This window comes from Gorilla gorilla, chromosome 4, assembly GCF_029281585.2.
Source record: "Gorilla gorilla gorilla isolate KB3781 chromosome 4, NHGRI_mGorGor1-v2.1_pri, whole genome shotgun sequence".
NCBI lineage: Eukaryota > Metazoa > Chordata > Mammalia > Primates > Hominidae > Gorilla > Gorilla gorilla.
In genome coordinates this window covers 153568475-153856832 of record NC_073228.2, presented here as the reverse complement: position 1 = coordinate 153856832, position 288358 = coordinate 153568475, and the positions used below count along the sequence as shown (strand labels likewise).

General features: G+C 46.1%; 5 protein-coding genes, 1 non-coding gene and 1 pseudogene across 13 annotated transcripts in view; 3 read left to right on the top strand and 4 right to left on the bottom strand.

The window, feature by feature from the left end:
* Nucleotides 1-2934, bottom strand: part of HMGXB3 (HMG-box containing 3) — a 52604-nt gene extending 49670 nt beyond the window's left edge. For 3 of the 5 annotated variants that reach the window (XM_055386193.2, XM_055386194.2, XM_019027185.4), the window contains exon 1: nucleotides 2411-2554. The gene's annotated coding sequence lies outside the window, so the exon portion shown is untranslated. Of the gene's footprint in view, nucleotides 1-2410 lie in introns of all 5 variants that reach the window. The other 2 variants (XM_019027183.4, XM_019027184.4) reach the window with 2 other exon arrangements.
* Nucleotides 2935-2991: 57 nt separating this feature from the next.
* On the top strand, nucleotides 2992-9984 carry TIGD6 (tigger transposable element derived 6). 2 transcript variants are annotated; one of them, XM_004042806.5, is made up of 2 exons: nucleotides 2992-3116; nucleotides 7167-9984. In XM_004042806.5, the coding sequence occupies exon 2, from the start codon at nucleotides 7248-7250 to the stop codon at nucleotides 8811-8813; it is 1566 nt and encodes a 521-aa protein (XP_004042854.4). In that variant the 5' UTR covers nucleotides 2992-3116; nucleotides 7167-7247; the 3' UTR covers nucleotides 8814-9984. The 2 variants fall into 2 exon arrangements, with proteins under 2 accessions (XP_004042854.4, XP_004042853.4); XM_004042805.5 differs by lacking the exon at nucleotides 2992-3116 and adding an exon at nucleotides 3520-3662.
* Nucleotides 9985-18273: 8289 nt separating this feature from the next.
* Nucleotides 18274-44961, bottom strand: SLC26A2 (solute carrier family 26 member 2). The gene is made up of 3 exons (XM_004042802.5): nucleotides 44681-44961; nucleotides 27293-28016; nucleotides 18274-25372 (listed from the first exon to the last, which is right to left on the bottom strand). The coding sequence occupies exons 2-3, from the start codon at nucleotides 27989-27991 to the stop codon at nucleotides 23852-23854; spliced, it is 2220 nt and encodes a 739-aa protein (XP_004042850.2). The 5' UTR covers nucleotides 27992-28016; nucleotides 44681-44961; the 3' UTR covers nucleotides 18274-23851.
* Nucleotides 44962-60989: 16028 nt separating this feature from the next.
* PDE6A (phosphodiesterase 6A) lies at nucleotides 60990-148570 on the top strand. The gene is made up of 22 exons (XM_019026134.4): nucleotides 60990-61463; nucleotides 70993-71145; nucleotides 71692-71781; nucleotides 74548-74688; nucleotides 85734-85808; nucleotides 92433-92497; nucleotides 100035-100101; nucleotides 103742-103789; nucleotides 107878-108027; nucleotides 108889-109032; nucleotides 110618-110683; nucleotides 110892-111038; nucleotides 112099-112206; nucleotides 121040-121149; nucleotides 122547-122634; nucleotides 122824-122924; nucleotides 123656-123763; nucleotides 138674-138737; nucleotides 139033-139107; nucleotides 140572-140655; nucleotides 143560-143707; nucleotides 145861-148570. Exons 1-22 carry the CDS (start codon nucleotides 60990-60992, stop codon nucleotides 145935-145937), a joined length of 2583 nt encoding a protein of 860 aa, XP_018881679.4. The 3' UTR covers nucleotides 145938-148570.
* Nucleotides 73050-73769, top strand: LOC109026703 (mitochondrial fission factor-like; annotated as a pseudogene).
* Nucleotides 148571-151814: 3244 nt separating the features above from the next.
* Nucleotides 151815-276802, bottom strand: PPARGC1B (PPARG coactivator 1 beta). 3 transcript variants are annotated; one of them, XM_055386190.2, is made up of 12 exons: nucleotides 276297-276801; nucleotides 186176-186349; nucleotides 179902-180114; nucleotides 175946-176062; nucleotides 173050-174172; nucleotides 172118-172154; nucleotides 171463-171527; nucleotides 169767-170577; nucleotides 166734-166809; nucleotides 164474-164595; nucleotides 160923-161077; nucleotides 151815-158473 (listed from the first exon to the last, which is right to left on the bottom strand). In XM_055386190.2, the coding sequence occupies exons 1-12, from the start codon at nucleotides 276372-276374 to the stop codon at nucleotides 158400-158402; spliced, it is 3045 nt and encodes a 1014-aa protein (XP_055242165.2). In that variant the 5' UTR covers nucleotides 276375-276801; the 3' UTR covers nucleotides 151815-158399. The 3 variants fall into 3 exon arrangements, with proteins under 3 accessions (XP_055242165.2, XP_030867314.2, XP_030867315.2); XM_031011454.3 differs by having other exon boundaries at nucleotides 151815-159379; nucleotides 276297-276800; XM_031011455.3 differs by lacking the exon at nucleotides 175946-176062 and having other exon boundaries at nucleotides 151815-159379; nucleotides 276297-276802.
* On the bottom strand, nucleotides 273803-273914 carry MIR378A (microRNA mir-378a). Its single transcript, NR_106316.1, has one exon. It is a non-coding gene; the product is annotated as a microRNA mir-378a (primary transcript).
* Nucleotides 276803-288358: the final 11556 nt, after the last annotated feature.

Here is a 288358-nt window from a genome sequence, read left to right as displayed (position 1 = left end):
ATAATAATAGAGACGAGATCTTGCTATGTTGTCCAGGCTGGTCTTGAACTCCTGGGCTCAAGTGATTCTCTTACCTCAGCCTCCCAAAGTGCTGTAATTACAAGCGTGAGCCACCACATCTAGCCTCTGTTAAAGACTATTATCTGTGTCTGAGATGCTTAACAACCTTCCCAAGGCCACCAAGCCCAAGCAGGGACTTGAGAGATAGATTTTTAACTCAAAAATCCAACTCCCTGGGCCTTCTTTCATTATGCTACACTGCTATCCATCTCTACTGGCAACCCTCCAAACCAGCACTGTTCAATAAACTCTGATGATGGAAATGTTCTACATCTGTGCTGTCAAATATAGTAGCCACCAGCCACATATGGCTATCGAGCACTTGAAATATGGCTAGTGTGACTGAAGAATTCAATTAGTTTTATTTTTAAATTTATTTATTTTTAAGACAAGGTCTCACTCTGTCCCCTGGGCTGGAGTGCAGTGATGAGATCCTGTCTCACTGCAGTCTCCACCTCCCAGGCTCAAGTGATCTTCCCACCTTGGCCTCCCAAGTAGCTGGGACTACACATGTGCACCACCACGTCTGGCAAATTTTTAAGTTGTTTGTAGAGATGAGATCTCATTATATTATCCAAGCTGGCCTCAAACTCCTAGGCTCAAGCAATCCTCCTGCCTTGGCCTCCCAAAGTTCTGGGATTACAGGCATGAGCCACCACCACACCTGGCCAATTGTAATTAATTGAAATAGCAACATATGCTAGGAGCTAGAGACAGCACAGATCTAAACAGTCATCTGACCAATCAACATCAGCTGGTGCTGGGCTAAAAAACAGAGAATCTACTAACAGCTTTTATGTCTAGGAAAAGAGGCATAAAAAACTTAATAACCAGTTCAAGAAGAGTTAGTTTTTTTTGTAGCCAAGTTCTAAATTGGACTTTTACCACAAGTCTCAATCCTTGGAGGGAGAAAGGCTCACAGAAACCACTTGAATTTTACAAGAAGGAAATAACATAGTTGTCCCTGAAAATCTGTCAGGAGGAAATTTAGAATTCTGGGAAGAGGCAGTTGTGGTGGTAAATATGGGACTGATACGTGCAGTACAAAGCCCACACACCTCTCATTTAGACCTCACTCCACAAATAAGGTATAATGAGCACTGCATGTGGAGTCAAGAGACCTAAACTCTAACCTTATGATCTCAGAGAAGTCTATTCCACGTCCTAAATTTCAACTGTTTCTACTGTGAGAAAAGGATGAACCCAGTGGCTCCTAGTCTTTTGGAGGCAAGAATTCTTTTGACAATGTTGCGAAAGCTTAAAACAACAAACAAACAACTACAACAACAAAAAAACCTCTCCTAGAAATTGCAGACACACTGTATTTCACCTATAATTTTCAGGATATACCCCAGGTAAAGCACACATTATTCCTTAGGTTCTTCCTAGTTCTCTGTCATCTCTAAATGATTCCTCTTCCTATTAAAAACAAAAACTAAACTAACAAAGAAAAACAAAACAAAAACCTACATTCTAACTGCCATAGTGCAACCCAGGAAGAGAACACAGTCTACAACTTGGCTGGGTAAGCAATAGGCCAGCAAAGGATAAGGGAAGCAGTAGTTCAAATCAAGGCTACGTGGGGACTGCGCTTTTTTGCCCTGAATTGACTTCTGGGCGGCTGAAAGCCTTGTGGAGAAGGGCAGTAACTGCAGGAGAGCATCTGTAATGAATGGCATATAGGGTACTAAGCACCCTGCGCAAAACGGGTTAGGAAACAGTCATTACAGCCACCTTGGGCTGAGGGCAGGAAGACAACACCCTACGGTTTTGTTTGTTTTATTACCCTGTTCTAAGCCTGAGTACAAGTTTGTTATCAGACTCGAGGCAGCAGTATAGCAATGCAAAAAAAGGCAGGACAATTTAAGGTTAAAAACGAAGGGCTCTAGAAGACAGAAAATCCGGGTTCTAGTACAGGCTACACCAGTCGCACCAGCACGGGGCCCTCTGACCTTAAGCAATCTACTTACCCTAAGTCTCCGTTATTTCATCTGTAAAACAGAGTTAAGGTCAATACCTGAAATATGCAAGACACTTTCTCTGTCCCATCAGATCCTCCTTGGAATCTCACGAGATGGCCTTTGAGGGCTCAGCCATGGGTCACAGTTTGACTCTGGGCTAGCTCCTTTCCCTCATTCTGGGTCATGAATGAAGCAAGAGCCAAACCAGACAAAGTCTTGGTCAAGCTAAGACGTCTGGGACATCCGAATGTCCCATACGGATTGCGGAAGGAGGACACTAAGGCTCAGTGGCCCTACTTTGTGGAAGACTCAGTGGAGGCTCAGAGAGCCGCAGCATCCAACTCGAGGTCGCCCAGCGGCTCGGCGCGGCCCTCGAAGGCGGGACTTACCCGGAGGAGCGTGCAAGCTGCGCCGCTCACATTCCCGGAGGCGCTTGGCCCGGCGGCTCGACGAGGGGGATGGCTGGCGCACTCGCGCTCCCCGCTGTCGGCGAGAGGCGGCTCCAGTCGTGACAGCAGCAACAAGGAAGTGGAGGCGAGGGCTCGCGCGCGCATCCCGGGGGCTGAAGGAGCCCCGGCCCCGCGGCCCCGCCCGGCGACACACGGCGCGGAGTCGCGACAGCCCCTCTCGCTTCCCCTCCTCGGAGTCGCGATATGGGGTCCTGAAGGGCAAGAATAGGAGCACAGGTTCGCTCCGCAGGCTCCTCACCGATGCCTGCCGAGGGCCCCGGGGATCAAGCCCCGGGGAGCTCGAGGAAGACAGCAGGGACACGGTCGTCACCGAGGCACCGGTTTGGCGGCTGCACCGGCAGCAGCGGCACACCACGGATCGCCAGGGAGACCCGTCCCGGCGGCCCTCGCGGCGCACCGGAAGCGGTCGGCGGCGCGTGACTGCATGCGACCCCTGGCGCAAGCGCAACAGCCCAGCCCTAGCTTGGGGGCGGACCCACACGAACTGCTCAAAGGCTTGGAGGGGGTCTAGTAAGGCGAACGGACTGCTTCCGGCCAGAGGTCCCGGGCGGAGGAGGAAGCTGTGGCTGCCGGCGGTGGGACGCCCCGGCCGCTCAGCCCTGGGGCACTGCTGTGGCGCGTTCAGGTAACAGGGGCGGGGCTGTGCTGAGCGTGAGGGATCTAGGCCCCGCCTCACCTTTCAGAGCCACGTCGGGCGCTGGGAAGCCTACGATACCACCCTCTCCTCAGCACGACGTTCAAGGCCTGACCTCAGCCTGTCTCAGTCTTTCCCTCTCATTCAGGATCGGGTTCATACGTAGTGCCGCATCAAGTAGCGCCTTCATCACTCCAGTGATCTGCCCTCAATCCGTCTCTCCCACTGGCCCACGAATAGTGATGGTAGTGAGTTCCTGGAGTGACTCAAGCTGAGCTGAATGACCGTATGGAGAGCCTCCGTAAATCAAATAGGGATTGGATTGGATTGTCCTTTCTCTCCAGTGTCACAAGTTGTCCACGTTTGTACAAGTTCCCGCACAACCCTCACTGTATTCCAGTCTGCCTACTTCTCTGCATCTACCGCCATCACCAACCTTCTAGCCACCATCATCTCCTGCCTGGACTGATGTAGTTCTCCCCACATCCCCTCTACAATCTATTCTCCACGAAGCAGTCAGATTGATCATTTTGCACTGTAAGTCTGATCAAGTCACTCCCTGCTTAAAACCCTCCAGTGTCTCATTCACTTAAAATAAAATTCAGACGTCTTAGCTTGACCAAGACTTGTCTGATTTGGCTCTTGCTTCATTCTCTCTCTATGTCTCCTCTCAATATTAGTAGTTCCCAGAACCAGCTATATAGCACTCTGTAGTGTTTGGAGTGCTAGCTTTGTTGTGAGCCTCCTGGGTTTGAATCCCAGCCCTGCCACAAGTAAGCAATATTAAGCATGTAAAGTGCTTAACAAATGAGGTTTACGCAGTAGATGCTCCCACCTCAGTAAATGGCACCATCATCCGCTGGATTCCTCAGTGCTCAAACCAGAAACCTGGGCGTTATCCTTGACTCCTCCTTCACCTCACATCTGGTCCAGCACAGGGCTTGCAAAAACATAGCCCCAAACTGACTACTACTCACCATCTCTCTATTACTACTCTAATCCAAGCCACCATTATCTCATGTGGACTCCTGCTTTTTTCTCTGATACCCTTCCATTCTTTACACAGCAGTCATCTCTCCTTCCTTAAAATCCTTCAGTAGCTTCCTATTGCACTCAAATTAACATCCAAACTGTATATGGCCTACTGGTTTAGCCTGCTTTTATCTTCAGATTTAAGGCCATCTCTTAGGAAAATCAACTTTACCCATTAGGTTCTCTACCCTGCAACCAAAAGACTATATTGTAAATCTGATCATGTCATTCCAGAAAAACAAAACCAAAAAACCGTCAAAAGCCTCTTAATGCCCCCAAAGCAAGCTAGAAACCTAACTAGGACTTCCTGTGATTTGGTCCTTGCTTTCTTCTCCAAAGAATTTTTTGTTCCTGACCAGGACATTCTATTTCCTATATAGTATTTCATTGCCTTTCATGTTAAATATTTCCTTTCATCTCATGAGTTCCTATTTGTTTATTCTTTAAGGCCCACCATATTATTCCCTCTTTGAAGTGCACTGCCCATCCATGCTCCATTCCAGTTGATTATCTGCACTTTTATGTTCCAGTAGTACTCCGTAACCTCTGATTTAGTTTTCACATGCTCTAGTGTTTGTCTTCCCTGGTAGGCTCCTCAAAGATGGGCACTATGCTCCATTCATCTCTGTATGGCTGGCATCAAGCATACTGCTTAATACATAGTACAGTCATGAATGGATGGATACATGTATGGAGGTGATAGTAAAAATCTACCCTTGAGAAGGGACAGTCATAGCATAAAGTCACAGCAGTTTCTCTTGTCCTTTGAGGATTCTCATGATAAAATGCCTACGAAGGCAATTACCCAAAACTGCTACTGCTGGATCATGTTTTGTTGGACCAGCGTGGGGCGGGGGGACTGTTTGTTTTAAATTCTGAATACTTCTAGACAGGATACACCACAACATTCTCCAAATACTTCAATCCCTGTTTCACTCACTTACGCCACCATCCTGGCCCCTAAACTCATTTGAGTTTGAAGCACCTATCTAGGGTCCAAGACTTAAATCTGGAAGGACCTTAGGCATCATCTGGGCTTGTGGTTTGCAACCATGGGACTTTTCAAAAATATATATTAAAAAAAAAAAGGAAAAAAAGAAAATAGGCCCAGAGAAGGACTGTACTACAACCTGCCCATCACTTCTGCCATAATCTGTCACCTACTTGGTCTCTTTGCCTCTTTGATCCATTTTCCACAAAACAGCCAAAGTGATCCTTTTAAAATGCCTGAAAACATCCGTGGATTTCTGTTGCACTCAAAATACCAATTCTTTACCATGGCATCTTTTTTTGTTTGTTTGTTTGAGATGGAGGCTCGCTCTGTCACCAGGCTGGAGTGCAGTGGTGTGATCTTGGCCCACTGCAACCTCCGCCTCCTGGGTTCAAGCGATTCTTGTGCCTCTGCCTCCCGAGTAGCTGGGATTACAGGCATGCGCCACCACACCCAGTTAATTTTTTTTTTTTTTTTTTTTTGAGACGGAGTCTTGCTCTGTCACTCAGACTGGAGTGCAGTGGCGCGATCTCAGCTCACTGCAAGCTCCGCCTCCCGGGTTCACACCATTCTCCTGCCTCAGCCTCCCAAGTAGCTGGGACTACAGGCACCCGCCACCACGCCCGGCTAATTTTTTTTGTATTTTTAGTAGAGACAGGGTTTCACCATGTTGGCCAGGATGGTCTCGATATCCTGACCTCGTGATCCGCCCGCATCGGCCTCCCAAAGTGCTGGGATTACAGGCATAAGCCACCCCATCCAGCCTACCATGGCATCTTTGAATGGTCTGGCCACCCACCTTTGTCATATACTTGGATTCATGCAAATATTTCAGTTCCCTGAATACCTCAAGCTATTTTCGGTGTGTGTGTTTTTTTTGTTTTTTGTTGTTGTTGTTGTTGTTTTTGACACAGAGTCTTGCTCTTGTTGCCCAGGCTAGAATGCAAATGCACGATCTCAGCTCACTGCAACCTCCGCCTCCTGGGTTCAAGTGATTCTCCTGCCTTAGCATCCCAAGTAGCTGGGATTACAGGCACCTGCCACCACGCCCGGCTAATTTTTGTATTTTTAGTAGAATCGGAGTTTCGCCATGTTGGCCAGGCTGGTCTGGCCGCCTTGGCCTCCCAAAGTGCTGGGATTACAGTCATGAGCCACAGCGCCTGGCCTATTTTTGCTTTTGAGGTTTTGCTGATGCTATGTCTTTTGCTGGACAGCCCTTTCCCCATATTCTTGGAGATCTCAGCTTCAGTGCCATCTTAGTGAGGACATCCCTGACCATCCTTTGTATAATAAGTAGATCTTCCTCTTTTATTCCTTGTCATAGTCTTTATTTCCTTTATAGCACATATCACCCTCTGTAATTATCTGTTTACTTTTTATCTTTCCCACCACGTTTTATATTTCATAAGAACAGGGACCTTGACTCTTTTGTTCATTACTCTACCCTTAAATCTTGGCACCTGTAAATATAAAATGAATGTATGGCTACCAGAAACATCTTCCCACAGTAAAAATCTTTCCAGGCCAGATGGTGGTAGAGCTTTGAAGATCTCATTTTGGTGGAATTTCAAGCAGGACCATGGCCTGGCAGAAACAGTAATCTGAGTTAAGAAATCTAAGCTGCATGAACCCGGGTAGGCCCCTTCCCAGGGCCCCAGTTTCTGTGTCCATCAAAGAAGCTGGATAATAACTCGGAATGTATACAGTGCAATGCTATTTGCAAAGCTCTTTCACTGCCTGTTATTTCAATCTGTTCTCATGGTAGGCAGAGCAAACATTGTTATTCCCATTTTTATGGAGGTTCAGAATGTTTAAGTAAACTAGATAAGATCACTTCTGTTTCAAACATTCTATGAGTCTTTACAAGTAGCCTCTACAAAAAGTCAGTAGCATGAATCCTATCTTCTCTTCACTTTGACCATAAATTGTCCTTTCCTAATACAATTTGTAAAAATCCTGAACCATCTTTTAGGGGAAATCCATTGTTTCCTGATAGGTACTCCATTTTGTCTTCTCAGTTTTCCACACTTGGGGCAAAGCAAGCCGCGAGGAGGAACCAGACAGTCCTGTTAGTTGTGGCCAGCCCTCATTCCCTGGAAATGGCAAACAAGGGGAACAAGAAGCGTCGGCAGTTCTCTCTGGAGGAGAAAATGAAAGTTGTGGGAGCTGTAGACTCAGGCAAGAGGAAAGGTGATGTGGCAAAAGAATTTGGTATCACTCCCTCTACTTTATCTACATTCTTAAAGGATCGCACCAAATTTGAAGAAAAGGTGCGGGAGGCATCCGTGGGACCCCAGCGGAAAAGGATGAGGAGCGCTCTTTATGATGACATTGATAAGGCTGTTTTTGCTTGGTTTCAAGAAATCCATGCCAAAAACATTCTTGTGACTGGTTCTGTCATTCGGAAAAAAGCACTAAACTTGGCCAACATGCTTGGCTATGACAATTTTCAAGCAAGTGTGGGCTGGCTGAACAGATTTAGAGATCGCCACGGAATTGCTTTGAAAGCAGTCTGTAGAGAAGATAGTGACAGGTTAATGAATGGTCTAGGAATAGATAAGATTAACGAGTGGCATGCAGGGGAAATTATAAAACTGATTGCTGACTACAGCCCAGATGATATCTTTAATGCTGATGAGACAGGAGTGTTTTTCCAGTTGCTTCCCCAGCACACACTTGCTGCTAAAGGAGACCACTGTAGAGGGGGCAAGAAAGCAAAGCAGCGGTTGACAGCACTCTTTTGTTGCAATGCCTCGGGGACTGAAAAAATGAGACCATTGATTGTTGGTAGGTCAGCCAGCCCACACTGCCTCAAGAACATTCATTCCCTCCCTTGTGATTACCGAGCCAACCAGTGGGCTTGGATGACAAGGGATCTGTTTAATGAGTGGCTGATGCAAGTGGATGCCAGGATGAAGAGGGCGGAACGCCGGATCCTCTTGCTCATAGACAACTGCTCTGCTCATAACATGCTTCCACACTTGGAAAGGATTCAGGTTGGGTATCTGCCCTCCAACTGTACTGCTGTCCTGCAGCCACTGAATCTTGGCATAATTCACACCATGAAAGTACTGTACCGGAGCCACCTTCTAAAACAGATCCTCCTCAAGCTCAACAGCAGTGAGGATCAAGAAGAGGTGGACATCAAGCAGGCCATCGACATGATTGCTGCAGCGTGGTGGTCAGTCAAGCCATCCACAGTGGTGAAATGTTGGCAGAAGGCAGGCATCATCCCTATGGAATTTGCAGAATGTGACACAGAATCAGCAGCCAGTGAACCAGACATTGCCATTGAAAAGTTGTGGCACACAGTGGCTATTGCCACCTGTGTCCCAAATGAAGTAAATTTCCAGGACTTTGTTACTGCAGATGATGATCTCATTATCTCTCAGGACACAGACATCATCCAGGACATGGTGGCTAGCGAAAATACCAGTGAAGCAGGAAGTGAAGATGAAGGGGAGGTATCTTTACCAGAGCAACCAAAAGTCACCATCACAGAAGCCATATCAAGTGTACAGAAACTTAGACAGTTCCTTTCCACTTGTGTAGACATTCCTGACGCCATTTTTGGACAATTAAATGGCATAGATGAATATTTAATGAAAAGAGTGACACAAACCCTTATTGATTCCAAAATTGCAGATTTCCTCCAAACAAAATAATGCAGGAATTTATTTCAGAAAATGTAGTTTACAAGAATAAAGATTTCTTTAGATAGGTTGTTGAGCCAATTTAAGTAAAGCAATGTTATTATGACAACATTCCAGTACTCTGAAATAGCCAGGAAACTTCTTTGAATGGAATTTGACTAATATGTGTGTTTTCTTTTCTTTTGTTTTTGGCTGTCTCTGGTCCTTGATTCAAGATGTATTTTGATTCATCCAAGGGTTTCCAAACTTGTCTGCAAATTAGGATCACTTGAGAATCCTTTAAAAATTCCAAAGCTCAGGCCATATCCCAGGCCTATTAAATCACAATCTTTGGTGATGGGTCGCAGGCATTGGTAGTTTTGAAGCTCTCCAGGTGATTCCAATGTGCAGACAAATTTGGAAACTGAACCAACCACAGGAACATCAAGGACACTGTGGGCCTGGGTCCAGCTTCTTTCCAGTAAGTGTATCTCAGGGGCTTCCAAATTTAGCTCACATCAGAATCACTTGGAAGGCTTGTTAAAACCCAAGGCTGCTAGGCCCACCCCCGGAGTTTGATACAGTAGACCTCAGGTGGGACCCAAAAATTTGCATTTCTAACACATTCTCAGCTGATGCAGTCCAGGCTCCATGCTTTGAAAACCACTGGTCTAGCTTTAGATAGGATATTGAGCCAATTTAAATAAAGCAATATACTGGTCTAGCTGAGTTCTAAAACTTCTCTCTTTAGCTGGCCATCTGAATACTCCCCCATCACTAACTGTTAAAAAAAAAGAATCAACTGTTCTTACTCTAGAGCTCTTTTTTCCTTTCTGCTGATTTGCTGGAAGCACTACAGGACTTCTGTTTGTTTGTTTGTTTTTAAAGATGGAGTCTTGTTATATTGCCTAGGCTGGAATGCAGTGGTTATTCACAGGCATGATTATAACACACTACTCTCTCTAACTCCCAGCCTCAAGCCATCCTCCCAAATAGATGGGACTACTGATGCACACTGCCATGCTGGCCTTACGAAATGTTTTTTTTTTTTTATGTTCTATACTCAAATTTTATTTTGATTGCACGTTGAAATGAGAATACATTGATTACGCTGGGCCAAAATACATTATTAAAAATTAGTTTCACCTGTCTTGTCACTTTTTCTTGTGGCTTTAAAAATATTAAAATTCCACTTTTGCCTGCATTACATTTCTTTTTTTTTTATTTAATAAGATTTATTTCTGTCTGAATTCATTTGTTTGTATTACCTTGAGTTTTAAAGAATTTTTTTTTTCTTCTCGCAAATGTAATCCCCATGAAAAATTTATTGTATTTTTTGCATTTCTTTTTTCTCTGCATTCGCATATATATATAACTTTTTTTTTGCCTTTTTAAAATTTAATTTAATTTTATTTTTTATTGATCATTCTTGGGTGTTTCTCGCAGAGGGGGATTTGGCAGGGTCATAGGACAATAGTGGAGGGAAGGTCAGCAGATAAACAAGTGAACAAAGGTCTCTGGTTTTCCTAGGCAGAGTGTTTGTGTCCCTGGGTACTTGAGATTAGGGAGTGGTGATGACTGTTAATGAGCATGCTGCCTTCAAGCATCTGTTTGACAAAGCACATCTTGCACTGCCCTTAATCCATTTAACCCTGAGTGGACACAGCACGTGTTTCAGAGAGCACAGGGTTGGGGGTAAGATCATAGATCAACAGGATCCCAAGGCAGAAGAATTTTTCTTAGTACAGAACAAAATGAAAAGTCTCCCATGTCTACCTCCCTCTACACAGACAGAGCAACCATCCGATTTCTCAGTCTTTTCCCCACCTTTCCCCCCTTTCTATTTCCACAAAACCGCCATTGTCATCATGGCCCATTCTCAATGAACTGTTGGGTACACCTCCCAGACGGGGTGGTGGCCGGGCAGAGGGGGCTCCTCACTTCCCAGCAGGGGCGGCCGGGCAGAGGCGCCCCTCACCTCCCAGACGGGGTGGCTGGCCGGGCGGGGGGCTGACCCCCCCACCTCCCTCCCGGATGGGGCGGCTGGCCAGGCGGGGGGCTGACCCCCCCACCTCCCTCCCGGACGGGGCGGCTGGCCGGGCAGAGGGGCTCCTCACTTCCCAGTAGGGGCCGCCGGGCAGAGGCGCCCCTCACCTCCCAGACGGGGTGGCTGGCCGGGCAGAGGGGCTCCTCACTTCCCAGTAGGGGCGGCCGGGCAGAGGCGCCCCTCACCTCCCAGACGGGGTGGCTGGCCGGGCGGGGGGCTGACCCCCCACCTCCCTCCCAGACGGGGCAGCTGGCCTGGCAGGGGCTGACCCCCACCTCCCTCCCAGACGGGGTGGCTGCTGGGCAGAGACGCTCCTCACTTCCCAGACGGGGTGGCAGCCGGGCGGAGGGACTCCTCACTTCTCAGACGGGGTGGCTGCCGGGCGGAGGGGCTCCTCACTTCTCAGACGGGGTGGCCGGGCAGAGACGCTCCTCACCTCCCAGACAGGGTTGCGGCTGGGCCGAGGCCCTCCTCACATCCCAGACGGGGCGGCGGGGCAGAGGCGCTCCCCACATCTCAGACGATGGACGGCCGGGCAGAGACGCTCCTCACTTCCTAGATGGGATGGCGGCCGGGAAGAGGTGCTCCTCACTTCCTAGGTGGGATGGCGTCCAGGCAGAGGCTGCAATCTCGGCACTTTGGGGGGCCAAGGCAGGCGGCTGGGAGGTGGAGGTTGTAGCGAGCCGAGATCACGCCACTGCACTCCAGCCTGGGCGCCATTGAGCACTGAGTTAACGAGACTCCGTCTGCAATCCTGGCACCTCGGGAGGCCGAGGCTGGCGGATCACTCGCGGTTAGGAGCTGGAGACCAGCCCGGCCAACACAGCGAAACCCCGTCTCCACCAAAAAAATACGAAAACCAGTCAGGCGTGGCGGCGCGCACCTGCAATCGCAGGCACTCGACAGGCTGAGTCAGGAGAATCAGGCAGGGAGGTTGCAGTGAGCCGAGATGGCAGCAGCACAGTCCAGCTTCGGTTCGGCATGAGAGGGAGACCGTGGAAAGAGAGGGAGAGGGAGAGGGAGCGGGAGCAGGAGCGGGAGCGGGAGAGGGAGAGGGAGAGGGACGAAATGTTTTAATAGGCATTTCACTAATAGGGATCTGGAGTACAAGGAAATACAGTGCATTTAAGACATAGGCTGGGCATGGTGGCTCATGCCTGTAATCCCAGCACATTGGGAAGATCACTTGAGGCAAGGAGTTTGAGACCAGACTGGCCAACACAGCGAGACCCCCATCTCTAAAAAAAAAAAATTTAATAAGACATGGATACAACCAGGGAGGGAGGTTATAATAATAGAGCATCCTGTTAATCAGAATCATGGGGGAGAACATACAGCCCAGCGTGCCACTCACTTTTCAGAAAGGGTGAGAGGATCATTAGAGAGTTCATTAGGGAGTATTTATTCCTAATAAGTCAGATAAATGTCAGTTTCATTTTTAGAAGTTTCACACAATACCTGCTAATGGTGTGATGTCATTTTTTCCCCCTGCTTCAGGTTAATTTTTTGGATATTTCAGAAACCCACAGCAATTCAGTGATTTTTCTCTCTGTAGTAGCTCAGTCAAAACAGATACAGCAGATTAATCATAGAAAATGTTGCTTCCACATTAACAAAACAATCACTGAAAAACAGCAGATGTTTAAATAGATTATTTTATAGCTTATTTTGGATATTTTTTCTTTTAATAAACTAATATGATCATTTGAATTAAAAGTACTGTACATATTTTAAATTCTTAACATGTGGGAGAGGCAAACTCTTCTGGCTAAGTCCTGTGGTTGTATTTCTTTGTCAGCTCCTTAATTGCTGTCATCATCCTCTTGTGTCAGGATTACTGCCACAGTATCTAATTCCTTCCCTCACCTTTCTCCTGCAGTCCATTCTGCACATATTGTTTGATCTATTGGCATCACACCATTTCCCCTGCCCAAGTGTCTGTAGTGGCTTTCAAATGCCTACAAAAAAAACTATTCAGCTGAGTTTTAGTATCCTCTATAGTTGACTACAACCTGCATTTCCAACTTGTTAGCTCGATACAATTCTGTGTACATAATGCTCCCTGAAGAGGCCATTGTTTTCTTTTACTGCATACCGACTTCTGCCTGTGTGCCTTGCCCAAATGCCTCATCCTGTTTTCTACTAAGCTAGGCCCTACACATTCAGGAACTAACTGGAATCCTCTTTCTTCCAGGCTTTGTTGGAGACTCCAGCAACTACTCCACCTGTTTTCCCCTCATCTCCTCCAAACTTCTTGTCTGTACCACTCAAATACTTAGATGTTTTCTAGATGTTCTCTGGCTCTTTAGACTGTAAGTTCCATGACAGCAGGGATCAGTCAACCTTAATAATCTTAATGGTGCCTAGGACTGTGCTGGACACATCATAGGCACTTCAAAAAACATTTGTGTATAAATTGATAGACACATACAATGTGTTGCAGCCACCTTATTTTTAAAGCTGTATTAAGCATTGATTCTACTAGAAATGGCTTGGAGATAAGGTAGGGTTTTATTCCATTTAAAAGGGTTTGCAAAATTTTTCCATGAATATAGTTGCCTCAAATATAATTCCAACCCAGGTTATAATCTCTGTTCTTTGATACTGAATTATATATAATGTAATTTGATAAGTATATAGAATATATACTATTTATAGTTGAACCCATGTCCCTCCACCAAAAAGTCATTGCAGGATTTCTGTTGGCTTCCATTTATACACACAGGACTTTAGTATGAAAGGGCTTGTCTAAGTGCTTTGCGTATAGTAGATGTTCAGTAAATATGTGCTTAAACTTGCTTTTTTAAAAAAACAAATTTAACATCCCTGGCCGGGCGTGGTGGCTCACACATCCCAGCACTTTGGGAAGCCGAGGCGGGCGGTTCGCCTGAGGTCAGGAGTTAGAGACCAGCCTGGCCAACATGGTGAAACCCTGTCTCTACTAAAAATACAAAAATTAGCTGGGCATGATGGTGGGCACCTGTAATACCAGCTACTTGGGAGAGTGAGGCAAGAGAACCGCTTGAACCCTAGAGGTGGAGGTTGCCACTGCACTCCAGCCTGGGTGACAGAGTGAAACACCATCTAAAATAATAATAATAATAATAATAAAAACAAATTTAACATTCTTGATTTACTTAATATATCATGATTTAGATCCTGGACTTCCATCGGAAGATGGAAATCATCCGAAAAAGAAAATTTTTTAGTTCAGTTTACACTGGCTAACACTTCGATTCTATTGGATATCAGGGGTTTTTGGTACTTTGTTAAGCTAAAAGAGGTTGATATTATCCCTCGTCAGGCTTTCTGTGGCTTCTCCGTGCCTCTTTGGTCACTCCAACCTCACTTGAGTGGCAACCCCACTTCTGCTCCAGTTGACTAATCCTCTCTGTAGGCCAACATACTATACCTAGGCACCCACCTCAATTGTGTTGTCATGAGGATAAAAAGGTGTACCTGAGACTAAGTGTTCTATAAATGCACTCTATTGTCATTCCATCCCTATTTGGAACATAATGAGTATCATCTAGAGTCAAGGACCTGCCTTATCAGCCTTTTTTTCCACTGACAGGTCTTGGGGTTCAGTGTTTGAGAGCCACCAGCCTAATCAATAGATGATAACTCAAGGAGTTTTCTGTGCCATTACACATAAGGGCCCTGATTCAAAAGCAAGTAAGCTAAGATTTATTGTCTATTATATTTCAAGCATTGTTTACTTATTAATATTTTTAGTAAATCATAATACAAAACCATAGTAGACTCAGATAATTTAATTCCAAGGTTGTGGACCTATTAAACTGCTGTTCATGCTACCTGAAGCCAGACTTATCTTTAAAGTGGAATGTGGCAGCATACTGTGGCCACCAGAGGGCACAGGTGGACTATATAGGGAGACAGCGTCAACTGAAGAAACCTTTGGAGCTGCCACTTGTAATTTCTCTGATGTGGTACAGATTGAGAGGGAAGGCAACAAGGAAAGAAGGAAGAGACATAGGATGTTGGACTTGTTCAAACAATTTACCTAGAAGTAACTGCTTGGGACCACCTAATCCCCTCCATTACATACCATCTCTTCTCTAGAGACTTTTCCCAACCTATTAATAACCATAGGCCAGGCTGAGCATGGTGGCTCATGTCTGTAATCCCAGCACTTTGGGTGGCTGAGGCAGGAGGAATGCTTGAGCCCAGGAGTTTGAGAGCAGCCTGGGCAACATAGCAAGACCCCGTTCCTACAAAAATGAAATTAGTCAGATATGGTGGCTCATGCCTGTAATCCCAGCTACTCAGAAGGCTGAGGCGGAAGAATTACTTGAGCCTAGGAGTTTGAGACTGCAGTGAGCCATGATTGCGCCGCTGCACTCCAGCCTGGGTGAAAGAGCAAGACCCTGTCTCAAAAAAAGGCAAAAACCCAAAACCAAAAAACCATAGGCTATGTAACTGATCGTGGATAGACACTCAAGCTCTGGAAATGAGGCAGTATTAGGGAAATAATTACCCAACAAACATATCCATGTTTGCAGTAATAACTTATTTAACCTTATAAACCCACTGCAGGTCATAGGAGCTCTAAGGATGGAGCACATGGCCCTACTCTCAAGAAGCTTAGTAGAAGAGATAGATGGGACGTGGGGGAGTGAGTGGTAAATGTCATTTTAGAGAATATGCAAATAATATATTTTACTCTTTATGAGTGGTCATTTTAGTCATTTTAGAGGATATGCAAAGATATACAGGAGTATAGAGGTGGACCCTAAAGGAGCCCCTGAATGAGAGAAGAGGAATTCAGTAGGAAATGTTGCTAACGAAAAGGGACATTTGATAAGTATCTGGAAGGAAAAGCAGGGAGTTAGGGAGATGGGGCTGGGAGGCAACTCCTGGCAGAACAGCATATATAAAGGCCTGGGGTATTTTTTTTTTAATGGCCCATTTGGGAGCACCTAAGGTTGGTGGGTGGTATGCCAAGCAAAGGATGTGTGGTAGAACGAAAGGCTGGAGATGTAAGGGTAGAGGTTTTTAAGTCTTGTGGGTTAGACCATTTATTTTGAACTTATCCTAAAGACACTAGAGACCCCTTCTACTTGCCCTGACAAGTAGCAATGGTCAACTTCTTTTTAAGTGAAATAATTGATAACTAGTATGGAGGTTAGATTGTAGAAAAGCAGATAAACTAGTTAGGCTGTGGTATAGTACTGAAGAGAAATAATTAACACTGAGGAGTAGGAAAAACATGTTGGATTTGAGAGGCATTTACAAGGTAAGATGGATTTAGTGTGGGAGTTGTAAAGGGAGATTTCATGAAATTTGAGGTTTCTGCTTAAGTGGCTGGGTCGTGCCATGATCAAAGTATGTTACCGGGGGAAAGGAAGACAAGTTTGAGGGTCATGTTACATGTGAGATGTCTCTGGGCATCCAGGCAGTTGTCTGTTAACAACCAGCCCTGGAGATTTATATACAGACAGATAGACTGTTTGGCGTTCTAGAATGGTTAGGCTAGAAATATTTTTTGGCTGCCACAGATAGCAAGGTGATTGAGGACATACATGTGGATGAAGTTATATAGAGTGGGCTTATAATGCAAGGTGTTCAACATATGAGAGTCCATGAGCCAACCTTTTTAGAACTGTACGTGTATACCTGCACATGTGGCTATTTCCCTGAGTCATACTTTCATCAGCCTCAACTGGATCTGAAAACAAAATACTTAAGCAGTGGTATTAAGTGAAGAGAGAAGAGGCCAAGGACACAAGCCCTGAAAGGACAGATGGGGAAGTGAGGCCCTCCAAGATGGCTGACAGAGATGCTGGAGAATGACTGAGTGTACCTCACAGGGCTCTGGATCCTAGGTGCCGCTCACAGGCAGGAGTGCACACTACAGTAAGACTGGAAGGACCCTTAGACTATTCAACTCCTTCACTCTGTGAGGTGGGAATGAGGTTGGGAGAATGCTCAGGGTTACTGCAAAAGGAGGACTAAAAACTGTCCTTAACCCTGTACCCTCATGAACTGAGCGAGGCATAAAGAGGAAGACATTCTGGGAGAGGCTTCATGGCATGTATAGGGTGAGAGTAGTGCTCTATTTCCTTACAAAATGGTGTGCTCCAATCAGGAATCTACTCCTAGTTCTCTCACTTAGTCATCAGAAGGTGTTAGCCTCTATTTACTGATGGAAAAAAAATGTGGCTCAAAGGTCATTTGCCCAAATTCAGAGTTAAGATAGTAGTAAAACGTGATCCAAAATTGGGCTTTCTGATCCCAGCACTGTATGGAATAGGAGTCACGCACGCCTATAATCCCAGCATTTTGGAAGGCCAAGGCGGGAGGAATGCTTGAGCCCAGGAGTTCAAGATCAACCTGGGCAACACGGTAAAACCCCGTCTCTACAAAAAATAGAAAAGACTAGCCGGAGTGTAGTGGCACACACCTATAGCCCCAGCTGCTCAGAAGGCTGAAGCAGGAGGATTGCTTAAGCCCAGGTCAAGACTGCAGTGAGCCATGATTGCGCCACTGCACTTCTAGCCTGAGCGACAGGGCAAGACCCTGTCTCAAAACAAACAAACAAAAAACAAAAAGGGTCCTCAAGCAATCTAGTCCTCCTCCCCTCTTCACCAAAGGGTTAAGTGACTCATTCAAGACCATAAAGGAAAAAGAATTGGATTTCTTTATGTCCTTCTCCGAGGACAGATCCTTTTCTTATGACTGGGAAACACTAATGACTGAATTACGCTCCAAATGTAACAGATTATTTTTTTTTTCTTTAGATGGAGTTTCACTCTGTCATCCAGGCTGGAGTGCAATGGCCTGATCTTGGCTTACTGCAACCCCTGCCTCCTGGGTTCAAGCAATTCTCTGCCGCAAGCCTCCCGAGTAGCTGGGATTACAGGTGCCTGCCACCACGCTCGGCTAATTTTTGTATTTTTAGTAGAGACGGGGTTTCACCATCTTGGCCAGGCTGGTCTTGAACTCCTGACCTCGTGATCCACCTGCCTCAGCCTCCCAAAGTGCTGGGATTATAGGCGTGAGCCACCGCACCCAGCCTAACACATGATATTTTATTTTATTTATGTATTTTTTTGAGACAGAGTCTCACTCTGTCACCCAGCCTGGAGTGCAGTGGTGTGATCTCGGCTCACTGCAACCTCTGCCTCCCAGGTTCAAGCAATTCTCATGCCCCAGCCTCCTGAGTAGCTGGGACTACAGGTGTGCACCACCAAACCCAGCTAATTTTTCCATTTTTAGTAGAGATGGGGTTTCACCACGTTGGCCAGGCTGGTCTTGAACTCTTGACTTCAGGTGATCCACCCGCCTCAGCCTCCCAAAATGCTGGGATTATAGGTGTGGGCCACTGAGCCTGGCCAACAGATGGTATTTTAAAACTCACTGGGGCCTAAATGTGTTTTAGTCAGAACCCTCCTTGCACTTAAATAATTTAAATACAGAGTAATGTATTATTAGAGTAACAATTTATTAGCAGACAAAATAAATGAAACCTCTAAATCTCAACACACATACAAGATCTTACATAATAAACAGCATAAAACATAAGCTTCTAGAAGAAAAGTATCTGCTATTAACCAACTCCCCCTCCTTTCCAGTAGGCTGCAATACATTAATAACTCATCCTCATCCCATAAGAGGGTTAAGCAATGATTTACATGGAATTACATCGAGGCACTTGCTTTAATTAAAAAATACAGTATAAAACATGTTCCTAAAAGTCATCAACCTTGAATAATTAAAGAAAAAACAGGCAGTATACTTTTTTGGTGAATAGACAAGACTGAGAATTTAAGTTCATTCACCTGTCACCCTGATATTGTCTTGGTTTGTGTACAAAGTTCCAAAGAAGACAAAAAAAGGTAGCCTATTACATAGATTGGTATGTTCATACACACTCATTTCTGAGAAACAGAAGCCATGGCAGCAACAGGACTCAAACCATAATTTTCCAACTGATTTGTGTTGAAAAGGCAAGGGCTGTTTGATCCCATATATCTTATTATTTTAGGGATGGCGCATGAGATAAGGGAAGAGAACATCTCCAAAATAAGTTGATTAAAGCTTCAGTTGAAAGACCTTTTTGGCTTAAGTTGCTTAGCTATAGACTTACAAACATAGTATCTACAATAAAGGCATTTAGTGTCCTTCATTATTCCAGTTTTTAGACTTCAGTCCATTCTTTTCCAATTTTCAACATTGAGATAAAAAATACACACCAGAGAATCCACTATTTACTATAATGCTTATTTTACTTTTTAACTGTACTTAACATGTTTACTTTAAAATTTCAGTTGCAAAACTTTTTTTTTAAGTCCTTATCAGGATAAAAATTACCTTATAAAAATAAATCTCCCCACCTCTGACATCTAAATTCTCCATCCCTGTAAGTTACTAAATTTTTTTAAACCTTAAAAATTTACCTTTAACGTATTTCAATAGTATTTTAATACATGGACTATAACAACAAACCAGCTGGTATATTATTTTGTTCTTTTCCATTATAATTTTCATTCTTGTAATTAGCAACCAAGTTAATGATTCCATTCAGGATTATCTAAACTGTTTTTACAAAAAAAACCCCACAAATTAGAAGCCTGACAGCTTTCTATTTTTTTAATTAAAAAAACTGTTTCTTTTTAATTTTCTCTTTTTATTTTAGGCTCAAGGAAACTTCACTGCTAGTGAAACTTCACTCTCAACACCACTCAATGATCTAACAGCTTCCTAAATCCAACTTCATTCTTTTTGCAGTTTAAGCCCAGTTTCAAATAAGGCATCACTAGAATGGATAAAGAAAACACTGAGATGGGGGATAGAAACATTAAAAAGCAGAAAAACTAAGCAAAATCTAAATCCTGTCAATTGGATGTTTACCATTTCACACTGAAATCTTTCCCTGAATAGACCAGGGACATCACTGCCTCCTGCTCAGATCTCAAAGCTTCAACATGCTCCACAAAGCACCTCCCTAAGTACCCTAGTGTGTTCCCTGGGAGAGTTGCTGCACAGCCCATCTACTGGATTTAGTACCATAGTCCCAGCACTTGGCCCAGGGTCCTAGACTGCTGGGTAGGTCCTCAGAGGTATCTGAAGTCATGTCTACATTGATAAAAAGAAACGTATGGCTCATCTGTGACAATACATAGAGAAACACAATTAAGAACAATAAGGATCACAGAACTCGAATGGATCATTATAACTTCAAGACTCAATTTAAGTTACTAAGAAATGCACTGTAGCCCTTTTCTCACTTTTATATTCAGATCAGGGCTAACCCTAACATGTTCTTAAATGACCACTTACTATGGGAATATTGCAGCAGAGAACTGCTCTTTTGTTAAAACGTACTAGCCATTAGCATTAAAAGAGTCTAATGAACTCATCTAACACCTGGACACATTTTTAAAGTTCATCATTTACCATATGTAAATTTGACAACAATTTTGACTTGCAATGTCTGTTGTTCAAAAGTAAAGTCAGACTATCTAAATCTTGTTTTCCTTTAGTCCTACTTAAAAAAAAATTAGACATCTGTCAGTTTTATTACCATCAGAGGCACAGATAGTACTACAGTCACTCAGTTTAGAAGGAAGACACCGTGCTCCAGAGTAGGTCAACCCAGGCTACCATGAGCTCCTCAGCCCTTTCAGCTTTGGTGAATCTGTGACCCTGTGACCCTCCCCTTCTAGAAAGAGAAATTTGCTCTAGAAAGAGACCTTGCTCTCAGAGGTATGGCTCCTAATCCTTGTCTCCCTATTATTGTGTAGGGGCTAACCAGGGATTGGATCCTGTTCAACTGGGTTCCTCTCTTTTCTGCCTCCACTGGTCAGATAATAGTCTTTTCAATGGTCTGTTCTCTTCACTCCTCTATAATGTTTTCCTTAGTCTACCTGTGCACTGGCACACTCCAACCCTTTGGCTGTAACAAATTTAAAAATAAATAAGGCTGTAAGGGTTCTAACCATCAAGAGTATACCACACTACGTTTCAATTAAATAACCATTTTATGATATTCAGAATTTTGTACTGAGAAAATACTTCATTTAGACTCTAAAGTTTAGAGTAAGCAAGATATTTTTGTATCAATATAGTGTTTAAAATAATGCTTAATGAACTAAAGTCCTATCCTTTGGTCAAGAGAGCAAATGAAAACAGTTTTTTTGTTTGTTTGTTTGAGACGGAGTCTAGCTCTGTCACCCAGGCTGGAGTCCAGTGGCACAATCTCTGCTTACTGCAACCTCCACCTCCCGGGTTCAAGTAATTCTCCTGCCTCAGCCTCCTGAGTAGCTGGGACTGCAGGCGCGTGCCACTATGCCCGGCTAATTTTTTGTATTTTTAGTAGAGATGGGGTTTCACAGTGTTAGCCAGGATGGTCTCGAACTCCTGACTTCAGGTGATCCACCCGCCTCGGCCTCCCAACGTGCTGAGATTACAGGCATGAGCCACTGCACCTGGCCGAAAACAGTTTTTTTTATTGGCAAATTAGGCTTTGGTTCCAGGTTTGATTCCTCTGAATATCAGCAACCAAAACATTTTAACAATATGCAAGTATAGGCAACCTCAACCCAAGTAGAGAGGATGAAATGTAAATTCTAGTGACATCTTAAATGTTTCTACAGATGGCTACCAAAAGCAGAATCTCTTGTTTGTTTGGATGGATGGGACAAGTACAAACCAGAACATAATTCAAGGATTCGCTAACTGCATGCGTAACGTTCCAGAACTGTTTACATCCACATAGGGACAGAAATCGCTCGTAAAGGTCAAATCCTGTTATCCCTCCTTCTGAGGGATTTTCCAAAACCTTTGGCTGGAATTATATTTTTTGCTGTGTTGGTGTTGGCTAATTATAACATCTTAAGCATGTACTCATTACTGTGTTACAGGTTATTAGACACCTATAATAGTCTCAACTTAAGCCTGCCTTGGAAGAAGGGCAAGAGAGATTACAAACAAATAACTTGGCCAAGTGCAGTGGCTCACGCCTGTAATCCCAACACTCTGGGAGGCTGAGGCTGAAGGATTGCTTGAGCCTGGAGTTTGAGACCAGCCTGGGCAACACAGTGAGACCCCCTCTCTAGAAAAAATTTAAAAAATTAGCAGGGTGTGGTGATGCATACCTACGGTCTAGCTACTCAGGAGGCCAAAATGGAAGGATAACTTGAGCCCAGGAGTTGGAAGCTTCAGTAAGCTATGATCAAACTGCACTCTGGCCTGGATGACTGTCTTTTAAAAAAGAAAAAAGGAAAAAAATAAAGACTGACCAAGATACTGTGATTTTACTGCTATTATTCATAAGGCTGGATAGAAAGGGCAAATACTGGCTAAAAACAAACAAGCACAAATACAAGAAGCAATTAACATTTCTGGAATTCCAGACCCAAGTTCTAAAAGGATGTCAAAATTCAGGAAGCCTACACTTGATTATAATCACCTATAAGACAGAAATCACCTATAAGACAGAAATCCAGACTTTCTACTGAGCAACTGCTTTGTTGTGATAATGGAAAGGTATTTTCCATGTCACCAAATGGGAGAGCTCTACCAACAGAAAAGCAACACTGGCAGCTTATGGAGCTAACAATAAAGCTAAGTTACATATATCTATATAGGATAATATAGATATAATAAAATATATATGCATTTTAAATATACATATTAAACATGTACATACTTAATATACGTCTAAAAGCATCCCACTCCAACAGATGCCCTACACATAGGGTTTGCTTCTCATATTTAAAATTGTTTAGAAACTGGGAACAGATTGAAAAATGATTTTGTACTTTTGCAGTTTGCTTTTTTTTTTTTTTTTTAAAGATGGCTGTTTCATAAATTAGTTCCCTATTCCTAACTTTGGAGAACCTGGTTTTTTCTTACCTTTCAAGGTCCAAATATAAAACTATAAACTTTCAGTGTTGGACAGTCTTGCTTTTTGAAAGCAAATTCCTCCTCAATTCATGACCTGTGGGCCAGCTATCATGAATAATACACCCATAGCACTTGGGTTTTATGAATGTGACTTCTAAATCCTCCTGCATAATAGCTTTAGGTGACTTGAAGAGTTAAAAGCTGTCATTGTCATCAATATTTACTGTACATCAAACTCATTTAAAATGCTGTTAGAAATTGCTGACTGGCAAGACTGTCACTGACAAAAACACCAGTTTAGGACAGATTCCATGGGAAACAAACTAGAATAACTGAAAGCTAAAATAGAGCTTAATGGTAGAGAAAGTCTCAGAAACAAAGACAGAGATCACAGAAAAGACAAGGAAGGACTCCTATTGTTTTTTCTGATTTTGAAGAGCTCTTTGTGCTCACCTATTTATCCTAAACAAAAAGGCATGAGTAAAAATTTCCAATGTATTACAAAGGGTATTCTGTCTAATGTCAGGCTGGCTCTCAGGATGTTATAAACCTGCCCAGGTATTAGACTTCTGATGAGACTGTGCCTTAAGGACAGGAATGGCACTTTCCTACTAAAAACTACTGCCATCTGGGGAGCAAAGACTGGGGATAGAAAACTACAAGAACAAACCTGTCTAGTTATGACTTTGTGATCCAGAAGCTCTTGACCTATGGTACTAGAGCAGGTGCAACATTCTTTCCCTCTCTCCACGGAGCCACATAAAGAAGTCTACAGCACTTCCAATGTAAATCCCAGCTTCACCGCTTCATCTCTTGGAGAATGCACAGTCCAAATGTATAACCCCTAAAACAGGAGAGTAATTAAGTTTTGGAGCTACTTTACAGTACAGTTCAATACATACTTATTGCATTCCAAGAATACTTCATATCTGCAAGAAAGCCTGAAACTGTATTTTCTTCTTTTTGACTCTGTCCAGCTACAAGCTCTGCTGCAGTGTGTATATACAAATGCCACTAGCTTCAAAGGAGGAATAATATCTAGCCACTTGGTTAAAATTTCAAGTGTGCAAAATTTTCCACTGTGGAACTGGGAAATGTTGGACACTTGAAATTTTAACCTATTGGCTAGACATTCTTCTATCTACCTTCTCAATTAATCACTACTAAGACTCAGACCATTGGGAACACATACTCCTTTCGGATTTTTAGATACTTCTGCAAAAGCCATCGCTTCATACACACTATAGAAGAGAAGGTTTTCTTCTTCCTTTTTGCAATATTCTCCATTGGTTAGGGAATCTCTCACAGAGGGATTGCATTGAGCCAGCAGAACCTGGATTCCAATGGCTTCATAATCTCTGCGAACTTCTTTCAGTGTGTGGATCCCTGCTGTATCTAAAAATTGAATTGCACTGCAGTCAATCACTATAGTATGCAGCTCCAAGGGATCATGGGAAAGTTGCACTGACATTTCATCCTGGATTCCACCAAGAGTCACTACTTTTTCTTTGATCTTTCTCTTTGCTGCCTTCTTCCAAGCCACCTTTATTAAGATTGGGTTGACAGTTTGTTTGTATAAAGCAGATTTAAAGCACTCTTTGTTTATGTAGTAGAGAGGGGCTACAAAGCGGAAAATCTTGATGCCTGGCTTAGTCTGAAGGTTCTTGTAAGCAGACACAGATTCAAAGACCTCAGACTCTTCCACCAAGCCAAGCAATGAACTGTTTGGCTTCTGAGTGCGGAGGATGACACAAAACATAGAAAAACAAACCCCAACAAGTAGGCCTATTTCAGTACTTAGCAGTGCAGAGGACAGCATAGTAACAAACCAGATAACTGTATCCATTCTACTAATACTCCACATTTTGGGAAGATCCCTAAATTTACGAAGGGCTCCCCGTAGATTTACAATTGTGATCACACCAAGGACACTTTTTTGAAGGGAATAGAACAAAGGAGCTATTACTAGGAGGACCAACAAAAGAACCAGGGCTGTTACCACACCAGAAAGCTGAGTATGGCAGCCTGTTGATTCTTTAACCAATGTCTTTGCAAGAGCTGCACTAGTAGTAAAACAGTGGAAGAAGGAAGGGATGATATTACAAAAGCCAATGGCATACATTTCCTGGTTTGCTTTGACTGTGTAACCATGTTTCTTGGCAAACATCTCAGAAAGTGATACAGTGATAGCAAAACCAATGATGGAAATAGCTATTGCATCTACAGCCACACTAGGAATTAGGTTCCATTCTGGTACTTTGGGTGGCATAAACCCAGTGGGAATATGTCCAGCAATACTAGAATTATAATTTTCATGTAGTTTTCCAAAATGAGAGGCTAATGTGGCTGCTACAACAACAACAAGTTCAACAGGAATCGGTGCCTTAAGCTTGGACTTGAAGTGTTCATTGAGTTCTTTGGTTGGCAAAAGAACCAAAAGGCACAAAAGGCTGGTGATAAGATCACAGAGATTGGTCTTATGGATGTTTCTGAAGACATGTATCCAGGTAGTGATGAGTGAGCCCACACCATTAGTCCGAGGAAGGTTGAGCCCAAGGAGATACTTGGCCTGAGATGTAAGAATAGTGAAGGAGGCACCAGTGACAAATCCACTCAGCAAGGCATCTGAGAGGTAGACAGAAACAAAACCCACTTGAAAGAAGCCCATCGCTACCTGGAAGGAAGGATATAGAAGTGTTAAATATAAATGGAAAAGAACTTCTAAATTTTATATTATCCTGACATTTCTTGCATGGAGACATATCATCAGAGCATCACAGAATGTCAGAGCTAGAATAAACACAATCATATATCAATCTTCTCATTTTACAAAGAGGAAAATTATGTTTAAAGGGCTAAGCAACTTGCCCAAGGTCACACTGTTACTTATTAACCCAGGTGAGACAGGAACTTTGGATTTCTTTCTTTTCATACAATGTTTCTTAAACTTGAATCAGGTTCAGACCTCTTTTTTTTTTTTCATTCTTCCCATCACAAAGAACAGACCTCTTTTAAAAGAAAAACATTCTCAAGGATCCACAAGAAAACTTCAAATTGGAAAAAATTCTTCTAGTTAAGAAACCATGTATTTTCCTTAAATTACAAATCACTACTGTAAAAGTGAAGTCTTACTGCTTCTCAGCCTCTTGGCTAAGAGCAAGTGTACAAGTGAAGTTTTAATTGGTAAAACAAAAAATTAGATTTACATCAAAGTAGAATCACACTTTAAAAATTATTGTAGACTTATCTTTAACCTCATACTAAGAAACCATTCTCATGCAGTATGTATGTACTTATGCCACAGTCTCCCATATTAATAAAAGTTCTGCATTTTTACTTCTTTATATTTTCCTCTGTCTAATAAGTTTTCAGAATTGTTATGCCTTCTTCCTTCTTGGTGGGACATACTAACAAAAGTTGGTTGGGCGTGATGGCTCATGCCTGTAATCCCAGCATTTGGGGAGGCAATATTGGGAGGATCACTTGAGCCCAGGAGTTTGGTCATAGAGAGACCCTCTTTATAAATAAATGAATAAATAATAAATAAGTAAGTACTTATTATTTACCATTATATATAAGTAGACAGCTCATCTTCACACCATCTTCACTCTCCCTCCCCACTCATCTGAGCACCAACTAAAGTGAGCTACTCTTCCCCTTCCCTTGTTGGTTTGAAATGCCTGCATTAGAGAAGGTTTAATCCTGGCACTGACTCCTGGATGCCAAAAGCCAGGGGCATGATGATAATGACAGATTAGTGGATTCTATGGGAGACTCAAGAATTTGATTTCTTATCCTTTCTCCTGGCTGATAATATGAAACTGTGGTCCCCAACTTTTTCCCTCCCTCCCCAACAATCCAAGACAACCACTACCTTTAGTAAGAGTTGCTCAATAGATCAGCAATTTTAATGGAAGGTAAGAGACATTTAGAATTTGAGGCTGGGTGTGGTGGCTCATGCCTATAATTCCAGCACTTTGGGAGGCCAAGACGGGAGGATTGCTTGAGCTCAGGAGTTTGAAACCAGCCTGGGCAACGTGGCAAAACCCTGTCTCTACAAAAAAAATAAAATAAAATAAAATAAAATAAAATTAGCCAGGTGTGGTAGCATGTGCTTGTAGTCCTAGCTACTCAGGAGGTTGAGGTAGGAGGACTGCTTGAGCCAGGGAGGCGGACGTTGCAGTGAACTAAGATAGTGCCACTGCACTCCAGCATGACAGAGTGAGACCCTGTCTCCAGAAAAAAAAAAAAAGTGAGAAACTCCTGCACTCTCAACCCCATTCTGTTACCCACTTGCTTAACTGCTAATGCTGACTCTGCCAATAACCAGCCACAAATAATCTCAAGCAAAGCCAAGATTTTCTGACATGTAAAATTAAGGAGTTGTACTGGGTGGTGGAGGTCCAGTGAACCAGCCTTGTATTACCCGTGGAGTCAGGTTAGGGTTTGAATTTTGCCTCTACCCTTCATATATCCTGAACTCTCAATAAATGATACCTTTAATTATTGTGATTCCTCAGATCCCTTACAGATATGAGATTTCATGTACTAGATTACTTTTCTAGAAATAACCAATTGTTCCATTGCTGCTTACCTGATAAACTCCAGCTATAAAGGTTACAGTGCTGCCAACCATAATTGCATAGCAACTTTTGTCACATATCCTGTCTGATGTATGATTTAATAATGTGCTCCCATTTGAAACCATTCCTAAGGAAGGAGCACTATGGGCATTGTCATAGCCAGCTTTCTGTAGTTCTCGGTCAACTGTCTCACCAATCATAAGGCACAGTACTCCAAAAATGCCCACAGAGATGTGACGGGAGGTACCCAAGAGAAAATAAATGATGCTGGCAAAAAAAGATGTGTACAGACCATAGACAGGTTCTTGGCCAGCCAGCAGGGAATAAGCAATGGACTGGGGCACCAATAATATGCCCACAATCAAGCCTGACATCACATCCCCTAAAATGTTTTTCTTTAGGTCGTATTTTGGGAGCCACTGCAAAACAGGAAGGAAACCTAAAATCATATTTTTGGCTTTGGCTGGACTGCACTGGCAATTCTTCTGCAGCTTTTTAATAACAAACTCCTTGAAGTTTGTATCTGATTTCTCTTGACGCTCAATAAGGATCCTATGATAAGGTCTGCATTGATCATTGGTCTCAAATTGCTTGAAGTCAGTACTTGATTCCCTTTGAAGTTCCAGATGGATCCCAGATGGATAACTGTCATTTCCTTCAGCTGAGTCTCTGGGTGAAACGTCACGTTGCTCTTTACTTTCTGAAGACATTTCTGGAGATAGATGGTTCAGCTTCCTACACCAGAGAAAATACCAGTGTTCATCAATAAAGTAATTCTCAGTGCTCACATATACTAACAATTCTATTTGTCATTTCATGAGAGTTAAAAGGAATTCAGTTGTGGAATAGGTATCTTATGTCCCTTTTCCTTAATTGAGCCTCATTTGTCTTGGTTAGGGGAAAAAAAAAGACCAGAACCAGACCTTAAACAGCCAAGTCAAAGCAAATAACTGGCTGGGTACAGGACTTCCCAAGAGTATAAACCATTAAGGATTCTTCTCCATATATGCCTGGCTCCCCCTGGCAGTTTTTCCTCCAGAAAAGATGTAAGGGCAGCCTGTCTCCTTTCCATACATATGCTACCAGCGGTCTTCTTCCCAGGTTTTTCACATCCCAGGCAGACTGCAAAATAGGATCTGGTCTTAACCCCTACCTTAACCTTAACCCCTGCCTACCAGTCCCTGAAACAAGGAAGATGGTCCTTTTTTATTTTTTGGTCCCTTTTTAAACAACCTGCTAAATGTTGAAAATAAATAGAAGAAAAAGTAGGTTGCAGGGTAAAGATAAATGTTTTTAGCAATAAAAAGAAACTAGGGCAGAATGCATTTGCGTCTTTGAACAGTACTCCCTTGCTTGGTAGGAAAGAGGAGAGAGAAGTCAATATGAGGGTGCTGAACGTAAAGGGCGTGAAGAGGGTCGATGGGCCAAGTGTCTCATACATGCTGTAGAAGGTTTTTGTCTATGCCACTATGTTCTAGTATGGAGTCATCTGCCCTGTGGGCAGGGCCTACATTCATGCAAGATTCACTTTACTATTCTAAGTACACACTCTGAAACACAGGTTAAATAGAGAAATAATGTTGCCCTGCACTTCCACTTGGAGGCAATACAGGTGATCCTTCATCTCTGTGTCCTAGACTATAAAACTAATGCCATAAGATCTACCACTAGGAACTATAGGAAAACAAAGGAGGTAAAAATAGCCAGAAAAAGAGAAAGGACAACAACAAATAATAAGTCTAATAACCGGAGTAAGAGAAGAAAATGAACCAGGCTCTCAAAGGAATAGAGCATAAATTGTTTACCAAATACTTCATGAATTAGTGCCTTTACATAAGCTGTTTACTTAGCTTAGAATGGCCATCCACCTCTTTGCCTGTCAAGATCCTAGTAATTTTTTAAAACCCAGTTACAATGCTACCTTTTCCAGAAAGCACTAACCAATCTCCCCTAGCCCAAATGAAATACTACATCCTCTGTGTCCCATAGCATGTTGCACCTCCATTAGAGTACTAACCACACTCTTGTATTAGTGAAGTAGGAATCTCTCTAGCTCCTGGAGGAAAGATATCTTGTTCATCAGTGTAATCTGAATGTAATGTAGGAACGCTGAGATAGCAGGCTTACAAAACATTTGAATGAATGAATGAACAAATGAACAAACATTTGTGACTGTGGCCAGATAGAGACAATTTTTTTTTTTTTGAGACAGAGTTTCACTCTGTCGCCCAGGCTGGAGTGCAGTGGTGCAATCTCAGCTCACTACAACCTCCACCTCCTGGGTTCAAGCAATTCTCTTATCTCAGCCTCCTGAGTAGCTGGGATTACAGGTGCATGCCACCACGCCCGGCTAATTTTTGCATTTTTAGTAGAGACAGGGTTTCACCATATTGGTCAGGCTGGTCTCGAACTCCTAACCTCAGGTGATCCATCCGCCTCAGTCTCCCAAAGTGCTGGGATAACAGGCACGAGCCACTGCACCCAGCCGAGACAATATATTTTAGATGAAGGACTCAGGAAGTTTCTTGTTTAGGAACTGACAGAAAAATGGGCCCTTGTGAAGTTCTATAAAACTAATGTTACCAAACTGCCAAAATCCAGGACCTATGACTTATTCAAGAACACAAGATATGTAAAAGTAACCCATATTCATTTTGTTTAGGTTTAACACGAGTAAATATTTTGATGGTCTTCTGAAGTAGATAAGGAAAGAAAGAATAGACTTAGGTGACCACTGACCCTGAGAAAATCAGTCAGGTTGATGGATACACCCAGCAGCTCTTTGCTCTACAATGCAAGCAGTCTGTGACTCTCCTGTCATTTCCTGCTTTCTAGAGCTAGCTTGAGTGCACCAACGTCCTATTTTGGAGAGCTCTTGGTGATTTCTGGGTGAAGAGGTTTTTCCAAACCTAAGATATGCAAAAGAGACATAAGAAAAAACTAAGGGAATCCAAATCTTGCCCAGTATGGCTGCTATCTGGGAAGAATATAGATAAAAATTCATATAGAAAGTAAAACAAAGAAATGGAAACTGTAAGAAAAAATCAAATAAGGAATGCTAAAAGTGAAAAACACAGTAACAGAGATGATGAATGCCTTCGATAGGATCATTAGTAGACCTGAAAGCCAAAGAAAGAATCAATGAACTCAAAAAGACAGATAAACAGAAATTAGCTAAACTAAAACGCAGAAACAGTTTAAATAACGAAACAAAACAAAAAAACCCCAATATCAACAATGTAACATAACATCCAAGAGCTGTGGGACACATCAAAGTATCAAACATATGCATAATTAGAATACCAAAAGAAGAGAGAGAATGGGAAGAAGAAATATTTCAAGATATAATGGCCAAGAAATTTCCAAAATTAATAAGAGACATCAAAATATAGATCCAAGTAACCTGAGGCCAGGAGTTCGAGACCAGCATGACCAACATGGTGAAACCCGGTCTCTACTAAAAATACAAAATTAGTTGGGCGTGGTGGCACACGCCTGTAATCCCAGCTACTCGGGAGGCCGAGGCAGGAGAATCGCTGGAACCCAGGAACTGGAGGTTGCAGTGAGTCGAGATCACGCCATTGCACTCCTGTCTGGACACCAAGAGGAACACTCCTTCTCAAAAAAAAAAAAAAAAAAGGCCGGGCGCAGTGGCTCACACCTGTAATTCCAACACTTCCGGAGGCCAAGGCAGGCAGATCACAAGGTCAAGAGATCAAGACCATCCTGGCCAACATGGTGAAACCCCGTCTCTTCTAAAAAAATACAAAAATTAGCTGGGCATGGTGGCGCGCTCCTGTAGTCCCAGCTACTCAGGAGGCTGAGGCAGGAGAATTGCTTGAACCTGGGAGCGGGAGGTTGCAGTGAGCCAAGATCGCGCCACTGCACTCCAGCATGGTGACAAAGCAAAACTCTGTCTCAAAAAAAAAAATACATATATATGTAATATATAATCTATCTCCAAGAATCTTAGAGAATTCCAAGAAGAGTAAATATAAAAACAAAAAGAAAACAAAAACCCTCACCTACACATATGATATTCAAGCTGCTGAAAACAAAATATAAAGAGAAAATCCTGAAGACAAAGAAAAAACATATATTACTCATACAGAAACAAAAATAAGAATTATAGAAGACTTCTTATTGGAAATCATGGAGGCCAGAACATGATGGAGTGGTATCTTTATATCAAAGAAATATATATCTTTTATAGAAATAGGGTCTTGCCCTGTTGCCCAGGCTGAAGTGCAGTGACATGCAATTATGGCTCACCATGGCCTCGAACTCCTGGGCTCAAGTGATTCTCCCACCTCAGCCTCCTGAGTAGCGAGGATTACAGGTGTGCACGACCAAGCCTGGCTAATTTTTTAATTTTTTGTAGAGACAAGGTCTTGCTACTAAGCTCCCCAGGCTGGTTCCCAAACTCTTGGCCTCAAGTGATCCTCCCACCCTGGCCTCCCAAAGTGCTAGGATTACAGGTGTGAGCCACCACATCTGACCCCAGAAATATAACTTTTAACATAGAATTCTTTACCTAGAAAAAATATTTTAAAAGATAAGAGGCCAGGCATGGTGGTGTGTGCCTATGGTCCCAGCTACTTGGGAGGCTGAGGTAGGAAGACTGCTTGAGCCTAAGAGATTGAGGCTGCAATGAGCTGTGATCACACCACTGCACTTTAGCCTGGGTGACAGGGAGAGACTCTGTCTTAAATAAAATAAAATATGAAAAAGAAATAAAAACTTTCTCAGATAAACACTGAGAGGATTTAAGGCCAGCAGACCAGCACCATATACATGTGGGGGGAAGGGGAGAGAGAGAGGAGGGGAGACAGGGAGAGAGACAGAGAGGGAGTGGGAAGGAGAAGAAGAGATGGGGAAAGAGAGAGAAACACAGAGAGAGACACACACAGAGAGAGAGACAGTTTCAGGAAGGTTCTTTAGCCAAAAAGAATACACCAATCAGAAATTCAGTTCTACATAACAAAGAAAGTCCAGGAAATGGAACAAATGAAGATAAAGTAAAATTCATGTTTTCAATTAAAAAATGTTTAATTGCTCTAAAAGATAACTGTTTAAACCAAAAATGGGAATGTACTTTATAGCACATGCAAAATAAATGTGTGACAACAACCACACAGAATGGGAGGGGGAATTGGGAATTTTAAAGTCTTTTTAAAATTTTCTGATTATTATTATTTTTTTAAATAGAGATGAGGTCTCACTATATTGCCCAGGCTGGTCTCAAACTCCTGGGCTCAAGTGATCCTCCTACTTCGGTCTCCCAAAGTGCTGGGACTACAGGCATGAGCCACCATGCCCAGCAAACTGTAAGGTCTTACACTAGACGTGAAATGGTATCTTATTTGAACACAGGCTCTGATTAAACATGTACATTTAAGCCTAAGAGTAACCACTACATTTTTAAAAAGGTATAAATAATAATAGTAGAGATAAAATAGAATCATAAAAAACTCTCAACTCAAGAGAAAGTAGAAAAGGAAGATAAAACATAAAAAACAGATGGAACAAACGGAAGACAGCCAGTAAGATGGTAGAGTTTAATCCAAACATATCATATTAAATATGAATGGTCTAAACATGCTAATTAAAAATGGAGACCGTCAGATAGGATTAAAAAATAAGACCCAAGTATATGCTGCTACTTGAAACCCACTTTAAATATAAAGACATACATAGGTTAAAAGTGAAAGGACTGGCCCAATTTAATAATTTATTCAGCTTATAAATGACAAAGCAAGGTAATAAAATGCATATTTTGGGATCCCAAGAATAGATCCTTTTTTAATATGGTACTACTCCTACCACCTATCTATAATTAGCTTCTCTAATTTCAGATATTTCTGAACACCTTAAAATTCAGCTACTCTACACGTTCCAGTTTCACCTAGCTGCTACACAAAGTGATCCAGTAATAATATCAACAATGTTGTTCCCAACTCTCCCTTTCTCTACATTCATGGCCATGGTCCTTTCCCATCTCTAGCTCTTAGAAACTTACGTATTCGCTCAGAAACAGTCCTACAAGTAGAACTAATTCAGCCACCAGTCTGAACCCACAAAGTTCCATAATCATGCTTTGGTTTACCTCTGTATGTATGCTACAAACTCACTGCTAAATAAAACTAGAAGCTGCTGACTACTATGATTATGGCATCTAAGCAGGGGAGAAATATGAAAGAGTTTAAGAATAGTTTGTTTAGAAAGTTTTCAAGGGAGGAACATATCTAACCTGGGCTCTGAAGTCTAGGTCAGGTTTGAAAGGATGAAAGAAGACTTGGAATATGGGTAAGGGAGAAGAAAACACAAACAGCAATAGTTCTAATGTTGGAGGAAAAGAATCAGAAATGAGAATGTTATGTTTAAAACAGAGAACGGTTATGGGGGATTAGTGGGAGGAGCCTACAAAGGTACCTGAGGGGGATTCTGGAGGGCCCTTTATGCCGGGTTAAGAAAGCTAGACTTGAATCTGCAGGCAATGCATAGGCCCTGAAAGATTTTGAGAAAGTCACTTACTATATCACTCATTTGGCAAATAATTATATATCTTCTGGTCTGATGTTATATTATTTCATTCTTTTTCCACTAAAGCAACTAATATTTTACCTTTTGTCTTTTACAGATAAAAAATAGTTGAACGTGGTTTTAGAAAAACAAAACTAGGCCAGGCACAGTGGCTCACACTTGTAATCCCAGCACTTTGGGAGGCTGAGGCGGGTGGCTTACTTGAGGCCAGGAGTTCGGGATCAGCCTGGGCAACATGATGAAAACCCATTTCTACTAAAAATAGAAAAGTCAGCCAGGCGTGGTGGCGCACGCCTGTAATCCCAGCTACTCAGGAGGCTGAGGCAGGAGAATCGCTTGAACCTGGGAGGTGGAGGCTGAAGTGAGCTGAGATCACACCACTGCACTCCAGCCTGGGTGACAGAATGAGACCCTCAGAAAAAGAAAAGAAAAAAGAAAAAGAAAACTAAACTATAAACAGGTACAACCAAGACAGATTCTCCATGTATATAGTACCATCGGATCCTCTAACTCACTGTTGTCAGACAAGTGCAGGGAAGATCACAGCACTATAAAGGCCCAGGGATGCCAAGGATGGGCAAAGCCTTCTGTATTCCTCTCCATTTCATTCACTGATGCCTACAACCAGGATGGCACCGGCTACTTTCCAGGCCCTTGCCCTAGACTGAGAAGTTAATACTGTGAGAGGAAAAGGATCCTTTGGAGGAAAAGACAACAACTCATCAGAGGAAAACTCAGATCCATCTGTGTTAAATGGGCCTGCAACCCATGCTTACTCCATGAATGTCCTCAAGTGTCAACAAGCCTTCTCCAGCTGGATTGGCTAACTTTTCTATGTGAGCTCCTAGAGGTTGGGTACTGGTCTTCATTAAATTACACACATATTTTAAGCTCCTACTATAAGCTAACCACTGTGCTAGACACAATGCATCAGAACCTAGAGCCCAAACTTAGGTGTCAATCTTTCTTTCCCCTATGCCATACTCCCATATATAATCCATCAGTAAATCCTGTCTGTTGTGCCTTGAATAATATATTTATCCTCTCCCCACTGCCCAAACTATTTGTAATCCAATCACTTCTCACTATTGTCCTACCATCCTCTCTCACGTGGAATACTCTAATAGCCTGCAAGATCTGAACACTGCCTCCCTTTTTGCCCTTATTTCCTACTGGCTTTTTTGCAGTTGCTGGAACATGCCAAGTTGATTCCATTCTTAGGGTCACTGTACTTGCTCAAGTTGTCTTTGCCTAGAATAATAATCTCCCAGATCTATACAGGTATGTTCTCATCCTTTGGGTCTCAGCTTTTATTTTCTTTTTTAGTGACAGGATCTCACTCTGTCACTCAGGTTAGAGTGCAGTGGCATGGTCATAGCTCACTACAGCCTTGAACTCCTAGGCCCAAGCAATCCTCCCACCTCAGCCTCCCAAGTAGCTAGGACTACAGGTACACACCACGATACCTGGCTAATTTGTTTTTATTTCTTTGTAGAGACAGGGTCTTGCTATGTTTCCCAGGCTGGTCTCGAACTCCTGGGCTCAATCAATTCTTCCACTTCTGCCTCCCAAAGTGCTGGGATTACAGGTGTGAGCCACCATGCCTGGCCTCAGTTTATATGTCACCTCCTCACAGAAACCTTCCTTGACCATCCCAACCAAATAAAATAACACCTCCTTCCCAGCATTCCCTATATCCTTATCTGGCTTTATTTTCTTCATAGCACTTCAGACTTCTGAAATTATATTACTTATAAGCAAAACTATTATTTACAGTCTTTCTTGTACTTATTATATTTCCATTATCAAGAACGATGCTTAGCACATAGAGGTTCAGTAAATTCTTGCTAAAATGAATAAGAATCCAATTTCTACCCAAAATCAGTGGATTAAGACAGAGTTTTAAACAGCATTCTAGGTACCATAACAGAAAGGTTTAGAGTATTCTGAGAGTAGCGAATACACTGCAGGCCAACGTGAAGTAGGAAGCTGCAACGTTAATAAAAAGGGAAAAGATAACTCAGGCAAGTGAAAGATCACAGTATAGTCCAAGACCCAGGAAAATGTCACACTAGGTTCCAAGGGTGAAGTTGTAGGAGATAAGGCTGGAGTGAAAGATTAGTTTTTATGTAATTCCAAGAAGTCACGAGTTCATCCTCTAAGCTACAGTTACCAAAGGCCTAACTTCCAAGGCAGGAAAGGGCAGGAGGTTTGCCATTTCAGTGGTACAACTAGGAAAGAGGTGGTGCTTAAAGGACATACACAGACAAATCTAAGATGAAATCTGAGAAGGACCACACAAAAGGAAGGATGATATACAGGAAGATGGAGAAGAAAATGGAAAGATAGGAAGCAGCAAAAAATCTGACTTTGGGTTTTTTAGATTTGAGATTTTTATAATATGTCCAGATGGTGTGTCCAGCAGGCAATTAGAAATGTGGTTCTCAAGTACAGGAGAGAAGCCAAAATTGGAAAAATAAATGGGGCAGAGTGAAAGGTCTACAGTATCTCATTCTCCGCTGAATTCCATTTATATGTTCAATAAACGTTTGTTGAATATGTGCTTTATCTTCCTAACTAGATTAAAATTATTCAAGATGTTCTACACTTTTTGTGTACTATCACAATACCTAGCATAGAATTAGGCACATACAGGAAGTATCTAATAAAGTTTTTGATGGACAGAATGGTTTTTATTTTAAAAAGTTATTTTAACAAAAACTTCTCCAAGAAGAATTAGCTTTGACTTTTGTTGGACAAAAATTTTTGTTTCTTTAAAAGACATTTGAGGCCGGGCACAGTGGCTCACACGTGTAATCCCAGCACTTTGGGAGACCAAGGCGGGTGAATCACTTGAGGTCGGGAGTTCGAGACCAGCCTGGGCAACATGGCAAAACCCTGTCTCTACCAAAAATACAAAAATTAGCTGGGTGTGGTGGTGTACACCTGCACACCTGTAATCCCAGCTACTCAGCAAGCTGAGGCACAAAGAATCACTTGAACCCAGGAGGTGGAGGTTGCAGCGAGCCAAGATCATGCCACTGCACTCCAGCTGGGGCAACAGAGCGAGAGTCCGTCTCAAAAAAAAGACAGTTGAGGCCGGGCACGGTAGCTCACGCCTGTAATCCCAGCACTTTGGGAGGCCGAGGCAGGCGGATCACAAGGTCAGGAGATCAAGACCATCCTGGCTAACATGGTGAAACCCCATCTCTACTAAAAATACAAAAAAAAAAAAAAAAAAAAAAATTAGCCGGGCATGGTGGCGGGCGCCTGTAGTCCTAGCTACTCAGGCAGCTGAGGCAGGAGAATGGCACGAACCCAGGAGGCGGAGCTTGCAGTGAGCCAAGATTGCGCCACTGCACTCCAGCCTGAGTGACAGAGCGAGACTCTGTCTAAAAAATAAAATAGATAAAAAAAAAAAAAAACAGTTGATACAGTTGATACATTTGATACATTGCTGGTAGAAATGTAAAATGGTGCCAACACTGTGAAAAACAGTTTGGTGGTTCCTCAAAAAGTTAAACACAGCACTGCTCTATGACCTAGTAATTCCACTTATACTCAAAGGGCTAAAAACTAACTCAAACAGATATTTGTATACTAATGTTCATAACAGCACTATTTACAATAGCCAAAAGGTGAAAACAATCCAAGTGTCCATCAACAGATGAACAGATAAAGCATGGTATAACCATAAAATGGAATATTATTTGACTATTAAAAAGGAATTAAGTTCTGATACTCTTCATCTACAACATAGAGGAAACTTAACACCATTATGTTAAGCAAAAGACAGACACGATGCAAACAAATAAAAAATAAAAAAAAAAAAGAGCTGGATCTAAAAAAAAAAAAAAAAAGGACACAAAAGGACAAGTATTGTATGATTTCACCTATACAAAATATCTAGAAAAGGCAAAATGGGCCAGGCAGGGTGGCTCATGCTTATAATCCCAGCACTTTGGGAGGCTGAGGAGGGAGGATTGCTTGAGCCAAGGAGGTCAAGGTTGAAGTGAGCTATGATCATGCCACTGCACTCTAGCCCAGGTGACAGAATAACAATGACAACAACAAATATATATATATATACACAGAGAGAGAGAGAATAGGCATATACATAGAGAAAGAAAATAGAGTTTACTGGGTACTGGGGGAAGTGGTGTTACTGGTTACAGAGTTTCCATTTCAAGTTTTGGAAATAAATAGTAGTAATGGTTACACACCATTGTGCACGTACTTCATGCCACTGCATTGTACACTACATTCATATTAGATGAAGGAGATTTCAGGGACAAAAACTTTACAAAATGCAAACGAATCAGTCCTCAAGTTCATTTCCTGACACCTCCACCAAAAGAAAGAAAGAAAAAAGTTTATACTAATTTATAGTGACAGAAAGTAAATCAGTGGCTATTTCGGGATAGGAAGTAAGGTGGGGTAGGAGGGAGAGATTACAAAGGGGCATGAGGAGATTTTGGGGATTGATGGATATGTTCACTATCTTGATTGTGGTGACAGTTTTATGTATACATAGAGAGAGAGTACCTTTGAAATATGTACAGCTTATTGTATGTCAATTATACTACAACAAAGTTATAAAGTCTAATTCTTATCTGAAGGGGAAAAGAGTAGCTTGAATATAACCTGTTACATAGTTTTCTTTTTCTTTTCTTTAAGAGACACAGTCTCACTCTGTTGCTCAGACTGGAGTGCAGTGGCATGATCATAGTTCACTGCAGCCTTGAACTCCTGGCCTCAAACAATCCCCCACTTCAGCTTCCAGATTAGCTGGTATTATGGACACACGCCGCTGTGCCCAGCTAAGTCATTTTGTTTTCAATTGCAGTTTATATTTCAATTCCTAAGAAATCATCACTGAATGTTCCAATACTCTGGATACGCAGCCTTGGGAAATGTATTTCTTAAGTCCCCAGACACACACAACTTTGGGAGGAAGTATCTAAGCAAGGTTTTATTTCTTTTTGTAATATTTTTCTAAAAACAGTTATATTTAGTTTTAAAATATGACAGCTTCATTGGATAGATTTGATGACATATTAATCAGATACAGGTTGAGTATCCCTAATTCAAAAATCCAAAATCAAAAATGCACCAAAATCTGAAACTTTTGAGCACCAACATGATGCTCAAAAGAAATGCTCACTGGAGCAATTTGGATTTCCAGATTAGAGATGCTCAACTAGTAAGTATAAAACAAATATTAAAAAAAAAATTCAGAAATTGGAAACACTGCCAGTCCCAAGCATTTCAGATAAGGGGTACTCAACCTGTACTGGGATTTTCCTAAGAAATCTAGGCCATTTAAAACTGAGCTTCACAACCTGTTGTAAATATGGTGTGATATGCATGTTTGTGTATGTGTGTTTAAGTAACTGCTTTTAACACATAACACAATCTAAAACCACAGGCAGTGAGGGTCAGTAGAAAAAGTAACCTGTTGTCAGGAGCTCTGGACTCCAGGCAGTCATAACCCTCTGTCCCAACCATGAGACAGTTCAAACTAAATGATCAAATCATTAAGTGGTAGTTTTCCTGAATTACAGGACTTTAGAGCTAGACAGAGATCAAGAAATCCAACCGCCATGATTTTTTGGTAAGAAATAAGAGTTCAGCTGGGTACCAGTGGTTTACAACTATAATCTCAGCACTTAGGAAGGCCGAGGCATGCGGATCACTTGAGCTCAGGAGTCCAAGACCAGCCTGGCCCACATGGTGAAACTCCATCTCTACTAAAAATCCAAAAATTAGCCAGGCATGGTAGCACATGCCTATAATCCCTGCTACTTGGGAGGCTGAGGCACGAGAATCACTTGAACCCAGAAGACGGAGGTTGCAGTGAGTTGAGATTGCGCCACTGCACTCTAGCCTAGGTGACAGACAAGACTCTGTCTCAAAAAATAAAATAAAATAAATAAATAAAGGTTCAGATTAGTGAAATCATTTGCTACTTAAAGGCAGAGATGGATCCAGAACCCAAGTATCCTGACTCCTAACCTTTTTCCTCTAATAGATTGCCTATGCCAGTCTCTGTAAGTGTATATACATCAGATAATTACAGGAAAACTAGAGTCGACCTAAAAACAACCTAAAGATCTCAAGTTTGTGGAAAACCTGAAGTCTTAACATTAACCCAGCATTAATGTGAACAAGTCAACAACCAAAGTAAGTCTCCTCTCTTATATGGAAAAATCTCAGACTAGACTGGTAAGAGCTACAGTGTAAGAAAAAAAAATAATTAAAAATACATTTTTAATAAAAATAAACTAGACTAGAATATGTAGTTTAGAAATAATTTTCCAATACTTCACACAGCTTTTTTTTTTTTTTTTTGAGACAGAGTCTCGCTCTGTTGCCCAGGCTGAAGTGCAGTGGTGTGATCTCGGCTCACTGCAACCTCCATCTCCCAGGTTCAAGCGATTCTCCTGCCTCAGCCACCTGAGTAGCTGGGACTATAGGCGCCTGCCACCATGCCCGGCTAATTTTTGTATTTTTAGTAGAGATGGGGTTTTACCATGTTGGCCAGGATGGTCTCATCTCCAGACCTTGTGATCCGCCTGCCTCGGCCTCCCAAAGTGCTGGGATTACAGGCGTGAGCCACCACACCCAGCCACACACAGCTTGTAAGTAAGGGAATCATGACTTGAATAAGCCTGCCTGATTCAAACGTATACTGTCACTTGATTGCTTATTTTGAAGCTGTTTTTAAATCTTCAGAAAAGTTGAAAGAATGATACATGGAACACTTCCATACTAACAATTCACCTATTAAGCAATTTTACAGTTCATAAGATGTTAACACACTCTCTCTCCATACTTATATGGGTTTTGTCGTTATTGTTTTTCAACTATTTGAAAGTTGCAGGCATAGTTCAGCCTTAAACACTTTATTGAACCTACATTTAAAAAAATTTTTATTTTGAAATAACTGTGGACTTGCAGAAAAGTTGCAAAAATAGTACACAGTTCCTGTATAATGGTCACTCAGTTTCCTCTAATATTGAACCTACATTTATTTTTTAAATTTTTTATTTTTGAGACAGAGTCTCACTCTGTCGCTCAGGCTGGAGTGCAGTGGCGCAATCTTGGCTCACTTTGCAGTGAGCTCCTCCTCCCGGGTTCACGCCATTCGCCTGCCTAAGCCTCCCAAGTAGCTGGGACAACAGGTGCCCGCCACCACACCTGGCTAATTTTTTGTATTTTTAGTAGAGACAGAGTTTCACCGTGTTAGCCAGGATGGTCTCGAGCTCCTGACCTCGTGATCCGCCCGCCTTGGCCTCCTAAAGTGCTGGGATTACAGGCGTGAGCCACTGCGCCTGGCTATTTTTTATTTTTATTTTTGAGATGGGGTCTCACTCTGTTACCCAGGCTGGAGTGCAGTGGCATGATCTCAGCTCACTGCAACCTCCACCTCCTGGGCTCAAGCGATCCTCCCACCTCAGCCTCCTGAGTAGCTGGGATCACAAGTGCACGCCACCATGCCCAGCTATTTTTTTGTATTTTTTGTAGAGACAGGTTTTCACCATGTTGTCCAGGCTGGTCTTGAACTCCTGAGCTCAAGTGATCTGCCTGCCACGGCCTCCCAAATTGCTGGGATTATAAGCACGAGCCAAGGAAGAGCCCAGCCTGAACCTACATTTTTAAAGCACTATGCCTCTTCTTCAAAAGAAGCATTCATTAGCAAGATGAGGTCAACCATTTGGATATGCTCCCCAAAAATCTGCACTGGCTTCCTACCTCCTACCAAATATGGTCTAAAAACGTTGGTATAAGCTTCTATGCATGAGCCTGAAACTGCCACTGTCTTGCTTCCTCCTATGCACTAGTGTTCCAATCATCAGTCCATGAAAATATTAAGCAGCCTTTGCCCTTGGGGCCTTTGCTCATGTTGCCCAACCTCAAATGACACCTTATATAAATCAGTCCCTTCCTAGATACAATATATAAAACAGAGGCCAGGCACAGTGGTTCACGTCTGTAATCCCAGCGCTTTGAGAGGCCAAGGCAGGAAGATCACTTTGAGGCCAGGAGTTTGAGACCAGCCTGGGCAACATAGTAAGATCTTGTCCCTACAAAAAAAAAAAAAAAAAAAAAAAGTTAAACAAATATGCAAAATAGCAGGCCGGGTGCAGAGGCTCATGCCTGTAATCCTAGCACTTTGGGGGGCCAAGGCAGGTGGATCACCTGAGGCCAGGAGTTCGAGACCAGCCTGGCCAACATGGTGAAACCCCCTCTCTTCTAAAAAATACAAAAAATTAGGCCAGGCGCGGTGGCTCACACTTGTAATCCCAGTACTTTGGGAGGCGGAGGCAGGCGGATCATGAGGTCATGAAATTGAGACCATCCTGGCCAACATGGTGAAACCCCGTCTCTACTAAAAATAAAAAGATTAGCCGGACGTGGTGGCACATGCCTGTGGTCCCAGCTACTCGGGAGTCTGAGGCAGGAGAATCACCTGAACCTGAGAGGCAGAGGTTGCAGTGAGCCAAGATCGCGCCACTGCACTCCAGCCTGGAGACAAAGTGAGACTCTGTCTCAAAAAAAAAAAAAAAAAATTGCCAGGCGTGGTGACATGTCCCTGTAATCCCAGCTACTTGGGAGGCTGACAAAGGAGAATCACTTGAACCCAGGAGGCAGAGATTGCAGTGAGCCAAGATGGCGCCACCGCACTCCAGCCTGGGCAACAAGAGTGAAACTCCATCTCAAAAAATAAATAAATAAATAAATAAATATATATATATATATAGCACCACTGCCATTGCTGCCATTTCCATGTCTTCCTCCTGGGCCCAGCCCTGCCTTGCACTCCTATGCCCTTTGCTTTATTTTTCCCCATAGCTCTTCTCACCATTCCATACCACACATTGTTAATTGTCTTTCACATGAGGGCACTGACTTGCTCTGTTTTGTTCAAAGTTGTATTCTCAGTGTCTTGAACATGTCTTGCACCTAATAAATGCTTTGCAAGTACCTGTTGAGTGAATTAGAATTTAACAGCTATATGATAAGGAAAAAGGAGTTACTTTCCCCATTCTCACTTAACTCTCCAACCCCACTCTTCTGCCCCCACATGCCAAAACCAAGCTTATGTCAAGAAATTAAGCTTGGCAAGCATCTGCCTGGGGGTTTACATTCACTAAAAGTGTGATTATCCTTCTGTCAATCATGGGGGAAAAATAAACAATAAAAGTGTGGGCAGTGCACAGTGGCTCATGCCTGTAATCCCGGCACTTTGGAAGGCCAAGGCAGGAGGACTGCTTGAGCTCAGGAGTTTGAAACCTGACTGAGCAACATGGTGAAACACCATCTCTACAAAAACTACAAAAACTAGCCAGGTATGGTAGCGTGCACCTGTGGTTCCAGCTCCTCAGGAAGCTGAGGTGGAAGGTTTGCTTGAACCCACGAGGTCAATGCTGCAGTGAGCCTAGATCGCGCCCCTGCACTCCTAGCCTGGATGACAGAGTGAGACCTGGTCTCAAAAAAAAAAAAGTCAAATCAGAAATAAAAAAAAAGTGATTTTTTTTTTTCCTCAAAAATTACCCCTAGCCCAGAGTATGTTCATCTCTAGATCTTCCCCTAGGAGGCAGCACATTACAGTACAATAATTGTCAAATACAGAGAGCCGTTAGCTTCTTAGGACCACCCTTGCAAATCCAAGGATGAGATCCAGGACTCCACACGCTAGATGATGCTGAACCAGTGAGCTTAGGACCACACTTGGAGAATCACTGGATGTGTTCTGGAAGTCAAACAGATCTCTGTTCAGATCCCAGCTATACTGCTCAGCAGTCATACGGCAATGGTTTTGTAAAACTTCACTGTACTCAGCATCAATTTCTGACCTGTAAAATGGGGTAACATTACCTAACTTGCTGGTTTGTAAGGGTAACACAACTACCTACCACAGTGCCTGGCACATAGCATTTACTCAATAAACGACAGGTATTAGTCTCTGTCCCTTGCTATATCCTGCCTTGAGATTCCTGTTTTTAAAGGGTCCATTCCTTTCCCACAGCTTTGGCCCTCCATTTCTTATTGATTCAATTTTCAAAAACAAAAAGTTCTGCTTAATCTAGTATTGCATATCACATTAGTTGTAGATTTCACATAAAGAACTGTTGGGGACAAGGAGAAAAAACAGGTTAACTAGAATGGGCGCCGGAAGGCAACTTAAGTTCTGAACGTTTCTAACTCACTGTGATCCCCAATCTGTGCAAGGAAGGAGCCCAGCCTGATAGTCTATGAGTTTGGAGAGCTGGGTACAAGTCCTAGCTCTGCAAAAGACTTGCTGGCAAGGCTCTGGGCCCTCTCTGTCTTCTCAGTGTTTCCATCCATCCAGTGAAATAATTCCAACTTAGTGTGTGAGTCCGAAAGAACAGGTCCTGATTTTGTACTTAATCGGGTGTGTGATTTTTAATAACCAAGATAACCAAGCCGTCTCGCCTGTGCCGGCCTCAGTTTCCCCATCTGTCCGAGGTGGTGGTGGCTCCTATCTCCTCGATCCCTATTCCAGATATCTAGCTAGGCTCGAGACGGATCAACGAGGACTGGAAAAGCAGCGGAGTGCGTGGCACCTGGCGAGATACGCGGGATGGAGGGCGGGTGGGCAGCCGCCAGCCAGACGGGCAGGCCCGGATCACCAAGGTGCAGTGCCACTCGCCCGGCCCCGGACCACCCGGGAAATAACCTGACGCACGCCCCGCTCCACGGCGGCGACCCCTGATCTGGGATTCTACCGCGCGGGGACCCAGGCAGAATGACTCTGGGAGGGGCCCGCTGACCGCGTGGCGGCCGGCACCGCTCCCTCCCTCTTCCCTGGTCCGCTTCCCTCTTCTCACCTCTCGGGTCCGGGCCGCTGCAGGCAACCAGGCGCCGCGGCACGCGTCTTCCACCGTGGCCGGACTGAGGTGGACACCGCGGCGCCGACAGAGCTATACCTGCCCGTCCCTTTCCCCGCCCATCGCTCGGACTCCGAAGGAGGCGGGGCCCGGCTGCCGGGACCTACGGGCGCGGCGAGGACGCACCGGCGAAGAGATGCCGGAGGCAGAGCCAGTGTGAACGCCCGCGGCCGAGGCCGTCACGTGGTACTGCCGGGCGAGCGACGCTACCACCAGCCAATAACTCGGCCCAGACCGGGGAGGGTGCCGCCCTCTGACTACTCTCCTCCTCGCGATTGGCTGCCCTGGACAGAAGAGCACAAGCTGGACGGATTCTTAGAGAGGTTCCGCCGCTGCTTCCGTGGCGTTGACTCCTCCGCGGAGAGAGCGGATGACCGGCCTCGGGGGCTAGCCTGTGGCCAGGGTGAAATAGCAGGAGAGGCGCGGAAGCGCTCTGCCCAGAGTTTTTAAGTGCTCAGCGTTTGCGAGCGGCCACCTCTTTATCCAGTACTTCTTGGGACCCCGTTCCCTCCCACCCGCCTTTGTAGAACGGGAAATTGAGGCCCCGAACGGGAAAAGAGCTCCTAGAATGTTAGAGGCTCTTGCCTCACTATAACTCATTCCCCATCGAAGACTCCAGTAACCAGAAGGCTAAAATGTAAATTAAAAGGCCGTGCGCAGTGGCTCACGCTTGTAATCCCAGCACTTTGGGGGACCGAGTAGGGAGGATCGCTTGAACCCAGGGGTTCGAGATCAACCTGGGCAGTATAGCGGAACCTTGTCTCTATAAAAAATAAAATGTAAATTAAAATGTAATTGTAGTTTTTGTTAAAATCCTTAGTGGGTTTAATGGCATTTGTAGGTAAAATCAAACCCTCCCTATGCCAAGGTACTGTGTGCTTCGGGCACTCATCTCTGCCCCCCTCCCTCGCTGATCTCCACCCATACTGGCCCCTTTTGCTCGCCACGCTTGTTCTCTTTAGGGACCTAAACATTGGTTCTGGCTATCAGATTTCTTCTGGTCTCTCAGGTCTCAGCCAAAACACCAGCCCTCTCCATGGCGAGGCCGTCCCTGACCACCCTGTGTAAACTAGCCACAGGGTGTAAACTAGCCACAGCCAGTCACATCCTTTCAGGTCATCTTGATTTAATTATCTGCCTCGAACTGGCCACTATTGAGTATGTATTAATTTGTTCATTCCTCACCTTGTTTGTAGCTTGCATGTGCCCACTAGATGGGGGTGAAGGAGGGCCTGTGAAGGAAGCATGATTAACTTCCTTTCCTTCCCTTTCCGGTGAACGTCTTCACAGTCATTCAAGGAACTCCCTTTCTTATCTAGAGATGATCCCCAAGTTTCTGTCACCCATCAGATTCAGAGTTTCCAAAACGTCATAAGCTGTCTTGGGAATCAGAACACGAACACTTGGGTTCTACTCCTGATGCTGCCCCTTGTGGCTGAAGACAAATCATTTCACCTCAATGGGCATCAATGTTTTCACCTTTCAAAGGGTAGTTAATGCCCTCGCACCCAGAGTCCTGGAGAGGGTCAGGTAAGGCAATCAGTGTAAAGTACTTTGTTTAAGCCCTAAAGACTGCACAACAAGCAGAATAACAGTTTCTGGATGTTTATCACGTGCCTGCGCAGAACTCTTCACATTCATTACATGAGTTAATCCTCACAACAGCTTTAGAGGAGGTGCCATATTATGATTCTTCTTTTTTTGGTGAGGAAATGAGGCTCAGAGATGTTAGGTGACCTGCCCAACGTCCCACAGTTAATAAGTGACAGTAGCATGATTTTAACACAGTCACGTCTGACTGCAAATCCCACTCTTAACCACTACGGTCACTGTGCTATGCAAATGCAAGAATCCACTCCAATCCTTGCAGCTAACATTTATTCATTTATTTGTTTGTTTTCTTGTCTGTTTGGGGAAGCCAGGACCTTGCATATAACAGACACCAATAAAGATTGGCCAAATTTGGCCGGGCATGTGGTTCATGCCTATAAGCCACTTGAGCTCAGGAGTTAGAGACCAGCCTGGACAACATGGTGAAACTCCAACTCTACCAAAAATAGAAAAAAGTAGCCAGGCATGGTAGCATGTGCCTGTAGTCCCAGCTACTCAGGAGGCTGGGGTGGGAGGACAGCTTGAGCCCAGTAGACAGAGGTTGCAGTGAGTGGAGATCGTGCCACTGCACTCCGGCCTGGGTGACAGAGTGAGACCCCATCTCAAAAATAAAAACAAAAACAAAAATAAAAAACCAGACCAGTCAAATTTAATACTGCCTATCATTCTTTGATTTTATTTCATACATATTCATCTGCATCACAGACGAAGAAATTGGGGCTCAGAATGTTATTACTTAGCAAGTTTATTCAGCTAACAAGCAGTAGATTTTGAGATGGGATGCAGGTGGATTTTGACCTGGGAGCTGTGACATGCCAGCACCCAAGAACATGCAGCTATGGCCCGGGGCCAGGAGAAGGTGCTAGTAAAGAAGCTTTAGGTTGGCCATTGGTGCCTCTCTGCCTCCTAGTTCAGCATCCCTGGCTGCTGTTTACTGTTGTGGTCCCTCCCTGATCTCCACACACACATCCCAAGGAGCTCCATGGAGCCAGACTTTGGTCTGCCATGCTACTTTCCCTTCACCGATGTTCCAGTGCTCCACAACAGGAATCAAAGGCAGGGGGTAGAGGGGTGGGTGCGGGGGAAATAACTAAATCCCTGCTACTGGAAAGCTGGCCAATAATTAGCTTTTCCTCGATGACATCACATCAGCAGCACTTGGATCTCTTTACCCCTCCTAGCCTGGGCATTTTTTCCCTCCTGTTGGTCTCAGGGTTCACAGAGGTGACTGGCAGCCGGAGGGCCACATTTTATAGCCATTACCCTTCCCAAACAGCTTTTCCAAAGTGTAACTAATGATGTATGCACTGGAGGCATGGTGGGCCAGCAAATAAGTCATTTCAGGTTGGGGCCACTTCAGGATTTACCTCCTCAGCATTCCTGACCACCCACTCTTCCCAGGTGGGACTAGTCACTTCCTCTGAGGCCCCACTGGACCTTGAACTCCCACTGGATTCCCACTATTGAATGAGCTATTCCTAGTGTGCTATTCAGGCTTCATTTTCACTGCTATAAGTGTCTTTTTTTTTTTTTTTTTTTAAGAGACAGAGTCTTGCTCTGTCACCCAGGCTGGAGTGCAGTGGCGCAATTATAGATCCCTCTAACCTCGAACTGCTGGGCTCAGGTGATCCTCCCACCTTAGCCTCCTGAGTATCTAGAACCACAGCCGAACGCCACCACACCCAGCTAATGTTTTATTTTTTTGTAGAAATGGGGGTCTCCCTATGTTGCCCAGCCTGATCTCAAACTCCTGGCCTCAAACTCCTGGCCTCAAGTGATCCTCCTGCCTTGGCCTCCCAAAGTATTGGGATTACAGGCATGAGACACCATGCCTGGGCCATTTTACTTTTTTACAAAACATTTTGTAAAATATTAGCTTGATTGTTCTTGGAAATAGGTAACACAAATTAAACAAATTAAAAAGGTCAAGGGTTTACAGTAAAAAGTAAATCTTCCTCATAGCCTATTCTTACCCTGGTGTACCTTTCTAGAGGCAAACACAGCACCCATTTTCCTGTGTTGCTTTCCAGGTTTATTCTATACCAGCAGTTCTCAGTTCTGCACAAGGTTAGGAGTTCGTGACCAGCCTGGCCAACATGGTGAAACCCTGTCTTTACTAAAAATACAAAAAATTAGCCGGGTGTGGCGGTGGGTGCCTGTAATCTCAGCTACTCGGGAAGCTGAGGCAAGAGAATCACTTGAACCCAGGAGGTGGAGGTTGCAGTGAGCCGAGACTGCAACATTGCACTTCAGCCTGGGCAACAAGAGCGAAACTCCATCTCAAAAAAAAAAAAAAAGAGTCTCTTGGGGAACTTTTAAAAAAATGGTAATGTTTAGGTCCTACTACCAGATATACTTTTATTGGTGTTGACTCAGACATTGATAGTTTTTAAAAGCCTGCCATGCAGCCATAAAAAAGAACAAAATCACGTCCTTTGCAGCAATATGGGTGGAGCCGAAGGCCATTATCCTAAGCAAAACAACTCAGAAACAGAAAACCAAAGACACATGTTCTCACTTATAAGTGGGAACTAAACGATGGGTACATAAGGTCATAAAGATGGAAATTACAGATACTGGCGACTCCAAAAGAGGAGCACGAGGGTTGAAAAATTACCTGTCGGGGCTGGGCATGGTGGCTCACACCTGTAATCCCGGCACTTTGGAAGGCCAAGACAGGTGGATCACCTGATGTCAAGAGTTTGAGACCAGCCTGGCCAACATGGCAAAACCTCGTCTCTACTAAAAATACAAAAATTAGCCAGGCGTGGTGGCGGCCACCTGTAATCCCAGCTACTTGGGAGGCTGAGGCAGGAAAATCACTTGAACCCAAGGGGCGGAGGTTACAGTGAGCCCAGATCGTGCCACTTTACTTCAGCCTGGGCTAAAGAGCGAAACTCTGTCTCAAAAAAAAAAAAAGAAAGAAAAATTACCTGTTGGGTACAATGTTCACCATTTGAGTATTTGGGTATTGGGTACACTAGAAACCCAATTCCCTCCAGTATGTACATACCCATGTAACAAACAAGCACATGTACACCCTGAATCTAAAATCAAAATAAATTTTAAAAATAAAAGATAAAAAAAGCTCTCCAGGATATTCTTTTTTTCTTTTTCCTTTTTTTTTTTTTTTTTTTTTTGAAACAGGGTCTCACTCTGTTGCCCACGCTGGAGTACAGTGGTGCAATCATGGCTCACTGCAGCCTCAACTGCCCCAGGCTCAGATGATCTTTTTACCTCAGCTTCCCAAGTAACTGGGACTACAAGCATGTGCCACCACACCTGGCTAATTTTTGTATTTTTTGTAGAGGTGGAGTCTTGCTATGTTGCCCAGGTTGGCCTTGTACTCCTGACTCAAGCAGTCCTCTCACCTTGTCCTCCCAAAGTATTGGGATTACAGGTGTGAGCCACTGCTCCCAGACCCACTAGAGATTCTAAGCACACCTAGGGTTGGCAAACCACTATTGTATGCATATATAAGACTCTCTCTATATATTTTTTAAACAAGAGGGGCATAGAATACATACCATTCTGTTCATTTTTAAAAATTATGTGTTGAAGATTATTTTATATCAGTGCATACAGAGCTGCTTTCTGTCTATTGCTGAATAAATCACTCCAAAAGGTAGAAGCTTAAAGTAACAATAATCTTTTTATTTTTTTCTCAGTTTCTGTGGGTCAGGAATTTGGCAAAGGCTTGCAGGGTGGTTCTGGCTTGGGATCTCTCAGAGAGATGCAATGTGACTCTAGATAGTGGCTAGAGTTGGGACAGAATCGGGGCTAGAGCAGCTGACTGCCATCTGGACAGCTCTTTCCTCCTTCATACAGACACAGGGCTTCTCCTTATGTCTCTCTGCAGGGGTTAGTTTAGGCTTTCTTACACAGTTTTGGGCAGTTTGTGATTAAATGGTAGGTGAAGGCTTCAAGAGCCAATGTCCCAGCAGTAACAGGGACGCTGTATAACCTTTAAGGATCTAGCCTTAAAAGTCACAGAGAGAAGGTGCAGTGGCTCACGCTTGTAATCCTAGCGCTTTGGGAGGCCGAAGCAGGAGGATTGCTTGAGGCCAGGAATTCAAGACCAGTGTGGACAACATAGCAAGACCTGGTCTCTACAACAAATAAAAAAAAAAAATTAGCCAGGCGTGTTGGTGTGCACCTGTGGTCCCGGCTACTCCGGAGGCTGAAGTGGGAGAATCCCTTGAGCCCAAGCATCCGGGGCTGCAGTGAGCTATAAAGATGCGATTGTATTCCAAGTTGGGCAACAGAAGGAGACCTTGCCAAACAACAACAAAAACAAAAGCCACAAAGCTTCACCTCCATTGCAGTCTGTTGGTTAAAAGTCATAAAAGCCTGCCTGATTTCAAGGGGAGGGGAATAGGCCTCAAGTCTCAATGGGCAAAGTGTCCAAGTTGCATGGTAAGAAAGGGATGTGGGACAGGAAACATTGGCCACAGCAGCTGAATAGTATTCCATTGTTTGCATGTATCATCAATTATCTAAGCATTGACAGACATTTAAGTTGTTTTTACTCTTTTAATATTACAAACAGTGCTCTGAATGTGAACAGTTTTCCTCTGCCCCCTCTCACCCAATCCCTAGAGGGGGCTCGGCCCTTCATGACCACTTGTCTGTCAGAGCCACTGTGGCAGGGCAGAAGGCTACCATGCCCAGGCTCAAGAAAGCAACTAATTTTTTTTTTTTTTTTTTGAGATGGAGTCTGTCTCTGTCGCCCAGGCTGGAGTGCAGTGGCGCGATCTCGGCTCACTGCAAGCTCCGCCTCCCGGGTTCACGCCATTCTCCTGCCTCAGCCTCCCGAGTAGCTGGGACTACAGGCGCCCCAACCACGCCCGGCTAATTTTTTTTGTATTTTTAGTAGAGACGGGGTTTCACTGTGTTAGCCAGGATGGTCTCGATCTCCTGACCTCGTGATCCGCCCACTTCGGCCTCCCAAAGTGCTGGGATTACAGGCGTGAGCCACCGCGCCCGGCCTTGAAAGCAACTATCTATTCCTGCTGTTGGCCTTGGAGGGAAATTAGGCGGAATTGCTTCAGAGGGAGAGAGAATGGAGGGCCAGGTAATCGAGAAGAAAGATTTTTGAGAGCCTTCCCCAAAATGGAGACAGGGTCTGGGCTTTGCAGGATCCTTGAGTGAAAAGAACCCGGGCCACTCTCTGCCCTGGAGAGCGGGGAGAGCCTCCTATGAGGGTAGCTGTTAGTACCCCGGGAGGCCGGAGCCTGGGAGTGGGAGGTCCCAGCCATAGCAAGGATCCCCGATGCCTGGCTAAGAGCAGAACTGCTGGCCTTTCCGGGGCCATACCAGCTTAGATGAGGGGTGTGTTTGTGGTGGCAGAGCAGACCAAAGGCAAGATGGCTTTTATGAGGCTGGAGTAAGGCCAGTAGACCTTCACATGACCCTGGAGTGGGACATCGGTCACAATAATTATTGAGATTGAATATCCTGCCAGCACTGCGGGGTAGGGGCTTACAGCATATAAAATTTGATTTAGTCTGGTTGAACCCTGACTTAAAAAAAATAAAATTAGAATTAAAAACTGAAATAAAATTTGATTTGGAGAAAGAAAAGTAATGTGACTCTTACACTCAGGGTGAAGGAGTACAAATCTCTCTTGTTATAAATATTTAGGTACAGAAAGCGATCTGTTATTTGACATTTCGCAGCAATCACAAGCCCCACCATTCAGATCTGTTCTTTCAGATACATGGGCTAAGAGCTGTGGGAGATGGTCATTCAAAACGAGACATGATCTTTGCATCAAAATATTGACTTTCCTATTATTTCCTTATTCCTTATTTAAATTCAGATTTCTGGATAGCCAGGACAAGATCTTAAAGGATCACCTTGTTCTGTCTTTCTGGTCAAGTTTTTGATTAAGAAGATAAAAAAAAAAATCAAGCAAGTGGGCAAAGATTTAACTACACAAATATTCATTTAAAAAATGAACAGTCAAAATAACCAACAGTTGAAAATACGTTAAATAAGTTACAGTACATCCTCCCTATGGAAGTCTGTGAGGCCATAAAAAAACACTTGATAAAAGAATATTTAATAGCACAGATGTTTACATATATTTTATTTTTTTTCTTTTCTTTGTTTTGAGACAAAGTTTTGCTCTTGTCGCTCAGGCTGAAGTGCAGTGGCACAATCTCGACTCACTGCAACTCAGCTTCCTGGGTTTAAGCGATCCTCCTGCCTCAGCCTCCTGAGTAGCTGGGATTACAGGTGCCCACCACCATGCCTGGCTAATTTTTGTATTTTTAGTAAAGACGGGTTTCACCATATTGGCCAGGCTGGTCTCAAACTCCTGATCTCGTGATCTGCCTGCCTTGGCCTCCCAAAGTGCTGGGATTACATAGGTGAGCCACCGCACCTGGCCTATTTACATATTTTTTAAACAAACAAAATATGTATTGCAAAACCATAGTTGTATTTTTTAAATTACATGATTGGAAAAAAAGGATATATATTAAAATGTTTCTCTTGGTGGTAACTGTTATATTCCTGTTTTGCTTACTTGTATTTTCTCAATTATCTGCAACACAAATATATATTACCTTATTTTTAAAAAATTTTTGGCTTGCCGGGTGCGGTGGCTCACGCCTGTAATCCCAGCACTTTGGCAGGCCGAGGTGGGCGGATCACGAGGTCAGGAGATCGAGACCATCCTGGCCAACATGGTGAAACCCTGTCTCTTATAAAAATACAAAAATTAGCTTGGCGTGGTGGCATGCACCTGTAGTCCCCACTACTCAGGAGGCTGAGGCAGGAGAATCGCTTGAACCCCGGAGGCAGAGGTTGCAGTGAGCCAAGATCGTGCCACGGCACTCCAACTTGGCGACAGAGTGAGACTCCATCTCAAAAAAAAAAAAAAATTTTTTTTGGCTTAAAAATAATAGGAAAATAAATATACCTATATTACTTCTTCTTTTTACCAAATATCGCTGCCTCATATTTAGCTTACATTATCATTATTAATAGCATAATTGATCTAGAGCTGGCCATCAACCAGGTTCAATACATACACTGCTTCTTCCCACAACAGCTCTCTAAAATAAGTATCATTGTTTCCCACAATTTGCAAATGAGAACATGAAGACCAGAGAGTACATAATGTGCCTAGTGTCAAAATTATAAATTGTGGGAAAAGGATTTAAACTCAGCTCTCTCTGATTCCAATGCCTAAGCATACCTTCCTGCCTGTTGCCTTTCTTTTTTTTTTTTTAGACAAGGTCTTGCTGTGTTGCCAAGGCTGGCCTCAACCTCAACTCCTGGGCCCCAGAAATCCTCCCATCTCAGCCTCCTAAGTAGCTGGGATTACAGACATGCCATATCATGCCCAGCCTAGCTGTTGCCTTTCTGTGACTATTGCCAAACAGCATGTTTTTGGGACCTAATTTTACCTGACTTTTCAGGATTGCCCAAAGTTCCCAACTCTTTTTGAGTATAGATTCCTTTCATAATCTGGCTTTAAAAAAAGGACATAAGGTTATAATGCACATAAGGACGAACTTTTTCATGGCTCATCTGCAGATCCAGATTAGATCCTTAAGGTAAAACAAAGAGAACTTCAAAGATTAGCCAAGCTTCAGGGATACAGACCCAATGGGTCCCATGTAGCCAAATAAAATCACTAAATCAACAGGCGGCCAGACAATGTGGAATTGACATCAACTCTAGATCAAGGGTAAGCACAAATGAGATGTGGGAGTGTGCTAAGGTAAGTATAGAATGGGAGTGGAGACTGAAAAGGCTGTTCTGGCAGTTCTAAGGGCTGGTTCACAAGGGAGACTGTCTTCCCTTCTGTGGCTTCCCGGAGGAGGTAGGGTTTGGCAAGCCAGGAGCAGAAAGGCTTCCATTAGGAAATGAAGGCTAAATTGACATTTAACTCCAGTGAAATGTCCAGAACGGGGACACTTAGTGCCTCCGGGATGTCCTACAGAGGCTCAAGGACACACAAATCACACAAGCTTGCACCATTCTTTCTCATGCCCCCTCTCCTGGTCAGCCAGCGTAGCTTCCACATTCTACTTCTGGCTTCTAACCCACTCATTTCTCTCCATTCTTTTGCCTCCTATCTTGGGCCAGGTCCTCATTACTCCAGGAATATTGCAACAGCCTCCTTATTGACTTGCTAACCCCAGATTCATCTTCTTATATAAATATTGATATTTGATTCCTCTTTGCCATGTTCTCTGCTCTCATACCTTCAGTGACAGGGAGGTCACTACCTATGAGGTAATTCAGTTAGTCTTTGGTAGTGGCAGTAACTAGTAATGATTGAATACCTATGATTAAATTGAACAGTATGAAATTGTCATTTGTGCAGAATAAAAATAATCATTGGCAGTTTTATATGGTTTAACTTAATACTCACCGGGTGCATAGCTTTGCATTATATTTACTATATTATCTCATTTAATCTCCAAACAACCATGTCAAACAATTCTAATTTTACAGACAAGCAAAGTGAGGCCCAGGAGAAATTAAATAATTTACACAGTTAGCAAACAACAGGCCCCAGGTCTAACTCTCAAGCTCTACCTCTTAAGCACTCTGGGTACTGTCTTCTTAAAACAACCTGTACGTCTCATCTGCTGGCTTGTCCTGCTCTCTGGAGCCTTCCTGAACAAACTGGCACCCTCCCTCACCCCCAACAGCCTTTCAGAGCTTCCTCCCAATTGAATACCCCCAGTTCCTTCACCATGGCTATTTGCAGGAGTGATGAATGGCCTGTGGAGACCTTTATACCCCACACTAGAATTTGTGGTGGCCGATCATATGCTGACCAGCCTGTTCACATTCTAGTAGGTCCTGAATTTCAGAGTGCTATTTTTTCCAAAAAGGGACCTTGCGAAACATCTCTCCTTGATCCATTTGATTCCTTACTTGGTCCTGTGTCTTTTCTTTATTCCCTCTTCTTTACCTCCAAATTTGCAGTCTTTTTTTTTTTTTTTTGAGATGGCATCTCGCTCTGTCGCCCAGGCTGGAGTGCAGCGGCTCGATCTCGGCTCACTGCAGCCTCTGCCTCCAGGGTTCGAGCAATTCTCCCATCTCAGCCTCCCGAGTAGCTGGGATTATAGGCGCGCGCCATCTTGCCTGGCTAATTTTTGCAATTTTAATACAGACCGGGTTTCTCCATGTTGGCCAGGCTGGGCTCCAACTCCTGACCTCAAGTGATCCACCTGCTCCACCCTCCCAAAATGCTGGGATTACAGGTATGAGCCACTGTGCCTGGCCCAACTTGCAATCTTAAAATCACCTGTGGACCCAGCAGTTCTGCTTCTGGATATATATACCCAAGAGACATGAAAACATATGTCCACACAAAGACTTGTACAAGAATGTTCATAATAGCCAAAAAGTGGAAACAACCCAAATGTCCATCAACTGATGAATGGCTAAACAAAACAGGGTATATCTATGCAATGCAACATTATTCAGCCATAAAAAGGAATGATACTTTTCATTCAAAAAGGAATGATACATTCCAGCACAGCATGGTGAAAAAAAGGAATAAAATACTGATACATGCTGCAACACGTATGAACCTTGAAAACATTATGCTAAGTGAAATAAATCACACAAAAAGCTACATATTGTATAAATCCATTTATATGAATGTCCAGAATAGGCAAACCCATAGAGAGAGAAACTGGATTAGAGCTTACCAGGGGATAGTGGGAGAAGTAAGGTTGGACTGATTGCTAATAGGTATGACGTTTCTTGTGGGGTTGACGGGAATTTTCTGGAATTAGTGGTGATGGCTGTACAACACAGCAAATATGATGGCCTCCCTCACTCAAAGCCCACCTGGAGTCACAGAACTGGGAGTATTAAAGATAAATTATTCAACTCCTTTGTTTTGTTGACAGGGAAATCAAAGCCTTGAGAGAGGATGGGACTTTCTCAAAGTTACAGAATGAGTCGTTGGCATTGCTGGACCTAAAATCTCGTATTCCTCTTTCTAGTAGTACATGCACTTTTCTAAACTAGATTACACAAGACATCTCCCCAAACTCTACTGGTAGCCCCTATTGCCAATAAAAGAAGCTTCAGATTACCAGTTTCTTCCCTGACGTCTGAAATCAGGTCCATTTCATAAGTTAGTGTTAGGCATTAGGTGACTCACTCCAAATACCAACTTATTTGTACCTACCTAGCAATTAGACTGAAGTTTTTCAACAGCCTTGCCTTCCTCATTCTGGCATGTTGAAAAATGAGATAAAAGTAGATTTTTTGGCAAACTGTTGCTTCTATTTCTAACCAGAACTTGGTGGTTCTGGTGGACATGCTACGGAAAAGGACCTGTGCTGAGCTCTTTGGGAAATCTCTTTTTAAAGACAGGGTCTCATTCGCTCAAGCTGGAATGCAGTGGCATGATCATAACTCACTGCAGCCTAAAACTCCTGGCTTCAAGTGATCCTCCAGCCTTAGCTTCCTGAGTAGTTGGAATTACAGGCATGAGCCATCATGCCCAGCTCTAGGAGACATTTTAAAATGGGCCAAGTTTTACTTCTATAGTTCAAGGAGTTTGTCCTTGATGAAAGTACAGGTGTGCAGAAATAACACAACCTGAAATGTAGAAACTCCCCTTAGAATGGAAGGAAACCAATAGTTTGGGAGTTGTAAGTAGAAAAAGAGTCTAGTTGGTACATCAAAGAAGAATCAACAGAAGTAATGACATTCGGACAGGGTGGTAAGGGACAGGTGGAGGGCACAGCAAGAATGAAGAGGCAAAACCAAAAAGAATGAAAACATTAGGGTGAAGCTTGGAATATGTGTAGAGGAATTGTGGAAAACAAAATAAGAAGTGTTGGGGACAAATTCTAGAGAGCTATTAATGCCAGGATTAAGAAAAAGTGTTTAATTTACTAGGCAACAGGATGTTGTTGAGGGGTGAGTTAAGGGTTAGGGACAGGCACTGTCATTCACACTGGTAAAGCCTTGGAGACAAAATTTGGCATTATTTATCAAACTCCTTAGACAGCTGCACACTCTTCGGACCTGGAATTTCACTTCTAGGTATTTTCTACTAAGAAATATAAGAATGTTCATTACAACATTGTTTCTAATATTAGGAAATTAGAAACAACCTAAATATCTAACCATGGAATAATGGTTCTCAACTGGGGCGATTTGGAAATTTCTGGAGATATTTTTGGTTGTTACAACTTGAGGTGGGTGTTACTGGTATCTAGCGGTAGAAATTAGAGTAAACATCCTGCAACATACAGGACAGCCTCCCACAACAAAGAATTACTGGACCCAAAATGCTGACAGTGTCAAGGTTGAGAAACCTGGCTGTGGAGGGTAGTACTATGGTGTTCTGGTACCTCCATACAGTGAAATGCTTTGCAATCATTAAATGAATGGGACAGGCTGGGCATAGTGGCTCATGCGTGTAATTCCAGCACTTTGGGAGGCTGAGGCGTGTGGACCACTTCAGTCCAGGAGTTCAAGACCAGCTTGGGCAACATAGTGAGACCCCTATCTCTATGAAAAATACAAAAATTAGCTGAGCATGGTAGTGCACACCTTCAGTCCCAGCTACTCAGGAGGCTGAGGTGGGAGGATCGCTTACGTCCCCGAGGTGGAGGTTGCAGTGAACCGAGATCACGCCACTGCATTCTAGCCTGGCCGACAGAGTGAGATCCTGTCAAAAAAAAAAAAAAAAAAAAGAAAGGAAATACCTTTGAAAGGTTTTCATGATATAGAGTTCATAGCCCTGCCACCCTGAATGTGTCTGATGTCTCCTGATCTTGGTAGCTAAGCAGGATTGGCCTGTTATTATTCGAGAGGAGACCACTAGCTGGCCTCCAATTTCTGGGCTCAAGTAATCCTCCTGCCTCAGCCTCTCGAATACTATAGGTATAGCCCAACTCACTTGGATCTTCTAATTCAATTAAATCCTGACATTTTCTACCTGGAGATAGCCTCAGATCCCATAGGTTGAGAGCTCAGTCCCACAAGACTGTTCCCCTGTGCCTCGCCTTTGGGCCTGCAGAACTTCTGACCAGCCAGTTTCAAGTTGGGGTTCCCATGACACCCTCTTTGGGTTCAATTAATTACTAGAGTGGCTCGCAGAACTCAAGGAAATTTACTAACCTTTACTGGCTTATTATAAAGGATATCACAAAGGATACAGATGAAGAGAGGCATAGGGTGAGGTGTTAGGGAAGGGACTCTGGGCTTGCACGGTCCCTGGGCTTTCCACCTTCTAGGAACCTCCTTGTGTTCAGCTGTCCAGAAGCTCATCTGAGCCCTGTCCTTTTGGATTTTTATGGAGGCTTCATTACACAGGCAAGATTGATTAAACCATTGGCCACTGATGATCAACTAAAGCTTCAGGCCCCTTTCCCCTTCTTGGAGGTTGGAGGATGGGCTGAAAGTCCCATCCTCTAATTGTGGTTTAGTCTTTCAGGTGACCAGCCCCTCAGCCTGAAGCTACCTAGGGATTACCAGGCACTGGTCAATCATTGGTATACAAAAATACATCACTCTGGAGATTCTAAGGATTTTAGAAGTTGTGTTATCTGGAAATGGTGTTGAAGACCAAATACATATATCACAATATCACAATACTGAATACCAAGGATGTGTCAGGCACCATTGCAAGGCCTAGGGAATCAACGCTGACAGGTCCCTGCCCTCATGAAGCTCACAGTATAGTGGGAGGCCAGACAATAGGACAAGGAAACAAAAACAAACATGATAATTGCTTATAGTAATAAATGTAATAGAAAAAATAAATAGGCTGATATGACAGGCAGAAACCGGGGAGAGGGTATTTGGGGGCTACTTGGGATAAGATAACTAGAGATGACCTGTATGACCTGAAATCTGGAAGTTAAGAAGGAGATGGCATGCAGAGAGCTGAGAAAGCGCATTAGGTTAGAGAGTTCCAGTTCCTTATGATGGGAGTGTCTGGAAGGTTTGTGTTGCTACACAGCCTGCCAGATTGGGGGGGGTGAGCACTTGTGCACAGTGCTGGATGAGTGCAGTGCCCGAAGAATTTATTACACTCTACAATAAAGGAGGCAATCTGCTTCCCAGTAAAGGTCATTTTTGAAGTTGAAAGTGCTAGCAACTGTCTATAATTATGCATTCCACATGGTTTACAACATAGAGGTGCCAGGCTCTAGCGGATATAGTCATGGAAGCTAAAGTAAGTTTCATCCAGAAAGAAAAGTGCTCTGTCTCCTTCCTAGTGGGCAGGAGGGGCATTTTAATGAAGATTCTGGTATTTCAAGATTCACTGGAGTTGCTAGAATGTGGACCATTGTGTGTATTTCTTTCTTTCCTTTTCTTTTTTTCTTTTTGAGACAAAGTCTAGCTCTTGTCGCCCAGGCTGGAGTACAATGGCGCAATTTTGGCTCACTGCAACTTTGCCTCCTGGGTTCAAGCGATTCTCCTGCCTCAGGCTCCCGCGTAGCTAGGATTACAGGCAGTGCCACTATGCCCTGCTAATTTTTGTGTTTGTAGTAGAGATGGGGTTTCACCCTGTTGCCCAGGCTGGTCTCAAACTCCTGACCTGAGGTGATCCACCCACCTTGGCCTCCCAAAGTGCTGGGATTACAGGCATGAGCCACTGCACCCAGCCCCTTGTGTGTATTTCTGACAGACAACCCAAGAAATTACAGGCTGAAACCAGAAAAAAACACATTAAACCAACAAGAGAAAGTTGGAGTGGGTTGAAGGGAAACAGATTTTTAAAGTTAAGGCTCTGTGAAATGGGTAGAATTAACTAGAGGTTAAAAATAAAATGTTAACTAAAGGTTGCCTCTGAGTAACAGGATTATGGGTGATTTTAATTGTCTTTGTGTATGTTCAACAGTGACTATAATATGTATTACTTTTGGAATAAAGGAAAAACTGAAAGGTGTGTTGTTTTATAAGGGCCCTTAGGTTGCTAAAATTAGAGTCATTGAAATCTAAAGCTGATAAAAACTTTAGTGCAAAGATTGTGACATGGGAGACTACACATACCAGATCCATAATGTACATGAGGACAGTAGGCTGAGGGGCCCTGCACATTGAAAGCCCACATGGGAGAAGCCCTTGGGAAGGGGAGTGGAAGGATGAGGCAAGGGGCCGGGGGGAGGCAGAGGCTGGCAGGCAGTCATCTCTCAGCTTCAGCCATTCCCGCCATGGGAGAATGTGGACAGAGAAGCCAAACAAATCTCCTAAACAGTAAATGTCAGTCTTCTGTGTCAGATATTTAAGAAAACTAACAGAGGTCAGAGAAGACACACCTACAGCAAGTAGACTGTCCCTGTGCTGCCTTTTTGCAACCCCTGCTTTGGCAGTGCTCAAGCCCACCTCCTGCTCTGTGCAGACATCTCTTCTTTGCTCTTACTAGACCAAGGTGAAAGAAAACTCTCACCTTCTCCCATCTGGCCCCATAGCATCTGGAACACACTGATCCTCATAATCCTTGTTCTTGAGAAATATTAATGACTTAATCTTCCAAGCTTGCTCCCGCTCCTGTGCAGGCCATCTCAGTATGTTTTGCAGACAAGACCCAGAGAAGTCCAGACTGGACTTGTTGCAGACTGCAAAACTGCCATTGGAAGGCCTCCGTCCCAGTCCTTCTACAGAGTAGCCAGTGGGATTCCCAGCCATGGGCGAGGTGACAGCAGAGGAGGTGGAGAAGTTCCTGGACTCGAATATCGGCTTTGCCAAACAGTACTACAACCTCCACTACCGAGCCAAGCTCATCTCCGACCTCCTTGGGGCCAAGGAGGCTGCCGTGGACTTCAGCAACTACCACTCCCCGAGCAGCATGGAGGAGAGCGAAATCATCTTTGATCTCCTGCGGGACTTTCAGGAGAATTTACAGACAGAGAAATGCATCTTCAATGTCATGAAGAAGCTGTGCTTCCTCCTGCAGGCAGACCGCATGAGCCTGTTCATGTACCGGACCCGCAATGGCATCGCAGAGCTGGCCACCCGGCTTTTCAATGTCCACAAGGATGCTGTCCTCGAGGACTGCCTGGTGATGCCCGACCAGGAGATCGTCTTCCCTTTGGACATGGGCATCGTGGGCCATGTCGCACACTCTAAGAAGATTGCTAACGTCCCCAACACAGAGGAGGTACTCTCTTCCCCATGAGAGAGAGGGCATGGGGCATTATTCCATGGAGTTCTGGGGTACAAGTGGGGTGAGGGGCATTGGCCACCAAGACAAGGCTGGTGACAACATGGTGCTTCTTCTTTATTTATTTACATATTTACTCATAATTCTTTATTTTGAAAAAAAAAATTCAAACTTAACAGAAAAGTTTGAAATAATACAGAGAACTGTATGTCTTTCATCCAAATGTATCATTCATTAACATCTTGCCACATTTGCTTTCTCTCTCCATTTTCTCTGACCCATTTGGGAGAAAGTTGCAGACATCATGCCCTTTGTCTGTAAGTACTGGCGATGCTCCCATCATTGTACTGTGGATAGGTAAGAAATGTCCCTGTTCTGGAAATACACAGTACTTCCACAGTACTTCTACACAGTACTTCCACAGTACCTCCACAGTACCTCCACAGTACTTCCACAGTACTTCCACACAGTACCTCCACAATACCTCCACAGTACTTCCAGAACAAGGACATTTCTTACCTATCTACAGTACAATGATGGAATCATAGAAATGTAATGTGGATACGACACCATTATCTGCTGGGAGTAGTGGCACATGCCTGTAGTCCCATCTACTCGGAGGGCTGAGGCAAGAGAATCACTTGAGCCCAAGAGTTTGAGACCAGCTTGTGCGACATAGGGAGACTCCTGTCTCTACAAAAAATTTTAAAATTAGCTGGATGTGGTAGTGCACTGTGGGGGAAAGAAAGAGAGATCAGACTGTTACTGTGTCTATGTAGAAAGAAGAAGACATAAGAAACTCCATTTTGTTCTGTACTAAGAAAAATTATTCTGCCTTGAGATGCTATTAATCTGTAACCCTAGCCCCAACCCTGTGCTCGCAGAAACATGTGCTGTGTTGACTCAAGGTTTAATGGATTTAGGGTTGTGCAGGATGTGCTTTGTTAAAAATGTGTTTGCAGGCAGTATGCTTGGTAAAAGTCATCACCATTCTCCAGTCTCGAGTACCCAGGGACACAATGCACTGCGGAAGGCCACAGGGACCTCTGCCCAAGAAAACCTGGGTATGGTCCAAGGTTTCTCCCCACTGAGACAGCCTGAGATATGGCCTCGTGGGAGGGGAAAGACCCGACCATCTCCCAGCCCAACACCCATAAAGGGTCTGTGCTGAGGATTAGTGAAAGAGGAAGGCCTCTTTGCAGTTGAGATAAGAGGAAGGCATCTGTCTCCTGCTCGTCCCTGGGAATGGAATGTCTCGGTGTAAAACCTGATCATATGTTCTATTTACTGAGATAGGAGAAAACTGCCTTATGGCTGGAGGTGGGACATGCTGGTGGCAATACTGCTCTTTACTGCACTGAGATGCTTGTGTAAAGTCAAACATAAACCTGGCCTCCGTGCACATCAAGGCATAGCACCTTTTCTTAAACTTATGACAGAGACCTTTGCTCACATGTTTTCCCGCTGAACCTCTCCCCACCATTACCCTATAGTCCTGCCACATCCCCCTCACCAAGATAGTAGAGATAGTGATCAATAAATACTGAGGGAACTCAGAGACCAGTGCTGGCGCGGGTCCTCCATATGCTGAGTGCCAGTCCCCTGGGCCCACTGCTCTTTCTCTAGACTTTGTCTCTGTGTCTTATTTCTTTCCTCAGTCTCTCATCCCACCTGATGAGAAATACCCAGGTATTTCTCATGGAGGGGCTGGCCCCCTTCAGTGCACACCTGTGGTCAGCATCAATATGGTGACTTCCCAGGAGTAAGGGACCACCAGGCTGCCTAAGGTGGGGTGAACCAGCCCAGGTCAGAAAGGGAGCAGGTCAAACTCTCATGCTGGTTAGTAGTGGGATTGCACCTGTGAATAGACACTGCACTCCAGCCTGAGCAATATAGCAAGAACCGTAATAAAGAGGAAAAAATGAAAAAAGGCTGGGTGTGGTGGCTCACACCTGTAATCCCAGCACTTTGGGAGGCTGAGGTGGGAAGACCACTTGAGCCCAGAAATTTGAGACCAGGCTGGGCAACACAGGGAGGTCCCTGTCTTTACAAAAAATAAAAAAAACTCGCTGGGTGTGGTGGTGCACACCTGTGGTCCCATCTACTCTGGAGGCTGAGATGGGAACATCACTTGAGCCCAGGAGGTTGAGGCTGCAGTGAGCCATGATTGCACCATTGCACTCCAGCTTGAGTGACAGAGTGTGACCCTGTCAAGAAAAGGAAAGGAAAGGAAAAGAAAGGCAAGGCAAGGCAAGGAAAGGAAAGGAAAGCTACCATCCAATCGGCTGGGTGAAAAGGAAAATAGAAAAAAATTGCTAAAAAATAAAGAAAAAAAAGATGCAACACCATGATCTAATAAACAGTTCATATTCAGTTTCTGTCAGCTGTCTCAGACACCGATGTAGCGTTGTCTTTTGAGTCTCCTTGAATCTGGGACTGTTCCTCAGTCTGTCTTTGTTTTCCACGGCGCTGACATTTTTGAAGGGTACAAACCAAATCTTTTGCAGAAATGTCCTTTCATTTGGGCTTGTCTGATATTTCTTCATAATTAGATGCAGGTCACACATTTCTGGCAGGAGCACCACAGAGGTGATGTGTTTTTCTTTGTGCTTTACATGCGGAGGCACACTGGCAGTCTGTCCCATTACTGGAAATGTAAACACTGATTACTTGGTTAAACACTTGGCTCTTTCTTCCAGGATCCACCTGTTCCCTGAGATTCTACTGGTGGTTCTGACAAACACTTCTTTGATCACCTTGGGCAAATCACTCCCCCTCTCTGGATGTTGGTTTTTAAAGGCAGTAATGCAGTTCTCCACATAGCCCTCTGCCCAGGCCAACTCCTACTCATCCTTCAGAAAAAGTCACCCTTCCTCAGGGAGGCCCTTTCTAATCTCCCTGTTATAGCCCCCTCCCTAAGCCATTTCTCATAATAAGCCCTGGAGGTCAGGGACCAGGTCTGCCTTGTCCACCAGGCTTTCACTCCAGGACCCAGCACAGTGTCTGGCACAAAGCATGTGCTCGGTAAGCACTTGGTGTAAAAGACTCACAATCAAGTAATTATGCAATAATTTCTTTAACACTGTCTCACCCAAAAGAATGTTTGTCCCATTACGGCAGGGCCCATGTGGGTCTTATTCACTCCTACACTGGCCAAACCAGGAGCTGTGTTCCGGCATTTCCAAAATCCAGCCTTTGGACATGGTGTGATTTGGTGCTCATTTTACCTCTGGCGTTACTTCAGATTAAGCATCTTAAGGTTAAAAATAGGACAGGAAGGGGGCTTCAGAGACTGTCTTATCCAACTGCCTTATTTAATAGACAAGGAAACTAAACCTAGGAGAGTGTGGGCAGAGGCTTGCCAATGCTCCACATGCATGAATGCAAGAATTCAAACAGGTCGGCCGGGCGCAGTGGCTCACACCTGTAATCCCAGTGCTTTGGGAGGCCGAGGCAGGCGGATCACTTGAGGTCAGGAATTCGAGACCAGCCTGGCCAACATGGTGAAACCCCATCTCTACTAAAAATCCAAAAATTAGCTGGGCCTGGTGGTGCATGCCTGTAATCCCAGCTACTCGGGAGGCTGAGGCAGGAGAATCACTTGAACCTGGGAGGTGGAGGTTGCAGTGAGCCGAGACCACACTATTGCACTCCAGACTGGGCAACAAGAGCAAAACTGTCTCCAAAAAAAAAAAAAAAAAAAAAGGATTCAGACAGGTATCTTTTGGTTTTGGGCTCCTTAGTGAGATAAGCCAGACTTGTGCCTCTGTGGAAAGCATATCCGGTGGGCTCCCACATGGGCGCATGGCTCCCGTCATCTCCTCTTGGGCATCCAGGGGCCGGGCAATGGTTCTCCACTCAGGAGACTTTCTGGAGGACTCATCCAACTGGACTGGAGTCTATTCTCCCTTCAACTCTTCTAACTGTAATTGTAGCCAACAAGGATTGCCTCACTCATTTCCCCTCATAACGATCTATGTCATAACTGTCATTATCTCTGTTTCACAGATGATGAAACAGAAACCCAGAAAGTTTTGGTAACTTGCTCAGGATTATGCAGATAGAAAGTGGCAGATCCTGGCTGGTTCAAGTACACAGGTGTTTATAACTAATTGATCACAGCCAGTTATAGATTTCTTTGTTCCCCCTCCACTCCTACTGCTTCACTCGACTAGCCTAAAAAAAGAAAAAAGGAAAGAAAAAAAAAAGTGGCAGACTGGGAATGATTTGAACTCAGGCATTCTGACCTCGAGCTCACAATCTTTTTTTTTTTTTTTTTAACTAGTTGGTTCAGCCAGGAAGTCGTTACAGAGCCTTAATTCCTCTTAATTGCTCTGCTATTCTGTACTCCCTCCTCCTCTATAAAATGAGGGCATCGCACTGGGTATTTGAGCAAGGTCATTGGATCATGTAGCAGAGAGTTAAGATCTTATGCTTTAAGGTGAGATCTGGATGTGAACCAGGACTCTGTCACTTTCAAAGACTGTGGCCTTGGCAAATCGTTTAGCTTGACTGGGTTTATTTCCTATTTTATAAAATGGGGAAATAAGAGCTACCCCACAGCATCGTTGTAGAAATTAAATGAATGAATTATCTCATCAGCAGTGTTCTTGGCACACCGTAATGGCTCCTATTGGCAGCTCCCGTTCCTTATTACTATTACGACCATTTTGCTACTGTTGTTGTTGTCGTTGTTAAGGATCTATTCTAAGTGATGGATGCTGTACCAGGTTTGAGTGGAATTTGGAGAAGAATCCAGCCTTGCCCTTCTGGAGCTTTCAGTTTAGATTCTGTTTGTGGGAAAACAGAGAACATAAATGCTGAGAGCTTCTCTATACCCTGGTGTTAAGGGATTGAGGATTCAGGGTGTTTTTCTGAGTCTAGAAGATCCTGAGTTAACAGTTTGTGCAGCCTCTGTGCTAAGGGACGGCCTGTTGCTTTCTGTTCATCCGTCAGAGTTTACCCAGGAAACCACACCTCACCTTCCCTGGAAACTTTTGGGGCCTGAGTCAGTCTCCCTGGCCAGTGACTTGGGCCTGTGGGTGAAGTCTGTCTAGGCCAGTCATCCCTGCGTACTTGGTATTTGCATGTGTTTACTTCAGGAAATCTTACTCAATTCATGGCCCTGGGCAGAATGCAACCTTGGGCCCCAGTGGCAGAATGCAACCTTGACCACCAAACAGTGACTGGGGCTGGGTGAAGAAGGAGAAGGAAGGTGGTGTAGACAGGGGTCTAGATTCTTTCTGGACCACCAAAAAGTGATACTCTCAACCTTTAGCACCCTCCAAAAACCTGAGAAATGGTTGCAATTGCTGCATTGTTGAAATGCGAAATCACAAAGGTAGTTCTTTTGGGCTGTGATGAACTTCCCCACCCCCTCCAAATTCCTACTTATCTTGGGAATTGCCTCGGGAAGACTTGCCACAGGAATGCCAGAAAAAAATATAAGATGCCCAGTAAAGTTTGAATTTTAGGTAAACAAAGAATGATATTTTAGTTAAAGAAGATCCTGTGCAATATTTTGGACACAGTTACACTAAAAAATTATTTATAGTTTATCTGAAATTCAAATTTCATTGGGAAGGCCCACTTGTCATTCAATATTTACTTGTATATCAATCCTTTCCCCTTTCTCCTGGCAGGAAAACCCATGAGGTCTGTCTGTCTGTCCCTGTCGATCTTATTCACCACTGGCCCCTGGCACCTAGCCCAGTGTCTTGGACAGAGTGCATACTTAATAGTTTATTGAGTGAGTGAATGACTAAATGTCAGCCCTTCACCAGCACTTCCTCTGGCTAATAAATTCCATTTCTGAAGGCTGTACCTGAGATGACCGTCATTTGTAGACCCTCTCACATTTGTTATCTGCCCCTGCTTTCCTTCATTTCTCATGAGACCTGGGACCTAGCAGGCTAGAACAGGAAAACAAAGAAAAAAAAAAACCTTCACAGAGGACCTTATTCAATACTCTGACTTCAGCAAAGGGGAAATTGAGGTTCAGAGTGTTTTCAACTACTGACAATGTACTGAGTGGCCCTTGAAGCCACTCATAGGACAAGTTTCTCCTTATCTGGGTCCCCAGGGTGGTCTGCTTCACATGCTTTGAGTCGTGGGCTCATGCTTTGCATGACATTCCACTATACCATGAGAACCCACTGAGAACAACCTCATCTTACAGGTCTTTGCATATACAATGCCTGGCATAGTGAGTGCTCAATGAATATGAATGAATCAATCTGTCAATCAGTGAATCAATGAATAAGTCAATGAATGAATAAGTGGAGCAACTGTGCCAGTTACCAGCAAGGGAGTTGTCTATAAAATGGGAAAGGTGGCAGTTCTATTTGGCACGGCTGATGTGAGAGTTAATGAGATAATATATGTCAGTTGTCTGGCTCTGAGCCTAGTCATTATTACTCAGTAAATAGTAGATCTCATCATGAGATGCAACAGAGCTTGGCACTGTGAATGTCTGCAAAGGGGAAATGAGGAATCTGGGAATGAGAAGTAGTGTTGCATTGCACTTTAAAATCCAAACTCAGCCAGGTACATGTTCACACCTGTAACCCCAGCACTTTGGGAGGCCGAGGTGGGAGGATCACTTGAGCCCAGGTGTTCAGGACTACCCTGGGCAACACAGCAAAATCCTAGCTTTACAAAAAATACAAAAATTAGTCGGGCATGGTGGTACGCCCCTGTTGTTTCAGCTTCTCTGGAGGCTGAGGTGGGAGGATGGCTTGAGCCCAGGAGGTCGAGGCTGCAGTGAGCCATGATGGCTCCACTGCACTCCAGCCTGGATGGCAGAGCAAGACTCTGTCTCAAAAATAAATAAGTGAATACACAAAAATGAAATCTAAACTCTTTCCCATGGCCTCCAAAGCCCTGCTGGATCTGGCCCCTGCCTGCCTCTTTAACTTCCTTGCCCTCTGCTTTCCCTCTCCCTCTCTATGCTTTAGCTACACTGATTTTCTTTCTGTTCCTCACGAGGGCCAGCCTCATTCCTACCTGCTGGCCTTTGCATGCTCTGTGCTTAGAATGCGCTTCATATACCTGGCTCCCTTAATCCTTCAGCTCTTAGCTCAGCATTACATCTTCAGAGAAGGCTCCCTACCCACCAGCCTGCCATCCCTTTCATCACTCTTTACAGCACCATCCAGTCCATTTCCTTCAAAGCAGTTTCCTCAATTTGGAGGAAGAATGCCTAGTTGTTTACTTGCTTTTTTGTCTGTCTCGCCGTTTCAATGTAAGGTTCACCTTACGTTACAACAGTAATGTTCATTGCTGTAGTTTCAGGGTCTGGAAGAGTGTCTAGCATATGGAAGACACTCTGATAATGCTAACTGAATGGATGAATCACTTTGGTCTTTCCCTAGCTCAGCCTCTGATTCTAGGATTTAAAATAAATATAAGTCGGTGCAAAAGTAATCGTGGTTCTTGCCATTACTTTTAATAGTTTGAGCTAAATGGCTTCTAAGTCTCCTTCTGCCTTCGATAATCTGAGATTCTGTGACATGGTTGTTTAGAACACTTTATATGCTGAATATATAGGGATGATAATGATCATGTAAATGCCAGTCAATTGGCAGTTGAAGTACTCATGAGGGGAGTTCCAGGACTGAGTACCCAGTGGGAATGAGCTTTCTGGTGGATTTGGTAGCATCTGCCTTGGATGCAGGTGAGGCCCAAGTATTTGCTCTTCCTGAAAGAAGTGAACATTGGGAAACTAAAATGACTTCATGAAATGAATCTGAGCATACTCCACCTAGACATGTGCTCAGGAACTCATCAGTAGCTTAGAAAATGACACAGATACCACTTCTTGACTAATGTCTTTTTAGAGATTTTGCTTAATCCTCAAATGTTAATTCAAGTACAGCACTACAAGCTTCTCTTAATTCCTTTACCCTTCACCTGGTTTTAAACAGCTTCACTGATAATAATGCTGTTGACTATTTATTTAATCCCATTCCAACTAGAAGAAATCTACAGATGCAGAGCATTATGCTCTGAATTCCTTCCTTCCATCCTTCCTTCCTTCCTTCCTTCCTTCCTTCCTTCCTTCCTTCCTTCCTTCCTTCCTTTTTTAGAGACAGGGTCTTGCTCTGTCACCCAGGGTAAATGCAATGGTACAATCATAGATCACTGCAGCCTCCAACTCCTGGGCTCAAGCAATCCTCCTGCCTCAGCTTCCTGAGTAGCTCGAACTACAGGCGCATGTCACCACACCTGGCTAATTTTTTTTGAGTTTTAGCAGATACAAGATATTGCTGTGTTGCCCAGGCTGGTCTTGGACTACTGAACGCAAGCAATACTCCCACCTTGGCCTTCCAAAGTGCTGGGATTATAGGCGTAAACCACCACGCCTGGCCCAGACTTAGTTTTAGAAAAGTTCTGTGAATTGGCTCTATGAAGTACATTTCCACTCAGAACGGCGTGAGCTGTGCATGTTTGGGCTGGCCTGCCTCCCAAGCAATGCTGACAGTCCAAAAACCTCACAGTGCTACCAATAAACAGAAAGGTGGATTCTTGTAAATTTAAGAGAACAATTCAAGCTCTGTCTTTTCATCCTGACCACATGGTCCACCACAGCCTATACTGGCTTCTCTGGGCTGCATTAGGGGAGGGTTATGGAGGTGTGTGCTCCTCTATACACTCAGAGCTTCAAGCCAATCCCTTGTGACCTATATTACTATTATTGATTTTTCTGTGAGCTGGCCTGAACCTTGGTCACCCATATCCCCCGTGCTTAACATAAGGCCTGACACACAGTGGGGCTTCTGCTAAGATTTGTAGAATGGGGATATCCACTGAACTGGCTGTGTGGTGCTAGAACTGGATTGTTTAAACAGCTGAAAATAACGAATTCTTTTGTTCAATGACCTAGACCCAAGTTTAACCTTATCCAGGCTTCTCTAAGAGGCAGCAGAGCTGAAGGCAGGCTCTGGAGTTACACATACACACACACACACACACACACTCACACACACAGTCTACACAATCTACACACATGACATTAACCTTCTTGAGTTACAGATCCCCCTTCTGTAAGATGGGCTACTAATGGTACTTATCTCATAGCTTATTGCGAAGATAAAAGTAAGATAATGCAGGTAAAATGCCATGCATGCTGCCTGCTAGCAACTGTCATTGTTGTACTTCCTAAAGTCTTTACCCGGCTTCCTCTTAGCTGTACCCTGGGTTTTTATTCTGGGCTTAATTGTCATCACCTCAAGAAAGCCTTCTCTAACCCTCCTCCTCCAGGCAAAGTCAGCCCCCACTCCCGTCCCTGGAACCCACACTGCCTTACACACCTCTCCTCCACAGCCCTCAGTGGATTGCATCTCAGACTTTCTTCTTCTACTGGATTTTTGAAGCTTCCATGACAGATATCATCTCTGATTGCCCTGCCCCTGTTGAAGAGGAATAGATGGAAGCACCTTCATTCCCCTGTCAACAGGGGCTTTGGGCCATTCCACTGTTCTTGCTCTTCATTTGCCTGTCCGTGCTTATCTCTGCCTTCCTTTAGGATGAGCATTTCTGTGACTTTGTGGACATCCTCACAGAGTACAAGACCAAGAACATCTTGGCTTCCCCCATAATGAATGGGAAGGATGTGGTGGCCATAATCATGGCTGTGAATAAAGTGGATGGATCCCACTTCACCAAGAGAGATGAAGAGGTAAGAATGCTTTAGAGACTAAGGATAGCCATGCTAGCACATTCTCCCAGCCTATGAAGTCCCCTGAACTTTGCCGTTTGACCTGGCCTCAGTTTTCCCATCTGTAAGACAGGGAATTCACCTGATGTTCTCTGAGGGAGCCAGGATAAAATAATAGTTAAGACATTGGGCTTTGGAGTCAGGAATAGAGGGATAATTGTTCTGGCTCCGCCAATAGCTGTTTGCCTTTTGCAAGTTATTTAACTTCTTTGAACTTTGGTTTTCTTATTTGTAAAATGTTGATAATTTTTCAGTATCAACCTCATAGGGAACTTATCAATAAATAGTAGCTATTTTTCATGAATACACTCCCATCAACATCAACATTCTACATTCGGTGAGTTTTACGCTCATGCAACATCTTATGAGTCTGCATTCTAGGATCCATCTGCCCAAATTGTCTCTGATGAAGCTTTGAAAATATTCAGATATTTGCTGATGGTAAAAGTAGCCAGAGGGTGGATTTCTTCTTCTCACCTGCCTCCCCTCGTGCTGTTTGATTTTTAGATTCTTCTCAAGTACCTCAATTTTGCAAATCTAATCATGAAGGTGTACCACCTGAGTTACCTGCACAACTGTGAAACTCGACGTGGCCAGGTAAGGGGTTTGGGCCAAGGGAATGGACTTGACTCGTCCCTTCCCTGAAGCATTGATGTGGTCAGGACTGGCAGGCAGATGGGAATGAAGGTGCCTAGGAAGCATCATCCAGTCTCTGGCCAGCATCACGAGTGTTATGAGGTAGTGGCTGTCTGTAAAGCTGTATACCACAGTGGTTATATGCACAAGCTTCAAGTCAGATGGCTTTGATCTGAATCCCTGCTCAACCACTGCCTAGCTCTAAGACCCTAAGTGAGTCACTTAATCTCTCTATGCTTCAGTCTCCCCATTTGAAAAATAGGGATGATTATGGTGCCACCCTCAAAAGGTTGCCATCAATAGTAAACGAGATAATGCATATAGGGCAATAGTGCTCAATTGAAGTTTCTTATTATTTTTATTAAAAACCTATGAGATAAATGAAAGGGAAAGAGCTGGACCCAATGTAAAGCAGCCAGTTACTTCATCTCTCTGAGCCCCAGTTTGTTTGTCTACAAATGGAAGATAATTGGACTGGGCATGGTGGCTCACGCCTGTAGTTCCAACACTTTGGGAGGCCAAGGCAGGAAGATTGCTTGAGCCCAGAAGTTCGAGACCAGCCTGGGAAACATAGTAAGACCCCATCTCTATTTTTAAAATAAAAATTTTAAAATAAATGGATGATAATGGGCTGGGTAAGGTGGCTAATGCCCATAATCCCAGCACTTTGGGAGGCTGAGGTAGGAGGATTGCTTGAGGCCAGAAGTGGAAACTCATCTCTACAAAAAATTTAAAGATTATCTGTGTGCAGTGGCGTCCACCTGTAGTCCCAGCTGCTGGGGAGGCTGAGATGGGAGAATTGCCTGAGCCCGGGAGTTGGAGACTATAGTGAGCTATGACTGTGCTACTGTACTCCAGCCTGGATGACAGAGTAAGACTCTGTCCCTAAAAAATAAATACATAAAAACAAACAGTTTAGCTTTTGCGCTTCTGCCCTGGCCCTCTGCTGGCCACTCCGCCGGTGCTGTGCCTGGGCGCCTCCGTGCTCTCTGCCAACCGCCTCTGAGAGCGTCCACTCGAGCGCCCTGGGAGCCGGAGGGCGGCGGTCCTCACCGGGACCCTCCTGTGGGCCGAGGGGGACAAAAGTGTCTCTCAATCCAGCACATGCACATTGAAGCAAGTTAAAGGATTTAATATGAAGCACAGAAGCCGATAGTGCCAAACAGCAAGCAGTAGTTGGTACACATTTGGTGAGTGGGGCAGCATTTCCTTCTCCCACTGCTGCTGAGATGGCAGAAATTAGTCGAATTCGTACGAAATGGAATATACTGAAGGCATTAGTCAGCGAATGAGGGTCCCAGAAAAGTTAAAAGCACCGCCAAACGCCAGCCTGGAACAAGGATTCCAAGAAGGAGTTCCAAATGCTAGCGTGATAATAATGCAAGTTCCAGAGAGGATTGTTGTAGCAGGAAATAATGAGGATGTTTCATTTTCAAGACCAGCAGATCTTGACCTTATTCAGTCAACTCCCTTTAAACTCCTGGCACTAAAAACAGCACCTCGTGTACTTAGGCTAAGTGAAAGACCACTAGATTTTCTGGATTTAGAAAGACCTCCTACAACCCCTCAAAATGAAGAAATCCGTGCAGTTGGCGGACTAAAAAGAGAGCGGTCTACGAGTGAAACTGCTGTTCGCCAAAATGGACAGCTGGTCAGAAATGATTCTCTGTATGGCATTTCAAATATAGATACAACAATTGAAGGAACATCAGATGACCTGACTGTTGTAGATGCAGCTTCACTAAAACGACAGATAATCAAACTAAATAGACGTCTACAACTTCCGGACGAGGACAACGAAGAACGTGCTAAAAGAGAAATGCTCATGTGTTCAATTACTGTAGCTTTCTGGCTGCTTAATAGCTGGCTCTGGTTTTGCCGCTAGAGGTAACATCAGCTCTCAAAAATATTATCTCAACAGCCGGAAATATAAAAGATTTGCAAACTTCTTTGTTTCTGTCTCTTCATCGTACGCCATTTTATAGTCCACAACCTGAAAATATATTTCTTCCAGAAACTCTGGAGGTAACACCTGCTTAAAATTCTCCTTTTGCATGTTTTGTAAATAGGTTCCAGTTTTGTTTTTTAAAAGGAATTTATCTTTTGCCTCATCGGTCCACACAACTGATCCTGAATGGGAGAGAGCCTGTAGAGAATTGATTTAGAAAAATGTCTGTGAAAGAAAAACAATTATTTTGTCGTGTTTCTCAAACACTGGTAAGCAGTTTTGTTAATAGACGTTTTTGCATCAACACTTCAACATTAACACTTTCAAAGTCATGGTCTGTTGCCAGATTTAAGAAACTCGAACCACCTAATATTTCATAACCTTCTTCATTAGGTACTTGTACAGATTAATTTCTAACATTGCAGCAGTTTAATATGTGTGCAATATGTGCATTCTTTCATTTTAGTTTTGTACTTGGTTTTCTATAAAGTACGTTTTTACTCAGTTCATGTGTGAACAATTTTTAAAAACTACAGAATAAGGTACAAATGTAGTGTATTTAATAAACTGTCAACCAAAGCAAAAAAAAAAAATTAAAAACTTTAAAAAAATCTAAAAGTAAAAATAGGGGATAGTTAACCTGTCTATTCCTCTGGATTATTGTGAAGGGTAAATGAAATAAACTCCAGAGAACTTTACAGAATTGTTGTTATTCTCCAGCTAAGGGAGCTACTACTTTGCACCTCAAAACCTATGAATATATTTTTGTGTTTTTTCAGATACTGCTGTGGTCTGGGAGCAAAGTCTTTGAAGAACTTACGGACATCGAACGACAGTTCCACAAAGCCCTGTACACAGTCCGTGCTTTCCTCAACTGTGACAGATACTCTGTAGGTCTCTTAGACATGACCAAGCAGAAGGTGAGAAAACTTCAGCAACAGACATTTCCAAGAAAAGATTAAACAGACACTGACTGATGGCTAGAGTCTTGGCACACATTCAATTGCACAGGGAGGAGGCTGGGTGAATTGGGATGGTTGTAGAAAGTCTTACATAGGTCTCTACTGAGGAGTATCAGCCTTTAAAGGGAAAAGTCCATCTAGGGCACAGGTGAGCGAAAACAATGACTAAGGAAAGTACCTTAGTCATTTGGAAAGAAAAAAAGGTGTACATGAAAAGAAACTGATGAGGTGATGAAGGTCAGTGATAAAGAAATTTCTATGTGGGTTGAGAGTCCAGGAGAAAGTTGCCAACTTCAGGGATTCTCAAAAAATGTACTGAAAGTTGTGTGTAAAGCTTTGCTGCAATTTATCTATTCCAGAGCTCACCCAGGCAATTAAGTGGAGGCAGATGCCGACATCGGGTCCCTCACATGCTCAGGGGCCAGATTTGTGGCAGATACAGCAGCTAAGGAGGCAGAGTTCAATGTCGCTCCCAGCGATGTTTTCTAGATATGTTTTCCCAAACAACTTCCTCATTTCTCTTTGTTTATTTGCTTCTGCCTTATGAGGCTAATCATTTTCTGCCTTGAAACAGAGTTTCAGAGTTATCTAGGTTTAATATCTACTATCCTGAAAACCCAAGGATTCCAGCCAGTTTCATTTTGTACGCCTTGTCATGCTGAGGGTGGTGCCCAGACCAGTGCAGACTCTCCAAATATATTGGATCGAGTGAATACATGGATCACAGAATCTGGGGTTGGAAAAGCCCTTGGATATAGTCCAGAGGCTCCCAAACTTGGCAGTTCATCAGAATATTCTGAAGAGCTGATTAAAAAATTACTGGATGACATTTTCTGATAGTCTGCCATTTTTTACTTAATGTTTTACAAACATCTTTCCATGTCAGCACATATGAATTCTGTTTAATGAGCCTTTATATTGAAACATAGGCCTGGCACAGTGGCTCACACCTGTAATCCCAGGACTTTAGGAGGTTGAGGTGGGAGGATGGCCTGTGGCCAGGAGTTCGAGTCCAACTTGGGCAGCATAGTGAGACCTGTCTCTACAAAAAATAAAATAAAAATAAAAAAAGAAGGATAACATAGACACAGAAAAGGAACATTAATTATAGCTGCTGATATAACAGTTCAATGAGTGAACATTCCCATGAAACCACCACCAAAATTAAGGAACAGAACATGACAAACAGCACCTCAGCAGCCTCCTTCATACCTGTTTCAGTACCTCCCACAGCCTCCTCCTGAAAGGTTACCACCATCTGACCTTTAACACCATATTAGTTTTGCCTTTTTGAGGTTCATATATATGAAATCCTACAATACACATGCTTTTGTGTTTGGCTTCTTTTATTTATTTATTTTTTGTGACGGAGTCTCGCTCTGTCACCCAGGCTGGAGTGCAGTGGCGCAATCTCGGCTCACTGCAAGTTCCGCCTCCCGGGTTCAAGCCATTCTCCTGCCTCAGTCTCCCGAGTAGCTGGGACTACAGGCGCCCACCACCATGCCTGGCTAATTTTTTTGTATTTTTAGTAGAGACGGGGTTTCACTGTTTTAGCCAGGATGGTCTCAATCTCCTGACCTTGTGATCTGCCTGCCTTGGCCTCCCAAAGTGCTGGGATTACAGGCGTGGTGTTTGGCTTCTTTTGATTCATCCTTATTACTTCATTTAGCATGAGTTCATTCATTTTTATTCCTGTGTAATTTTCCATCATATGTACAGTCTACAGTGTATTTATTCATTTCCACTGTTGGTGGACATTTGAGTTTTCAGATCTGATCTATTATGAATATTGTTATTATGAAACTTCTAGTATATTACTAGTACACAGTTGCGCCCTTTCTGTTAGGTATTTACCTAGAAGTAGAATTTCAGAGTATTAGCTTTAGTAGATATTACCCATCTGATTTTCAAAATGATTGTACCATTTTATACCCTCGCCAGCAATGTATCAAGGGTTTCTTCATCAATACTTGGTATTATTATTCTTAGTAACTTTAGCCATTCTGGTGAGCATGTGGCTTTATCTCTTTTGTTATCAACATAAATTCCCCTAATGACTGATGAGGTTGAATATTTTAAAATACGTTTATTGGCCATTTGGATGTATTATTTTTTGAAGTGACTGTTCAAGTTTCTCCTCCATTTAAAAAAATCACATTGTCTTTTTTATCTCACTGATATGTAGGAGTTCTTTGCAAATTCTGGGCACAAGTCCACTTTCAAATACATGCATTGCAAATACAGTCACACACCATATAACAACATTTTGATCAATGATGGCCCGCCTATACCATGGTCCCATAGAATTATAATGGAGCTGAAAAATTCTATCGTCTAGTGATGTCATAGTGCAACGCATTCTTCACATTTGTGGTGATGCTGGTATAAGAAAAACCTACCGCACTGCCAGTTGCATAAAAGTATAGCACATACAGCCCGGGCGCGGTGGCTCACGCCTATAATCCCAACACTTTGGGAGGCCGAGGCGGGCGGATCACGAGGTCAGGAGTTCGAGACCAGCCTAACCAACATGGTGAAACCCCGTCTCTACTAAAAATACAAAAATTAGCTGGGTGTGGTGGTGGGTGCCTGTAATCCCAGCTACTCAGGAGGCTGAGGCAGGAGAATTGCCTGAACCTGGGAGGTGGAGGTTGCAGTGAGCCGAGATTGTGCCACTGCACTCCAGTTTGGGTGACAGAGTGAGACTCCGTCTCAAAAAAAAAAAATATATATATATATATAGCACATACAATTATGAGCTGTAGTACATAATGCTTGATAATAGAAAACTAGAAAACTATGTTACTGGTTTATGTATTTACTATACTACACCTTTTCTTCCATTATTTTAGAGTTGACTCCTTCTACTTATTAAAAAAGAAAAAAGTTAACTGTAAAACAGCCTCAGGCAGGTCCTTCAGGAGATATTCCGGAAGAAAGCATTGTTATCATAGGAGATGGGAGCTCCATGAGTGTTTTTGTCTCTGAAGACCTTCCAGGGGGACAAAGTGTGGAGGTGGAAGATGGGGATATTGATGATCCTGACCCTGTGTAGGTCTAGGCTAATGTGTGTGTTTGTGTCTTAGTTTTTAACAAAAAAGTTTAGAAAGTAAAAGAAAAAAAAATTTAAGAGAAAAAAAGGTCGTAGAATAAAGATATAAAGCAAATATTTTTGTTCTGATTCAAGCACCAAAGACATAAAAAAAGAAAAAAGAATAACAGAATTTGAGATAATTTTTAAAAAAAATTTTTGTACAGCTGTATAATGTGTTTGTGTATTAAGCTAAGTGTTATTACAAGAGAGTCAAAAAGCTTTTAAAAATAAAAAATTTTATAAAGAAAAATTTAAAAATTTATAAAGTAAAAAAGTTACAAGCCAGGCTTGGTGGCTCATACCTGCAATCCCAGCTACTCAAGAGGCTGCGGTAGAAGAATCGCTTGAGGCCAGGAGTCTGAATCTGCCGTGAGCTATGATGAGCAAGATCTCATCTCTAACATAATTAATTAATTAAAAATTACAGTAAGCTAAGGTTAATTTACTACTGAAGAAAGAAATTTTAAAAATACATTTGGTGTAGCCTAAGTGTCCAGTGTTTATAAAGTCTATAGTAGTGTACAGTAATGTCCTAGGCCTTCACATTCACTCACCACTCACTCACTGACTCACCCAGAGCAACTTCCAGTCCCGCAGGCTCCATTCATGCTAAGTGCCCTGTATAGGTGTATGATTCTTAAACTTTTATACCTTATTTTTACTGTTTTTTTTTTTTTTTTTTTTTTTTTTATTGATCATTCTTGGGTGTTTCTCGCAGAGGGGGATTTGGCAGGGTCATAGGACAATAGTGGAGGGAAGGTCAGCAGATAAACAAGTGAACAAAGGTCTTTGGTTTTCCTAGGCAGAGGACCCTGCGGCCTTCCGCAGTGTTTGTGTCCCTGGATGCTTGAGATTAGGGAGTGGTGATGACTCTTAACGAGCATGCTGCCTTCAAGCATCTGTTTAACAAAGCACATCTTGCACCGCCCTTAATTCATTTAACCCTGAGTGGACACAGCACATGTTTCAGAGAGCACAGGGTTGGGGGTAAGGTCACAGATCAACAGGATCCCAAGGCAGAAGAACTTTTCTTAGTACAGAACAAAATGAAAAGTCTCCCATGTCTACCTCTTTCTACATAGACACCACAACCATCCGATTTCTCAATCCTTTCCCCACCTTTCCCCCCTTTCTATTCCACAAAACCGCCATTGTCATCATGGCCCGTTCTCAATGAGCTGTTGGGTACACCTCCCAGACGGGGTGGTGGCCGGGCAGAGGGGCTCCTCACTTCCCAGTAGGGGCGGCCGGGCAGAGGCGCCCCTCACCTCCTGGACGGGGCGGCTGGCCAGGCGGGGGGCTGATCCCCCCACCTCCCTCCCGGACGGGGCGGCTGGCCGGGTGGGGGGCTGACCCCCCACCTCCCTCCCGGACGGGGCGGCTGGCCGGGCGGGGGGCTGACCCCCCGACCTCGCTCCCGGACGGGGCGGCTGGCCGGGCGGGGGGCTGACCCCCCCACCTCCCTCCCTGACGGGGCGGCTGGCCGGGCAGAGGGGCTCCTCACTTCCCAGTAGGGGCGGCGGGGCAGAGGCGCCCCTCACCTCCCGGACGGGGTGGCTGGCCGGGCGGGGGGCTGACACCCCCACCTCCCTCCCGGATGGGGCGGCTGGCTGGGCAGAGGGGCTCCTCACTTCCCAGTAGGGGCAGCCGGGCAGAGGCGCCCCTCACCTCCCGGACGGGGCGGCTGGCTGGGAGGGGGGCTGACCCCACCCACCTCCCTCCGGGACGGGGCGGCTGCCGGGCGGAGGGGCTCCTCACTTCTCAGACTGGGCGGTTGCCAGGCGGAGTGTCTCCTCACTTCTCAGACGGGGCGGCCGGGCAGAGACGCTCCTCACATCTCAGACCATGGGCGGCCGAGCAGAGACGCTCCTCACTTCCTAGATGGGATGGCGGCAGGGAAGAGGCGTTCCTCACTTCCTAGATGGGTTGGCGGCCGGGCAGAGACGCCCCTCACTTTCCAGACTGGGCAGCCAGGCAGAGGGGCTCCTCACGTCCCAGACGATGGGCGGCCAGGCAGAGACGCTCCTCACTTCCCAGACGGGGTGGCAGCCGGGCAGAGGCTGCACTCTCGGCACTTTGGGAGGCCAAGGCAGGCGGCTGGGAGGTGGAGGTTGTAGCCAGCCGAGATCACGCCACTGCACTCCAGCCTGGGCACCATTGAGCACTGAGTGAACCAGACTCCGTCTGCAATCCTGGCACCTCGGGAGGCCGAGGCTGGCGGATCACTCGCGGTTAGGAGCTGGAGACCAGCCCGGCCAACACAGCGAAACCCCGTCTCCACCAAAAAAATACGAAAACCAGTCAGGCGTAGCGGCGCGCGCCTGCAATCGCAGGCACTCGGCAGGCTGAGGCAGGAGAATCAGGCAGGGAGGTTGCAGTGAGCCGAGATGGCAGCAGTACAGTCCAGCTTCGGCTCGGCATCAGAGGGAGACCATGGAAAGAGAGGGAGAGGGAGTCCGTGGAGAGGGGAGAGGGAGAGGGAGAGGGAGAGGGAGAGGGAGAGGGCTTTACTGTGTTTTTTATGTTTAGCTATGTTTAGGTGTGTAGTAGGCTATACAATCTGGGGTGATGCAAGTGCACTCTGCAGTGTTCACACAATGACAAAATTGCCCAAAGAAACACACATTTCCCGGAGCATATCCCCGCCATTAAGTGACGCATGACTGTATTCTCCCACTCGGTGTTTTCATTCTCTCTCTCTCTTTTTTTTTTTTTGGAGACGGAGTTTCGCTCTTGTTGCCCAGGCTGGAGTGCAATGGCACGATCTCAGCTCATTGCAATCTCTGCCTCCCAGGTTCAAGCAATTCTCTAGCCTCAGCCTCCCAAGTAGCTGGGATTACAGGCGCCCACCACCACACCCAGCTAATTTTTGTATTTTTAGTAGAGACAGGGTTTTACTATGTTGGCCAGGCTGGCCTTGAACTCCTGACCTCGTGATCCACCCACCTCAGTCTCCCAAAGTGCTGGGATTATAGGCGTGGGCCACTGCACCTGGCCCGTGCTTTCATTCTCTTAATGGTGTGTTTTTATGAATATAAGTTCTGAATGATAATGTAGTTCAATTTATCAATCTTTTCCTTTATAGTCATTGATTCTTGTGCTGTAATGAGGAAATCTTTCCTGGATCTAAGATTGTAGAGACATTTACATATGTCAAATTCTAAAAGCTTTATTGTTTTAACTTTCACATATAGCTCTACAATCTACCTGGAGCTTTTTTATGTTTAGTGTGAAGTAAGGTGAGTATTAATTTTTCCATACAAGCATCCAATTGGCCCAGCACTGTTTATTGAAAAGACCATTCTTTCGCTACTCTTCTAGTGAAAAGATCATCCTTCCCTATCATACCTTTATTATCAACAAAGTGTCCATATATGTATGGGTCTGTTTCTGGATTCTCTATTTTGTTCCATTGGTATATATATATGTATTTTTTAATTAATTTTTTTTTCAAGACAGATATCTCACTCTTTTGCCCAGCGTGGAGCGCAGTGGTGCGATTTTGGCTCACTGCAACCTCCAACTCCCAGGTTCAAGCAATTTTCCTGCCTCGGTCTCCCGAATAGATGGGATTACAGACACGTGCCACCATGCCCAGCTAATTTGTGTATTTTTAGTACAGATAGGGTTTCACCATATTGGCCAGGTTGGCCTCGAACTCCTGATCTCAAGTAATCTGCCCACCTTGGCCTCCCAAAGTGCTAGGATTACAGGTGTGAGCCACCATGCCTAGCCTCCATTGGTATATTTACCTATTCTTCTGCAATACTATCCTGTCTTAATTTCAGTATGTTTATAAAATATCATGATATCTGGTAATGAAAAGACCTCTAAGTTTATTATTATTATATGTTAGACTTTTTCACCATGGTTTGTGTCTCTTATACTTCTTTATGTGTTTTTCATCGTTTCGTTTTTTGTGCTTTAGTTTGAATATTTCTTCTGATCCATCTTCTATTAATTACTAACTCTTTTTTTTTTTTTTTTTTTTTTTTGAGACAGAGTCTCATTCTGTCACCCATGCTGGATTGCAGTGGCATGATCTTGGCTCACTGCAACCTCCGCCTCCCGAGTTCAAGCGATTCTCATGCCTCAGCCCCCTGAGAAGCTGGGACTATGAGTGCAGGCCACCATGCTCAGCTAATTTTTGTGTTTTTAGCACAGATGGGGTTTCGTCATATTGGCCAGGCTGGTCTCGAACTCCTGACCTCAAGTGATCTGCCTGTCTTGGCCTCCCAAAGTGCTGGTATTACAGACGTGAGCCACTGCCTGGCTAACTCTCTCTTCAACAGTGTCTAATTGACTGTTAAACTATTGAGTTTTTAACTTTAGGTATTTTTCAATTTTAGAATTTCCAACTCATTCTGTTTTTGTAGTTTCCAGTTCTCTGCTAAAGTTCTCTGTTTTGTACTTTATTCTTGGACATAATCACAGTTATTTTTGAGTCTCTGTCTGAAAGCTATAATATTTATAGGCATCTTCTATGGACCTATTTCTGTGATCTGTTTCCCCTCTAGATTTTTCCGTGAATTGTCTGTTACATGCTTTATTATTTTTGTTTGAAGACTAGAGACATGTATGGAAACATGTTATCTTCCTCCAAAGGGGATGGTTTTACTTCTGGCAAGCAGTTGGGGTAAAGGCAGAGAACCTCAATCCATTCAGGAATTGAACTGATGTGAAGCTGGTCTTCAGTCTTCATGAGGCCTGGTTTGCTTCTGGTTCACTTTTACTTCTTGCGGCGTGAGGATCCCAGCCTAGGGTGTTTTCAAGGGTCTCTCCTCCTTGGCAGGCTCTGAATTCCAATTTTGTCCTCCTCGCCCAGTGAGTCTTCCGTAAGCTTGGCTCAGCTTCTTAGCTGCTCACAGCATCTTTGGTATCAACAAGTGGGTCAAAAGGAAAGGTCGAATCAAGGGTCAGGTTTACATCTCTGGGTTTCCCCTCTCTCTGGGATTTTGGCCCACTAACTCCCTGCTGCCTTGCCGGCTATATAAGTCCTTCACATAAATAAATGTTCATACACATACACACAGTCCAGATGGTGTAATTGTTCCAGTTGGAGGATTGGTCTGAAACAAACTAGTCATCATGAACAGAAGTAGGAATGCTCTCTCTTTGTTTTGTAGTCCATATGGATTTATTTCATTCATTTGAGTAGTATAAATATACCGTAATTAATTTATCCTTTCCCCTATTGCTAGACATTAAAAATTATTTCTAAATATTCTTATAACTAAATATATATATATATCTATTTCTAAATATTCTTATAACTAAAGACAACGCTGGCCGTACAACCCCTTGTTTGACAACTTCTCTTCTCCTTGGGACAATCTTTGGAGCCACTCAGTGTTTGGCCCACATGAGGTGTCAGGCCAATATATTTGTTCTTCTTCTGGGCTCCTCTAGCATTTATCCTCTTTCCAGCACTGTTTTGGTTCTTGCCTCATTTACCTCACTATTAGTTATCTTCTTCATGAGACAATAAGTTCTTCCAGGATACAAACTGTGCCTTATTCGCCTGTGTATAACTAGCAGTCAGCAGGTTGTGGGGCTCAGGTAGGGCCTGGTTATATTTTGCCTAGAATTAAAATTGTTTTCTAAATGTTCACCTAGAATTAAATTTCTTCCTGTTGTTTGTAGTCTAGAAAAAGAGCTCAACTGGGGAGAAGGGCAAAAACATGGACTCTGCATTTCATGTGGCTTCCCTTCTGCTTCTCTGGATGATATTAGAATAAGCAGACCATGACAAACATGTTCAAATGAGAGGAACGAGGAGGGCTTGGCATCCTACCCACAGTAACCCAGTGCTAATAGATCACGGTTTGTCCCTGTATAGTAACAGATGAATGAACAGAAAGGGCACTGGAGGATGGAAGCCCCTCTGTCAGGCCCAGACTTGACCCCACACAAGCTTTGCTGCTCTACGGGCAAAGGAAACCATGAAGAAGTAGTGGGGAAGAGCCTGTGTGGTTCTCAGTTGGCCTCTCCTGAGGCTTCATGACTGTGCAGCTCCTTTGCTGGCTCTTTTTCCTCTTCCCTCTGCCTGTGTCTTGGCCACTTTTATTTAGTGTTGTTATGTTATGTTTTATGTTATGTTATGTTATTTATTTGAGACAGAGTCTCACTCTGTCACCCAGGCTGGAGGGCAGTGGTGCAATCTCAGCTCACTGCAACCTCCCCCTCCCGGGTTCAAATGATTCTCCTGCCTCAGCCTCCTGAGAAGCTGGGATTACAGGCACACACCACCACGCCCAGCTAATTTTTGTATTTTTGGTAGAGACGGGGTTTTGCCATGTTGCTCAGGCTGGTGTCAAACTCCTGGGCTCCAGTGATCCACCCGCCTCGGCCTCCCAAAGGGCTGGGATTATAGGTGTGAGCCACTGCGCCCGACCTTGGCCACTTTTAGACAAAACAAATTCAACAGAGTTTATTTGAGCAACGAACAACTCATGAATTGGGCAACCTTCAAAACCAGAAGAGGTTCAAAGAGCTCTGCTGCACAGCAAGGCCAGTGAGCTTTCATAGCTGAACATGGAAGTAAAGTATAGAAATAACATGATTAGTTACAATAGGGCATTTGTCTGATTTGGACATGGTCTAATCAATTGGTCTGCCTGTGATTGGTTGAAACTCGACCATTTGTTACAGTAATATACTCCTAAATTGGGTTTTGGTTTGTTTGCCTACTGAGGTTGCAGTTTGTTTTGTAGGAGCTCAAATTATTACACGGAAACTGGAAGAACAGAGATAACCTCAGGCTAAGGCACCTGTGTATTTTGCTTTAGCAGCCACTTCTCTTACAGGTGTCAGCCTTTCTTATTGGATCCAAGATATAGGTCTATTGTCCATATTTGATATCATTTTTTTCTTTCTTATTTGTGAAAAATATTTTTTCCTGATTACAAAAGCAATAAAGTTTATTATGAAAAATTTCCAAATAAATTGCAGTCTGATTCCAATCACTCAGAGAAAATCACTTGTTAATACTTTGTTGTGGGCCAGGCATGGTGGCTAATGCCTGTAATCCCAGCACTTTGGGAGGCTGAGGCAGATGGATCACCTGAGGTCTGGAGTTCGAGACTAGCCTGGCCAATATGGTGAAACCCCATCTCTACTAAAAATATAAAAATTAGCCGGATGTGGTGGCACACACCTGTAATCCCAGCTACTTGGGAGGCTGAGCCAGGAGAATTGCTAGAACCCAGGAGGTGGAGGTTGCAGTGAGCTGAGATGGAGCCACTGCACTCCAGCCTGGGCAACAGAGCGAGACCCTGTCTCCAAAATAATAGTAATAATAATAATAATAATAATAATAATAATTTGTTGTAAATGTATTCATGACATTTTCTATATATAATTGAACATTAGGGTCACATGATATATTCTTTTTGGCCTCTCACATTTTTCACTTATCAGTGTATCATCTTTTCAATCAGCACACGCACATCTGTAACATCATTGTTAATAGATGTACCATAATTGATTTAATAAGTCCTTTCTTCTTGGGCACTTAGATTGTCTCTAATTTTTCACTACTATAAATGATACTGCTTGGGACATTGTTTTCGCTAAATCTTTGAGCACATATTAGCATGGTCTTAAGGTAAATTTCTTAGCCGTAAAGACCCTACTTTCCCTCTCATGTCCAGTAACACTGAGGGTGCCCCAGTTCAGCTCCCATGTTTTTGGCTAATGACTAGACAGGCCAGTTCATCAATATTTTGAAGGGCAAATGTGACTATTTTCTAACTGTAGTGAGTCTTACTGCCTTTCCAAGTTTAGGTTTCACTGAGTTCTTCTCACTTTCTAAATTTCAGTGTTAGCTGACTCGTGTAGGTGGGACGTCTTAATCTCCTTTCCTTGATCTCTTTTCAAAACATGTAATTATTGTTTTTTTCATTCCTAGGAATTTTTTGATGTGTGGCCGGTTCTGATGGGTGAAGTTCCACCTTACTCTGGTCCCAGGACTCCGGATGGAAGAGTACGTTCTCTCTGACCTTTTCATTATGATTTAATATATTCAAATGCAAGGCACAGTAAACCCTGTTAAAGGATTTTTTTTTTTAGCATAGAGGTATTTGTCTTTACGTTGGGTTGTCTCCTTTGAAGTTAGAATAATCCCTCATATTCAATAGCAGACAGGTGCTAAAAGTAAAATAAAACAACAGAGAGAAAAAAAATAAAAAAAAAAAAACAACAATAATTCCTCATAATTGTCATGCCCTAACATCCCTAACATTTGCAAAGTGGTCTTCCTTCCTTCCTTCCTTCCTGCCTTCCTGCTTTCCTTCCTTCCTTTTTCTTTCTTTCTTTCTAAGCACTATACTAACAAGAAGCTAAGTGTTTAATATCTTATTGGGGTTTCACAGTAACCTTGCGGGGTAGACCAAACAGGGACCAACATACTCATTTCACAGCTGTGGAAAGAGACCCAGAAAGGTCAAGCAACCTACTCAAGGCTTCACCTTGCAGGAATTTAGAGTTATAGACAATATGAGCTTAGAAAACCTTCATATCTAGTCTATAATGTACAAATTGGTAGCCAGAAAGCCAATTCCAGCTGATAGATACACTTGCTTGGCTACGTAGGTTTTCTATTTTCTTTCTTTTTCTCTTTCTTTCTTTCTTTCTTTCTTTCTTTCTTTCTTTCTTTCTTTCTTTCTTCTTTCTCTCTCTTTCTTCTTTCTTTCTTTTCTTCTCTCTCTCTGTCTCTCTCTTTCTCTCTCAGATAGGGTCTTTGTATGTTGCCTAGGCTGGTCTTGACCTCCTAGTGCTCAGGTGATCCTCCTACCTTGGCCTCCCAAAGTGCTGGGAAATTGGCGGCTAACCCTTAAAAATCAAAGTCTTTCCATAAATACCTGAATTCTCAGTTTCTTTTGAAAAGGTGGATGATTAATCCATACTGGACCCACAATCCAGCAGGGCAAATTTGATTGGAGCTGAATAGCAGCTACCTCCTTGGGATGTGGCCTGAGTTCTCTAGTTTGCCACAGTCCCCGTCACTTTCTCTTTTTGAGATGGAGTTTTGCTCTTGTCACCCAGGCTGGAGTGCAATGGCGTGATCTTGGCTCACTGCAACCTCTGCCTCCCGATTCAAGTGATTCTCCTGCCTCAGCCTCCCGAGTAGCTAGGATTACAGGCACCTGCCACCATACCTGGCTAATTTTCGTATTTTTAGTAGAGACGGGGTTTTGCCATGTTGGCCAGGCTGGTCTCGAACTCCTGACCTCAGGTGATCTGCCCACCTCGGCCTCCCACAGTGCTGAGATTACAGGTGTGAGCCACTGTGCCCGGCCCCCACCACTCTCTTTTATGTACATCTGTGCCCTGCTTTCATTTTTGTTTTTATCAGACCTCTCTAGGCATTTAAGTTTCTGATCTCTGGTCTCATCCAATTGCAGCATTTTATTTTATTTGTTTTTGTTTTTTATATAGAGATGAGGTCTTGCTATATTGCCCAGGCTGGTCTTGACCTCCTGGCCTCAAGTGATCCTCCTGCCTCGGGCTCCCAAAGTGCTGAGATTACAAGCATGAGCCACCGCACCTGGCCTAAATTAGGCCCTTCAACATTCCCTCTGCCTTCTAACATCCCTCTCACGCTTTATCTGCCACATTCACTTGGAAATACAGCTTTTGTCTGAATTCCAACCAATTAATGTTCCCGAATCTTAGGTCGAAAGCCTCACAGTGTCAGCTACATCTTGCTTCACCTACTTTTAAAAATAAAATAGTGTGTGTATGTTTTAAGTATTTAAAAGTTATACAGGCTAAAAAGGCTTCATGGAAAAAAAAAATAGCAGTCTTTTAAAAAGTGGTGTATTTCCATGGGTATCTGTGGCTCTTTCAAAGTCCCTTGTGTCAGCTGCTCAGGTAGAAGGTAACAAAGTTACTCTTGATGACTCAGTTTTGACTTTCCAGAGGCTGGTGAATTTGTACATGAATATGGCTTTAAAGACTTTCACTGAGCTACAGTGTGTGGAAAAAGCCTAGTTACCCAAAGCACACTGATCTTTTTGTTAATTCTGGGAAAGAAAAACTTCGCAGTTTTTCTCCTGTGGGATTCCAAAAAAATGTCCATTTCTTTTTTTGAGATGGACTGTCACTCTGTTGCCCAGGCTGGAGTGCAGTGGCATGATCTCAGCTCACTGCAACCTCCGTCTCCTGGGCTCAAGCAATTCTCCTGCCTCAGATTCCCGAGTAGCTGGGATTACAGGTGCCCCACCATTATGTCTGGCTAATTTTTATATTTTTAGTAGAGATGAGGTTTCACTATGTTGGCCAGGCTGGTCTCAGACTCCTGACCTCAAGTGCTCTGCCCACCTCCGCCTCCCAAAGTGCTAGGATTACAGGCGCGAGCCACCGCACCCGGCCTAGAAATGTCCATTTCTAACCTTTCTAAAGACCCTCGTGGGAATCCCTGGGTAGGACAGCAGCCAGGCCCAGGAAGCCCTGAGCCTGCCGGGAGTACAGTGAGCAGCACAGGCCCAAGGACAGGTGGCCCTAAGGCAAGACAAAGATGTCAAGAAGGTCCTGGAACTCTGCCTCCTCCCCCTCGCAGGCAGAAACTTATCTCCTAGGAAATAAGTGTTCTAGAAAGCAGCCACCTTTGCTTTCTAGAACTGCTTATAAGGTACAACTTGACTATTTAAAAATATTTTTAAGAAAGTTTGTTTTGCTAGGTGCAGTGGTTCATGCCTATAATCCAAGAACTTTGGGAGGCTGAGGCAGAAGGATCACTTAAGGCCAGGAGTTCAAGACCAGCCTAAGCAACAAAGTGAGACCTTGTCTCTAACTAAAAAAAAGAAAAGAAAAAAAAAAATTAGCCGGGCATGGTGACGCGTGCCTGTATTACCAGTTACTTGGGAGGCTAAGATAGGAGGATTGCTTGAGCCTGGGAAACTGAGGCTCCAGTGAGCCAAGATTGTGCCACTGCACTCCAGCCTGGGTGACAGAATGAGATCCTGGCTCAAAAAAAGTAAATTAATAAAATAAAGCAAAATAAAAAATATAAAAAAAGAAAATTGGTTTGTATGTTGGAAAAGTAATATATGAGCACAGTGAAAAGTTCACTCCATACGAAATTAAGTGCCACCTTCCTCCTAGTCAGCCCCTGTGAAGCAGCTGCTGTTAGCAAACTCTCTTCGCAGGAACATTTATGTATATCCAGACATCCACAGAGAAGTATACGTATTCCACCACCACCACTCTGCACTAATGCTATGATTCTATTTTGTGCCTTGCTTTTTCCACTTAACTGAACATTTTGTCATCTTTCCCTTTCAGCACAGGCACAGCAATCTTGCTCTGGAAACGTGTGGTGTCCACTGTACAACTACTTTCCTAATAAGAGACCTTACATCATCTCCAGACTTTTTAAAGCACTCTAGCTAAGACCCCTGGATGGGGCAAAAAATGCTTTTACCCACATTTGGGAGTATATCTCTAGGATCCATCACCACATGTGGGTCAAATAATATGTCTGTTTTGATCTTTGAGAGATATTGCTACCTATCTTATCATAACCTTAGAATCATAGCTTGGAGGGTCTTTATGGATTTTCTAAAACAATTTCCTTTCTCCCCCATTGTCCTTAGAACCTTAGAGTTCCACAGTAGCTGCCTTGACCAGGAGTTAATAGAAAAGGAAGAGGACAAGAAAGGGAGTAAGAGAGAACAAAGGGGCAGGGACTCTATATACCCGGCCCTGATTCCATTAGGACAGTTTCATATAATTAGCTTCCATGCTTTGCCTGGGGAAAGAGAGCTGCTACTTAACAGCTGCAGCAAACACACACCACCATTCTAATTTTACAGCCAGAGAAACTGAGGCCCAGAGAACACACATAGTAGGACTGAAACTAGAACAGGAATCCTCACTCTAGGTCTAGTCTCAGCTCCATTTTATTTATTGTATTTCAGGGTTCATCTAGTCTCCCCTTGGATGCTTCCTATTTTAGGGAGCTCACTACCCCCTGGGGGGTAGCCTATGCCATTGGAGTGGTTTCAGCTTCTGCCTTTTGTTTAACCAGAGCTCGCCTCCTAGAAGTACTCAGTCAGTGCAGCTGCCGCCAATGCTAGGCTTTGAGCAGCAGAGCCTCTCCCTTATGAGTTGGAAGGTGACCATTGCTGATTGCCTGTCAACCAAACAGACCTTCAGACATCTTTAACTGGTTCAGGAATTCCTCTTTGTGGAGGTTCTGAGTCGGGAGGCTTGGGGTGGAGCCCAGGTATCTGCACTGAAATCTCTAGGGAGGTACTTCTTAAAATACCTGTAGTAAAGGAACAGTTTGGTTTTTCTTTTTAAAAAAATTTCCAATTTTTTTTTGAGTGTGTGAAAAACACACTCAAGGAAGGGGAGTGCAGGCACACTCAAGAGAGTGAGTCACGCCTCCAGTATGTTTTGATTGCTACTTTTAAAAATATGATAAAATATATTCCTAGAAAAACAAAATTGTATAAAGACAGACAAAATATAAACTTGGATCATGCCACTGCACTTGTACTCCGGCCTGGGCGACAGAGCAAGACTCCGTCACACACACACAAAAATATATATATATAAGCTCCTTCCCCTTTTATTCAGTTAAACAGACCTGATCTAACTCAGTCAAATTGTTACAAAACTTCCTAAGTGACTCTCAGTTTCTGTTTTTATCTTCTCCTGGAATAATAAAGAGTTCACAAGACAGGCACCGGCCCAGGGATTACACTCTGAGCAACCCTGTTCAAGGTGACAGTAATGCAAACAGTAAAACACTAAGCTGTTAACGTTAGGTGACATAGAGGAAAAGCACTGAGCTGGGAATTAAGGACCCAGGTTCTGATTTTGGTTCACTGTCTTGCTACAAGTGAGTCCTTTCCTTTCTCTGTGTCTCAGCTTTCTCATTTGTGAAATAGTTGCTCATCACACTTGGGCATACAGAGGACCTAAGAAAAAGGTAATAGAATTTCCCCTGGAGAGCTAGGGGAATGGAGTCACATGCCAACATCCAATTGCATGCTAGAGAGTAATGTAATTGAAGAGCTCTGCTTTAAGAGAATGGGAATTTTAACAATGCAAGGAGGCGGGAGAGATGGAAGAGGCAGAGAGTTAGTTCAGAGGCATGAAACATGATTGAGAAGGTAGGTCTGAAGTGACGACACAGCAAAGAGAACAGCTGAGTGGTAGGCATGAAGGAGAAATGGGGCCATGACATAGAGATGCACCCTGCAGGGAGGATGGCTGGTTGGCTGTGATTTTAAATGGGATGGGAACCTCCTGACCACTTCCCCATCTCCTTAGATTCTGACAGCCATCTTTATCTCTTTCTTCTTGCACTTATCAAAGTCAAAATTAAAACGCAGAGACGAATCTCTATATTTAATGTTTTGGGGCAAAGGAAGACTTGCAATTTGGGGCATACATGCAGATTAAGTAGTCTTCAGTATGTCCAAAGAAAAAAGAGAAGGTAGACGGTTTTATAAAAAAGAGAAATGAGGCCGGGCATGGTGGCTCATGCCTGTCATCCCAGTGCTTTGGGAAGCCAAGGCAGGAAGATCACGTGAGCCCAGGAATTCGAGGCTACAGTGAGCCATGACTGTGCCACTGCACTCCAGCCTGGGTGACACAGCAAGACCCTGTGTTTAAAAGAAAAAAGAGAAATATTACATGTTGCTCTCTGAGAAAGTTCATTGACACCAGTAAGGGTCTGGGGAGCTGGCAAGTTTTGACTGATGAGTAATGGCAGTGGGTAAAATTAGTCCTACAGTTGCAGCAGGTTGTTTCAGCAACTATCAGATAAAACTGGTTTCAAGTCACAGCAGGTAGCGTAAGCAGCCAGGCATGCAGAGAATTACATTCTGGGAGCAATGCTAGTGTCCTGAGTACTTTTTTGCCCCCTGGCTTCTCAACTCTCTTTTATTTGGGTATGACAAAAATGTCCCAACTTGCGTGATTAACTTGCACACAATCAACCTTCAGATCCTCTTAGAGGATTTCCTATCCCTCTTCCCAGCCTCAGATCCCAGCCCTCTTCCTGGTCACTGTAAGCTGTCTCCAAGGTGAAGCACGCTGAATCCTGAGAGTCAGCAGAGGACAGGGAGCACCAGAAGGCAGCCCAGGCACATCCTTGGAGGGAGTTTATGGCCAGGCTTGGCACTTCCTGAAAACCATGGGGCAAAATATGTACAACTACTGTATATCAATAAAAACATTAATTTATTAAAACAACAAAAACTACGGGGCATACGATGGTAAAAGGACAAAGTTGGTTTCAGGGACATACTCCTGTTGAACTTTTATTTGACTCTTGAAGGTATAATTTTTTGGCTGGGCGCAGTGGCTCACGCCTGTAATCCCAGCACTTCGGGAGGCTGAGGTGGGCAGATCATGGGGTCAGGAGTTGGAACCCTGTCTCTGCTAAAAATACAATAATTAGCCGGGCATGGTGGTGCGTGCCTGTAGTCCCATTTACTCGGGAGGCTGAGGCAGAAGAATAGCTTGAACGCAGGAGTTGGAGGTTGCAGTGAGCTGAGATCAAGCCATTGCATTCCAGCCTGGGCGACAAAGTGAAACTGTCTCAAAAAAAAAAAAAAAAAAAAAGTATAATTTTTCTCTCTTTTGCCAGGAAATTAACTTTTACAAGGTCATTGACTACATCCTGCATGGCAAAGAGGACATCAAAGTCATCCCGTAAGTTTCACCTGCCAAAAGACAAAATGACAACAAATTAGCTTAAAGAGCTCAATTGGCTTTATCGGTGATTCTGGAATTGGGCAACACTTCATTCCATAAAATACGTAAGTGTTCCGACAAGGTTGACTTTATAGACAGAGAAGGGCTGAAGAAAGACAAGCAAAGATCAAAGAACATGTTAATCATTTTTAAGATACTTTTCTTATAAGGTGGGACAGGGAGATAGAACAATAGAAAAATAACTGATTAATGTCAGGTTACTGCTACCTTTTTTTTTTTTTTTTTGGTGTAAGGATTAAAGCAGAGGAACTTCATTATCATGCCTATTAAAGACTGGAACAGGACTTTTTGGGAAATTGGCTTTTACTTCTCTCCTAATCTCTAAGAGGATCAGAAAACAACTTAGTTTAGATTTGGTGAAGTGGAACGTTATCACGGTGACTCCACGCTGATTTTTATTTTGGTTTGTTGGAGCTTAGTGCAGAGTTTCGTCCAAAACAAGGGCCTCCTATAGTTTTTATTTTAACGCATCTCAAAACATGGAAAACTGCAGGTACATTATCAACTTCCAAAAGATACTCATTCCAAGATCAACACTGACCAAATCCAATGAGACCCCACAGTTGGTTAGAGGCAGGGAGAGTGGGAAGGAGGCAGTGTGAGATGGTAGAGAGACTCAGAGGGTGAGCAGTGAGGCCCAAGAAGGGGGAAGACTTGACCAGAGCCTTGATGAGGGCTACAGTGGACCAGATTGTGAGTCAGGTGCTCTGAGTCCCAATCTCACAGCCAGGGCCAGTAAGTGGTTTGTCTGGACCTTAGAGTCCCATGTATAGAATGAGACTGGGATGAAATCAGGGATTTTCAACTGTTTTCTGCAGTGCTACTCTTCTGCTACTTGAAGGAGGCAAAGCAAAAGCAGGAAACTGCAAAGGAACTGACTCAGCCCTCACAGAAAGCCTATTCTCAATGTCCCCTCATGTGTGACCAAGGAAGACAGTGAAAAGAAAAGGAAAGAATGCTCTCAGTCCTGCATCTAGGTAGCTGGGACTCAGTGACCATTAGAAGATTTGAGCAGTTGCAAACTGTTTAAATACAGGCTTATACTTTTTTGTTCAGTAGACCTTTCTCAAAAACCTAGTTACCTTCTTCTCTGTTTGAATCCTCTCCATGTGCTAAAAGCCACATCCATGGTTCTGTCCTGAGACATAGCCCTTTTTCTCAACTTAATTGCAGAGGCCTTGAGGCTGTAATTCGGTTCGTGGGAGAGCCACACCTTTAGTCTTAGCCCCCACAGCAATTTTGTCCAACTGAAGGGATTTACTGCATGCCACCTTAATCTTCAAGGAGTGGGTGTGATAGGCCATGCTGATTCAGTTTGGTCACCAGACCAAACTGTAATAATCCCGTCACCCAGATAAACAAGTTCTCAGGGTTGTCTGTTACTGGTGAGGATGAGAAACTGCCTCAAGTTTCTCAATTTCTAGGTTATCTCTATTCCTTTATTGCTGCCTGCATAAGGACTGATTACCTTATTCTATTCTCTTTTTTTTTTTTTTTAAGATGGAGTCCTGCTCTGTCTCCCAGGCTGGAGTGCAGTGGCCGAATCTCAGCTCACTACAACTTCCACCTCCTGGGTTAAAGCGATTCTCCTGCCTCAGCCTCCCAAGTAGCTGGGATTACAGGCACACGCCACCACACCCATCTAATTTGTGTATTTTTAGTAGAGATGGGGTTTCGCCATCTTGGTCAGCCTGGTCTCAAACTCCTGACCTCAAATGATTCACCTACCTTGGCCTCCCAAAGTGCTGGGATTACTGGCGTGAGCCCTGGCACCCAGCCTGATTCCCTTATTATCTTCTAAAGTTCATCTCTCTTTTTTTTTTCTACCTTATCAAAAGCATACTCTTCAACAATTCTGTTTTCTAGCCCCTTTTCTAGCTTCTAGAGCCACAATCTTATTAACTCATTATCTGTCTCTTAAAAGGTCACAGGTCGCAATTTTCTGTTTGTCTCTGCTTGACCAGCATCACATCCTACTAGCTTCTGATAACACTCATCTTGTTGCCTACCACCCAGTCCCTAACCTATGTTTCTAATTTTAGGTTTTTTATTATGGCAGCACCCTGTTTCTGACACAAATCTTTGTTTCAGCCAAGATAGGCCAGGCTCTGCTTTCATAACAAGACCTGGAGACCTGAGTGGTATAAACAACTAAAATTTATGTCATCATCCCACTATGTGTGCATTGCCAGCTAGCGGGTGTGGTTGGAGATATGGTGGGTGGGTTGTAGTCAGGCAGGAGCCAAGGCTGATAAAGCAGCTGCCATTTTGAACCTTGCAAGATAGAATAACCTTGCCACAGAGAAGAGAGGAAAAATACACACTGGCTCTTAAAATCTCCATCAGGAGGTGACACACACACAGCACTTATACTCACATTTTATTGGCCAAAGCTAGTTACATGGCCACACATTACTTGAGTGGTTAGGAAACGCAGTCTGACCTTGTTCCCAGGATAGACAGCCAGAATGTCTGTAAACATGCAGAATGGTTGTCACAGTATATGCCATCCACACTAACAGAGAGGAAAACTGAATAGTAAATAAATGACCAATCAAACCAAAGGAAGGCAAAATAAAAGTTCAGGAAGAACATAGATGTTGGATGTGGATGCACTGTCTGTAGCCCCAGCTAATCAGGAGGCTGAGGCAGGAGGATTATTTGAGCATAGGAATTTGAGGCTGCAGTGAGCTATGATTGCACCTGTGAATAGCCACTGTACTCCAGCCTGGGCAACATAGTGAGACACTTTCACTAAAAAAGAGAGAGAGAAAGAAGGAAAGAAGAACATAGAGCAGGTAGGAAAATAAAATGTACATATCAAGGTGAAATTCGAATTCAAATATATCAATTATTTGAATTTATTTATTTATTTAATTAGTGTGTTAGTGTTTTATAGAGACAGTCTCACTATGTTGCCAGGCTGGTCTCAAATTTCTGGGTTCAAGCGATCCTCTCACCTCTACCTCCCAAAGTGCTGGGATTACAGGCGTGAGCCACCATGCCTGGCCAATAATTTTTTTTTTTTTTTTGGTAATAGAGATGGGGTCTCACCATGTTGCCCAGGCTGGCTTCTTCAAACTCCTGAGCTCAAGCAATCCTCCCACCTTAGCCTCCCAAAGTGCTCGGATTATAGGCATAAGCTGATGCAATGGCCAATAATTTAAAAAAATATAAATCAACTAGATGTTCCAGTTAAATGACAAAGATTGCCAGCCTGGATAAGAAAGAAATACATTACCTTCCATTAATTCTAAGATGCTGTTTTCTACTTTTTGACATTTCTGAAATAGAATTGTGTGATTGTTGTTAGCCATGGCAGACATGATAAAGTTGTTATTGCCTAGGTGTGAACTCGGTCATAACCATAGTCAAAAGACAAAGTTACAATAAATTTCGTCTACAGATCTCAAATGCCTTTATTTGAGATTCTAGAATTGGGCAATGATTTGTTGTGTAAAATAGAGTAAGTGTTCCAATGAGTTGAGCAGAAGGGGTTGGTTTTATAGGAACAAAGAACAAAAAGCAGAGTGGTCATTTTAAAGCTACTTTTCTTGTAAGGCAGGACAGGGAAATAGGACAATAGAAAAATGACTGAGAAGTAAACATCAAGCTATTTCAGGCTACCTTTGTGTGTGTGTAAGGACTAAAGCAGAGGAAACTTCATCATCATGCCAGTTGAAACTGGCTTGTTGCCGGGCACAGTGGCTCACCCAGCACTTTGGGAGGCTAAGGTAGGCAGATCCCTTGAGCTCAGGACTTTGAGACCAGCCTGGGCAATATGGCAAGACCCCATCTCCACAAAAAAATACAAAAATTAGCCAGGCATGGTGGTGCACACCTGTGGTCCCAGCTGCTCAGGAGGCTGAGGCAGGAGGATCACTTGAGCTGGGGAGGTGGAGGCTACAGTGAGCCATGATCGCACCACTGCACTCCAGCCTAGGGGACAGTGAGACCCTGTCTCAAAAAAAAAAAAAAAAAAAGAGAGAAACTGGCTTGTTTGGAAAATTAGCTTTTGTTTCTCCTGATTTCTCAGAAGGTCAGATAGCAATTTAGTGTTTGGTGACTTGGAATTTGATGTAGGTGACTTCATTTTAATTTTTAGTTCAATCTGTTAGGGTCCCTACTACAGGAGTTTAGTTGAAAACAATGGTCCCCTGTAATTTTCATTTCCCACCATTCATATTGTTGTAAGTATAGTTATTGTTGAGCAACCATTGCTGGTTGCTATTCACATTGAATTCAATTGCCATGTAAAATAATTTTAAAGAGAGATTATGCTATGATTCAGCATTGAAGTGAAAAATTGTCTTAACTGGCACAAAATGACAGAAAAAAGTGTGAGATATGATAAAAAATCTGTGTATAAATGCTAAAAGAGCAATGTTGATCTGAATAAAGTAAAAATTACAAGTGATAAGCATTATAGATTACGCTATAGGTTAATTGGCAGCATTTAATATTTCTCTGCACATACAAAAGTTAGTCAACAATGATTACTCCCAAGATATGATGAAAAATCCTATATCCTGTTTACAGGAGACTAATCTGAAAAAGAATACAGAGAGGTTGAACATAAAAGACTGAAAAAAGACATACCATGCAAATGCTAATCAAAAGAAAACTTGTATAACCATGTTAATATCATAGAAAAATAGACATACCAAAGAGCGTTAGTAGAGATAAAGAGTCACTTAATGATAAAGGGGTCAATCTACCTCAATATTACAGGAAGATATTACCATTCTAAATTTGCAAGCGCCTCATAACATGACCTCAAAAAATATAAAACAAAAACTAACAGAAATACAAGGAGATATAGATGAATCTATGTTTGCTAATTGACTTAAGGAGCAAACTAAAATGAACAAACAGAATATAGAATATTTGAATAATCCAATTAATGAATTTAACCTAATAAATATAGATAGAACACTGCTCTAAGCCAGTAACAAAAAGCTAATTAGGAAATTTTAATATGCTTGGGAACTAAGAAATACCCTTCTGAAACCAAACAACCTATGGATAAAAGAATCAATTAATGGAAATTAGAAAATATTCTGAGCTGAAAGATATGAAAATATTACATATTAAAGCCTCTGTAAAAAATAAAAAACCTGTGTGATGCAGTGAAATTGTGCTTAATGTAAAATTTACAGCCTTAAATGCACATATTTAAATGTAAAAAGGCTGAAAAAGTAATGAGCTATGCATCCATCCATATCAGTCAGGGTCTCAACTGAAAATAGGTGTCACATTCAAACCAGGATAATTCGGTGAGGGTTTATTTACAGAGGGACAAATTGCAAAGGTGTGTGTGGAATGAAGGGAACCATAAGAGAATGTGCTATTAGTGGGGGAGCTACTACCACTTCTGGCCCCAAAGGGAAATTTCCATAATCTGGAATAAAAAAGAGTCTCGTAGAGCAAACCACCTTGACAGAAGCATTGACCTTCAGGCAAGGAACATAGCCAGCTCAAAGCAGCCTTGCCAGTGGTTGCCCTGTCTCTACAAAAAATTTTTAAAAATTGTCTGAGTGTGATGGCACATGCCTACAGTCCTACACGTGAGGCTGAGGTGGGAGAATTGCTTGAGCCCAGGAGGTTGAGGCTGCAGTGAGCCAGGTTTGCTCTGCTGCACTCCAGCCTGGGTGACAGAGTGAGACCCTGTCTCAAACAAAACAAAAAACCTAGCCAGGTGTGGTGGCACATGCCTATAATCCCGGCTACTTGGGAGACTGAGGTGGGAGGATTGCTTAAAGCCAGGAATTCAAGAACTGCCTGGACAACACAGTAAGACCCTATCTTGAAAAAAAGAATAAGAGGAAAAAAATTAATAGTAAAACTGACAAAATCAAGAAGAAATATAACAGTTTTATTACAATAAAATATTTATTACAATAAAATAAATCAAAACCTTCTCACAAAGACAACCCAGACCCAGATTTTTTTCACAGGTGAATTCTACTTAGTGGTTTATATTTATTTATTTATATTTTTTTAGAGATGGAGTCCCCCTATGTTGCCCAGGCTGGCCCTGGACTCTTGGTTTCCAGTGATCCTCCCACTTCAGACTCCTCAGTCGCTGGGGCTATAGGCACACACCACTGCCTGAGTTCTAATTAATATTTAAGGAACAAAAATGAGTAAAAGTAATATTTAAGGAACAAAAAATGAGTAAAAGTAAATTTAAAAGTAATTTTTAAAAATGAGTAAAAGACATGAACAGAGGAACTTCACAAAAAAACAATGCAAATGACAAATACCTTTATGGAAGTTACTCCACTTTATTAATTTTGTAGAGAAATATGAAAGAAAACTATGATGAGATACCACTAGACCTCACCACAAGGACTGTCATTTAAAAGTCTGAAAATAGTATTGACAGAGATGAAGAACAAAGCAAACTCTAATGGACCACTGATAGGAGTGTTAATTGCTACAATCATTTTAGAAAACAGTTTGGCCTCATCTAGTAAAGTTGAAGATACAAATATCTTATGACTTAGTACTTCTTCTCCTAGGAATATACCATGTAGAACTGAGAGCACATATGCACCAATGTTGACAGCAGCACTGTTTATATTAGCCCCTAAGTGAAGGGACGGGGGATGTCCACCAACAGTTGAATGGATAGATTGTGCTACAGTAGTGTAGGGAACACTGTAAGTCAGTAAAATGAATGAATTACAGCAACGTGACAAGCCAGACAAAATAATATATGTTGTACGGTTCCATCCAAATGAGTTGAAAAATAGGCAAAATTAAACTAACAGGTACAGGAAAACATGCTTAGAAGCTAAAACTCTACAAAAAAGCAAGAATGCAATTTAGCATAATTTCGGAATAATGGTTACCTTTGGGGTTAGGGAGAAGGTTATGATTGCGGGGGAAAGTCAATGGCTTCCAAGGAGCTGGCAATGCTGTTCTTGATGTCCATGTGGTTTTATAAATGTTCATTTTCTAATGATTGGTGAAGTTTTTAATGCGTGTTTATGTGTGTGTTTTTTTCTCACAACAAACAAGCAAAAAGTAATAATACAAAAAATTATAGTATTGTGAGGGATAAGTATATAAAGCACTTAGCTTAGTGCTTAGTACATGGTAGGAATTCTCCATAGATGAATTTTTTCATTCTCTACATAGTATTAGTAGCTTCTAACTTTATGAGGGAAGTGATGGTATTTGTTTCTGCTTAGCAGCAGGTAACAATCTGTAGAATGAATGCTGTCTCTTTTCTCAGATGGTGAAACTTGGTGGGCAGACAGTAAAATGTTATATTCGCCACCCTTTCTCCATGTCTAGATTTGAACATTAAGATGGTTGGCCAACATTTTGGGTTTGGTCAGGTGTAGTGAATGTAAGCAGGTGCTGAGAGCCACCTGAGAGCAGTGGGAGGGCAAAGGCCCAGATTTTAGTCTTTAGTCCAGCAATCCCTGCACTGAGAGTCACCGTTTGTCTTTGGCCTTCACAGGAATCCACCTCCTGACCATTGGGCTTTAGTAAGCGGTCTCCCGGCTTATGTTGCCCAGAATGGCCTGGTAAGTAATATAACTTTGAAGGGGGAGAGTTTTGTATCATGTGGAAGAAAGAGTGGAAGGATTTCAGATCAAGAAGAGAGTGGAAAAGATGATGGCAAGTGTGGATCTCTAAAAGCCTAATTCTCTTGTTTCTCTCAATTCAGTTGGCAATTGGTCTAAATGAATGAACAGATAATTGACATTTGAGGAAATATCAAATACATAGATAAATAATCCTTAGGTAGAAAGGTGCATAGTCTTGGCCAGGCACAGGGGCTCACGCCTATAATCCCAGAACTTTGGGGGGCCATGGCAGGTGGATCACCTGAGGTCAGGAGCTGGAGACCAGCCTGGCCAACATGGCAGAAGTCCATCTCTACTAAATATATAAAAATTTGCTGGGCATGGTGGCAGGCGCCTGTAATCCCAGCTACTTGGGAGGCTGAGGCAGGAGAATCACTTGAACCCGGGAGGCGGAGGTTGCAGTGAGCCGAGATCATGCCATTGCCCACTCCAGCCTGGGCAACAGAGTGAGACTCCGTCTCAAAAAATAATAATAATAAATAAAACAAAATAAATAGGTCTTAGGCAGATGGGGTCATAAAAGGAGGTTCCAGGTGGAAGGAAGAACATGGGCAAACAACATGGGCATGGAGGCCTGGAGCAGTGTGCTGGGTATGGTTAAGTGTGGCTGGAGTATTAGATTTGAGACAGGAAGACAGCAAAACATGAGGCTTAAGAGGGAGGAAGGGGCTAAATTACAACAGGCCTTGGATGCCTTGTCTAAAAGGTGGGACTTATTATTATTATTTTTTTTTTTTGACAGTGTCTCTGTTTCCCAGGCTGGAATGCAGTGGTGAGAATTTGGCTCACTGCAACCTCCGCCTCCTGGGCTCAAGCAATTCTCATGCCTCAGCCACCCGAATAGCTTTGATTACAGGCGTGCACCACCACGCCCAGCTAATTTTTATATTTTTAGTAGAGAAATGGTTTTGCCATGTTAGCCAGGCTGGTTTCGAACACCTGGTTTCAAGTGATCCACCTGCCTCAACCTCCCAAAGTGCTGGGATTATAGGCGTGAACCACCATGCTCATCCTCAAAAGGTGGGATTTTAATCTACAGGTGACAGGTAGACAAGCAGGAGATTCACATAGACAATTTTCATTTTAGAAAGATAACTCTGGCAGGGCATAGTGACTCACGCCTGTAATCCCAACACTTTGGGAGGCCGAGGCAGGAGGATCACTTGAGCCCAGGAGTTTGAGACCAGCTTGGGCAACATACCAAGACTCCGTCTCTACAAAAAATTTAAAAATTAGCCAGGCATGGTGGTGCATGGCCACAGTCCCAGCTACTCAAGAGGCTGAGACAGGAGTATCCCTTGAGCCCAGGAGTTCCAGGCTGCAGTGAGGTATGATTGCACCACTGCATTCCAGCCTGGGCAACAGAGGGAGACCCTGTCTCTAAAAGAAAAAAATAAAAAGAAAGAAAGAAAAGAAAGATAACTCTAGCAGCTTCCTGGGAAGTGGATCTGAAGGACTAGGACTGCAGGCAAAGTAACCAGAGCATCATTCAAGTAAGAGGTGATGAGAATCTCAGCAAAGACAGGTGGGGTAAAGAATACTATCCTTCTTGCTAACAGCCACTGGGTGCTTACCATGAGTCAGGCGCTACCTAAATTTAATACTCACAACAATTTTGACAGAGGCAAGAACACAAGAAGGGGATAATGGGTCAGGTCCAATATTGAGAGGGTGAAGCTGGCAGGGCTTTATGATTGGTTGTAGGCAGAGAATGGGGAAGAGAGGAGTCAAAGCTAATTTCAGGCTTCTAGACTGAATAGATAGTGCTGTCATCATGCTTGGATGTAAGATGACGAGGTCAGTTTCAGACAAGGTAAAACTATGACATTTTTTAGGAGCAGCTGTCCAGCAGGTAGATGAAGAGACAATTCTGATGCCATGGAGAGAGAGGAGTGTTGGAAGCAGAGATTTGGAAGATATCAGGACCAGATGGTGTTTGAAATTATGTGTGGAGGAAGCCACTTACGGAGAGGGAGACAGGCAGTGGACATAGGGTGCAATAATGGAGGGTGTTGGCATCTATAGAGTGGGTAGAGAAAGAGGAGAAACAGAAGGAAGGTTCAGAGGTGTTTGGAGACCCAGGAGAGGGCAGTGTCTCTCTGGAAGCGGAAAGTGTCTGGAAGGAAGTGGAAAGTTTCAACAGGGAAGGAAATGATGACATGCAGCAGAGTGAACTGGTGAGAGAATTGAAAACCCTCATTGGGTTTGGCACTGCAGAGGTTATTGGTGGCCCCAATGAAAATGGATTTGGTGGTGAGGTGGAAGCAGAACCAGCATGCGGTTTGCTGAGTAGTGGATGGGTACCGAGAAGGTAAAGAATGCAAAAGAAAAGAGAAGAATGCCTGGGTGCTTGCTATAGGGACCACGATGGATGCAGGAAAGATTTCATTTTCAAGCATGAGAGAGACACCAGCATGCTCACAGATGGAGAGGAAAGAGGGCTCCAAGAACTCTGAGATCAGGAGACAATGATAGTAACTGATAGAGTTGGTCAAAGGAGAGGTCAGAAGGCTGGTGCAGTGAGCAGGCAGTCCTTGGACAGGAGCAGGTACAGCCTGCTCTCTAAGACCACAGACAGCCCACTCCTGTGTTGTCAGGCAGGGTCACCACAAGCCCAGGTGGTGCCTTTTTGAGAACTAGAAGGCACCGTTTCTCAAGGATGACTAAATAAAGGTCAAGGTCATGGCGCAGCAAGCAGATCACAGGCTGGATTTCAGCTCCCAGTTGCCCCTCAGCCAGATGCCTGTGTGCAGTTCACACATTACACAACCATACACAGTGGCCCCACAGTGCTCTGGGGAGATCAGATAAGTGTCATCTGATCCCTTACCAGTAGGGTAAACTGGTTCAATTTTCAGGAGAGGAATCTAGCAATATAGAACCAGAGCTACAACACCTTTCATTTATTATTCTACGTTGGGGTTTATACGCCAAGGAAAAACCCCTACCTGCCCAAACAAAACAGAACCCAAATGTAGTTGAGTCAAATATATTTAGAGTATCATTATTTTATTTTATTTTATTTTGAGACAGGGTCTCACTCTGTCGCTCAGGCTGGAGTGCAGTGGCACGATCTCGGCTCACTGCAACCTCTGCCTCCCAGGTTCAAGTGATTCTCCCACCTCAACCTCCAGAGTAGCTGGGATTACAGGCGCACGCCACCACTGCTAGTTAACTTTTGTATTTTTAGTAGAGACAGGGTTTCACCACATTGGCTGGGCTGGTATTTATATTAACTTAAAGACCATGGATACAACCCAAATAAGCAAGAAAAGGGGAACAACAAAACGGGATACCCTCCAGCTACTAGTAATGACAAGTTGTAGCCTTAACTTTTTCAAAGCTTAGAAATGATTAAAGAGTGGAGCAAATCATAAAAAGTAATGTTTATAAGGTGACTTTTCTGTCTAGTAGCCTCAGTTAATAATTCAAAACTGTCTCGACTATGTCTACCTGATGAAAAGAATGTGAATGCCTTGGACAAGAACATGGTGTTTCTGAAAATGGTATACAGTGCTTCACTGGGCACCCTCTCAGGCCTAATCACACCTTCATTATTCCCCTTCACTGCTCTCAGATTTGCAACATCATGAATGCGCCTGCGGAGGACTTTTTTGCATTTCAGGTAAGTCATTTTTTATTTGCAGTCTTAGTCATATGATTTTTTTTCCTCCCCAAAGAGCATTAGAATACATTAGAATCCACCCACTCTGCTGGGAAGCAGCCTCAACAAAGTGAAAATATGACAGGATAAAATTCCTGTGCCAATGGAAATGGGGACAGAGTTAACTGGGTAATTTCCAAGGTCCTATTCAGTTTTAACATCCACACCCTTTGCTTTCTGGCCTCAGGATCTATTTTTCCCCCCACAAGATATACAATATATAATACAATATTATACAATTATACTATATATACAATTATACAATATTGTATAAAAGATATACAATATATAATATACAAAAGCTCCAAAGTTTCATGATCAGATTCAGACATTAAAGTTGTATTTCAATAAATATAATCAAAATGCCACTTTGCCAGGTGTTTTGTTGTTGTTGTTGTTTTCTTTTGTTTGTTTGTTTTTTTTAGAGAGGGTCTCACTCTGTTGCCCAGGCTGGAGTGTAGTGGTGCAATCATAGCTCATTGCAGCATCAACCTCGTGGGTTCAAGCAAAACTCCTGCCTCAGCCTGCCAATTAGCTAGACTACAGGTGTGCACCACTGTGCCTGACTGGCCTCAGCACCTTTGCTCATGCTGTTCCCTATCATCTCCTGTTCAAATCCTGTTTTACCATCTCCTATTGAAATCCTCTATGCCCTTCAATGACAGCCTCAAATGCTACTACTTCTGTTAAGTTTTATTATGATTCCTCTGGCTGAATGTAATTTATCTCTCCTTGGTTTGTTTGTTTGTTTGTTTGTTTGTTTTGAGACGGAGTCTCGCTCTGTTGCCCAGGCTGGAGTGCAGTGGCGTGATCTCGGCTCACTGCAAGCTCCGCCTCTCAGGTGCATGGCATCCTCCTGCCTCAGCCTCCCGAGTAGCTGGGACTACGGGCACCCGCTACTACGTCCAACTAATTTTTTGTATTTTTAGTAGAGGTGGGGTCTCGCCATGTTGACCAGATTGGTCTCGAACTCCTGACCGCAGGTGATCCACCCACCTTGGCCTCCCAAAGTGCTGGGATTACAGGCATGAGCTACCGCGCCTGACCTTCCATTTGATTTTGTCTTTTTTTTTTTTTTTAACAAATGTTTTATGGAAGATATCTTCTGTGAAGGCACTGGCAAAATGTTAACACTTGCTACAGTGGTGGGCCAGACAGGCATAGTCTTTGTCTCCATGAAGCTCATGATTGCATGGGGAAAGAGACACCGAGTGGTGATTAGGAGAAGGGCAGAGGGGAGAGGAGGGGCATCGCTGGAGATTCTGACTTAATCTGGGAGGAATCAAGAAATATGTCCCCAAAACTTATGTTTGGACGGTAGAGAGAGGGGAGAAGATTGCAGGAAAAAGATGGCTTATTGGAAGGAACTAGAATAAGCCAACAAATCTGAGTGAGAAATTGAAGGAGAGACTGGCAGGAGAAGATTCTAGAGAGGTGGACAGAGACCAGATCCTGCAGGGCCTGGAAAGGCACACCAAGGAACTTGTGTCTCTTATGCTTTTTCCTTATGTCATCTTTTATTATCCTTGTCTCCGTGCCAGACTAATTCTTCTTAGTAAAATGTGACTTCCTTTGGTCAAGGTTGGGTCTTATCTTTCTTGATATCCTCAGCTCTGGGGGCCCTGTCACTACTGATTTGGTTTAGCATGCTAGGCTAAACAAATAAAAGAAAAACAAATCATTATCAATCAGGAAATAATTCAGAAGGAAATAAAAATGACTCAGAAAAGTCAGAATTACTTTTTTCTCCTTCAAGAACATTACGAAAAAGCTTAGACAGAAAATAATTCCAAAGTTAAAATTGCACTTCATGTGTTGTGATTTTGACCACATCAATGCGACAAGCCTGAAGACTTGCTGAGGGTTGCTAACCTGATCACAACCACAGCAGAACGTAGTCTTTACTCAAGTCATCCACTTGATTGCAGTTTAACTACATTAGTAAAGCAAATTTAATCTTGTTTTTAGATTCTGGTCTTCCTCCTCCAACTCGTACTCCATAAAGTAGCCTAAATAATGTTGTGTTTTGTTTGTTTGTTTTTGTTTTTGTTTTTTTGAGATGGAGTTTCATTCTTGTTGCCCAGGCTGGAGTGCAGTGGCACGATCTCGGCTCACCACAACCTCCGCCTCCTGGGTTCAAGCGATTCTGCTGCTTCAGCCTCCTGAGTGGCTGGGATTACAGGCATGCGCCCCCATTCTCAGCTAATTTTTTATTTTCAGTAGAGACAGGGTTTCACCATGTTGGTCAGGGTGGTCTTGAACTCCCGACCTCAGGTGATCTGCCTGCCTTGGCCTCCCAAAGTGCTGGGATTACAGGCGTGAGCCACTGCACCTAGCCCCTGAATAATGTTTTTAAGAAACATAGGTTGGGCCACGTGCGATGGTTCACACCTGTAATCCCAACACTTTGAGAGACCGAGGCGGGCAGGTTACCTGAGGTCAGGGGTTCGAGACCAGCCTGGTCAACATGGTGAAACTCTGTCTGTACTAAAAATACAAAAATTAGCAGAGCGTGGTAGTGGGCACCTGTAATCCCCACTACTCGGGAGGCTGAGACAGGAGAATCGCTTGAACCCAGGAAGCGGAGGTTGCAATGAGCCGAGATAGTGCCACTATATTCCTGCCTGGGTGACAGAGCAAAACTCCGTCTCAACAAAAACAAAAAACATAGGTTGAATCAATGATTTCTTTGCTTAAAAATCTTTAATGGTGTCCTCTTTCATTTTCAATAAAATCTGTCTTTTTATCATGGCCTTCAGAGGGAAGGGATTCCACGAAGATTAGGTAGAGTGCTACGGGCAGCCAGGTCTGAGTTCAATACAACCCTGTGCTCTTCAGGCAGTATTCTGCATCCTTTTGGAGACACTCTCTCACCAGGTGCTGAGACAGCTGTTTTACTTTCCAGTATTATTTAAATAATAACAATTATCATCTCACCATGTTAAGAATCTTGAAACTTCAGGATTGGAAGACTCACCTACTCCAGGAAGCCTTCCTTGACTTCCTTTTCTCCTCTGGCTCCCATAGTTCCATAATGTAACTCTCTTAGAGAACTTCCCACACTGCAGTGTAATTGCTGGTTTACCTTACAGATTATGAGTAACCTGAGGACAAGATCTGTGCCTTGGCTTCCTCAGTTTCTAGCTCAGTTTCTTGCACATTCTAAATGTTTGATGAACCAATGGATATATATATACACATATATATTTTTTGAGATGGAGTCTCTGTCTGTTGCCCAGGCTGGAGTGCAGTGGCACGATCTCAGCTCACTGCAACCTCTGCCTCCTGGGTTCAAGCGATTCTCCCGTCTCAGCCTCCCGAGTAGCTGGGATTACAGGAGCATGCCACCAAATCCGGCTAATTGGCTAATTTTTGTATTTTTAGTAGAGACAGGGTTTTACCATGTTCTTCAGGCTGGTCTCAAACTCCTGACATCAAGTGATCCGCCTGCCTCGACTTCCCAAAATGCTGGGATTATAGGTGTGAGCCGCCATGCCTAGCCTCACCAAAGGCATCTTATAATTGATCAAGAACTTCATTTGTTCAGTGAGGCACATATTCTTTCCATTCTATAGATGAGAAAATTGAGGCCCCAGGAGAGAAAATGAAGTACTAAAAGTAACATAGGAAGTCAGGGCAAGAGGCAAAATGTGCAGGTTATATCTAGGTTATTAATTCAACGTTACAAGAATCATAGCACTGCCCTTTTAAGCCAGTCCCCTGCCACTGCCTCCCATATCTGAAAGAGAAACACTACCTCTCTGGGATGTTCTGCACATCATTACATCCCTGTACCACACTGCCTGACACACACTGGCCCTGACATCTGAGGGGTGAACACAAAATGGCTACTTGGCTTAAGGAATTCTGACCAGATGGGTTATTTCTCATGGTAGTTGTTGGTAATTAAACTCATGCGAAATCCAATGAACTCCATCCTCTTGCCACCTCCTCTCAGCCAATCAGGGTCATGATGTAGGGTGAAATCTATCATCGTTGCCTCTGTGGCCTGAAACAAGAGGAAACCTAATCTAGCCCTTCTCTTGTAGAAAGAACCTCTGGATGAGTCTGGATGGATGATTAAAAATGTGCTTTCAATGCCGATTGTGAACAAGAAGGAAGAAATTGTTGGAGTGGCCACATTTTACAATCGTAAGGATGGGAAGCCCTTTGATGAAATGGATGAGACACTTATGGAGGTATGGCTTGCTAGGAGGCCTTTTGCTGTTGGGATTCAGAGTCAGCTTGCTGGGGGAGGCTGGATGTCACTGCTCTATCACATGGGGCAGCAACCTGGTTGCTATAACCCTGACTCTGCCTCATCAACCACTTTCTTCACTCTCACTGCTGTACTGCACTGATGTGCTGTCAGAGAAATCCACATTTCCCTTTTAAAAAATGTAATCAAGCTGAGCATGGTGGCTCTCACCTGTAATCCCAGCACTTTGAGAGGTTGAGGCAGATGAATCACTTGAGCCCAGGAACTCAAGACCAGCCTGGCCAACAGGGCAATATCCTATTTCTATAAAAAGTTAAAAAAAGATTAGCCAGGCATGGTAGCGCATACCTGTGGTCCTAGTTACTCAGGAGACTGAAGCAAGAGGATCACTTGAGCCCAAGAGGTCAAAGCTGCAGTGAGCCATGATTGTGCCATTGCAATCCATCCTGGGTGACAGAGCAAGACCCTGTCTCAAAAAAATAAAAAATAATTAACAAACTTTACTTTTTAGAGTAGTTTTAGGTTCTTAGCAAAATTGAGCAAAAAGTACAGAGTTCCTAGATATCCCCTATCCCCACATATGCAAAAACACATTCTCTTTTTGTGAAGTTATTACACATAAGAATGGTACTTTCTGTATGCTAGTGCTTTACGTACAGTGTGGTCACATCCATTCCTTTATCTTAGCCTTATAAGAACTCTGCAAGGTGGGCAGCACACAGCTTATCAAACCCATTTTATAGCTGAGAAAACAGAGGCCTAGAGACTCTTGCTATGAGTTTTAGAGTCAAGATTAAACTTAGGTGTTCTGTCTCTGATTCCTCCTTTCTTTCTTTTTCAGTCTTTGACTCAATTTCTGGGCTGGTCTGTCTTAAATCCTGACACCTATGAGTCAATGAATAAACTTGAAAATAGGAAGGATATTTTCCAGGACATAGTAAAATATCATGTGAAATGTGACAATGAAGAAATTCAGAAAATCTTGGTGTGTAATGTTCTTTACTTGTTTCTACTCTAATACAGACTGCGTCTCAGAGATGTGGCCAGATTAAGGCAAAACTTGCAACTCCATGAGGGCACAGCCTGGGCGTGGGTTTGTGCACTGTTGTATTCCTTCCTGCCTAGCACAGGGATGCAGCAGCCCTCAACATTTAATGAATGAATGAATGAATGAGTGCATGAGCAGATGAGTGCCTGAGAGTGGTACATAATGACTGCACTGTGTGGCCTGGGGACAGCTATTCCTTGCAGAAACACCTCATTCTTGGGGTCAGATGTTGGCTTGACAGCTCTAGAAACTCCATTTTTCACTGTGCTCAGGGATGACTTGGTACTGGAGACAGAGTCAACCAGCCATAGCCCCTACTCTGAGAGGAAGCTTTATCTGGAAGACCAGTGGACAATTATCAGTTTCTCAGAGCCTCCCTCCTGTGGGGTCAGCTCACTTAAAAGACCCTATTAAGTTGGGTGCAGTGGCTTACACCTATAATCTCAGCACTTTGGGAGGCCAAGGTGGTCAGATCGCTTGAGCCCAGGAGTTTGAGACCAGCCTGGGCCACACGGCGAGACCCTGTCTCTACTAAAAAAAACCCCACAAAAATTAGTCAGGCATGGTGGCGTGTGCCTGTAGTCCCAGCTACTCGGGAGGCTGAGGTGGGAGGATCACCTGAGCCCATGGAGGTCAAAGGCTGCAGTGAGCTGTGATTGCCACACCATGCTTCAGCCTGGCTGACAGAGTGAGACCAGAAAAAAAGAAAAAATAAAGACAGGCTAATGTTTTTAGAGGGCATTTCTTAAGCTGGGAAGATACCACAACAAATTTGATCATTTCATTCCAATAACTTAAATTCAGAAGAGAAAACATCCCGTTTAAATAAATTGCCTCATGGTTTGCTTGACTCAGTCCACAGTTTCAGCCAAAGAATGGGTATGTGCAACCTATTGGGGCACAGCCTCGGTGAACCAGTTACAAGTTAACAAATTTTGCTCTGGGTCAAGAAATCAGGGGCAAGTAACTGGGTCCAGTTCCCCCTCCTCTGGCACATGGGGACATAGGCCCAGAGAGAGAAGGAACTTGCCTCAAGTTACACAGTAAATGAGAGGAAGAACCAGGACTATGTCCGAGGCCTCCTTACTCCCAGTCAGTAATAGTAACAATGAAACTATCAACAACAACATTAATTTATGTTAGTGCTTACTATGCGCCAAGCACTGTGCTAAGTGCTTTATATGGATTATTTAATTTTACATATGTTACTTGAGAATGACTTTGCACAATTGAATTTTAATTCACCAGTTAAGTATGTTTATTATCCTCAACTTACAGATGAGGGAACTGAAGATCAGAAGCATTAATAACACGGCTAGTAAGTGGTAGAGCTTGAATTTGAATGCAGGTCTCTATGGCTCTAAAGCCCAGGACCTTGTGCATCAATGGATGTTAAATGGAATCCTCTTTGAGCTGGTGGTTCTGTTGCAAGGACTTTGGAGGAAGGAGATAAATGGGAATGGAAACGCGGAGGCATGTTGTAACCTATTTTTTTTCCCCTGCCAATTTTGGGTCCTGGCAGAAAACCAGAGAGGTGTATGGGAAGGAGCCATGGGAGTGTGAGGAAGAGGAGCTGGCTGAGATCCTGGTGAGCTGAACTGGGGCAGCACGAGCCCCGATGTATAACAAGTGCAAAGTGCTCCTGAGCATGCAGCGGTTTCTCTTTGCAAAGCAAGTTCCCCATCACTCTGTTCTGATCCTTCCAGCAGACCCAGGATGGGGACAGGGCTGGACAGGAGGTGGGCACCCAGAAACACTTCATGTTTCCTAATCACCTGACTCTATTCCTTATACAGCAAGCGGAGCTGCCAGATGCAGATAAATACGAAATTAATAAATTTCACTTCAGTGACTTGCCCCTAACAGAACTGGAGCTGGTAAAATGTGGAATACAGATGTATTATGAGCTCAAAGTGGTGGATAAATTTCACATTCCACAAGAGGTGAGGTCAAAACAAATATATTTGATTTCCCTTTTTAATTTTCTTTCTTGCTTGCTTTAAAAAAAAGACTCAATCTGTAAACTACCTTAAAAAGAGTTTACTCTCAGTATTTAGGATTTAAAGAATTAGTCATGTTGCACAGATGAGTCATTTATAAGAAAAGAGACACGCTGTTCCTCTGTGTCCTTTGAAGTGTGATGTTTCGGGTGCGTTGGTTTCTTGCAGTGGGTTCTGAGGTACTAAGCCCTGAAGGCTGGGAATAGATATGCTGCAAAAAATGGGTCCTGTAGTTAAATGAGGGCAGAAAATGTGGGCTAAACCCATTTAAACAGGGCTCATTCCCTGCAGGATTCCTTACTAAGGTTTGCTGTGAGTCTAGGGTCATGGGGGACGGCAGAGAAGGTATGTGTGGGAGGCAGTGGGATATGATATGCAGAATTGCCTGAACTTGTTTGATTTTGATTAAAGCAGTGGTTCTCAAAGTGTTACCCCAGACCACATCCACACCACCTAAGAACTTACCAGAAATTCACATTCTTCTTTCTCTCTCTCTCTCTCTCCTCTTTCTCTCTCTCTCTCTCACACACACAGAGACACACACACTCCCAGCTCTGATAAATCAGAAACTGTTTTAACAAGTCCTCCAAGTGAGTCTCATGCACACGCAAGTTTGAGAACCACTGGATAAAAGAGTCCTTTTGTTTTTGTTTTTTTTTCCCTGTAGAGCCCCTGTTAGCTTCTCCAAGGATAGTTGCTCTCCAGGGCACAGTTCGGGAATTACTGATGAAGCTCAGTCAGAGGAATGATGCATGCTCACCTCGTTTCCTAACAACAACAACAACATCTTCTTAGTATTTAGCATTTAGTATTTGCAAAGCACTTTCGCAGCATGATTGCATCTAGTACAAGCTCTCACCTCCTGGTCCAATGATGGGGTTAGAGTACCTCAAACCTCAAAAGAGAGGGCCATGGGCCATGCCTTCTTCATATTTTTGTTATTCCAACCCTCATGAGACCATTTCAGGTGTGTCCTGCCTCACTGATGTGCATGTGTTCACAGGCCCTGGTGCGGTTCATGTACTCCCTGAGTAAGGGCTACCGCAAGATCACCTACCACAACTGGCGGCACGGCTTCAATGTGGGGCAGACCATGTTCTCCCTGCTGGTGGTATGGCGGGGCCGGTGGGGCTGGTAGGGTGGGCTTGCATCACATTAGACAATCTCATGCAGACTCTACATGGTAGCAACAGCGTTGTTCTTCTTTCTCTATTTATTGTCTTTTAAGAGTTATGTGAAAGCAGTACGGGTTTAGTGTAAAAGGATTCCAAGAATAGAGATGCATATAAAACAAAAAGTGAAAGAAAGCTGCAAGCTACCCCCAACCTCAGTCAGGTTATTTGGGGGTAACCATGTCACAAGTATAAAAGTAGTTCAACAGGGCCGGGTGCAGTGGCTCACGCCTGTAATCCCAACACTTTGGGATGCCGAGGCGGGTGGATCATGAGGTCAGGAGTTCAAGACCAGCCTGGCCAAGATGGTAAAACCCCATCTCTACTAAAAATACAAAAATTAGCTGGGCTTGGTGGCGGGCACCTGTAATCCCAGCTACTTGGGAGGCTGAGGCAGAGAATTGCTTGAACCCAGGAGGCAGAGGTTGCAGTGAGCCAAGATCGCACCACTGCACTCCAGCCTGGCGACAGAGTGAGACTCTGTCTCAAAAAAAAAAAAAAAAAAAAAAAAAAAAAAATTCAGCAGTTCAATTGGTCATGGTTATAGTCTTTGTTTGGGGCATAATGACAATTAGGAACATATTTCATTTTTAAATGGCCTGTTATAAAGAGGTATCCATTTCTGTAGTTAGCCTGGCAATGCAAGTCATAGTAATCTGAAAATCCACTTAAAATAAATAAATAAAGATTAGAAAACCTTGAAATAGAAAAGTTTGCCATTCACCATTCAAGATGCCTCCAAACCACCTGTTAGCTGCTCCCATAAACACATCATGTGTTCTTTTCCCCAGAGAAATTTTCTGAAATTTCCTTAAATTGTGGCAGTGTCTAGAGAAACAGCAGGATCAGCCGCCTTTAAATTAAGCTTCCTGTAGTACTAAAATCAGAGAAAAGATAAGTGCAACATTCAGTTTTGTTCAGCCTCATACACAAGCCCCAACAAGGACAAAAAGGAGATCTAAAGCTGCATCATGTTCCATTAGGTGTTTCCATGAATCTTCTCATCCACTTTTTAGAGAGTTGCTTCTACCTGTCTGAACACTGGGAGGCCTGATTGACCATAAAATCCAAGATTTCCCTCTAATGTATAATCAGCTTTAAATTCCCTACAACGGGTATCCCTCTACCAGCAAGAGTGAGCCCCCAGGAGCCCCATTGGAAACTTTCCTCAGTAGACACTAACTTATATTCATCTATTTTGAGGTCAGTAGTAATTCTGGTTATTGATTGCTTTGGCCTCTGATTGTGGGAGTTATTATGGGAACTTTCAGGGGCAAGCTATCTGGGAGCAGGAGTGAGCCTGGCCAAATAACAAGTTCTGAACCATCAGGGAGACAGAACAGAGTAAGCAAACCCAATATAAGCCCTTGGGGACTAGCAAAGAGGCCACCTAGTGATGCATGAACAGAGTTCAGTTAAGTTTGTCCACTCATAAGTCTGCATAGCTCCTGAACAGGGTCCAGTGGGACACTTACTTTTTTGTGGTCCCTTCATAGCATACTGTAAGGTTGCATAACCATATTTAGTGGAAAGAAACCTTACTGGATTTAATCCAGTGACATCCTACAAGCAATTACTCATACCCACATAGGTAGTCTCCAGGTCTTGACTACACAATACCTGAAAGCAGGATATACCTTTTGTAGGCATCACTTAGATGGGTTTTCTATATTCGGCAGTGATTAGGTTATTAATTAGAAAGGTCAGAGTACTGTTTCCTTCATGATGGCAGAGAAGTCTTGATCTATGATCCCTGTCTAGAATGCCATCTGTTTCTGTGGAAAAACCTTCCCTGGTTAGCTTTACCTGAAGGAGTCCAACAGGTGTATACTTCCAGGAATCTGGAGGGACCTTTTGAATTGAGAGATGTAGATCCAAGACTCAAGGCCCTAAAGTTTTGCGGTAGAGAAGAACTTGGTATGGTCGCGTCCAGTGGAGTTCAAGAGCAGTCTTCCTTTGGTGTAATTTCCAAAAGACCTAATCTTTGGGTTCTAGATCATGAAAGATCTGGTTGTCATCAACTGGTGGGTCACAAAGGGCTTCTTTAACCTGATGAAAATATGCTTTGGCATAATGCACTAAAGTTCTGCACTACTGAGTCATGTCAGAGTTTATAAAAGTGGAAGATAAATGAGGTTCTGTTACCAGGGGCATACACCTTCCTGTAACTATTTCATATGGGGCCAATCTGTTTTCCAGCAGGAGTGGATCTGATTGCCATCAATTGAGAATACCTTTGACCAAGGCAATCCAATTGATTCAGTTAGCTTTGCCTAATGCAATTGTGTTTAAAATATCTTTGTAAATGGTTTTACGATGTGTCTAGTGAAATGAGTATCTCTTTATCTCTATCTATAAATTTTATACAGGCTGGGTGCAGTGGCTCACACCTGTAATCTCAACACTTTGGGAGGCTTAGGTAGGTGGAATGTTTGAGCCCAGGAGTTCGAGGTCAGCCTGGGCAACATGGTGAAACTCCATCACTACAAAAAGTACAAAAATTAGCCAGGTATGATGGTGCACGCCTGTGGTCCCAGCTACTCAGGGGGTAAGACAGGAGGATCCTTTGAACACAGGAGGCTGAGGCTGCAGTGAGCTGTGATGGCACAACTGCACTACAGCCTGGGTGACAGAGTGAATCATTGTCTCAAAAAAAAAAAAAAAAGAAAAGAAAATTTTATACAATTTCTGAAACACATATTAATAACATATCCATAGACTATAACTCAAACAAAGCTTAGCATTATTATTTGACAGTGCTTCCAGAAAAGTCTCTGGAGATTTTCTCAAGAATTCCTCACAAGGGAAAAACATTTTTTTAAGTTTTTTTTTTGATTTGAGCTCCTACTCTGTTGCCCAGTCTGGAAAGCAGTGATGTGATCATAGCTGAATGCAGCCTCAAACTCCTGGGTTCAAGTGATCCTCCCATCTCAGCCTCCCAAGTAGCTAAAACTACAGACATGTACCACCATGCCTGGCTGATTTATTTATTTTGTTTTTTAGAGAGATGGGGGGTCTCACTATGTTGCCATGGTCTTGAACTCCTGGACTCAAGTGATCCTCCTGCTGCAGTCTCCCAAGTTGCTGGAATTATAGGCACAAGCTATTAAACTCAGTGAAAAAATATTTTCTAATAGCTTTTTAAGTAGTGTTATAGCATCAGCCTTCCTGTATGGGAACGGTTCTATAAAACCAGAAAAGAAGCACTAAAGGAGCAGTTAAGTGAAATCCATTTGTAAGTGTTCAGATGATCCAGTGGGTGCTGGAAATGTGTTGCCTGAGATTTTTATTGTCTTGCTAGAATTATGAGTTTGACAAACCAAACTTTTTTTTTTCTTTTTTTTTTTTTTGAGATAGGGTCTTGCTCTGTTGCCTAGGCTAAAGTGCAGTAATGTCATTATGGCTCACTGTAGCCTTGACCTCTCAGGCTCAAGCAATCTTCCCATATCAGCCTCCCAAGTAACTGGGTCAACAGACACTCACTGCCATGCTGGGCTAATTTTTAAATTGTTTTGAAAAGACAGGGTCTCACTATGTTGCCCAGGCTGGTCTTGAACTCTTGAGCTCAAGTGATCCTCCTGCCTTGGCCTCCTAAAGATCTGGGATTTTAGGTGTGAGTTACCATGCCTGGCCCCAAACATTTCTTGAAACCATTTCAGCAATTCTATTTATTTATTTATTTTGAAATGGAATCTCGCTCTGTCGCCCAGGCTGGAATAGAGTACAGCAATGTGATCTTGGCTCACTGCAACCTCCATCTCCCAGGTTCAAGTGATTCTTCTGCCTCAGCCTCCCCAGTAGGTGGGATTACAGGCACGCGTCACCACCCCTGGCTAATTTTTGTATTTTTTGTAGAGACGGGGTTTCATCATGTTGGCCAGGCTGGTCTTGAACTCCTGACCTCAGGTGATCTGCCCACCTCGGCCTCCCAAAGGGCTGGGATTACAGGCATCAGCCTCCACACCCAGCCCATTTTAGCAATTTTAGAGCAGTCACCTTGTCACTATTTTGTCATCATTTCTGTCATTTTATCTCTTCCATGATGAGTCATGGAGTGCAGTAATCTAATAATGGAAGCTTTAAGGACCCAAGAAGGATGAGGAGGCCATCGGGACTCTTTATGAGTCCACACTTAACATTGGATTTACATCCTTTTAAATACCAATTTCATTTCTCCAATTCAGGTGCATAGCACTGTTTATTAAATAGGTTATCATAGGTAACTTGACTTGGATCAATGTTTGGAGTTCATTTAAATTGTATATCTCACCAATTTCAGTACTGGCTGACTTAGCATAAAAATCTGCCAAATCCTTTGTTTTAATTTTCAATTATTTTTTATTCTGCTTAATACTGAGTTAGCAGTTTTATGAACCAGTTTCTTCACTGGAATTCTGGAAATTCTTCCCCAGTCCAATGGTATGATCTTCTGAAGAAGAAACACTTTAGGCTTCTAGTTGCTCAGGAAAGTAGCAGAGTGAAAAACCACCTGTGGATGACAAGACTTTACATGGTCATGGTTAAAGATCTCATGAGAGTTCATTACAATAATGACACAATTGACAAGGAAATTTGGTTATTTCCGTTGCAAACATTTTAAGACAATAACTAAAATTGTGACTGATAGGGTTATACCAGGAATACTAGATTTCTATGAATTTTATACAGTTTCTGAAACACATATTAATAACACATCCGTAGAATATAACTTGAAGATTTAGCATTAATTGTATTTGACAATGCTTCCCATATAATTTAATATATAAAATAAGCCTAATTAGTTTAATGTCTCTCTTTTTACAAGAAGAGATATCTTTTTGAGATGTTCTAAGGGTTCATCTGAAAAATTCCAAAGTTAATTTGCAGTCAAGAAAAATACTTAATTTAGAATATGATTTTGGGGCCAGATGCGGTGGCTCATGCCTGTAATCTCAGCACTTTGGGAGGCTGAGGTAGGTGGATCATTTGAGGTCAGGAGTTCAAGACTAGCCTGCCCAACAGGGTGAAACCCCATCTCTACCAAAAATATTTTAAAAATTAGCCTAGTGTGGTGGTGTGTGCCTGTAATCCCGGCTACTCAGGAGGGTGAGGCAGGAGAATCACTTGAATCTGGGAGGCAGAGGTTGCAGTGAGTTGAGATCATGCCACTGCACTCCAGCCTGGACAACAAAGCAAGACTCTGTCTCAAAAAAAAAAAAAAATGAATATGACTTTGGGAAGTTTCTAAATGCTTGAATTTTTTTTTTTTTTTTTTTTTTTTTTGAGACAGAGTCTTGTTCTGTCACCCAGGCTGGAGTGCAGTGGCATGATCTCAGCTCACTGCAACCTCTGCTTCCTGGGTTCAAGCGATTCTCCTGTCTCAGCCTCCCCAGTAACTGGGATTACAGGTGCGTGTCACCGGGCCAAGCTAACTTTTTGTACTTTTAGTAGAGACGATATTTCACCATGTTGCCGAGGCTGATCTCGAACTCCTGACCTCAAGTTATCCGCTTGCCTCAGCCTCCCAGAGTGCTGGGATTACAGGCATGAGCCACTGCACCCAGCCCAAAATAAGATAATTTAGCCTAGTGTGGTGGCATGCACCAGTAGTCCCAGCTACTCAGGAGGCTGAGATGGGAGGATTGCTTGAGCCCAGGAGGTCCAAACCGCAGTGAGTTTTGATTGCAGCAGTGCACTCTAGCCTGGGTGACAGAGCGAGACTCTGTCTCAAAACAAAAATAAAATAAGATAAATAATAAATAAATAAATAAAAATACAGAAAGTTAAATACTTATAGAAAGACCTTAGCTCTTTTAATAAAGAAAACTCAGTTTTCTTAAGTGATCAGAAACCTAATAAAGGCAACCTGGAGTACAGGAAATTAATTTGGTAAAGCACAGAACCTTTGTTTCCCAGGCCAATTACCTAAAAGATAAATTTCCTGTTAACAGCAGACCAATACTCAAAGAAAATTTGTTGTTTTAAAAGAGAGGTCCAAGTTCTAGTTTTGCATCAGTGTACTTTTGACATCAATGTTCAAGATAGCATTAATTTCAAAATTTTACAAAAACTTACAAACAATTTTCTTCTGATCTTTTTTTTTTGAGACGGAGTCTCACTCTGTCGCCCAGGCTGGAGTGCAGTGGCACATCTCAGCTCATTGCAAGCTCTGCCTCCCAGGTTCACGCCATTCTCCTGCCTCAGCCTCCCGAGTAGCTGGGACTAGAGGCGCCCGCCACCATGCCCGGCTAATTTTTTGTATTTTTAGTAGAGACGGGGTTTCACTGTGTTAGCCAGGATGGTCTCGATCTCCTGACCTCGTGATCCGCCCGCCTCGGCCTCCAAAAGTGCTGGGATTACAGGCGTGAGCCACCGCACCCAGCCATTTTCTTCCAATCTTAGCCAGCTTAATCACACATACAATTACTTTCACAAGATTTATCTTCCACAAGCCTTCTACAACTTTCTTATCCATTCAACTTTTGTCCTATACTTTTTCCTCTTCTCATTTTGGAGTAACCAGTTATCCTACATTAGGACAAAAGTTTCTCTTTTCACCCTTAACAAAATAAAACATCCTCATATCTTACAGCTTTTTCTTACCAAAAGCAGTTTTTGCCCTCTTATATAATTGCTTATAGAATTGTTTCCCTTATTATTTTATTAATAATATATTAATTATTAGTTATTAATATATTATAAATAACATATTAATTATGTGTTAAGAATTCTAAATAATAAATATATATTAATATGTGTTAATATATCCTTATATTAATTAGAATTCTTAAACCTTAGTGACCTTAATTTCCAGTGAACACTAGGAAGCAAGCAAAAATTGTGAACTGTCACACCAGCAATCTGTAGATCAATCGTCTGTGAATAATAATTTCTAGAAGCATGTAGTTCCCCATAGTACAATCTGTCACTGTGGCACAGAAAATTTTTAGTAACAGTCCCAAATATTTTTAGTCTCTTGGTAGTAAGAAATTGTAGAGGAGGCAACATTTAATCTCTATCCTCTTAGATCTTTTTTTACTTTTGAGATATGATCTTGCTCTGTCACATAGGCTGGAGTGCAGTGCTGAGAACACACGGCTCACTGCAGCCTTGACCTCCTGGGCTCAAGCGATCCTCCCACCTCAGCCTCCCAAATGTTAGGTTTTGAAGGGAAGGCGAGGGTTAAAGAAAGACACACACACACAGAAAGAGGGCGGCTCAACAGCAAATGCAGGCTTTATGCCCAGCATAAAATCTACAGAAGTAGGAACCAGCCTAATGCCAGAGCCCACCGCTGCTTACAGGCTGGTGGTACTTATAGGTATGGGCGGGAGGGGTCTGGGCAGTATGGCTTGTTGCCTGGCAGGCTATTGATAAGATGTTCTCATGATGAGGTGGTTTTGCTCTTGTCTCGGTGGGATGCCATTGTGGTGTTTCTCGGACTTTTGCCCAGCAAGATATGATAGGAATGTTTCTTTAGTTGGGCCTTTGTCTGCCTTGTGGTCAGGTGGTTAGGAAGGATGTTTCTCCCAACCCGAACCCCCATGAAATGTTTCACTTTGACCAAGGTCTGCAAAATAATGGGGAGCTTACAAAATGGTGCAGTTGGGACTAACACCAGGTAGCTGAGACCACAGGTATGTGCCACCATGCCCACATAAATTTTTAGTTTTGTAGAGACAGGGTCTGGCTGTGTTGCCTAAGCTGATCTTGAATTCTCAGGCTCAAGTGGTCCTCCTACCTCGGCCTCCCAAAGTGCTGCCATGTGTGACCTGCCATGCCTGGCCCTATCTTATTTTTTGTTTCTTTCATCTTGACTATTCTATGCACCCCATATAAGTGAAATCATACAGTTTTCATCCTTTCGTGTCTGGCATATTTCACTTAGCATAATGTTTTTGAGGCTTATCCATGATACAATTTTATGGCTGCATAGTGTTCTATTGTTGGACTTGGAAGTCTTTTCAGTCTTTCACTATTACAAACAGTGCCACAATATCCTTGGATGGACTTATCTTTGTGTATTTGTGTTCGTATTTTTCGCTCAGAGGGTTCGGAGACTTTTATGTTTTATTTCAAGTTATTTCCCCATCCAGATCATGATGCAAATCCCTGCCCTTCCTCAACATCATCCCTTCCCCCTTGGCTGAAATGGTCAGGCCAGAGTAGGTGCTAGGGCCCGGAAGCAGGAATTCTGACCAGGCTACCTTAAAGGGTGACAGGAACACCACTTAGAGTGATTGCTTTCATAAAGTCAGCATCAGCTCTCCAGAGCACTTTCCCACATTTTGTTTCAACACCCAGCATCAACAAGGAGTTAAGTGTCTGGCAAAATCCCAGGGAAGGATTCCTCCAGGCTGTGCTTGAACCAGTAGACCACGTTTGGAAGATTTGCTTTACCAGCCTGGCCATGTTCAGAAACTCTCCAAATCCTAAAACCTGACATCTACAAGTTTCTCAAAATTCATCTGATCCAATATGCTCGACCCTCATTATGGAGATTGGGCTACCGAGGTTCAGAGGGAGATGAGACCAGCTAAGGTCAACTCAGAAATAGGGTGACCAGTTGTTCCCATTTACCTGGGACTTTCCCCATTCTAGCACTGAAAGTCCCATATCCAAAAAACCCCTCAGCCCTGGGCGGTCCTCTGGTCAGCCTCTGGAGCCAGGATACAGCCAAGATCAGACCCATGAGTTTTTTAGTTCTGGGCCCTCCTCCTTACACCCGCTTTTTCAGCCCTGCTTCCAGCCCCTACACAAAAGGAATGATTTGCACTCTGATTGCCCTTCCAGACGGGAAAGCTGAAGCGCTACTTCACGGACCTAGAGGCCTTGGCCATGGTCACTGCTGCTTTCTGCCATGACATTGACCACAGAGGCACCAATAACCTCTACCAGATGAAGTGAGTCAGCCTCCCTCCCCACCCCCAGCCCTCCGGATTCATTATCCAGCTCTGTGTGGCTCCCAGGCAGACTCACTGGCCAACAGGGAAGTCTTGTGGTCCACAGCTTCCCACCGCCTTCTGCCCTTGGGATCCGGGTCTCCTCCTGTAGCAGGCAGAATAATGACCCCCACAAAGATGTCCAGATCTCAAATCCCTGAGCTGGGGAATATGTTGCCTTACATTCAAAAGGGACTGTGCAGATGTGATTAAGTCGAGGATCTTGAGATACAGGGATTATTCATTCGAGTGGGCCCCATGTAGTCCCAATGGTCCTTATAAGAGGGAAGCAAGAGGTCAGAGAGGAGAGAGGATGCTACCCTGCTGGCTTTGAAGATGGAGGCATGGCCTACAAGCAAGGAATGCAGGTGGCCTCTAGAAGCTCAAAAGAGCAAGGAAACAGATTCTCGTCTGGAGCCTCCAGAAGGAAAGCAGCCGTAAGGACCCATTTCAGACTCCATACAGAGCTGTAAAATAATAAATTTTATTGCTTTAAGCCATTAAGTTTGTGGCAGTTTGTTATAGCAGCCATAGAAAATGAATGCATTAAACTCCTGTACTTGTCTCCTTCCCTGTCCTACCTGCTGCACTAATTTGAGCCAAGATGTTAATAACAAGTAATGGTTCATTCACTCATCTCGTATTTACAGTGCTTCTAATATAGTGTGGTAGGCTCTATGCCAGGCAAAAAAGGTGCTCTGATGAGCAAAACAGCTCCTGTCCTCATAGAGCTTATATTTCAGACAGCCCATAAAGCATAGTCCTTGAACCATGATCTCATTGGATCCTCACAACCACCCAGTGGGCTGGGCAGAGCAGGGGCTAATGTTATCCCTACTTACAGATGAGAAAACTGAGTCTCCGCTCAGGGCCGATGGCCTGTAAGTCATTAACAAGCTCTGAATTCATGCTGCTGAGTCTTCTCAATACTTTCATGCTGCTCTGGGGCTAGAGATTGGGTTTACATTTTACATTTTGAGAATCTAAATACTTAGCACAGTGTGTGGCACATAGCAAGTGCTCAACAAATAATTATTGAATGCAGAAATGAATAAACACACGGCTTGCGGAAATTCAGTTGTTTCCTTCAAGACTTGGATGTGAAGAATCAGGGCTAGATGATCTTGAAGCATGGCCCAATGCTAATGTCCCTAAAATCCCTTATGGCATTGTGTGTGTTTGTGGCTTTCTCTGGGGAAGGGGTCCATGCTATTTAGTAGATTCTCTAATGAGTTCATGACCCAAAAGTAACTCGGAATCACTTGTGGAGAAGGCTGAAGACTGAGTCAGGAGACTTGATGTTTAGTCCTAATTTTCTATCGTCCACTCCATATTGATTCTTTCTCTTTCTCATTCAGATCCCAGAACCCACTGGCCAAGCTCCATGGGTCCTCCATCTTGGAAAGACACCACTTGGAGTTTGGCAAAACACTGCTCAGAGACGAGGTAGGATGAGGGCCAAGGGTGTACATGCCGCGGAGCCTGGATCAGAGGCTCTATTTCACAAGGAGCCTGAGTGTGCCCAGGGAGCATTCTTCCCATTGGCCTGGGCTGCCTCTGGGTGGCCATGGGTAGGTGGGTGACTTTACTGCCAGCATCAATTCTCTCCCATCTCACTTCTCTTTTTTTCTTTAGAGCCTGAATATCTTTCAAAACCTCAATCGTCGACAGCATGAGCATGCCATCCACATGATGGACATTGCAATCATTGCCACAGACCTTGCCCTGTATTTCAAGTTGGTATATCTTCTCATTTTAATAGTAAAAGCAACAATGATTATATGTATGCATATATATATATATATATATTTTTTTTTTTTTTTTGAGACAGGATCTTACTCTGTTGCCCAGGTTAGAGTGCAGTGGCACCGTCACAGCTCACTGCTTCCTGGGCTCAAAGGATCCTCCCACCTCAGCCTCCTGAGTGGCTGGGACTACAGGAACACCACCACTCCTGGATAATTTTTTAATTTGCTGTAAAGATGGGTTCTCACTGTTACCCAGGCTGATCTCAAACTCCTGGTCTCAAGCCATCCTTCTGCCTCAGCCTCCCAAAGTATTGGGATTGCAGGCATGAGCCACTGCACCCAGCAACAATATAATAACAATAATAATAACAAACATCATAGTTCCAATTAATTTAGCATATACTATGTGTCAGGCACAACACGTGTGTTATGGACACATTGATTCTTGCTACAAGCCTGTGTGTTAGATACTATTACCCCTGCTGTACAGATGGGAACACTGAGATTCAGGACAAGAGATTTGCTAAGAGTAGATAACAAATCAGTGGCAGAGACTTAGGTTAAACCTAGGTCTTCACTCCTGGGCCTTGGCTCTTTCAACCTTGTTTTGTGAATTTTGTTGATTTAATAAGGCTCCATCTGAATCAGCCAATGTTAGCAGCTCAGGTGTTGCCTTATTCTAAGACTTGCTCCCTTTACTAGACTGATATGTTTTGTAGGAAGAGGACGATGTTCCAAAAGATCGTGGATCAGTCTAAGACATACGAGAGTGAACAGGAGTGGACGCAGTACATGATGCTGGAGCAGACACGGAAGGAAATCGTTATGTGAGTTGGGATGAGGTTAAAACCTGATCCTCTTAGGCTTAGGATCATGAGGCGAGACGTGCTGACAGCTCTTGTTGCCCTCAACAAGCCTTGGGACTATTTCATTTTGGAGGCCTTCAACATATGAAAAAAATGAAGTTATGCCAAATTCCAATTGCACAAGCCACATGTTTAATCTTTATTTTAGCACTAAAAATGCAAGACAGTGTATTATTGTTTTATTTATCTGAATAAAAAAATACGTTATTTGAAGTAGTTCAATCATAATATCTAAGATTTGGGTGGTAAACTGATATAACTTTTACGTTTTTGATACAACGGAAAGCACTATAGCAATTAAGGGGTTTTTGTTTTGTTTTGTTTTTTGTTTTGAGACAGAGTCTCGCTCTGTCGCCCAGGCTGGAGTGTAGTGGTGCAGTCTCGGCTTACTGCAACTTCCGCCTCCCAGGTTCGAGCAATTCTCCTGCCTCAGCCTCCCTAGTAGCTGGGATTACAGGCACCCACCACCACGCCCAGCTAATTTTTGTATTTTTAGTTGAGACCAGGTTTTGCCATGTTGCCCAGGCTGGTTTTAAACTCCTGACCTCAAGTGATACACCCACCTCTGTCTCTCAAAGTGCTGGGATTATAGGCGTGAGCCATCACACCCGGCCCGAATTAAAGTTTGAGTGATAGTTAATGTGTCATTCAAAACATATAGGCTTAATTTTTAACGTATTCCTTTACATAGGACAATATCCCACAATATAGCTGTGCTAGTCACAAATTGGTTATGGTTGGTATGAAATTTACAGTGCATGGTCTGGCATGGTTGGTAATGGGACTCAAATTTAAGTTGTCTGGTGAATGTCTTTTTTCAGTTTTCTCAATGTGCTTCCACGATTCACCTCAATTGACAATGGGGTGAGAAGTGTAAATTTGAGGCCTTTTATGAATATGTGGCCCAAGCCAAATGGTCCCCTGGCTCCTCTGCGATGGGTCCTGGGCATTGAAGGCAATGGTCAGGAAAAGTTGCAGGGGAGACAAGGCTGACTAGTTGCCTAGGAAGCATTGGGTTATTTGTTTATCCCCAGATGCTTCTGTGGAAATGAGGCTTGATTAAGTCACAAGCATTGCAAATGTCTGCAACAGAGAAGAGGAGACCACTGGGACAGGCTCCGGAAACAGGGGGGCGGCAGCAAGTTGCCACTCCTTCAGCCCTGCGGTTGTCCAACCAGGCCTCCCACAAAAGTCCCCTGATTCTGGGAGCAGTGCAATCTGCTTTCACTGAACAAGGGGGCATGCTCAGCCCACGGTTACTCATAGACTGACCAGGAGCTGCCCCCCTGGACATTTTATTTATTTATTTATTTATTTATTTTTGAGACAGGGTCTTGCTCTATTGCCCAGGCTGGAGTGCAGTGGCGATCAGGGCTCACTGCAGCCTCAACCTTCCAGGCTCAAGCAATCCCCCCACCTCAGCCTCCTTAGGAGTTGGGACTACAGGCACACGTACTACACCTGGGTAATTTTTGTAATTTTGGTAGAAACAGGTTTTGCCATGTTGCCTAGGCTGGTTTTGAACTCCTGAGCTTAAGCCATCCACCCACCTTGGCCTCCCAAAGTGTTGAGATTACAAGTGTGAGCCACCACGTCCAGCCACATTTATTTATTTATAATTTCAACTTTTATTATACATTAAAGAATGCATGGGCAGGTTTGTTACATGGGTATATTGTGTGACACTGAGGTTTGGGGTACAAACGATCCTCACCCAGGTAGTGAGCATAGCACTCAGTATGCGGTTTTTAAGCCCACACTCTCCTCCGTCTCCCCCTGTGTAGTCCCCAGTATCTACTGTTGCCATCTTTGTGTCCATGTATACGTAATATTTATCTCACCCCTGTAAGCGAGAATATGCAGTATTTGGTTTTTCCATTCTTGTGTTAATTTGCTTAAGATAATGGCCTCCAACACCATCCACGTTGCTGCAAAGGCTATGATTTTGTTCTTTTTTATGGCTGTGTAGTATTCCATGGCATGTATGCAACACATTTTCTTTATCCAATCCACCGTTGATGAGCACCTAGGTTGATTCCATGTTTTGCTATTGTGAATAGTGCTGTGATGAACATGTTAGGGCACGTGTCTTTTTGATAGAACTCTTTGTTTTCTTTTGGATACACACCCAGTAATGAGATGTTGGGTCGAATGGTAATTCTACTTTAAGTTCTTTGAGGAAACTCCAAACTGCTTTCCACAGTGGCTGAACTAGTTTACATTCTCACCAGCAGTGCATAAGCATTCCTTTTTCTCCACAGCCTTGCCAGCATCTGTTATGTTTTGACTTTTTCTTTTCTTTTATTTTTTCTGAGACAGTGTCTCACTCTGTCACCCAGGCTGGAGTACAGCAGCACGATCTCGGCTCACTGCAACCTCCACCTCCTGGGTTCAAGCAATTCTCGTGCCTCAGCCTCCATGATAGCTGGGACTACGGGCACCCGCCACCATTCCCAGGTAAATTTTTTTGTATTTTTTGGTAGAGACGGGGTTTCACCATGTTGGCTAGATTGGTCTCAAACTCCTGACCTCAAGTGATCTGCCTGTCTCGGCCTTCCAAAGTACCCAGACTTCTTTTGACTTTTTAATAATTGCCATTGTGACTGGTGCCAGACAGTATCTCATTTTGGTTATTTATTTATTGACTTTTGCTTGTGCTTTTCTTTTTTTGAGATGGAGTCTTGCTCTGTTGCCCAGGATGGAGTGCAATCTCGGCTCACTGCAACTTCCACTTCCCGAGTTCAAGGGCTTCTCCTGCCTCAGCCTCCTGAGTAGCTGGGATTACAGACATGCGACACCATGCCCGGCTAATTTTTTTTTGTATTTTTAGTAGAGACGGGGTTTCATCATGTTGGTCAGGCTGGTCTCGAACTCCTGACCTCGTGATCCGCCCACCTCGGCCTCCTAAAAGTGCTGGGATTACAGGCGTGAGCCACCACGCCCAGCTGACTTCTGTTTTTTCCTAATGTTTTTCTTTCTTTGACTTCCATAGCTGGACATTTCAAAATGGCTCAGCAGAAGGACTAAATCATTGAAAGGAACACCCTGCTATTGGATAGGGGGACTTGATTTAGAAAGTTGTCTATTCTCCCTAATTAATTATTCATTTAAGGGTGATTCCAAAACAAACCAAGCAACCAACCAACCAACAAACAAAAAAACCCTGCTTTATTCTGGGGGAATTAGGAAGCTGATTGAAAAATTCTTATGAGAAATGAGTATGCAAGAATAACCAGAAAAAGAAAAAAGATAAAAAAGAATAGCCAGAAAATTCTGACATAGAAGAGTAATAATGGTGACCAGCAGAACTAAAGGCAGTTCTGTCCTAGGCAGGAGAAGTCGTTCAGATCAGTGGGATGAACTTAAGGACTATGTCTGTGCTCAAAGTGGGTTTTATACTAGTGGAGAAAGGTGTAAGTTCATCAGTGGTGTTGGGACAATGGGATGGCCACGAAGTTAGATCTCTGTCTCATTCCTTATACCAAAATAAACTCCAGATGTAATAAAAATTTTAAAATAACCAGGGAAAGAAAAGAGAGCACGAGAAAAGCATGGAAGAATTAAGAATAATAATTTCAGAGCGAGCTTTTCAAAATGTGACATGAGGCTGGGCACAGTGGCTCATGCCTGTAATCCCAACACTTTGGGAAGCTGAGGCAGGCGGATCACCTGAGGTCTGAAGTTGGAGGTCAGTCTGGCCAACATTGTGAAACGCCATCTCTACTAAAAATACAAAAATTAGCTAGGCAAGGTAGCAGGCGCCTGTAATCCCAGCTACTTGGGAAGCTGAAGCAGGAGAGTGGCTTGAATGTGGGAGGTGGAGATTGCTGTGAGCCGAGACTGCACCACTGCACTCCAGCCTGGGTGACAGAGCGAGACTCCATCTCAAGATAGATAGATAAATAAAGAAATAAAACAAAATAAAATAAACATAAATAAAATATGACATGAAAATCCTAAGTCATAAAATTAGATGGAGAAATCTGACTATGAAAAATTAAGGATTTCTGTACAACCCAAAAAAACACATAGTCTAAATAGGAAAGTAAGTGATAAGCTGGGGGTAAATATTTGCACCACTTCTAAGAGAAAAAGAGCTAATTTCCTCAGTGAATAAAGTGTTAATATGATTCCAGGAAAAGACTAATCCAATAGAAAATGGGCAAAAGGCACAAACCGACAGTTCCCAGAAAAGTTACAGTGGGATATAAACCTATGAAAAGACGGTGATTATAAAACTACAATGAGGTATAATTGTTAACTCCTATTGTCAAAGATGAAAACATTTGCTTACATACTGTGTCGGGCAGTGAGGGAAAGGGCCACCTCGTTCCCCATGTGGGAGCGTAAACAGGCTCAGTCTTTGCAGAGGGCGATTTGGCAACACCTATCAAAGCTGTAAGTGCTCATGCCCTTTGACTCAGCAATCCCACTTCCAGGATTTCCCCTCCAGATATTCTCCCACATGTGCACCAAGTGTATGTACAGAATTGTTTGTTGCAGCATTGTCTGTAACACAAACAGGATTGAAAACAATCGAAATACCTAGCAATGGGGAACCAGGTTAAATAAACGATAACACTTTCATACAATGGAATATCTTACAGATTTGCAAAGAAATGACATCAAATGAAAGGAATTATGTTTAATTTTAAAAGAAAAAAAAAAAAAAGCCAGGAGCAGGATCTCAATCATTGTCAAAGTCAAGGTGACCTTACGTAGGCATCTTCAGCTGACGACACACATACCCTTCTGGGAACTCATGTCCTTCCAAGATGTATATCAGCATAGATAGCCTTAAGGGAATCAGCATTTTCTTTCATAATATTAATCTTCCTGAGAAAGAAGCAGCCCAGTAGGCACAGCATTCTCTCATTCTTCCCCACCTTACAAAATAAAGGCAAACTCCATTCTTTCTTGAATCTTCCCGCATTGCATTGTTGTAGAGACAAAAACCTCCGGGCAGCCAAACGGAGGGACTATTTGAAATACAGTCATTCCTGGGTATATTCAGGGGATCGGCTCCAGGACCCCCTAGTATACCAAAATTGGTACAAACTCAAGTCCTGCAGTAGCCCTGAAAACCCCTTGGATGTGAAGAGTCGGCCCCTCCACACATGGGTTTTGCATCCTGCAATCCATGTTCAGTTGAAAAAAATTCATGTGTAAGTGGACCTGCAGAGTTCAAACCCGTGTTGTTTGAGAGTCCACCATACTGGTGGTGTCACAGCCTCTTATAATTAAGGCATTATAAATCTAAGGAAGGGGCCAGGCCCGGTGGCCATGCCTGTAATCCCAGCCCTTTGGGAGGCCGAGGCGGGTGGATCACTTGAGGTCAGGAGTTCGAGACCAGTCTGGCCGACATGGCGAGTCTCCATCTCTACTAAAAATACAAAAATTAGCCAGGCATTGTGGTGCGTGCCTGTAATCCCAGCTACTCGTGAGGCTGAGGCAGGAGAATTGCTTGAACCCGGGAAGTAGAGGTTGCAGTGAGCTAAGATTGCACCACTGCACTCCAACCTGGGTGACAGAGCGAGACTCCTTTTAAATTTTTTGTAGAGACAAATAAAAGTCTTACTATGTTGCCCAGGCTGATCTTAAACTTCTGGGTTCAAGCCATTCTTACACCTCGGCCTCCCAAAGTGCTGGGATTACAGGCATGAACCACTGGACCCAGACTATTTGGACCCAGACTATTTGGACCCAGACTATTTGTTCAAGAGTTTTTACAACTTTAATTGCCAGGCACTCCCCCTGAACCCCACCCCCATTCCCAGCCAGTGGGTGGGGTTTTATAGGGGGGCAGCAGGTGAAGGATTTTTCATTTAAATAGCTTACTTCTTTCAGAAAATGTATCACTGTCCAGGGACCATGACACTAGGGCAAAGGCACATCAGTAATACGTACTGAAGATGGTAGCAACTGATTTAATCCACTTCACTGTCTTCTTTCTATCATCTGTCTTTACAATTTTTTGTCTTTCTTCTTTATTTGGTCAATAGTCTCTCAACAGAATCATATCTATCTATCTATCTATCTATCTATCTATCTATCTATCTATCTATCTGTCATCTATCATCTCTCATCATCATCTATCATCATCTGTCTGTCTGTCTAGTCTATGTACATACCCTCCATGTACCTTTACCTTTCTTAGAATTAAAAATAAAAGATAAGTTGGATGTATTGTAACATGCTTATTTAAATTTAAAAATAGGAACTGGGCATAGTGGGGAGGCTGAGACGGGCAGATTGCCTGAGCTCAGAGGTTCAAGACCAGCCTGGGGAACATGGTGAAACCCCATCTCTATTAAAATACAAAAAACAATTACCCGGGCATGGTGGCTTGCACCTGTAATCCCAGCTACTGTGGAGGCTGAGGCACAAGAATCGCTTGAACCGGGGAGGCGGAGTTTGCAGTGAGCCGGTATGGAACCACCACACTCCAGCCTGGGCAACAGAGTAAGACTCTTGTCTTGGAAAATTTAAATTATCCAGGTATGGTGGTGCATGCTACTTGGGAGGCTGAAGTGGGAGGATCACTTGAGCCCAGGAGTTTCAGGCTACAGCTAGCTATGATCATGCCACTGCACTGCCCTCCAGCCTGGGCAACAGAGAGACTCTGGTTAAAAAAAAAAAAAAAAAAAAGAGGAAAAATGGGCAAAAAATAGATGCTGAATCTGACTTCAGTCTAGTAACAAGAAATACTCATTCATAAACCAATACTTTTTAAAAAATCCACCCTATATTGTTAATAGATGAATTCAAAAAAAGGGTGCTTTGAGTGTTTAATAATTATTTGTAAAAATAGGTAGTATATTTTGTTATTTAATTGTGTAATAATAGCTTAATCCAAAAGAAAATTTTTCAACACTTAGAGGCTTATGGTCAAAGAAAAAATTTTAATTACATAATTTCAATAAATGGATATAATTGATTGCAGGTAATTATGAAAGTCGATCAATGAAAGACTTTCAAGCATATATGTAGTGTACACACACACATATATATACAGAAACACATATGCATATACATGTACACGTATATACACACAATATTAGGATAAAATTCTGTGGGGAAGTCAAGTGGAAATAGAGGTTTACAGAGACAAGGAAAGATGTAAAACTCTAGACTCTTAAAGAAAAGCTTGCTCATGTGCTTTTATTATGGGTAAAGAATGATGTAACAAATTTATTTTAAAAAGTCAGTGTGGCCAGGCACAGTGGCCACATGTGTAATCCTAGCACTTTGCAAAGCTGAGGCGAGAGGATGGCTTGAGCTCAGGGGTTTGAGGCCAGCCTGGGCAACATAGCGAGACCTTGTCTCTATAAAAAATAAAAATTTCCCTGGGTGTGGTGGCACGCACCTGTGGTCCCAACTACTCAGGAGGCTGAGGTGGAAGGATTACTTGAGCCCGAGAGGTTGAGGCTGCAGCGAGCCCTGACGGTGCCACTGCACTCCAGCCTGGGTGACAGAGCGAGGCTCCTCCGACTCAAAAAAAAAAAAAAAAAAAAAAAAAAGTCAGTATGTATAATGTGCTATAAATTAGATCCTTTGAAAATATTAAACTTGTGATGTAATAGTTTAAGATGTCAACTTAAAAATGTGCAAGAAGGTAGCACTTTTCAAAATTCTTTAGGTAGGGATTTAACAAAAAATATTGGGAGACCTGTAATGCAGCGTTTCTCAGTCTTAGCCCTGTTGACATTTGGGGCTGGCAACCCTGTTGTAGAGCTGTTCTGCGCCTTGTGGGATACACAGGATTAGACACCAGGAGCACCCCCACCCCTCCCCAGCTGTGACAATCAAAAATGTCTCCAGACATTGCCAAATATCCCCTGGGGCAAAAATTGGCCCAGCTGTTTGCTATAAAGCCATCTCGGGGCCCATTGCTTAGGTGTATAATTGGAACTTCTTCACACCTGGGTAGAATGTAGCTGTTACACACTTGGGGCTTTGGTATCAGACAGCCTGAGTTCAAGTCTCGGCTCTTTCATTTATTGGTGGTGTGACCTCAAGCAGGTGACTTACTCCCTCACCTCAGTTTCCTCATCTGCTCAGTGAGGATCATGGTAGTGCCTACTTTGTGGACCATCATGGGGGCTGAGCTGGAGTATGTGGAACGCAGTGCAGTAGGTAGTGGTGTTCGGTGCTTCCTGTGGTATAAGAAGATATATATGTTTGGTCTTCGTTCCTGGTTCCTGACAGAGATCCTAAAACCCTTGGAATTTCCTGAGTGATAGGAACATCTTTTGTTCTGATGGGATGACTCTTGGCAGGACCCTAGACAGCTTCAGGCTAGGGGCTGGTCACCAGAAAGACCAAGCCTTCATTTGAAGCTTGGAACTTTCAGCCCCATCCCCAACCTCCGGGGAGGGAAGAGGCTGGAGATTGAGTTAATTGCCAGTGGATAATGATTTAATCAATCATGCTTCTGTGATTAAAAACAAAAAAAGCTCCATACAAACCTCTAAACAGCAGGGTTTAGAGAGCTTCTGGTTTGGTGAATACTTCGAGGTGGTGGGAGGCTGGCATGCATTCCCCCTCCCATAACTTTGTCTATGCATCACATTCATTTGGCTGTTTCTGAGCTGTATCCTTTATAATAAACCAGAACATGTAAGTAAAGTGTTTCCCTGAGATTTGTGAGCTCATCTAGCAAATTACTGAACCTGAACGCAGGGACACATTTCAACTTTGTTGCCAAGTCAGACAGAAGGGTAGGTAACTTGGGGACCCCATACGTGTGGCTGGCCTCTGAAGTGAGGCAGTCTTGCGGGACTGAACCCTTTAACCTGTAGGGTGTGATGCTAACTATAGGAATTTAGTATCAGAGTTGAAATGAATTGTAAGACACCCAGTTGGTGTCAGGATTGGTTGTTGTGAGGAAAAACCCAACACTCCCTTCCTGTGTTTTGATTATCTTGGAGTGCTTATGTCCACGGGCTTCCTGTGCTTGGAGGTCCACACCAATTGACTTTGACTTTTTTTTTCTTTTTTTCTTTCTTTTTTTTTTTTTTTAGAGAGAGGGTCTTGCTCTGTTGCTCAGACTGAAGTGTGGTGGCATGATCATAGCTCACTGTGGCCTCAACCTCCCAGGCTCAAGTGATCCTCCTGCCTCAGCCTCCTAAGTAGATAGGACTACTCCAGTAATTTTACTCTAGGGTCAAGATATTATAGAAACTCTAGAGTGAGGGTGTGACTTCCTATTCTTCATCAAACTCTTGACATTTCCGCTTAATTCCAGATTTTGCTTCTGACAGTCTGACCAAACTATGAGTTGGAAAGGCTTACAGGTCCTCTAGCACTGCGGTGTTTGTGTATGGCTCATGAGCTAAGAATGGCTATTACATTTCTAAATGGTTGGGGGAAAAAATCAACAGAATAATATTTCATGGCCAGGCGTGGTGGCTCACACCTGTTATCTCAGCACTTTGGGAGGCCGAGGCGGGCGGATCACTTGAGGCCAGGAGTTTGAGACCAACCTGGTCAACGTGATGAAACCCTGTCTCTATTGAAAACACAAAAATTAGCTGGGCGTGGTGACGCACAACTGTAATCTCAGCTACTCAGGAGGCTGAGGCAGGAGAATCGTTTGAACTCCAGAGGTAGAGGAGGTAGTGAGCCTAAATCATGCCACTGCACTCCAGCCTGGGAAACAGAGTGAGACTCTGTCTCAAAAAAAAAAAAAAAAAAAGAGTGTCTCATGACAAATGAAAATCATAAGAAATTCAAACTTCAGTCTCCATAAATAAAGCTGTATTCTTTTACAGAGGGCCACATTCTGACTTTCATGGGTCCTAGGCACTTTTGTCTTTGTGCCTCCTTCCTCCATAAAAGTAACTAAGTAAATACAAATTATATTTTATGATTGTGTTGGTATGAAGACAAATATAATCCAGACTGAATTCATTCTTACATATTCATTCCTGTTATGTCCTTTTTTCCTGCTCATCTTGAAAGAAATTGAAATATTTTCATGGGCCCTGGAGAATATCGTGGGCCCTCGGTGCTCTGTTGAATGGACGAGCTGGCCCTGCTTATCCATGCTGTCCTTATCTACGGCTGCTCTCACATCGCAGTGGCAGAGCTCAGTCTTTGCAGTAGGGACTATGTAGGCTGTAAAACCTCAAATATTTACTGTCTGGCTCTTTACAGAAAGAGTTTGCCAATTCCTGGTCTAGTGTTTTACAAGTGAGGAAAGTGAGGCCCAGAGAGACAATGTGACTTAGCTGGCGTCACGCAGGCATTTGTGAAGCATCAAGGACTTGGACTCAGCTACACCAGCCCTTGCCTGCACACCCACTGCTTTCTTAGGCTCCTCCAAGGCCTTCCCCGGCAGGGTCTCCTGCTGTACCCTTCAGACAGATGTAATTCCAGGGAGGGTCTGAGTAAGTGTCCTGAAAGGGCTGGCTAAGAGGAAGGCTGGAATGCTTTTCCTGAAAGTTGGCCAGGAGTCAGGAAGAAGTGCCACTGAAACTCACAGCCAAGGAGCCAAATGTTTCAGGAAGAAACATTTGCCTTGGGGATGGTCCAGGCGGATAAGAGCTCAGCTTGCTTTTAAGAGCTCTACACACGAGGGTGACCCAGAACGTGAGTGAGATGAATGCAGGTGCTGATAATGAAGATGAGGACACTGGGTGCATTTACAAAAGCATCTTATGTGATCATCACAGTAAGTCTTAAAAAGGATGTATTACATTGACCCATAGGAAACTGCTGAATTTTAACTGATTTGGAGTAACAAAATCAGAATTTCATAGGATCCAACCTAACATGAATATCTCATTTTACAAACGAACAGACTGGGACTCAAAGACATGAAGTCGCTTGCCCTGAACACAGCAAGTGGGGAGAAGATGGAAGGTCTAATTCAGCTCTGTCTGATTCCAAAGCCCTGCATGGAATTTTGCACTGTTGTCCTATTGAACTCCATCCCCTCCTCTTGACAGTTCATCTACCGAGAGCATAAGGTTCACATTTCTGAGCATACAATATTTTTGTGGCATACTCTTGCTTCTTTCTGCATTATAACCATGTTGTCCTTTACTCTATTCCATCCTGACACCTCTCTCTTCCTCACTTTGCATGTCTAATCTGTCCCGAAATGCTGCTGAGTTGACTTCCTAAGTGCCATATCTGTCTGGACACTTCTCTTTATTGCCAGCTCCATCTCTTGTCCAGATCCTGCAGTGGCTTCCTAACTGGGTTCCCTGTGTACGCTCCTGTCCCTTCCACACTGAAGCCACAGTGATTTCTGTGAAATACAAATGTGGCCACGTCACCCTTCTGTTCTAACTCCCATGGCTTTTCCTGTTGCTCATAGCATGAAGACCATCCCCTCGCAGTGGCGCCTGGGCTCTGCATGGGCCGACCCTGCTCCTCTGCGGAGCTTCTCTTACCAGGTCTCCCACCTGCTCGCTGAGCTCCCCCAACCTTTAAGCTCTTTGTGCCGGGCTTCCTTCTACCAGGCCCTGCACACTAGATGATCCTTCTGCCTGGAATGTGTTTCTCCCACTCCCTTCTTTAGCAAGTAAATGGTTACACATCCCACAGTTATCAGCTCCAGAGGCGCTCTCTCAGGGAAGCCCTCCCTGACCTCCCAGACCTCAGTCAGTTTCTCTTTCTCATGTCATCTCCAAGAATGGAAGTCCTTTCCTTCAGAGCAGTCGTTTGTTTACATGTTAACCTGCATGTGTGGGATAAATGTGCAATTCCCCAGCACATCTGCAAGATCTCTGAGAGCATGGACCATGTGAGCCCAGCCTCTTCCTAGCCGGCAGAGACCACTTTCCCTGTGTGTTCTTCTATGGTGATGAAGGCCATGACCCCACGATGGGGGCTGCACCCTTACGACCTCATCTAAACCTCATCACCCCACAAAGACCCTGTCTTCTAATAGCATCATATCAGAGATTAGGGCTTCCACATATAAGACTGGGAAGAGACAAACATTCTGTCCATTACAGAGGGCTCCTATGTACCCCTCAAGGCCTTTGCTCCATTGTCACCTCTTAGATGGCACCTGGACTGAGCTAGTCACCTTCACTTTTGGGTTCTTTTTTTCTTTTCTTTTCTCTTCTCTTCTTTTCCTTTCTTCTTTCTTTCTCTTTCTTTTCCTTTCTTTCTTTTCTTTTTTCTTTCTCTTTCTTTCTTTTTTTCTTTCTCTTTCTTTCTTTCTTTCTCTTCTTTTTTTTTTTTCACCTTGGACCTTTTTCTGCCATCCTACTTAGCATATTGTGATGACAGTTTTTTTTTTTTTTTTTTTTTTGCCCTGTGTTCCTTGAGTGACTATGACCTCCCTGCAGGCCCCTCTGGATCCCCCGTGCCCAGCACAGCACCTGGGACCCCAGTGCATATAAGGGGGAGGTGCTGAAGTGAATGTGAAGCCTCATCTTTAGGGCACAAGGCTCGAATTGGCTTTTCTGGCACCTTGGTGTCCTTCCTTCATCCCATGCACACAGCAAATCTCTGTCTATAAAATTCGTACGTGTGTTTCTGCAACCACTGGGAGTGTTTTCCACATGATCCCTCCAGCTAAGGAAAGTAAGCATCCAGTGCCCTCCTGAAGCCACCAGGGAGCCAGTGACTCTTATATGCATAGCTGAGCATTTATTTGCTCAACCTATCTGACAGTAAGTAAACATGTCCACAGCACTTATTAAAGCACAGGGCATGTATTCTGAGGCTATTATAAAGCATAAAGGTGTTTCTAAGAAATGTATGCACTTCTGAAAGCTTACTTAAAGAGCTATTTGAATTTCTGAGGGTTTACATAATTTAAAATATGCAGTGGCATGATCATAGCTCACTGTGGCCTCAAACTCCTGGGCTCAAGCGATCCCCTCACCTCAGCCTCCCAAAATGCTGGGACTACGGGCACATGCCACCACGCCTGGCTAATTTGTGTATTTTTCATAGGGACAGGGTCTCACTATTTGGCGCAGGTTAATCTTGAACTCCTGGCCTCAAGTGATCCTCCTTCCTCAGCCTCCCAAAGTGCCAAGATTACAGGTGTGAGCCACTGTGCCAGGCCCATAATTAAAGATTTTATTTAAACTTGTTAATATTCCATGAGTAACTCTTACAGCCTCACAGACTGGCTTATAGAAAATATACCCCATACAGCTGATTAATTGTAAAATTATCCAAGCAGCAAGTTAGGTTCAGAGCCCCAGCCTTTTCTCACTCCTCCCTCTCCCCAGCTCCTGCCCATTGGTCTCACCCCGCCGCAGCCAGCCGTTGCTGCAGGCCAGCTCTCCTGCCCTCCTGCTGAATTACTGCAGCACCCCATCCCCCTCCATCCTGCTCTTTTCTTCCTTTTCCATCCTACAAGTCCTGCCAGCTGCCTTCCTGCAGCACAGCTCTGAAGAGGTCACAACTGGGCCTTTAACCTTCAACCGTTCCCCACTGCTTGCTAGATACAGTCTGCACTCCCTGGCGTGGAATTTAGGGCCCATGCCACACGGCCCTGGATTACCAGGATTACCTGCTCTAAAATGTTTTCTCAAATCCACCCCCCTTGCTCCCTCCTCTTGCTCCAGTTCTTTGTCTGTGTCCCCTCCCTTTCTATTTTCTGTTGTACCCACCTATGTAATAATACCTGCCTTGCCTTTCTATGAGTGGGACACTCCCTTAAGAGTTTACCTTTGAACTCTTTCTACCTACTTTCTTTACCCGCACCCTTCCACTCCTTTTTTTTTTTTTTGATATAGAGTCTCGATCTGTCGCCCAGGCTAGAGTGCAGTGGCGTGATCTCAGCTCCCTGCAACCTCCGCCTCCCGAGTTCAAGCGATTCTCCTGCCTCAGCCTCCCGCGTAGCTGGGATCACAGGTGCATGCCATCATGCCCAGCTAATTTTTGTATTTTTAGTAGAGACAGGGTTTCACCATGTTGGCCAGGCTGGTCTTGAACTCCAGACTGCAAGTGATCCACCCACCTCAGCCTCCCAAAGGGCTGGGATTACTGGCGTGAGCCACGGCACCTGGCCCTTTCCAAGCCTTAATGCAAGGCCTCTTTGCTACAGCTGTTCACAGTTCTCTTTACACCATATGTTTTCTTTTTTCACCTTTTAAATTTTTTGGGTGAGAGTTTCTGCCAGGTGAGGAAATGGCCTAGAAGAGAAAGAAATCTATTAGTATTAAACAAAACTCCTAAATCAGAAAAGCTAACTGACTGATAGAAAAATGGAGTATATTGCCTCCAATGGAGCAAAAAGTGATTCTTGAGGTAGGAGAGCAAATCTTAGCTATTACAATGGCCTGTGGTTCTCCAAACAGATGGACAGTGTATCTGTGGTATTAAAAGCTCATCGTGGGGCAATTACTGAAAAAGTATCTAAAAAGGCTCGTTGGCAGTTGGGGCAGGGAACAATGATGAGAAAAAAAGTTGAGAAACACTTCTCTACAGTAGACAAGAGCAAAGGGACTCTGAAGATGTGATGAGATTTAAACGAAATTGATGTTTGTACAGTCCCTGGAACAGTGCTTGATACAGAAGAAAACCCAGTACACATTCCTTATGCATATACCATGTTCAGACACTATACTTAGATTTCTCCAACCACAATCTCATTTAATCTTACACCTGTTTTGTGAGTAAGGTACGATTATCATTACAGACAGGGAAATGGAGGCTCCGAGAGGTTGGTGTAGTTGCCCAGTGTCCAACCTCTGATCACGGACAGAGGCAGGATCTAACCCTGTCTGATTTCAAAGCCCAACCCCTGGATGCAATGGGGGTGAGCCCTTTCCTCACAATGAGATAAAGTCACCTACTAGTGGGGGTGGAGAAAGGTGAGAGAGATGGAATTAACCAGTACATGAAGTCTTAAATGGCCCTGGACTGATAGAGGGTGTCCTGTGTGCCCAGGGCCATGATGATGACCGCCTGTGATCTCTCAGCCATCACCAAACCCTGGGAGGTGCAGAGCCAGGTATGAACTCCTGCTGACCCAAGAGGAGGGGCATCCCAGTACTGGGGGCATCAGGTCATGAGGCTTGGACTCTCTCAGCCCAGCTCCAGAACCAGCTCACCTGTGTCCCATCCTCCTCTACCAAGACATGGGAATCATTTTACATCTCTCCAGTGATGACAGCAAAAGTGAGGGTGGCAGGGCAGGGATGGGTTTATCCTTTTTGTTGATTTGGAATTGCAAGTGGGGTGGGAGCAGGGGTAGGGGATTGGGCTGGGGCTCTGACTCTGCGTGTGTGAGGGTCCGTCTGTTGCAGGTAGCTCTGCTGGTGGCTGCCGAATTCTGGGAACAAGGTGACCTGGAGCGCACGGTGCTGCAACAGAATCCCATTGTGAGTAGACAGGGGATGTCAGCCTGACGTTAGGTGCGTGTGCTCCATCCTGACCTAGACATGACCTCGCCATGATGGAGAGATGTGTGACTTTACCATAAAGATGACCTTTTCCTAATGCAGTGGTTCTAAAAATGTGGTCTCCAGGCCACTGTCAACCTCATTACTTGAGAACATGTTAGGTATGTATATTCACAAGCCTCACCTAGGTCTACCCAACCAGAAGCTCTGGGGGTGGGCCCCTGCAATGAGTGCTCTAACTAGTAAGCCCTCCTAAAGTTTGGGAAATGTGTCCTTAGCTCACTCAACCCTAGAGGTTGGCAAGTGGACTCCAACACTTAGATTGCCCTTTCAATTTCAAAGGTCTAGAAGTCCATCCACCTCCCCTGACCCTAATCTAACAGCACAGAGTGAGCAAGTTGTGCACCTATCAACATTGAAAGTTAACTTGGCTGAAACAGTCAGCCAGCTTTCCATGGAGATGCGGAGTTGGGGAGATGGGAAGAGCAGCCCGAAGTTTCCCTGAAGTCCCTGGAGGCAAAGCTGGGAAGTAAAGCAGGGTTTGGAAAGGATGGGTAAAAGAGAGAGACATTGTGGGGACAGACCGTTGACACCTGGATAGGCTAAACCTGTGAGAGTGTGCTAAGGATGCAGAGGCCACCACGGCAGGCTTAGGCAGGAGCCGAGGGAAAGTAGAAGGCTGGGAGGAGCAGGTCCTGTCATGAAGAAACACGTGAAGGGCCCCACGGGCTTTGTCGTTCTCACTCTCTCTTTGTAATATTTTCAAATATATTGAGAATAGTGTACTCTAGTGCCCATCAGCTAGAGGCAACAATTAGCACCAGTCTGCCATTCTTGTTTTATCTATTCCTGCCAGTGCATTTTTTTGCTTTTGGTTGCAGTATTTTAAAGTAAATCTCAGACACTATAATCTCTTCCATAAATACTTTAGTACGTATCTCTATGAGACAAGAGCTTGATATGGACAAAATCATAAACACAACCATAATACCATTAACACACTCACAAAATTCATATACTTCAGTATCATCTAATCTCCAATTTGTTCATTTTTCTTGATTAAGAAAGAGAATTCAGTTGATTTGTTCAAATCAGGATCTAATCAAGGAGCATACTGCCTCTGGTTTTAATGTCTCTTAAGTCTCTTTTAATCTGTAGCAGGCCCTGCCATCCCTCCCACCCTCTGGCCTTTTTCTGGTATGCCATTTATTTGCTGAAGACAGTGTGTCTTTTTTTTTGTGCAGTTTCCCACATTCTGGATTTGGTTGGTTACACCCTCATGGTGTTCTTTAACATGTTTCTCTATTCTCCTATTTCCTGCAAAATGCTCATCAGGTCTGGAAACATGATGAGTTTACAGTTTGATTTTAGTAAGAATGCTTCATAGATAGGGTGGGTTTCTCTTACTGTCCAGTGCAATTAACTCTTTCTCCCCCATGACAGCCCATGATGGACAGAAACAAAGCAGATGAACTCCCTAAGCTTCAAGTCGGCTTCATTGATTTTGTTTGTACCTTCGTCTACAAGGTAGGCCCTTGGCTTCCTCAGCCTCAACAAGATGTCTTTGATAAACTTGGGATTTCCAGACAACAGCAGGAATAATAAACCCTAGCAGGTGACCAGTGGGTGATACTTTACAAAGCGCTTCTCATCTCTAATGGCATTCGATTCTCAGGACAGCTCTATGGGTCTCATGTGATTGCAGCTCCAGGCTCCAGCGTAGGGTACATCCTAGTTGCTTAATACATAATTGTGGGGCAAATGACTAAGCATGGATTCACAGAGGAAGGGGAAACATAGTAGACATATGTCCTTCTAAGTTCCCTAGCTGATGGAAACATCATAGGCCAAAAGTAATTGTGAAAAGATAATCTGGACTTTCTCTTTGAGCTCTTATTCAAAGTTAGTCTCCCTCTTGAGAAACCCATTGCTCCCAACTTTCTGTTAATCTGTGCCACCATCCACCTCTGACTTTTAATTTTTATTTTGGCCATGTTACACATGAGAAGACAAAAGTCAGAGATGCAAAGTGACAGGGCCAGTGTCACTGGACTTAGCCATAAGGCAGGATTTAGCCCAGTTCTCTTTATGCTGTGTGAGCTGCAGCCCTTTGCTAGGAAGAAGTGCAAATTTTCTAGAAGGCAACAAGAGCATCTGAGATATAACTCAGACTAACTGGGGTGCTCTGACCCACAGGACACAGTGGCTGATGCTTGCCACTATCATCAGTAATATTTCTTTTTTTCCATTGAGGACATGAGTTTTTTGCTGTTTTTTTTTTTTTTTTTCTTCGAGACAGGGTCTCATTCTGTCACCCAGGCTGGAGTACAGAGGCACCATCATAGCTTACAGCAGCCTTGACCTCCCAGGCCCAAATGATCCTCCCACCTCAGCCTTCTGAGTAGCTGGGACCACAGGTGCACACCACCACATCCAGCTAATTTTTTTTTTTCTTTTTGAGACAGAATCTCACTCTGTCACCCAGGTTGGAATGCAGTGGTGCGATCTCAGCTCACTGCAACCTCTACCTCCCAGGTTCAAGAAATTCTCCTGCCTCAGTCTCCCAAGCAGCTGGGACTTCAGGCATGTGCCACCACACCCGGCTAATTTTTGTATTTTTAGTAGAGACGGGATTTTGCCTTGTTGGCCAGGATGGTCTCAAACTCCTGGCCTCAAACGATCCACCCGCCTCGGCCTCCCAAAGTGCTGGGATTACAGGCATGAGCCATGGTGCCCAGCTGAGGGAACGAGTTTTAATCATCAGGAATATTATTAAATAAGGGAGACTGGGCTAAGTGCTTTATATATGTTATCAAAACCACACTGTGGGGTAGGTATTATTACTGTCCTGATTTAATGGCTGAAGGTAAGCTCTGGTAGTGATCCGCCCAAGATCGCAGTTTGTGGCAGAGCCTGGACCAGAACCCAGGCATCTCTGAACACAGTCGGCTCTGGCACTTCGCAGCGGGCCCTGGATTTGCTGTTCTTACACTGGGCAAATCCACTCCATCAATCTGCATCTCAATTTCCTTACCTAAAGATGTAGAAGTGATGAATCTTATTTTCCTACCTCACAGGAATTTGAGGACCAGAGGAGATAAATTGCTCATAAAGTATAGTGTGCTATGCTCAAAGAGCTGTAAGAGCCTTTAAGAATCATCTTCTAGGCGGCTCATGCCTGTAATCCCAGCACTTTGGGAGGCCAAGGCAGGTGGATCATTTGAGGTCAGGAGTTCGAGACCAGCCTGACCAAAATGGTGAAACCCCATCTCTACTAAATCCAAAAAAAAAAATTAGCTGGGTTGGTGGTGCATGCCTGTAATCCCAGCTACTTGGGAGGCTGAGGCAGGAGAATCACTTGAACCTGGGAGGCGGAGGTTGCAGCAAGCCGAGATTGCACCACTGCACTCTAGCCTGGTCAACAGAGCAAAACTCAGTTTCAAAAAAAAAAAAATCATCTTCTCAACATCCCGATTTCACTCAGAAAATATTTACTGAGTATCCTTGTGTCCCAGACCTTGTGCTAGGCCAGGGCCACCCCAGGGAATGAGGCTGCCAATGTCCCTGCCCTCTCCAGGTTCTCAGCCTCTTGGGGAGACAAGCAAAGGGAGTCATGACAAGGAAGCAAGATGTGGTAAGAGAGGGCTTTGGGAGCTTCCAATGGGGGACTCCACTAGGGGGCCAGAAGAGGCTTCTTGGAGGAAGTGACATATAAGTGGAGGCCTCAAGGAAGAAAAGGGGAGGTTAGAGTGTTCCAGCAAAGTGAACAGCTTGGGTTGAGCATGGTGGCTCATGCCTGTAATCCCAGCACTTTGAGAAGCCAAGGCAGAAGGATCACTTGAGGCCAGGAGCTTGAGACCAGCCTAGGCAACACAGGGATACCCTGTATCTACAAAAATAAAAAAAATTACCTGGGTGTGGTGGCATGAGCCTGTAGTTCCAGCTACTTGGGAGGCTGAGGTGGGAGGATGGGTTGAGCCCAGGAGTTTGAGGCTGCAGTGAGCTATGTTTGTGCCACTGCACTCCAACCTGGATGACAGTGAGGCCCTGTCTTGGAAAGAAAAAAAAAAGAAAAGAGCAGCTTGTGTGAGGCCCACAGAATGGAGGACACACTCCAGGAACTAAGAGATTTGGATTGCTTGGAGAATGCAAGATGGTCAAGGGCAGGAGGACACTGGGTCATGGAGTTTGAAAGCCATAGTAAGGGGTTTTCACTTCATGCTGAAGGACAGGGGCGCCACAGGAGGCTTCTAAGCAGGTGAGGCACGGGCTGGTGTAGACCGGAGGCCCTGCAGTATCAGCACGGTGGCAGGAGGCCTGCTACTCCGAAGCAGCTCATTCCAGTGTTGGATGTTTCCAGCTGTGCCACCCGCTTGAGCCCAGACCCTGGGGCCTGGCCCTTGCACCAGAGGCACATACTCTCTCTTCTAGGAATTCTCCCGTTTCCACGAGGAGATCACCCCAATGTTGGACGGGATCACCAACAATCGCAAGGAGTGGAAGGCGCTTGCTGATGAGTACGATGCCAAGATGAAGGTGCAGGAGGAGAAGAAGCAGAAACAGCAGTCGGCCAAGTCAGGTTTGTGGAAGGGGGAAGCAGGGACTCCCACCACCCCACTCCCTGAGCACTCAGTGTCTGCGTCCTGCCTCAGAGGCTCATACACGGAGTCTCATTCAGGCCTCCTGATGGCCAATACTGTCCCCATTCTGTGTGTGAGAGCACCAAGGCTGGAAGAGACCAAGTCACACAGTAAGAGACAGAGCCCGGTTCCCAAGATTGAGGCTGAGGAACGATCCAGGCCTCCCAGCAAGTGCCCCCGCAACCAACATAGCACAGACTCTGATTTTAGGGCTGTGGACATATGTCCCTACCCTGGGACAAAGGAGAAGATCTATAATTATTGGTTGGAAGGAATTTTATTTTTATTTATTTATTTATTTTTTGAGCCGGAGTCTCACTCTGTCTCCCAGGCTGGAGAGCAGAGGCACGATCTCCACTCACTGCAACCTCTACCTCCCAGGTTCAAGCAATTCTACCGCCTCAGCTTCCTGAGTAGCTGGGATTACAGGCACCCAGTGCCACGCCTGGCTAATTTTTGTATTTTAGTAGAGATGGCGTTTCACCATGTTGGCCAGGCTGGTCTCGAACTCCTGACCTCAGGTGATCCACCCGCCTCGGCCTCTCAGAGTGTCGGGATTACAGGCATAAACCACCGCGTCCGGACTTGGAAGGAATTTGAGGCCCTATTTCCAGCCTTCTGTCTGATGTTTGAATCCTATCTATACCATCATGAGCTTATGCTTGTATACCACCAGTGACAGAGGTCTCACTATCTTATATGACATCCTCATTCAGTACCACTATTAGAAAGGTCTTCCTAGAACTCAAATTGTTCTCCTTGTTGAAGCTTCCACTTAGTGGTCATGGTTCTGCCTTCAGAATCAAATGGGATTTGTTTGTTCTAACTCTTTACTACTGACAGCACTGCCCCTCCCCCAAGTCATTTCTTTTACTGGTTGTGTGATCTGTTTCCTCACAGGACATGGCATCTTGTCCCTGCCTCACCCTGACTGCCCTCCTTTGCACACCCATCCCTCTTCACCCATGGCTCTTACACATGGAAAATGTCAGGGCCTCAGCTCTGCTCTGGGCAGCATGGGTTGATTCTAAATGGGCAGCTGCAAATGTAGGGGCCACTTACAGTTTTGTAGTTTATGCTTTGCACAACTCCAGGGAGTGTCCTGTACATCACAGATGTGTATAGCTATTTTGATTTTCCAGAAAAATGGCAGTGAGGTATCCTGGGAAATAAGTGCATTTTTCTAATTTGTACAAATTGTCTTTTGGGCAAGTAGTAAATCAGTGCAAATTTGTGGCCTTCAGATAAAAAAATACACATTTGGCTTACATTTTTTTCTCCTTTTTTTTTCTTATAGCTAGAGAATCAGTACCAACATTTTTTTAAATGTGAATTTTTGGGCCACATTTTAAAATTGGAATATTTAAGATTTAAAAAATCCAGATTTACAGCCTTTTTTTCTTTCTTTTTTGGAGATAGAGTCTTGCTTTGTCGCCCAGGCTGGAGTGCAGTGGCGCAATCATAGCTCACTGCAGCCTCAAATTCCTGGCCTCAAGCGATCCTCCCACCTCAGCTTCCCTAGCAGCTGGGACTTCAGGTGTATGCAACCATGCCTGGCCAATTTTTGTATTTTTTTGTAGAAACCAGGTCTTGCTATGTTGCCCAGGTTGGCCTCCAACTCCTGGGCTCAAGTGATTTTCCTGCCTCAGCCTCCTGAAGTGTTGGGATTACAGGCATGAGCCCTGTGCCTGGCCCAGCTTTTCTTTTTAAAAGAGTAAAAAGGTAAGATCTGGCCACACCAGTCTGTCATTTTTGCATGACAACAACTGGCTGAAGCCGAGTGGCAACTGCCCCCTTTAGATGAGACAGAGGCTGTCTCTAGTTTGTCATGTTCACTGCTCCCCTAGTCTCCCAGACATTGGTGCCGAGTACTGGTTCTCACTTATCATCATCCTCGTGCTGCTATTTTTCTTAGAGAAATGTTCTCAGTTTCCATGATTCTCCTCACACCTGGTTTGCCTTCTGCATGTGTTGTTATCTGTTGGCCACTGAAAGCCTTTGAGTTTGCAACTCTTGGTCCAAATTAGGTCAAAGGGGAAGCCCACTGCAGCCTCTTGTCACCTGGTGTGTTCTTTTTCCTGTTTCATTGCAGCAGCTGCAGGAAATCAGCCAGGGGGAAACCCCAGCCCAGGGGGTGCAACTACATCCAAGTCCTGCTGCATCCAGTAACACCACTGGGGATCTGCTGGCTGGACGGCACCACCCTTTCCTGGCAAGAGATGACTCAAGCCAGTGGAAGACCACACACCTTGAGAAGTAGAAGAGTCATAGGATTTGAAAGCTGTTAGAGAATTTAGCTTCCAGGACTGTTCAATCTTTTGGTTTCCCTGGGCCACATTGGAAGAAGAATTGTCTTGGGTCACACATAAAATACAGTAACACTAATGACAGCTGTTGAACTTAAAAAAAAATCGCAAAAAAAAAATTCATAATGTTTTAAGAAAGTTTATGAATTTGTGTTGGGCCGCATTCAAAGCCGTCCTGGGCTGCATGTGGCCCACGGGCCGTGGGTTGAACAAGCTTGGCTTATACCTTATCCAGTGGCTTTTAAACATTCTTTTAGTCTTGAGAACTGCCTATTGAGCTAAAACCAATATTCTAGCTTTCATAGACATCAATTAAACATTTAATTACATTTAATTAATGCCAGATTCACTGGCTTGCTTAGAATCATTTTTGTTCTTATACTTTCAGTTAATGTATTGTAAAAATTTTCAATCATTTTCAAAAGTAGAGAATTGTACGTTGAATCCCCACATACCCATCACCCAGATTCCAATATCAAGATTTTACTACATGCATTTCGTCTGTCCTTTTTACATTTCCTTTTCAATTTTTTTTCTTACCTGAAGTGTTTAAAGGCAAATCCTGGCCAGGCGTGGTGGCTCACACCTGTAATCCTAGCACTTCAGGAGGCTGAGTTGGGCAGATTGCATGAGCCCAGGAGTTTGAGACCAACCTGGGCAAAATGGCAAAACCCTGTCTCTACAAAAAATACAAAAATTAGCACTCACCTGTAGTCTCAGCTACTTGGGAGGCAGAGGTGAGAGGATCTCTTGAACCCAGGAGGCGGAAGTTGCAGTGAGCTGAGATCATGCTACTGCACTACAGCTTGGGCGACCGAGCGAGACTCTGACTCAAACAAAAGCAAAAGAAAAGGCAAATCCCAAACATATCATTTCACACCTCTACTAACTCATGTTTAAAGAAATAAGGATGTTTTCTAACATAACCACATCACTGGCCCATGCAACCAATGCCTGCCTAATACCCAGCTGTGATGTATGCTTTGATGGGCTGCACAGACCCCAAGCTTCAGCAAAGGACTTGGGACCCCACCAGCTTTGAGTGCTGTTGACAGACCCTTAGTATCAACCCCATCAGGTGTTGCTGCAGCCTTTCCCAGGGTGGCCTACACCCAATGACTGATCCATGCCAGGTGGAGAGGCCTGGCCATCTTGGCTGAGCATGGGATAACTGTGCAGGGCTGTTCTAGCTCCAGGACTCCTCGTGGGGTCCACTAAGTCTGTCGCTGGGCTCACATCACAACTCGACTTCTCCCTCTGCCCACTCCTATTTCCTTCCCTTCCCCAAGCATCGGTCCCCAGGGCACTGCTGCAGACTAAGTCCATTTTAGAGTCTGCTTTCTGGGACACCCAACTTGTGATGCCAGCCCTTAATCAACCTTCCTTCATTCTCATGAACGTTTTCAATGGTTGGCTTGCCTGAATCTGATCCAAACAATTTCACATATTGAATTTAGTTGTTTCTTTTTGTTGATTTTTAGAAAAAAGAAGATGTACTTTTTATTCTTGGATTTTTCATTGATTTCACAGAGTATAAATTAAGTCAGATTATTCTCAATTTCAGAACTTCTGTTTCTTAAATTAGCAGGCATTCTGTTGGTTTAAAAAGATAGATGTGGGCCAGGCGCGGTGGCTCACGCCTGTAATTCCAGCACTTTGGGAGGCCAAGGTGGGTGGATCACCTGAGGTCAGGAGTTCAAGACCAGCCTGGCCAACATGGGTGAAACCCCATCTCTACTAAAAATACAAAAATTAGCTGGGTGTGGTGGTGTGCACCTGTAATCCCAGCTACTCAGGAGGCTGAGGCAGGAGAATTGCTTGAACCTGGGAGGCGAAGGTTGCAGTGAGCTGAGATCACGCCACTGCACTCCAGCCTGGGCAACAAGAGCAAGACTCCATCTCAAAAAAAAAAAAAACAAAACAAAAACAACAACAAAAAAACATGTGGCAGATAGAATTTCTCTTTCTCTCTTTCTATCTTTCATGACAAGGTCTCACTCTGTTGCCCAAGCTGGAGTGCAGTGGTATGATCATAGCTCACTGGAGCCCCAGCTGCCTGGGCTCAAGCAATCCTCCATCTCAGCTTACCAAGCAGCGGTGACCACAGGCATGCACCACCATGCCCAGCTAATTTTTAAAAACCTATCTTTGTAGACATGGGGTCTCATTCTGTTGCCCAGGCTGGCCTCAAACTCCTGACTTCAAGCAATCCTCCTGCCTCGGCCTCCCAAAAGTGTTGGGATTACAGGCGTGAGCCACTGCACCTGGCCAGGACTTATTTCTTTTAAACCGAATCTCAGTATGTTCTGGCAAGTCTGCAATACCTAGCAGAATGCACTGGCCTGATCAGCATTCATACCATAGTAACTGATGTTGAAAACAGCACAAATAAACCAGAAGTTGAAAATGACAGTAACATCCTAAAAATTTGCAAGTCAATTTGTTACACTTGTCCAAATCTTGACTTTTTTTCATTCTCTATTGTTCCCCCCCACCACCAGCTTTATGGAGGTACAATTAGCAAATAAAAAGTATACATATTTAAGGTATACACTGTGATGTTTTGATATACATTGTGAAATGGTTACCATAATTAAGCTAATTAATATATCCATCACCTCACATAGCTATGGTTAAGTTTCTGAAGTCTCTTTTAATCTACAAAGTACTCCTTCCTTTTTTCCATTGTCACCAACTTGCAGAAACAGAGTCAGTTTTCCCACATCCTGTATTTATCTGTTTGTTTCTTTGTGGCCGCATGTAACACATTCCTCTGTCTCATTCTAATAAATGGACATTAGCTCTAGAACTTTTCTTCCTTCCACACCGAATGTTATGCAGAAACTAATATATTAAAACAGTTGCTTTGAGGAGAGGGAGCCACATGGTTTCCCCAAATGGTAAACCACTCATCTACTGTAATCTCTCTTTTTAGACACATGAGGAAATTGAAGGCCAGTGAGAAGATGGGGATGGGCCAAGTTCCTGGCACAGTTCCCTGGCTTCCCTCCAGGAGATGCCCAGGATCACAGAGAACATAGTGTACAGGGCAGCCACATCCTGGTGGCCTCCACAGTAGATCAATCTGGGCTCCTGACGCATGGGCCCTGCTCATGTTTGCAGGTCGTGATGTCAATAGAGAACTGGGTCTGGAACTGGCATCTTTAAACTCCCAGACTAGATGTTCTGCCCTGCTGCAGTGCACACTCTGATAGCAGTGGTCTTTAAGCAGAGGCCTGTCCTAAGAACATCACGTTTGGTGGTTACATGGCAGAGTAGCAAGGAGAAATAAGTGTCACTCAGGAACACACAGGCATTGATGTTGCTGGTCCTGACTCTGCTGCCATGTTTCTGAGTCCCTTCGGCAGGTTCCTTCTGCTCCACTTCCCAGCCTTCCCAATCTGTCAAAAAAAGGTCAAGATCCTTGCAGTGCCTCTCTCAGAGGACTATGGTTAGCACCAAATGAGACTGAGCTGAATGAGGATCGCAGCTGATGCTGATTAAGTACTTACCATGTCCTAGGTACTGTGCACGATCTAATTTCATCCTAACAACAATACGCCAAGGGAGAAACTGTTACCAGCTCCATTTATCACATGGTGAGGAGCAGACTTAGAGAGGTTAGAAAACCTGCCCAAGGACACCTAGCTGATAAGCGGTAGAGCCAAGTTTCAAAGCCAAGCAGCTTAGGCCAGGCGTGGTGGCTCAATGCCTGTAATCCCAGCACTTTGGGAGGCCGAGGTGGATGGATCAACTAAGGTCAGGAGTTTGAGACCAGTCTGGCCAACATGGTGAAACCCTGTCTCTACTAAAAATACAAAAATTAGCTGGGTGTGGTGGCGGGTGCCTGTAATCCCAGCTACTTGGGAGGCTGAGGCAGGAGAATCACTTGAATCCAGGAGGCAGAGGTTCCAGTGAGCCGAGATTGCACCATTGCACTCCAGCTGGGCAACAAGAGCGAGACTCCATCACACACACACACACACAAAAAACCCAAGCAGCTTGACACCAGAACCCCAGAACCCCAGCTTGTAAGCATTTTCCTTGTACCATACTGCTTCTGCAAATCAGGTCTTATTGTTGTTTTTAAAGAACATAAGAACATAAAGGACCTTTGAGTTCAGCTAAGCAAATTGTTTCATATTTGGGAAAACCAGGGACCAAGGAGGTGGTCTGCCCAATTCACACAATACAGAAGTGGCAGAGATGGGTCCCAAAGGCAGGTCTTGAGGCTCTGCATCTGCCATCCTATTCCTTGCACTACGGGTAGGATCTACTCAGGAATTCCTGACTGATGGGGCTGGTGCCCTGCAGTGAATGGAAAGGCAGGCCTGTTCTCCTGATGCTTACAACAGATGGGCAACAGGTACTGAGCCCTCAATCACACACATACTCTCATCACACCAGAGAACTCTGCCCCTAAGTGGAAATGTTCCTATTAATTTTAATGGGAAAAAATCATGATGTGTTCCCTTGCAATCAAAGAAATCGAAACAATTTTTACAGATGGGGAAAATAAATCACCTGAACAAGGAGAATATATGTATGAGTTTGTATGAGTTTATGTAATAAATAGCAACCTGAAAATAGTTTGCACATAACATAAAATGTAATCATTCATTGCACCTGTTCTTGTTTATTTATTTATTTTGAGATGGAGTCTTGCTCTGTTGCCCAGGCTCTGTTGCCACGACCTTGGCTCACTGCAACCTCCGCCTCCCAGGTTCAAGCGATTCTCCTGCCTCAGCCTCCCGAGTAGCTGGGATTACAGGCGCCCCTCACCACGCCGGGCTAATTTTTGTATTGTTAGTAGAGATGGGGTTTCACCACGTTGGCCAGGCTGGTCTCGAACTCCTAACCTCAGGTGATCCACCCACCTCAGCCTCCCAAAGTGCTGGGATTACAGATGTGAGCCACCGCGCCCAGCCTGTTCTTGTTTATATATAATTCTCTTTGCCAATGTTTCAACCCTTTGGGGCTTATGGGCGTCTGGCATTTAAAAATAAAGTTAAAGCACAAAAAACAGCTTTAGGGCAAAATACAGGCTAACCCCTTTGAGACGTGAGGAAATAACACACAGGCACGCAACTGAGAGTCTTGGAAGATGCCACTTCCTCACCCTACTTGCTGGAAGTACACAAAGGAAAATGTTCTGAGCTCATTCAATTACCGCACACAATGCAGGCCTGCTCTCTATGAGATCCTCTGACCAGAAACCATTTTGTAATTACAAATTGATGAGTGTTTTGCCTGGAACCACAATGCCAAAATACCTCCTACAGTGCATTTATTCAATGTGCTTATGTGAAAGTTGATATACCAAAACAAGGAAGTCTTTGTTCAGAAAGTGGTATAGCTTTATAAAAGTCAGGGCAAAAAGTCGTTCATGGAACAGCTGTTATGTGAGATGAGTCTGAATGGTTATTTTATTAATTTATTATATTTTATTTACTTTACTTTTTCAGAGATGGGGGTCTCACTATGTTGCCCAGGCTGGCCTTGAACTCCTGGGCTCAAGTGATCCCCCACCTCAGCCCCTGTGCCCGGCACGAATGGATATTATGAACTGTGAAAAGTGCTCTGAAGGAGGGAGAAGTGTGGTGAGGTGAGGAGCAGACATCATCCGGGGTCTTATCTGAGAAGGTGACGCTGAAAACTGAAATCTCTTCCCCATTTAGTGGTCAGAGTGTCCCTCAATGAGCTCCCAGGACCAACAAGGAAAGACACACATGGGCAAAGCTGTGGGTGGTATTTTGTTTTTAATCTCCATAGTGTATTTGTTAAGTTTATTTATAAGCAGATCACTTCACTATTTACAGTACATGAGCATAGAGATTCTACAGTTTCTGTGATGTAAACAATAACCCCACAGTGGGAGTTTGAGAAAAGAAGCCAGTTCTGAAGTATTTACAGACATTAAAATAGAACTTTATACTCACAGAATAATAATACATAGAGCAATTTGGTTAAATTATCTAGGAAACTATAGAATCTGACAATGTACAAATACAAGAAAACATTTTCTCATTTAGAAGGTAAGACAGAGAAATCACACCAGAAATAAAATAGGGACGATGACAACCACAATAATTAAAAGCAAAGAAGGTTTCCTCCTTGCCTCTTACAGATAAAGTATTTATATAAATAAGGACACAACCCAACAAAATGGAAAAAATATATAAAAATCCTCTACCAATTAAAAAAAATAGCAAAACTAAAAACTTGATTCTCAATCATTAGCAGTGTCCTTTAAAAAATTAAAATTTAGCTTTCTATTATAAATAACAAAGCAGATGTGTCCCTCTGTGTAGGTGAAATTCTTGCACCTTTCTCAATAAATGCATCAATGTAATTCCACACACACACACACACACAAACACACACACACAGGCACAGACGTGTGTATGTGTGCACAGATACACACACACACACCCACCACAAACACAGCCTTACACTCACGCACTCAGGCTGTAGTTACCTTGTTAAGCTTCCTAATAAATAATGCCCCCTACAGTAGTACCCCCGGGGATGACAAAACCTCACAGGTTTAGCCATTCCTTGGTTTGACCCTGTCGCAGAGTCAGGGAAAGCCCTGGCTCCTATTGCTCAGAATTCTCTAGGCTGTGTGGTCACACCAAGAGAAAATAATTTGAGTCCAAGATTTGGAAATGCTGGAAAGGACCATAGGGACCACCTTGCCCAGTTGATTAAGGCTGGCTACAGACACCTTCTTTAGAAACCTGGGGTTGGGGAGAGGGCTCGTGTTGGTTTCAACATTAGCAGCTGCCTCTGGAAGAAGCAGATGCTCCAAGCCAATGCTAACAACATGGCACAAGGAGGCGAGGGGGTGGGTGTGAATTCCAGAGCAGACTGCACTAAGCTGGACTTCTGAATGGTCATCTTCCCCAGAAACCATTTGGAAATCCAAGCAGTCTATTCCCCTGCTGCACATACCACCTTGTCCACGCTCCCCTTGAGATTTCCCACCTGTTTCCATTGGAATCAGAACATCCCTCAAGAAACAAAGTTGGGAATAGTTTATGACTTTTTATTCCTAACACAAAAACATTTGACAAGATTTTAAAAATACAAAATACAGAAACAAAAAATTGAACAAAAAAACTATTTGGCTATTCGGGGATCATATCAAAGATCATGGCCAGGCCCCCCACAAAATCCTTACACCCAACTTCTTATCTTGCCTTGAGGGCATAATTCGGACCACCCAGCAAAGGTTTACTTAACAAGGTCGGCAGCTGGGCTGCCAGTATTGCAGTTACAGTAAACCCTTCCCGGGCACCTGGACCTCTCCTGGTCCACTCCTGTCTCTTCTGCCCACAGGACAGCTAGTGCATTTCTCAGTTCTGCGTGAGAGTCTACTAAGTGGCTGCTTCTGGAGTCTCCTGACCCTAGTGTTGCACTGATCTCTGAACACAAAGGCAGTTGGTTCATGCCATTATATTTCATTCCCAAAGTTCACGATGGACAGCAGGGTGGCCGAAAGGATTTATTTGCCTTCCATCTGGGTAGCTGGTGGAGACAACCTTTGGCCACTAGATGGCGACCACATGTTAATAAGGCAAAGTGCTGAGGTGGAAACTGACCAATTCCCTTCACAAGTAACCAATGAGCAAGGGTGGTCAAGTGAAAAAGGAAGCTTTTGTAAGCCGCCTTGGAGACTCCTTTGACCAAAAATACAGCCCAGGGGGGTTCTAGTTATATAAACCCCTCTTTGAGGAGTTGTGGCACAGCCCAGGGACCGACCACCTATAAAACCTATTTTCCAAGCCCCAAATTCGGGCAGTTGGATTTTTGTACTCCTTCCGGATGTGCAAAGCATACTGATGAAACAGAGTATCTGAAAAGCTGTCCCCAGGAATCACGAAGGCTCAGTCACTGCTGCTATACCATTAAAGAAACAAAAAACAAAAGCTGCCCTAAACATATGCAGCGTGATCAATGCCTCCTGTTGCCCCATATGTTTTACAATCATTTGAAAGAAATGTGTGAAAAGTGCCTAAGCTGTTTTTCTTTAAAAAAAAAAAAAAAAAAAGTGTATTGCTAGTATTGTCTGAGAACAAGAGAGAAACAGCCAAATGGTCACAACATTCGGGTTAACAGCTATCCAGTGGGGACAAAGACAAGGTTAATGTGAGATTTGACATCATTACCTAGCCAAGTTGGGGGTTTAATTCCTTACTGTCCCCACTAGAAACTATGGCTTAGATCTGTCCCGGGGAGCTGGTCTTCTTGGATAAGGCAACTCAGCCAGGACACAGTGGGATTGAACCTACTGCTGGTTGGTTCTTGCAGAGAACCCTCACCCTGAACAGGAGCTGGGTCAAGTCAGAGAATGGAATCAGTTTCAAGGAGGAGTGATGGATTCCCAGTGCTCCTGGTTGGGGATCTGAGCCTCTCAGAGGTGAAAGGGACTTTAATGCTCATATTCAACATTCTCATTTGGTAGATGAGGAAACAGGGGCCCAAGGTCACACAGCAAGTAAGAAACATTGGGGTTTCTGATTCTGAGATGGCTTATAGTTAAGTGACTTACTCTACAAACTCATTTCACTCAGCTGGGCTGTTTTCATCTTTCTGTAAAGGTAGGTACCAAGATCTAAACCCATGGCTCCCTGTTTCAAGGGCTTCCAACAAAAGGCCAGCAAAGGGTTGGCCCCAGCACTGGCTCTCCTGCTGCTGACATCTCCAAAGGCATCTCTGCTCTCTCCTACCTGACAGCAGCCCCATTCCCGAACTCCCTGTCCCAGTCTCTAGAAGAGCACTTCACACAGCCAAAGGAGACTCATATTTTCCAGTGTAGAAACACGGACCCAGGCTGAAGTGTTAGGGTTTTCTCAAAGTGCTTTTATTGTTTAATGCAAAGTCAGCCTTTGCCTACTTCTTGGGTGTCTTGTAGCCGGCTCAGGGCCTCCCCCATCCCATGGCGATTCTGGGCCAAGGACACATCCATGCATGTGGGTTTCCAACTCTGAAGCTCCCCTCCATTTACCCGGTACCTCCAAACTTGACAAGCAGACCTGGAGCCCATCTGTGTGTAAAAACACCTCAGGAACTAGGAGACTAACTTTGACATATTGCACACGCACTAGTTTTCTTCTTCCCCATTGGTAAGGGATGACAGGGTCCCTCTTCTTTGGCCAGTGAAACCATTACATTCACTTTCTTTGCTGTCGTACATCCAATTTCTTTCCTTAATCATATCTGATGCTGGGATATGGGTAACCCCAAACTGAAGGCAGCTGTTAAATCTCAAATGCTAAAAAAAATACTGCAATTTTGACATCAGTGAGTCAGATCAATACATCCTCTGGGGCTGATTTTGCTTCACAGTTAGGATGAGCCATTTCTCAAGCTGCAGGCTCAAATGGGATTAACTGAACTCTATACCTGGGATGGGCCATGGACTGAGCTGTCCATGCAGAAGGACCAGGCTGTCCATGCCTTCCCTGCCCTTCTACTCACCACTGCACAGCAGCCCCAGTGGGCCTACTGCACATGTCTAGGAGAAATCACTCTAAAAAAACTAACAGGAACAGGCTTTAGGCAACAAAAGACGTCTCACTGCATCTCCTCCCGCGTCAGAACTTGAGTACTGGCTCTTTGCAGCTCAGAGCATTCCTCCCTTCCTTCTCCTGCCTGCAAAGCCCTGCCTCTCTCCTGAGTACATATGACACTCCATGCTGCAAGATTTCAAGGCAGATGCAGGTATCTTATGGGTGCTTTTTGACTCAAAGCAGCTTTTTTGGTTGAGGGGGCAAGTTGTGACGGAGCAGGGGGTGGGGGCCTTAGCTGCACTCCATCCACTCATATTCTTTAACTCTTTGATGCATTTTCCTTCGGTAACCAGAGCCCCCGAGAATGGGGATTCTGATTCAGCCTTGTACAGACTGAGGAAGGAGATGGAAGAATTCCACTTAGTGGTTGGATCAGACATTTTTGGAAAACACCAGCACAGCACAGAAACGGACAGTACGACCTGCCCTGTGCGGGCGGCTATCGACACAGTCTACAGCAAGCTTTATGGCGATCACATGTAAACATCATCAAGAGCAAACACTAGGACAGAGCTACAACGAGATGGTTGCCAATGGCAGCTGCTCCCTCTGGGTTACTCCTCAATTTGGTGGGAAAGAGACCAAGGTTCACTCGTTTTTCTGAATAGACCTTGGAGTTGCCCTAAATAATACACAGCACCGAATGAGTCCTTCGGGATAGAGGTTGTCTGCAGGGTCGGTAGATTTTAGAACTTGTAGCATTTTATGTACGGGATAGCAAGTAGAGACTACTCGATGCCCTTGGCAGGCAGCGTCCCCTAGCCCTGACTTTAGGTATGTCATGTCCCAATGCCACGCTCAGGTCTCTGCTCAAGGGCCAACGTCTAAGCTAACTACAAGTGTCCTAGGTTAATCTGACATGAAAGGACAGCTTTAGCTGACCCCAAAGCAGGGAGGGACAGACTGGTCCTTTGCTAAAACTCTCCATTTCTTTACTCTAAAGTATCACCAGCCCAAGGCTGACCCTTTGACCAAGAGCAATCAAGGAAGAAGCAAATAGGAGGGGCTAAAAGATCATATATGGACCAACTCCTTTCAGCACACCGGGGTGCCAGGGAGTAAAAGGGACTTACCAAAGTTACGAAGGAAATTCTTGGTAGAATCTGGACTCCCCCAACTCTCCAGACTTGGAATCTAGTGTTCTTTCCTATCTCAGTTCTCTCCTTGATGTAAATCAGGACTTAACTTAGTGGAGGCAGCAGAAAGATCTAAATTTTATCCCATTCCATAACCATTTATTGTGTGCCTACTATGTGCTAGGCAGTGAATAGCTAAAGAGGAAATCCGAATGATCAGGTCTGTGCTGTGGGAAGTCCCTTTTTGGTCCATCTTCCTAAGCCCTGCCTTCCCCAAATATGTTCCTGTCTGTCATTTGTCTACTGCCCCCTGCACCCTCTGCAAGGGGACGTGTGCGTCAAAATAGTATTGGGAGTATTGCGCCATGGAATAGCATTAGGGGAGTTTTCTCTCATGGAATGGAACATCACAGACAGGGATAGGCCAGCATGAAACCCAGCCAGCATATGGTTTTGCGTGATTGTTGGAAACCTTCCAAAGATTAGCCCAAGATGTCAAATAGATTGAACTCTAATCAATTAGTAATGACTTACCAGAGCACTGATTTCAGGATTCTTATAGCACATCCAGGCTCAAGGAACCTGAGTGGTGCGATTGATTAGTTATGTCTGTATTGGTCAAGGAGGTGGGAGTAGTGGCACATGAGCTATGTATTTGCCATCTTGGGCTAGACACTGCCTCAGCAGAAGCTAACAATGTTGAAACATGTCTAATCAGTTCATTTCACAGGAAAGGAAATTGGAGTCCAGAGAGGTCAACTGCTGTGACACACAACAGTTCAAATTCCCTACCCCTACTAAAGCCTGTCTCTTCCGGCCTTGTCCATGGGCTGGGAGTATGCTCACCACTCAGTGGAAGATCATGGGCTCATTTTACCTACTGAGGTATTTGATAATCTTTAAAAAAGTCAATTCTCAACAGTCTAGGCTTGGCATAAGCAACAAATTACATTAGCCTGTTTAGTTTAATGAGCCACTTTCAAATTTTTAAAGCAGCAGGACTTAAAAAAAAAATACAAAAATTTCCCAAGGAACCCTGATGTATGAAAGAAATCAGAAACAATGTACTCATACCCTGCCTGGCCATGCTCCCTGCATGAATGGCCCCCAAGGTACCCACAGAACATTAAGCTGGAAATGGCTTTGACATCACTTAAGAACACAAAGTTTAAAGCAAAGCCCAATTGGAGTGTTTTCTCAATTGGAGGAGAGCTAGGAGATTGTCCTATCTATTCCCAACCTTCACTCCCTCCTCCTGGCTTCCCTGCCCCAGCCACCAAAACAACTTTACAGACAAGGACAAGGTAAAGACGAAGGACTACCTGAGGGAGTAGGATGGGCTGGTGGCTGGCCCAAAAAAGATGACTGCTCCCAGACCACCTGTCTGTACCGCTGCCAGGGGTGTCTCTGAAGTTCTCACAGTGTGTCCACAGGCACAGACAAACCGCAGGACCACTCAGGATCAAAGCTGATGGTGCACCCAAGACACAAGCCAGGGCTTGAATTCACCTGATGCTGGTGAATCAACACCTAATGTAACCCCTAAAATGAGCCCTTAGGCTTCTAGCCTGGTGCCCAATTTAGCCGAACTCACCTCTACCAGTCCCTGAAACGGTGTCTTTACCCCAGCTACTACCGAAGCACGGGACCAAGAACCAGAAGGCCTGGTCTGGGTCACCGCTCTGCCTCCTCACTGGTAACCGGACCTCCCACAGTCATTTCGCCTCTTGAGGAGCTGCCAGCCTCCCCTGGAAAACAGGAATGATGCAGCTTGCCCCACCTTCCTTACAAGGTACTCAAGGGTCTGAGTACAAATGGATAGACACACACTTGAAGCGTGAGCTGGGCACAAGATGGGGGCTCCTATAATTTGAGCCAAACTTGCTCAGTAAGAGACAAGGCAGGGCGTGGCAGATACGGCCTGGAAACGGCAGGCCGCACTTTCCTGCAGACCAGCCTAGCGGCCACCCAGCACCTCCAGGGCAATCTGGCAAGGGGAGCAGGGCAGCTCAGTGGCAAACACCTCATGACAGTGCATAGTTAAAAAATCAAGGAAGCAATACAATAATCCCAGGCACAGTACATCTGAGCCATAAATACATTATTTTAAGGATATACTTTTTTTTCAATTAAAAATGAAGTTTATAGTCCTGATTCTATTCACAAGTAACAATTTCATCACCACACACTACAGACAAGAAATGTTATGGTGAACACAGCTGCAAGTCTACGAGAGGAAGTCAGTTGGGAAGGAAGGGGCGATGGGTGACGGACCCGGCACTTCGAGGTGCACCCAGGACAACCCGTTGGAAGCGAGGACACTAATGTGGCAGTGGAACGTCAACACCATGGAAACTCACAGACAGAAGCAGCTTTGTTCAATGTAAACATTGATTTTTTTTTTTTAAAAGGACAGCAGTTTCAAGTCTCTCTCATGGGTGTTCTCTCACGCTCGCTCGCTCTCCTCATATACTTGATTTCTTTGAAAACGTAAACATATTGGAAGGGCCTTGTCTGAGGTATTGAGGTATTCCTCGAGGGTTAAGGCTGTTATCAATGCAGGCTCTGCTGGGCCTCTTTCAGTAAGCTGTCAAAATCCATGGCTTCATACTTGCTTTTCCCTGACGCAGGAAGGGCCTCTTCTGAATTGGAATCTGGGCATGGGGGTGAGGAGGCAGGGAAGAGGGGAAGGCAGTGAGCAACTTACGAAGACCGGATGGTTGAAAAATCTGCCACTATGAGTGGGCACCATGGAGTGGCTGCAGCCCAAGGCCTTGGGGAGCTGGGATGAGCGCTGGACTGTGGGCACTGCCTGCCATCCTGCTGGGACATCTTGGCCATGGTATCAGTGTCTCAGGGCCTTGGCTGTCCTATCTAGAGACCTGGAGGCCCAAACTAGAGCACTCCAGAGCCTTTCTAGCTCCAACACCCTACAACTCTACTTCCCCCAACAGCTTCTCGTCCATTAGTAACCTGCTGCAGTGCCACATAAGGGAGGGCTAACAACACTAGAATTTTTTTTTTTTTTTTTTGAGATGCAGTCTCGCTCTGTCATCAAGGCTGGAGTGCAGGGATGTGATCTCAGCTCACTGCAACCTCTGCCTCTCGGGTTCAAGTGATTCTCCCACCTCAGCCTCCCAAGTTGCTGGGACTACAGGTGCGCGCCACCATGCCCAGATAATTTTTGTATTTTTAATAGAGACGGGGTTTCACCATGTTGGCCACGATGGTCTCGATCTCTTGACCTCATGATCTGCCTGCCTCGGCCTCCCAAAGTGCTGGGATTACAGGCGTGAGCAACTGCACCCAGCCAACACTAGAATTTTTTAATAGATTGGGAAACTGATTCCCATAAATGGACATGCAGCCAAGGGCAGGGCCGCCTGGCCTGGCACCCAGCCGGGTCACTGACACTCAGTCCTGTACCATCAAGGCTGCATTGGATTCTCTCCAATAAGTGTTTTTTTTCTTTCCTTTTGAGACAGGGTCTTGCTCTGTTGCCCAGGCTGGAATGCAGTAGTGCCATCATGGCCCACTGCAGCTCCAACCTCTTGGGTTCAGGTGATCCTCCCACCTCTGCCTCCTGAGTAGCTGGGACTATAGGCGCAAGCCACCATGCCTGGCTAATTTTTATATTTTTTGTAGAGACAGGATTTCATTACATTGCCCAAGCTGGTCTCGAACTCCTGGGCTCAAGTGATCCTCTTGCCTCAGCCTCCCAAGGTGATGGGATTACAGGCATGAGCCACTGAGCCTGGCCAAGTAATTCTTTCGTACATTGTACTTCTTTGTCCTTCTTCATCGTCTTGTCCCCAGGTGGCTGCTGCCTTGTCTGGGGTCACCACGGAATGCCCCTGAAGGGGACAGGGTAGCAGCTGGCCCTGTGAAGTCAAGGAGACCGTAGCCACGGTTCTGCCAGCTGGCTGTGCACATGACTGAATCTTCCTAGAGGCCGTGGGAGGCTGGCTTCTCTTTGGTAGCAGTCACAGGACAGGATAAGGTGGGCCAGAGGCCAGAAGAGAAACAGGATGGTAGCCTTCAGGCAAAGGGGCTGCAAAGTTATACCAAGCAGCACACTGGGGTGTGGGGATGGAAGCTATGTCCACAAGGGGCTTTAGCTCTGGGTTTTGTTCAAGGAAGGCACTGCTTCCCAAGCTTTGAGTCTTACTAGACTGTGGCTGGGTTTCAGGGGCTTACCGTAGTCAGTGTATCTGGGCCAGCAGAAGTGCCGGAGCCCTCCGTAGCTCAGCTGGAAGGAGGGCTCGTTGCGCTTCCTCAGGGCAGCGCCCTTTGTCAAAGAGAGGGCCGCGTGCTCAGAACACCGGTAGGTGATAAAGCCGTACTTCTCGCCTCTGCGGGGAGAGAGCAAGGAGAGCATGTTATTGGGCTGGCTGGGTGGACACTGTGAGACCACGCATTACTAGATGAGGAACCGACTGCCACTGTGATTCGATACCCACATCACGTGGCCCCCTAGATAGAGATGATGATGACCACTGGGCTGACTTCTGCAATGTGGTAATAATGAAAGCAGCTAATATGCTGAATGTTTGCCAGGTGTTGGCCATCACATCTTGCCTCAGACACTCCTCAGATGAGCCTGTGAGGTGGGTACTGTTGTTATCTCCACCTTGCAGATGAGGAAAGAGGTTCCGCGGAGTTCAGTAATTTACCCAAAAGCAAGTGGCAGAGCAGAGATTCAAACCCAGGCCTCTGACATTAAAGCTGATGCTCTTAACACCGCTGTATGTTTCTCCTATCATTCCCATTTCCCTGGATTTGCCATTGCCATGCCATTCCCCTGCCTATACTACTGTACCACTTTCTGCCTCCTTCAAAGCCAGCCTCAGTCACCAATTCCTTGGCTGCCATCTTGGCCTTCACCTCCCCTAGTAGGGCTGGTCTTCTGCACACATCTTGCCCTTCATGGTAGACATCTATGATGCCTGCCTGTTCAGCTTCCACTCCCCTTCCTCTGACAACAGCATGTGTGGTCAGCCAGGCTCAGGGTGCCAGGGCAAGCCACATGACAATGGCCCTTCCTGGACACCATGGTTTGTTCAAGGATAAGCCTGTTTACTTAAGGCTGAACCCCAAAGAATCCATCTCAGGTCTTTGCTGGAGTCATGTAGTGACTCCTACCTTCCCAGGGGTCTCTAAGCTGCTGGGGGGTAGCTTAAAGCTACAGGCAGCCACTCTGCAACCAGGAGAAAAGTCTGCCCGAGAAGGACCAAAAGTCAATTCTATTCCAACTTTTCACTTCCGTGAACAACAGAAAGAGTCCAGACTGACATATCATCTGCTATGTAAACTCCTCAAGGCAGAGACAAAGTGGCATTCACCAACTATTAGGACAGGATTACAAATAGCGGGTGCCTAATAAACATTTACGTGAATCATGTTTCCTGACACCTCTCTGAACCAGGGCCAAGTTTGAACTCTTCTGCCTCTTTATCTATTTATTTGTTTTTTGAGACAGAGTCTCGCTCTGTCACCCAGGCTGGAATGCAGTGGTCGCAATCCCAGCTCACTGTAGCCTCTGCCTTCCGGGTTCAAGCGATTCTTATGCCTCAGCCTCCTAAGTAGCTGAGATTACAGGCATGTGCCACCACGCCCGGGTAATTTTTTGTATTTTTAGTAGAGACGGGGTTTCACCATGTTGGCCAGGTTGGTCTCAAACTCCTAGCCTCAAGTAATCTGTCTGCCTCGTCCTCCCAAAGTGTTGGGATTACAGGTGTGAGCCACCATGCCCGGACCCTTCTTTCTCTTTAAATGTCTAATATTGGCAGTACGTCCAAGACTCTTTTTTAAAGATCCTGTGTGTTTTTTTAAAATCTTAACAGATTGATCTTTCTCTTTAGAGATTAATTTGCCTGCTTTATTTTTGCATGCTATCTTCATTTGATAGCTTGAAAACTGCACAGAACTTAAAATGGTTCTATTTGTATAATGGTTCTTTTTTAAAAAATTTGGTAAAAACACTTAACAAGACATTTACTATCTTTGCCATTTTTAAGCATACAGTTTGGCAGTATTAAGTATACTCATATTGCTGTGCAACGAAGCTCCAGAAATCTTTCACCTTGCCAAACTGAAACTCTATGCCCATTAAACAACACCTCCCTTATTCCTCCTCTCTGCAGCCCCTGGCAACCACCACTCTTTCTGTTTTGACGAAATAGACTACTTTAGACATAGCATATAAGTGAAATCATACAGTATTTGTCTTTCTGTGCCTGGCTTATTTTACTCAGCACAATGTTGTCAGGTTCATCCATGTGGTGACGTGAGTCAGAATTTCCTTCCTTTTTAAGGCTTCATAATATTCCACTCTATGTATAGAAACCATATTTTGTTTATCTGTTCATCTGTTGGGGGACATTTGGATTGTTTCCACCTCTTGGCTATTGTAAATAATGTCGTTATGAGCTTGGGTGAACAAATATCTCTTGGAGATCCTGTTTTCAATTCTTTTGAATATATACCCGTAAGTGGAATGGCTGGATCAGATGGGGGTTCTAGGTTTAATTTTCTGATGAACTGCCATACTGTTTTCCACATCAGCTGCATCATTTAAAATTCCCACCAACACTATACAAGAGTTCCAGTTTCTCCACATCCTTGCCAGTATTTATTTTCTGGTTTTTTGATAGTAGCCATCCTAATGGGCAAGAAGTATGTAGTAACTCTTACACCAGAAACTATTTTCTTGCTGAAGCTTTCTATTATTATTATTGTATTAGAATGTAAAAACCCGAATAACTTAGTTTGCCTTAGTTTGCCGATATAATAGGAGATAATTTAGAAATATTTCAAAACTGACAAAGTTTTGACATCTAAATTGTGCATTCATATGAAACCTGTTCTTTTTGCAGATCCCCTGATAGGTAAAACACAGCTTCTCCAGGTAAGTGACGAAAAACCAGGGCTGCCTAGTAGAACAAAAGGCCTGGGGCCTTTTCTTATTTTTTGCTCTATCACCCAGGCTGGAGTGCAGTGGCGCGATCTCGGCTCCCTGCAACCTCTGCCTCCTGGGTTCAAGGGATTCTCCTGCCTCAGCCTCCTGAGTAGCTGGGAATACAGGAGTGCACCACCACACCCAGCAAATTTTTAAATTTTCAGTAGAGATGGGGTTTCACCATGTTGGCCAGGCTGGTCTTGAACGCTTGACCTCAAGTGATCTGCCTGCCCTGGCCTCCCCAAATGCTGGGATTACAAGTGTGAGCCGCCACACCCAACCAAGGCCTGGGACTGGCTGCTGCAGAGGAAGGGAGGGTGCTGCAGAGGAAGCACAGGGCTGAGGTAGAGTGGAGTCCCAGTGCAAGTCTTCAAGCTGCCAGGGGCTGCTGCCCTGCACTATCTCCAGGCCAAAGGCCCTGAAGCAGACACATGGGCTCCGGTTCTGGCTCTGCCACCAACTAGCTGCCCAGCTAACTTGTCTGAACTCCTGCAGAAAGGAGAGCAATTGAAAGACTAGGAGTGCTTATGTCCCTGGCGTGCTGGGAAGTTTAGATAAAAGAATGAACGGAAACTGCCTGGCACTTAGTAAACCATCAGCATGTGTTTGCTGCTATTACTGACTGCATTACCATTTCTGGTCCTTCTCCTGGGCCTGGCTTTCCACATCTAGGCTATGGATTTTGTCAGATTCATTTCACAAATCTTGGGCATCTTCTGGTACCCAATTCTGGATCAGGACCAGTGCCCCTCTCTGCTCCCTTCATTTGCCATGGCTTGGTTCAACTCACCTCCTATTTCTCGTCAGCACCTCGCACTCCTCAATCTCACCAAACACTTCAAAGCGCCTCTTCAGCTCTCGGGAGCTCATGTCGCTGGAGAGATTTTGAATGTACACCACGCGGCCTTCACCCTGCCCAAGAAGGAGGACAGAGAGAGACTTGGTCATTGCCTGGCTTCCTGGGGCCCCTCTGGGGGTGGGCTCCCATGGAGTCCTTGTCCTAGTCCATGATGCCTGGCTGAGTGAGTAATACCAGCTGGAGTCAGAGAGAGGACAATGCCAATCTCTACCCCAGAGGACCTGCCCTTGTTGGGGGAGGGTGTTGGAAGGGAAGAGGCCTCCAAGGAAGCCACTGCTTACAGGAAGGAAATGAGCAGAGACTGGGGCTAGGAAGGGGGAAGGATTTATCACCATTGATATGCCTGCATATTCAGTAGCTTTTGGACTTAACCTTTCAAGTCTGAGCAAGGGAGGTGCTGGGGTAGGGCAAGCACAGGAGGCAGGTTGATTGTGAGTGTGAGAGTGGGCTGGAAGGAAGGGTAATGAGGTGGGGGCATCAGGGATATTGGTTTTGCCTGGGCAAAGTGGCTGAAGCCACAGTATAGACACTGTCACCAAGGCGTCACCTTCAGGAGAGTTCCATGCTATGCCAGTGGGTGCCCAGAACAGCCTAGCAGAGGGAAGGGGTGGGAGAAAGTCCAGACTGGAACTCCCCTTCCCCTCCTCTCAGATCTGTGATTTGATCTGGTTGAAGCCACTGCTATTGGACAAGTCACTCTGACCTGCGAGAGAAACTGCAGGCTTGTTCCTGGAAATCTGTGTTCCCATAGGAAAAACACACAGTTTCTTGTCCTGGACAGGCTTGCTCTGGAAACAGGTTATAGCCAGTGATGCTCCAGCCATCCCACCCACGTACTACACATGCCAAGGAAGAAAACCCAGGCGGCGGGTCCACAAACAGGACTCCGTCGTCAACAGTCAGGGGAACTGTATATCCCACAACATACGATGTCCAAGCTCAGCTCAACAGAGAAATCCCCTCCTCCCACTCTCCTTGCAGCTTCTTGAATTCATAAAGCTCCTTTCTGCCACTGCTCCAAACACTTGTCCCCCTGAGTCTTCGCTTGGTTGCTCCTTTTCATCAATCAGGGCCCAGCTCCCTGAAGGTGCCCTTCCCTGGCCACCCCATAAACACATCCTCCTCAACAGTCCTGTTTACTTCAGATTGTTACTAATTGCACATTACTAATTTCACAGTGCTTATCCCAATCTGTAATTACATTGTTTATTCCTTTGTTTACGAGTCTATTATCTCTCTCTCCCTTCTGTTCAGCCAGAAGGGGGGCCTCATCCCTCTTGTTCATTGCTGTCCTCCAACGCCCAGAACTGTGCTAGGCCTGTAACTACTGAATGACCAGACCCAGACTCCAAGAAGATGCTCCATGCACAGTCCACGGTTTTAAGGACCTGTGTGCAGACAGCTGTGCACCTCTAGGGTATGCATACCTCCTGTGTGCCCCTCCTCCCTGAAGTGCCACATCACATGGGAGAGACCCAGCAGGAGTCTGTTTGTCTTTTTGTGTTTCCATCCTACTTTCCTCCTTCCTTTCTAGTGACATAGCCTAGCTGGCCAGCTCCAGCTCCCCACTCCAGGCCCCTGATGTGTTTTCTCTGTGGGGAGCTTTGCAGTAGGGTCACCAGGCAAAGCCAGAAGGCCAGGGCCTGTGGACTAACTCTGGGAAGGCATTAGGGAGGTGGGTGGGGAGGAAGGGACAGGCTCTCTTGGTCTCTTGGCACTGATCAAGTTGGGGAAAGCCTTGGGAAGCACAGGCCCAACTCCCTTACATACAAATGAGGAAAGTGAGGCTCGGGGTAGCTGGGGGACCTGCCCACGGTCACATAGAAGGTGGTGGCAGGGCTGACTTGTGACCTGGCCAGCCTGGCTCTGCTCCCCACTACCACAGCCTGCCCACTTGGCTCTCTCAAGGCCCCTGACGCTGAGCCCTAAATCACCACCAACAGCACACTCATGTCCAGTCTCTTGGCTGAACTTTGCATGGTGCCACCTTTGATGCCCTTTAGTGACCCTCGTGCTCTTCAAATGAGAGAAATATCATTGTCTGCTGCTGCCATAGTCCCTTCTTCCCCAGGCAGAGGCCGAAGACTGAGGGGCTCACCAGCCAGCCTCAAAAGGCTTTGGTCCATGAAGCCCCCACACACTTCCTGTCCGTTCCCATTCACTCCAGGCTCTGGGCCCCCAGATCACTTACAATGGCCTTTTCCCGCCGCTTCCTGGCGTGCCGGATGCTTGGCGTTCTGTCTGAACACGGCCCTCTGCTCTCACATCTGTCAGTGAACAAGCAAAGCAGAGGCACTCACTCTCGGGAGAGACCATGGGGGTGGGGGCGGATCTGCTCCAGGACGCAAGGGATGCTTCCTTAGGATTTGTTCACGAGGGCACACGAGCTGGAACTGCCTCCCGCAGAAACCTAGCTTCCCCTTCTGCAACGACGGCCCAGGGCTGTGTGTGGGCCTGAACATCTGGACACATGCCTACTGCCAGCTTCCGGACTGGATCACCGGGAACCACTGTGTTGCTCATTATAATCCCACCCCGTTCTGAGCCTTGCCTCTCTATGCCATTAGGGGTAGAAAAGCCCTTTTGCTTTATTATCTTATTTGACCTGATTTTTTTTTAAACCCCATGAGGTTTTATGTTTCTCCATTTTCCAGATGAAAAATCTGAGGCTCAGGTTTGAGATGGGATTTGCTTAAAGCCAGAAAGCAGAGAACTTAGAAGCAGGTCCTTCTGATTCCAGAACCACTGTTCCCTTTGGGTTCATGCCTCAGCCAAGCAGCAGCCCCTGGCCATTGCAGCTCCATGCTTCCAGGCTAGCTATCAGGCTCATTAGTCCCATAGCCCGAGCAGGCTCCCAGGTGCCACCCACCTGCAGCCTTCCTTGCCTGCCTGCACGCTGCCCTCACTCATCCAGTCTGAGTCACTGACAAATACAGCACAGAGGACAAGAACACAGGCTTGTGAGTCAGATAGCTTGAGTTTGAATCTTGGCCCCGCCGCCTCCCTGTTGGGTGACCTTGGGCCAGTTACAGAAGCCCTCTCAACTTCAGTTCTTCATCTATAAAATAGGGATAACCAATTGTGTCCATCCCTTGGCCATCTGTGAGGATTAAATTTAAAAGTGCATGTCAATGCTTAGCCCAGGAACTGCTCCGTAAATATTTGCTCTATTTTTCTATGTAATCTCTTTGAACCTCAGCTTCCTCATCTATAAAATGGGGATAAGCAGCAGATACCTCCAGGTGCACCTGTGAAGCTCTAGTAGGATAATGGGAGGGGAAATTACTTGCAACTTTAAAGGGTTACCTAATTATAGTATTATCATCCCTTTTGCAACAGAATTGGTAGACTTTCCCCACCTGAAGAGCTGAGAGTGCCTGGAAGGTATCGTGGAGTTCAAGATTTGTGTTGTTAACCCAGCTTAACGTGCTTTCTGTTGCTGAGTGTTTGGTACAGGTCTGGAGAAGGCTGATTAGTATCTTACCAGGTTTACCAGGTACTGAGCTCAGCCAGGTAGCTGAGCAGGAGCCAGGTTACCCAATTAAGTTTCTGTAGTGAGCAGAAAAAGCCAGCCCTGAACCTGGCCCAAAAGTGAGAAAAAGGAAAATCCATGGGGGTTTCTAGAGAAGTTCTCGACTCTTCCCAGGCAATTCTATGAATGCAGGCCCGGCCCAAACACCTCCGAGCTGGGCAGGAGAGAAAGGAGACCAGGGAAGCTCCAGCTTGGGAGATGTATTTCAACATGAAGAGAACCTGGGCAACTGCCTAATGTGGAGATGGAGTGCTTTAGCTCACAGCAAAGCAAGGCTGAAGCCAAACCTTTGACACTGGACCACTGTAGGGCAGATTCTACCCCCTGGGAAAGAATGGAGCCAGAAAGAGAGGCTCAGCGAGGTCGGCAGAAGGCAGCTGTGACTGACGAATCCTGGCTTCTACAGTAAGGGCTTGCTGGAGAAATTGCTGCGGACCTCACTTTGAGGAACAAAAAATTTAGGGCTTCTTAACAAGTTTGCAGGGAGCCCACAAACCCCCTAAAATTGAATGCCCAGTTAGATGTGTATGCACATTTTAATATGGAGATGGGCCTTTGCTTTAATCAGGTTTTCAAACAGTTAAGAACACTTGTTGTAGATGTATAAACATAAAGCTGAAGTCTTTTTACATTTTATTTACCAAAAATATTTTTTTTTGCTAGTCCCTTTAGAAGGGAAGAAGAGGTATCTTCGCAAGACCTAAATTCTGGTCTCAGAGTATGATACTCTAGCAATGTCATCATCATCACCTGGGGACTTGTTGGAAACGCCAATCCCTGCCCCTGCCCCTGCCCCACCCCAGACCTACAGATCAGACACCCGGGTGTGGGCCGGCCAGTGGAGGCCCAACAAATCCTGCAGTGGATTTGGCAGCTGGGCTCTAGCCCAAGAGCAGCATCTAGTGGCCACTCAGCTTCACCTCAACACAGGGCTGGGGATGATGACACTGACTCTCCTCAAGCCTTCCCCAGGGAGAATCAGGACCCACTGTGATCAGAGAGGAGCAACCAGTACCCTCTGAATCTGCCAAACCTCCATTTTTCCTGCCCAGCTCCCCAGCTGACTTTTGGACTGGCTTCTTCTCCAGTCTGGTTCAGCGAGCGAGGATGATACGAGCAAGCGGGCTCATGAGGCATCATCCCTCCACTGAGGTCAAAGCCCTTCGAGGGGCAGCCGACTGGTGAAAGCCACAGCGCAACTTAGCAGGACCCAGAAACCTTATCAATGCTTTATGTCCGGGTATTTTCCAGAGCACAGATTAGAATTACACTAATCTTTCTTTTACTTATAAACATCCCTACAATTCAAACTGTTGGGGCAGGTATGTTTGCACAAAAACCTATCCATTTTACAAACATAAAAGCAAAAAATACAAATGGATAAGGGACAAGTTCCTTTATAGATGTAAGCCCACAAATAGCCAGGAAGTGGGTTTTCTTTCTTTCTGGAGGCCAGGATGTTTGGGACACTCTCGATTTCACAGACCAGGCTGTGCCTGCCTCCAGGACTCACTCACAACTGCCCCAGAAGACGACCTTCAAGGCCCCTGACCAAGACCTGGGCCACACTGGGAGATGCAGCCTCAGTTTCAGAGCAAGTTTCCCAGGGATCCTCCCTCCTGGGGCTCCTGGCTCCCCAGGAACTGGGATCCTCCACTGCCCGCTGCCTCTCCTGCAGCCCCCTGTTCATACCTGAAGTTCCTTCGAGTGGCTGGTGACCAGGAGTGGCAGGGTGAGGAGCCAGAGCTTGAGCGGCTGCGGGAACAGAGCTGCCGGTTGGCCTTGCTTGGTGGGCTCTGGTAGGGGCAGTGGTCAGAGCAAGTGGGGCTGACCCCTGAGTCCTCTTCTTCATTGTCCTCCTCCTCCTCCTCCCCTTCTTCCTCTTCCTCCTCTGGGAGGAAGCTGCTCTCGCTGCTGCTGCTGCTGCTGTCTTCAAAGACAGTGTCATACTCAGGGCTCTTGCAGGAGGCCAGGTCTTCCTCCTCCAGGGCGGTCTCCAGCAGCCCAAAGTGTTTGGTGAGGCTGGCACGGATCTCATGGTCTCTCAGCAGCGTGCTGTCCTTGGGTGGGGCGCCAGCATCACAGCTTCTGTCTTCCTCCCTGCCAGGGGCCTGTGCCTCCGCCCGAGGGGCACCCTGCTGGGGCCAGTCCTCAAGGTGAACCCCAGATGGCTCCCAGGACCTCAGCACCTTCCTTTGCAGGACGCCTTCTGGTCGGAGCACCTGGCAGTAGTCATGGTCTCCAAAGGAACAGGAGAAGGGACGCTTCTGGCCAGCCTGGGAGGCTGGCTGGGCTGTGGCATGTCGTAGGTGGGACAGGAGCTCACTCCGCTCCGGGTGCTTCTTTGGCAGCTTGTGGGCAGCCCTTGGGGTGGCCTTGAGTGAGAGGCCCTCAGGGGAGGGGAGGCTGAGAGCTATTTCTTTGCCTAGGCTATGCTTGATGTCCGGTTTGAAGGGATCCTCCTCTGTGGGCTTGTACGGTGGTGTGGTGGGTGGGGTGAGTCCTGCCCGAGGAAGATGAGAAAGGTAAGATAAAGACAGATCACTTCTCCAAGGGACACTAAGACCCTAAGTTTGGGGCCAAGCATGGTAGCCCACACCGATAATCCCAACATTTTGGGAGGGTGAGGTGGGTGGATCACTTGAGGCCAGGAGCTCGACACCAGCCTGGCCAACATGGTGAAATCATGTCTCTACTAAAATACAAAAAAATTAAGCAGGCTTGTTGGTGCAGTGAGCCAAGATCGTGCCACTGCACTCCAGCCTGGACAACATAGTAAGACTATGTCTCAAAAAAAAAAAAAAAAGACCCTAGTTTGGGATGGCAATAAAATGGCCAAGTGCCTTTACTCTCCCAACCCAGTGGATGGCAGACATCACTAACTGATCACTGCACTGCTGGCTGAGCCTGGAGGTAGGCTGGGAATCCTCCAATTCTTTGGAGTTGGCATGTGATGAAATCCATTTGCCATCCCTTCTGTGACCTACTAATGGCAGCTGGAACCTCCCAGTCATCCAAATACCTCTTCCTGATCTACGTCCAATCATTCAACAAACCCTCCCAACTATACCTCTCATATGCCTCTGGTGTTTCCCATGACGGACAGGGGGCAGGCACCGCAGATAAAACTGCCCACCTGGGCTGGGCGCGGTGGCTCATGCCTGTAATGCTGGTTCATTCCCAGTGAGTCTTCTTTATGGTACCTATTGCAATTTGTAATGATCTTCCTTTTCTGTTTGCTTTTTGACTGCCTATAACATAAGCCCCATGAAGGCAGGCATCTCGCGCATCGTTCATTATGTGGCACCTTGCCCACGCATGATGAAAAACTCAGAGATGCACGGGTGTTTTCCTGAAGGCACCTGCCAGTGGAAGCCCCCTGGCTCACCTGCTGTGCCACAGAGCTCCACTGTCAAGGTCTGCTCAAAGCTCTTCTTGCCAAAAGTTGGGTCGCTGGTGGAGGCAGGGAGGAAAGAAAGGAAAGAAGCAAGTCAGCAGCAGGCATCCACCTCACCGCCCACGAAAGGGTCACAGGGAGTGCTGCGACAGGCCCTGGTTCCACTGCCCATGGAAATGGAGCCTGAGACGCATTCGCTCTGGGGGAAACCCCATCCCAGCTGTTAGAGGAATTCAAGCTGCACAGCTCTTTTAGGAGACACAGACAAGGTTCACTGGAGGGTAAATAGAGGACAAGTGTTGTCAGCCTCCTTATTTTATAGAGGGAGCAACTGAGGCCCAGAAGGAGGAACGGACTTGCTGAAAGCCACAGGGCACTGTCAGAAAAGAACTCTTTTCAGGGTCCCCAAGAGGACAGGGTATGAAATGGCCTGAGGCCTTTCCTCTGGCCTGCAAAAGTTAGTTTCTAAAAACCAACTCCCTTCTAAAGGAGCCCAGCTCCTGAGGGTCCCAGATGACAATCAGGGCACAGGGTGTGGGGCCAGGGCCAGGCATGGGCGCTGATGAACCCCCCATCACCACCAACACACACATCCAACAAGACAAAATCTCATGGAACAATACACCAATAATTTCTAAAAATCTACCTTTGTGACAAGGCCAGCATGAGGCACCTGGGAGAGTCTGAAAAGAAGACAAACAAAAATAAGATTCCCCAACATGGTATCACTAGCAGGTTTCCCCTCTGGAGGAGACCCTAGGCCTCCACTGGTGCCAAGCACAGCTGCCATTTGGGCAGGTGACCAAACACCTCTGCCACTTTTAGAGAAGGGCAGAACAACTCAAATCCACCTTCCATCCCAGTCTCAGCTGGGAGAGCTACTTGATTTTGCAGAAAGTACAAACAGGTGCAAGGGTGACCCCTTCTGGCTAAACGTGTAGCACAGTGAGGAAGAACTTGACTCACTGTGTCCCACTGCTGTGAGCTCTGGACAGACAGCCCTGCATAGGGCTCATCACTAAGTAGCTCTGTGCCTGAGTTTCTGTATCATAAAATGGAGACGATGACAGTCCCTACCAGAGAGCCTTCTTGTGAGGACTCAACAGGGACAATCTGTTGATCTGAGACCAGTGCCAGCACGGTAAGTATACAGTGGCTAACTGTTGTTATCATTACTGCTATTAGCAGCATTTAAAACTCTAGCTGCATTGTGGAGCTGAACTTATAGCCTTATGCTTCTGTCACATCATTCCCAGTGAGTCTTCTTTACAGTACCCATTGCAATTTTGTAATTATCCTCCTTTTCTGTTTACTTTTTGACTGCCTGCTTAATTCATTAAGTGGCACCTTGCCCATGCAAGATGAAAAACTCAGAGATGCATAGGTGTTCTTCTGAAGACCTGCTCCAACTAGCCCAAAGAAAAGCTGAAAGCCAGGGAGGGGAAGGGACTTGTCCAAACCCACATAACACTTTGTTGGGGGACAGGGACTTGAACACAGGGCTCCTGGCTCCCAGTGCAGAGGGGCATGCTGCACCCCATCCCTGCCCCCACTTCACAGACCACCAACTCTGACTACCTCTGGGAGGGAGCTGCGGGCAGCTGGGGTCCTCATCCATGTCCCCACACCCACTCTCACAGGGGCTCTCCAGGGCAGGGATCTGGGGTCCCCGTAGGAGCTGCTGGTCTTGGCCACCGTCCTCGTCCGTGGGGCTGCCCAGCTCCCGCTCTACGTCGTAGGCCTTGGGAGCCAGGCACAGTGAGGGCAGAGCACCTTGGGGCTCCGAGGGGACCAGCGGCTCATCTGCAAATGTCAGCCAGGGGCCCAGCTCAGGGTTCAGTCTCCGAGAACGCCGCACAGGGCACACAGAGCTCTCCAGCTTCCTCCCCAGCTTCGTCCATGGCAGGCCTCGGCCTGGCCTTTTCCTGCCCCACTCCTCCTCCTCCTCCTCTTTTTCTTCTTCCTCTTCCTCCTCCTCTTCTTCGTCTTCCTCCTCCTGCTGCTGCAGTCTGGCAGGCCGGCGGACCTCCCTTTTCACCTCCAGCCGCAGTGGGCGCAGGCTTGGTCTGGGCCCGGTGCTCTTGGGTGAAGCTGCGATCCTTACCTCCTCCACCGAGGATGGGCGACCAGAGGAGGCCTGACTGTCTTTGAGGGGCCTGGGCCTTGACCGAGGTGTGAGGGAGGCATAAACAGGCGTGGCCAGACGGTAGGGTTTGCTGACATCACAGAGCACGTCTTGAGCCAGAAGTTCCCTCAGAATGGAGAACTCAGTCCAGGAGGCTTTGGAGTGGTGCCGGGACCAGGGCCGGGATCTGACCTGCTGGGAGGGGTTGCTGCAGGCCTTGGGGAGTGGCTCAGGGGTCTGTGGGGGCAGCTTCCTCTGGGGGAGGCAGTAGGTGTGCATGTAGCGTATCAGTTGCACCATCGCCTGCATGTCTTCCTGGGAAACCGGGGCACCGGGGTCTGCCCTGCCCAGAGCTAGGGAGTCCCGGGGAGAGGCTGGAGCTGGCTGGGGGCTCGGGCAGTCCTCACCCGGCTCCTTGTCCTCCTTGGCAGGGAGCCGGGGACTCTGGAGGCATGGTGGCTGCAGACCCCGATCCTGCAGGCAGCACTGTGCCGAGGTGAGGTGCTTATGTAGTTCTGTACAACTTCGGCTCTGAGACTGCGTCACGGGAGTCTTCTTGTCTTGGGTGCTGTCCGCCTAGAGAGGGAGAGAGGCCAGAGTGAGAAAGGAGGCCCAAACACTCCTCCCATGTGTCTCATCCGCATGGCCACTGGCTGGCCCATTGTGTCTCACCTGGATCATAGGAACAGCCAGGTTTCCTTCATTCCGTCCCCAGCTTCCCACACAGAGCCGGGCACCTGGCTGTGCTCGGTGGATGAGGAATGAAGGAAAGACCAGCCTCCTAACAGCTCTCCCAGCCATGGAATTTTGCCCCTGCAGACCCTTCCAGATTCACTGACAAAGCCCCACTCTGACCATTCCACCCCCCTGCTCCGTACCCTTCAGCCAAGAGCCGGGCAGTAGGTTCATGGTAGCCTGGAGCTGGGTGTAGGAAGGACTTGCTACAAATGAGCACTGGGGGATTCATCGATCTCGGCCCGCTGCAACCTCTGCTTCCCAGGTTCAAGCGATTCTCCTGCCTCAGCCTCCCGAGTAGTTGGGATTACAGGCATGCATCACCACACCCGGCTAATTTTTTGTATTTTTTAATAAAGACAAGGTTTCACCATGTTGGCCAGGCTGGTCTTGAACTCCTGAGCTCAAGTGATCCTCCCGCCTCAGCCTCCCAAAGTGCTGGGATTACAGGCGTGAGCCACCGCGACCGGCCTGAATGATGGATATGTTCTAAAACTGGATAATGGTCACAATTGCATGGGTATAAGTTTACTAGAAGTCATAGAATTGTTTACAATAGGTGGCTTTTATGTATGTAAATTACACTTCAATAAAGTTTAAAAAAACAAAAAATTCAGTAGCTCCTAGTGCCCACAGGATAAAGGGGAGGCTCCATGGCTGGGTGTATGAGGTCCTCTGTACTCGCACCAGCCAACCTCTCCAGTCTTATTCGCCCCGCTTGTCCATGCTGGGGCTTTCCCCCCAAGTGTGACTCATCGTTGTGCTGGGACTTTCTAGCAATGGCTGTCAGATGCATCTCACCTCTCTGGGGAGCTTCCTAGGCTCCCAGAGGGCAAACAGCTGGCTCACAATGGGGCGTGGCTGCTGCCCCTTCAACAGAATGAGGCACGAGAGGGTGGACCTTTGTTTCAGGAGGGTCAGCCAGGACAAATAGGGAGGGAGCATAGGGACTCACTCCCCAGAGAAGCCCCAGCAAGGGAGAGGCTCCTACACTGAGCTGCTGTCTGAGAGGACCCGATTCTGCCTCTGAGGATGTAGGATTGGATGCAACAGTTCCCAGGAGAAGGGTCCAGGACCAGGAAGAGGAGGGGTTGTGTGTAGCCTTTGAGGACAGGACCCTTTGAAAAACACCTGTTACACCTCTTCTTGTTAGGCTTGGAAGATGGGGCTCAAGGAGGAAAAGGGATGTTCTTTGACCCTGGATGTCTATGACAGAGCTTTAAACCCTCCAGTGGGCTCCCTGAGGGGGGAAAAAAAAATCCAAACTATTTACTGTGGCCTCCACAACCAGCGCAATCTTGCGTTTTGGTCTGTCACACTGTTGTAATACAGTCCTCTGAAGCCTGGCCACACTTTCCTCATCCTTGCTCTAACCTGCATTAACATCTACCAGTGTCTGGAACACTAAAGTGTGAGAAAGTCCAGGGCTCCTTCCAGAAAACCCTAAACTAGGCTGGATCTCCAGAAGCAGTGCCCAGGACACCAGCTACAAGGGCTGTGGGAGGAGCGGGAAGAGATATTGGAGATTGATTGAACTCGCTATCCTCCACCAGAGCTGAAGGCTGCAGCCCCAACAGACACCTGGGGCAGATTTGGGGGCATGTGAAGAAATACCTTAACACAAGGCCGTTGACTTTTAGATCTGAGGCCTGCCTGGCGCCAGGCGGTCCCTTCCTTCTGGGTGTCAGAGCTTGATGTTGGGTAGGATGTGGCCAGGAGGAGCTTCTGCAGCTGAGGGAAAAGCAGAGAGGACAGGAGCCGGGGCTGAGCCACAGCCAGAGGACACGGACTGCATGGCCAGCCCCTCAGGACTGACCTTGGGCATCACAGGACCACAGGGAGAACACAGGGTGGGCATTCCATGACCTGGGATGATGATCCCAAGATACTAGGTGCAGATGGCAGATTGTCTAACAATCCCGAACACACATAAGTATGCTAATAACATACAAATCCTTTTCAGAGTTAATAACCCCAGGGAATAGCTATGACTTTGAAAAATTCAAGCAGGTCTTGGGTAACGTCTGTCTATTCTACTGTTAAAATATTATGATACAGTTTTATTGGGACATTCTGAGTGCACACACACACACACATGCACACACACACATACACACAATCTGGAAGGTTAGGTACCAAAACGATTCTCTGGTATGGGATTCTAGCTGATTTCCCCTTTGTTCTTTTTGTTTATTCATATTACCTCTAAAAATTAATTTCTTAAATTAAGCAAGGTAATACTTGTAAATGGTTAAAAAAAAAAAAAAAAAAGAAGACACATCACAAATACTAAAGGGCAGACAATTAAAAGCAAGTCTCTCTCTTGCCCAAAGTCCCTTTCTGCCTCCTAGAGGCAACTCCGCTAACTACTTTTCGGTGAACCTATCATGAGGTGGGCTTTCATTATACAAGTATATGTATGTAGTCATTACCTCCAACCCACCCTGTTGTTTTGTTTCGGTTTTTTTGAGATGCAGTCTCTGTCACCCAGGCTGGAGTGCAGTGGCAGGATCTCGGCTCACTGCAACCTCCACCTCGCGGGTTCAAGCGATTCTCCTGCCTCAGCCTCCCAAGTAGCTGGGATTACAGGCATCTGCCACCACACCCAGCTAATTTTTGTATTTTCGTAGAGATGGGGTTTTACCATGTTGGCCAGGCTGGTCTCAAACTCCTGACCTTAAGCGATCTGCCCGCCTCGGCCTCCCAAAGTGCTGAGATTACAGGCGTGAGCCACTGTGCCTGGCCCTACCCTGTTGTTTTTACACAAGTGGAAGACTACACTTAAGCTTGTTTGGCTTTTTTTTTTTTTCTATAAAAATTGTAAAAGCTCTTCTGCTTCTGCACCCTGAGGGCAGGTACAGAGTGTACCTGAGCTGAGAGAGCAGGAAGCTGAATACATCTGGATTTTCCGCCGGAGATCCTAGCCAAGCTTGATAACAAACTGAGAAAGATCATGAGATTTTAGTACAGCATGGAGAGTTTCTCTGGGGAACATGCCACCCCAAGTCACTCCAACAAGGAATGCCAAAGGCCAGGAGCCAGAGGAAAGGCCACTCCACACTCTTGAGGAGCCACAGGATCCGGGCTACCCCACCTAAACCCCAAACCAGCACCCACATGTTTGTGATTTTTTCGATGGGAAATGATCCTAGGACTGGGGGAAAGAGACCTCATTCTAGCCTGGCTCAGGCCCGGTGCACTGTGAGAGCCTTGATTCCTCCATTGGTATAATGTGCAGGGGCAGGGAGACTACATGGCTGGATTAAAACCTCTTTTTTTGACTCTAAGAATATGACAGAAGTTGCTGACCTCAGAAAATCACACAGACACACAGAGGTCCACAGGTCCTTACAAGTCCATCGCTGGACTCTCTGGGATCCATGGCCCAACCTGAGGTCCAGATGACTTCTCAGGGCCTTTTTGTTTGTTTGCTTTTTGTCTTTTAATGAGATGGGGTCTTGCTCTGTCACCCAGGCTTGAATGCAGTATCATGATCCTAGCTCACTGAGGCCTCACACTCCTGGGTTTAGAAAATCCTCCTACCGCAGCCTCCAGAGTAGCTGGGACTACAGGCACGTGCCACCACACCGGGCTAATTTAAAAAAAAAAAAAAATCATAGAGATGGATCTTCTCAAACTCCTGGCTTCAAGGGATCCTCCCACTCAGCCTCCCAAAGCGTTGGGATTACAGGTATGAGCCACTGTGCCCGGTCCCTCAGGGCCCTTCCAGGTCTCTGTCGGTATGCAGGGAGTCTAGACAGCAAGTCTGTTTCCTGTGTGCCTTGCACAATGGCTGAAACAGAGGCACTCAATAAGCATGTAGGGAATGAAGGTAATCTAAGGCATGAGAGGGAAACAACCTTTGACCAGCAGGGGTCGCGCTTTGCCTCTTTAAGCTTTGGTTCCTCTCCAAAGGCCCCGTGCAGAAATGGCACTAGAATGCTTGTTACCACTAATGGTTCTACCAGAAGTATTAGTTCACATTTACTGAGCAACTCTATGTGCCAGGCACTGTTCTAAGTGCTTTATGTGTATTATCTGCTGTAATCCTCCTAACAGCCTTTGACATAGGCACTATTATTAACCCCTCTTTATAGATCAGGAAGCCGAGGCTTAGAGAGGTTCAGGATGTATGCCTAAGGGACATACAAGTACTAAATGGCAGGGCTGGGATTCAAACCTAGGTGCTTCGATTCCAGTCTGAAATGAAGCAGGACCCCCTCTCGGCAGGAGCCATAATGTGGGACTGAACATATTCTGTGCCTGGCATGGGGAACTTGAAGGCAGTGGGAAGGAAGGGAAAGGGTCCTAGACTAGGCGTGAATACCTGAGTTCTAGTCTTTGCTGGCACACTGACTTGCTGTGTGACTAGTGGAGATACCCTCCCCACTCTGGGCCACAGTTTTTCCAGAGCTGGGCTTGACGGTCACCAAGGGCCTTTCTAGCTCAAACTCTCCATAACCTAAGAACCCTCCCAGCTCCAACAGGCTCTAATTTTCTAGCTGAGTCCTGCCAGCCTCCAGGAGCCACAGCACCAAGGGAGGGGGCCAAGACAGGCTGAGCAAAGCTAGACTTCACACTCCAGGACAGCTCAGCTATGGGTGCTCTCAGCCTGGATTGAGAGCGACTGCTTCCAGTAACTTCTGAGTTCCAGACTCCTTTGAAAATCTGATAAAATCTGATCTTCTCCCTAGAAAGCTGCTATTCCATATGCACATTTCCACATTCCGCACACACTCACACCGCATTTAACTTCTGCTGGTGGAAGTGTAAACCAGTCCAACCTCTTTGGAGGGCAATCTGCAAGTATCTGCTTAAACTGGAAAATCACAGATCCACAGACCCAGGAATTTCATTTTTAAGAATCTGTCCATTTACATGTCACAAAGGCCTGTATAAGAACAGTTACTGTGCCACTGCTTGTAATGAGGAAGGAGTTGAAACAACACAAATACCCAACAGGGGAACCAGTGAAACCCTACCAAGGAACATTACACAGCCAACACAAAGAATGAAACAGAGCTCTACATGCTCATGTGGAAGAGCTTCCAAGACACATAGTTAACCGTGAAAGCAACGTGCAGAGCCCTAATGTAGACTCCCTTTTGTAGTAAAATCTTTTAAAAGGTAGAAGAGGAAAGTCACATAACAGATCAGTAACCATGGTTACCTCTGGGACAGGAAAAAGCAACAGAGAGAGGGCTAAGGAGGTTTTGCTTTTAACTGTCCACTTTTACTACCTGGATTTTTACCATGTGTGTGCAATCTTCAGGAAAATGTTTTGCATGTAATTTCAAGGATTTAACACGTAACTTGGTCAATCCCTAAAGTACCAAAGAGCATAGAGAATGCAGGTGAAGCCTCTGTCGTTAGTACCTCTGTCTAGGTGGGAAAGGTTAAGTCCAGGGGGGCCTCCCACCTTCGGCCCACGCTCTCTGCTGTGATCAATATTGCCAGTGATGCACGGAGTCCCCTGCGGGGCTGGAGTGGATTGCTCTGCACCCCATGCCCTGAACCAGAAACCTAATCCCAGGCTGCAACCATCACTTCTGCTGTAAGTAGGTTCTCACCAGTGAGAGCTCGTCCACCTCAGGGGCTGGGGCCGAGGGCTTCTCCGGGGCAGGGCTGGGGGGTGCAGATGAGGGGGCAGGCGAAGCTGAGGTGCATGATAGAGCGTCTCCACCATCCAGGGCTGGGAAGGCAGCCAGACCCACGTCATCTTCAGGGATGTCATCCAGGGTCTTGGTGAGCTCTGCCAGGAGGGCCTCATTCTCACTGTCAATCTAGAGTGAGGAGGGCGGGAGGGTCAGAAAGGCAGATGGGGAGATGGTTAGTCACCACCTTAGACTCAGTCTCCACAGTGGACACCAGCTCTGCCCAGCCAGCTGGCCCACCATCACCCTCCTGCCATACCCTCCCCTCTGCCCCCCCAGCAGAGCTGCTCAGTATTCCTGGCATAGCAGATGCCCAATAAATGTGTTATTGACTCCAAGAATCCCAGAATTTTATGAACAGGCAGTAGATGATAATGGAAAGGGCCCTGCCTGGGAGTCCCACTCTGGGCTCTGCTGCTTATCACATACCTGGGCACAGGGCTGTCCACCTGAGTGACGCCTACCTCCCCCACCAAGGACAGAGGCTGGCCTACCACACTGGTAGCAGCAACCCGTTACAGCCCCTCAGACCCTGGGGTCCAGGCAGAGTGAAGGCCAGAAGCTCCAGGCTTCAACCATGACAATAATAACCACAGCAGTGACGAGGCAGCTATCATTTCTCTGCGGGTTCCCAGAGCTTACTCTCCTCATTCACTCCTGAGGAGGTAGCAACTATGGTGATTAGACACTCGGGCTCTGGAGCTGGGGCTGGACCCCAGGTCCCATACTTAGCAACTCTGGGCTCTCAGGCAAGTTAGCTTTCTCATCTATCAAGTGGGATAACACACAGCACACATTTCCTAAGGTTACTGCTGAGGACTAGATGAGTAAACTTAGGTAAGATGCTTAGAAAATGGTGCCTGGCACAAAATAAAAGCACTTGCTACTGTGATGACTGTAACTACTACCACTACCACTGCTAGTGCTGCTACTGTTACACGATTTCTGCCATGACGATGATGATGATGACGGTGGTGGCAGTGGTAGTAACTGCCCCCTGCACTCTTTGCTCCCTTCCTTCCCCTTCCCGGTGGCTACGCTGTGCCTGGCTTCATGCTGGACGCTGGTGATAAACAGCACGTGGAGAATGACATGCCCCGCTCCCATGGAGCTTACCCTCCTGTGGAGGATGGGACAAAACTAACAAACAAACAAGATCATTTCAGAGCGTGAGAAAGGCTAGGAAGAAAATAAAAGGAAGCCATGATGGAGAAAAAGAATGTGGTGAGGACTTACAGGCTCTTGAGGGTGGTCCCAGATGCCTTCTCTGAGCAGCTGATACTTAAAGGTAGGCTTGAAAGACACCAGCCAGGTAAAGCGTTAAGGAGGGGAGACCCAGGAAGAGGGAAACCCCAATCAAAGGCCAGAGGCACAGCGCTTGGCTGAAGAGAGGAGTAGAAAGGCTCTGTCAGGCTCAGGGAGGCCTCACAGCAACCTCGCCCAGGGGCGCATGATTCTGATCTCCATTTTGCAGTTGAGGACACAGAGGCTCCTGGAGGCTCAGCAACTTGTCAGGGGTCACATAGCAAATAACGTCCAGAGCCAGGACTTGGACAGCAAGAGTGCCCCATGCACAGATGAACCATAAGGAGGGTCGGCATGTGTTCCCCCAGCCCACAGGCCCCCACGCCCAGAGGCCTGGTGTGGAGAGCACGTGGCTTCTAGGTGAGGCACCGAGCGCCTCATTTAGTAAGGCCTGGTCCCCGGGCTGTTCTGGCAGAAGGCACATTCTGTCACATGATGCCTCCTCCGGCACTTTTTCCCATCCCAGGTCAGGCTGTTTATCCTTTCTGCAGGAAGTTCATCTGAAATACACGTCTCGTGACGGCCTTTTGGCTGCACTAAATCTGTTCCAGGCCTTACAGCCGGAGCAGCAGCTGAGTAGTTCGAAGGGGGAACACGGGGAGAGAACAAACGCATTTGTAATTTTTAGAACAGAGCTAAGAATAAAAGAAAGGTCAAAAGAAGATTTTGGTTGGGCCTGACCCAGGCCCTGGGGATGGAGGCCCGAGGGTAGATCAGGGTCCGAGGACTCTGGCTTTAGAATGCAAGCGGGCTCATTGGCTGCCCCCACCCCCTACCCACAAGTCTCCTTCAACCCTCAGGCCAGACTCCCAACCCTGTCCAGCCCAGAACCATCTGTCCAGCTTGATGGAGAGTTAAGATCCTGGAACTTGGGGCTCGGCGACCACTCTTGGGGTTCTGCCATCAAAAGGGTGATCTTAGGCAAGTCGTTTCCCTCCTCTATGCCTTGCTCCTTTCCCTGTGAAATGGGAAGACATGATCCCTGGCCAGCCTTCCTCCCTGGGCTCCCAGAAGGCCAAGTCTGGAAGCAGTAATGAGAGTGCTTTGTAGAGTGCTTAGGTCCCTAAGCTCAATGCCTGGGACATGGGAGGCACCACGGCAGATTTACTTAATGAAAGAGTGAATGAACCAAACAATGAACAATGGTGGGAGGCTAAGTTCAGTGTCTCAAAGAGCAGATTCTAGAGGGAAGTCATTCAGAGCTGACATCATCAGCACTGCACGAACTGAGAATTCTCACTCTTTCCCAGGGAGAGTACCAAGGGCCCAGAGATATTGTGAATTATCACAAATATCAGAGCCGGAAGGGCTCTCAGGAACCATGTAGTGAAGAGAGATTTCAAATGCGTGGCGCACACGCTACTGCTCCCCTGTATTGCTAACAGCCGCTTCCTTTCATGCCAGCATTTTCCCTGATGCAGGGCTTCAGGTGACAACTGCCAATCAATCAGTTGGCACTCACAAGGAAACCTATCTGCCATTATTTTTTGTGGGGCGTGGTGGCAGGGGAGGAATAAAGCCCCAGGAAAGAGACCTTTCAAGGTCACACAGTGAGTCAGGGGTAGGACTAAGGACTAGAACCCAGGACTTAGAGAGCCAACACTGACTTACTGAGTGCCGGTCACGGTGCTGAAATGAGTCCAAAATGGCGAAGACCTCAAGAAGCACCCATCAATTTGGGTAAAACCAAAAGTTTTCCCCTTCTCCCCACCTCTCCCCACCCTACTCCACTGAAACAGCCAGGTGGGGCAGGAGGCTCTGAGCCTGACTGGGAGGAGCAGCCATCCCTGCCCATGCTGGCCACTGCTTCCTCCAGCCATCCATCCCAGGGAGCTGTGCCACCCCTCTCCTCTTCCCCAGGCCCATTAGCTCGGCTCTCCCTGCTCAGCATAGAAACAGAGTGCAAATTAATGGAGAGTTAATCAGCTGAGGAAGGGATATTAATAGACTCAGCCCCACCCCCAGTCTTCCTGAGCTGATCTCAAGCAGGAGGAAAACGAGCCTTCAAGAAATCTGAGGGAAAAGACTTCATTTTGAGGACCTAGAGTGGCTTGAAGAAACATCACGGAACAGAATGTAGGCTACCAGGGCAGAAAGAATATCAGAGATCGCTACTATCCATGGGGCTTAAATTGAGGTTCAAGAAACCCAGGAAATTGGCCACTCCCCCTCCTATTTTTCTGGGAGTAGGTCCAGACCCAGTGACTCTCCTCCTGCGACCTCAACAGATTGATTTGTCCACGTTCCTTCCTCATTCCTCACATGGGAAAACTGAGGCCCAACCAAAGGGAGCTACTCATCCAAGGACACACGGCAAATTGTCACAAAACAACAAAATACCTGCCTTACTCTAGAAATATTTACTAAGGGCCTGTCATGCCCCAACCCTAAGGACTCTGGGACAAGAGTCCCAGAAATGGAAGAGAAATGGAAGGCAACGTCCCTGTCCCTGAGGAAGTGTCAACCCTTGCAACTGTAGCTTGTTCTCTACTCTCCCAGTTTGTTTCCATAACAATGGTGCCATTTAATTGTTAACACAGCTTGGCACTAGCAGCAAGACTCCGTGATTCCCATTGGTCCCATGAAGAAACTGTCCAAGTTAGTGCCAGAAGGGGGACTAGAACCTATGGCTCCTAGATCCCAGCTCAAGGTTTTTGGAATGGGTCAGTTTAATCAGTTCCTTCATTCAACACCTATGAATTGAGTCCTTACAATGTGCAAGGGCCCCCAGAGATGAATAAAGTGTTGTTTGTCCCCAAGGACCTTGCAGTCTGAAGGACGCACATGCGTGCAAGAGATGGGAGCCCATGAGAGGGACTAAGTGACCAACTGCCTTAGGAGGAGGCATCACGAGAGCTGCGTGTCGAAGGATTCATTCAGTGGATGACTGTTAAGCCCTGACAAAGTGCCAGGCACTGTGCAGAGCCCTGGGAATACAACCATGCACAATGCAGACACAGCCCACACTCAGAGTTTCCGATGGGCAGGGAGCAGGGGCTGGGGACAGGCCCCAGTCACATGCACAGAGGGTGCATCGGTGAGCAATGGATAGAGCTAGTCTAGTCTCAGGAGAGCTGGTGGAGTGTGCAGCCCATGAAAGGGAGAGGGGCTGGGAGGGCAGAGCTCAGCCAGCTGTGAGGACTGTCTTCCTTGCAGGACTGGGGCCGCACCAAGCTTTCTTGTGCCTGAAAGCATTAGTAGGACCTCATCGGAAGCTTACTGGTGGGTCTGGCCATTCACTGAGTAGGTGGGGGGCCTATACAGTCTCGGTGGGGATGGTTTTCAGGGAGCATCCAAACCCCTTTTCACTCACGAGTTCTCTGCAACCTGAAAGCATTTTCTGGAGTTGGCCCCCTAAGAGGAAAGGAACTATATAGCAAAGGAATTGTCCCCATTGTTCAAGCAAGAAAATGGAGGTCTCCGGTTGGAGCCAGAACTACAGTTTGGTTCTGGTAATTCCTCACAGGGTTGGCAAAGGGGTTCAGTGTAGCGGTGAGGGGTGTGGGTTCCTAGATTACAGTCTTTGCCTGGATCCTTACTAGCTGTTTGACCTTGGGTGAGTTACTCAACCTTTCTGAGCTTCCCTTTCCTTGTCTGTAAAACCGATTATTAGGAGTACACAACTGATAGCTTCTCTTCCTCAGAGAGGCCTTTCCCGACCACTCAGTCCACAGTCCCTTCTCTATTTCCTTTCTGCCCCTATCACAAGTGACTGCTGTTTGTTCACATGTTTACAGACGGTAAAGTCCTTGGATGAACACAGTGCCTGACACATAGGGGGCTTGGTAAACGTTTCTAGAAGGATGATAAAATCCATCAGGAGGATGCTTAGAGAGGACGCTTGTGGCACACCACCTTGGTGTTCAGCACACGCGATGTTATTGTGGTTGCTGTTATTATTATTATACTGCAGACAGGCACAGGGAGCTATGGCTTCTGCCCCCAATCTTTATGAGGGAGAAAATTCCAAGAAAAGAATCATGAATCTGAATGTGTCCATCACCCAGCTAAATACGGCCAATCCAATTTCATCGATTACCCTCTAGGCCGCACACTCCCACCCACACATGCAAATCCATGCAGAGCTTGCTTTCTTCTGAAGCAAACCCCAGACATCATATTATTCCGTAAGAGGCCTTCTTACAGGAAATGCTAGCCATTACATGCCCCTGAGGTTGGGCGCTGGAGCACACAGGGCTGGGAGAGGCACATGCATAATGGTTCTTGGCACTGCCTCTTATTAAAGAACCTCTAGGCTCCAGCTGAAAAAGGGAGATAATTGTATTTACAACTGAGAGTTGTTAAGAAATTTAAATGAATTAATATACACAAACAGGGACAGCCCTCCCACAGAACAGCTGCTCAATAATGCCAGTCATCTCATTATGGTATCATCATGGTCGTAAAGTCCCGGCTCTGGAGGCAAGAAGACTGGGTTTGAATCCAGTTCAGCTTCTGACTAGGTTAATTGCCCTAGGCACATGACTTAACTTTTCCAAGCCTAATTTTCCTTATCTGTAAAATGGGAAAATACTGGACCCTGTCTTGCAGGGTGGGGACGAAGACTGGATGAGATAATGTAGGGAACAGAGGACTTAGACCTCTGTGGCACACGAAGGGGCTTGGTTCTGCTCGGGAGGCCTAGAGAGCAGTTCATCTCACCCTTACTTTCTGGAGGTGATACAGCAAGGGCCAGGTGAGGCATGTGAGCTGCGCCAGATCAGGGGCCGATCCAGCACGAGAAACCGGGGCCCAACAGCTTTGGTGGGTGAGGGGATTTCTCTGCATGAGCAAGTGCAGGAGAAGGCAGAGCGGGGCAGAGCCGGGATTTTGAGGAGAGAGAGGCCTGGCAGGGTGGGAGGAGGGGAGACTGGAAAGGGCATACCTGGAAGAGCTCGGAGTCATCGGGGCTGTACTGGTTGGGTTCAGTCTCTGAGTTCTCTGGGCACCACTGCAGCTCCCCAAAGCAGGTGGCCGAGTCAAAGTCGCTGGCATCCAGCTGGGAGAGGTCGAGTTCTGGAAAGTCAGCATAGAGTTGCTCCTCCCCGGACCCTCCACCCTGAGGAGACAGGAAGGAAAGAGGTGGATCAGAGCTGAGGCTGGCTAGACCCAAGCAGGGGCCCTCTCAATAATGATGCAGCCAATCTGGACCCGTGGCCAAGGCCCGATTTTGCCAAATGACCAAGAAATGGAAAGATCAGCTCCACCCCTTGGTTGAATCTTCTGGTAGCTAAGCTAGGCCCCAGCAGTACAAAACCCCCTGCTGCTCTCCCCTCTGCACTCCTACATATCCCTCAAGGCCCTGCCCACATACATCTCTGTCCTCCTGTTACCAGAACTGTTTTGTTGAAAACTTTATTAAAGACTGTAAATAGAGGAGCTAATCCTTTACATATATGTCCCCACTTATAAGTGGACTTCTTAAAGCTAACAATGCCTCTATATTAATAATGAAACAAAAAACAGCAATAATAATGACTGACAGTATTGTGTGACTGCTAGGTTCTGGAGAAACACCCATTCATGTTCCCAGGAATTTTATAGGAATATATGTAATGTCTAAAATTACATATATGATGTAATATACGATGGAACATATATGATGAACATAAAATTACATATATGATATAATATATGATGGAACACCAATCAATAGACAATATGTAAATAAAGCCATAAAACACCCGTATCACGGGCCGGGCATGGTGGCTCACACCTGTAATCCCAACAATTTGAGAGGCCAAGGTGGGCGGATCATTCGAGGTCAGGGGTTCAAGACCAGCCTGGCCAACATGGCGAAAGCCCGTCTTTACTAAAAATACACAAATTAGCCAGGGGTGGTGGCGCATGCCTGTAATCTCAGTAACTTGGGAGACTGAGGCATGAGAATCACTTGAGCCCGGGAGGCGGACGTTGCAGTGAGCTGAGATCGCGCCACTGCACTCCAGCCTGGGTGACAGATGGAAACTGTCTCAAAAAAATGAAAAACAAACAAACAAACAAACAAACACCCATATCATGAAATACTACAGTGCTGTTGAAAAGAATGAGGAAGATCTGTGTGTTCTCCAAGACACATTAAATAAAAAAGTTGTAGAATACCAGCATGTAAAATATAACCCCACACGTGTAAAGAAAGTAAAAATCAAGCCATATATTTCTCTATGTAGGATAGCATGTATGCAAACACACAGGAAAAGATCTAGACGGTCATAAACCCACCTAACAGCAGTGAGTGGGGGAGAAGGGAGCCACAGGTGACTCTGATAACAGCATTGCCTGAATCAGTGGTTCTCAAAGTGTAGTCCCAGATGGGCAGCACCAGAATCACCTGGAAACCTGGTATGTTGGAAATAATATAAATTCTCCGGCCTAAACCCAGAGCTACTGAATCAGAAGGCAATCAATTTCTCACCCTGGTCTCCCAAGTTTAATGGTTACCAATAGAAGAACTGCCTTACAGATTCAGAAATAGCCTGAGTTGGGGGGCTGACACAGAAACAGAATGGCTTGGTGATGTTCTGTTGGCCCTGGGGCCTGGCAGAAGTGAGTTGAGATCCCCATTCACCAGCTGTGGACTTTGGGCAAGTCACTTCATCTGTAAAACGTGGACAACAACAATATCTGCCTTATATGTTAAGATTAAAAGAGGCAATGTCGTTATAGCCCGGCCTAGTAACTGCTCAATAAATGTCAGCTAAGAGTAATATAACAAATAATGATAATAATAATGATAAAACAATGGTATTTCATGGTAGGCAGAGAGGAGCGGGAACTGTCTCAGAGAACAAAAAGAGGCATATGTGACACTTAAGAGAAACAGGTTTTCCCCAGACCTTTCCCTTAATTGTTCCCACTTACTAGGCCTCATAAATTATGAATAAATGTATATTATTAGCTCAACTTGACACAGGAAAAAGGCTTTTATCCAAATTTGGGTCAAATGTCTTAATTGGCATTTTGCAAGAATCCTGCCTACACAGGCGGCAACAGGCCCAGGTCCTCTCAAGCGGCCGGTCCCCTGTCCTCAAGCAGGCAGCAAGGTGCCTAGCAAGTCTGTCTCTGGGAGCATGGCCCCACCACCCTGCCCACCACCTGCCCATTCTTTCTCCAATCCACATGTATTCCACAATCCTCATTATTGAAAGCCCACTCACTCTGAGCCAGGCACTGTGATGGTGGGTGGGGAAGGATGACATTAAACAAATAATCACACAAACAAAACATGTGATTCTAAATCATGACTCTCCAGAGAAGAGCAGAACGCTTCTGAACCTGATTGGGAATCTGAAGATGAGAGGGACACAGGTGCTTCCTCAATCTCTGGGTCCCCCAGGTACCGCTCTCCCCACAAGCCCAACTGTCATGCCCCCCAACTACAAATCACCAGCACTCAGTGGCTGCCCCTGCTGCGGGAACTCAGGTGGATTCTCTCGGCTGCCTCTTGGGAGCTTCTTTCTCCTTCGTGCCCAGGCAGACTGTGGGGATGCAGCCGTGGTCCTGTTCTACATGGCTAATTGGTTTGTTTCCTGTTTTGGGCCATTTCTAGTAAGTCTGCAATACTTGCGTACAAGTCTTGTTTGGACATATGTCTTTACTTCTCTTGGGTAAATACCTACGAGTGAAACTGTTGGGCCATATGGTAAGCATGTGTGTAAGTTTATAAAACAGAAAACTGTTTTCCACAATGAGAGAACACTCACTTTGTACACTCCCATCAGCTGTATGAGTTCAATTCTTCTGCACCCTCTCCAACACTTGGTATTGTCAGTCACTTTATTTTAGCCATTCTAGTGGGCATGTTCAATGCTACTATGAGCCAGGCACTGTGTTATATAAGACTCGGCTCCTTCCTCCGTGAGTTGACATCTTAGTGAGGGAAGAAAACATGTAAATATTTCATTCTAGACTGAGTTAGTGCTATGAAGGAGAAACAAACAAGGTGCACTGATGGAAGATAACAGGAAACAAAATCTATCTTTTCACGCTCTTTATGTTTAGAGACAGGATCCTGCTCTGTTGCCCAAGCTAGAGTACAACATGGCTTGATCATGACTCACTGTAGCCTCAACCCCTTAAGTTCAAGCAATCCTTCAACCTCAGCCTCCTAAGTAGCTGAGAGTACAGGCGTGCACCACCACACCTGGCTAATTTTTCTTTTTTAATTTTTTGTACAGACAGGGGTCTCTCTATGTTGCCCAGGCTTGTCTCATCCCACCTCAGCCCCACAAAGTGCTGGGATTACAGGTGTCAGCCACTGTGCCCAGCCCAGAATCTAAATCAGATGGAATGTCAGGAAAAACTTCTTGAAGGAGAAGCCAGGTAGTGGAAGAGGTGGGAAGAGCATTGCAGGCAGAGGGACCGTCAGAGGCAAAGACCCCCGTGGGGACTGAGCCCAAGGCACAAGGCGTTGAGGTCAGTGAGGCTGCAGCTTGGTGACCAGGGGTGGGGGATGGAGGAAATGGGAAAAGATGACACTAGAAAGGCTGGTGGAGGCTGGATCAGGAAGGGATTGGAAAGGATTTGGGTTTTACCCCAAGTGTGATGGGGGTAGGACCAGCATAGAAGCAGGGAGATGGTTTAACAGCTGTTGTAGCCATCCAGGAGGGGACAGGTGGTGGGTTGGGGAGGTACCTCTCAGACACCATCTAGGGACTGTGGGACAGAAGGGAGGGCCAAAAGCAGAGACACGGGTTGCTAGGCAGCTGGGGCCTCCAAGGCCAGCAAAGCCCCCAGCAATAAGATCTTGGGTGAGCTCTATGTTCCAGATCTCCCTCTCTCCAGTAACTCAGAGCAGCCACCTTTGTAGGGCTTGCTTCTTAGAAACAGCTTTAGAACCAGAGTCCCAGAATCCCAGACTAGCCAGGAACCCGCAGCTCTGAGAGTTGTCCAGGTAAGTCATGGTGAACAATCTGGGAGGCAGAGGTCCCTTCAAAAACCAGACAAAAGCTATGGACATTTTTCCCCACAAGATGCAGGTATGTGCACAAAATGTACACTTAACTTTTAGAACTTCATAGAACTAGCTTAAGAACTCCCAACCTAGCTGGTCTATCTCCTTCACTTTGCAAATATGGAAACTGAGACCCAAAGAGGATAATGGATTTGTTCGGGGTCATCCGGTGAGTGTCCTTCCCTGGAAACCATACCACCTCCTTTACAAAATGTCCATAAAATGGCTGTGATGACTGCACTTATTGATTGCCCATAGCAGCTCAACATACTCAAAGTGTACCCAGCACATAAAAACAAAGAAACCTCAGCTTCGCGGCCTTGTCAATTAGGCTAAGACCACTCTCTAGCTAAAAACCATTAAGCACCACATTAATAGTGATTTCTCTGGCCATCTCCATATTTAGAGAGGCTTTTGAAGGAGTGCTTCAAGTGGCCCAGTTCTTTTTGAAAGGTCTGAATTAAGGCCTTCTTGTCCTGTCCCGGGAGCCTTCCACAGGCCCTGCCAGTGGAGCTGGGAGGTTGAAGCACAAACTAACAGCCGCTGCTATTATGGAGCCCTTACTGGATGCCAAGGCCCATGCTAAGTGCCTTCTATACATGCTCTCATCAGTCTTAAATCAACCCAGCAGGGTGGGTGCTACCGTCCCCATGTCGGCAAGTCATTTAAATTAGGTTGCTAGGGGCAGGCGCAGTGGCTCACGCCTGTAATCCCAGCACTTTGGGAGGCCGAGGCGGGCAGATCACTTGAAGTCAGGAGTTTGAGACCAGCCTGGCCAACATGGTAAAACTGCATTTCTACTAAAAATACAAAAATGAGCTAGGTGTGGCGGCAGGTGCCTGTAATCCCAGCTACTCAGGAGGCTGAGGCATGGATGGCAAAGATTGCAGTGAGCAGAGATCACGCCACTGCACTCCAGCCTGGGCGACAGAGCAAGACTCAGTCTCGAATAAATAAATAAATTGTAAGTAAGTAAATAAATAAATAAATTAGGTTGCTAGGGCTTCCATAACAAAGGACCACAACTGGGTGGTAGCTTAAACAACAGAAGTCTGAGATTAGGGTGTCTGCAGGAATGGTTCCTTCTGAGAGTCTGTTCCAGGCCTTTCTCCTTGGCTTGTACATGACCATTTTCTCCCTGTTTTTTCATGTTTTCTTCCCTCTATGCGTATCTGTCTCTGTGCCCCAATTGCCCCTTTTGATAAGGACACTAGCCATACTGGATAGGGCCCACCCTAATGACCTCATTTTAACTTGATTATCTCTGTGAAGACCCTAGCTCCAAGGAGGTCATATTCTGAGGCATTGGGGGTTTAGGGCTTCAGCACACCTTTTTTGAGAGGATACAATTCAACCCATAACACCCAGGGTCCCAAAAGGGTGAAGCTGGGATTCAAACCCAAGTCTCTTCTCTCCCTGTGAAGCCAGGACCCTCATCCACCATCCTGCTTCTGAAAGTGAGAAGGAACATTCAAGACCATTCATTCCCATCTGCCGGTGGGGAAATGGAGCTTCAGGCAAGGGTTGGGAATGGCCCAAGTCATACAGCAAGTTTGTGGCTGAGCAAGGACAGACCTGGGACCAAACACACTGTTTGTACGGCCCATGTGTAGGGCCTCTCTGGCCCCTCAACGTGCCTGCTCACCCCCTGCCGTGGGCCCCCCTTCTCCAGCAACACCACATCGCTCATCTGAAAGGACTGTGGCTGCCCCAAGCCAGGGAGATAAATGACCCTGGCCGTGGATTAATGGGGTTTCCTCCAGACTCACATAAGTGGCTTCATTGGAAGCTTGTGATCTTGCTGGAAATTGATTCCCTGCTTAAGAAAGAATGCATCTTCAGGAAAAATTGGTGGCTCTACTTTCCTGGCTATCATCAGCAAATCGCCTAGCTTAGTGCCTGGTCCAGAGCAGATTCTCAGAACTACTGAGTGGAAGGAAGCTGGAGGAGGTGGGGCGGAGGGGTGGCTGCAGTGACAGCTTGGGTTCTGGGTCTGTCAGTACTCACTATGTGTCCTTCATTGGGTCACCTCCCCCCTCTGGTCCTCACTGACCCCTCTGGAAAAGAGAACATAAAACCAGATAGGTCCTCTGGAGAACACCCTGCTCAAGCATTTGATACAATTCTGTACTTATCACATTTCTGAGATCCACACAGGCTTTGGGGAAACACGCAGAACTCAGCATTTAATGAACAAATAAAGGAATATATGTGTGAATGACTTTCCAGAGGGGAGAAAAGTGCAGAAAGAAGGACTGTCTTGAAATGGAAGGAAGCCTAGACAAGGGGGGCAAAAGGGCCCTCCCTGGCTTTGCGGTTAACACTGATCCTTTCAGATCAGGACATTGTTTCTTGCCACCTAGGTTTCTATTGACAAAATGGGGATAATAAAAACAATCCTGCCTCCTAGGATTCTTACAAAGATAAAGTACCACAGGTTGGGAACATGGCATGGATCAGACACCCATGAGTGGTGGTCACAGATTACTACGGTCTGAATGTTTGTGATCCCGCGGATTTATGTTGAAATCCTTACCCGTATGGTGAGGCCATGAGGAGGCGAGGCCTTTGGGAGGTGATGAGCTCATGAATGGGATGCGTACCCTTATAAAACAGACCCAAGTAAGCTCGGTTGCCCCTCCCACCCTGTGAGAATACAAGAAGCTGCAATCTACGAACCAGGAAATGCGTCCTCACCAGATACAAAATCTGCCGGCGCCTCGATCTTAGGCTTCCCAGCCTCCAGAACTGTGAGAAATAAAGTTCTGTTGTGTATAAGCCACCCAGTTTATGGTATGTTGTTACAGAAGCAGAAACAGACTGAGACACAGATATAGCACTTTCTAGTTCCCAAGTGACATTTACAGCTGTGCTCTCATCAGTACCTTCCCAAGATGCAGCGGATGGCCAGTGGTCAGCGTTCCCATTTGACTGATGGGAACACTGGGGCTCTAGGAGGGTCAATGCTTCGTGAACTCATCCCCTGACCCATATCCTCAGTTCTAAACCTGCCGGCTCACCCAATTCTTTTCTGTCAACTTTGACCAGCCACCTAATCCCAGTGTCATCATGGCTTGTGGTTTCTGTTGGGGGAATGATCTTGCCCTGCCAGCCAGACCATGCTGGCTCTCTTCAAGTCAGCCTGGGATGGTGGGGAGTCTGGGCTCCACCCGGCTGCACTGACCTCCTGTGACTGCCATCTTGGATATCCTAAGTCCTGCCCGACTGCCAGCTTGGTGCCTCCTTCACTGACAAGAAGTTGTATTTGATGATCTGAGGCAAGTTATTCTTCTTAAACTGCTGTCAGGAATGCAGACCTGCAATGAGATCTGCTAGGGTGACAAGCGCACAGCACTGGGCTCACTGTTCCCTCTTTCCATGGCGATACCACTAACTAATCCCAGCCCGACATCCTGCTAAGCCCCAAACCTTCTCAACACAGAGCCTCAGCAGCTGTTACTAATTGATTAGAAGGGGCCTACTCTACATTATGACCCTGTGTCTCTACTTACCTTCTAGGAAGGAAGTGTGGGAAATACCTATGAAGTCCCACATAGCCATTTCACTTTATAAATGTTTTGTTCCTTCTCTCACCTCTGTTATTTGGCCTGCCTCTTACCCATTCCCCTCCCAATGGGTGGAAGCCCATTGAGTTTCCTCTGGGAAGCTGACCTTCCCTTACCCCCAGGCAATCCAGGGAAGCACATCCGGGCCAATTAAAGTATTCTATGGCTACAACAACTGGTTGGATTGGGTGGGTCATGGCAAATACCAGGAAACTGCAGGAGGATTTGGACAAGGGGGCCGCGCTGGCTGGATTCTGTTCCGAATAGGCTGGCAGCCCTCTTTGCCACTACCTACAAAGGGCCTGCCTGAGAAAGAAGCCAGAGCAGGGACGGCAGATCCAAGAAACAGACAGAGATAGATTCCCAATAAAATAACTAAAGCACTTCGATTCAGCTGTGCCTGAAGGCAGGCATTCCCTGTGCTCCAGTTACGGGAGTGAATACGTTCCCTCTCTAGATTACATGCCAGTTGGAGTTTCTATCACCCATCAATGAAAAAGTGATAACTTATTCATCTCTCTTACCTTATGAAAAAAACCCAATCTTTCCATGTCTTCCAAATTAATACAAATCACCTAAAGAAGCTGCCAGGAGAACAGTGGGGAGAATAGTTTATCTTAGTCCTCACAGAAATACCTACAGCATCATCTGAAATCAGACTCAAAGCCACAAACACAAAGTTAAACTCCAGACAAAATAAGTAGACAGAAGAGAGGGGCTCTGAGCCCAGCCTAGAAGAACAGAACATCTTAAACTCAGAGATAAACCAGACCATTGGAAGGGCCTCCCACCAAAACATTTAAGGCAAAAGATCTTAACCCGGCATCCAAGGCCCTTTCTGTGCGGAAGCATCTGGGTTCAGGCTTGCAGAGCTCAACCTCGGTGATTCTCAGACCTTCACAGCTGGGCTCCAAGCCTTAGCCAAGTAGGTACCTGGTCAGGGCTTGGAGTAAGGCGACCCGACAGGAGGTCACCAGGTCTGGCGAGAGTGGATCTTCCAGTCCAGAGAAGAAGATGGGGTCCAGTGCTCAGAAGTGAGCTCCAAGGCTGGGCCAGACCCAGCCAACCAGTAAGAAGCCCAGTTTCCAGGGACCAAGGCAGCTCTGCCTGGTAGGCAGGGCAACAGGATGGAGAAAGCCAGGATCCCTGACACTGCCCTGGGACACCTATCTCAGGATCTGAGAGAGGACTCAACTCAGAGCTCATCAAACTTCTTATCATTTGGAGGGAGTTTTCTGCTACTTGCAGCCAAAGCTAATCCCATCCAGGCCATCTCAGGCCTTTGGTATAACAGGGACTTTCCTAACCAGCCTCGACTTGACCAAGCAACCTGGTTAACCAACACTCCCCACCCTCTCCTGTAATAACACCCTTTACTAATGCCTAAGGTGCCCGAGAGCCTCAGCTGGTCTGCTCCCACCAACTTAGTTGTTTATTTACTAAGATTCAGCTGTTTCTTCCCAAACCCACTCTATAGTGTAATTACAAAATTTCACTAACTGGTCCATAAACAGAAAATATGAGTACAAAAGACGAGATTTCAATGAAAACTAAGTTGAAGGCTGTGGAAGGATTCAATAAAGTTGAGCTGCTAAAAAGCAAACAACACTGCCATCAAATTTCATGTGAATGAGTTCATGGTAAAAGATTATGAGAAATTTGCAAGATCAAGAAAGATTCAGCACTCAGACTGCTTGACAAGAGTCAAAGTTCTTGATCCAACTGAATGCATCCTGAAACTGGAAACTGGAACCCTGGCACTGTGGGTGTGGACTATGGAGGGAAGATGACTTACGGTTTCAATGCTGGCACCACAAACAGTCCTATAGCAAAAGACTGGCAAAAATGAATATACATGTCATATGGCTTCGCTAAAAGACAATGTAGGCATGTGTTTCACAATTTTGCACTTTATCTGACTTTTTCCTAGGAATTCCCCCCTGCAGCCTCCCTGCACCTCCCAGCTGTAGTTTCCACTCTCATTAGATAAGAAGGTGACTACTGCACACAGGCTCTGGCCCCCACGACACAGGAAATGAAGTCTTACGATGGACTACCACAACACAGAACCAAGGTTTTGTGCACCGGAAGGGTCTGGAGTAACACTTTTTGTGAATGAATCTCTCAATTTGCAAATTAAGACATTGAGGCTGAGAAAGCGGGAACAGGGAGTCACCCGAGATCCACACAGCCAGCTCCTCCCAGGGCCGGAACACAAACCGGGATCTCCCGCGTGTGACCTGTCCAGACCAGTTTCCAGAATGACAGGCCACTTCCTCAACATCTGTGGCCCATCCACCAAAAGTTCTACATTAGATCCATCTCTCTTTAAATGATAAGGGAAAGAGAGAACAGGCAGTCTCCTGGGTAGGTGTTATCTTACAGTCATCTCCTTACCCACTCCTATTGCCTGCAAGCAGCCCCTTATCCACTGAAGATCTGCAAAGTCTCTCGTTGCTGTGTCGGGGTGAGATGACCTGGGGTGAGGCAGCTCCTGGATGGCCTGGCAGGTGGCTGTGCAGAGCCCAGACTCCCCTCCTCCAGCACCGAGGTCAGCTAGGCCCCCCACCCCACCTTCGGCAGCATGGATCCTGGCACCTGTCAGGAGGGTGGCCTATCAGCAGGTACAAGCCTGCCCCAGGCCCAGGAAGGCAGTGTTTCATTTTGTTTGTAAACAATAAGGTTGAAGTATATTCTGCGCAAGGTGTTTTAAGGCAGGGTAATATACACATTGTGTCTGCCTGCACTCACAGTCAATTTTATGCACTTGAACTCAAGGGCCTCTTGAATTCAAAGGAGAGTGGCAGGAAAGCACTTGCTAAACTGTAAAATGATGTACAGGTACATGTTGTTAGGCTTTGTTGAGGCAGGGCTGGCCCTGGCTCATAACTTGCTAGTTACAGGGAGTTGCTTGCCCTCTCCGCATCTCTCAAGACCAGCCTCCCTCCTGGAACAGTTGTGTGGCTTGAGTGTCCACCCTGGGGCCTCTGTGCTGGAGCCTTCCTCAGCCTGGAACGCCTTCTCTCTCCTTCATCTCCCATAGCAGCTTCCTTCTTTCTATCCTCATCCCAGGTTGAACGTCCCTCCCGAGATGGGCCTCCCTGACCACTGCACCCCAAATGGCCATCCCATCTCTGGCCTACCTAGCACCCTGCTGGAATTCCCTCGATTAGCACTTCTCATTCTCTGCTATCCCCTGCCTCCTTTTATCAGTATGTTTTTAAATTGTGGTAAAATATAAATAACATGAAATTGATTAATTTTTTTTTTTTTTTTTTTTAAAGAAAGGATCTCACTCTGTTGCCCGAGCTGGAGTGCAGTAACATGATCATGGCTGATTGCAGCCTTGACTTCCCGGGCTCAAGCAATCCTCCTGCCTCAGCCTCCTTAGTAGCTAGGACTACAGGTGCACACCACCACTCCCAGCTTGCTTGCTTGCTTGCTTATCTATCTATCTATCTATCTATCTATCTATCTATCTATCTACCTATCTATCTATCTATCTATCTATCTATCTATCTATCTATCTATCTATCTATCTATCTATGGTAGAGATGGATCTATCTATCTATCTATCTATCTATCTATCTATCTATCTATCTATCTATCTATCTATCTATCTATCTATGGTAGAGATGGATCTATCTATCTATCTATCTATCTATCTATCTATCTATCTATCTATCTATCTATCTATCTGTCTATCTATCTATCTATGGTAGAGATGGATCTATCTATCTATCTATCTATCTATCTATCTATCTATCGTAGAGATGGATTTATCTATCTATCTATCTATCTATCTATCTATCTATCTATCTATCTATCTATCTATCTATCTATGGTAGAGATGGATCTATCTATCTATCTATCTATCTATCTATCTATCTATCTATCTATCTATCTATCTATCTATGGTGGAGATAGGGGTCTTTCTGTGTTGTCCAGGCCGGTCTCAAACTCCTGGGCTCAAGCAGTCCTCCTGCCTTGGTCTCCCAAAGTGCTAGGATTATAGGCATGAGCCACCATGCCTGGCCCATTTTAAACATTTTTAAGTGTGCAGTTCAGTGGCATTAAGTACACCCACATTGCTATGCAGCCATCACCACCATCCATCTCCAGAACTACCCCCATTACTAATTTATCTACTTGTTTACTGCTGCCTCCCACAACTGGCAGCTCCATGTGAGCAGGGGCTGTGTCTGGGTTTGCCTTGTTGCCCACTGTATCCCAAATGCCCAGCATAATGCCTGGCACATAGTAGGTGCTCAATAAACATGTGTTCAAGAAACAAAATGAGTGTCTTGTAAAGGGTATAGGACCGTGTACAAAAACAAGAGAGCGCAACATGTGCATTTTTTCCACACAGCCCCGAGACAAGACCAAGCTTCCTGGCAGCCTCAGTCACCAGATAACAATTTCAGGTTTTGTCAAAGTCTGTGGGGGCAAAACCGCTGAGAGTTCTGTTTCTTTCCTGGTTCCAGGCCCCTCTACGAGGTCAAGAATGAAGATACATGATCACACAAACCACCTGACATCAACACTCACCATTTCAACACATCAGCTCTACCGAGAGCAACATTTTATCAGTTGCTGAAGGGCAGGCACAAAAATAGACTGCGGGGATCAAATGCCATCCTCAGCTGCTCTCTTGACTCTTAGGAGTGAAAGGCCCTGGCATCCAAGGACCCCAGGGCCTGGGGACCTGAAGGCAGGGGTCAGCTGTCCCAGTAGTTCACAGAAATTGGGAGGTGGAGCCAGGGCTGGAATTAGGGTGCCTTCCACATCAAAATACTCAGTCATCAAGGTAGATCATATTTTAATGCAATTTTAAAATTAATGCAAAATATTCACCCAAGATTAACAAAATACCAAAATTCTAAGTAAAGGTGAGGTCAGTGGTGCCGATTTTTTCCCTCTTGCCTCGGTTCCTGTAGGGCTACGCATGGCCCTGTTGCTGTTTCGGCCTTTGTTTTAAAATTGGATATTTTGTTCAGCATGGCTATTTATATCAATTATTTTTTAAACACTGATATAAATAGGATTGATCTTGATGACTGAGTTTTTTAGCATCTCCTTAAATTTTGTGCCAGAGCCAAGTGCCTCCTTTGCCTTACCTTAGCCCTCACCTGGGCGGGATTAGATGGAGAAAGTTACTGTTCATGCAGGTGACTAAAATGGGACCATGTCTCAGGTCACGCCATTTAGTGGGGCCTCAGTTTCAACATCTCTGCAATGGGGCCCATAACCTCCTAGTTGCTGTGGAATTGTTCCAGCCCTCATGAGGTATTTAGGAAAACTGTAAAATGCTTATAAGAAACTCTCCAGGAACTGTTATTAAATTCTTCTCAAAGATGGTGAATGGCCTGCCAGGATGGGGGGTGGCATTCCGTTTTGAGGTGAGTTACAAAACACGTGCCCTATTTCTAATGAAAGGAGTGAAGTTAGTGAAATGCATCGATTTTGCTTAAGAAAAGAAAGAGACTGGAGCAGATTCCTGGTTCTTCCCGCAATCAGGATGTCCTCTGGCGGTCTACTCGCTGGAATTCTGACCCTGGTCCTGAGTCGGAAGGAAAGCAAAGGGTGACTGCTAGCTCATGTCACACGGCTGAAGGGGCGACCACTGACACCCTGCTCATGAGCTGGCAGGTGCTTCCTTTCCTTGCCATGTTGTGTGGGATTTCCTCAAAATTCAGATGTGCCTAGGGACATGCCAGCCATCCTCCTGTGTCAGGAGGATGACAAAGTACCTGACTTTGGGAGGACAATAAAAGTGCTGGACTGCTGATAGTTTTATGACATGGTGAATGGACTTAATGCCACTGTTTTGTACATTTATAAATGGTAAATTTTAGTCTGAGCAACATGGCAAAACCCTGTCTCTAAAAAAAAAAAAAAAAAAAAATTACAAAAATTGGCCAGGCACAGTAGCGTATGCCTCTTGTCCCAACTACTCTGGAGTCTGAGGTGGAAGGATCACCTGATCCCAGGAAGTTGAGGCTGCAGTGAGCTGTGATGGTGCCACTGCACTACTCTAGCCTAGATGACAGAGCAAGACCCTGTCTCAAAAAGGAAAAAAAAAAAAGGTAAATTTTATGTTAGGTACATTTTACCACAATTTTTTTTTAAAAGTTGGCCAGGCACAGTGGCTCACGCCTATAATTCCAGCACTTTAGGAGGCCAAGGTGGGTGGACGGCCTGAGGACAGGAGTTCGAGAGCAGCCTGACCAATATGGTGAAACCCCGTCTCTACTAAAAATACAAAAATTAGCTGGGCATGGTGGCGGGTGCCTATAATCCCAGCTACTCGAGAGGCTGAGGCAGGAGAATCGCTGGAACCCAGGAGGCGGAGGTTGCAGTGAGCCGAGATCACACCATTGCACTCCAGCCTGGGCGACAAGAGCGAAACTCTGTCTCAAAAAAAAAAAAAAAAAAAAAACAAAAGTCCCAGAGACCTAAAAAAACAAAGTGTCCCACACACTCCATCTGGAGGTGTTCTCTGGGGTCCTATAGTGTCCACGTTCTCTGGTTCTATTTCTGCATCTCCTGCCCTGGCTGGCAGGAGAGACCGAGGGAGGAGGGCCAGGGCTCGGCTGAGAAGCCCTTTTTCTTGTAAACACTGTTATAAATAACCCAGAAAGAGGTAGAAAGGGGGTCCTGGCAAGAGAGTGAAGGTCAGGCAGCCCCTTCATGGCATTTAAGGAAATGTCATGCTCAACAGAGCAGCAAGATGCCAGCGCACACCTTCAGCCCAGTGCTGCCTGGAGCTGACTGCCGCCTTGCTGTCATGCCAGAGCCCCCAGGCAGCACTCACACACCCAGGATATGCAGCCCTCTCAGGTGGCCGGCTCCTGGCGTTTATGAACAGACAGGGGACCCTGAGGTGGGTGGACAGGCGGTAGGTAGCTGGCAATTCCCCCTTCCCAGTAGGCCGGGGGCCTCAGCAGGCCAGAGCTGAAGTCAGTTCCCCAATAACCCAGGCCAGGACTCCACACCAGCCTGGGCTTGTCAGCCAACACATGACCAGGCCGAGGGAGAGATGACTCAGCAGTGCTCGGCCCACAGCTGCCCCTGCTGCTGGACAGCGTGGGAGCTGGAGGGGCCTCACAGCCCATCTGGTCCTGTGGTTCCCACACTGGGCTCCCTGGGGAACCCCCACAGCTCCACCATGGCCCTGGGCTTTGAAATGGGAGGAATTATGAAAGAGTTAATTAGGTTTTCCATGTTTATTAACCAAAAGTCATATAGTGGCAACCCATCATATTCCTATTTAACCAGAGTGAATTTAACATTATGTGATTGGCAAAAAAGATAAATAGGCCAGGCGCAGTGGCTTACACCTGTAATCCCAGCACCAAGAGGGGTGGGTCAGATCACCTGAGGTCAGGAGAACGAGACCAGCCTGGCCAACATGGCAAAACCCCATCTCTACTAAAAATACGAAAATTAGCCAGGCGTGGTGGTGCACGCCTGTAATCCCAGCTATTCGGGAGGCAGAGGCAGGTGAATCGCTTGAACCCGGGAGGCAGAGGTTGCAGTGAGCTGAGATCATGCCACTGCACTCCAGCCTGGGGGACACGGTGAGATTCCGTCTCAAAAAACAAATAAATAAATAAATAGCCACATTTCTATTTCTTTCTTACACATTAGAAGTAGGGTGATGTATCTTGCATATGAATTCTCTATTTGCATAAACTCATATACACGTACCTATTTTCCATATACACTACTTTGTAGGCTATTTAAGGACCCTATGATAGTTAATTTGACCCAAACCCCAGACTAAGAAACCACTCCCCAAGTCCATGGTATTTACCACCCAGGGTGTCTGAGCAGCCTGTGAGAATCCAGCAAAGTGGGCATTCCCCATTTTATCTATGTGACTTTGAAAGAATGGGGAGGGGAAAGTTCTCCACACCTGTTAGTACCTTTGAGAGTCTTCCTGGGTTCCAGAAGCCCAGGCAACATCACGAAGGAGGAAGCTCCCATCAAGAGGGGCAGGGCTTGCTCACCATGCCCAGCGAGCTGGAGGCAGAGCAGATACCGGGGCTCGTCGCTCACTCTCCTGCTGAAAACCCTCCCCTGACTTCTCATTGCCCTTGACTAAAACCCGGAGTCCTCGGGGGCCGAGTGCAGCTGGAGCCTGCCTGCTTTCTCACCACCTCCTGGACTCTCCCACCCTCCCTATACAGTAGGCATGGTGGCCTTCTTCCTTCCCATGGAACACGACCCTCTGTCTGGGGCTGTCCACCTGGGACACCTCCCCCAGGTCCTGGGGCCACCTTCCCACTGTTCAGTCGCAGTGAGAGAGGCCTTCCCCAGCACTCCAATCCTTCCACTCACGGGGATTACATCACTGTGGGTTTTTGTTTTTGTTTTTTTGAGACAGCGTCTCACTCTGTCGCCCCAGCTGGAGTGCAGTGGTGTGAGCTCACCTCACTGCAATCTCTGTCTCCTGGGTTCAAGAGATTCTCCTGCTTCAGCGTCCCGAGTAGCTGGGACTAAAGGCATGCTCCACCACCTGGCTAATTTTTGTATTTTTGGTAGAGATGGGGTTTCGCCATGTTGGCCAGGCTGGTTTCAAGCTCCTGACCTCAAGTGATCTACCCACCTCAGCCTCGCAAAGTGCTGGGATTATAGGTGTGAGCCACCACACCCGGCCGCATCACTGTGTTTTAAGCATAGCATGGAACCAGGGACCATCCGTCTCCTCTCCAGAATATAAACTGTCCAAGCACCTGGCCTTGTCCTTTGCTGAGTCCCAGCACCTGGAAAGGTGCCAAGCACTGAGTAGGTGCTTACTAAACCTTTGCAGGACGGGAGGGTGTGGGGTGGAGGCGCAGGGGCACTATTTCCCAGGACAGTTTTGGCATCTCTGCCTCACACTATCGTGAAGGCTGCTGTCTCTCTCACACTAACCCCCCTTTACTGGGGGTTGAGGGGTGGTTTCCTTCCGCATCCATTTATTCCCTTATGGAAACTCCTGCCTTTCCTTTTCCAGTGGGTCAGATGATGAGAAACGCAGACCCACAGGCTCCCAGATAAAGCTGGTGGGAAAGAGGTTCTCTTCGGCCCCAGCAGGCTCTCCTTGGTCATGTGGTCAGTGAGGGCCAGAGGCCAAGGGAAGCCAAGGAGGCCTGCTGAGCAGACCTCCACTCGCTCAGGTCCTGCAGACTCGAGGCTCTGGCTGGCCTCCTAAGCCACAGCTGAGCCTGCCTTACGTAGAAGTGCGTTCCAGAGCGAAGAACTGGGCGAGCACAATGAATCTGTGTCAACTGAATCACACGTTTCCACACTCCCTTCTTCTCAAGTAATAGGGATGTGTCCTGGGGTGGGGGTGGCACTGCAGCAGGCTCCCCACCCCTGGGCCTCCTTACTGTGTGCTAATGACAGAATAACAGGCACCTGAACTAGGAAAGGGGGAAAATCAGATGCTTGATTGCCACCCAGGACTAAGAGAAACAGGCAGGAGGCAAGGAACTCTCTCAATGACAGAACAAGGAGGTGTTTTGTCAAGTGAAGCCCCTGCCATACGCACATGTAAGTACCACGAGAACCCACTTTCCTGCCCTACTAGGTTTCTCCCACTCTACTAGGACTGGGGGGTCTCAGGGCTCATAAAAATCCTTTATGCTATAAATTAGATATTCTCCCATTTGACACAACAGGGCAGAGGTTAAGCCATTTTTCAAACAGGAAAGCTGAGGTTCAGAGAGGGAAAGTGAGCTGCCTAAAGTCACAGAGCAAGTCAAAGACAGGACCAGGACTAGAATCTCAAGACCTCTGAGTCCTAGTGGAAGCAATAGTAGAGAACACTGGATGGGGAGTCACAACCTGAATCCTCTGTGCTAATAGTATGAGATTTGGGACAAGTCCCTCTACTTCTCTGAGCCTCAGTCCCCCATATTCCAGCACTGGTCGACCTCAGAGAGCAGACAACCAGGGCCCTGAGACATGCAGGGTCAGCACGTGGGCAGGGTGGAAAAGTGTCAGGTGCCCCATCAGCAATTCCTAAAAAGGAGGAAAGACAGTGGAGGGGGTGGAGGGTGTGTGGATTGAGGGCTGGTGAACCCTCAAGTGGGAGAATCCCTTAAGTGGCAAGTGGGAGCTCTGCTGGCTCCTCCCTATGCTACTCATGTTGTGGTCCATGAACTAGCAGCATCAGCCTCTCCAGGAGCTTATTAAATACCGCAGCCCTTCACACTCATCCCAGACCTCCTGAATCAGAATCTGCGTTTTAACAAAATACTCAGGTGATTCATAGGCACATTTAAGTTTGGGAAGCAAAAAATTTTAAATTGAGTCAGATCCTTATCATGTGACCATGGATGCAACACCTGAGTCCTCCTAGCCCCAGCTGCCCCATCTGTAGAGATAAAGCTGTGTATGCCTCACAGAAGTGTCATGAGGGCTCTGTGTGATCACGTATGCCAAAAGCCTAGCCCAGAGCCCGGCAGGTAACAGCTGTCCAAACTGTTAGCTTCCTTCCTTCTCGAGAAGCCAGAAGGAAGGAGGCTTCTGCCTCCATCCCAAATCCTGCCTGCACATCTGGGAGGCGAGGAAAAGACCCCCATGGGGCCACAACAGATGGGGACAGGGTGGGAGCAGAAGGAAAGGAGGAGAGGAGAGGAAGTCAAGAAGAAAAATAAAAACAAGCAGCAGAGACCATCCGAATCCCGGGAGGCAGGCAACATGCAAAGCCCAGAGACACAACCGGTTCAGCTCACGTCGCAAATTGAGTGCTGCCAGAAGCCAGCAAGCCAGGAGGGACGGAGGAGCGAGGGCCACATGGCTGTGTCCTTTCAGACTGTGTAGGACAATGCTTTTCCAGACCAGCTCTGAACTGGTTCCTGAGGTCAGGGCAGACACTACACTGAGGGTCACTGGAGCAACCAGACAGAAGCTGGGGCCTTGGGCCAAGTCCTGAGAAGGGTCAAAGTGAACTGGAGAACACTTATCCAGAGGACCGTCAACCAGAGGAGCTCGGGGGTCAGGGATGGGGCGGTGCTGAGCTGTGTAATCTTGGCCAAATGATTTAACTTCTCTGGGCCTCAGTAAAATAGGGTACACCCACCTGCTTAGGGTTCTTATGAGGATTAACGAGAAGAGCTTCACATAGTGTCTAGTGCAAAGTAGATACTCAAAAGACAATGGCCATCAGTGAGATTACTACACAAGAGTCCTTAAGCAACTACAGCTGCAGCCTCTCTGGGTTGCTGGGCCTTCCTGTAGCTTCCTCCCACCCAGTCACTGAGTTAACCCTTCATGCTCTGAGACAGACCCAGTTCACACCACCAACTCACACATCAATGGCAGCCACAGCCTCCTGCCTCTACTCCAGCCCCCACCAGGCGGCTAGACACAGCAGCCACAGCTATCTTCTCAAGACACAGACCTAACCCCACTGGCTCCCTCTGATTCCTCCCAGGTAAAGACTGAAACTCTTTCTGTGGCCTGTAAGGTCCTGCACGGTGTGTCTCCTGCCTCCCTGTCCCACATCATTTCACACCAGCACCCACTCCCTACTGCCACTCTGAGTCCTGCTGGCTTCTTTCCACCCCTGGCACTTGACAGGATCTGTCCCCTGACATAGCCTCTGCGCATGCTGTTCCCTCTCCCGGAACACGCTTCCCACACATAAAGGCTTTGCCTACTTATCTCCTATTCATCCTTCACTCTACTTCCTGGAGGAAACTTTTTTTTGAGCTTGCAGATCATATAAGGAGCCTTTCTGCATGCTCTCATGGCCTTCTGAAGGTACAGCGGCTTGTGGAGCTGAGCACACTGGGAAATTAAGCATGTATTATTAAACGTTTATATGCATGAGTATTTTATTAATGCTCACTACTGTATCCCTGGCACCTGGCACATAGTAAGTGCTCAATAAACACTTGGAGAGGGGATTAGGAGCCTGGCCATTCCCTTGCGCCCATGTCACCCACTCGTCCTACAAGGTCCTGCTCTCTCTCTCCTCATCCCCTAGGTCTTCATTCCCCATACACATGGGACAAACCCTGACACAACCTGATCCACGCCATATGTCCATGACCCATAGGCCTGGCGCCAGAGATCCAAACGTTTCTAGATCTGATTTTCTTGAAAGCAGCTTTGGGTCATGGCCAAGGGAGGCGTGTGCCGCCGCCTCAGCAGTAAACGCTGATGAAGCTGTCTGGACCAGCTGAGCTGAGATCAGGAAATGCCAAGATTTAAAAGCATCCGGAACCCATTTATTTATTGTTGTTCTTGCACTTCCAGGCTATTTTGAGCTTCAGATCAATCGGTTGGCCCTCTTCTCTCCAAATATCACTCCTGAAACACCCAACATGCACCTGGCCCCACCTGTTGGGACTCAGCTCCCCCTGCCCCATCTGTCACATGACAACAGCAGCAAAAACAGCGGAGACTATTTACCAGGTGCCTCTGTGAGTTGTACGTGCTCTCACCAAAAGTGCCTAACAGTCCCAAAGGGAGGTATTGTTAGCTCCATTTAAGACATGGGGAAATTGAAGTGAAGAAATTTGCCCAGGGTCACACAGCTAGAGAGTGCTGAAACTGGGATTCAACCCCAGATCTTCCAAATCCAAAGACCAGGCTCGTAATTGCTTGGCAATACTGCCTGCCTCACTCCTGTCAAAGCTCCCCATACGCACTGTAGGTTTTCTCATCTCTTGAGTTCCTGGTGATATCTTTCTAGCGACCTGCAATGACCACCAATGTTTTCGCACCACTGGTCAAAAGCCACCCCTCCCCACATGTACTGCTATGGGAAGACTGCCAAGATGGGCTGTTAGGTGGAAGGGGATGTTAACGTTACATGATCCTGTTTACACTTTTTTTATGATGCATAGATAGGTACACTTCACATATCCATAGATTATTGCAAGAAGGACACACAAGAATAGTAGGAGTTGGAGGAAATAGGAATAAGGAGTTGGTTGGGCATGGGAGAGGTCAGTGAATATTTACTTTCTATTTTATGTCCTTCTTTACTCTTTGAAGGTTTTTATTTTTATCATATACATGCTGCAACTCATTCCTCAAAACCCAATTCCAGCCAAGCGCAATGGCTCACACCTGTAATCCCAGCACTTTGGGAGGCCGAGATGGGTGAATTACCTGAGGTCAGGAGTTCGAGACCAACCTGGCCAACATGGCGAAACCAGCTCTATTTTAAAAAATGCAAAAATTAGCCAGGTGTGGTGGCGTACACCTGTAGTCCCAGCTATTCAGGAGGCTGAGGCAGGATAATCACTTGAAACCAGGAGGCAGAGGTTGCAGTGAGCTGAGATTGTGCCACTGCACTCCAGCCTGGGCGACAAGAGCAAGACTTCGTCTCAAAAAAAAAAAAAAACAACAACAACAAGCAAGCAAACAAACAAAAAAGCCCATTCATATGCCACCTCCCTGATGGAGCCTGCCCTGAATGCCCCAGCTTCTCCTTCCTCCAGTCTCTCTCTGGGCATTTAGGTCACTGAGCCTGTGTCCCCAGTGCACATACATATCAGCAGGAGTATCAGGGCCTGGGTCAGTGTCTCGGGCTTCCAGGGTCTCCCTTCAATCGAGCCTAAGCCTTTGCTCAGGGAGGGGCGTGAAAGCCCTGGTGAATGAATAACTATTTTACTTTCTATCTTGGTCCATGCCTCCTGAAGCCAAAGAAGCTGGAAACTCTAAAATGGAGCTTAGGGGTGGGGAGGAGAAGAGGAGAGCAGAGAATCAGAGGGTAAATTCACTCCTGGAAGCCTGCCCAGTGCTCATCCCTGTGAAATAACTCAAGCACCACTTATGCCAGCAGACAGTCCATTTGGGCCCTGAGGTCACCAAACCTCGTCATGGTCCTGCTTATTAAATATAGAGGTGTGTGAAATAAAGCCACCACTTCTTGTTCTGGGATTCTGAGGAAGGGACAGACAGGGATGAGAGGTGAGGAATCTGTCCCCCATTCTCCACCCTTCACAGTCCATCTAGTGAGGTCTCCACTGTGGCTGAGTTCGGACCACCAGGTCACACTTGGCTCTTGGTGGGAGCTTAGCAAATGTCCTATCTCACCTCTCAGGCAGCAAGGAGGTCTCTGCCTTCCTCAGCACCCAGCCCCTGCTTGGGGGCTGGGGACCTCTGAGAGCTTGGTAATATTTGGCCCATAATAATCACTGCCCTTTGCTGAGCCTCTCTTTTGTGCCAAGCACATTATGGACATCTCATTTATACTGTCCAACAACCACATAAAGGCAGGTAGACAGACTGTCCAGTCCACTCTACAGATGAGGAAACTGAGTCCCAGGGATGGTAAGCAATGTGCTCAAAATCACTCAGCTAAGTTAGGGGTAGTCGGAATTGGACCAACGTCTGCTGGTCACCTGAGCCATACCAAGGTTGCAACAGGGGAAGAACGTGAACTAGAACTCCATTGGCTGGAGCTATGTGATTATAGTCAGGCCACCCCATGGCCCTAGGCCTCAGCCTTCTCGTTTGCTCAGGGGACTGGCTGCTCACAGGCAGCATGGGAATCAACTAAGCTGAGGCCATGCTTCTCTATCTCTGATCACATACCTGGACTGGCAAGACATACTCAGAGGCACACACAAGAGGCATGGTGCCTCTTTTCAGAACTCCATTTTACCCCCAAGATTTGCCATAATAAAGTCAAGTCATTTAACTGGAAAGGGGAACATTCTTGTATTATAAAAACAGAACTAAACAAAACAAAAAAACAAGGGCATGTTAGAGTCTAGAAATGCAAATGCTGCATTAATTTTTTCAGATAAAATATGATTTTTTTGTGGTGCGGACTCTATTCAAATCAGTTGTAGGTTTAGCTGATGGGGCTACTTTGGAGGCAATGGTGGACTGTTCTGAACGCTGACTTTGGAATGAGAAAGATGTGCATTAATTTGGGCTTGGTCCCTTAACCAGCTGTGTGGCCCTGGCCAAGACACTCAACCTCTCTGGGCCTTAGCTCTTTTATCTGTAAAATGGGAATGATAAGATCATACTTGTAAAGTAAGGATCCTTAACCTTTTTTGAGCCATGGGTCCCTCTGAGATCTGATGAAGCCTATAAACTTCTCACAACGCTTATGAATGCATAAAATAAAAAATAAATGAATTGTTTTTTGGCGAGGGGCGGGGATGGAGTTTTGCTCTGTCGCCCAGGCTGGGTGCAATGGTACAATCTCGGCTCACTGCAACCTCTGCCTCCCGGATTCAAGCAATTCTCCTGCCTCAGCCTCCCTAATAGCTGGGATTACAGGCACACACCACCACGCCCAGCTAATTTTTATATTTTTAGTAGAGACAAGGTTTCACCATGTTGGCCAGGCTGGTCTCGAACTCCTCACCTCAAGTGATTCACCCGCCTCGGCCTCCCAAAGTGTTGGGATTACAGGTGTGAGCCACCGTGCCCAGCCGAAACATTTTTAAATGCACCAAATGAAATGCAGAATTATAAAGAAAACCAATACTATCAAAATATATTTATAAAATAATAAAAAAAGAATCTGTTATGGTAGTGTTTCCTTATTAACAAATAACAAGAGCTAGTGGCATGCCTAATAATTACTTATAATTTGGAAATAGCAATGAGCCTAAATATTTGTAGATATCTCGAACAACTGTGATATACAAATATCTGTGATTTCCATTGACAACAAAGTCACCGTTACCACTAATACTTTTTTTGGTCCCCTACATTCATAAAGGAAATGCTAAATTTCAGCTAGAGACTCATGAAAACAAAGATGTAATTTTTTTCCATCCAAGTTCACAGACCCCTTAAACGTGAGGTTTAAAGCATTGTAACACAGTGCCTGGCACACTGTGAATGTTCTTTAAGGCTGGCTGGTCTAGGTTATGCCAGGCTCTGATCCCAGACACACCAGGGCTGGAGACTCCACCTATGCACCAATAGGAGTCCTGTAGAGGAGCGTTTTGGGCAGCCTTGAGCCCGTCCAGGGTTCAAGGAGGGATGTGAGTCACTCCAAGCTGTTGGGCGAGGGAGGGAGGCCCTTCAAGCTAATCCAGAAGCTTAGGGCTGAAAGAGGGATAAGCTGCAGTTAGAAATGCACACAGGCTGTCTCGGAGCAAAACAAACCGTGCCCTTCCATGCATTAACTCTGTCCTCGGCTATGCCTGCAAAGGAGCCCTTTCAAATCCTTCCTCCTTGATATCTCCACCTGAGTGGTTTATCAGCATCTCCTCCTTAGATCCAAATGGAATTCTATTTCCACCCAAACCAGTTTCTCCTTCAGTCTCTCCTAGGTCAGTAAATGGCAAACCCTTCACCCAGCTGCTGAGGAGCAAAATTTAAGTATTCCTCTCTTCCCTCGCCCTCACATGCCATCCATCAGCCAGTCCTGTCTGCACTCTCTCCAAAATACCATTCTCATCTCTCCCTCTCTGCTGCCACCATACTGGTGCATACAATCATCTCTTACTAGACTTCAGCAGATGCCCAGCTGGCCTCCCACTCCCACACTTGCTCACCCCACCCCAAGTTGGTCTCTCCCACAGTAGCCAAAATTATCTTTAAAAGATGTAAATCAGGACTATGTTACCCACCCACTGCTCAAAATTCTCCAAAGACGCTCCTATTGCACTCAGAATGAAATCCAAACACCTGTGGCTTATAAGGCCCTTGCCTACCCTGCCAGCATCCTCTTCTGCCACTTTCTGCCTCACTGACCATGCCAGAGCCATCCTGACATCCTTTACATTGGAGCTCAATAGCTGGTCACTGCCCCAGTGACCACAAGCCATTTTTGCATGGCTGGTTACTTTCTGATGTTTAGATCAAATGTCACCTCCTCCAACAGGCCCCCCACCACCACTCCACCGACTGCTCACTCTGAAGTGGCCACCACCCTCCCTACTCCGTCACACTCTCCATCGCATGGCTGTGTCTTATTTTCTTCATGATCTACATCACTGTCTGAAATGGCCTTGTTGGTTCTGTCCAGATGTGTGTTACTGGTCGACCCCCACCAGAATGGAAGCCTCTCCATGCTTCCTGCTGCACCTCGGCACACAGTAGGCACTCTTCAGATTTTAGTGAGCCTTCTCTTATGTGGGAAAATGGGCTGAGCTCTTGACATGCATCATGTCACTCAATCCTCATGACTGGTATTATTCCCAATTTACAGAGGAGGAAACTGAGGAGGCCTAATGAGGTTCCCCAGCTGGGTTAAGGGAAGTCTGACTCCAAAACAGGGTTCTTAATCACTGTTATACTGTGAAAAAAAAAGATAATCATCCCCCCCTGCCCCCACCATCATCCCCAAACAGGAGACATGGGAAGGATGGTTCTGCAAAAAACTGCAGATGAATGGGGCTGAGGTGACAATATCCCAGGCCTCAAGATGCTGTGACCTCATCCCGCTCAGAAGCTGCCGCCCTCCTGCGTCCTCTGCCGTGAGGAGCTGGCTGGCGGAGACATGGCATCCACACCTGTACTCAGATTTGCATTTGGTGCCCTGGAAACTCCCCACTGCTCCTTTCTCCTCAGTTGCCTTTTCCAGGCCTCTAATCTCCAGATCAGGTTTCCAGAGCTGTGAAATGTCCTCTCTTAGGTAATTCTCCAGCTTGAGACTAGACGTCTGGGATTTAGAACAACAGAGCCCCAGGTGGAAAAAGACCTTGACAGCCACTTAGTCCAATGCCCCACCTTATGCTTTAACTACAATAGCTGCAGGTACCTCATGAGATAGGTCCCCTTTTTATCTCCATTTTACAGGTGAGGAAACTTGAGGCGCAGGGAGGTTTGCTAACTTCCCTTAGAGACACTCAACTAAGTAGGTAGTTGTCCAGAGATTGGAACTCAGGAAATCTGACGCCCTAAGCTATGACATGTAATTTCTATGCTAGAATAAGAACAAAAACCTTTTCATTTCAGAGCTGCTGCAAGGGAGGCATAGATGCCAGAATTATAGAACAGCAGAGTGAAAGGGAGCCTTAGCCACAGCTGGCTCTAATTCTACTATACAGGGAAGGAAACTGAGGCCCAGAATGGGAAGTCTCTTATGGAGAATCTAGCTGACCCGTTGACGTCAAGATGTCTCATGTGTCCCCATGGCCTTGGACCCAAGGCAGGGTGGCACTAAGGGCACACATCAGTGGGGCAATGGCCCCCTCACAGGACCCACCCCACGACTGCAGGCCCCAGTGGAGAGCTAGGAAGACCCTGGTGCCTGCATTCCAATCTGGTTACAGCAGGAAGGGCAGGTGTTGGGCAGACAACGCTTCATCAGCAGCGGGCTGAGAGGCAGCTGCTGTGCAGAGCTGGCCTTAAACAGAACTCCCTGTTACCATTTTAGTCCTGTTGCCAGGGGATGGGCCTGGCTGGGACAACAGCCTCCTTATATAGGGCAAAGCAGGAATCCTTGCCCACCCTTCTCCTGCCTCAAAGGCAACAGGCACAGAAAAGACAAAATAAGCTACTGCCCTTTAGAGGCAAACACATCTTTGCCATTTTACTGCTTAGGGAATTTTGCTTGAATGTGTGTGTGTGTGTGTGTGTGCACGCTCACATACATGAGCGTATGCATGTGTGTGTGCAATAAACAGCAAATCAGAACAAAGTGCTTTGGCCTGGGTTCTCTGAGAGTGAGCTCTGCTGCCATAGGCTCCCAAGCCAGCCCCCTTGCCTACATGGGCCTCAGTTTCCTCTCATGTGGATATTCAAGAGTTAAATTAGACACTGTCTAACATTTGTCTTGGCCTTAACACTTGCTAATTTTATGAAATCCAGACAATCTGAGATCTTACCATTCATTAAAAGCACCAACACATGGGATGACAACATCATCAGCTGGTCTGCTTGGAAGGCCTTCCCCAAGAGATTCACACCTCCCAGTCTTTCTCTAACAGAAGCTGAATTTTAACCCTTCCTTGATAGCTCAAATCATTGGGAGTTGGCAACTTCTTCTGTAAAGAGCCAACTAGTAAATATTTTAGACTTTCGAGCCATAAGATAGATTTCTGCTATGACTTCTCAACTCTGTGGTGCAAAAGCAGCCACAGACAACACATAAATAAACGGGCATGGCTAGGTTCCAATAAAACTTTACAAAAACCGGCAGCTGATTGGATTTGGCACACAGGACCATACGTAGCTTGCTGACCCTGGAATAACAGTAACACACACATCCCTGGGGTCCTTTGCCCTGACACAGTGCTGCACCCAGAGAACTGGGATCTTCAGAGCTGCTTGTCTCTGCCAGGCTGGTCCGTCTGAGCGTCTCTCCCTCTGTTTTCTCCTCGTTGGTTTTTAGGGTCTCAGCTTACACATCTTCCTCCTACAAGTCTGCTGTCTTCAAGAAGTTCCATTCTCCTCTGCTTGGGTCCTGTTTCTGATCGGCAGTGGACTGGTCAGACAGCTTTCCAAGCGTAAGGCTGTATCTGAGACAGGTGGCACTGGGGTCTGAAGGAGAATGGTTTGGAGTACAACAGTGCCTGATCTTTATGATGATGGTTTTGGCTGCCTCAGGGTTCTGCACTGGATTCCAGAAGGCAGAGGCTGCTGGAGGAGATGTGTCTGAAGGCATGGGGAAACTGGGGTGTGATGCACCTCCCCACAAACATTTGCTGCATGAGTGCCAAGGGAGGCAGTGTAAGGGCCTTCTTTTAAACAGCACACTGGGATTTTCCAGAAGACAGAGGATGCTCTGGGGAACCAACTTCCTTCTGTTTTTCTCCTGGGACTTGATGATAGAATCACCTCTCCCTTCCTGCAGGAGAACATCTCCTATGAGTCAGGTGCTCCTCCCAGTAAGCAGAAATCACTCCTTTGACCAAGAAGAGCTGCCCCATGGCCTCCACCCACTTCTCAGGAAGGCAAAAAAGAAGGAGCAAGCAACAGCAGCTGCCCCCACAGACTGTGTGAGGGAAAGTCCACCAGACCAGCCACCCCAGGGTGGGGAAGGCAGGGAACCACAGAGAGGCCCAGATGATGGAGAACACACTCTCTACCTCACCCAGAAACCAGGCCCACCTCTCCTCCGCCTGGATGAAGCAGCTGTGGGTATGTGGCCACAAGGCTGTGGCTACCATCATTTAATCCACACATCTCTGAAGGTCTTCAAGCAGAAGTGGCACAGACTTCTTTTGTGGGATCCCCAGGGCAGACACAAGACTCCAGTGGGTAGAAGTTGCATTTTTTCCATACAAGGAAGAATGTCAAAATGAAGTCAGTCATTTCCTCTTTGTGGGGATTTATACCAAGGCCAGCAGTGCAAACTGCAAAGGGGTCTTAAGCACCCAAGCATGCAGACTGACTGACTGACTGACTGAATGAATGAATGAATGAATACAACTACGGAACAAGGCTGCATTCTATTCAGGCTCTTATCCTTCATCAGCACATTCTTTAAGCGTCACAATAATCCTCAAGGTAGAAATGAATATGATCCCACTTTGCAGATGGGAAAACTCAGGCACAAAAAGATTTAAAATAGAAGCAAAAGTAGTGCCGCCAGCCAGAATTAGAATCCCAGCGTCCTAGTGCCGACATCTCTAAAATCACATTCCTTAAATGAAATCAAGAATCTGAGCTCCAATTCCATTCCAATCCTCTCATCCCCAACCCTGTCCCACCACTCCCAAAAGTGGAGATGATTCACTCTTGGAAAAGGTCTTGGCCTTTCTATGACCCTTCTTGCCTCTGGGGAGCTGCTGTGAAGAATGAGGGAGTAGCACCCCACATCTCAGAGGCCCCAAGGAGGAAAATTTCTGCCATGCTCCATGCTGACTAGAAAATTCCGAAGTCTCCCCTGGGACACTGGAGGAGCCCTGCTGGCTCCCGAGGGACTATCAATGCAAGCTCTGTTTGCCAATTCCCATTTTACAGCCTCATGTCCTGCTCTTCCCACCCTTGATTCCAAACATCCTGACCAGTCCCATCTCAGCACCTCTGAACACCGTGTTCCCCTTTCCACCACTCCACCCGCTCCCCACCTTCCCTCCCAGGCCACTCTGTTCTCTTCAACACCCTGCCCTTTCAAGCCTTGCCTGGGGGACACCCTCTGTCCCACTGACACCCCTCCCATGGCTCAGCATCATTTCCCCATAGGGAACCCAAGGCCAAGGACTTAGAACGTGTATCCTGGGGTTCCCTAGGCCCAGCAAGTGCTCATTCATCCAGTGTTTGTTGAATAAATGCAACTTTTATAGACAAATCCTTTTATATTTAAACGGAAAACTGCAAGGCACTGAGATACTGCCCTCATTATCTTAATCTGTCAGAAGTTGTTAAAGGTAGGGAAGGGTACTGCTGGACACCAGGCCAATCAGAGCAGCTCGACTGACTGTCTCCTTTACTCAAGGAGCTTTTGTGCAAGACTATTTGCAGAGGGAAGACAAGGAGTCCTACAGCAAAAAAATTCCCTCTCAGCACCAATATTCTGTACTACCCATTCTGCAGAAATTGACATTTGCTATGAAAGACCAGCCTCTCCAGACCATAAGATCACATCATCACACACACTCTTCCCATAGGTTGGATCCCCCAGCCCCAATCTGGAGTGGGTATGCTCTGGAGCTCCTTGCACACCTGCAGGGATGGGGAGCTCATGAAGAAGCAGAGACTCATCTCTAGAAACTCAAGCAGGAGCTCTGGGTGCTCATTCATCCAATGAGCACTCAGTCTTGCACGGTCTCTTGGCTGCCCCAAGAGTTGGGAGTGAGGTTTCTTACAGAAGAAACCTAATAGAATCAGTTTTTTTAATAGAATTTTTTTTCTTTTTTTTGAGATGGAGTCTCTCTCTGTCACCCAGGCTGGAATGTAGTAGCGGGATCTCAGCTCACTGTAACCTCTGCCCCCACCCCGCCCCCCGCCCCAGACAATTCTCGTGTCTCAGCCTCCCGAGTAGCTGGGATTACAGGCATGCACCTGTAAAAATTTTTATATTTTTAGTAGAGATAGGGTTTCATGATGTCGGCCAGGCTGGTCTTGAACTCCTGACCTCAAGTGATCCGCCCGCCTTGGCCTCCCAAAGTGCTGGGATTACAGGAGTGAACCACCACACCTGGTCCAAAGAATACTCTTAAGAAGAGACCCAGTTTGGTTCTCTTACCACCTGCTGCAGAATCTCCCAGGGAAGCTTGTAAAAATGCATGGTCCTGGGCCCTACCCCAGAGATCCTGAATCCATCTCTGGCAGGGACCCAGGAACCTACATTTTAACCAAGCTCCCAAGTAACAAAGTAACCATTACTGTCCACTGTCCAGATTCCTGAGGCCCAGGAATCTGCATGTTTCACACACTCCAGAGTGGATTGCCTGGTCCCATCTCACAGCTGGAGTCACTGGGACCCACCCAACAGAAGGAAATGCACTGAGTGACAGGAAAGCAAATAATCAATGAGTGCTGTCATTCATTTATTTGCTAATTTCATCAGGTCCCCAAACAAGGGCACTTGTACACTCCCAGATGCCTCAGCATAGAATCAGAATCTCTCTCACTTGTGCTCCTAGTATTATAATATTTTAAGCCTCAAAGGCCTCCAGGAAGTGCAGGCTACTGACCAGCTCACTCTGGATTGGGCTGGTTTGGGGCTACAGCAGTCTGGACAGGGAGAGCAGCTCTAGCCGATGACTGCAGAGCTGTCTGCACAGGGAGGGTGTGCAGGGGTGAGAGCGGAGGCACACCCCAGGGAGATTAAGTGAGCCTGATGTTCTGTAGGGGAAGCCACCAGGCTTCCACACAGCTAGGAGGGGAGAATGTGCTCAGAACTGACCAGGGCATCATCATAAATGATGCTGCCAAAAGGTTCTGGTCCTGGGAAGGGCAGCCTGTGCCTATCATTCTGGTCCTTTTGACCTCTGCACTATCATCACCACCACCACTCCCTCATACTGAGTATTTAGTACATTACCAAGCATATCCCTTAGGTTATCCCACTTATTCCCCACAATAATCCTACACAGTAGGCATGATTATCATCTCTATTTATAGACAAGGAAACTAAGGTTCAGAGAGGTTAGGCAACTTGCCCAAGGTCACCCAGCTAGAAGTGGTAGAGGCGGGAAACAAACCCAGGCATTCTGACTGGAAATCAAGGACAGATCCTTAGGTCTACATTGCTTCTCCTTCCTTACCTCCCACAAGGTCTTGGAAATGTGTCATCAAGCCCTGAAAGACTGACATACAGACCACAGCAGGCCAATTTCACCTCCATTTTCATGAGGGACTGGGTTAATAAGGCAGTTCCTGAACAAGAAAGGATCTAGAAGTGCAGCTTCAGGGAATCCCTTTCAGGTGCATGGCACTTTACAGTCTACAGTGAGAAGTACCATCAAGAAGGGATTCATAACAGTGAGACCAGAGCCAGGCTGCCTGCACTACTGCAGCTGTGTGATCTTGGGCGTGTGACTTGACATTTGTGTTCAAGTGTCGTTTTCTGTAAGATGAGGATAACAATAGTAACTACTTCATAGAATTGTTTTGAGGATTAAATGAGGATATAAACAAAGCACTCAGAACAGTGCCTAACACACAAAAAGTGTCATTTAATGGCTTCTGCTATTGTAAGTATGACAAAATGATTTCACATTTATTATTTCATTTGATCCTCCTAGGAACTCTGCTTGGTTCACAGTACCGGATCATTTGTCCTACTTTGCAGATGAGGAAAGTGAGCTTCAGCAAGGAAAATGACTTCCGCGAGGACACAACCTGTGTACATAAGTCTGCATTCTCAGATCACTTCCCAGGCAAGCCCCCATCTTGCATTTGTCTTTCTTTTGAGCCCTGAGGTTGCCCTCATTTGTTCAGTTGATTCATGTCTAAAGTAAGAGAGCTGAAAAAAGTACAGGAATGGCTACTACACTGACAAACACACTACTGCTTTCAATGTCCTAATATCTGCCCATGGCAGACATTACTAGGCGATCACAAGCCTCTTTCCTGCTAAGCCAGAGCACAACTTTGGACTCTCCAACCCAGAATTTTTAAATTATTATACTTAAGTTCTAGGGTACATGTGCACAACATGCAGGTTTGTTACATATGTATACATATACCATGTTGGTGTGCTGCACCCATTAACTCGTCATCTACATTAGTTGTATCTCCTAATGTTATCCCTCCCCACTCCTCCCACCCCACAACAGGCCCCGGGGTGTGATGTTCCCCACCCTGTGTCCAAGTGTTCTCATTGTTCAATTCCCACCCATGAGTGAGAACATGCAGTGTTTGGTTTTCTGTCCTTGCGATAGTTTGCCCAGAATGATGGTTTCCAGCTTCATCCATGTCCCTACAAAGGACATGAACTCATCCTTTTTTATGGCTGCATAGTATTCCATGGTATATATGTGCCACATTTTCTTAATCCAGTCTATTATTGATGGACATGTGGGTTGGTTCCAAGTCTTTGCTATTGTGAATAGTGCCGCAATAAACATACATGTGCATGTGTCTTTATAGCAGCATGATTTATAATCCTTTGGGCATATATCCAGTAATGGGATGGCTGGGTCAAATGGTATTTCTAGTTCTAGATCCTTGAGGAATCGCCACACTGTCTTCCACAATGGTTGAACTAGTTTACAGTCCCACCAACAGTGTAAAAGTGTTCCTATTTCTCCACATCCTCTCCAGCACCTGTTGTTTCCTGACTTTTTAATGATCGCCATTCTAACTGGTGTGAGACAGTATCTCATTCTGGTTTTGATTTGCACTTCTCTGATGGCCAGTTATGATGAGCATTTTTTCATGTGTCTTTTGGCTGCATAAATGTCTTCTTTTGAGAAGTGTCTGTTCATATCCTTCACCCACTTGTTGATGGGGTTGTTTGATTTTTTATTGTAAATTTGTTTAAGTTCTTTGTAGATGCTGGATATTAGCCCTCTGTCAGATGGGTAGATTGTAAAAATTTTCTCCCATTCTGTAGGTTGCCTGTTCACTCTGATGGTAGTTTCTTTTGCTGTGCAGAAGCTCTTTAGTTTAATTAGATTCCATTTGCCAATTTTGGCTTTTGTTGCCATTGCTTTTGGTGTTTTAGTCATGAAGTCCTTGCCCATGTCTATGTCCTGAATGGTACTGCCTAGGTTTTCTTCTAGGATTTTTATGGTTTTAGGTCTAACATTTAAGTCTTTAATCCATCTTGAATTAATTTTTGTATAAGGTGTAAGGAAGGGATCCAGTTTTGACAGTCATTACCAATTGATTGCAGATGGTAGGTGACCAAACCTAACCCTTCCATTGTACAGACAAAATCTTCTATCCAAACTTGAGTTACTTCTACATTTAGTTATGACTGGCCGACAGGGTGCTCATAGCCCAGTCCATGTCCCTACATGTGTCAACCTCCCTGCAGATCTCACTGGTAGATTATAGTGTCCCTGCAGATAGAATGTGATCACAGCAGCACCCATCTTTCCCTACATCCAAGAAGCTGCTCAACAGACACACTGCTTAAGAGCCGGCCCCACAACCTCACTTTTGTGACTACCAAATTGTATCAGCAGATGTTCTCAGCTAATTTTACATCAGCAGGTCACCTCTGTGTGACAATAGACACTGGCAAAAGGTATGGTAGGTAATTTGTTACTAATCACATTTTAAAATCCCAACCTGGAGCCAATTTGGTGTTTAATATAAAAGTGGAGAGGTTCAGTGGGCACAAGGGGTTTTTATCCTTTCCATCATCTTTCCGGACAGCAATGCCTCCTGGCCCAGCTCTCGTGGGTCAGTGAAGCTAAGCTCACATACACACTCTTGCCCAGGGGTGGGCCCATGACCTAGTCCTGGGCAACCAGAGGGCCATCTTTTCCAGCCATCATGATTGGCTCAGGACTGAACATGTGCCCCCAATCCAGACAATAAGAGTTTGTCTTGGGATACTGGCTGGTGCTACTGGAAAAGAAATGCTCTCTTGCTGTGGTTCCTAAGCTGATCCATGGGAAACCCTGAGGCCGTTTCTCCCATTGGCTGGAAAGAGCCTGTGTGGAAATGGAGCTCTCACAGAGGAAAGCAGAGTTGAGAGATGGAGCTCCTGGATCTAACTAAACCTGAACCCCACATTTTCAGTTAAGGGAACCAATCAACTTCTTTTTGCGGGGGTGACTTTGAATCGGCTTTCTGTAACACAGCCAAACAGCCCTAAGAGTCAAACGCTCACATTCTGATGCTAGAGGAAAGAAATGCAGCAGGCACCAAGTGCATTAATATTCTACTTCTGAGGCCTGGGAGAGGATTCTACTTCTATTGGAAGGAGAAGACTATTATTCATTCACTTACTCATTTTACCCACATTTTCTGGTGTTTGCTGATCTCCACTCGAACCCTCTGAAGTCTGTCTTTTCTACTACCAAAGATATTCCTTCCCTTGATCTTCTCAACTTTCAGTTTCTCCATCAGCAGCGCATGTGCAGTGGGGGTTAGACAGCCCACCCTGTGACAAGAGTTTCTGGGAAGGTATCTGCACACACACCTGCCTCTGGATCTTGGCTCCTGCCCCTGGGGCATCTTCCCATCAAAAATAAGTGTCACGGGGCTGGGCACAGTGGTTCATGCCTGTAATCCCAGCACTCTGGGAGGCCGAGACAGGAGGCTCACTTGAGCTTAGAAGTTTGAGACCAGCCTGGGCAACATGGCAAAACAAAACTCTGTCTCTGTAAAAAATACAAAAATCTGGCTGGGTGCGGTGGCTCATGCCTGTAATCCCAGCACTTTGGGAGGCCAAAGGAGGCAGATCACCTGAGGTCAGGAGTTCAAGACCAGCCTGGCCAACGTGATGAAACACTGTCTCTACTAAAAAATATACAAAAATTAGCTGGGGGTGATGATGCACACCTGTAATCCCAGCTACTCAGGAGGCTGAGGCAGGAGAATTGCTTGAACCCAGGAGGAGAAGGTTGCAGTGAGCAGAGATCAAGCCACTGGACTCCAGCCTGGGCAACAGAGCAAGACTCCATCTCAAAAACAAAACAAAACAAAAATCTGCCTGGCATTGTAGCACATGCCTGTAATTCCAGCTACTGGGGATCGGGGCAGAGGCAGGAATATCCCTTGAGCCCGGGAGGTCGAGGCTACAGTGAGCAATCACACCACTGTACTCTAGCCTGGGCAACAGATTGAGACCCTGTCTCAAAAAAAGAAAAAAAAAAAAAAGAGAATGAGTGTCGGGGGTTCAGCCCTCAGCTTGCCCTCACTCTGAGCCAAGCCTTGTCCTGGACCCTTGGGCAGCTTACCTCATAGTTGTTGGGGAGGCTCAGCAAACCATTCTATTCTCTGGCCTCATTTAGTGCCAACCTAGGTTGGAGTGTCACCAGCCTCTGACAGTCACAACGCTAACCCACAGCAGGCTCCAGACACACCTGAACCACTTGGGTGGCACCGTCAGGAACCAAAACAGAGGGTCTTTGTCTTTTTGCATGAAGAACGGGGACTGGGCTCTCAGGAGAGGCAGAGTAGAGGCCAAGGCCAAGCGCACAGCAGGCTCTCTATAATTACCTGGCACCAAAAGGTAAAGGGGAAAAAAGAATCTTAATGATAAAGATTTATGAGACATTCAAACTGCCAAGTTCCACCAACAGATTGTAAACTGGAAAGGAGGGTGGTGCCTTTTATTGTGTGCTTGCTAAGTGTCAGGCACTAGGCTCTCTCATTTGATTCTCCCAGTCCTGCAAGAAGCATCCCTCTTTACAGATGACAAAAACCAAGGTTCACAGAGGCCCAAGATCACCCGGCCAATGGGGGACGAAAGCAAGATTCTAACCTGGGTCTGCCTGGCTGCAAAGGCCATGCTGCTAGCCTCTTTCCTATCCCACCTTTACAACCAGAAGGGCCCTTAAAAGAGGGCATCTGGTCCAATCTCTTGTTGTGCGGACTGGAGACTGAGGCCCAGGAGGGGCTGGCCACATGGGAAGAGGACTGCCTGGGATCCACGGTTTCTGTCACCCTGGGTGATGGTTCTCTCCAGATCTCCTGAACTCTATTAGTATAGAGAACCCCTTGTAATTAAGGGTCAAGGTCACCCTGAGAGAGTATATAAACAGATTCCTCTTTCCTGAACTGCTAACCTGCACCAGGCACCTATCTTGCGCTGGAGAGACAGCAGTGATAAAGAGAGTCCCCACCATCCAGTCAGATGGGGGAGACCTCAGGCCAGTGCCCAGGAGATTAGGACCCAAGAAGGAACTGAGAGAAACTCAGTTGGCTGGACCGGGCGCGGTGGCTCACGCCTGTAATCCCAGCACTTTGGGAGGCCAAGGCGGGCGAATGACGAGGTCCGGAGATCGAGACCATCCTGGCTAACACAGTGAAACCCTGTCTCTACTAAAAATACAAAAAATTAGCTGGGCATGGTGGCGGGCGCCTGTAGTCCCAGCTACTCGGGAGGCTGAGGTGGGAGAATGGTGTGAACCCAGGAGGTGGATCTTGCAGTGAGCCGAGATCGCACCACTGCACTCCAGCCTGGGTGATAGAGCGAGACTCCACCTCAGAAAAAAAAAAAAAAAAAGAAACTCAGTTGGCTGGAGTGAGGCTCAGGACACCTGGGAAGGACGAGGGTGAGGTATGCAGGGCCAGATCCTGAAAAGACTTCTAGGCCATGGTAAGGGTGGTCTCTGCCCCAAGACCAGGGGGCCACTGGGGGGCTTCCTACAAAACAGTGACATGATAGATTTGCACTCTGGCTGACATACAGAGATGCAGCCAAACATGGCAGCAGGAAGCCCAATGAGGTGGCTGCTTCACAGGCCGGTGTGAGAGTGTGGCCTCTGAGTGGGAGGAAGTAAAATGAAGGGAAGGAGGGATTGGACCTATTTGTGATCTATATTCAAGGGTAGGACTGGCAAGACTCAGTGACTCCCAGCTATGTGCAGCAAGGAAGAAGGATAAATTAGGGTGGGCTCCCTGACTGAGGACTATAGCAACCCAAGTAGAAGAAAGAAGGGAAATAGGGCTGGGGTTGGGGTGATGCAATAAAGACCTCCACTTTGAACACACTGAGTGTGAGGTGCCTACAAGCAGGGGAACAGTGCGGTCAGCCACAGGCAGGCAAGTCAGGGGGTCTCCCATGCCCATCTTGCCCAGGCTGGGGCAGGCATGTATGTACACGCATGCCTGCACACGTGTGTGCGGAGACGGGTGAAGGGTATAAACATGGTTACTGCCATGGGTATAAACATGGTTATAAAGGGGTATAAAGGGGTATAAACATGGTTACTGCCATGCTCCTGTTTATATAATGCCTCACACACAACTACCTCTCCTCTGCCCAGGATCTGCAAAACGAGAACAACAGGAATAACAGACCATCAAATCAATAAGGGCCTTAGCAACACTCATCTTGAACCTCTCAATGTAAAGAGGGGGAATTTGAAACCTGGAGAGGCAGAGGGACCCTGTCTCAAGTGCGGTGGTGAGACAGCGGAGAGCTGAACCAGATTCCAGGTATCTTCCTCCCAGCCTGGGGCTCTCCTACCACACTGAGTTTCTCTCCATTCCTTCTCCTTGGATTATAATCTCCTGGGCACTGGCCTGGGGTCTCCCCCATCTGACTGGACGGTGTGGACTCTGTCTTTCACACACTCGCTTATCTGGTACTCAAAACATCCCTGTGAGGCTGGTGTTTCCCCCATTTCACAGATGAGGAACTAAGGACCCAAAAAGGTCAAAAGAATCCCCCAAGGTCATGACTTCAGTCCATAATTTGTCTCTCAGGTCCTATGCAGTCATCATTAAGGTCACTTGATCCCCTTTACTCTGACATGCTACTCTCTTTATGAAAAACTGTGCAGCCCATTCTGAGCTCCCAACAGGGCAAAATGGCAAATGGAGTTCTATCATTCCATTGATGGCTGCACATCTTAGAGGAAATTAACTAATTGGCCTCTGGGGTGTTGAGTATGGCAGGAGGGGAACAAATGTGCCCCAGGGGTGAAGAAGGCCTGAGTGGGCCAACAATATCTCTCTCTCTCTCTCTCTCTTTATCTCTCATTCCAGTGTGACATCAATACCAGGACCCAGGAGTTCCACTGCCCACTTCAGGAACCTCTACCTTAAGCACCCTGCATTCCTATCCACTTTGCAAGCTTGGACCCACTGGCTGCATTCACACAAGCCCTTTTTTCCCTTCTTCCTTCCTGCTCCCTACCTCTGTCCCAGCGGACACTTGGCAGCCCCTCAGAGGCCTACTGGAGGTCAGGAGGGAATGTTGAACATCTGGCCAGAGCCCAGGCCAGCCCTGTGGGTTCACAATAGGGAACCTGCTAATGTGCAGGACCCTAGAGCAGCGGCCCTGTGATTGGCTGGCAAGGCCAGGCATCAGGCCATCCCAGCACCCGGGGCCTCGTGACCCCAAATCCCAGCTATTAATAGATGAGAACCCTTCAGCCCCCCCTGCCCCTACCCAGCCTCCCCTCCCTCTTGGCTGAAAATAAAAGGGCGCCTTGAAATGGTACAGAGGCCCAGATATCCAGCTCAGCTGCTCTGGACCCAAACCTTCTGCTGACCTCAGGGAAAATACTCCATTCTCTAGAAATCTGGGGATCTGTCAGCCATCCAGGCCCACTCGGCCCACATCCTTGCCTCTTCCCCGATAACAATCCTGGTGTAGCTACTGCTTCCAGCCCCCAGATTTCTGAGTCATTTGGATCTCACTTTAATATGCTGCCACCAACAAGGCATTCATTAGGAACCCACTGCTTGGGGAGAAGGAAGGTTGTATATGTGTATGTTGCAGATATTCATCTTTGAAGAAAAAAAATTTTTAAGAGTTTCTTTATATCTTATAGAAGAGGAATGGCCACACCCAAGGTCACATAGTAAATGAGTGACAGGGATCAGACTCCCAAGCCAGGGCCACCCAACCCCAAGCTGATCAGGAGCCTTCTCCCAGCCCACAACTCGAGCCTTTGCTTATGCCAGGCTAACGGCTCAGTGTGCCCTTCTTACTTCCCTTTTCTTCTCTTAATCTCCCCTCTCTTCTTCTTGGGCTTAGCCCACTACCACCTCCACCAAGAAGCCATCCCCATCTAAATTAATTTAGCTCACAGCTGTCCCAACCCCCACTTCCCACCAATGCACATATTCCCCTTAATGCATTTACTGAGTCACTTGCTTGGTACTGACCAGGAATGGCATTAATGATTGTTTTTCTTTACTAAGGAATGGCAAATAGAGTTTACCTCACAGGCCAAGTCCTATCAGGGTTATTAGTAGCTGTCATTGTATGGGTAAAGGTTATGAGACCATATATCCAAGATCAGCAGGAAAGAGTGTGGTGATTGATTAGCGATGTCTGCCTTGGCCAGGACATCCCTCAGCACTAGTGCCAAGTTTTGTTTTCCTGCTTTAGAATTTACCCCCAACATTCTGTTGCTCCCAAGACTAAATTCTGTAAAGCAGAAATTTAGATCAGCAGATCAGGTCAGCTTGAGCTGTAAGGGTTTCCCCCACCTTGCTGGCCACTCAAACGGCAGCACGATGGCAAGCAGACAACTTAGAGGGAAAAACAAGAAACATCCCTTGCATGCTTCAGTGGTGTTCACACAAAGGACTCCATAGCCAGCACCTCAACTGATCTGGACAAGAAGACTGAGAGGCAGACAGGAATTCTCTCTCCTTTTCACAGGAGGAAACTGAGGCATGGGGAGGCTAAGTGACTGACCCAAAGTCATTTGGCAAGCCTGGACCTGATCCCAGGTCACAGAATGGCAGCTATGCAGAACGGCAGGACAAAGGACAGCCAACCTGTCAGGTGACCATGCACCTGCCCTCTCATATCTCCCATGACAGGAAGCTCCCTACTGCCCAAGGCAGGCCAGCTCATGCCATCTTTCATTCAGAAAGCTGTTTCTTTTTTTTTTTTTTTTTTTTTTTGGAGATGAAGTCTCGCTCTGTCACTCAGGCTGGAGTGCAGTGGCACAATCTCGGCTCACTGCAACCTCCGCCTCCCGGGTTCAAGTGATTCTCCTGCCTCAGCCTCCCAAGTAGCTGGGATGACAGGTGCCCGCTATCATGCCTGGCTAATTTCTGTATTTTTAGTAGAGATGGGGGTTTCACCATGTTGGCCAGGCTGGTCTCAAACTCCTGACCTCAGGCGATCCCCCCGCCTTGGCCTCCCAAAGCGCTGGGATTACAGGCATGAGCCACCGCGCCCTGCCGGAAAGCCCCTTCTTAGCTCGAGCCAGAACTTCCCCTTCTGACCTCCACTTACCAGTGCCACGCCTCTCCCGTGCCAATGTTTGCAGGTGGCCTGTTTCCTCTGAGCTGCACACCTCTACTGCCTCCACCCATGTGGAAGAACACCTGCTTTACAGTCATCCTGCTTTTGATTCTGTTTTCTCTGAGAGCATATCTGTTTGGCTACTTTGATGACAGAACCATCTCCTCCCTAGTTCTAGGCCCCAGCTTTCTATTAATGTGCCTAATGTTTAAAATTATCAATAACTTTTTGAGATTAACTATGCTTCACATTATCTAACCGCTGACACACAACTACCCCTCCACTGCCAAGGATCTGCAAAACTAGAACAACAGGAATAACAGATCATCAAATCAACAAGGGCCTTAGAGACCTTTAGTTCAAACCTCTCACTGTACACATGGGGAATCCGAGGCCTGGAGAGGGAGAGGGACCCTGTCTCAGGTTCAATGCTGAGACAGTGGAGAGCTGGACATCTTCCTCCCAGACTGGGACTGTGCCCACTAAACATTAGTTAAGGCTTGATTTGAAATCCTGCACCCAATTCAAGGTCAGGAGAGCCAACGTGGGTCACACACTGAGAGCTGGTGACCAGTAAGGATGAGAATCTGAACCGGCCAGGCCTGGGGCCAGGTGGTCACACTGGGCTCTGGCTGCTCATCCTGCGCTGGAACCTGTGCTCTGGGTGTGTGGGTTTTCGATGCTCCAATCACACACGGCTCTGCTCCCGTCTGTCACCCAGCTCCCAGACCCTGCAGCAGAAACAGGCTTTGCACCTGTGGGCCTAGGAATTCATCCCAGCTTTCTCTCCTTCCACTCCCCTAGGTGGAAAGCCCTTTCACTCAGACCTCCTTTCAGCATCTTGGGCTGAGGACACAGTCAATCACTTGCTGCCAGCCAGAGGGTATTAGGAAATGAAAATGACACCAGCAAACAGGAGAGATCTTGTGCAGACCAAGGCCAGGGGAAGGGGCTGGGAAGGGGCTCCATCCACTCCTTTATCAATCACGGAACACTGAGCCTCTCCCTGCATCCCGGATACATCCTGGGCAACCCCAGCACACAGTGCCGTGGGAAGGCACAGGCATGCCCTAACCTTGCCACCTCCGGAGGCCTCTCACATCTTCCTCCCCAGCACACTTGTGGCCTCCTCTTGGAACCCCTCCAGACCTTTTCAAATTCTCTTTTTTGCCAGGTAGTCTCAAAAGTCACTCCTGGAACAGGCTTCCCTCTTGCCCCCTCCAGCTGACTCCCATTATTTCCTCCCTCCCTGGACTTCCCAGAGCATGTTGCTTTTTATCTGATTTGTCTCCTTGTTTCTGTCTCTCTAGAGAGCTCCAGGGATGCAGTGGCCTGCTGGTCTTTTCACTGTTGTATCCTCAGTGTGTGCTGTACAGTAGATGCTCAATAAAAACCTCCTGAAGGCATGGATGTTGCAGTGGTGCCTGAAGTGGTCCAGCAACACTTTGTGAAGATGGGGGTTTCAAAACTTGGCCTTGAGGGCAGAAGAGGCCGCCCCTCCCCCAGACGCAAAGTGCCCATTGTTTTTGTTACTGAGCAGCACTGAGATCGTGCCAGGCATGGTGTACGCACTCACCCCACTGAACTCTAACAAGCCTCATCCCCATCTTATCAGTGGGAAGACAAAGCCAGAGAGGTCTGGCCATCTGAGACAGTGCAGCCAGGCTGTAGCAGAGACCAGACTCAAAATTCAGGACTCCTTTCCATGGGCTGCACTCAGAGTCAGAGTCTGGCTGGGGTCAGATCACGATAGGCCTTTGGTGTCCCAAGGAGTCTGGACTTTGTCTCAAGGAGTCTCCTCCTTCTGAGGAGTCTAGTTTTTGTGACATTCAAAAACTAGGCCTTATTGGGAGTAACAGCTTTCTAGGGCTCCCTAGACACTGGTCTGTGACGAAACTGCCTCTCAAACACAGATGCTAGGCATGGGTCATCTCCCCTGTGAGATATTTCTAAAACTTTCTGGATAATCTCTTTTCCTGGAATCCTGGAAAAAAGAGGATGGTTTTATGACTACACACTCCATAAAACTTTCCTTTTTTCAAACAATGAAACTGAGGCCATGAGTGCCAGGTTTTATCTGTGGTCACCCAGCCACAGCCAAGCAGTGACAGATCCTGTGGCCTGGGGTGCTGGTAGGGGAGCTTGGGCAGGAGGGGGCGTGAAGGGCTGTGACTTGCAGGAGGGGTGAGCCTTGCTCTATGAGGGCCCACGACGCCAAGCCCAGGCCATGGTGGGAGCTGAGACTGCAGCTCATTTATTCTAAGGAAGCCCTTGTGACCATCAGAGCTGCCCAATGGCGGCCGCAAGCAGCTGTGGGAGGTCATGAGGACTGTGTGGCCACTACCTGGTGGGATGGCAGGGATGCAGGTACTCTCCATGAGACAGTCCTGAAGGTCCCCAACCCAGGGAGCCCAAGAGCCCCGCTTCTGCTTGGAGCCTCCTCTCCCTGCCTCTGGAGTCTCTCTGGCCACTGGAGGGCTAGGCTAAGTCAGGCAAGCTCACAGACCTCTTCTCCCATCACGGAGTTGCAGACTGGTGGGTAAGAGACAGACAGACTAAAGCCTTGCCAGGAAACCAGGCCTCCTCACCACTCTCGGGTCAGGGGCTGCCTCCCTTCTGCCATCCCCTCCAAGACAAAGCACCTGCTGAGACCCAGCTGATGCTGCTCCATTGGATACGAGCAGCCAGGTACTGTGTGTGTGTGTGTGTGTGTGTGTGTGTGTGTGTGTGTGTGTGTGTGTGTGTGTGTGTGTGTGTGTGTGTGTGTGTGTGTGTGTGTGTGTGTGTTGCTGCTCCATGGAATGTGAGCAGCTGGGTACTGTGTGTGTGTGTGTGATGTTGCTACATGGATATAAGCAGCCGGGTACTGTGTATGTATGTGTGTGTGTGTGTGTGTGTGTGTGTGAGATGCTACATGGATATGAGCAGCCGGGTACTCTGTGTGTGTGTGTATATGTGTGTGTGTCTGTGTTACAAAGACAGTTTTTAAATCTCTACTTCCAAGCGTCCCCATCTTGGGAAGCTAGAGGCCCTGGGTGGTGTGGTTCTCATGGGGAGAGAGGACCAAAGAAGGCAAGAAGTGAGGATGCTGGGGGAGGGGGCCGGCTGCCCGGCAGTTTCCTTAGGAGACCCAGTCTGTAAAAGGAGTGAAGAGGCCTCTGGGACCCATGAGGGACAAGGCAGCCACTTAACTCTTCCCTGCCTGCGTGGGAGAGTGGCGGAATTTCCCAACACATTCCTGAGCTCAGAGCCAGGCAGGCCCCCTCCCACTCCTGATTGTCAGCACCACTCAGGCCAGGCCTCACAACTGGGCAGAGGCTGCCAATGGCCCAGGGGGTGGTAGCTTTTGGAAGGAGGTAGGAGAGTTTGGGTGGTGGGGGGAGGAAGGGAACAGGTTCTGCAGACAGAGAGCTCAGCAACCGTGGCATGTGTTTCTGGACTTCCCTCTAAAGTTTCCACATCTGTAAAGTGGGCAGAGCATGTGTGGGGAGCAGGGGTCTTTGTCGGTCTATGTGTGTTTGGGAAAATTGAGAAAATGACTCTAAAGCCAGGGCATATACTAAGTGCTTTTGATAAATCGTAGATGAAAAAAGCCACAAAACTGCCTCAACAAAAACAAGAAGAAGAACAGATTCAGACTGAATTCTAGCCTGGCCTTGCTGCTTAAGGGAAACCACACTACCTTCTGAGGCTCAGGCCCAGCACCTGCACAATGGGAATAACCTCCTTCTTGCAAACTGAAAGGGCTCCCCACAAGGACATGATCGTTAACAATAATGAAGAGCTGGGCTGAGGGTGGGGAAGGACTCGGGACCAGGAACTGGGCAAGAGCAAGGGTGTGTACACACATGTGCGTGCAGAGTGCAGGAAGCCAGGAGAGCCTCTCCCTGTCCGCTGCCAACAGGAAAAGGTTACGGGGCCATTTCCATTGTCAACTGAGAACCACATACACAATCCTGCTCAAACTTGTCTGAAGCCCCAGAGCTAGCAAGTGGCAGAGAGGGGATGTGAATGTGGGGCTAACTGCTGAGGCCACAGTGCCTCCGTTACACTACAATGGTGGCCTCTGGGTGGGTCATTCCCAGGGCCCCAGATGTCTTCATTGCATCCTAGCTGCAGCTGACACCAGCGACCCACCCAACTCTCATCAAACCAGCAACCACCTACACATGCTCTCAAGATCCCCTGGTTCAACGAATGCCAACCACAGCAGTATTACTGCCAGGGAGCATGTGGGTGTTCCACCTTAGCACAGTGATTTGACTTGGAGATCTGGGATGCAAACTGTCCTGAGTGCCTGGGGCAGTCCTACACAATGCAAAACTGTCCAGCCTAAAAAGCTTTGGGGTGCTGCTGGAAGTTGAAAAAATAAAAATAAATTAAAAAAAAAAAAAAAAAACCTTTGGAACCTCTTTTGGGAAACGCTGCATAAGGCAGAATTTTTGTAGTGCAGATAAGAAAACCAAGGCCCAGAGAGGGAAAGGAATTTGCCCATGGTCTCATTGCAAGCTAGCAACAGAAGTGAGGCTATGGTTCAGCCCCTACTACTCCCAGTCCAATGTTCTTTCATCACCTACACTCTGCTGCCTTTTCTATGACACCTATTAGAGTTAGAATAGAATGTAGAGGGGTTCAAAAAGAAACATACTTGTATGAAGAGAAAGTTAGTAACAATGACAGAGGAAAAGAGGTGGTATCTTGGTATGGCAGAGGAGGCGGAGGGGAAGAGGGTTGGGCAGTCTATGTATTCTTGATGCTAACCACTAGGGGGCAATACTGGCTTTGGACAGCTTGGTTATGTCATAAGAATTTGTTAAGCATGGTATGTCATATGTCAGGGAGAGGAAAATGGAAAGACTTATTTCTATCCAATCTGATTTACTTTCTTTAGACAGTCCAGTGCACCTAATGCCACAACTCCCTTTATTGTTGCATGTGGAGAAAGAGAAGGGGGTAGGGGGTGAATTGGAGAAGGAGATCCAAAGGCAGAATCTGATCAGAAAATCCAGAGCTCAGATCCCTGAGTGCTTCCTGGCTCCCATCCTAGGACAGGGAAGAGGTGTGGGCATCACTAGCCAAAGCCCCTACCACAAGGCATGCCTAGCTGCAGACTCAGCATGCCTTTCTAGGTCTCTCAGAAAATGTTTATCTCAAGTGTCAGCTTCAATTAATTGGGAGGACTACCTGAAGCCTTCTTTTGCAGTGGATTCTGAGGCCTGTTGGAGCTCAGGGGTAAGAGTGTGGAGACTGAATTCGTTCTGTCTGCCATGGGTGCTGAAAGGCGCATCTCAGCTCCTGCACCATCTCAGTCACGACCTTTATCCCTGTGGCCACATGCATCACCCTACTGCATCCTCCAAGCAACCTGGGCGGCAGGCAGGGCAAGAATCACTAAGCCTCTGTGAAGGAAAAGAAGTTGAAGACCTGCAGGGCCACGGAAACTGTCCAAGGTTACACAAGGCCATGATGATAGTGGGGACAAGAACCTAGGCTCCATCTCACCTCTTATTACCACTATGCCCTGCCCTCTCCAGATCCACAGATCTGGATCTGGAATGCACAGAAAAAAGTGCATTCTCAGCTGCCTCTGCCCCCACTGGGCTGTAGTTATGGCTTCTACAGTAACGCCCAGAGTAGAGGGTGATAGTTCAGCCACGTGGGGCTGGCAGGAGGCCTCCACAGTAGGGAGCTGCCCTACTCCACCCCTACACAACCCTCAGCTGCCAGTGAACACAGCCCACCAAAGGGAGAAGGGGAAAGCAATTCTAGGTGGAATTGTGGAACCAGTTTCCCCTGCCTGCTGTGGCTGCAGCTCACCCTGCTCTCTGGCTGTGGGGACATGCTGCTCCACTGAGTCCCAGATGAGCCCATCTAGACCCTGGGAAGCGTGAGTAGGGATAGAACCCAACCACTAGACAAAATGCTCTCAACTCCCGAAGCAGCAGCCTGGTCTCCATGACTCCCATGAGTGGATCCTGGAGAATCTGTCATCTTCTGAGAAGGCCTGAGGATCCAGCTACAAATGGAGTTCTGCAAGTCAGTATAGGGCCAGAGGCAGGAGGGAGAGGGGGTGAGGTTCAGGCCTGCCCAGCTGCCAGGTCACACATGGGGCAGGGACCTAGTCATTACAGGTCCCTAAAGCCCTGGCACCCTAAATAGAGACAAACTCCTAAGAAGTGTGGCCTGCATGCTAGATGAATGAATGAACAAATGAATGAATGTCAAAGCTGGGAGTCCTAGAGATCATCCCAATCCCCGCTAATGCTCGGATGTGATTACTGTGGTCAGGCTGGTCATCGTGGGACCAGAAGCCAGAAGGATTACCGGCGCCACAGACCTCTACTGATCCGCTGCTATATGCCCGGCTCGCTGCTAAATGCTATATGCCTTACCTGTAGCATCTCATGGCAACCTCACAGCACCCAGGGCTATGCCAGATTTTTAGCCCCGCTGTGCAGGTGAGGAAACCAGAGCCCAGTGCACACAGTCAGTAGCAGCAACACTAACTTTAACTCAGGCCCCGACACCCATTCTGTAAACTTCTCTACGATGGTGTCCCCTCACTAGGGGGGAACAGGGGACTCCACAAGCTCTCTGCCTCATGGCTGCTGCAAGGTGCCACCCCTGGACTTTCCACTGGGGCTCTGATGCCCATGTCACCATGGCCTCTCCCCAAAAGGAATTCAGGTCAGAGCTGAAAGGGGGACCCAGGACAAGTACCTTCTTTGTTCTCTTAACTGGTGCTACAGTGGCCAAAGCAGGAGGGCTCAGGCTGGAGCCCTGAGGCTCACTACTGGACACCTGCTTTCTGACTGGCAGATACAGGCTGCCATGCATCTGGGGACAGAGCACCAACATTCCAGAGAAATGCCAGTGGGGTGCCTGGCAGCAGAGGTGGGGCAGGCTGAGCCCCGCCCACAGTCCCCAGTCCTCATGAGAGTCACCAACACGCTGGGCAGCCAGTTCCCCCCTGAAGTTTGCACTCAGCTCCCATCTGAGAGGGATGGGAGCTGAGCCTCCCCCACGCCTCCAAGCGCTTCACTTCACACATCCATTTCCAGCACATGGCCACCCTGCCAGCCCCATCTCAGTCCCTCCCGCGGCCGCTCTGCCTCCCATCACCGTGTCTGTTAGCCTCCTCACATTCTCAGTGCGTAACTACACACTGATTTGGATATGTGATTTCCATCTGTCTGTCCTCCTCCTGACCCCTGTCTATGAAGGTGGAGCTGCCTTTTGTGAGGAGGGACCTGGGAGGGACCAGGTTAGAACAGAGCAGCCAGCCAGGCAGGGACCAGGCTGAGACACACCTAAGAGTAGACGCTGCCTTGCCCCACTCCTGCCCACGGGGCAGAGCAGGAGCCGCAGGTGTCTTCCCCTGTGTAGGCAGCACTGGCTGAGGAGGGTCAGCTGCCAGGCTCACCCATGCACCAGCTGCACAAAACATGGCAGACAGGCTGGCAGGAGGCCGGGGTCATGCGGCAGCTTCCATCAAGCTTCAGAAGGCACAGCTATGTTTCCTCTGGAGGCTGTTTGGATTAATAAGAGACATGTAGCTCTCATCTGGCTGCACAAGACACGACCACAGCAGTCCTTGCCTCACAACCTGAACTGCAGCCTGTGGGGTTGCCCCAAACACCAAGAAGGTACAGACTGAAAGCACCAGCCCAGCCAACACTGTTAACCAAAAACTCTAAGCATGGGCACAGCTGGTACACGGGCAGAACAATATCTCACAAACACCAAGCATCATACCCCAATAGAAAACATCTGCAACAAAGACCATCTCCCCAAACACCTCCTGCAACGCCACCACAGCCAGCGCCTTTACCTTAAGCACCAGGTATGTTCACAGTACAACCACTGGCATAGGATAGCATCATACTAAACACACACACAAATATCTTCACAAGGTCACAAACACTGTCACACCAAACCCCACCGCGGAATCACCACCACCGCCACCCAGTCAGCAGTTACAGAAAACACAATTGTTAGAGGCTGAGTTACATTGCCCTAAAATTCATATGATGAAGCCCTAAACCCCACTACCTCAAAATGTGACTGTATTTGGAGCCAGGCTCTTTAAAGAGGTAACTAAGTTAAAATTAGGTCACGACAATAGGCCCTAATTTAATATGACTGGTGCCCTTATAAGAGGAGATGAGGACACAGGCACACACAGACCAAAGACCACGTGAACTCACAGGGGAAAGATGCCCATCTACAAGCCAAGGAGAGAGGCCTCAAAGTAAGCTGACTGCCCACCCCTTGCTTTTAGACTTCTGGCCTTCAGAATTGTGAGAAAATCCATTTCTCTGGTGTAAGTCACCCAGTCTATGGTACTTTATTACAGTAGCCCTAGCAAAGCAATACAACAGCAAACACCACAGCAACACCACGCAGCCTCCTCAGCCAAATAAATCCATTGTGCCACACACCACGACAGGAGACTGGCTGCATCACCAGCACAAACACCACATCCCAAGACAGCCAGCACATCACACACACTACTGTACCCTAACCAACCATCGCCACATCACAACCATGTGTCTGCCCAACACCCTCCCGGCAGCATGTCACAATCGTCAACCCAACAAGCTCACAGCAAAAGCCTTCACCACCAATGCCACCTAAACAACCTCTGGCCCAACACCTACCATTGCTCTGGTGGCGGCTCCTCCAAGGGTCCTGGGGCAGCCCCAACCCAGATCAGAGCAGGCCCCTCAGAGGTCCCCACCTGTGCACAGCCTGGCACGTCTGAGTTGGAAACCTTCACTTCTCTGAGCCTGCTTCCTGCCTGTAAGTCTGGGATAACAGCAACTAATTCAGAGTTGCTTGAGGATTAAAATGAGAATGTAAAGCAGAATGCTAAAGCTTGGGGACAACGTTCAGTGACATCACTTAAACAGGATGAAATTGGCTATGGTGAGGATATTTACTTCCTGGACTCCTGAAAATGCTACAAATCAGAGCTTCCCACCTCACCCCACCTCCAGAACCAGTTGTTATGCATTTACCAGCACACCACTGAATGTAAGGCAGAGCAAGTGGAGTGCTGCCTGCTAGGCAAACAGAAAGAACAAGGAAAAAGGAATACAGCTTGCTCTGTCTTTCATGAAAACTGGCAGAGGAAAAGAAAATACTCCTCTTGCTATAATTTATATAGGACACAGTAACAGGTGGCTCCTGTTACTCTATGCCTTAAATCTGGCCTCACAGGTCCAAGACGATACCCAGTTAGTTCCCCATCCCCTGCCCACCTCTGCTGTCACACCTGACTAGAATATCTCCATAGCCCTTCAGACCTGGACAATCAGGGCCCTGCCCTCGGCTTTGCACTTCAGGGGCATCACTCTGGCCCTCCTCCAGCAGTTCCCTCCCCACAGATCAGGGAGTCCACTTGTGTAAGAAAACCTGCCTACCTGGGCTGCAGATGCCTTTGGGACCCCAATTTCCCCACCTAAATGGCCCTGAGCCTGCTTCCAGGGTCCTATGCAGGTCTCTTCCTGGGCCCATCATCCTCAGGATGACTGTGCAGTGGGGGTTACACATTCCTAGACCCAAGGTGTGACCAGGCAGTGGCTGCCTGCAGGGAAAATGGTGGCCGGCACTTAGAAATGCAGGTGCAGCATCCGCCTGCATGTGCACACGGCCCCCCACACACAGGCGGGGAGCCTCCATTTGTACGCTCACCCTGCTCTCAACAAACCAGCCACCCAATTCCTTCAAGGTTCTAGAACATGAAGTTTGGAGATGATAATGATGAGGGGCCTTCAAAGCCTGAGGTCTGCAGAGTAGCCCCAACCACATAAACGACAGCAAGCCCTGACCCTGTAATAATTTTGTGTCACATTTAATCAAGTCCTATGATGGCTTTGGTATCACTCAAGGTGTCTCATACTATTCCAATCAACCCTTGTGTTTCAAATATATTCTCCAATTTTTATTCCTTTTTTTTTTTTTAAGAGACAGGGTCTTGCTCTGTTGCCCAGGCTGGAGTGCAGTGATCATAGCTCACTGAAGCCTCGAACTCCTGGGCTCAAGAGTTCTCCCACCTCAGCCTCCCAAGTAGCTAGGACTACAGGCATGTGCCACCACACTCAGCAAATTTTTTTTTTTTTTGGTAGAGACAGGGTCTCACTATGCTGCCCAGGCTAGCCTCAAGCAATCCTCCTGCCTCGGCTTCCTGATTTTTATTCTTATCACAACTCTTGGGAGAAAAGGAAGGTCCTACTATTTCCACTTAACAGGTAAATAAATTGAGCCTAAGAGGTTAAGTTACTTGCCCAAGATGACACAGCTGATAACTGCCTGGAAGTAAACAGTCTTGACTTTGTGTGGGCACCCACATCTTCCCCTATCTGGGTCTTCAACTTTTTGGAGGAAGTGATGATGTCCTGTACGTCTTTATACTTTGAGGGGCTACGGGGCAAAAGACACATGATTCTAGGAAGGAAACAATTAGAGTGTTCTCGTCTTTTTTTAAACTTGAATCCTAAGAAGTTGAATAGAATTTGACAGCCAGAGAGGAAACCTTCCAGACTGAAGTGGTCATCTCCTGCACTTCTCCCCCTGAAGAGGCCAGATCTGGCAGGAAGGCAGGCGCTTAGGCATGATGTCTTAAAAATAAAAATAAATATAAAAAAAGGATATATAAAAGGAAGGCAGGGGCTCCCACAACCCTGAGGGAGGACGGAGGCTGACTGGCTGCTGCAGAGGTAAGGGGGCTCTGGAGATGATGAGTGCACCACCACAGCAGGCAGCATAAGGTCCCCCACAGATGTCCACGTCCTGATCCCCCAAACCTCAGAAGATACTACCTTACAGGGCAAAAGGGACTCTGCCGATGTGGTTCAGAATATGGAGATGGGAGATAACCCTGGATGACCTGGGTGGGCCTAGTGTGATCAGAGGGTCTTTTTAAGAGGGAGGCAGAAGGGTCAGGGTCAGGGTCAGGGCCAGAGAAGGAGATAAGTGAAGAGGCCACAAGCCAAGGAATGTGGGCAGTCTCTGGAAGCTGGAAAAGGCCAGAAAATGGCTTCTCTCCTGGAGCCCCTGGGAAGGAATGCAGCCCTGCCACACCCTCACTTCAGCCAAGTGAGACCCATGTTTGGCTGCTGACCTCTGAAACGGCAAGATGTGTGTTAAGGCACTACGTGTGTGGTAGTTCGTTACAGCAGCAATAGGAAGTCACTACAGCCCCCATTCAACGTATAAGTGAGAAACCTGAAGCCCAGAGAGGAGGAGGGCATGGCCGGGGAGTGGGGGGTGTCTCTCAGCCATGGGGAAAGACCAAAGGAGAAGCACTTCCCCACCTGGATGAGCTCCCCAAATCAGTGGGAACGTGCCTCCTGACGCCTGGCTCCGGCAGCATATCACATTGTCATTGTCATTTGTAAGCGAGAAAAGTATAAGACGTTATGCAGTGCAGACCAGGATCCCCAACCTTCAGGCCACGAACCGGTACAAGTCCGTGGCCTGTTAGGAACCGGGCCACACAACAGGAGGTGAGTGGTGGGCAAGCGAGCAAAGCTTCATCTGTATTTACAGCTGCTCCCCATGGCACGCATTACTGCCTGAGCTCCACCTCCTGTAAGATCAGCAGCGGCATTAGATTCTCATAGGAGCACAACCCCTATTGTGAACTGCACATGCAAGAGATCTAGATTGTTCACTTCTTATGAGAATCGAATGCCTGCTGATCTGAGGTAGAGCTGAGGCAGTGATGCTAGTGCTGGGGAGCAGCTGCAAATAGAGATTAACATTAGCAGAGAGGTCTGACTGCACAGAGATCATAATAAATCAATTGCTTGCAGACTCATATCAAAACTCTATCAGTGGCCAGGAGTGGTGGCTCACGCCTGTAATCCCAGCACTTTGGGAAGCTGAAGTGGGCAGACTGCTTGAGCTCAGGAGTTCAAGAGCAGTCTGGGCAACAAAGTGAAATCTCATCTCTACAGAAAAAATACAAAAATTATGCCAGGCATGGTGGCTCACGCCTGTAATCCTAGCACTTTGGGAGGCCGAGGTGGGTGGATCACCTGAGGTCAGGAGTTTGATACCAGCCTGGCCAACATGGTGAAACCCCATCTCTACTGAAAATACAAAAATTAGCCAGGCATGGTGGTGGGTGCCTGTAGTCTCAGCTACTCAGGAGGCTGAGGTGGCAGAAAATACAAAAATTAGCCAGGCATGGTGGTGGGTGCCTGTAGTCTCAGCTACTCAGGAGGCTGAGGTGGCAGAATCGCTTGAACCTGAGAGGCGGAGGTTGCAGTGAGCCGAGATGGCACCACTGCACTCCAGTCTGGGCGACAGAGCAAGACTCTGTCTCAAAAAAAAAAAAAAAAAAAAAAAAAAAAATTAGCCAGGCATGGTGGCACGTGCCTATAGTCCCAGCTACTCAGGAGGCTGAAATGGGATGATTGCTTGAGCCTGGGAGGTGGAGGTTGTAGTGAGCCAAGATCACACCACTATACTCCAGCCTGGCTGACAGAGCCAGACCTTGTCTAAAGAAAAACCGTATCGCTGAGTGGCAAGTGCCAATTAAGCTGCATCTGGTGGCCTTAAAAATATATTTGTGACAACTTCAAATCTCCATACGTTCTGGATTAAAATCAAGGCGGAACATCCGGAGACTGCCAGAAAGCACTGAAAAGCCTGCTTCTATTTCCAACATCCTATCCCTGTGAAGCAGGGTTTTCTGCAGCGACAGCAACCAAAACAAGATTACGGAGGAGACTGGACATAAGCAACCCACTTTGGGTGTCACTATCTCCCATCACCCCCAGATGGGACCATCTAGTTGCAGGAAAACAAGCTCAGGGCTCCCACTGATTCTACATTATGGTGAGTTGATAATTATTTCATTACATATTACAATGTAATAATAATAGAAATAAAGTACACAATACATGTAATGCACTTGAATCATCCAGAAACCATCTTCCCTGCATCCGCCACCCCCCACCCCCAATCCCATCTGTGGAAAAATTGTCTTCCATGAAACCAGTCCCTGGTGCCAAAAAAGTTGGAGACCGCTGGTGTAGACAAAAGAGAGTTCCAGAGGAATGGAGTCCAGCTCAGTGATCCTGCCAGATGTCCAAAGGGAATGGGATACCCCAGTGAGAATGTTCAGTCCCTGGAGCTACACAGCTGAACAGATACTGTATTTTCCAGGGATGTTAAGACAGGCTTTCTTACTTGGGAAGGAACTGAGAGGGTTCTAGATTTCTAGGGTTGTTACCTACAATGGGAATGATGCTCCAGCCTCACCTTCTAAGATCTGACTCTGCTTACTCTGAGACCCCATGTCTGTGAGCACATCCTAATGCCATCTCTCCACACAGCCTTTTAAAGCTTCCTGATGTCTCCATGAATGCAAAGAAAAAAATCAGGAAGAAGGCTCTTCCCCTGGGAGCCCTGAATAAGCCATCATTTCTAAACAATCATTCATTATCAAGGAATCTTTCCAGTCTGCCTCTCCCAGACCATATCTCATAGAGCAGAGAAAAAGGCTGGAGGCACAAGCATGCATGTGCGGGCTCTGGGACTTCCCTGCATGAACACCCACATAGGTCCCAAAGCTTACCACTGTGAACCTAACACCCCAACCCACACCTTCCTCTTCCTCTCCCAGCAAAGCCAGCAAGGGAAATGGGCCGAAATGCCCAACTTTACAGAAAGAGGACTGTTGTTTTCTAGTGCAGGGAAGACTTCCTCCCCTGGCATGAGGGATATCCTTACCATGGACCAAGGAGTTTCCAGGACAGCTCTCTAGCCACTCAACGCAGGGACCTGGTCCTCATCTCCGACAGCCTCGTCAGCTGAACCAACTTGGAAAGGAACATGCTGGTTCTGTTTCCTCCTCATAGCCCTGCTACCACCCCTCTGGGCTGGTTCCAGATGCAGGTTCTCAAAGTGCAAGCAGGAAACCTGCTTCTCTGAGAGCCATTCAGAGAAAACCTACTTTCCCCAAAGAGGCCACCTAACTGCCTTTGTGGGGGGACAGGGAGCAGTGAGGAGGGGACAGATAATTTAATAATCACCCCATATTTGCCTTTAGTAGAATCCAATGAAATCATGATGGGTGCTATTGTGCTCTGTCAAGGACACGGGCAGGACTGCAGAGTATAATCCCAGGCCCTAAGGCAGAAATCAAGAACGCAGCCCGTGACACCCTCTACAATCCAGGAACAGGACAGATTTTTTGGTTGAGAGGTTACTTACTAGGAGGTTTAAGCATCATCCTGCCTGGTTCACATTTCCAGCTCTGCCACATGAAAGCTCTGTGTTATCAGGCAAGTTACTCAGTTACTTCTGAGCCTCAGTTTCCCTTTTTGAAATATATGACACTAATAATATTGATCTTGCTAAGTAGGATGGACTACAAAGGATGGATGCAAAGTGCTAGTCAAACTGTCTGCCCTAGAAAAAGACCTTAATAAGCGATACTTTTAAATATATAGATTAATTGATTATTAAGGCTCTGCGAGGTCTGGTACTCTGTTTTTAATCCAGTAAAGATATTTTATTTTAGCCTGTTCTTCCTGGTTACCTTGTTGCCTAAACCACATAACTTTAGATTTTCTGATTTCTTATCATAATCATAATCATAAACTTAAAAACAAGACTTAAAATAAAAACACTAAACCTGCAATTTGAGTAGGCTGCCACAAGGTGGCAGATTTTTGATGGCAACATCATTTGTAAGGTCCAAGCTTTGCCTGAGGGTTCAGAGGTGATAGCTTTGCTACTGTTTCACAGATTAGTAATCACAACATTTCTATATGCATTCATTTTTTTTAAAACTCCTTATTAAAATAACAGCCTTAAATAAACTGGGCAATTACTATGTGCCAGGTATTGTCAAGTACTTTAAATACACTATCTAATTTAATTCTAAAAACAATCTCACAGATTGGGGCTTTATTATCTCCATTTTTTTTTTTTTTTTTTTGAGACGGAGTCTCGCTCTGTCACCCAGGCTGAAGTGCAATGGCGCGATCTCAGCTCACTGCAAGCTCCACCTCCCGGGTTCACGCCATTCTCCTGCCTCAGCCTCCCGAGTAGCTGGGACTACAGGCGCCCACCACCATGCCCGGCTAATTTTTTGTATTTTTTTTAGTACACACGGAGTTTCCCCGTGTTGGCCAGGATGGTCTTGATCTCCTGACCTCGTGATCCGCCCGCCTCGGCCTCCCAAAGTGCTGGTCCATTTTTAGAAATAAGGAACTGAAGTCTCAGAGGGGTGGAGTGACATAATCTGCAACAGATGAGACCTAACTGAGTTCACCACTGGGCAACTTTTACAGCCATCGACCTCACAGACCAGAGGAGATATGACATTGTCCTTCCCATTTTCTCGACTAGGAGTAAACCTAGATTTGACCCCAGTCTCACATCTTTGGACTTCTGGTCAGGGATGGTTCTGCTCCAGAGATGGTTCTGCTCCATCAGGTAGGCCTGAGCTTGGGGTCCTGGAGAGAGGCCTTAAGTAATGTCAGTCCCCTGGTGGGGCAGTATAGAGAAAAGACTCAGTCCTGAAAATTTGCACAGGTGAAATGGTAACCGAGGTCCCAATGAGCCTTACATGCCCAGGCATATTCCCTCCCCTGCCTTCTCGCCTCCTTTAACAAGCTGACCCAAGTCACACAGCAGGAGGACGCCTCTCCTAACTTAACTGTTTCACAGGGTCCCTCCCTCTTTCTCTGCACTATTCTTGAGAAGAAGCCCACCCCAGGGAGTTGGTAGAGGACATGTGTGTTTGGGTACTACTCTCTCCTAAGAGGAGTCCATGCTTGGAGGCTCAGAGATCAGTCTAGATCAAATTTGTCAGTCATTCATCCAGCCAGGTCTTAAACAGTATGGTTTTCATGCCAACTTCCTATAGTTACCATATCTTTATACCCCCTACTACTGTTTACTTAATATCTGTCCTTAAATCTACTTATTTTTTCCTCTTAGACTTATCCTTAGCAATAAATTATGTGTACCAGCTATATTTTCTCAAATGTGCATTTAAATAAGTTATTAAAATGAAATAATGTGAATCACTTGCCACCCCAAAAGACTCCGAGTTAACTCACCCACATGCACTGACCTTATCCCAGCTGCCTGCCACTTGCTGGGACTCAGTTTCCTCCTCTGTAAAATTCTAAAACAGTATGTCTGTGTCTATGCAGTCTTTCCAATCCAACACCTGTTCTACTTGGGTCTGGCACCTTCACCGGCCAAAGATCACGTCCTCCCTATCCCAGACTTTCTCTTGAACCACTAAGCACAGTTTCCACATCTTTAACCAACTCTCCGCATCCTACTTCAGCCTCATGTTTGGGCCCAGCCTCCAGTGCAGGGCTGGAGGCCACTGCTCGCCGGGCTGAGGTCCCTCTGGTCCTCTTCGCTGCTCATCTCCCCCCTGCTAATCCTGCTCCCATCCACACATGGCCCAGCCCTGCCTCTGGCTGAGCCACTCCAGGCCCCCTCTGCCCTCCTATCAATGACTGTTGAGGTGTGTGGGTGCCTCTCTGGACCTCAGTTTCTCTATCTATATAAAGAATGCAGAAGGACTCAAATAGAAGTTCTTACTCTGGGCTTGTGCACGGCTTTTAGAGAGTCTATGAAATCACATGCGAACTTTTTTATGTTTTGACATTCTTACATTAAGAGAGTCCATACTCTTTAGAGTCTCTGATGGGGCTATGACCAATAAAGGGGAAAAGCCCCAGGAGTGGCTGGGCCCAGTGGCTCACACCTGTAATCCCAGCACTTTGTAAGTGCTGCGCCTGTAATCCCAGCTACTTGGGAGGCTGAGGTGGGAGGATCCCTTTAGCCCAGGAGGCAGAGGTGGCGGTCAGCCGAGATTGCACCCCTGCATTCCAGCCCGAGCGACAGAGACTCCGTCTCAAAAATGAAAAAAAAAAAAAAAAGGGCAGAGAAATGACTTGAGCCCAGGAGTTTGAGACCAGCCTAAGCAATATAGTGAGACCTTATCTCAATGAAAAATTTAAAAATTAGTCAAGTGCAGTGGCACGCACCTATAGTCCCAGCTACTCAGGAGGCTAAGATGGGAGAATTACTTGAGCCCGGGAGGCAGAGGTTGCAGTGAGCTGTGATCACACCACTGCACTGCAGCCTGGGTGACAGAGTGAGACCTTCTCTGCAAAAAAACAAAACAAAACAAAAAACCAGGAGTGAATGGCCTCTGAAGGCCCTTCTGGCTGTCATGCTCTGAACCCTCAGGACCTACACATTCCACTCAGCTACAGCCAGGACAGAGCTCACAGAGGCCTCAATGAGAGACTCCAAACACCTCCCCCTGCCCCTGAACTCCACTCTTCATGACCAACAGCCCCTGATGACAAGAAAAGAAAAACACACCAAGCGTTTAACGTCTTTCATTCCACTTAAGATCCAAGGTTGGCTGTAACTTTAATAGGAAGAATAAAGAAAGGCTCAAGAGTCACCCAAGAACCTGGGGCCACGATGAAGCTCCCCTGAGGAATCCAGAATGGGACCTGCAGGACCAGGGCCAAAGGCCAGAGGGAGCAAGCAAGGCTGCAGGGCCAGAGTGGGGAGGGAAGTTGCAGGGGATGGCAGGTCACCTCTCTCAAGGGACCTGAAGGTGCTCAAGGGCCTTGGTGAGCCAGGCACAGTGGCTCATGCCCGTAATGCTAATACTTTGGGATGCTGAGGCAGGATTGCTGGAGCCCAGGAGTTAGAGAACAGTCTGGGCAACATGGTGAGACCCCCATCTCTACAAAAAAATTAAAAATGTGCCGGGTGTAATGGTGCACACCTATAGTTTCAGCTGCTTGGGAGGCTGAGGTGGGAGAATCACTTGAGCCCAGGAAGTTGAGGCTGCAGTGAGCCCTGATCACACCACTGCACTCCAGACTGGGCAACAGAGCGAGACCCCATCTCTAAAAAAAGGGGTGGGGGAGAACCTTGGCGCCACGAGGGAGAACTAGAGGATGAAAGTGAGATTCAGCTCAAAACCCAAGTTGCCAAGGCTGTCCCCAAATGAAATAGGCTGCCTCCAGAACAGTGAGCACCTTGCCTTCCACACATACAAGCATTAGGCAGAAACAGCCCAAGCCCTGCCCGGGAGGCTATTTGGATAACACACCCTCTAAAATCCCTTCCATGAGGGACTGAGAGCCTTGGAATTCTCCCTCAGGACAAGATAGATTCACTGAGAGGCCCCATGGGTGGGTCAGGCTGCCAGAATCAGCAGAGAGGTACCTCAGGGCTCTGCAGGCAGACAGGAAAAGATCTGCAGGGCCTGGCACAGTGGTTCATGCCTGTAATCCCAGCACTTTGGGAGGCCAAGGTGGGGAGGATCACTTGAGGTCAGGAGTTTGAGATCAGCCTGGCCTACATGGTAAAACCTCATTTCTACTAAAAATACAAAAAACTTAGCCGGGCACGGTGGCGCCTGTAATCCCAGCTACTTGGGAGGCTGAGGTAGGAGGATCGCTTAAGCCCAGGAGGCAGAGGTTGCGGTGAGCCGAGATTGCACCCCTGCACTCCAGCCCAGGAGACAGAGACTCCATCTCAAAAAAAAAAAAAAAAAAAAAAAAACCCATGGGATTCCTGACCCAAGTCACCCACCTGCCTCCCTGCTTGTCACTGCCCTTGCACTTATCCCATCATCTCACACAGGTCCCCAGGAGAACCCAAGAAGAACAAGGGTCTGGCCAGAGAACAGGATGACAGTTTCCCTGAGGAGGGAACAGCAAAGGATAGGCAGATATCCAAATCCCAAGAGCAAAAACTTGAGCCCTCATGGTGACAGGCACTCTGTCAGGCTCTTTAAACATATATTAGTTTACCCTCACAGTACCACAATCAGGTTGGCACTACTGTTATCCACATGTCCACAGGATAACACAGTGCTCCCCTGCTATGGATGAGGAGGCTGACAAGAGCAGGACCTATTGCCTGTCAAGTTAATAAGTCACAGTCTTTTCTACATTCTACAAGAGTAACATCATGCAGCATTTGTCTTTCTGCATCTGGCTCATTTCACTTGGCATAATGTCCTCCAGGTTCATCCATGCTACACAAATGACAGAATTCCCTTCCTTTCTTAAGGTTGCATAATATTCTGTTATATGTACATACCACATTTTCTTTATCCATTCATCTGTCAACAAACACTTAGGTTGTTTCCATATCTTGGCTGTTGTAAATAATGCTGCAATGAACGTGAGAGTGCAGATCTCTCTGAGATCTTGATTTCATTTCCTTTGGATACATACCCAGAAGTGGGAAAAGCAGAAGGTAGAATGCTGGTGACCAGGGGCTGAGGGACAGAGGAAATGGGGAGGTGTTTGTCAGATAGTACAAAGTTTCAGTCATGCAGGATGAATAAATTCTGGAGATCTACACTACAGCGATGTGACTAAACACTACACTGTATACTTGAAATTGACGAAGAGAGTAGATCTTAAACGTTCTCACCACACACACAGGCACACACACACAAGCACACACACACAAAGATAACTGTGTGAGGTGTTGGATATGTTAATTAGCTTGATTGTGGTCATCTTTTCACAGTATATACATACATCAAATCATCACATTATGTATGTTAAATAACACCGTTTTCATTTGTCAAGTTTACCTCAATAAAGCTGGAAAAAGAAAAGAAAAAAAGCCACCGCAGCAGGATTAGACCCCAAGCAGTCTGCACTACGGAGTGTGGGAAGGGGCCGGATGCCTGCCAGCATCACTGAACAAATCCGCCCAGATGCCCTGCGCTGCTTTAATAACTAGAGCAGCAGGAAATATGCCTGGGTTCCAGAAATCTCCCCGTTAATCCCCATCCCCCAGTTCAGGGCATTAGGAGCCTTTTCTGCAAGATGAGCAAGCTCTCCTTAAATGCCCAAGAGGACTGGGTGTACACTGTGGGACCAAGTCAAAAGGGACCTGCTACACCTTGGGGCAAATTCCAGAAATAACTCCTCTCCTCCTCTCTCAAGGGGCAGCCATGCACAGCAGGCTACAATTCCTTTCTTATTTGTGCAGCAGGCGCATGAGATCATTACTAGGACAATGTGTGTCACATAAGCATAGCATTTGGGCTCCACTTATGTTTCACTCTATAATGTACAATGTCAACCCCAAACATGTCCCTGCCTTCTCTACACTTGCTGCCACCCCCTGATGACAATAATCACATGGCTGCTGGAGATACATTCAAGTCCCTTTATTCTCATTTAATTCTCACACCCACTCTGTGAGGCAGATAATAGTATCCTCTTTAAACAAGGAAAAAGCTCAGAAAAGCCAAGCCATGTGCCCAAGGTCACACAGCATGTTAAGTAGCAGAATCCTCAGATCCAGGTGAGTTGGTCAAAAGCCCTTCCCATAGCTACCATTCAATGCCAAGACTGTGCCCCTGGTTTCAGGAGCACTGCAGCTGGGATAGCCCAACCTTAAGTCCCACCGCCAACAACTCTTCCCAGGAACGGCTGCCCAGAGCCCTCTGCTGCCCACAGTGCTCTCTGCCCCTCAGTCTGCTGGCAGTTTGCTGTCTGCTGGCCCTCTGTGGTCTGCTTGTTCACATCCGTGTCCACGGTGCTGAGCACACAGCCTGGCACAGTGTATGTGTAATGAATGAACCAGATAAGTGTCCCTAGGGCATCCTTGGCTCTTGCAGCATCTCCTGTATTATGTGTGTGCCATTTCAGCAAGGACCATAGCTTCTTCATGTCTGGAGCACCCTGTGGGAGCGCTGGAGCTCCTTGCACATAATGGGTGTTCCAACTCACAGGGTGAATGAGTCTAACATGGAAGATGCAGTGGAAAAGCCTTGGGTTCAAATCCCAGCTCTGCCACTAACAAGCTGCCTGACTTAGGCAAATAGCACTGCCTCTCTGAGCCTCAATATCCAGCGTGGGTGTGGGTGGCCCCTGGCCCAGGGGGCTCTTGGCAGCCAGGCCCTTCACCAACTCCCAAGCAGCAGCCTTGCAGCTGCCCCAAGCTGCTGCTGGCAGCATGCCTGGTGAAGGATGTGGGTCATTTTCATCCAAATACACTTCCTCTGGTTTGTGAGGATGAGGGAAGGAGCCGGAGGAGCTCCATCTTTGCAATGAACCAACCCACCCCGGCCCAGGGCTCAGGCTAACTCTCATTTGCATGCTGCCCAGGTCCAACTTGGGTCAACAGCTGCTGAAGACAGGTAACTTAACCCTCAGTGTCTGGCTTCTGGGCACCAAATGGGAAACGGTAGTACCCCTCCTGCCCCTCCTGCTCCATGGTGGCCACTGTTGCTACAGCTTTCACCAGTGCTAGGCCCCTCTGCTTGTTCACCCCTCCCATCCACTCTAAGAGAAGTGCAGTTATTTTCCTCCTGTACAAATAAATGAAGAGGCAAACAAGTCAATTACTTGCCTGAGGTCATGAGTAAAACATAACTGGCTCTCAAGAAGAGAGAAGTGCAAACCACAAAACAGAATCTCAAGCTACATCCATGAGGAATCCTACTGTCATCAAATGAGGAGGTGAACCAATTTAAGGCCATGGAAAAAACGTTCTTTAAAACTTAATGAAGATCTATAAGGCCTTAATAAAGATAGATTCTTCAATATAATGCTAAATGAAAAAGTCATAAAGACAATATGATCTGACTTTTTTAAAGGAAAAATAAATATGTGAAAAAAGAAATAATAGTCACTTTTAAATAATTATGGGTGGTTTTTATTTCCTTTGAAAGGGTATATCTGCAGTTCTTTAATTTTCTTCAACAAAGATTTAATTCTTTTGTAATAAAATTCTAAAACTAGCCTTTCATTTTATAGTTAAAAAACAAAGCAGGAAAAGGTATGATTATATGAACCACCGTTATTGGGAATGTATGAAACTAATGGCCAAGTCTTTAATTATATCTTCTTTACAACTAGAAGCAAAATATTAAAATTTTATAATTATTAAATATTTGTTGAATTAAAAACAAGAAACAAAAAGAATACAACCCCCAGTAGAGATACAAGACACCATGGAGCCTGGAAAGAAGGCTGAAGACCACAGGCAGGGCTGGCCTCAGCCCTCTTGGAATCCCCGTGGTGATGAGTTCCTGGGGGTGTGTGTTGTAACCGTCCACACCCTGTTCCCAAAAGATAGCACCTGCTGGGGCACATGACGACACAGGAGATTCCATGTGGATTCTGATCACCCAGCCAGGTCCTGTACTTGTTCACTGAGGTATGTCTCAAACAGGAACTGCTATGTGCAGCGCCAGTGAAACACATAATCATAATAACAAGTGTGCAATGCACAGGTCTGCCTCTTCTCTTCCCAGTCGACTCTAAGCTCCAAGAGAATGGAGATGATCTGCTCCTAGCATCCAACAGAGCCTGGCATGGATGATGACTCAGTAAGCATTTGTTAAATAAATGAACAGACAAGAGGATGTGTGATTGATCAGGTGAATAAGAAACAAGTGAGTGAATGAATAAATGAATGACTTCTAGTCTAGAACAAGGGGAGTGGTGAGACTTGCCCAAAGGGCAGGGTTACCCAGCAGACAGAGTACACCAACGAGTTGGCCAAATGACCTTTAATTTAGCCTTACCACCATGAGCTGTGCCCTCACATGGTCAGACCCATCCCCAGTTCCAGCTGGTGCTAACCACAGACAGCGCTCTGTGTGGGTTTGGAGGTGGGCAGGGGTTATGGAATAAGGGCAAGAGGGAGAAAAGGTAGCCATTACTCATGCTGTTACTAGGAGAGATTAATCCAAGCCAAAGAATGCCCCAAGCTGCCCACCTGGCCTTTTTCTAGAACTCAAACTCCTAGAGCTACAAGAAATGCCTCCCAGGGGAATGGGGTCCATGGGAGTCCAAGGCCTCCATGTGGGTCTGTGGGCTCCAGCCCTGTGACAGTGGCCCCCTTCCTCCTCCCAGCTTAGCCCCATGAGCTAGCCATGCTAGTTTCTCTGCACCATGATCCTGCCAGGGGCCCCGCCTTTCCAATTCTGGAAACCTCCCTCTTTCATTAAGCAACCCAGTTAGCCCCACTGACCTCCACTCTCTGCAGCTCTCTGAGCAGCTGGGTGTTAAATCGCAGATCCAAGAGTGGAAATTGACTTTGTGTCGATGGTGGCTGCAGACGCTTACACTATTAGCTGGAGAGCCAACGAGGAAGCCCTCATCCGTCAGGACAGGCTGGCAGGGCTACTCTGAATTCAGGAAGGCCTCGGTTCTGCCACTTATCGAGGCCTTGTAGATTTTACTCATTTCAAATAAATACTGTAGCTCAAGCGATGGCCTTAAATGTACTTATCCACTCACCTCACCTGGGCTGACTTGGCCATCCCCTCAGGCAGGGCGCACACTGATTTATAACTAGCATATCACCTGCTCTGAAAAAAAAAAAAAAAGCTCAAACACACCAGGTTTCTTTATGTAGTTCCCGTTGGATCCCATTTTCACAAATCGTTTGTGTACTTTATGACGAATGACAAGCTTAGCCACTCGAGGCCTCTGCTCTTGGCTTTTCTCACTGCCTGGAATACTTTTCCCCAGAAGGTTGCTTCCTTTTTGATTCTCCAGCTTCAGCATGAATACCATCGCAGAGAGGCGTCTGGACCACACTTTCTAGCGTAACCCACCTACCCCCATCACATGCCCTTGTTTTATTGTCTTCGAAGGGCTTATCACTAGCTGAAATCCTCTTGTGTATTTTCCGCCTCTCTGTGTGAGCTCCTGAAGGACGATACTGGGGTGGGGCTCACTGCTGTATCCCCAGGTCCAAGCACAGTGGTTACTGAACAGGGGTTGGATGAGAAGGAAACTTCCCTTGGCAGAACAATTAATGAGCCAAGGAGATCCAGTCCTAGGGGTCCAGAACCAGATCCCATCTCAGGTGGACAGTGAACAAGACACATACCACACCCCTAGTCAAGGAACCTCAGATCACCTCTGCTCGAGGGCCAGTCAGGTAAGGCCCTACCCCTTGTTGGGGGAGGAGGGACAAGCAGAGTCAATTTTCCTAGGGTTACTCAAAAAAAGAATCTCATTGAAAGTGATCTGCAGAGTCTACAGAGGCAGGAAAAACCCTCAAATCTCCTTAGGGAAGCTCTGTGTCCCACAGCTTCTAGGAGGGGACAACAGAATTGACATTTAGACCTGACGCTGGTCCCCAAGGCCAGGGATGCTGCTTCCATTCTGCTAAAGCCCCAACATCTGGACCAGTGCCAGGACATAACAGGCACTTTAGTATGAATTTTGTTTGTTTGCTTGTTGTTTCGGTTTTTTGTTTTTTGTTTTTCTTTTTGAGATGGAGTCTTGCCCTGTTGCCCAGGCTAGAGTGCAGTGCCGCAATCTTGGCTCACCACAACCTCTGCCTCCTGGGTTCAAGTGATTCTCCTGCCTCAGCCTCCCAAGTAGCTGGGATTACAGGTGCCTGCCACCACACCTGGCTAATTTTTGTAAGATAGAGTTTCATCATGTTGGCCAGGCTGGTCTCAAACTCCTGGCCTCAAGTGATCCACCCGCCCCGGCCTCTCAAAGTGCTGGCATTACAGGTGTGAGCCTCCACACCCTGTCAAGAATTTTTAAATAGCATATTTATTAAGTGCCTCCTATGTGGTAAGTACTCTATATAAAAAGCCCACTGATACTTCGAATCCACCCTGTATAGATGGGACTCCTACATTACCTCAGAGGGGTGAAGTCATATGCCCAAGGTCAAACAACCAGCAAACAAGGGCAGAGCAAGGTCTTGAACCCTGACTGCTGCCGCTGTGCCTCCTGCAAAGCCAAGCAGCAACAATGACACCATAGGCCGGGCGTGGCGGCTCACCCCTGTAATCCCAGCACTTTGGGGCGCCAAGGCGGGTGGATTACCTGAAGTCAGGAGTTCAAAACCAGCCTGCCCAACATGGTGAAACCCCATCTCTACTAAAAATACAAAAATTAGCTGGGCATGGTGGCGGACACCTATAATCCCAGCTACTTGGGAGGCTGAGGCAGGAGAATCGCTTGAACCCTGGAGGCAGAGGTTGCAGTGAGCCAAGATCGCGCCATTGCACTCCAGCCTGGGCAACAAGAATGAAATTCCATCTCAAAAAAAAAAATAGCAATAATAATAATAATAATAACAACAACATCTACAGCAGACAAGCAGGACTCCAGCACTGTTTCAGCCATCTTCTGCAACCGTGGCCCAAAAAGGCTAAGTCCACAGTCCAGGGTTTACATCTAACAGCTAGCAGAACTGAGATTCCAACATAGACATCTTTCAGCTCTGAAGTATTGGCTCTTAGGGGTTCACCCATGAAAGAGCTGGCACTTAAAAAACCAAAGACAGGTGTGATGGTGCATGCCTGTAATCCCAGCTACACCAGAGGCAAAGGTGGGAGGAACGACTGAGCCCAGGGGTTCAAGGCTGCAGTGAGCTGTTTGCACCACTGCACTCCATCCTGGGCAACAAAGTAAAGCTCTGTCTCTTAAAAAAAAAACTTTTTTAAAAAAATCAGGATGCTCTAGGCCAGGCACAGTGGGTCACGCCTGTAATCCCAGCACTTTGGGAGGCCAAGGTGGACGGATCACTTGAGGTTAGGAGCTTGAGACCAGCCTGCCCAACATAATGAAACCCTTTCTTTACTAAAAGAAAAAAAAATTATATATATATATATGTAGTGTATATGTGTGTATATATATATATATATATATATGTAGTGTATATGTGTGTATATATATGTAGTGTATATGTGTGTATATATATATAGTGTGTGTTTATATATATATACAAAAATTGGTCAGGCATGGTGGCGCGTGCTGTAGTCCCAGTTACTCTGGAGGCTGAGGCAGGAGAGTTGCTTGAACCCGGGAGGCAGAGGTTGCAGTGAGCTGAGATCACACCACTGCACTCCAGCCTGGGTGACAGAGCAAGACTCTGTCTAAAAAAAAAAAAAAAAAAAAAAAAAAAAAAAAAAAAAAAATCAGGATGCTCTGGAAGAAACTGCATGTTGCCACATGGCTCCTACTATATATAGCAAGACAAATTAGGACCTGGTTACCTGTCAGACCCAGCCTCTGACAACTGACTCCGACAGGCCCATTCTCCTCTGGGCCTCACTCTGCCTACCTGTTTAACCAGATGACTTGGCTGTAAAGTTTAAGGTAAGTAAAATCTTACCACTCATTTGAAACCAAGTAAATATTAATGTGATATTATATTTTGACAGCTTTCTACAGTTTTAAAAACACTTTTATACTGATTATCTATCTATCCAACATCCCTGCTGTTGAACTAATATCCTCTCTTCACAGAGCAGAAAACAGTGACTCAGAGAGTTTAACTGACTTAGTCAAGCTCACCCAGAGGGCAGGCAGTCAGGTCTGGACCCTGACCCTAGCCCAGGAGGCATCCTCCTCCAAACGGAGCTGCCAGGGGAGGGGGGCACGCAAGAAGGACCCGGGGCCACGTGAGGGAATAGGAATAAAACAAGCCCAACACACGAATCAGAAAGAAGAAAATCGACAACTGATACAAGTTCACAGGAAAGGAAACACAGGTGAGTCTTAACCATCCGAAAAGGACTACAAATTAAAACTTCAGAGACTCCAGATTGGCAAAGATCAACGAAGTCTAATAACATGCTGTGTGGGTGAAGGTGTGAAGAAACAAACACTTCTTATGCATTTCTACAGAAACATAAACTGATATAATTTCACGGAGAGGAATGTGACAATATACATCAAAATGTTAAATATGCACACCGGCCAGGTGCGGTGGCTCACGCCTGTAATGCCAGCACTTTGCGAGGCCGAGGTAGGCGGATCACCTGAGGTCAGGAGTTCGAGACCAGCCTGGCCAACATGGCAAAATCCCGTCTCTACTAAAAATACAAAAATTATCTGGGCGTGGTGGCAGGCACCTGTAATCCCAGCTACTCAGGAGGCTGAGGCAGGAGAACTGCTTGCTGTGGGGAGGCAAAGGTTGGAGTGAGCCGAGATCACACCGCTGCACTCCAACCTGGGCGACTAAGCAAGACTCCATCTCAAAAAAAACTAACTAAATAAATAAATACACACACCTTTTAACTGAGCAATTCCCCTCTGAGGCATTTATCCTATGCATACAGTCACATGTGTGCAAAACTTACTGCAAACTAGCAGCAGCAGTCAATTAGAAATAACCTATTTCTGTGTAAGAGGTAGGTTAAAAAATTTTTTTTCATTAAAAATAAATAAATAAATAGGCCAGGCACAGTGGCTCATGCCTGTAATCCCAGCATTTTGGGAGGCCGAGGTGGGAGGATCACTTGAGGTCAGGAGTTTGAGACCAGCCTGGCCAACATGGTGAAACCCTGCCTCTACCAAAAACATAAAAAAAAATTAGCTGGGTGTGGTGGCACATGCCTGTAATCACAGCTACTCAGGAGGCTGAGGCAGGAGAATCGCTTGAACCCGGGAGGCAGAGGTTGCTGTGAGCCGAGATCACGCCACTGCACTCTAGCCTGGGCAACAGAGCGAGACTCTGTCTCAACGAAATAAAATAAAATAAATAGCAATCACTTAAATGCCCAACTAGTTAAACAAACTATGATCAATCCAAACAGTGAAGAAGATCTCTACATATCGATATGAAATGATCTTTAAGAAATACTAAGTAGAAAAAAAGTTGCACAACAATGTCCTTAGTTTGCTACCATTTGTGCAAAAAAACAAAAAATAAAATAAAAACCCAGGAGGCAGCAAGTTAGACCACATATATGCGATGTTTGTATGGTTTACCTCTGGAAGAACACATTAGAAATTAGTAGAGGGTTGCTCTGGGGATGGAAACACAAGAATGTGAGTGCAAGGGATGACTGCCATTTGTAACATGCATAATGTTTTTGTTTGTTTATGTTTTCATCTTGACTCCTGACTTCAAGTGATCAAGATGGAGTCTCACTCTGTCACCCAGGCTGGAGTGCAATGGTACGATCTTGGCTCACTGCAACCTCCGTCTCCCGGGTTCAAGCGATTCTCCTGCCTCAGCCACCCAAGTAGCTGGGATTAGAGGCACCTGCCACCACGCCCGGCTAATTTTTGTATTTTTAGTGGAGACAGGGTTTCACCATGTTAGCCAGGCTGGTCTTGAACTCCTGACTTCAGGTGATCCACCCACCTCGGCCTCCCAAAGTGCTGGGATTACGGGCGTGAGCCGCCACGCCTGGCCTGTAACATAATCTTTTAAACCAGGGTCTGTGTTACATTTGCAAAATAAATACAAAAGCAAGTTCATTGTCTCTTTCACACTGAACCACAGTGTATGCTGAAACTAGTAGGAAAATGAGCTTGCCAGGCAGCTGGGTCTTCCTGGGGCTTGCTCTGCGTGAGCCCCACCAATCTCTTCCCCTTGGTTCTGCTCCGATTGCAGTCTGAATCACAAGGTGGATCAGTTAACACTTCAAACAGCCCGACTGAGTAATAGATTCTAAATCAGGAAGCCTGAGTTTAAATGCCTTCCCCACCAGCAAGGGTATTTATCTTGTTCTGTACATATTAACGGACGTGTAGAGAGATGCGGTACATAGTATGTAGACTAAAAGCCAAACCTCGGGAGTGATTAAAGCCTGGGAAGTACTTGGAGGTGATCAGATATTGTCTAAACCTGGTATTATCTGAGTTAAAACAGGCAGCAATATCAGCAGCTGTGGTAGGCACAGGCACAGGGAAGTAGCAACATAGCCTTACATCTGTTTATGACTCTACAATTGGCAATTTGCTTTCAGATCCATTATACATGCATTCTCACAGCAATGCAGGGATTGCTGTTCCCATTTTATAAAGGAGGAGATAGTTAAACTATGACTACCGTCTATGTTCTCCCCGTCTCAAGGTCATGGGTAGGAATCCGCCCATAAAAGGAGGCTGAGAGGTGAGAAAAGTGTGCCCAAGGAGAGAAGCTTGGGGAGAAGTGAAACCTACAATGTTACCTTTATTTTCTTAAGCACTGCCTATGACTGGTTATTTCTGGGTGCTGGGATTAGTTTTCTTTTCTTTTCTTTTTTTTTTTTTTTGGACAGAGTCTTCCTCTGTCGCCCAGGCTGGAGTGCAGTGGTGCAATCCTGGCTCACTGCAACCTCCACCTCCCAGGTTCAGGCAATTCTCCTGCCTCAGCCTCCCAAGTAGCTGGGATTACAGGCATGTGCCACCACACCTGGCTAATTTTTGTATTTTTAGTAGAGACGGGGTTTCACCATATTGGCCAGGCTGGTCTTGAACTCCTGACCTCAGGTGATCCGCCCGCCTTGGCCTCCCAAAGTGCTGGGATTACAGGCATGAGCCACCGCGCCCGGCTGGGATTAGTTTTCTTTACTTTCTCTTATCTATTTGTATGCTCTCACATTTCAATAAATTAACGCATATCATTTTTGCAACAAGAAAAAATACAATTTATATAAACATAGAAGATCAGCACCATAGAAAAGGTAAAAAATAAATAAATAAATAAAAAGAGATAATCCCATATTCAGTTGAAAGGCATTTAAAACCGCTAAACTGCTAAGTGGCAGGGTGGGGATAACCTTACTTTCTCTGACAAATTAGTCCCTAATACTGAAAATTGTTAAATATTAATTTTCAAAAAATCCTTATTACATTTGCTAAACAAAACAACCAAAATATAAAAGTAAAAGGAATCTAAGATTATTTCTCCAAAATACTTTGGTATTAACGATAAATTACAGTGCAATTAAACAACTGTCTGTGTTATAGTAATATAAAACATTTAAGTTTTGAATTTCATAATTATTAGCTTCTTTTTTACTCTTCAAAATTGCTTTTACATTAACTTGTTCTGTAAAGCTCAGAGCACAGCTCTGGATGTATACAGATCCTGTCTTCCAGGCTGCAGCCTGGCCAGGCTGCCTGCACGGGCACCCATCGTGCATACTTGGACCTGCCGGTCAGTCCCATGGTCACCTAATGCACCCGGCTGCAAAATCCAGCAGCTGGTGCGGGCCAGAGATAATCGGATGGCTTTGGTATTGAATTGCCCATTGGCCACATGGTACGTTAAATGTGGTTCACTCTTTTTCCACTTGATGTGAGCTTTCTTTAAATAATTACAGACCTCATGGTTGAGCCAGCAGCGGCTCTGTAAGCAGCTCTGTGTGAAAGACACCAGGGGCTGCGGCCCAAGAATGGCCATTCTGAACCTCAAAGAGCATCCACAGCCAAGTCTGCAGACCCCTGGGGTATCTGAGTATTCACTGACACCTTCCTTTCCCTATTAACATATATATATATTTTAACTAAAACAGAGAAGAGAGCTAAAAGAAAGTTTGTTTTACAGATTTTAAAAAATGATTCAAGGTGGATAAAATAATGCTGTGGAAAAGGGGAAGAAATTATTGTAGATATCATCTGTCAGTAGAGGATTTTGAATGACTTGCTCCTTTAAAAAAAAAAATCTGGCCTGAAGTTCCCAATTCTCGCCCAATCTTTCCACCCCCATGAATGACTTATCCAATGTTCCGTGATTCACTGGGGAGGTTGGAAATCAGGGATTCTCTTGCCTGGAGTTCCTCCTCCACCTTCTCCTCCTTCCAAACCCACTCGTTTAAGGCACATGACCCCATGACAAATTTCTTCCAACTTACAGTTCAAAGAGAAGTCAGCATTGCACCTGTCACCAGGAAAGGGGCCATAACCTGGGGAGTTAAGAACCTACACTGACGTTACCCACTGGGTGCAGGGAAAGTACATTATCCATCTGCGATGAGACTGTTTCCTAGCTCCATCTGTCCATCTGTCTCCAGGAACTAGTCTCCCTCTCTATCCAGTACCTGGTGGTTCAGCTCCAAGCAGAATTTACCAAAGCAAAACAGCCCCCATGATTCATAATCCCAGACTTGTGACACTTTAAAACAGCTCACGTTTAGAAAGATAATGAGTCACAGGATGGCAGAGATTAGGAAACTCAGGGCCAGAGAGGGGGCGAGACCTGTCCAAGGTCACACAGCAAAGAGGAACAGCCCAGGGCTCCCTCCAGACTCCAGGTACAATATTCTCACCATGACACTCTTCTTTCCAGCACAGATGCAAAAAACAAGATTTTCCTCTTCCCTAACTCTAAATTACATAGAGATCAATGGAGATTACAGTTTTCTGGGGGCGTTTCACAGTTGCAACTGTTGCAAAATCATACGATGGCGAGATGTGGCAATTCCGAAAAGACTGGAGATCATTGCTCCAAAAAGAATTCAAGATAAGGCAGGGAACTCAGACAGCAGTAGCGGAGGGGCTCCATTCAAAAAACATCTCTCTTCTCAACCAGGCAGATCTGAAGGGCCACAAGTCTCACATTCCCGTCCAGTTCCTACAACAGTGACCTCAGTGGGTAAGTCACTTCACATCCCTGGGCCTTGGGTTCTTCATCAGCAAAACAGAAATGAAAATCCTCACAAGGATGTGAACTGTGGATGTGAAAATGCTGTGTGAATTTCGCAGTGACACACTAACAGGTATAACGGTAAATAGGAGTAATAATCATTATGATGGCACTAAGTATCATCTGCATCATTAAATTTATTGAGGGCTGTACCTAGTGGTTCTGTGGTGCCTGGCCCCACCGATTTCCTGCTGTATTGAGCCAGGGATTTGAGTCAGGACTACATATGAGAAGCTGTACCCCAGCCTTTGTGTCAATCCTTACACAAATCCCTGCATGTCCCCCACTCACTCCTAGGGCCTGGGGATGAGCGGTGCAGGCCACAGGGTGATACCATTCATCCCATGCTGCCTTTGAGGCCCAGGGAAGAACTAGTCACCCTCAAAGTCACTCTCCTTCTGAAACCTCCCCAAGGCCTTTCCCCTTCTGCAGAGCAGCCTCCAGCTAGTTTCTCGGACGAGAATCTTGGTGTTCCATCTTTTGATTCTTCCAGACATTTCGTTCATGCTGTCTGTTCCTCGCCCCCACGGGGAGTCCTCCAGTCAGCTCAGAGCCTCCCCTCAAGCCTCTCATCTAGCCACTCATTGCTCAGTCATCAGCCACATGATATGCTAGCCATCACGACAGCCTGGTCCCCGGCTAGGAGGCCCCTCCCATCATGTTGGCCAGCTCCTGCTCATCCTTCAATACCCTTTCTGCTGCAAAAGTTGTCTTGACACTCTGCCCTGGGCATCCTCCATGGCCATCGGCAGATCTGTTCATCCAGGGCAGAGAGCAAGGCTTGCTCAAATCTGCAACTGGTTTCCCGTGCACAAGGAGTGACTGCTGCATGGCTTCCTCCACTAAACTGTCAACAAACCATCTGGTCACTGGTAATTGTATTATTGATCATAACACCCAGACACACTGCACTAAGCTCTTCAGACATTGTACCTTCTCATCTTCTCAACTCAACTACCCACTGAGATATATATATATAGATAGATATATCTATATCTATCTATATCTATATCTATATCTATATCTATATCTATATCTATATCTGTATCTCTTCACCCCATTTCACAGGTGAGGAAACTAAGGCCCAGGCAGAATAGGTACCATGCCCTAAGTCAGCAGCTAACTGACGGATCCTGGACTCAGGCTGACTCAGAGCTCTGTTCTTCACTGTTCTCGCGTGCCTCCCACTCGCCCTCAGACCCTGGGCTGTGCTCATCACCTGGAACCGGCTGGTACTGCCCCTCCTCTGGTTGTTTCACAACCATATCATTGAAAATCTTCTGGCAGGCCAGCTGAGCAAAGGAGGGCTTTCTTCTCCTCTTAGGGTGGATTCTAAACCTCCACCTCCCTCTCCCGCTTGGCTCCTCACCCACTCCTCAACCCCACCCTGCTCTCCCTGGAACCTGATTCACCAACCTGGGCCTGCTCTAGCCTCTCAGGAGATGGGCCTCTGGCAAAGCAGCTTCCACCCAAGACACCATCACTGTCCTCTAGTTTTGTCTGCTATAGTGCCTGCCCATGGTCCACCCCCACCCCACCAGGGAGGTGTGGATGCAGGCACAGGGGGAGGAGATTGCCACATTCCTGTTGGGGCTGGACCAGAAAGTACAAGCCAGGCTGCCACTCCTTCAGCCACTGGGACAAAGAGCAGTGCTGGAGTAGGCTGGAGGCCCCAGGCGCTGCTGAGCAGGTACCTGGTGTCCACACCCACAGGGCAGGGAGGAGCTGTTGCCCAACCCCAAGGAGAAAGTGGCATGAGGCCACTAGGGCACTGGGGCATGATATTTTGGGGCGGGGCCCTGGTCATGCCTGCCTGCTGGGCCCTGGGGACCTCTGTGTGGCTTGGTCAGCAAACGAGCTATGTCCCCAAGCCCCACACTCACCCTCTGAGCATCAGGCTCACGTGAAGAATGGCGCTAAAAGTATTTTTCTCCTGACACTGTTAGGAGGGTTAGGTGAGCTCGGCAGCCTGTACAGCTTAAGGACTTAGCCAACTACTCACTCATTCAAGACACATTCAGTTATGCAAAGGAATGAAGTTGGACTCTTACCTTACACCATATATAAACATTAACTCCAAATGGATCAAAGATATAAATGAAAGAGCTCAAACTCTAAAACTCTTAGAAGAAAACAAAGCAGGCAAAGGCTTCCTGACATTGGGTTTGAAAATGATTTCTTAGATATGACACCAAAAGCAGAGGCAACAAAAGAAAAAATAGACAAATTAGACTACGTGAAAATTATTGAATTTTGTGAATTAGAAGACACTATCAACAGAATAAAAAGGCAACACATAGAATGGGAGAAAATATTTGCAAATCATATCTGATGAGATTAGTATCTCAAATGTAAAGAGAACTAAATGTCAACAACAACAAAAAACAAACAACCCAATTTTAAAATACAGGCAAATGACTTGAAAAGACATTTATCTAAAGAAGATATGCAAATGGCCAGTAAACACATTAAAAAATGCTCAATCATTAGGGAAATGCAAATCAAAACTACAGTAAGATAACCACCTCACACCCATTAGGATGGCTACTATTTAAAGAAACAAACAGAAAACAGGAAGTGTTAGAGGGGATATGGAGAAATTGGGACCCGTGTGCGCTGTTGGTAGGAATGTTAAATGGTACAGCCACCGTGGAAAACAGTATGGTGGTTCCTCAAAACATTAACAATAGAACTACCATATAATCCAGCAATTCCACCTCTGGGCATATACCCAAATGGGTTGAAGCCAGGGTCTCCAAGAGATATTTGTGCACCCATGTTCATAGCACCATCATTCCCAATAGCTAAAATGTGAAAGCAACCCAGGTATTCATTAACAAATGAACGGATAAGCAAAATGTGGCATATTCAGTGAAATATTATTCTACCAGAAAAAGGAAGGAAATTCTGACATTTGCCCCAGTAGAGATGAGCCTTGATGACACTATGCTAAGTAAAATAGGCCAGCCACAAAAAGACAAATACTGTGATCCCACTTGTATGAGAAACCATGTCACGACCAAAATCATAGAGACAGAAAGTAGAATGGTGGTCATTTGAGGAGATGACACCTGACAGGACAGGAAGGAGGTGAGGAAGCAGCAAGCCATGGCAATGCCTGGGAAGAGCATTCCCGGCAGAGGGAACAGCAAGTGCAAAGGCCTCACTACACTAGCTAGAAGACTAATTCTATTATCAGTGGAGCCACACCCTGATCACACTGTGGAAGCAGCACACAGAGCTGGGATGGCAGTGAATCAGGCATCAGAAATGGATTCTAGTCCTGTTGCTACCCCTAAGCTACTGCATGGTCTGGGACCATGACCAGCACCCCTCTGATCTTTAAGGGGCCTGATACATCAAACTGTCACTGGCCTCTGGGAGTCTGCAGGTGACTTGTGTTCTCTCAGGCTGCCTTCTTCCTCCTCTCTTCCAACCCACTCACTCATAAAGTAATCCTAATCCCCCCACCTCCTATAAGCTGACCCATAAGTGGGTGTGGGATTGAGGATCAAGGAGGACAAACACAGGGACCAAGACGAATATTTGAAAACTGATTACCGGCAGGATCCTACCAAGTCACTCTCTGGACCTCTATTTTCCCATCTGTAAAATGGGAATACTTCTTTTCCCTATGACATGAGATTGATGTGAAGATCAAATGGAAATGCCTGATAAAGAAGTTGCCCTGCTCTCCACGGGCATTATTATAAAGAGGCTTTCGATCTGTTCCCTGGTCATTCATCCTAAATGCTAGCCTGTGCCCCACACTGAGGCAGGAAAGAGAGAGGAGAGGGAACTGGCAGAGTTCATGACAGACACTCTATGAATAGTACCTGACTTTTAGTACCAAAGCAGGGGTGTCATCAGAGGGAGCTTTTTAAAGACAGAGAAGCTTAAGGGCCTACTCTCAAAGATTCTCACTGTATAGGTCTGGGACAGCCCCAGATGTGTAATTATGACTTTTTTAAACTACAGAGTTGATTCTGATGTGCACTCATGGCTGAGAACCACTGATTAGTTCTACCAAGCCTGGCAGGTAAGTCCTATTGTCATTCCCATTTGGGAGCTGGCTAACTAGAGCACAGAGCAGCTATCTAACTCCTTAGATCACACAACTAAAAAGTCACAAAGCTGGCCAGGCGCAGTGGCTCCTGCCTGTAATCCTAGCACTTTGGGAGGCCGAGGCAATAGGATCGCTTGAGCCTAGGAGTTCGAGACCAGCCCGGGCAATATAGCAAGACCCTATCTCTAAAAAGAGCAAAAAATTATCCAGGTGTAGTGGCACATGCCTTTAGTCCTAGCTACTGGGGAAGCTGAGGTAGGAGGATCCCTTGAGCCCAAGAGGTCGAGACTGCAGTAAGCCTCCTTGATAGCACCAGCTTGGGCAACAGAGCAAGACCCTGTCTCAAAAAAAAAAAAAAAAAAAAAAAAGTCACAAAGCTAAAATTTGAACCAGACTCTAAAGCCCAAGCTCTTATGAATCACTAAGCGCAAGTGCCACTGTTTCTTGAGGCCAATCAGCACTCATCTAATGCCGAGCTACATACTCTTTGTGCTACCTTAAGCAGCCTTGGAAACATAAAAGACAATACCTTATTTTCAGAGATTGCATTAACTTTCAAAGAAAGCTTTATGGCTAGACTAACTCATTCATCTGGCATCATCAAGGAATTATGTATGCTAACAATATGCAAACTTTATAAATAACTTGGAATGCCAAAACTTTTGCCTGCTTTTGATAGACTTCCTATTTTCGATGGTAATACCAAAATGTACTTCACACTTTCTTGCTTTCTCGGAGAACACTGAACAGAATGTACCTTTCCTCAGACACGATACACTGTCTTCACCAATGAGCTTTGCGCTTTCACACAGTAATGTATTCAGGAACAAGACAGGTGTGCAGGACCCCTCAGCCCCCTCACTAATTGGCCCCAAGCTGGCTTCGGTGCTGCAGTCCACGTGTCTGCCTCTGGTAGATCCTCACCTCTCACCCCATGCCTACATAGGCACACACTAACAGAACCAATGTGCTGCTTCTCATGTCATGAGGCCTTGCTTGACATGACTGCCAAGCTTGTAAGAACCATGTGCAAACTAAGAGTGAATTGGCCCTAAGCAGGAAAGGTGCCAGGTGCAACATATGAGGAGATTCTAAGCAAGGGAAGATCCACGCAGCATGGAGTTCATTTTCTTGGGCTGGGCACTGTGGTCACTGGTCCCCAAGTCCTCTCTTGCCCCTTCACCTCCCTGGATTTCTCTTCCTTCCTCATGAGTGCAGGCAGCCTGCCTAGTCTCTCTGGAGTAAGTGGGTGGGTCATAGGCATGAGGCCTAGTGTAAAGTGCTGGTTTCAATCCCCCGGGAAGATGTGGGGACATCTGACCAGACACCTCCCTGCAGATACCAAGACTCTCGAAACTCTGAGCCCCTCCCCAGTTGAGGCAGAGCCATGCCCTGGAACAGACTGGATTCCTAGCAGTGGTTTATCATTCCACAAAGATCTGTGCACTGGAGGTGTATTCTGATAGTGGGTTCTGGAGGCTCCACAAAGTGTTTGCCTTTGATCCTGCGTGTGCAAGACTTATCTTGGTGACAAGGGCAGGTGACTCCTTGTGGGGACTGGTACAATGCTGCCACCCTCACCTCACCCACACATCCTAGCACATCTCCAGGCACAAAGAAGGACCTCTGGGCCAGGCAAACATCAGGCAAATATTGTGAAAGATCGAACAGCATTTGTTCATCATTCAGTCATCCAACAACTATTTATTGGGGGCCTACAGTGTGCCAGGGACTGTTAAGTCACTGGGATTTGATGGAAAACCAGCTTGATGAGCTCCAGTCCCAACTGGGTAGAGAAGAGGGAACAGTAAAGAATAAATAGGGCCAGGCACGGTGGCTCACGCCTGGAATCTCAGCACTTTGGGAGGCCAAAGCAGGCAATCACCTGAGGTCACGAGTTCGAGACCAGCCTGGCCAATATGGAGAAATCCCATCTCCACTAAAAATACAAAAATTAGCCAGGCATGGTGGTGGGCATCTGTAATCCCAGCTACTCAGGAGGCTGAGGCAGGAGAATCATTTGAACCCAGGAGGCGGAGGTTGCAGTGAGCTGAGATCACACCACTGCACTCCAGCCTGGGCGACAGAGCGAGAATCTGTCTCAAAAAAAAAATAATAATAATAATAATAAACACATAGACAAAGGTTATAAAGGGCTGAGGCTACAGTTTACATTTAACCAGGCTCCAAGGAAGGCCAGAGTAAGGAACAGACCTGGCACACAGTGGGCCCTGAATAAATGGATGTTCTCCCCATATAAATCCTCTTCTGCACCCCCATCTTGGCTATGAGGGCACCACTCTGAGCCCCCTGCCCTCTTACCTATATCTAGTGATTTCCACTGAGCTCCACAGCTGAGGCAGGGTATGGGCCCCACCACCCACCCCAGCCACACCACAGATGCCTCCTGTTACACCATTCCAGTCCTTCTATGTGCTTAGCCAAATTAGCCACCACTGCAATGGTTAGGACCATGTGCTCTGAAGTCAGACAAACCTAGGTTCAAATCCCAGCCTACTTCCTAGCTAGGTGATTTGGGGAAGTCACTGAACTTCTCCAAGTCTGTTTTCTCATTTGCCATACTGCCAACCTCATCGGTAGTTGATTAAACAAGGTAAAGCACCTAATGGCCCTAGCTTAGTACCTGGCACATACCAATAAGTCTCTAAGTGTTGGCTCTTTTATATTATTACTGTTATGAATAATAATAATAAAACTCTTTGCCAACTCCCCGCTGCCTGCCAAGTCCAAACTCCTCAGCACAGTCAGAGCTCTCCTCCTTAGCCAGTCTGCCCTTCTGTTTTGTTTTGGGATGGCTGGAGGGCAGAAATAAACTCACCAGAGTGGCAGAGTATTGAGGGAAGGCAGGGAACAGAAAGTGTCTGTAGCAGACTGTGGGGATCGCAGAGCAAAAAGGGCCAGTTCTGAGAGGGGGAACTACAGGAGGCATCACTTGAGCTGAGCCTTGCAGTGTGCAGGCGCAGGTGGAAGAGGGGCACAGGGAGGGGACAGACACTTCATGGCAGGGCTCCCATGGTTGCCTGGTATAGGGGAGGAGCTGCAGAACAGCACCAGCGCCACAAACTCTGGGTTGGCCTAGGTCTACCCAACTGTAAAATGGGGATAGCAGTGGGACTGCCTCATGGGGTTCCTCTGAGATTAAATGTGATTACACATGTGAAGGATGTGGCACAGGGCCTGATCTCTTGAAGGGGATATAGCAGTTGTTGACTGTTATCACCACCACCACCATCATCATTATCATCACCATCCTTGAAGGACATGGTTGAAGATGACACCTGCCTGGGAACCTTTAACACCAGGGTTCATGTTAAGAATATTATGTGGCTGTGCCAGGCGTGGTGGCTCACGCTTGTAATCCCAGCACTTTGGGAGGCCGAGAGGTTTGAATTACCTGAGGTCAGGAGTTCAAAACCAGCCTAGCCAACATGGTGAAACCCCATCTCTACTAAAAATACAAAAAAATTAGCCAGGCATGGTGGCAGACGCCTGTAATCCCAGCTACTCGGGAGGTTGAGACAGGAGAATCACTTGAACCCGGGAGGCAGGGGTTGCAGTGAGCTGAGATCGCGCCATTGCACTCCAGCCTGGGCAACAGGGTAAGACTCTGTCTCACGAAAAAAAAAAAAGAATATTTTGTGGCTGTGCTCTTGCAGTGGTGGGAACAGTATGGCATTGCCAAACACAGTATTTGACAAATAGATGGATAGTCAGCTACATGGACATTTGAGGCTTCAAATCCCATACCCAGTAGTCTGCTTCTGCAAAGGCAGGGTGGGTCTGCAGGTGTTTTGAGCAGGGGCTGCTGTGGCCTGGGACTGCTAGCAGCATAAAGGCCGGGTTGCCCTCAGTGCCAAGGATCCAGGGCAGGGCCCTCCCCAGTGTTCTGGGTACCACACTTCCTTGCAAAGAGCCTGAGACCAGAAATAAAGGCGCGAGCAGCCACGTTGCCAAGGCTGTTTGCCATGGCAACATCAGGGAGCGACTCGTGGGCCGGCTGCTGCAACTGCTCAGGGCCTGGTTGGTTTCTAACATCTCCTCGCATTTCCTCTGCTAAATGACTATGTTCTGCCAGGCAATCACAGGGAAAAAATACGGCTGCAGAGCTGTCGGGGAGCATCCATCTCTCAGCCAAGCAGGGCTTGCCCGGCTGAGTTCCCAGACAGTGGGTCCCAGACAGTTGAGTCCCAGCTACTCAGAGCCAGCCCTGGCCAAGCAGACAGCAGCCGAGGGCCCTGTCTTGCCTCTGCTGAGTGACCTGAAGGCATCCTCTGATCTGTTTCTAGTCTGTTTCCTTCCTTCAAGGTAAGGGCATTAAGCAAGATCGTCTCTAAGGCACTCCCAACTCCCAGAAAGCTCAAATGGACATTTGTGTGTTTTATATTTTTACATCATTATCGTTGTCATCATCCTAGTGACTACCATTTATTGAGCGCTTACTATATGTCAGGTGAAGCTGCAAGCCTTAATTATCTGCAGCTATCTTAAGTTATCCTACAAAGAGCATACTATTATTATCCCCAATTTGGGGGACAATATATGAAGAAACTGAGGTCAGAGAAGTTAAGATACTTGCTCAAGGTCACATAGCTAGTAAGTGGTAGAGCACTGATTTAAACCATAGGCAGTTAAAACTCCAAAGCCTAGAGCTCTTAACCACTATTGGGTATTTCTTCTCTCTTCAAGTGGCATCTCACTAGAAGTGGTTTCCTAAGTCAGTATTGCAACACTTGCTAAGGCTGGGTGGGATCCCTCGTCACCTGCCCCACAAGTAGAGAGGAAAAAACACTCTGCAAGAAGAACCTCAGGGCCTCGACTAGATCAAGGACCTGGAGCTCAGCGGGAAGACAAATGGCAGGGTCTGCATTACATGTGTCCCCTTTTCATAATAACAAGGGTTACTACTCATTGAGCATTTCCGAATACTTTACAGACATTGCCTCAACTATTCTTCACTAAAAGCCTTCAAAGCATATGCTACTATTGTCCCCATTTCCTAGATAGAAAAAGAAGGCCCAAAGAAATTCTCTGCCAAGCTCCCAGGGCTTTGCCCAAGCAGAACCCCAACCTAGAATTCACAGCCCTCTCAGTCACTGAAGCAAACAATTAGGGCAAATGTTTGTTTTCTTACCTAAAACACCAAACAGTCATCACAGGCCTTTGGGGACAGTTAATCAATGGCTTTATCCCACCATTTGTGAAAGTCTCTCAGGTCTCGTCTCTGGTCTCCTACTCTAGATCTGGGTAGCAATTCGGTTTCTATCCCGAGGAAAGAGCAGGGTGGGAGCCCATGGGTCCAGATGCCACCAAGAGCCTGTCAACCCTGTGCCCAGGCCAGCTGGGTGACCTCAGGCCAGACCCCTCCTCTCTGAGCTCTGTGAACCCAGCTGCTGACCCCTTGGCTCCCTCTCCCTCACTGGGTAGTCCTGAGCATCTCATGAGAGAACTCGTGGTCAGCTGCAAGGGGGACCTTTGGGATTTAGGAATGACAAGAGTAGGAAGAAAATGCAGTCTGTCCAGGGGTGGTGGTAGACCTTGCCCCCGGGTCCCACGGCCATCCAAAGCCCAGCCACTCAGGGCAATGGTGTCTCTCAGAGGACTACCCACCCTGGCCCTCCCCAAGAGCTAAGGCCCACCGCACCTCGCAAGACCTGACACTGGAAATGAACTTGCCAGGGAGTCAGGGGCCTGGGCTTCCTCCAGCCAAGCAGCTGGACCTCAGCTTCCTCTCTTCTGGAAATGGCAAGGTGTACCTGTATCTCCAAGGGCCTCCTGCCCCAAGCCTGGAAGGAGAGGGAGCTGCTCACAGTCAAGGTTCAAATCCCAGGTAAGCCGCTCACTAGCTTCAAGACCCTGAGCAACTGGCCTAACCTCCCTGCACCTCAGTTTCATCACCTACAAAATGGGGAAAGCCAATCTCACAGTTATTGGGAGAAATCCATGCAATAGCACTCAGAAGTCTCTTCACAGATACACAATGAAATAGTCACAGATGAAATGACGTCTTGTACATGGAGATGGAATAAGAGTGACTGCAAGTCTTTAACAGTGGACGCTGGGTGATGGAGGGATGGGGATTCACCATACTGTTCTCTCTACTGTCTACTTCTGTATGAGTTGACATTTTCCATAGTCAAATGTTTAAAATACAAAGTTCTTTCAGAGAACCTGACATTGAAACCTATAAAACGCTCTTCTAGGCAACCACACTGCTAGTCCAGGATAAAAATAATTTCTTGTCCTCCCAGAGCTTTCAATCCAGTTGTAGGAATAAAAGCACACTCAGATACCATGGGATAGTAAGTGGCACAAGCCACGTGGGTGGTGGAAGCAGAAGAAGTTAGCTTCAAAGGCTTTCCAGAGGCTGGACGCGGTGGTTCACGCCTGCAATCCCAGCATTTTGGGAGGCCGAGGCGAGCCGATCACAAGGTCAGGAGTTCAAGACCAGCCTGGCCAATATGGTGAAACCCCGTCTCTACTAAAAATATAAAAATTAGCCAGGTGTGGTGGCACATGCCTGTAGTCTCAGCTACTTGGGAGGCTGAGGCAGAAGAATCGCTTGAACCCGGGAGGTGGAGGTTGCAGTGAGCCGAGATCGCGCCACTGCACTCCAACCTGGGCGACAGAGTGAGATGCCATCTCAAAAAAAAAAAAAAATGCTTTCCAGAGAGGGCAGGCTTTCAAGAGGGGGCTTAAAGTTCAGGTAGGCTATGAATACATTAAAATGGCAGGGATGGTGGCGGGGAGAGGACATTCCAGTTCATTCCACCAGACTTGTATTCCATCCCTTCTCAGGAACACTCAGACTGAAGATATAAAACAAGAAGCAGTGTCTGCCCTGAAGAGGCTCATAGTCTAGCATATTCATTCACTCAATGAGGATTGATTAAATGTCTGTTATGTTCCAGGCACGGATCTATTCACTGTGGTGAAAACAAAAGGTGGGTGAAATGAACGAAAATCCTTGCCTTTGTGGAGCTTAACGTCCAGGAGTGATTTCCTAATCATTCAACGAGGACTGATTAAATGTCTGTTATATTCCAGGCACTGATCTATTCATTATGGTGAAAAACAAGGTGGATGAAATAAACGAAAATTCTTGCCTTTGTGGAGCTTAACGTCCAGGAGTGATGTCCTAACACTTAATATGATCTATAGATGAAGAGATATATCTATTATTTGGTGCTTATTCTGTGCCAGGCATGTGTTACATGCTTTAAATCCATGTTGTCATTCGATTTTCACTGACTCTTCACAACAATCTTTTTTTTTGAGACAGAGTCTCGCTCTGTCACCCAAGCTGGAGTGTAGTAGTGTGATCCTGGCTCACTGCAACCTTCACCTCCCCAGTTCAAGTGATTCTCCTGCCTCAGCCTCCCAAGTAGCTGGGAATACAGGCATGCGCCACCATGCCCGGCTAATTTTTGTATTTTTAGTAGAGACGGGGTTTCATCATGTTGGCCAGGCTGGTCTCGAACTCCTGACCTCAGGTGATCCACCCACCTCAGCCTCCCAAAGCGCTGGGATTACAGGCGTAAGCCACTGTGCCCGGCCTCTTCACAACAATCTTAATCATCATATCTTCTCACTTCAGGAAACAGAAGCTCAGAAAGGTTATGTGACCTGCCAAAGGCCTCGAAGCTGGCAAATCGCAGAACCAAGACTCAAACCCAGTAAGGGGATTCCAAGGTCAGTGCTCTGCTGGCCCTGCGTACTGCCACACAGAAGATGGAACAGCTGGCTTGGAGGTGAGGGAGAGGGCATCGCCAAAACAGTGGCTGGTGAGCAGGGGCTCACAGGATGAATCATGGAAATGGAGAAGGAGGACACAGAAAAGGGCAGCCCGAGTCTAAGCCTCCAGGAGGAAAATTCAGGGTTTTCCTGGGGAGGTACAGGATCCCAAAGTAAAAGCAGACAGCTCAAGACAAAGTCAAGGGCCTAACTCTCCAACTTAAAAGTACCCGAAGGCCTTCGGAAATCAGGTTTAAGTTTAGGCTTTAATTTTAAAATACTGGAGAGCTGAGCTATCAAGCCATGAAAGTCATGGAGGAACCTTAAATTCCTATCAGCAAGTGAAAAAATAGCCAATCTGAAAACACTACATACTGCGTGATTCCAACTATATGACATTCTGGAAAAGGCAAAACTGTACCAACAGTAAAAAGATCAGTGGTTGTCAGGAGTTGGGGGACAGAAGAAATGAAAAGGTAGAACAGATTTCCAGGGCAGTGAGACTATTCTGTGTGATGCTACCATGGTAGATACCTGTCATTACAGATTTGTCCAAACCCACGGAGTGAACCCTAATGTAAACTACAGACTCTGGGGTGACAATGATGTGTCAATGTAGGTTCATCAATTATAACAAATCTACAACTCTGGTGGGGAATATTAATAATGGGGGAGGCTATGCATGTTGGGGGCAAGGGTATATGGCAAATCTCTGTACCTTCCTTTCAATTTTGCTGTGAACCTGAAATTGTTCTAAAAAAATAAAGTCTTAAAAGAAAAAAAAATGTACTGGGGAGCCATGGGAGATGTGTGAGCAAGAGAGTGATGTCAGATATGCACTCTAAGAGGACTGATCTGCCATCTGGGCTAAGGGCAAATGGAAGAAGACAAAGTCGGGTGCAGCAAAGATCTCTTTGGTAGTAACTGCAGGAATCTAGTTACAAACAGACAAAAACCTAGATCAGAAGGGGAGAAGAACAGAAAGATCAATCCAATCGATTCTGCATCAGCTGAGTGTCAATGGGATGGATATGAGGCACTCCGACTACCTTGTAGGAGGACAGATAGAAACTGACCCTGATCATTTTCTTCCAAATGACTTTATTTGGGTACCCTTCACTCTCTAATAAGAATTATGCTTCTCTTTTTTACGCAAAAAAAAAAAAAGATTGCATGCATGAAAATTAGCTCCATACTTAATCCTGTCCTTCTAAAGTGCTTCAAAGAGAGAATTATTCCAACTTTCATGAGTAGCAGGTTAATGCTCATTTTAGATATACTGTATTATTTCACTCCCAAGCGAGAGGGCCTATTATCCCCATTTCAAGGATTGAAAAACAGGCGTAGAGAAGCAGAGGGACTTGTTCTGCATTCTTTCTTTTTTGCTTTTTTGGAGATGGAGTCTCACTCTGTTGCCTAGGCTGGAGTGCAGTGGCGCAATCTCAGCTCACTGCAACCTCCGCCTCCCGGGTTCAAGCAATTCTCCGGCCTCAGCCTCCTGAGTAGCTGGGATTACAGGCGCACACCACCACGCCCGGCTAATTTTTGTATTTTTAGTAGAGACGGGGTTTCACCATGTTGGTCAGGCTGATCTCGAACTCCTGGCCTCGTGATCTGCCCGCCTTGGCCTCCCAAAGTGCTGGGATTACAGGCGTGAGCCGCCGCACCCGGCCTCTGCATTCTCTCTATACAATCTATGTGCCTTCATTTGCTCAAGGTGCTAGAAAAACACTGATGAACAAAAACTGAGAGTAGCCCCTGTCTTCAAGGAGCTTGGAGTCAAACAGTCTGGGAACACTGCCCACTAATGCTGGCTCTTCTACTTACTCAAAGGTAATTAGTCTTCCACAAATCAGTGAGTTCTCTGAAACTGTAAGATCTGTACAACTGTGCAACAGCACCTACATTTTGCACAATATCTATGAGAATGAAATGTAGTAGTGCAAACAGAAGGCTCAGAAAACTGCATGGGGTCTAGGGGATACTCAGTAAACATCACTGATGATGACGATGAAGGAGAAGGCAAGGATCAACACTGCAATGTTCTCGTTAGGCATTTCCAAGCCTGAGCCCCGTTTGCAAGACTGCTTCTCACTCGAGCCAGTCTTTCTTCTATTATTCCAGAGGAAGAAGGAAGAGGGTGACTCACGTGGCATAGTGGAACTTCTGCCTGGCCTGCACGAGCTGCTAAGAGGAGGGCCGTAAGGTAAAGAGGAAATATGAGCCCGTGGGGCACAGCTGCTGGGCCATTGCCCTTCCTGGGTTTCACAGGCATCCTGATCATTAGCACCAGCCAGGGAATCCCAATGAAAGTGGAGCCCAGGTCTCTGGTGAACATGACCCCTTCTGGCTCAGGTGAAGAAATTACTCTCCCTAAGTCTCACACAGATAAAGAATGGGTAAATGCACCCAGTGAAGGCTATGCTTCAATCTTCTCCCACACACTATACATTTGTCCAAATCCACAAACTGATTTGAAAAAGAAGTTGGCCTTGGCTTCAAGGGGTGTGTGGAGCCATTTTCCCAGTTCTCCATGTGGCAGGGGGCCCTTCTGGGTGCTCAGTCCCAGCTTTAGAACAACGAGGAGACAAGATACCAATTGCAAAATGGGCCAAGTTCAGAAACACAGAACCACAAGTCGCCCAAGATCATATGGGGAAGAAGTTTAGCATCACAAGTAATCAAATAAATGCACATTAAAACAATAAGGGTAACAGAATTTATTGATGAACAGACTGGTAAAAATGAAAAACAATGAAAATATCAACAGTTATCTGGGTATAGGAAACCAGGTGTTCCCAGACCATGCCAGTGCACAAATAAGTACAATCTTTCTAGAAGAGAATCCAGGAATGGGTTTGATGGAGTAATTTCACTTCTAGGAACTTAAAGGAAGAAACAAAGACATACATAAAAAGATATTCGTTTTAGCATTGCTTACAATAGCAAAATAAAAAAATTAAACAACGTAAATGAGTAACGATAAAGGATTAATTAAATACATCTTGGTTCAATCTTCAACAAAACATTATATAATCATTAAGATACTAAGTAGAATATTTACTGATGTGGAAAGATGTTCACAGCATATTATTTGGAAGAGGAAAAAAAAAAAACAAGTTACAGAACAGTGCAATTCCAAGTTACAAATCAGTATATTCAGGATAACTCCTTTTTTTTTTTTTTTTTTTTTTTTTTTTGAGAATGAGTTTCGTTCTTTTGTCCAGGCTGGAGTGAAGTGGCGCGATCTCGGCTCACTGCAACCTCCACCTCCCGGGTTCAAGCGATTCTCCTCCCTCAGCCTCCCAAGTAGCTGGGATTACAGGTGTGTGCTACCACGCCCAGCTAATTTTTGTATTTTTAGTAGAGACAGGATTTCACCATGTTGGCCAGGCTGGTCCGGAACTCCTGACCTCAGGTGATTCACCTGCCTCGGCCTCCCAAAGTGCTAGGATTACAGGGGTGAGCCACCGTGCCCGGCGACTCCATTTTTTAAAAATAAGATGTGATCTATATGAACAGGAAATAAACAGTCTGGAATATACATGACAATTAAGTGGTTATCTTTGGGTCATGTTACATATTTCTCATTTTTTTCTTTATGCTTGGCAGTATTTTCTAACAATTCTATAATTAAATATTTTTAAATAAATTGTTAGAACTGATGATTTCTAACATTCCCGCTGCCAACTCTGACATTTTGTGCATCTATGACTGATGCCCTAAGCAACTTCAAATAGCCCATATTTAGTGTGGACTTGCTGTGTGGCCTTTGGGGTCTAAGCTTTTGCCCACAGCTGCAGCCCTCTGCATTCCTCTCTCCCACACTCGCTGCCCAGCTGTCTCCCCTGCTAGCCTGGGAGCTTCTGCTTGGCAGGACCCAGCTGCACCCCTGTCTGTAATCCATGTGCCTAGCCAAGAGCTAAGCAAAGGAACACAGCTCAGCATACTGACAGGTGCCTTGCAGGCACAATGATAAAAGGCACAACCCTAGCGCTAGAATCTTACTGGACACCAGACTCACACAAAGTGCTTGGTTGTATAACACAGATGCAGAAAACCAAAGGAGAGAAAGCAGGGCAAGCTGGGCTGGGAGAGCCTAGTAGAGGAGAAGGCCATGCAGGACGGGTGGGTGAGGGTACTCTGGGCCAGGGGCATAGCCTGAACAAAGGTGAAGCCACCCACAGTCCTTTGGGATCCATGCCTCAAAGCTTTCCAAGAAACTTTCGCAGTCCTTGTTCTGCTAAATTTCCGTACTTTGGCCCCAATGGGTAAAAGTTAAGTCTCCTAAACAGAAGTCCTCCCTCTAATCTAACCTTGGATTAGCCACCAAAGACAACAACAATCTTTTGGGACAAAGACAATGAATTACCATTTAATCCACTTTCCCCAAAGCTCCCAAAGGGAGATGGAGGAGGGGAGGGTCAGGGAAAGTTTGGGGGAGGAGAGGGGGTTGCAGGAACAACCAGAACATCTCACATGCAAACACTGCTCACCCCCACCACCAGGCCATTGGATTCTCTTGCGGCACCACCAGCCCCATTTGACAGATGGAGGAAATGAGGCTCGGAGAGTTCAAATGGCTTGCTCCGGGGTCACCCAGCCAGAGAGTGGGGAAGGTGACTCCACTCAGGCCTTCTGACTCCAAGTCCAGTGCTATTTCTAGGTAACACACAGGACCTGGAGTCAGGAGCCCTGGGTGGCTCTGTCACCCTCTGGCTGCATGGTCCCATACAAGCCGCTCACCCCTCGCAGCCTCTTTCTCCAACTGTAAAATGAGGAGGCGCACACTGGGCCCGCCCAGGTCCTCTTCCGGCTGGGCTCTCCGAGCCTTCTAGGGGCGGCTCAAAGCTCATCCTATCAATTACATTTCCCAAGTTGGGCCGGCAAAGATCACCAGAAGATCCTCGGCCTGTCACGTGGTTAAATAAAAAAAGCAAATGTCCCAGATTAACTTTCACTGCACTGCTCCCGCAAACACCTGATTATTCAATTTTCTAGTTTCCTTAGTTGAAATATTTCTGCTAGCTAGGCTCGCTGGGCGGCTAAAGGGCAAAATAATTAATTATTGCTGAGCCAAACACCGAAGATCGAGTTAAAATCCGGGGTACAGTCCAAAGCGGACAGTTCTTGACATGGGTCCCTGAACGAGTCTCCGGCTATTTCAGGCCTCTCTCATCCGCTTTTCAGCCAAGAGATTCGGAGACGCCCCCGGGCAATTTCGAGATCTGGGGACAGAATCTTCCCAGGAGTGACTCTGCCCCTCCTCCCGCACTCAGTGCCCGCTAGCCCCAACCTGTCGGCTCTGGGGGTACTGAGGCTGGGACCTGCCTTCGGCGCAGACACCGGCGCGGGGCGTGTGACGGAGCCCGGCGACGACGGCGGCGGGAGCTCCACCGCAGTTTCGTCAGAGGTAAAGGTACGCGCCCGGCGCGCGCGGCGTGTGCACACACACACACACACACACACACACACACACACACCCGCGCGCGCAACCCGCTCATCACACATTCCCCTCGACCTCGAGAAGCGCAATCACACGCCACTAGCCCCTCCGGCCTCTGCCGCGAACCCACCCGAGCGCGCCCGCCACCGACCACGCAGCCCCGCGGCTCCCCTACGCAGCGGCGTCTGCAGCGGGCCAGGGGCGGCCTGCCTCCCGCGTGGCGGGCTTCCTCTCGGCGACACCCTGCCACGCCACGCCGTCCCAGACGCCAGCCCGAAGTCGCCGCCCGGAGCTGAACGTCTCGGCTGCGGCGTCCCTTCCAAGTCGCGTTTCACCGCAAGGAGTCAGCTTGCAAGCCTCTCCCCGCCCACCCGGTCCCATGACAGCTGCTGCCGCCCAAAGACAGGCAGATTATAACAAGAAGCAAAGTTTCCCTCTCTCTCCTCCCACCTCCCTCCCCCCATCTCCGCCTTCCCCCTCCCTTCCACTGTTATGCAAAACGGGCCGGCACCGGCGCTCCCACTCCAGGTACCAAACCAGCCCCCGCGAGCCGCGCCCGGTTCCGCCCGGCCGCCCCTCTCCGTGCCCAGGCGTGTGCCAGCACCCGGGGCTCCTCCGAGGTTCCGCCGCATCCTCAGCTTCCCGATGACCCGCAGCCGGGCGCCCAGAGAAAAAGCCCTAACTCTGGAGCCAAACTTTATGCTTGCAACAGGCATTGGGTGGGGAAAATGGGGGAAGGGGTGGGGGCCGCGCACGCCTCGTGCTGACATTTTTGGTGGCTGCTTGTCCCAGCAGCACCCCTCTCCCAGTCTCCAAGCCACCAGCTTCCTCGCTCCCCCGCGCCCCGGCACACCAGAGCACCCTCTCCTGTCACGCGCGTGTCGCCAGTGGGGCTCCCGGGCTCAGCCAGAGCCTGGGACTCCGCCTCGCCTTCCCTTCCCCCTGCATCGTGGAGCGCGCACCGGGGCCGCGCACCGCAGGGGGACCCAGGCGCCCCCAGACAGTCCTTCCGCCCCCATCCAGCCTGGCTTTCCCCCCAGGGGGCTCCGCCCGATAGCGAAACCAGGAAGACGCTGTCTCCGCCGGCATGTCCACGTGCCCCGCAGACCCTTATGCCTTTAGCCGGCAACTGGCAGGAAACTCCGCGCTGCGGGCGCGGGTAGAAAGCCGCGGGGGGCCAGCAACAGCACTCTGGGGACTACAGCCTGGAGGACTAGGGGACTCCGGAGACCCGGGCATGCACCCGTGCCGGGGCCACAAGTCCACGTGAAAGTACGGCAGCAAGTGCCGGGCGCTGACGGCGCGCCTCCAGCACCCAGCGCCAGCCTGAGGGTACCTCACACCGTGGCGCGCCTCCACCTCCCAAAGGAAGCGCGGTACCCCCCAGTTTTGCCCGCGGGGGGGCAGACTCCAAGCGGCCAAGGCTAGACCCTCCCCAGCGGCCGTAGCGCCCCCAGCGCTCCGGCACGCGCCGGGAGACCTCCGGCTCCCTGCCCTGGTAACTGAGCACATCGCAGGGCGCCTGGAAGGGGGGCTCTGCAGCCTGGAACCCCCAGTTACCCCAGGGCTCCCACCGCTGCCTCCCGGCCTCCGCGGCTGCAGCTGCGGCCCCCGCAGCTCAGCACCCCTCGCCCCGGGCCCGCAGCCCCAGCCGGCCGTACCTGCGTGTCAGCGAGATAGTTGAGGAAGAAGGAGGAGAGCTCTTCGTCCAGCAGCGCGCCGCAGTCGTTCCCCGCCATCTTCCAGCCGCGGCTGCAGCGTGCGGCGGAGTCAACGCCGAGCCGGCCCGGGGGGAGGGAGCCAGCGAGCTAGCAAGGGAGGAGGGAGGAGGGAGTGAGGCCGGCGGGAGGCGGAGGGCGGAGCTCGAGCCCCCGGCTGCCGCAGGGCCGCTAGCTGCGGGGGCGGGGCTGCGCGGCGCCCGCGGGAGCCGGGGGTCGCTCACCCACTTTCCTGCGCCGTGTCTGGCGCCGCGAGCAGCTCCCGCAGCCCTCAGCAGAGGGTAAAGCGCAGGCAGCCAGGTGGCGGTGCCCCAGCCAGCAGCCCGATGCCTGCGCAGCAATGCGGGCAGCCCCCGGCTCCAGCCAGAGCGAATCACGTTGCGTTAGCGCTGGGCGGGCCCTGGGAGACAACCTGCTTCTTCTGCACAGCTGGGGAAACTGAGGCTCAAGAAGGCATAGGACCTCGTTCGAAGGCCGGGCGCAGTGGCTCACGCCTGTAATCCCAGCACTTTGGGAGGCCGAGGCGGGTGGATCACCTGAGGTCAGGAGTTTGAGACCAGCCTGGCCAACATGGTGAAACCCCGTCTCTACTAAAAATACAAAAAAAATTAGCCAGGCATGGTGGCGGGCGCCTGTAAGTCACTCTTCATATCCCTCCTGAAAAAAAATAAAAAAATACATATATATATGTATGTATGTGTATATATATATGTATGTATGTGTATATATATTTATGTATGTGTGTGTATGTATGTGTATATATATATGTGTGTGTATGTATGTGTGTGTATATATATATATGTATGTATGTATGTATATACCTAGGACCTCGTTCAAAGCTACAGCACACATCGGTTGCAGGAAGGGAAAGCTTAGGTCTTACTCCCCTGGAGGACTGTTTCTCTACCCAGGCTACAAGGCCAGAGAAGGAGGGAGAAATACCATAGATCAAAAGCAAAGAAATCAAGGAAGTCTCCTTGGAGGAGGAGGCATTTTTATCTTTTACTTGAAGGGTGTGTTTGCCTATATTCTGTGCTAAACCTGATCGTATATCTCTCTCTCCCATCGTCCCCAGCACCCTTCCCCCAAAAAATTCCAGTGAGTTCTCTTACCAATGCCCACAATGCATGAAGGGGCTGGGCTCCTGCCAGCCTCCACAGGCCCACTCACAACGGGCTTGTACACCCAGCAGCCACTCACCTAGTAATCTCTTCAGGGCATCTTTCCCTATTACCCCTCGGACTGTCAAGCCATTTCCTCTCCTTCCACCCCCACCATCATGGGACTCCCTTAGCTCCATCAGCAGGCCTTTTTTCTCTAAAAGCTGGTCACAGTTGCCATTTTACATTTGTTGCAATGAAGACTTAATCTTTGTATCTCTCCTTACAAGACTCTAACACCGTGAAAGCAGGGCCTAAATCTGCTTTTGCGCTTGCTGTATCTGCAGTTTCTGGCACATAGTAGGCACTTAATAGATGATGTGTTAACTGAAAAAGCTGGAGAATTTTGATTCTCTGCCACCACCACCACCACACATTATACAGATAAGGAAACTGACTGTCAATGTGTACATGGAGTGACTGCCTGAGCCAGAACCAGAACTCAGACCTCCTGACTCCAACCTTGAACTCTCATCATCATGCCCTGTTGTTTGCCAAACAGGAGATGAGGGCACTGCCTGGATGAAGGCAAGAAGGCGGAAAGCTTTAGGTCTGTTTTATTGGGCACGCCTGCCTCCTGCCCTCCTCCCACCCTACACTCATAAGGGCTGCCCCACCCTGCCCACCTAACAAGGGCTCCCTTCCAGCGGGAGAAGGAAATAGAGGGAGAGTCCCCAGCACACCTGCTGAGACTTGAACACCAGGGCAAAAGCTTCCTTCTCCAGTCTGAGGTTCCCAGAACCGCAGGCCGTGATTTCACTCTTTGGGCTTAAGGCCAGTGTGCTTTTAAGGAACAATGCATTCCAACAGAGAGCCTGCATCTAGCCTCAGAGCCCTAGACTAGGAGTTAGGAGTCCTGGGTTCTGTTTCAGACCCTGCATCTGGATACTGGAACATCTTGTTCCAGTATCCAGCAATTCAGGGGGTGAAGAGCGTGGGCCCTGGAGTTACACTGCCTGATTTGGAACCACAGCAAGTCATTTAGTCTCGGGCCTCGGTTTCCTCATCTACACAAATGGGGACCAAAAAACCACCTACTTCATAGGGATGTTTTGATGATTGAGGAGATAATATATGTAAAGTGCTTGGCACAGTGCCTGACCTCATGGAGAATACGCTAAGCACTCTGTTCTGTTTCCCTTCTGTTAAAATGGGAATAAGAAATATATATCCCTTAAAGGCACTAGCCAATGTTACTTGCCTTTTTTCCAGCACTTACAGGCTGCTGGCGTACTTTGGACTCCAGTATATTCAGATTTGAATCCTGGTGCAAACTAGCTATGTGCCCTTGGTCATTTACTTAACCTCTCTGAGCCTCAGTTTCCTCATCTGTAAAGTGGGGATAGCAATGGTACTGCTCCACATAGGGATCTTGTGAGGATGGATTGAATGAAATAATGCAATTCATGTAAAGTCAGTTGCCTGGCCCTGAATCTTGCAGGTAGGAAATGCCCACCATCACTATAATCATCACCAACATCACCAATGTCATCACCATTAGCACTAAGGACTTGAATTCTCCCAAGACCCCATTTTTTTTGCTACTCCCCTGGGCACCAGAGTCAGAGTCCTGTGGGATGGTTTCTGGAGATGTCCCTTCCAGGCCCAGCCTGGCCCCTGACTGGTGGTGTGTCCTTTATAGCCCAGAGGCCAAACTTTGGAGTGTCCCCAAAGCCAGCCATCTCTAGCCTTGGTCCTTGCAGAGCTGCAGTGCCATTCACTGTCTTGCCAGGGAAGGCCTGACAGCACTTTCCCAGAGGCTTTTTTGTTTTTAAAACTCCCATGTTGATAGAAAAGCCGCACATTGCCCAACATCAGGGACTTTCTCACCAGTCACTACATCCTCACAACAGTCTTCTGGCTGGCAAGAAATGTAGGTGAGAAAGGGCCTCACCTGAGATATCTAGCGTCCTTTTCAAAAGCATATTGTCCCAGAAATTCCTTCATCACAGGTTGCTCACAGAGTCTCAGCCTCATGGAGGAATCTGAAGTTCCTCTGGCCCATGGAAAAATGTGAAGTTCTTAATTGAGATTAAAAGTCCAGGCCTGGGTGTGGTGGCTCATGCCTGTAATCCCAACAATGGAAGGCTGAGGCCGGAGGATCACTTGAGTCTAGGAGTTTGAGAACAGCCTGGGCAACATAGGGAGATCCCATCTTTACAAAAAATACAAAAAAAAAAAAATTAGCCAGGGGTTATGGTGTACACTCGCGGTCCCACCTACACTGGAGGCTAAGATGGGAGCATCACTTGAGCCCAGGAGGTTGAGGCTGTAGTGACCTGTGATCATTACTGCCCTCAAAAAAGCCTGAGACCCCATCTCAACAAAAAAAAAAGCCCTCAAAAAACCTGAGGTGCTAGATGATCTTGTGCCATTTGCTTCTCCTCTCTGAGGCTGTTTTCTTATCTATAAAATGAAGGAGCGGCCTGGCCTGGTGGCTCACGCCTGTAATCCCAGCACTTTGGGAGGTCGAGGCAGGCGGATCACCTGAGGTCAGGAGTTCGAGACCAGCCTGGCCAACATGGTGAAACCCCATCTCTACTAAAAATACAAAAATTAGCCAGGTGTGGTGGCGGGTGCCTGTAATCTCAGCTCCTCAGGAGGCTGAGGCAGGAGAATCGCTTGAACCTGGGAGGTGGAGGTTGCAGTGAGCCTGGGGGCAAGAGCAAGACTTCGTCTCAAAAAAAAAAAAAAACAAAAACGAAGCAGTGGTCAGTTGGGCGCACTCCAGCCTGGGGACAAGAGCGAGACTTCATCTCAAAAAAAAAAAAAGAAGGAGCAGTCCGGGCGCAGTGGCTCACGCCTATAATCCCAGCACTTTGGGAGGCTGAGGCAGGCTGATTATGAGGTCAGGAGATCTAGACCATCCTGGCTAACAGGGTGAAACCTCATCTCACTAAAAATACAAAAAATTAGCAGGGCGTGGTGGCCCCCGCCTGTAGTCCCAGCTACTAGGGAGGCTGAGTCAGGAGAATTGCTTGAACCCAGGAGGCGGAGGCTGCAGTGAGCTGAGATTGTGCCATCGCACTCCAGCCTGGGCGACAGAGCAAGACTCCGTCTCAAAAAAAAAAAAAAAAGAAGAAGAAGGAGCTAGCCTAGATGAACCTCTACAGAGTCCTGCAGCCCGGATGTTATGGCAGTTTATAGACATCAACCAAAACTTAGGGCTTTTCTGTACTGAGCATGTGCCCAATGCCTGAGTTTATAGCATCTCTAATCCTTCCAGCAACCCTCCGTAGGGTAAATCATGATGTCCATTTTATGACTAAAGAAACAAAAGTTTAAAGGGGGTTAAAGTGATTGGCCCCAGACTACATAGAGACAGCAGCTCAGATTTGAACCTGGGTGTGTACATGGTCTGAGCCACAGACACTGGAAAGGGAGTGTGAGAAGTCTCATAGCATCTAACCTCCCCAGGAAAGCTAGAAGGGCAGCGCGTGTCCTGTTTGATAACTTCCAAGTGAAGGGCAATAATAATGCCAAGCTTGGACATTGTGTGGCTTGACTCCTATCTTCTCTGCCTTTTTTATCAGCCTCGCCTCCCTCAAGATTTGTGACAGTGAGCCCTGTGCATACCTAGTGCAAAGCCCAGAGCTCCCCAGGCTCCATGGAAATGGCTACAGCAAAATGAACCTATTTGACTTGAATATTTTAGTCACTACCGAAAAATGCTCAAAAGTTGAAACATCAGCATTTTCTCCTTTCCAATAATAAGATGATGCTTTATTCAGACACTACATACAGCTGTGGTTCTCAGACTCTGGAGGGCATGACAGTCACTTGGACACTATCGCCAGAGATTCCAATTCAGTAGGTCTGGGGTGGGCCCAGGAATCTGTGCTTAATAGGCTCCCCTACTGTAGGAGATGAGACATCATTCAGCAGATATGTAGTGAGCAGCTACTATGTGCCAGCCACTGCGCTAGATGCCATGGATAAATTGGTGAACACAACAGCCGCCATCTCTGCCCACATTCTACTCAACGCAACTGCTTAGTAAATTTGTGTTGAATGAGGGAGGGAGGTAGGACATGGGTCTTGGCAAACGCAGAGGCTTCCTGCCAGCCACCCACGATTCTGAGATTCTGTGACCCAGGCCAGGGAGCCAGATGCGCATCTATTTCCCAGCTTCTGTCCAGGAGGCAGGGACTCAGGCCAAGAGGAACTAAAAATCTCCCTGCTTTGTATTGTTGATGCTGAGAACCATCTCCACCTCCCATTGAATGATAGAACTTTAGAACTGTGGAGGGGCAGTGGGAACGTGTTTTCCACCAGCTTCACTGTAAAGGTGGAGGAATGTGGCTGAGGTCACACAGCCCTTTAGTGGCAGAGCCAGAACTGGAAGCCAGGGCTTCAGATGGTGTGTGGAGTGCTGAGGTGACTTCCATAGGATGAACTTCTCCTCAGGGCTGACCCTTTAGAACAACATCAGCTAGATGGTATCATTTGAGGGTCCCAGAGTCAAGGATTGGGGCCTTTGACACTTGAAAGCCCATGAAGTAAGTAAGGCTCTTCTTGTGTTTAGCAATGCTCTCTTCTTCCTGCAGGGTTAACCTACGAACTCAGCAACACATTTGGGGGAAATAGCTAGCAGATCACTTTCTGTTTCATAAGCTACAAGTGATTAAAGGGCTTTCAAATCAGCAGGTAAGGGGCATTAGCAGCTATAATGTCAGCTATTACTGTTTCCCAGTTTTGCAAGAGCCCCATAAATCCTCCTCCTTCATCCTCCTCAGCCCCATAAATGACTGCACAGAGCATGGGAGCAACAAAATTAGATAGAGATAGAAAAGTGTGCTTTTTCCTTATCTACTCACAGAGCAAAAGATCCTAGAAGGACCCTCCTTATGCCCATTTAATAGATGGATAAACAAAGGCCCCGAGATGAGAGTTCTTTCTTTTCTAGAGAGATACAAATTCTATCAGGTTATTATTTAAATATATGTACATATTATATATATATATACACATTAGAATGAAGTATATTTGTGTTAAAACAGCAAGATTTAAAGAGACAATCACCTGACATTAAAAGGCAACATAGTTTATATTTAGTTATTTCTAAACTAAATTTAGGACACCTATGAAATAGGACAAACAGGTGGAAAGAATACCTGAGTACCTGTTGCTCTTTATACTTTGTCTCTTACTGGTTTTGGGATCTTGGGAAAACCACTTCTTGCTAAGGGTCATCCTATCTGTCACACCTGACCTAGAGTTTTTTAAATTATATATTTTTATTTAGAGACAAGGTCTCGTTCTGTCACAGACTGGAGTGCGGTAGTGTGATCATAATTCACTGCAGCTTCAAGCTCCTGGGCTTAAGTGATCCTCCCTGCTTAGCCTCCCAAGTAGTAAGAACAATAGGCACGCCACCATGTCCAGCTAACTTATTTATATTTTTGTAGAGACAGGGTCTCACTCTGTTGCCCATGCTGGTCTCAACTGACCTAAAGTTTTGTGTGGATCAAATTCAGTTTACACAGGACTATGAACTTTATGTTCATTATCCTAAGTCATCAATAATGCTCCTTTGGTGAATTTATCCTGAGTCATCCAAAAGATAGGAAAATGACAGCATGATGTTTATTCATACTTTGATTCAACAGATATTTTTAGATTCTGTTGGGTACCAGGTACCATGCTACAGGTCTACAAATGGTGACTATGATGCAATCTTTGCTGTCATGTAACTCACAGCTCTGATCTCTACCATGTTCACGGGAGCACTGCATGTCACCATGTCACCACGCAACTTGGTAGGGTGTAATAAGTCCTTCAGTGGAGAAAGTTGGGGGGCTGGAGACTGGGGGGGTTGAGGGACAAGTTAGGAGTTGGAAAAGGAGTCTAGGGGAGGGGGGGTCCCGAGCCAAGATAACAGAAGTAGCAGGAAGGAAATGGAGGAAGGATGGGTTAAAGCCATATTTAGAGTGGGAATCCATAGGCTTTGGCAATAGGTTAGAAGTGGTGAGGGAATAAAAGGAAAGGGTCAGGACACACAGTTTCTGACTGTGTGGACAGTGATCTTAGAAGAAAGGTAGCTCAGAGGAAAGTCTCCCAAGGGAAGCTTTTCAGATGACTTAGGAACATCCAAAGGGAGGCACCCCAGGGGAGCACATTGATGCCAAGCAAAAACTTGGAAATAACTTCAACATCCAGCAAGGCAGAGCAGTTCAATTCCACACCTAGTGACAGATAGACAGAAACTCACATACATGCACAGAGAACTGTGCCCAAGGATGCTCACCTTAGTACTGTTAATTATGATAAAAATGTAGGGTACTGGATAAATGAACTGTGATGAGATCTCACAATGGAATATTAGGCAATAGTGAAAATGAATAACATCTCCATGATTCCACACAGATACCTCTCAAAAAGAGTAAGACAAGCAACCTAAGGATACAGACAATATGATGCCATTTATGCAATATTTTAAAGCATGTAACATAATACTCCATAATATTGGTCTATGCATGTATATGAAGTAAAAGCATAAACATGGGACAACAAAGACACAGATCAATGTTAAGAAAGTGAGAGGAGATGCGGAACTAGGGCTGGCTGCCTGGATGTGTCACCTGTGCAGTAGCATTAAGACCTGTACTTGGAAGGGCTCTGTGCTTGGTTTAATGCTCTACTGTTGCTGTCTTGAAATTCATCATGATTTTTGAATAAGGGTCCCTGCATTTTCATTGTGCACTGGGCCCTGAAAATTATATAGTCCATCCTGGGAGGGACTTGAGTACATCATGCAGAGGAAAGCTCCAACTGTACCTGTAAATGTATCTTTATTTTTTTTAAGAGACAGGGTCTCGCTATGTTGCCCAGGATGGAAAGCCATAGCTATTCACAGATGCCATCCCTCAACTAATCAGCACGGGAATTTTGACTTGCTCCATTTCCAGACTGGGCTGGTTCACTGCACGTTAGGCAACCTAGTGGTCCCCTGCTCCCAGGAGGTCATCATATTTATCCCAAACTTAGTGCAGATACCTAATCAGCATAGCACACCACAGCCTAAAATTCCTGGGCTCAAGCAATCCTCCTGCCTCAGCCTCCCAAGTGAGTAGCTGGAACTATAGGCACACACCACTATGCCAAGCTTAGAAATATTTTTTAAATATCAATATTTGTTAAATATGTGTGGTATATTGTTCCTTGCGATTTTCTGTATGATTAAAATATTTCATGATACAAAAACTATGAAGGTGTCATGGTTTACTTACTTGATGAAATACTCTGCAGAAGGTAGAAAGCTATATAAATGTATAACATTGTCTTCTGAATTCAGCTCCTTAAAAATAGAAAAAATTAACATTGAGTGAAAAAAGATGATAAAATGTATATAAAAAGGTTACAGCTGCATGCATAAATGTACACATAAAGTGTGTATGTTAGAATGACATTAAGTAATGTGAACAAATGAAACATGATTAGGGTGGAAGAAAGAATTTCTTTTATTAATAATATTTTCATTTGTGCTGTTACAATTTTGTCTTTATAATAAATAAAATATTACTAGCTTCTTTCTAAATAAAAACCAACCCCTCTGATAGCTATGTTGCAAATGTGTTATTTAAGTAACAGATATACATTGGAACAGGGACATTTTGGAGACCCAAGCAAGGGGTAACTATGATGGTGGGACTTCAGGACCCCGCACCAAAATGAGCTCTGAACTGGGAGTCAGGGTGGAGTCCCACTCTGGCTGGCACCGAACCTACAGTTGGATGAATCTTCTCTCCACTCTGAGGCTCACAATCCCACTCTGCACAATGATGGACTTGAACTGGATCAGTTGTCCCAAGTCTGCTGCAGATGGGCATCTCCCCAGGGCCTCTGCTCTGACTATGAAATGCTCTGATTCCCTCTCCCATTTGTGGGAGAAGTCACCTGGGCCATGTGTAGTTTGACAGCAGAGGTGGTTGGGGTCAAGATGTTGAGAGGAGAATCCAGGTCAGTAGGCCACCCCAGGAGCATTTTACATGGGGTGGAATCTCCTTGGCTTCTAGAGCAGCCAGGAAGACTGCAGAATCCCAGGGAGAGGGCATAGTGTCACAGGCATGGCAAGCTACAGAGAGCATGACATGGCATCATGGGCACAGCATCATGGATACAGCAGAGCATCATGGGCACAGATCATAGGTACAGCAGAATATCACAGTCACAGCCCTGGTTTCCTCAGCTTCCCCAAGAATTCGGACAGACACCTGACGGGGAGAAAAACATAAAAGGAATATTCTCCCTTCTGTCAGAGTTGTTTTATTATTTCATTTTAAAATTAGAAATTATTTTAAAGTACACAAGTAACACAACTATTTTATCCTTGTATAAAAATTGGAAACAACAGAGAAAGGACAAGGCTCTGTGACCATTCCCTTGCTAGAGGTACCCACTATGAGTGTTTCATGAGTGGACTTCTAGACCTTTTTCTTGGATTTACACTCATTTATGTTCATAGAGGAACTCAAGTTTTTGTTTGGGAGATTTTGTTTTTATGAGAACGGCTTTTTTTTTTTTTTTTTTTTTTGAGACGGAGTTTCACTCTTGTTGCCCAGGCTGGAGTGCAGTGGCACAATCTGGGCTCACTGCAACCTCCGCCTCCTGGGTTCAAGCGATTCTCCTGCCTCAGCCTCCCTAGTAGCTGGGATTACAGGCGCCTGCCACCATGCCCAGCTAACTTTTTATATTTTTAGTAGTGACGGGGTTTCACTATGTTGGCCAGGTTGGTCTCGAACTCCTGACCTCAGACAATCCACCCGCCTTGGCCTCCCAAAGTGCTGAGATTACAGGCATGAGCCACCGCACCTGGCCGAGAATGGCATCTTAATGTGATTACTATTTTGTAACTTCCTTCTTAGAGTGTCTTGGAGGTCTTCCCATATCAGTACATATAGATCTACCTTCTTCCTTTACATTGCTGCATGGTTTTCCCCATGTGAGTGTGCCACAAACTTGATTTGTAACTATTAGTCCATCGTGATTCTAGACTTGCATTCCCCATTTGGTTGTGTGGTCCTGATTGGATCACTAAAGAATATGCAAAGCTGGGGATAGTTTGTTAATAAAATGATGACAATGGATGAGTTCTTTCATTCATTTAAACAATAAAAGCCTATGGAATGCTTACTTTGAGTCTTCATCTTTTAATACACAATTGAGCCAGATCTACCTACATGAGTTCAGTGAATAACATTAATCATGTTGCTACATTGTTTGAAATTCATTCATCATTCCTTCATGGGCAACCTACTTTGTGGCAGGCACTCTGCCAAGCTTCCTGGGACTGTACTAGTTGTGACTCCTTTGTTTGCAATGAACAGAAAACCCTACCCAAACCAGTTTTAACAGATAATATATGGGCTTACATAATTAACACACTGAAGGGAGGGATGTTGTCAGGAAGATGTGGATGTTCATTTCTCAGCTCTGCTTTCCTCTCTGTTGGCTTGATTCTGAGTCAGGTTCTTTCCTGGTGACAGCGAGGTGACATGTTCCAGGCTAAACCCAAACCTCTTAGCAAGCCCCGCAGAAGAAACTCTCCCAGTTGTCCAGCAGAAGCCATGGATTAATTGTTTTTCTTCCTTTTTTTTTTTTTTTTTTTTTTTTTTGAGATGGAGTCTTGCTCTGTCACCAGGCTGGAGTGCCGTGGCACGATCTCGGCTCACTGCAACCTCTGCCTCCTGGGTTCAAGCGATTCTCCTACCTCAGCCTCCAAAGTAGCTGGGACTACAGGCGGGCACCACCACACCCAGCTAATTTATGTATTTTTAGTAGAGACAGGGTTTCACCATGTTGGCCAGGATGGTCTTGATCTCTTGACCTCATGATTCGCCCGCCTCAGCCTTCCAAATTGCTGGGATTACAGGCATGAGCCACCGTGCCTAGCCCAATTCTGATTTCATCCATTTGATTCAAAACTCTTATCCAATCCCTGCTCTGATTGACCAGTATTGAGTTACATGGCTACCTCTGAATCCAGGAGTCAAGCAGTTTGATATAAACCCCCCAAACCAGGGCTTCTTAGTAAGGAACCATTAATTTGGGTGAGAAAAAAAAATACATCTCTCTTTTCACTAATCTGCAACTGAAATTTAGCATTTTCTTTTCTGTTACAAATATAGCCAACAAATCATGGTAGTATTAAAATTACCGGCCTGGGCAACATAGTAAGACTTCGTCTCTACAGAAAAAATAAATTAGCCAGGCACAGTAGTCCCAGCTACTCAGGAGGCTGTGGTGGGAGGATGGCTTGAGCCCAGGAGGTCGAGGCTTCAGTGAGCCACAATCACGCCTGCACTCCAGCCTGGGCAATAGAACAATAATTTGTCTAAAAAAAATTACCTATAACTTTGTCACCAGTAGAGATCACAGATATTTCATATCACATCACAATTGTCACTGGTATCTTAAAATATCACTTATGTTCAACACTAGTTTGAAATTATACTGGTTATTAGGCCAAGTAGTGCTTGGTTTTTATTGTGCTAATCAAGAAGTACAAATATTTCTATATCAAAAGTTTGTTTTCCTAATAATTTCATAACTATTTCAATACAATTGGCTTCCTTTAGACCATATGTAGTATATGTCATACCATTTAAAAAATCAATCTGAGGCCAGGCATGGTGGCTTATGCCTGTAATCCCAGCACTTTGGGAGGCTGAGGCAGGCAGATCACCTGAGGTCAGGAATTCGAGACCAGCCTGGGCAACATGGTGAAACCCTGTCTCTACTAAAAATACAAAACTTAGCTAGGCATGGTGGCACATGCCTGTAGTCCCAGCTACTTGGGAGGCTGAGGCAGGAGAATCACTTGAACCCGGGAGATGGAGACTGCAG

Coding starts and splice junctions, on each gene's coding strand:
- SLC26A2 (XM_004042802.5), bottom strand. CDS start 27,991: ATGTCTTCAGAAAGTAAAGAGCAACGTGACGTTTCACCCAGAGACTCA. Junction 25,373..27,292: donor TTATAGCTGGAGTTTATCAG/GTAAGCAGCAAT, acceptor CCTTCCTTCCAG/GTAGCGATGGGCTTCTTTCA.
- PPARGC1B (XM_031011454.3), bottom strand. CDS start 276,374: ATGGCGGGGAACGACTGCGGCGCGCTGCTGGACGAAGAGCTCTCCTCC. Junction 174,173..175,945: donor GTCAACGGCCTTGTGTTAAG/GTATTTCTTCAC, acceptor CTCCCTCTCTAG/GCGGACAGCACCCAAGACAA. Junction 170,578..171,462: donor GGAGCTCTGTGGCACAGCAG/GTGAGCCAGGGG, acceptor TTCCTCGGGCAG/GACTCACCCCACCCACCACA.
- PDE6A (XM_019026134.4), top strand. CDS start 60,990: ATGGGCGAGGTGACAGCAGAGGAGGTGGAGAAGTTCCTGGACTCGAAT. Junction 121,150..122,546: donor AATAACCTCTACCAGATGAA/GTGAGTCAGCCT, acceptor TTTCTCATTCAG/ATCCCAGAACCCACTGGCCA. Junction 139,108..140,571: donor TGCTGCAACAGAATCCCATT/GTGAGTAGACAG, acceptor CCCCCATGACAG/CCCATGATGGACAGAAACAA.
- TIGD6 (XM_004042806.5), top strand. CDS start 7,248: ATGGCAAACAAGGGGAACAAGAAGCGTCGGCAGTTCTCTCTGGAGGAG.